At 44.6% G+C, this 288,358-nt stretch overlaps 3 protein-coding genes across 7 annotated transcripts in view; all 3 read right to left on the bottom strand.

Moving 5' to 3' along the window:
* Positions 1–34,259, bottom strand: part of tecta (tectorin alpha) — a 76,626-nt gene extending 42,367 nt beyond the window's left edge. Inside the window, exons 1-12 of the mRNA XM_067970699.1 lie at positions 34,180–34,259; positions 34,049–34,113; positions 33,830–33,969; positions 29,247–29,534; positions 28,513–28,650; positions 27,919–28,084; positions 26,051–26,463; positions 23,681–24,251; positions 11,405–11,997; positions 8,686–9,259; positions 5,737–6,335; positions 4,342–4,909 (exon numbers count right to left, since the gene is read on the bottom strand). Coding sequence (XP_067826800.1) covers positions 4,342–4,909; positions 5,737–6,335; positions 8,686–9,259; positions 11,405–11,997; positions 23,681–24,251; positions 26,051–26,463; positions 27,919–28,084; positions 28,513–28,650; positions 29,247–29,534; positions 33,830–33,969; positions 34,049–34,113; positions 34,180–34,259 — 4,195 coding nt within the window. The remainder of the gene's footprint in view (positions 1–4,341; positions 4,910–5,736; positions 6,336–8,685; positions 9,260–11,404; positions 11,998–23,680; positions 24,252–26,050; positions 26,464–27,918; positions 28,085–28,512; positions 28,651–29,246; positions 29,535–33,829; positions 33,970–34,048; positions 34,114–34,179) is intronic.
* A 17,186-nt stretch (positions 34,260–51,445) lies between these two features.
* On the bottom strand, positions 51,446–118,441 carry tbcelb (tubulin folding cofactor E-like b). Of its 5 annotated transcripts, XM_067970799.1 has the most exons (9): positions 118,150–118,348; positions 101,798–101,951; positions 95,417–95,556; positions 95,105–95,212; positions 83,983–84,164; positions 79,551–79,807; positions 75,138–75,264; positions 73,924–74,037; positions 51,446–55,331 (listed from the first exon to the last, which is right to left on the bottom strand). In XM_067970799.1, exons 2-9 carry the CDS (start codon positions 101,928–101,930, stop codon positions 55,007–55,009), a joined length of 1,386 nt encoding a protein of 461 aa, XP_067826900.1. In that variant the 5' UTR covers positions 101,931–101,951; positions 118,150–118,348; the 3' UTR covers positions 51,446–55,006. The 5 variants fall into 5 exon arrangements, with proteins under 5 accessions (XP_067826900.1, XP_067826901.1, XP_067826902.1 ...); XM_067970800.1 differs by lacking the exons at positions 95,105–95,212; positions 118,150–118,348 and adding an exon at positions 118,365–118,441; XM_067970801.1 differs by lacking the exon at positions 118,150–118,348 and having other exon boundaries at positions 95,105–95,184; positions 95,424–95,556; positions 101,798–101,889.
* Positions 118,442–124,901: 6,460 nt separating this feature from the next.
* On the bottom strand, positions 124,902–262,047 carry grik4 (glutamate receptor, ionotropic, kainate 4). Its single transcript, XM_067970798.1, has 18 exons — positions 261,899–262,047; positions 252,655–252,752; positions 242,562–242,727; positions 234,705–234,883; positions 224,027–224,080; positions 221,916–222,077; positions 213,728–213,880; positions 208,063–208,167; positions 185,536–185,643; positions 168,512–168,715; positions 161,139–161,252; positions 152,895–153,004; positions 152,361–152,534; positions 149,501–149,666; positions 149,199–149,424; positions 144,660–144,788; positions 129,658–129,776; positions 124,902–125,904 (listed from the first exon to the last, which is right to left on the bottom strand). Exons 1-18 carry the CDS (start codon positions 262,041–262,043, stop codon positions 125,539–125,541), a joined length of 2,778 nt encoding a protein of 925 aa, XP_067826899.1. The 5' UTR covers positions 262,044–262,047; the 3' UTR covers positions 124,902–125,538.
* Positions 262,048–288,358: the final 26,311 nt, after the last annotated feature.

The following is a 288,358-nucleotide window of genomic DNA, read 5'->3' as shown; positions in this document are numbered from 1 at the left end:
GGTATACAGTAACTCCCTAATCAACAGTATACAGTAACTCCCTAATCAATAACAGTATACAGTAACTCGCTAAACAGTATACAGTAACTCCCTAATCAATAATGGTATACAGTAACTCCCTAATCAACAGTATACAGTAACTCCCTAATCAACAGTATACAGTAACTCCCTAATCAATAATGGTATACAGTAACTCCCTAATCAACAGTATACAGTAACTCCCTAATCAACAGTATACAGTAACTCCCTAATCAACAAGTAGACAGTAACTCCCTAATCAATAACAGTATACAGTAACTCGCTAAACAGTATACAGTAACTCCCTAATCAATAACGGTATACAGTAACTCCCTAATCAACAGTATACAGTAACTCCCTAATCAATAACGGTATACAGTAACTCCCTAATCAACAGTATACAGTAACTCCCTAATCAATAACGGTATACAGTAACTCCCTAATCAACAGTATACAGTAACTCCCTAATCAATAACGGTATACAGTAACTCCCTAATCAACAGTATACAGTAACTCCCTAATCAATAACAGTATACAGTAACTCGCTAATCAATAACGGTATACAGTAACTCCCTAATCAACAGTATACAGTAACTTCGTAATCAATAACAGTATACAGTAACTCCCTAATCAATAACAGTATATAGTAACTCCCTAATCAACAGTATACAGTAACTCCCTAATCAATAACAGTATACAGTAACTCCCTAATCAATAACAGTATACAGTAACTCCCTAATCAATAACAGTATACAGTAACACCAGTAAAATTATAGCCTAGAATAGATTTTGTGTTATTGGCGGCTAAATATCCCAGCATGCTTTTCCAATAGGCTGAGAAGTCCTTGCAAGCTATCAATTTCCCACAATTGCCAGACTGATGGGCTGTGAATAACAAGGGGAGAAGACGTTATTGAGATCTGGCAGTTATCCAAGACCTCAATTAGATCTAGTGGCTCTCAATCTCTGACAACAGCTAGACTGAAAATAATACGAACAAGATAAGGCAAGGTATAAAACAGTACAAGAAGTTCCAAACGAGACGGCAGAGAAGGAAGAGTCCTGACATCAGTGCTCTTCCCAGAAGAAGGTTAAATCGTGTCTGTTGTATTAATTGCTGTAACTTGTTGAAGGACTAAGCCGTTCTTAAGCGCAAGAATTGTGCTTTGCTGGTGAGTCAGCTTGTTAACTCTGTGATTGCTGTGTTCTTTTAAATTGGCTATTAATGAAATATACTCGCTACACACCATATTGGTTCAGTCTCTTTCTGAATCTCTTGCACTCCCTAATCAATAATATACAGTAACACCCCATCCAATAACAGTGTTCAGTGCAGAGCAACAGTCCTATCGAGTAGCAGTGCAGAGTGACAGTTCTATCGAGTAACAGTCCTATCGAGTGACAGTGCAGAGCGACAGTCCTATCGAGTGACAGTGCAGAGCGACAGTCCTATCGAGTGACAGTGCAGAGCGACAGTCCTATCGAGTGACAGTCCTATCGAGTGACAGTCCTATCGAGTGACAGTGCAGAGTGACAGTCCTATCGAGTAACAGTGCAGAGTGACAGTCCTATCGAGTAACAGTGCAGAGCGACAGTCCTATCGAGTGACAGTGCAGAGCGACAGTCCTATCGAGTGACAGTGCAGAGCGACAGTCCTATCGAGTGACAGTGCAGAGCGACAGTCCTATCGAGTGACAGTGCAGAGCGACAGTCCTATCGAGTGACAGTGCAGAGCGACAGTCCTATCGAGTGACAGTGCAGAGCGACAGTCCTATCGAGTGACAGTCCTATCGAGTGACAGTCCTATCGAGTGACAGTGCAGAGTGACAGTCCTATCGAGTAACAGTGCAGAGCGACAGTCCTATCGAGTAACAGTGCAGAGCGACAGTCCTACCGAGTGACAGTGCAGAGCGACAGTCCTATCGAGTGACAGTCCTATCGAGTGACAGTCCTATCGAGTGACAGTCCTATCGAGTGACAGTCCTATCGAGTGACAGTGCAGAGCGACAGTCCTATCGAGTGACAGTCCTATCGAGTGACAGTCCTATCGAGTGACAGTCCTATCGAGTGACAGTGCAGAGTGACAGTCCTATCGAGTAACAGTGCAGAGCGACAGTCCTATCGAGTAACAGTGCAGAGCGACAGTCCTACCGAGTGACAGTGCAGAGCGACAGTCCTATCGAGTGACAGTGCAGAGCGACAGTCCGATCGAGTGACAGTGCAGAGCGACAGTCCTATCGAGTGACAGTGCAGAGCGACAGTCCTATCGAGTGACAGTGCAGAGCGACAGTCCTATCGAGTGACAGTGCAGAGCGACAGTCCTATCGAGTGACAGTGCAGAGCGACAGTCCTATCGAGTGACAGTGCAGAGCGACAGTCCTATCGAGTGACAGTGCAGAGCGACAGTCCTATCGAGTGACAGTGCAGAGCGACAGTCCTATCGAGTGACAGTGCAGAGCGACAGTCCTATCGAGTGACAGTCCTATCGAGTGACAGTCCTATCGAGTGACAGTGCAGAGTGACAGTCCTATCGAGTAACAGTGCAGAGCGACAGTCCTATCGAGTAACAGTGCAGAGCGACAGTCCTACCGAGTGACAGTGCAGAGCGACAGTCCTATCGAGTGACAGTCCTATCGAGTGACAGTCCTATCGAGTGACAGTCCTATCGAGTGACAGTCCTATCGAGTGACAGTGCAGAGCGACAGTCCTATCGAGTGACAGTCCTATCGAGTGACAGTCCTATCGAGTGACAGTCCTATCGAGTGACAGTCCTATCGAGTGACAGTGCAGAGTGACAGTCCTATCGAGTAACAGTGCAGAGCGACAGTCCTATCGAGTAACAGTGCAGAGCGACAGTCCTATCGAGTGACAGTGCAGAGCGACAGTCCTATCGAGTGACAGTGCAGAGCGACAGTCCGATCGAGTGACAGTGCAGAGCGACAGTCCTATCGAGTGACAGTGCAGAGCGACAGTCCTATCGAGTGACAGTGCAGAGCGACAGTCCTATCGAGTGACAGTGCAGAGCGACAGTCCTATCGAGTGACAGTGCAGAGCGACAGTCCTATCAAGTGACAGTCCTATCGAGTAACAGTGCAGAGTGACAGTCCGATCGAGTAACAGTGCAGAGTGACAGTCCGATCGAGTAACAGTGCAGAGTGACAGTCCGATCGAGTAACAGTGCAGAGTGACAGTCCTATCGAGTAACAGTGCAGAGTGACAGTCCTATCGAGTAACAGTGCAGAGTGACAGTCCTATCGAGTAACAGTGCAGAGCGACAGTCCTATCGAGTGACAGTGCAGAGCGACAGTCCTATCGAGTGACAGTGCAGAGCGACAGTCCTATCAAGTGACAGTCCTATCGAGTAACAGTGCAGAGTGACAGTCCGATCGAGTAACAGTGCAGAGTGACAGTCCGATCGAGTAACAGTGCAGAGTGACAGTCCGATCGAGTAACAGTGCAGAGTGACAGTCCGATCGAGTGACAGTGCAGAGTGACAGTCCGATCGAGTGACAGTGCAGAGCGACAGTCCTATCGAGTGACAGTGCAGAGCGACAGTCCTATCGAGTGACAGTGCAGAGCGACAGTCCTATCGAGTGACAGTGCAGAGCGACAGTCCTATCGAGTAACAGTGCAGAGCGACAGTCCTATCGAGTAACAGTGCAGAGCGACAGTCCTATCGAGTAACAGTGCAGAGTGACAGTCCTATCGAGTAACAGTGCAGAGCGACAGTCCTATCGAGTAACAGTGCAGAGCGACAGTCCTACCGAGTGACAGTGCAGAGCGACAGTCCTATCGAGTGACAGTGCAGAGCGACAGTCCGATCGAGTGACAGTGCAGAGCGACAGTCCTATCGAGTGACAGTGCAGAGCGACAGTCCTATCGAGTGACAGTGCAGAGCGACAGTCCTATCGAGTGACAGTGCAGAGCGACAGTCCTATCGAGTGACAGTGCAGAGCGACAGTCCTATCAAGTGACAGTCCTATCGAGTAACAGTGCAGAGTGACAGTCCGATCGAGTAACAGTGCAGAGTGACAGTCCGATCGAGTAACAGTGCAGAGTGACAGTCCTATCGAGTAACAGTGCAGAGTGACAGTCCGATCGAGTAACAATGCAGGGCAATCCCATTCGATAGCAGGGGTTAGAGCTTTATCCGTGCACTGCACCAGCCACAGGCTAAGATCCTCACTCCACACTGGCGGGAGCAGCACAAAACCTGAGAAAGGAAAGAGCGGCTACTAACGAATCGCCATTCAATGAGCTTTCTGCTTTAAGAGTTTCTAATGTGGGGGGAGATTGAGGAGCGAGTCTCGGTCTGTGACTTACGGCAGGTTGTGATGTTTCTCCAGCCCCGCAGGAGCAGTCCCTGAGCCTGGCAGGTACTCGCATAGTTCTGCAGCCAGTTACAAGCCGTGTGCCGGTTTCCACGATCGATGCACGAGTCGAATATGCAGTTGTGGTAAAAGAAAGTGGGATTGACCTTTCCGTGACACCGGCTGAAAATATCGTCCTTGGAGACGATGAGTGCGCAGAGCTGCAACATGTCGACAGGGAGAGTGAGAACTCGGTCACACGAGGGGCAGATTCTGCTGCAGCCCAACTCACAGAACGAGCTCATTCCCACCACCCAGCTCTCAACAAACTCCAGCAGGTTTGTTCCAACCCTGCCGTCTGCAGTCTGCAGGTCATCGGCCGGGTCCCCATTAAACTGCCCGCACAGTCCACGCGTGGCATTGGTAAAGGCCCTGGGAACCGTCACCGTTAGGAAAGTGTTCCAGTCATACATCACTTTGAGTCCGAAATCAGTCTCCAGAACCAAGTAGAGACCGAACGAGTAGAGATTAACCTGGGCACGCCCCAGTTTGAGCGGCAGGTGGAGTCGCTCGTTATTCACCTGTGAAGGGAAGAAATCGAACATTGAGAATAACTCCGGGAGTGAACCAGGAGTTCGGCTGCTTTGGATACTCGGCGCCCAATCCGTTCCCGCTGCTCCAGTTTGCAGCCTCCCTATTGGTGTTGAAACCATTTTAATTCCAATAAAAGTATTTTAATGTGGTGCCAGATTATACAAAACTCCAGTCTTAGAAAAAGGGCAAAAAATGATCATCTTAAACCACCCATTGAATCAAATCATAAAGCGTTACACTGGAGCCTCCGTGTACTCTGAATATTACCTCCCCACATTCCTATTCCCCTGCACAATAATACATTTCTTTTCTCAAAATAATAGTTACTGACTTACCAACCACTGCAAATAGCTTCCCCCATTATCTTGTTGAAACCCCTCATCATTTTGTATATCTCTATTAAAATGCCTCTTAAACTTGTGTTTTATTGAAAAGAGCCTGTTTATTTATTCTTCTATAAAAATGAAAACCTCTCCTCTCTTGGAACATCTTTACTAAATCTCAGAGTGGCATTCTTCCTGCGGTAGAGCGGCATCTTTCCTAAGGTAGAGCGAACACCAGAAGCCCGACACAATAGTCTAACTGCAGCCTCGTCAGTGATTTGTATCGTTCAGCATCACCTCCTGACTTTTGTACTCAATCCCCTAATTTAGAGAATTTAGGATCCAACACCAGAGCAGTGAGCTCCCTGCAAATATTGGCTCCCACTCACCCCTCGTCCCTCCAGCCTCATGCCCCCTCAATCCCCCCCCCCCGCTCCCCTCGCCCCCCTCTCCCCCCGCTCACCCCCCTCGCTCCCCTCTCCCTCACTCACCATCACCGTATGCTTGTAGCTCTTGGACGCGCTGATATTGTAACCGTGAACTTTGATTTCCACCTCCTGAAGCCAGAGGGCCAGCGACGTGTTGCGATCTTGGTTCTTGGCTCGGACCAGGTAGTGGGGTAGATGTGGGAAGTCGGCAGCCACCGTGCTGATGATGTGGGAACAGGTGCTGTGCAGATCGTAGGCAAGTGTGTCAAACGTGTAATAGTGGCTGTACCCGGAGACAATGCAGACCGCCTCGGTCCGGGGCAGGCAGTAATACAGGTCGGTCTCATCCGAGCAGAACTCATCCACCCTGCAGGACCCGCTCTCACAATACACCGCGTTATCGGACCCGTTACAGTAGCAGCGAGTCTGGCATTCCATGTCCGCCCAGAAGGTCTCGTTCGTACCGACATCGATCCCTCCGTAGACGCAGCCGCAATGGCTCTTTGGGATGCAATGACCATCTTTTAGGGCGAAACCTTGGTTACACTGACAACCCTCCACACAGGGCAGGTTGCAGTCCTGATCCAGCTCCAGGGACAGGCAGGTCATTGGGCAGGCCGAAGTGCATTCGGCAAAGTGACTGTTCTCGGGGCACGGCAGAGCTGGTAGAAATAAAAGAGACTGGCAGTTAAAGTGGAACTCGTCCTATTTGCCTGCAGTTTCAGATTTCTTTACCCTTTTAAGATTTCCCTAATGACTCGGTGGGTCGAAACATTACCTGGTGCCTATCGATCCACAAATTCAATCTCCATTCTGTGCTGAGTTAGTTGACCTCAGCTGAAGCCCTGAAGTTGACCCCAGAAACTCTGGACGATGTAGGTGAAAATCAAGCAGATTTCCTGCTGACCCCTGATTCTACGTGTAGACCTCATGATTTGGCTTGGCGGTGATGCCCCAATGGTGGATCAGCCTGTCTGGCTCAGTCATGAAGAATAGACACTTGGACAAGGTACTGAGGACAGCAAATGCCCTTGGAAATCTGGGAACAAACCCTCACAACCACCAGGTGAGGATCAACAGATCTGTATTCAAAAATGCCCTCTACTTAAGCTTCATAGATCTTATGAAATGGAGCTATCAAGACTGAGATGGATAGATTTTTGTTGGGTACGGGTATCAAAGGCTATGGAGCAAATGGAGTTGAGGTACAGATCAGCCATAATATAATTGAATGGCAGAACAGGCCCAAGGAGCTGAATGGACATCTCCTGTTTCTATGTTTTAAGATGTGCCTCTCCCTGACAGATAAATATTGGAGAGGATGTAACCAGAGTGGCACATTTATACACACACTTTCTGGTCCTGCCCCCAAATCCAACCTTTGAGTTGCCACAGATGCCGTGAACAGCAGTGTGATGAACTCGGATCCACTCCCCATCTGCTGGGCTTGTCCCCGGGGAGATGACAACTGCCTGAAGTTCACCCACTAAAACAACTCTCACTGTTAGTGGCAAATGATGCAGCCCCCCCGACTATGAGCAAATATCAAACTGCCTGGACCCCCTTCCTGGAAACTGATGCAATAGGTCCCCTTAAAAACACCACAACTCACCATAGCAGAGGGAGGGATGTGTTGTTGCCAACAAAAACACCACAACCACCACCTCCCCAGCTCAACAACAAAAGTGATCAAACCAAACCCACCCCTGTGCTCCTTGTCCAGCTGAGCAGCCCCCAACTATGTCTGCCTCAGACATGAAATGTATTGAATTACTGTACAAATATGCACAACTAGACCATCAGTGTACCATCCCGTAAATGCTCTTTTGAGAACACACCAATGTGAGAACGTATATTGTTATTATATCAATGTGAATATAAATCTGCACTGTATCAGGGCGTAAATATACCGGCACTGTATCAGGGCGTAAATATACCGGCACTGTATCAGGGCGTAAATATACCGGCACTGTATCAGGGCGTAAATATACCGGCACTGTATCAGGGCGTAAATTTCTCCTGTCTCAGCCTCTAAGGAACCCATGAACTCTCTTCCTTTTTCCCCTACTTGTAGAAGCTTCCTGCCAATCACTGAACTCCAATCCCTGTCTCCCATTCTTCCGATAACAGGGCTGCTTCCCATTCCCCACCACCCCATTTTTCGGTGTAAACAGGGATACGGGACAAAAATCACAAAAACAAAATTGTCTAATTACTGCCCACGGTTCACCCTGCGACTTTCGGGCAGGTTTCAATTGCAGTCATTGTCATGCCTCCCCAAAACCGTATAGGACCCAGTACATTAAAGTGAGGCACCGAGGGCCCAAACACTATTTCAGTGTCAATCAGCATGGCCAATGCTGCCCACAAACCAGCTGCTTCCTCAGCCTGCCCACAAACTGTTTCCAGTGGCAGAAGGGTCGGTAATCAGAGGACACAGATTTAAGGTGATTGACAAAAGAGACAGAGACAACATGAGGAAACATTTTTTTACGCAGTGAGTTGTGATGATCTGGAATGCACGGCCTGAAAGGGCGGTGGAAGCAGATTCAGTGATAACTTTCAAAAGGAAATTGGATAAATACTTGAAGGGAAAAAAATTGCAGGGCTATGGGGAAAGAGCAAGGGAGTGGGACTAATTGGATAGCTCTTTCAAAGAGCCGGCACAGGCATGATGGGCTGAATGGCCTCCTCCTGTGCTGTACCTACTTTGATACTATGAAACCGGGTGCATCCTTAACCTGCCCACCTGGCACTGGGTACGGGATGCTACAGGCACTGGGTACGGGATGCTACAGGCACTGGGTACGGGATGCTACAGGCACTGGGTACGGGATGCTACAGGCACTGGGGTACGGGATGCTACAGGCACTGGGGTACGGGATGCTACAGGCACTGGGGTACGGGATGCTACAGGCACTGGGGTACGGGATGCTACAATGTTACAGACACTGGATATGGGATGGAACAATGCTACAGACGGTGGATGCACTTTTCTTGTGAATAACTTACGGCAAAACGTGCTACTTCTCCAGTTAGCCAGTGTGACCTCGGCATCAATGCAGGCATCTGCATAAGCCTGCAGGGAGCTGCAAAGAGCAGTTATGTTCCCACCATTTATACACATGGTATAGAGACAACTTCTGAAGAAAGGGGATGGATTGACAACTTCCTGACAGTTGAGGAAGGAGCTGTTATTGGGATCATTGATTATTCCACATAAAGAGATTCCTTGATACAGAATTAAATCCTCATTTGTACACACAGTGTACAGCTCCTCACACTGCCCGTTACATGTCATATCATCAGCAAATGTCTTCCAATTATCCACAAATTCTGCAGCATTTTCTGTCACCTTCCCATTGGCTTTACGGAAGTCATCGGTGGGATTACCATTAAAGTATCCACATAGTCCACAAGTGTTGTTGTAATAAGCAGTGGACAGTGTTAAATTTACATGATCCTCAGTCGAATACAGGATTTGGAAGCTGCTGTCTAATTCCACCATGGTGTCATTGCCATTCCTGTAGATCTTCAATTTTCCAGATGAATGTATAAACGGCAAGGAAATTGCAAAAGCATTCACCTATAACAGGACAAAATAAGTTACTGCTTCATCCAGTAAAATGAAATTCGGGGGAAAGTCTCGCTGTACGGATTGACCCCCCCCCCCCCCCCCCCGTCCTCCCCTCAAAAACAGAAACTAGTTTCTTGCACTCAAACCCACTTTGAATCCATGTTGAAGCTCCGATACCCCCCTCCCGCCATGCTCTCCGATACCCCCCTCCCGCAACGCTCTCCGATACACCCCTCCCGCAACGCTTTCCGATACACCCCTCCCGCAACGCTCTCCGATACACCCCTCCCGCAACGCTCTCCGATACCCCCCTCCCGCAACGCTCTCCGATACCCCCCTCCCGCAATGCTCTCCGATACCCCCCTCCCGCAACGCTCTCCGATACCCCCCTCCCGCAACGCTCTCCGATACCCCCCTCCCGCAACGCTCTCCGATACACCCCTCGCCGCCACGCTCTCCGATACCCCCCTCCCGCAACGCTCTCCGATACACCCCTCGCCGCCACGCTCTCCGATACCCCCCTCCCGCAACGCTCTCCGATACCCCCCTCGCCGCCACGCTCTCCGATACACCCCTCCCGCAACGCTCTCCGATACACCCCTCCCCGCCACGCTCTCCGATACCCCCCTTGCCGCCACGCTCTCCGATACCCCCCTCCCGCAACGCTCTCCGATACCCCCCTCGCCGCCACGCTCTCCGATACACCCCTCCCGCAACGCTCTCCGATACACCCCTCCCCGCCACGCTCTCCGATACCCCCCTTGCCGCCACGCTCTCCAATACACCCCTCCCGCAACGCTCTCCGATACCCCCCTCGCCGCCACGCTCTCCGATACACCCCTCCCCGCCACGCTCTCCGATACACCCCTCCCGCCACGCTCTCCGATACACCCCTCGCCACCACGCTCTCTGATACCCCCCTCGCCGCCACGCTCTCCGATACACGCCTCAGCTCATCTGCTGCTGAAATCCTCATTAATGCCTTTGTTACCTTTAGACTCGACTATTCCAATGCTCTCCTGGCCAGCTTGCCATCTTCCACCCTCCATAAACTTGAGCTCATCCAAAACTCTGCTGCTCGTATCCTAACTCGCACCAAGTACCGTTCACCCCTGTGCTCGCTGACCTACATTGGCTCCCGGTCCTGCAACACCTCGATTTTAAAATTCCCATCCTTGTTTTCAAATCCCTCCATGGCCTCGCCCCTCCCTATCTCTGTAACCTCCTCCAGCCCTACAACCCTCCGAGATCTCTGCCTCCTCCAATTCTTTCCTCTTGCACATCCGATTTTAAATCATTCCACCATTGGTGGCTGTGCTTTCAGCTGCCCGGGCCCTAAGCTCTGGAATTCTCCCCCTGAACCTCTCCGCCTCTCTCTCCTCCTTTACGACGCTCCTTAAAACCTACCTCTTTGACCAAGCTTTTGGTCACCTATCCTAATATCTCCTTATATCTCCTTATATGGCTCGGTGTCAAATTTTATCCAATAACACTCAGAGTTATACAGCACGGATAGAGGCCCTTCGGCCCATCGTGTCCGCGCCGGCCATCAAGCCCAGCCTGTGAAGCATCTTGGGGCCGTTTTACTATGTTAAAGGTGTTACATAAATGCAAGTTCTTGTTGTTGTTAGGCAGATCAGCGTGTTACAGTGAGGGGTGTGGATCATATCAGGGAGTGTTACTGTGAGGGGTGTGGGTCATATCAGAGAGTGTTACAGTGAGGGGTGTGGGTCATATCAGAGAGTGTTACAGTGAGGGGTGTGGGTCATTTCAGAGAGTGTTACAGTGAGGGGTGTGGGTCATTTCAGAGAGTGTTACAGTGAGGGGTGTGGGTCATATCAGAGAGTGTTACAGTGAGGGGTGTGGGTCATTTCAGAGAGTGTTACAGTGAGGGGTGTGGGTCATTTCAGAGAGTGTTACAGTGAGGGGTGTGGGTCATATCAGAGAGTGTTACAGTGAGGGGTGTGGGTCATTTCAGAGAGTGTTACAGTGAGGGGTGTGGGTCATATCAGAGAGTGTTACAGTGAGGGGTGTGGGTCATATCAGAGAGTGTTACAGTGAGGGTGTGGAATACAGCAGAGTATTGAGTAAGAGGAGGGGGTATATCACAATGTTACAATAATGGATGTGGGATAATATTATCTCAGTTCTTACCTTGATGATGTTGTAGTCACCGCCTCCAATCTTTATTTCATGATCAGGGAATTTTATAGTCAGTGATTTTATCCAAGAGCCATTTACCATTTTCTTTCTTCCCAGTTTGATTTCAAAATGAGACAGATTGTAAGTGTTCGATCCACAGATTTTGAGCAATGTGTATGCATATTCATCCCGGAAATCAAAGGAAGCTCCATCAAAAGTTTGCAGCCCATTATTGCGCGAGACCATGCACACTGCTGCTCTCCTCGGATAGCATCCTAGAATTCCATGCTCCACAAAACAGATCTCTCCTTCTGAGCAAGTCTCATTCACACACAGCACCTCCGCATGGCCCTCACACAGGCAACGCACAGTGCAGTCATCCGTTGCCCAGAACTTTGTTTTGAAGGGATAGTAGCGCTCACGGAACTCACAGCCGCAATCCTCAAGCAGGACACAGTTAATACCACTGAGTACATAGTTCTCATCACACTGACAGCCCTCCGTGCAAGGCCTGGTACAGTACAAGGGCGCAATCAGGTCAGTGCAGGTGGCTGGACAGCTGCTGGTACACACTTCATAGTGGCTCCATTCTGGACAGGGTAAAGCTAAAGGAGGAACACACGGAGATGATTATTCCTAATAAAATAAATCACTGCCTATCGGAATTCGAAAATCCAGGTTAAGTACTTCCTTCCACTGACCTGCACTATCTATAATAAATTTAAAATGGTGAGTGGTGTCAGGATTCCAAAGGCACTGCAGCAGTGATGTTGCCAGTGTAATGTTGTGTGACCAATTGAACACAATGGGCTGCCACTTAACTTTAGGTGATGGCTCAAACGGTACCTTGAATCAATCCCAGGTTTACATACAAAAATGCATAAAGTAAGTTAAAACACCAAAATAGACCATTGGGGCCAAACAGTGTTGATGTTTACTTTCCATGTGTAAGAATCACTGAAGCCAAGAAGTGATACCGGGAGCACAGGAAGCATCACTAAAAACATAGGAACATAAGAAATAGCAGCAGGACTGGGTTTTTTTGGCCCCTCGAACCTGCTCCGCCATTCAAACAGATCATGGCTGATCTTCGACCTCAACTCTGCTTTCCAGCCCAATCCCCATATCCCTTGATTCCCCTAGAGTCCAAAAATCTATTGATCTCAGCCTTGAATATATTCAAAGACTCAGCATCCACAGCCCTCTGTGGTAGAGAATTCCAAAAGAGGGGGATGATACAGAGATTGTAGTTTAGGAGGAGGAGTGCAAAATATTGGATGGGATAAACATAGTGAGAGAGGAAGTATTAAGGGGTTTAGCATCTTTGAAAGTAGATAAATCGCCAGGCTGAAATGTATCTCAGGCTGCTAAGAGAAGCAAGGGAGGAAATAGCGGAGGCTCTGACCATCATTTGCCAATCCTCCCTGGCTACAGGCCTGGTGCCGGAGGATTGGAGGACTGCTAACGTTGTACCGTTGTTTAAAAAGGGAGAAAGCAATAGACCGAGTAATTATAGGCCAGTCAGTCTAACCTTGGTGATGGGCAAATTATTGGAATCAATTCTGAGGGACAGCATAAATCGTCATTTAGAAAGTCACAGGTTAATCAAGGACAGTCAGCATGGATTTGTTAAGGGAAGGTCATGTCTGACTAGTTTGAATTTTTTGAGCAGGTAACAAGGAGGGTCGATGAGAGTAACCTTTTTTTTTATTCGTTCATGGGATGTGGGCGTCGCTGGCGAGGCCGGCATTTATTGTCCATCCCTAATTGCCCTTGAGAAGGTGGTGGTGAGCTGCCTTCTTGAACTGCTGCAGTCCGTGTGGTGAAGGTTCTCCCACAGTGCTGTTAGGAAGGGAGTTCCAGGATTTTGACCCAGTGACGATGAAGGAACGGCGATATATTTCCAAGTCGGGATGGTGTGTGACTTGGAGGGGAATGTGCAGGTGGTGTTGTTCCCATGTACCTGCTGCTCTTGTCCTTCTAGGTGGTAGAGGTCGCGGGTTTGGGAGGTGCTGTCGAAGAATCCTTGGCGAGTTGCTGCAATGCATCCTGTGGATGGTACACACTGCAGCCACTGTGCGCCGGTGATGAAGGGAGTGAATGTTTAGGGTGGTGGATGGGGTGCCAATCAAGTGGGCTGCTTTGTCCTGGATGGTGTCAAGCTTCTTGAGTGTTGTTGGAGCTGCACTCATCCAGGCAAGTGGAGAGTATTCCATCACACTCCTGACTTATGCCTTGTAGATGGTGGAAAGGCTTTGGGGATCAGGAGGTGAGTCACTCGCCACAGAATACCCAGCCTCTGACCTGCTCTTGTAGCCACAGTATTTATATGGCTGGTCCAGTTAAGTTTCTGGTCAATGGTGACCCCCAGGATGTTGATGGTGGGGCATTCGGTGCTGGTAATGCCGTTGAATGTCAAGGGGAGCTGGTTAGACTCTCTTTTGTTTGAAATGGTCATTGCCTGGCACTTGTCTGGCGTGAATGTTACTTGCCACTTATGAGCCCAAGCCTGGATGTTGTCTAGGTCTTACTGCATGCGGGCTCGGACTGCTTCATTATTTGAGGGGTTGGCACCTCATTTTTCGGTACACCTGGTGGTGCTTCTGGCATGCTCTTCTACACTCCTCATTGAACCAGGGTTGTTCCCCTGGCTTATTGGTAATGGTAGAGTGAGGAATATGCCGGGCAATGAGGTTACAGATTGTGCTGGAATACAATTCTGCTGCTGCTGATGGCCCACAGCACCTCATGGTTGCCCAGTTTTGAGCTGCTAGATCTGTTCTGAATCTATCCCATTTAGCACGGAGGTAGTGCCATACAACACATTGGATGGTGTCCTCAGTGCGAAGACGGGACTTCGTCTCCACGACTGGAAGGCTGTTTTCAGTGGGGTCCCGCAAGGCTCAATACTAGATCCCTTGCTTTTTGTGGTATATATTAATGATTTGGGCTTGAATGTGGGGGGGCTTGATCAAGAAGTTTGCAGATGATACAAAAATTGGCCGTGTAGTTGATAGTGAGGAGGAAAGCTGTAGACTGCAGGAAGATATCAATGGACTGGTCAGGTGGGCAGAAAAGTGACAAATGGAATTCAATCCAGAGAAGTGTGAGGTAATGCATTTGGGGAGGGCAAACAAGGCAAAGGAATACACAATAAATGGGGGGATATTGAGAGGTGTAGAGGAACAGAGGGACCTTGGAGCGCATGTCCACAGATCCCTGAAGGTAGCAGGACAGGTAGATAAGGTGGTTAAAAAGGCATACGAGATACTTTCCTTTATTAGCCGAAGCATAGAATATAAGAGCAGGGAGGTTATGCTAGAACTGTATAAAACATTGGTTAGGCCACAGCTTGAGTACTGCGTGCAGTTCTGGTCACCACATTACAGGAAAGATGTGATTGCACTAGAGAGGGTGCAGAGGAGATTTACGAGGATGTTGCCAGGGCTGGAGAATTTTAACGATGAGGAAAGATTGGATAGGCCGGGGCTGTTTTCTTTGGAACAAAGGAGGCTGAGGGGAGATTTAATTGAGGTGCACAAAATTATGATGGGACTAGATAGAGTGGATAGGGAGGACCTATTTCCCTTAGCAGAGGGGTCAGTGACCGGGGGGCATAGATTTAAAGTAATTGGTAGAAGAATTAGACAGGAGCTGAGGAGAAATGTTTTCATCCAGAGGGTGGTGGAGGTCTGGAACTCACTGCCTGAGAGGGTGGGAGAGGCAGAAACCCTCAACACATTTAAAAAGTTCTTGGATGTGCACTTGAAGTGCCGTAACCTACAGGGCTATGGACCAAGTGCTGGAAAGTGGGAATAAGCTGGATAGCTTTTTTAGCCGGCACGGACACGATGGGCTGAATGGCCTTCCTCTGTGCCGTAACTTTCTATGATCCCAAAGATTCACAACCCTCTGCGTGAAGAAATTGCTCCTCATCTCAGTCTTGAATGGCCGACCCCTTATTCTGCGACTATGCCCCCTGGTTCTAGACTCTCCAGCCAGGGGAAACAATCTCTCAGCATCTACCCTGTCAAGCCGCCTCAAAATCTTATATGTCTCAATGAGATCACCTCTCATTCTTCTAAACTCTAGAGAGTATAGGCCCATTCGACTCAACCTCTCTTCATAGGATAACCCTCTCATCCCAGGAATTAATCTAGTGAACCTTTGTTGCACCACCTCGAAGGCAAGTATATCCTTCCTTAGATAAGGAGACCAAAACTGTACACAGTACTCCAGGTGAGGTCTCACCAAAGCCCTGTACAACTGTAATAAGACTTCCCTACTCTTGTACTCCAATCCCTTTGCAATAAAAGATCAACATGCTATTTGCTTTCCTAATTGTCTGATGTACCTGCATACTAACTTTTTGTGTTTCTTGTACGAGGACACACAAGTCTCTCTGAACACCAACATTTAATAGTTTTTCACCATTTAAAAAATATTCTGTTTTTCTATTCTTCCTACCAAAATGAATAACCTCACATTTTCCCACATTATACTCCATCTGCCACCTTCTTGCCCACTCACTTAATCTGTCTATATCCCTTTGCAGACTCTTTGTATCATCCACACAGCTTACTTTCCCACCTAGCTTTATATTATCAGCAAAATTGGATACATTACACTCGGTCCCTTCATCTAAGCCATTAATATAGATTGTAAATAGCTGAGGCCCAAGCACTGATCCTTGCGGCACCCCACTAGTTACAGCCTGCCAACCTGAGAATGACCCATTTATCCCTATTCTCTGTTTTCTATCCTTTAACCAATCCTCTATCCATGCTAATATATTACCCCCAACCCCATGAGTCGTTATCTTGTGTAACAACCTTTTATGTGGCACCTTATCGAATGCCTTATGAAAATCCAAATATACTACATCCACTGGTTCCCATTTATCTACCCTGCTAGTTACATCCTCAAAAAACTCTAATAAATTTGTCAAACAGTACTTCCCCTTCATAAAACCATGTTGACTCTGCCTAATCATATTATGATTTTCTAAGTGCCCTTTTACCACTTCCTTAACAATGGATTCCAGCATTTTCCCGACGACCGATGTCAGGCTAACTGGCCTGTAGTTCCCTGTTTTCTCTCTCCCTCCCTTCTTGAATAGCGGGGTCACATTTTCTACTTTTCAGTCCACTGGGACCGTTCCAGAATCTAGCGAACTTTGGAAGATCACAACCAATGTATCCACTATCTCTGCAGTCACCTCTTTTAGAACCCTAGGATGTAGGCCATCAGGTCCAGGGGATTTGTCAGCTTTTAGTCCAATTAGTTTGTCCAGTACTTTTTCTCTAGTAATATTAATTGTTTTAAGTTCCTCACTCTGATTTACCCCTTGGTTTCCCACTATTTCTGATAAGCTTTTTGTGTCTACTGTGAAGACAGATACAAAATATTTGTTTAACACATCTGCCATTTCCTGATTCCCCATTATAATTTCTCTTGTCTCAGCCTCTAAGGGACCAACATTTACTTTTGCTACTCTCTTCCTTTTTACACGCTTGTAGAAGCTCTTATAATCTGTTTTTATATTTCTTGCTAGTTTACTTTCATATTCTATTTTCTCACTTTTTATCAATTTTTTGGTCGTCCTTTGTTGGTTTCTAAAACTCTCCCAATCCCCCAGGCTTATTACTCTTCTTGGCAACATTATAGGCCTTTTCTTTCAACCTAATACTATCCTTAACTTCTTTAGTTAGCCACGGGTAGATCACTTTTCCTGTGGAGTTTTTATTTCTCAATGGAATGTATATTTGTTGAGAATATTGAAATATTTCTTTAAATATTTGCCATTGCTTTTCAACTGTCAAACCCTTTAATTTAATTTCCCAATCTACCTTTGACAACGCGCCCCTCATACCTCTGTAATTGGCTCACCACTGTCCTTATGTCATCCTTTATTATTAGGGCTACGCCTCCTCTTTTTCCATTCTGCCTGTCTTTTCTAAATGTCATGTATATTTAGTTCCCAACCTTAGTCATTTTGCAACCATGTCTCTGTAATGGCTATTAGGTCGAACCCATTTATCTCTATTTGTGCAATTAATTCATCCATCTATCTTGTTACGAATGCTCCGTGCATTCAGATAAAGAGCCTTTAATTTGACTTTTTTACCATCTTTTCCTGCTTTGACCTTATTTGTTGTTGCACTATTATTGGTAAACCCCCTGTCCCTTCACTCCTTGCACTGAGATTTTCCAGGCAGAGGGATTACATTGAACATTACCCTCTCTGCCCCCTCTCTCCCATTTCCCCATCCCTCCCTCCCTCCCTCCCATTTCGTCTTCCCCTCCCCTCTTCCTCTCCTCTTCTGCTCCTGTCCCCTCTTCCTCCCCCCCACTTCTTTGCATCTGTCCCTCCTCTTTCTCCCTTTCCTCATCATCTTCCCCTCCCTCCTCCATTCCCCCTATTCTCCCTACCCTCTCCTCATCCCCTCTTTTTTTTCCCTCTCCCTCTTCTTTCCTCCTCCCCATCTCCCACTTCTCGCTCCCCTACCTGCTCACTCCTCCTCACCCCCTTATCATTCCACCCTCTCCTTCCCTTCCATGCCTCGCTCCTTTCCCTCACTGCTCCCCTTTCTCTCCTCCCCTTTTCCTGCACCCTCTATTCCCTCTTCCCCAACTTATTCCTCAGTGAATGCTTGCAATGGTAGATGGCGCTAAGGGTCACTTTATGTACTACATTAAGAACAATAGGTATGACCTAACATTATGTGACAGTACCACTCACTGGAGTTGATTTTGAGTGCCCTCACCTGACATTAACTGGGGGGGGGGGGGGGGGGGGGAGGGGGAGCGGGGGTAACGGGCTCAAGATGGGGTCAGTAGCCTTTCTGCTCCATTAACACCAGGTTATTTGTGTCCTCCTTTGTGAAGACAGAACCAAAGTATGTGTTTAATTGTTCTGCCATTTCTTTGTTCCCCATTTTAATTTCCCCCATTTCTGACTGTAAGGGACCTACATTTGTCTTCACTAATCTTTTTCTCTTGACATATTTATAGAAGCTTTTACAGTCAGTTTTTATGTTCCCTGCTAGTTTACTCACATACTCTATTTTTCTCCTCTTAATCAATCTCTTTGCTTCCTTTGCTGAATTCTGAACTGCTCCCAATCCTCAGGCTTTCCGCTTTTTCTGGCAATTTTATATGTTTCCTCTTTGGATCTAATACTATCCCTAATTTCTTTTGTAAGCCACACCACCTTTCCTGTTTTATTTTTGAGCCAGACAGGAATGAATAATTGTTGTAATTCCTGCACATGTTCTTTAAATATTAGCCATTGCCTATCCACCATCATCCCTTTTAGTAAAGGTCCCCAATCTATCATAGCCAACTCACACCTCATACTTTCGTAATTTCCTTTATTTAGATTCAGGACCCTAGTTTCGGATTCAACTACTTCACTCTCCATCTTAATGAGGAATTCTATCATGTTATGGTCGCTCTTCCCTAAGGGACCCCGCACAACAAGATTGTTAATTAATCCTTTCTCATTGCACAATACCCAGTCTAGGATCGCCTATTCTCTAGTTGGTTCCTCAACATATTGGTCTAGAAAACCATCACGTACACACACTCCAGGAATTCCTCCCCCACAATATTATTGGTAATTTGGTTTGACCAATCTATATGTAGATTAAAGTCACCCATGATTATAGTTGTACCCTTCTTGCATGCGTCTCTAATTTCCTGTTTAATGCCCTCCCCTACATCTCCACTACTGTTTGGGGGGCCTATAGACAACCCCCACCAACGTTTTCTGCCCCTTGGTGTTTCTTGGCTCCACCCATACAGATTCCACATCGTGATTTTCCGAGCCAATATCCTTCCTCCTATTGCATTGATTTCCTCCTTTACTAACAACGCGGCCCCACCTCCTTTCCCTTTTTGCCTGTCCTTCCGAAATATTGAATACCCCTGGATGTTCAGTTCCCATCCTTGGTCACCCTGCAGCCATGTCTCCGTAATCGCAACTATATCATAACCGTTAATATCTATCTGCGTTGTTAGTTCATGTACCTTATTGCGAATGCTCCGCACATTAAGACACAATGCCTTTAGACTTGTTTTTTTAAGATTGCTAGTCATCTTAGTTTTATTTTGCACTATGGCCCTATTTGTTTTTCACCCTTGTTTTCTCTGCCTTCCACTATTGCTTCTTCCCTTTCTGTCTCCTCAGGTTCCCATCCCCCTGCCATTCTAGTTTAAACCTTCCCCAACAGCACTAGTAAACACCCCCGCAAGGACATCAGTCCCGGTCCTGCTCGGATGTAACCCGTCCCGCTTGTACAGGTCCCACCTTCCCCAGAACCGGTCCCAATGTCCCAGGAATCTAAATCCCTCCCTCCTACACCATCCCTGCAGCCACGTGTTCATCTGGTCTATTCTCCTGTTCCTATACTCACTAGCATGTGGCACTGGTAGTAATCCTGAGATCACTACCTTTGAGGTCCTGCTTTTTAATTTATCTCCTAACTCCTTAAATTCACCTTGCAGGACCTCATCCCTTTTTTTACCTATGTCGTTGGTACCGATATGGACCACGACTACTGGCTGTTCACCCTCCCCCTCCAGAATGCCTTGCAGCCGCTCCGTGACATTCTTGACCCGAGCACCAGGGAGGCAACATACCATCCTGGAGTTACGTTTGTGGCCGCAGAAACGCCCATCTGTTCCCCTTACAATTGAATCCCCTATCGCTATAGCCCTGCCACTCTTATTCGCCCCCTCCTGTGCAGCAGAGCCACCCGTGGTGCCACGAACTTGGCTCTTGCTGCTTTCCCCTGATAAGCCATCTCCCCCAACAGCGGTATATCTGTTTGAGAGGGAGATGGCCCCAGGGGACTCCTGCTCTACCTGCCTAGTCCTTTTACTCTACCTGACGGTCACCCATTTCCTTTCTGCCTGTGTAATCTTTACCTGCGGTGTGACCACCTCACTGAACGTGCTATCCACGATAATCTCAGCATTGCGGATGCTCCACAGTGAGTCCACCCGCAGCTCCAGCTCCGAAATGCAGTTAGCCAGTAGCTGCAGCTGGACACACTTCCTGCACACATGGTCGCCAGAGACACCTATAATGTCCATGACTTCCCACATAGTGCAGGAGGAGCATATCACGGGTGCGAGCTCTGCTGCCATGACTTGCCTTAGATTTACACTGCGTTCACCTCTCAGACTCTCTTCCCGCTCTCGGACTCTCCTCTCACTCTTGGACTCTCCTTTTGCACTGCGCTCACCTCTCTGACTCTCCTTTTACACTGCGCTCACCTCTCTGACTCTCCTTTTACACTGCGCTCACCTCTCTGACTCTCCTTTTACACTGCACTCACCTCTCGGACTCTCCTCCCACTCTCTGACTCTCCTTTTACACTGCGCTCACCTCTCTGACTCTCCTTTTACACTGCGCTCACCTCTCTGACTCTCCTTTTACACTGCACTCACCTCTCGGACTCTCCTCCCACTCTCTGACTCTCCTTTTACACTGCGCTCACCTCTCTGACTCTCCTTTTACACTGCGCTCACCTCTCTGACTCTCCTTTTACACTGCGCTCACCTCTCTGACTCTCCTTTTACACTGCGCTCACCTCTCGGACTCTCCTTTTACACTGCACTCACCTCTCGGACCCTCCTCTCACTCTCGGACTCTCCTTTTACACTGCACTCACCTCTCGGACTCTCCTCTCACTCTCTGACTCTTCTTTTACACTGCATTCATGTCTCGGTCTCTCCTCTTACACCGTGCTCACCTCTCAGACTCTCCTCCCGCTCTCGGACTCTCCTTTTACACTGTGCTCACCTCTCGGACTCTCCTTTTACACTGCGCTCACCTCTCGGACTCTCCTTTTACACTGCGCTCACGTCTCGGACTCTCCTCTTACACCGTGCTCACCTCTCGGACTCTCCTCTCGCTCTCGGACTCTCCTCTCGCTCTCGGACTCTCCTCTCGCTCTCGGACTCTCCTCTCGCTCTCGGACTCTCCTCTCGCTCTCGGACTCTCCTCTCGCTCTCGGACTCTCCTTGTTCATGTTCAAATCTCTCCATAACCTCACCGCTCCTTATCTCTAACCTCCTCCAGCCCTACAACCCTCAGATCTCTGCATTCATCCAATTCTGGCCTCTTGTGCATCCCCCACTCCTTTTGTCCTGCCATTGGCGGCCGTGCCTTCAGCCATCTAGGCCTTAAGCTCTGGAATTCCCTCGTAAACCTCTCCGCCTCTCTACCTCTTTCTCCTCCTTTAAAACTACCTTTCTGCCCAAGCTTTTAGTTACCCTTCCTAATATCTCCTTCTTTGGCTTGGTGTCAATTTTTTTCTGAATATGCTCCTATGAAGTGAAATGGGACATTTTCTTACATTAAGTGATTGGCAAAAGAACCAGAGGAAAATTTTTTTTATGCAGTGAGTGGTTAGGATCTGGAATGCACTGCCTGAGGGGGTGGTGGAGGCAGATTCAATCGTGGCTTTCAAAAGGGAAGTGGATAAATACTTGAAGGGAAAAAATCTGCAGGGCTACGGGGAAAGGGCGGGGGAGTGGGACTAACTGGATTGCTCTTGCATAGCGCCGGCCTGGGCTCGATGGGCCAAATGGCCTCCTTCTGTGCTGTAACCATTCTATGATTCTATGATTAAAAGCCACTATATAAATGCAAGTTGTTGTTGCTGATTCATAGCAAACCCTGGGGACACTTGGCAAAAATCTGGGGACATAGCAAACTTAATTAAGATCAGGATAACAGCCATAGAGAGGAAAGTTTTTATTGATGATGGAGCTCAGATGAGTCCGCCTGGGTAGTGTTAAGAAATAATAAGGTCTCTGTTACTGTACTGGGGGTACATTAAATATGATGGAGTATTGGGAAAAATATCAAGGTCACACGAAAAATGATTCCAGGTGAGGAAGGCCATTTCGTATATCTTATTTCAGCCATTCAGAAAGATCTTAAAATCCTACATTGTAGAATCCAATTTAATGGCAATTGATACTAGCTCAATTGCTAAATTTAAATCTGAGATAGATGGCTTTTTGGCAACCAAAGGTATTAAGGGATATGGGCCAAAGGCTGGTATATGGAGTTAGATCACAGATCAGCCATGATCTTATCAAATGGCGGAGCAGGCACGAGGGGCTGAATGGCCTACTCCTGTTCCTATGTTCCTAATTGTTTCTTAAATGATCTCACAGTTTTTGATTCCACCCCTCTCCTGGGAGTCCATTCCATGCATTAATCAATCTTTGTGCAAAGAAGAACTTTCTGATATCAGTCTTAAAATGATCCTTTATGAGTCTGAACCTGGGTCCATGGACTTAATCTTGCAATTTAGTTGTAATTAGAAAGTAATTTTCCAGATTTCCTTTTGTAATATAATCTCCTGAGTTCACTCTGGATAATCAATTCCATTATTTTAAACTGAATGGATGACTAATGGGTCATTGCCTGTGTCTGTTCTGTCACTCTTTTTGAAATGTGCATTACATTAGCCTGTATCCAAGACATTGATCCAGCCCTGAAATCTTCTCCCTAGTTTCTCTTTGCACTTTGGGATAAATACCATCTGCCCCATGGGATTTGTTTGTACTCGGCCCTTTTAACTCATCTAGGACTTCCATCCATTTATATCAATGAGGATGAGATTTGCAGTGATGACAGAGTTGTAATGTATGGAGGGCTTTAACTATCCGAGGGAAGTCTAGAATAAGACGAAAGATTGTGGAGAGGGCTTTCTAGGATACCACCAGGATTGTTTCCTTAATCAGGATGTTGCCTTACCAATAGGGAAGGATGAAGTACTGGATCTGGTGTGAGTAATGAAGCAATCCGAAGATTAGAGGACACCCGGAAAATAGGTAAAGAAAAATGAGTCAAAGATAAATGTGTCAGGCTGGAAATTAGTCAATGAACGTTTACATGGACAATGGGCTCATTCTAAGAAAGATGAAATAAAACTGGAAAGTCCTTTGACTGATGCCCATTGTTAGAATATTTTAATGTCATTTCTCTGGTAAATTTATCCCTCATTTTATTTCAGTCACAATGTCATTCTGCAGTTTGCTTTTCTGTACCAAAAACCATTCCTTTTGTAGATTGCTCATCCTGTTCTAAGCAAAGTCTTTCTCAGCCCTCATTCATTGTACATGACTGTGCATAGCATCTATCACATTCAAGGGCAAACAGGAATTGAAACAATTTTCAAACAGGATAAAAAATTAAAACAAGGACAAAGCCACAAATAAAGAGCCAGATGTTTCACAGTGCCCCGGTTCAAGTATTCCTACCGCAGAAGGTGCGTGATCTCCAGGGTCCGATGGTGATTCCCACAGCCTGGCAGCTCAGAGCATAGGCCTGAATGGCCTGGCAGAGAGTGGTGATGTTGTCTCGATTTGCGCACATGTCATACACACAGCTGATCACGAAGCTAATGGGGTCCACAACCGTGCGACAGTCCCGGAACGGTCCGTCCGTCTTGTTCATGATGCCGCAGTAGTCGGTTCTGTAATAGAAGGACTCAGTCTGCGGGTCGCACACGCTGCAGTTTTCTGCACAGCCATGTTTACAGAACCAGTCTGAGTCATCAGTCTGCCAGCTGCTCCCCAACTCCGCCAGCGAATCCGAGGGGGTACCTTCTGGGAGCAGGTTATCGTCCGCTGGGTTGTTATTGAAGTTGCCGCACAGTCCACAGGTGTTATTGAGATAGGAGCTGGGCAACGAGATCGAGGCGTAATGTTCACCATCAAAAGTTAACAACAAACCAAAATCTGTCTCCACCGCTGTCGCGACTCCGCTACGATAAACTTTAATCGCTCCCATCTCCAGCTGCACCGGCAACGTAGCGGCCAAGCCGTCTACCTGAGAAGCAAAAAGCACAGCAGCTCATCTCATGTGGACCGGATGCAACAAATCCCCGTCAGTTGCTACTCGGCATCACCTGGATTCCACCCCCTCCCTCGCCTAGCCTCCCCTCCCTCCTCCTCCTCCTAGCCTCCCCTCCCTCCTCCTCCTCCTCCTAGCCTCCCCTCCCTCCTCCTCCTCCTCCTAGCCTCCCCTCCCTCCTCCTCCTCCCTGCTCCCCCTTCCCACCCACCCCCAATAGTAACTTTCAAAAGGGAATTGGATGAATAGTTGAAAAGGAAAAATTTGCAGGGCTATGGGGAAAAAGCAGTTCCACATCGTTCACCTGAGGAAGGAGGAAGCCTCCGAAAGCTTGTGAATTTAAAATAAAATTGCTGGACTATAACTTGGTGTTGTAAAATTGTTTACAATTGTCAACCCCAGTCCATCACCGGCATCTCCACATCGGGAAAAAGCAGGAGAGCGGGACCAATTGGATAGGTCTTTCAGAGAGCTGACACAGGCGTGATGGGAGAAACGGCCTTCTCCTGCGCTGTAAGATTCTATAAGAAGGACCTTAGGTTTTTCCAAGTGTGTTTAATGAGCCGAAGGGTCTTCCTAATCGCTATTTACTAGTGATCTTGCGATATACAAAAAAAAACACTGGTCTTAATTGCCCCTGAATCTGAGCTGCCTGCAATTGTTAGGGGAAACTACAAACAGCCAAGTTACAATCTCATCAACAATTTCATGCCATAATAATGTGATTTATTTCTGAGGGATTTAACTCCATTTCAGTCCTGATTGTTTTGCCGGGCTGTGCATTCCTCATTCCTGTGGAATCAGGTTTGACGCTCCGCCACATACTCCCCGCTCTGCGCCACCCACTTACACCAACTGGGGAGATTAAAAATGCTAATTCTGCCTTTCAACGGCAACGTAACTTGAAGAGTTTGAAATAATAAGATTCGGTTGGCAAACCACCACAAGTGTCTTTTGAAGTGGAGTTAACGGTAATTACATAAAAACATACTCTGGACCCAATCTTTAGGCAGAAGGTCACAATGATTTCAGAGACAGTATGATGGGCCGAATGGCCACCTTCTGTGCCGGAACTTTCTATGATACCCGTGCGATCACATCAGCTGAATACACAGGACCTCATTTCAGCAAATTCCTCCTTTATTATTTCCTGCTTCTTGAGGGGTTGAATTTCAGTGAGGATTCTCCCGATTAATAGCCAGAACTTCAGAGGATAATTTATGGTAACCCCGGAGAAATCAGGGGTTCCGTGGATCTTCCGCCCAAATTAGGGCAAACGATCAGGAGAATCCCTGATAAAATTAATGGCATCTATCTCCAAACAGTTGTGGGTTAGATGCAAAGCTCCCTCTACGCGGCACCATCAAGCAACACCAGGTTATAGTCCAACAGTATTTGCAGATCAGGTCCAGCACGGTTTGAGCTACAAAGTTTGTGCCTTAACCCAAAACTCGGGCGGAGGAAGCTCTCCTGCAGCAACCAACTGAGTGACGCCAAACCAGAGCAGAATTCCGGATAGTTTGTGGTGGTGCCTCGTCGTTATTAGGAAATGGGCTGAAAATATATTTCACTTTGGCTCCTTGTCGTGGGCAGAACATCGAGAAGTTCAGCTGCTCAATGTGGCCTTCATTTGACCTCAGACTCTCGAGGTGAAAGGTCAGCACCAGCCTGGCCGCAGTGTTTAATTACTGATCATTTTCAATTGCAAAATGGTGGAAAATCATCTTTCTAATGACAAGTTTTGCAAAGATTTGATTTTGAAATTTGTGAACTCACCATGACCTGGCTCGAGTTGCCTCTGGGAATGACGATGCTGTGGGAGTAAACGGTCAGTTTGATATTTCTCAGCCAAGACACCGTGGTTCCCAGCCGGTTCTCGTTCTTGGACTCGATGCTGAAGTTGGGCAGATTCTCCAGCTCCCAGCACGGTTTTGAAAGGACGTAGGAACAAGTTCCCTGGAAATGGTACAGGAACCCGTCGAAGGTGTGGTAATGCGGGTCCCCAAACACAACACACGAAGCGGTCTGAGTGGGAACACAGCGGTAAACCCCATCGACAGAGTGACACTGCTCAAACTGGCCGCACGACATGTTCTGACAGTGGATTCTGTTCCCTAAATCCAGACACCGGCATTTCCTTTCACATCTGTCGTCAATCCAAAAAACATCTCCGCGACGGAAAAACTGCCCTGGAACAGAAAACAGCCAATCACAACTAAAGGAGGTGGTAATGTTGCGAATCATAGAAAGGTTACAGCAAGGAAGGAGGCCATTCGGCCGATCGAGTCCGTGCCAGCTCTATGCAAGAGCAATCCAGCCAGTCCCACTCCCCCGCCCTATCCCCATAGTCCTGCAAAAAAAATTTCTTTCAATAACAGCAACCGTTACAGAGCTGGGCGCAGTTACTGAGGTGGGTATGATCGTCCATCGAATGTCACCCATCTCCTTCTGGAATGTGCCTTTGCAAAGAAAGTCTGGAGAGAGATGTAGTGGTATCTGTCGAGGTTCATTCTGAGCAGCTCCATAACACAGGATTCTGTGCTCTACGGCTGTTCCCAGGGATGCACACCGAGACAGACATCAACTGCTGCTGGAAGACCATCAACTCGGTGAAAGACGCCCTTTGGTCTGCCTGAAGCTTGCTGGTCTTCCAGTGCAACGAGCTGTCCTCGACCGAGTGTTGCAGACTGGCACATCCCAAGGTCCAGGACTATGTGCTCAGGGATGAACTGAAGCAAAGGCTCTGGGGGGAAAGGCTACTGTTTAGAGCCCTCAGTCCATTGTATACTGAGCTGCTATAATCATCGAAAAATCCCCTTGGGCAGAATGTAAAATACAAATTTATGTGATGAAATGTAATGAATCTGTAATGAATAAACTGTATTGATTGTAATGCAATGAGGCACCCTAGAGTGTCATGAACTGTAATTATGTACGATGTGTATCTGTATTGTTGGAATCATATTTGAACTGTACTTTATGTAACCTGCAAATTGTATAATCTGTATTGTGTACGTTTGAAATGTGATATGACGACTATATTGTATGTATTGTTGCAAATTTTATGAATAAAGTATATTTTTTGAAAAAAAAGTCTCCCAGAACAGCATTGCAAAATTATGGAACCTATTCATAAACCTGGAGGAGGGTCGCTGGGGAAAGGTCGCTCTCGGTACAGAATTCAGCACAAACATTTGGAAAGTGAATGCGTGGTAACCTCACCTGGTCCAATCAATCCCAGAGCCTAGCGTGTCACTGGCCACGTGACCTCAAAGATTATGAATGAGATTTGAACGGTGCCTGACTGACGGTGAGTCCCACACCCACCGACCCAGCTCCCTGAAGCCCCTTCCTCCCGCCGCAAACAATTGCAGCGAATCGGCGGCTCCACAAACCCGAACATTCTTTATTTGTAGAAAGTAGATCTGAGATTTTTTTTATATAAAACTCAAGAGTTATGCTTAAACACCATCCCCAGAGAATTTTTGTTAATGAGTTAATTTTGCAAAAGCTGGAAGAGTAACCGAAGGCTCCGCGCTCATCGGTATAATCGGTACAGGCTTCTGATCAACTGACCCGCGGCGATTCACTCGGTGGCGATGTGCGGCTTCCATTGGCACCGTGTTAGCAATCTCGGTACTTACCGTTCCGGCTGCAACCATTTGAAGGGTCAATCGTATCTGCGTCTATTTTAAAAATCCAGCGCCCCGGGAAGTTCACATTACTGGTCTGTTCGATGTTCATCATCTCAGAGGTTCGGGAAGTGGGCAGGCTGAAAAAGTGACTGGTATCCCCACCATTGAAACCTGCCTGAACATTACCGGAGGGGAGACAAGAATCGTTAATATCCCGCAGACACGAGCAACGAGTCATTTAATCAAGGGATTCAGATAGAAGAACAGTCCAAGCGTATCAGAGACACGCCCGAGCTAGTTTTCTATTATCTTGAATTTGATTCTAAACAGAGGAGATTATCATTGATTAAATATCTCCACAGATCACAAACTTTGCTAACCTGATTTTGTTTAGTTTTAGTCCAGTGAGATAAGAGTTTCAGCAAAACCCTTCCGGTAAATCAGAATATAGAACAAGTCTTCCCCATAACACTTGTGTGGATTTCAGCTTTAATTAGACCCGATAGAAACCTTCGATCCACTTTCTCGCTATCCGATCCCGCCAAGTTATTTCACTCACTTTACAAACTATTTTAGTGTTGGTCAAAGTTGGGGAAATCTGACCTGCGCCGCGGAGCCTCCAACTCCGGTCAGTGGGTCTCCTCCACTCGCAGTCCCTGTTGTCCAGTAAATATCAACGTAGTTAAACATGGCAAAGGAGCTTCTTTCATCCGTGATCAGCACACACTGAAAGGTGTTCATCTATCGACCACAAACCACAGGGGTTAGAGACAAGTATCACGGTCACACACCCAGTCTAAGCAAAAGGCTGATTCTAACCACAGGGGAATAGATCAAAGAACTCGTTAGGAATTTACAGCGTTACTAATGTTTACATAGATTATCCCTCCCAATAATTGGCTAGACGGATGTTTTAACCCACAAGCGAACATCATTTACCGATTAAACCTGTCAGATTTGCAAGACGCCTTATTACTGCCCAGATGTGTTTCAACGCCATTTACCACATGGAATATAAAATGAGGGTTCGTCAACAAGGAGTCTCGAAAGGGGACCCCTCCCCCCATCTCCACCCCCGCACCCCCCCGCCCCTCCCCCATCTCCCCCCCCCCCCCCCGGGAGCAGGAAGGAGACTTGCTGTTTGTACGGTAGTTTGGTCAGAAAGATCACTTTAACCTGCGTACGATGTAATGACATTAGGCATTGGATGGACACCGTCCCATATAACAGGGGCACACACCCCGCCAACGATCGAAACACAGCCTCTCCGCCCAAAGGGTTACCCCCTGTGCGGAAACAAGTGTGAGCCCCTCCACAGCATCGCGGGCTCCGATTACCGGGGTGGTTGAACCGCCTCCGTAGAAGGTGACTTTGTACCAGGTGGCGATGAACACCCAGGTGGCTGAGAAGGAAGTCTGGTCCTTGAAGTTCTTCCTGATGTCTTTGGTGGCTTTTTGCAGGATGCCAGGGTCAGTGCTCTCTCTGTAATACACGTTCCCTTTGATTCCATTATGAACATCAGCCCAGAATGGAGCAATGAACGAGCGACCGTCGGAGAGAGGGAAAGCCTCCGGGGTGAACTGGCTGACTTGTACATTGAAGGATATCACGCCATTGTTATTCACCTGGCAGATAGGATAGAGTATTCATTAAATATATACCCTTCAGACAATAACTAACAACTCGATTTATAACAACAACATTCTAAATTGGGGAAAGGCCAATTTTGATGGTATTAGACAGGAATTTTCAGAAGTTGATTGGGAGAGTCTGTTGGCAGGCAAAGGGACGTCTGGTAAGTGGGAGGCTTTCAAAAGTCTGTTAACCAGGGTTCAGGGTAAGCACATTCCTTATAAAGTGAAGGGCAAGGCTGGTAGAAGTAGGGAACCTTGGATGACTCGGGAGATTGAGGCCCTAGTCAAAAAGAAGAAGGAGGCATATGACATGCATAGACAGCTGGGATCAAGTGGATCCCTTGCAGAGTATAAAGATTGCCAGAGTAGAGTTAAGAGAGAAATTAGGAGGGCAAAAAGGGGACATGAGATTGCTTTGGCAGATAAGGCAAAGGAGAATCCAAAGAGCTTCTACAAATACGTAAAGGGCAAAAGAGTAACTTGGGAGAGAGTAGGGCCTCTTAAGGATCAACAAGGTCATCTATGTGCGGAACCACAAGAGATGGGTGAGATCCTAAATGAATATTTCACATCGGTATTTACGGTTGACAAAGGCATGGATGTTAGGGAACTTGGGGAAATAAATAGTGATGTCTTGAGGAGTGTACATATTACAGAGAGGGAGGTGCTGGAAGTCTTAATGCGCATCAAGGTAGATAAATCTCCGGGACCTGATGAAATGTATCCCAGGACGTTATGGGAGGTTAGGGAGGAAATTGCGGGTCCCCTAGCAGAGATATTTGAATCATCGACAGCTACAGGTGAGGTGCCTGAAGATTGGAGGGTAGCAAATGTTGTGCCTTTGTTTAAGAAGGGAGGCAGGGAAAAGCCTGGGAACTACAGACCAGTGAGCCTGACATCTGTAGTGGGTAAGTTGTTAGAGGGTATTCTGAGGGACAGGATCTACAGGCATTTGGAGAGGCAGGGACTGATTAGGAACAGTCAGCATGGTTTTGTGAGAGGAAAATCATGTCTCACGAATTTGATTGAGTTTTTTGAAGGGGTAACCAAGAAGATAGATGAGGGCTGTGCAGTAGACGTGGTCTACATGGACTTCAGCAAAGCATTTGACAAGGTACCACATGGTAGGTTGTTACATAAGGTTAAATCTCACGGGATCCAAGGTGAGGTAGCCAATTGGATACAAAATTGGATTGACGACAGAAGACAGAGGGTGGTTGTGGAGGGTTGTTTTTCAAACTGGATGCCTGTGTCCAGCGGTGTGCCTCAGGGATCGGTGCTGGGTCCGCTGTTATTTGTTATTTATATTAATGATTTGGATGAGAATTTAGGAGGCATGGTTAGTAAGTTTGCAGATGACACCAAGATTGGTGGCATTGTGGACAGTGAAGAAGGTTATCTAGGATTGCAACGGGATCTTGATAAATTGGGCCAGTGGGCCGATGAATGGCAGATGGAGTTTAATTTAGATAAATGTGAGGTGATGCATTTTGGTAGATCGAATCGGGCCAGGACCTACTCCGTTAATGGTAGGGCGTTGGGGAGAGTTATAGAACAAAGAGATCTAGGAGTACAGGTTCATAGCTCCTTGAAAGTGGAGTCACAGGTGGATAGGGTGGTGAAGAAGGCATTCAGCATGCTTGGTTTCATTGGTCAGAACATTGAATACAGGAATTGGGACGTCTTGTTGAAGTTGTACAAGACATTAGTAAGGCCACACTTGGAATACTGTGGACAGTTCTGGTCACCCTATTATAGAAAGGATATTATTAAACTAGAAAGAGTGCAGAAAAGATTTACTAGGATGCTACTGGGACTTGATGGTTTGACTTATAGGGAGAGGTTGGATAGACTGAGACTTTTTTCCCTGGAGAGTAGGAGGTTTAGGGGTGATCTTATAGAAGTCTATAAAATAATGAGGAGCATAGATAAGGTAGATAGTCAAAATCTTTTCCCAAAGGTAGGGGAGTCTATAACGAGGGGGCATAGATTTAAGGTGAGAGGGGAGAGATACAAAAGGGTCCAGAGGGGCAATTTTTTCACTCAAAGGGTGGTGAGTGTCTGGAACGAGCTGCCAGAGGCAGTAGTAGAGGCGGGTACAATTTTGTCTTTTAAAAAGTATTTGGACAGTTACATCGGTAAGATGGGTATAGAGGGATATGGGCCAAGTGCAGGCAATTGGGACTAGCTTAGTGGTATAAACTGGGGAATAGGGACATGTTGGGTCGAAGGGCCTGTTTCCATGTTGTAAACTTCTATGATTCTATAACATAACTCTCGCTAATACAAGAAGCCAAACATCACTGGTCCACATGGAGTTCCGTTTTGTTGTGGTCAACGGAACTCATTTTCAAACTTAAGTGTAAAGAATTTTTTTTTATTCGTTCACGGGATGTGGGCGTCGCTGGTGAGGCCGGCATTTATTGCCCATCCCTAATTGCCATTGAGAAGGTGGTGGTGAGCCGCCTTCTTGAACCGCTGCAGTCCGTGTGGTGAAGGTTCTCCCACAGTGCTGTTAGGAAGGGAGTTCCAGGATTTTGACCCAGTGATGATGAAGGAACGGCGATATATTTCCAAGTCGGGATGGTGTGTGACTTGGAGGGGAACGTGCAGGTGGTGTTGTTCCCATGTGCCTGCTGCTCTTGTCCTTCTAGGTGGTAGAGGTCGCGGGTTTGGGAGGTGCTGTCGAAGAAGCCTTGGCGAGTTGCTGCAGTGCATCCTGTGGATGGTACACACTGCAGCCACAGTGCACTGGTGGTGAAGGGAATGAATGTTTAGGGTGGTGGATGGGGTGCCAATCAAGCGGGCTGCTTTGTCCTGGATGGCATCGAGCTTCTTGAGTGTTGTTGGAGCTGCACTCATCCAGGCAAGTGGAGAGTATTCCATCACACTCCTGACTTATGCCTTATAGATGTTGGAAAGGCTTTGGGGAGTCAGGAGGTGGGTCACTCGCCGCAGAATACCCAGCCTCTGACCTGCTCTTGTAGCCACAGTATTTATATGGCTGGTCCAGTTGAGTTTCTGGTCAATGGTGATCCCCAGGATGTTGATGGTGGGGGATTCGGCAATGGTAATGCCGTTGAATGTCAAGGGGAGATGGTTAGAATCTCTCTTGTTGGAGATGGTCATTGTCTGGCACGAATGTTACTTGCCACTTATCAGCCCAAGCCTGGATGTTGTCCAGGTCTTGCTGCATACAGGCTCGGACTGCTTCATTATTTGAGGGGTTGCGAATGGAACTGAACACTGTACAATCATCAGCGAACATCCCCATTTCTGACCTTATGATGGAGGGAAGATCATTGATGAAGCAGCTGAAGAGGGTTGGGCCTTGGACACTGCCCTGAGGAACTCCTGCAGCAATGTCCTGGGGCTGAGATGATTGGCCTCCAACAACCACTACCATCTTCCTTTGTGCTATGTATGACTCCAGCCACTGGAGAGTTTTCCCCCTGATTCCCATTGACTTCAATTTTACTAGGGCTCCTTGGTGCCACACTCGGTCAAATGCTGCCTTGATGTCAAGGGCAGTCACTCTCAGCTCACCTCTGGAATTCAGCTCTTTTGTCCATGTTTGGACCAAGGATGTAATGAGGTCTGGTGCCGAGTGGTCCTGACGGAACCCAAACTGAGCATCGGTGAGCAGGTTATTGGTGAGTAAGTGCCGCTTGATAGCACTGTCGACGACACCTTCCATCACTTTGCTGATGATTGAGAGTAGACTGATGGGGTGGTAATTGGCCGGATTGGATTTGTCCTGCTTTTTGTGGACAGGACATACCTGGGCAATTTTCCACATTGTCGGGTAGATGCCAGTGTTGTAGCTGTACTGGAACAGCTTGGCTAGAGGCGCAGCTAGTTCTGGAGCACAAGTCTTCAGCGCTACAGCTGGGATGTTGTCGGGGCCCATAGCCTTTGCTGTATCCAGTGCACTCAACCATTTCTTGATATCACGTGGAGTGAATCGAATTGGCTGAAGACTGGCTTCTGTGATGGTGGGGATATCGGGAGGAGGCAGAGATGGATCATCCACTCTGCACTTCTGGCTGAAGGTGGTTGCAAACGTTTCAGCCTTGTCTTTTGCACTCACGTGCTGGACTGCGCCATCATTGAGGATGGGGATGTTTACAGAGCCTCCTCCTCCCGTTAGTTGTTTAATTGATATGATTCCAAGACGTCGTTTGCAAAAATTTAAACCACACATAATTACAAAAATAATGTGGAAGAGGCGCATCACTTTATAGCGTGTGTTACGCAACATTTCATAACACAAACCGGTTACTCACATACAGAGACCTCTGACCCATTGCGAAAAACGGGAAAGTGATTGATAGAGGAATTTCTGTTGAGCCGCCGTCATCTACCTTCGGAGTCTCGCTGTCCATGTTCCTGGTTCCAAACGGATACAGCAACTCTAAGCATAACACTGAAAAAGAAATAGAGATTGATGGAAAAGGAGAACATCTATGCTCAGAACACTCTATAACTTTCCCAAAATCACTGACCTCCATTGCAGGCCACTGTCAGAATGATGTAAATCGGCACAGCCAGAGAGCTGGGAACCATGATCCTGCAACAGAAAAAAGGGGGATATGATGCCTTCCTTTATTATCAAAATAATATTTATTTTATTTACCTGTCATCGCATTTACTTTTTGAAGCTAACTCTGTTGTGTCCTTTCCTTTCCCTTGTCTCCAGATCCCAGACCCTTCCATCTTAGCCCTAAATGCAGCCTCTCCAAGCTCATCTGGTCGATAAGACTCACTTCCTGCTCCCAAGAACCTATTTCCACTGAACGTCTGTCTCCCATCCTCCTTTCCTGGCCCCTATTACAGCTGACAGTGAGTGGTCCTCTCTCTGCAGGCACCATCCCCTTCCCTTCAAAACCAACATTAACCACCCCCTTCACAAAAAATGCCCTCGACCCTCCTGTCTTTGCCAATTACCACTCAATCTTCAACCTCCCATTCCTTCCAAGGTCCTTGAACACGTGGCAGCATCCCAGCTCCACCCCCAGGTCTCCTGTAATTCCCTGTTTCAATCCATTCAGTCAGGCTTCCATCCTTCCCTCAGAACCAGAATGGCCCTAAACAAAATCACACAATATTCTCTGTGATTGTGACCATGGTACTTTAACCTCTCTGCAGCATTCAACATGGCGGCCCATGCCATCTTCCTCCATTTCCCAACTTCATGGGATTGCCTTTGCATGAACCCATTCCTGGTATTCTGAATGTAGCCAGTGCATGTGCAGCAATGGCATCTCTTCCCTCCCACACACCATCACCTCCAGAGTTCTCCAAGGGTTTATCTTTGGACCCTTCTCTTCCTCATTTATATGCTTCACCTTGGTGACATCATTTACAAGCACAGGATCAGCTTCCACACATATGCCGATGAAATCCAGTTCTATATCACCTTCATTCATTGATCCCTTCACTGCCTCTGTGTTCTCACACTGTTCCACATTCAATTTTCGCCACTCCTGACCACTCATATCCAAGCACCTGTCCCTTTTGCTGAGCCCTGTCTGTGAAGCAGCTTCTGGCCTTTTTTATGTTAAAGGCGTTATGTAAATGTAAGTTGTTGAAAGCAGAAATCCAATTCAGCCAAATATTCCAAACCAGGCAGTGTGAACAAGATAGGTTATTAACTCAAGAGAACGTAGGAGTGGAACCAACCCTTCCTCTCTCACATTCTGGACAAACTTTCTATGGTCATAAACAGGACAGAACTTTTTGTTGACCCCAAGATATCTCAATTCCATTTGATTTACAGGTCCATTGATCCTGGTGTCATAGAACCGTCTCCACAGGCAGACTTCTTACTCCTGAGACTGATCTCTGTCTTCTCCAGCTGCTAAAACACCTCAAATCAGCAAATTATGGCCATTTAGGTACACACTACTTTCATTATAATAATGGCTGCAGTTACTCAGGTCACCAGATGTAACGTCGCCTAGTTTCATTGGACCTCTCTCGATCCCAGTTCTGTAGCTGTCTTACTGATGCTTTCAATGTTAAGCTTTAAATCACACTTAAACCCCATTGCTTTACTTAAACCCCATTGCTTTACTTAAACCGCATTGCTTTACTTAAACCCCATTGCTTTACTTAAACCCCATTGCTTTACTTAAACCGCATTGCTTTACTTAAACCCCATTGCTTTACTTAAACCCCATTGCTTTACTTAAACCGCATTGCTTTACTTAAACCCCATTGCTTTACTTAAACCCCATTGCTTTACTTAAACCGCATTGCTTTACTTAAACCCCATTGCTTTACTTAAACCGCATTGCTTTACTTAAACCCCATTGCTTTACTTAAACCGCATTGCTTTACTTAAACCCCATTGCTTTACTTAAACCCCATTGCTTTACTTAAACCCCATTGCTTCTTCCGTTACTTGGCTGCCCTCTAGTACCAATCACAAAGCAATCCCAGTGCAACCACAACAAAGGCTATGGACCCTGACAACATCCCGGCTATAGTGCTGAAGACTTGTGCTCCAGAACTAGCCGCACCTCTAGCCAAACTGTTCCAGTACAGCTACAACACTGGCATCTACATCTATTTGCCCAGGTACGTCCTGTCCACAAAAAACAGGACAAATCCAATCCGGCCAATTACCGCCCCATCAGTCTACTCTCAATCATCAGCAAAGTGATAGAAGGTGTCGTCGACAGTGCTATCAAGCGGCACTTACTCACCAATAATCTGCTCACCGATGCTCAGTTTGGGTTCCACCAGGACCACTCGGCTCCAGACCTCATTACAGCCTTGGTCCAAACATGGGCAAAAGAGCTGAATTCCAGAGGTGAGGCAGCATTTGACTGAGTGTGGCACCAAGGAGCCCTAGTAAAATTGAAGTCAATGGGAATCAGGGGGAAAACTCTCCAGTGGCTGGAGTCATACCTAGTACAAAGATGGTAGTGGTTGTTGGAGGCCAATCATCTCAGCCCCAGGACATTGCTGCAGGAGTTCCTCAGGGCAGTGGTCTTGGCCCAACCATCTTCAGCTGCTTCATCAATGACCTTCCCTCCATCATAAGGTCTATGAGGAGACTAGAAGGGGTAGATGCTGAGGGGATGTTTCTCTTTGTGGGAGAAAATAGAACCCTTAGAACTAGGGGCCACAGTTTAAAAATAAGGGGTCTCCCATTTAAGACAGAGATGAGGAGAAATTATTTCTCTCAGAGGGTCGTGAGTCTGTGGAACTCCCTTCCCCAGAGAGCGGTGGAGGCAGGGTCATTGAATATTTTTAAGGTGGAGTTAGATAGATTCCTGATTAACAAGGGAGTCAAAGGTTATAGTAGGTAGACGGGAATGTAAAGTTGAGGTCACAATCAGATGAGCCATGATCTTATCAAATGGCAGAGCAGGCTCGAGGGGCCGAATGGCCTACTCCTGCTCTTAATTCGTCTGCTCGTATAGTCATACGTACCTCAATAAATTCAGATTAATTGTGAATTGCACGATTCGCTCAGTCTCTAAACAACCGACATCCCAAAATTAGATAGAAATCTGATTTTCCCAGTGAAACGGAAAATCCCTTCCATTTCCGCCTTCTGTAATAAGAACAGAACACAAGAAATAGAAGCACGAGTAGGCCATACGGCCCCTTGAGCCTGCTCCGCCATTTGATAAGATCATGGCTGATCTTTGACCTCAACTCCTCTTTCCTGCCCAATCCCCATATCCCTTCATTCCCCTAGAGTCCAAAAATCTATCGATCTCAGCCTTGAATATACTCAACGACTCAGCATCCACAGCCGTCTGGGGTAAAGAATTACAAAGATTCACAATCCTCTGAGTGAAGAAATTCCTCCTCATCTCTGTCTTAAATGGCCAACCCCATATCCTGTGACTATGCCCCCTAGTTCTAGACCCCCCAGCCAAGGGAAACAATCTCTCAGCATCTACCCTGTCGAGCCCCCTCAGAATCTTATATGTTTCAACCAGACCACCTCTCATTCTTCTAAACTCCAGAGAGTATCGGCCCAGTCTACTCAACCTCTCCTCATAGGACAACCCTTTCATCTCAGGAATCAATCTAGTGAACCAAGGCAAGTATATCCTTCCTTAGATAAGGAGACCAAAACTGTACACAGTACTCCAGGTGTGGTCTCACTAAGGCCCTGTACAATTGTAATAAGACTTCCTTACTCTTGTACTCCAACCCCCTTGCAATAAAGGCCAACATCCCATTTGCGTTCCTAATTGCTTGCTGTACCTGCATGCTAATTTTTTGTGTTTCGTGTACCAGGACACCCAAATCCCTCTGAACACCAACATTTAATAGTTGCTCACCATTTTAAAAATATTCTGTTTTTCTATTCTTCCTACCAAAGTGAATAACTTCACATTTCCCCACATTATACTCCATCTGCCACCTTCTTACCCACTCACTTAACCTGCCTACATCCCTTTGCAGACTCTTTGTGTCCTCCTCACAGCTTACTTTCCCACCTAGCTTTGTATCGTCAGCAAACTTGGATGCGTTACATTCGGTCCCTTCATCTAAGCTATTTAGATGGTAAATAGCTGAGGCCCCAGCACCGATCCTTGTGGCACCCCACTAGTTACAGCCCGCCAACGTGAAAATGACCCGTTTATTCCCACTCTCTGTTTTCTGTCTGTTAACCAATCCTCTATCCATGCTAATATATTACCCCCAACCCCATGAGCCCTTATCTTGCATAACAAACTTTTATGTGGCACCTCATCCAATGCCTTTTGAAAATCCAAATATACTACATTCACTGATTCCCTTTATCTACCCTGCTAGGTACATCCTCAAAAAACTCTAATAGATTTGTCAAGCATGATTTCCCTTTCATAAAACCATGTTGACTCTGCCTAATCATATTATGATTTTCTAAATGCCCTGATACTCCTGATGACTTATGTCAGGCTAACTGGCCTATAGTTCCCTGTTTTCTCTCTCCCTCCTTTCTTGAATAGCGGGGTTACATTTGATACCTTCCAATCTGCTGGGACCGTTCTAGAATCTAGAGAATTTTGGAAGATCACAACCAATGCATCCACTATCTCTGTAGCCATCTCTTTTAGAACCCTAGGATGTAGGTCATCAAGTTCAGGGAAGCCCATTAGTTTTTCCAGTACTTTTTCTCTACGGAAATTAATTACTTTAAGTTCCTCACTCTCATTAGCCCCTTGGTTCCCCAGTGTTTCTGGTATGTTTTTTTGTATCTTCTACTGTGAAGACCAATACAAAATATTTTGTATATATATGTTATATATAACGTCTCTGTCATTTCTTTATTCCCCATTATAATTTCTCCTGTCTAAGCCTCTAAGGGACCCATGTTTACTTTCGCTACTCTCTTCCTTTTTCCCCTATTTGTAGAAGCTCTTACAATCTGTTTTTATATTTTTTGTTAGTTTACTCTCATATTCTATTTTCTCTCTTTTAATCAATTTTTTGGTCATCCTTTGCTGGTTTCTAAACTTCTCCCAATCCTCAGGCTTACTACTCTTGTTGGCAACATTATAAGCTGCTTCCTTTAATCTAATACTATCCTTAACTTCTTTAGCTAGCCATGGATGGATCACTTTTCCCATGGAGTTTTTATTTCTCAACGCACTGTATATTCATTGAGACTTTTTAAATATTTCTTTAAATGTTTGCCTTTGCTCATCTACCATCATATATTTTAATCTAATTTCCCAATCTACCTTCGCCAACTCGTCCCTCATACCTATGTAATTGGCTTTATTTAAGTTTAAGATTCTAGTTTCTGACTTAAGTATGTCACTCTCAAACTCAACATGAAATTCTATCATATTATGATCACTCTTCTCCAGAGGATCCTTTACTATGAGATTACTAATTAACCCTGTCTCATTACACAAGACAAGATCTAAAATAGCCTGTTCCCTGGTTGGTTCCACAACATGTTGTTCTAGGAAACTGTCTCGAATGCATTCCATGAACTTGTCCTCCAGACTACCTCTGCTAATTTGATTTGTCCAGTCTATGTGACGATTAATGTCCCCCACGATTTTTGCATTACCTTTGTTACAAGCTCCTGTTATTTCTTGATTAATACTCCGTCCAACAGTCTAGCTACTGTTGGGGGACCTATAAACTACTTCGACCAGTGTTTTCTGCCCCTTATTATTTTTTATCTTCACCCATGCTGATTCTACTTCCCGATCTTCTGAGCCAAGATACTTTCTCATTACTGTCCTTATGTCATCTGGAACAGTTTAACTGCAAACGTGTTCAACTCAGAGAGGCCAATCTCTCTGTCTTTCTTATCCATGTTTTCTGGTTGTTTATAGGATGTAACAGACAGAAATGAATAAATCACAGCTACCTGATGCTGTGACCATTGTTAAATTAATTTTCAATCAATGGAACTTTCAGACTGAGTTGGCGATGGTAAGAAGTTATGATACTGGAACTCACGAGTTCAAACTGAATCCAATAAATGTGGTAATTTGCGAAACCTCATCACTGCCTTCTGTAAATCCACATACAGCAGATCCATCGATCCTCCTATATCTGCCAACTTAGTGACCCCCAGATGCTGGTGTAGGGATATCATGGAGTAGGTGCAAAAGATTGGAGAGGAAAAGAGAACATTCCAAAGTTATAGTTCATCATGAAACCAATGTCAGAGGAAGAAATAGAATTGGGGTACTGAAAGAGAGTTTCAATTACATGACCTGTATGGGATGGACAGCTTTATCTGAACACAGCTGACACCAATGCCCTCACACAGAGAGCAACTAGTACTGTGGGGGAGGGTTTCACTAATATCACGAGAAGAGAAAGGACACCAAAAGGAACAAGAAATGTAGCAAAGATGAAAGAAAAAACAGATCAGAAGAAAGAAGGATTAGAATGAGTTAAAATTGTTGGAGAAAAGGAGGTTTCAGGTGTATATGCAAATACACAAAATGTTATCGATACATTTGGTGAGCTAGAGGTATGAGTTTCTATGGGGTATAATATCGTAGCATTAACAGAGAGGAGGTTTAGGCCAGAGATGGACTGGGAGCTGAACATTCCTGGAGGAGTAGAGTGGACTGGTAGTGTTAATCAATTATTCCATGACATGGATTCCAGACTAGGACTTGGGAATGATGCAAAACTTGATTCTATTTGGTTAGAGTTCGGGAATGAAAAGGGAACTGTTGCTGTGTTGGGGATTATATCATAAACCGCTGAACATGGGGAACAAATGGGCCATAATAATAGGTGGCTTTAATTATCCAAAGGCAGGCTTAGGGTAAAGTAATGTATGCAACAAAGAAGGGGAGGGTTTCTGCAATGTGTCTGCTGGCCAGATTAGTATGTTTTTAGTCCAACTAGGAGGGAGGCAGTGTTGGATTTAATTCTAGGAAATGAAGTGTGGCAAATGATATGAGTTGGGAACATCCAGAAAACAGCGACCATAACAGGTTTGATATAAAAACTGAAAAGGAGACAGAACAAAAGTAAAGGAAAATGCCAAATTCAAAGAGATATAAAGGGAATAAGCTCAGAAAAATTGAGATAGGACAGTGCATAAACAATGGGAATGTCCAAATGGGAGATGATTAGGATGCAGACTAGACATATTCCCACAGGAAGAAAAGGAAATGTAGTAAAAGCTAGAGTTCATGGGATGAGTAGAGAAATTAAAACAAGACTTGAAAAAGAGGCACAGACAAATCTAGGGCTGCTAATGCAAAAGAAAATCAAGCAGAATATACAAAATAAAATGGGGAAGCAAATAAAAATGAGGCTATGAAGAAAGACTGACATGTAACATATACAGAGAAACAGTAAATCATTTCTAAACAGATAAAAGGGAAGGAATTGGGTGGATTAAGAGATGAAAAGGAAGTCTTACAGGTGATGAACTAATGTTGGAGAGACCAACTGATTACTTTGCTTCTCTTCAGTTTCACTGAGGAGTACGATAGTGGGAATGGAAAAGTACAAGAGGAGTTAGATAAGGAAGTAGCACTAAAATAATTGGTGGAACTCGAAGGAGAAGTAACACCAGGCCCTGAGCATAGAATGTTGTGGGGAGTCTGAGATGAACTAGCAGAGGTTCTGACCACAATCTTTCAAACATCCTTGGATATGGAGGTTGTTCCAGAGGACTGGAGGATTGCTAAAACAGCATCTCTGTCCAAAAAGGAAGAAAACATAAACTAAAGAACAATAGATCAGTCAGCCTAACAGATTCTAGAGGCCAATAATACAGGATAAAATTAATACTTGTCTAGAAAGACATGGGTTAGTTAGGGCAGCTAGCATGGATTTGTGAGGTGATATATTTTGGGAGGAAGAATAAGGAGAGGACATATACAATGCTAAAACTTTTAAAGGAGTAGAGATATTTAGGGGTTTAGGTACAAGTTGATCAGCTGTAAAACAAAAAGCAAATGGGATCCCATGTTTTATAAATTGAGGAAAAGTACAAAACCTATACAAATTATTGGTTAGAATAATATGATACCAGAAATGAGAGGTTTTTTTATGAGGAGAGATTAGAGCAACAGGGGTCTTAGCATTACAGCAGAGCAGGAGTTCTTATGAACGGTTTTGATTAAATAAATTGAGAACAATTATTTTCACTGGTTGGTGAGTTGGTAACTTGGGGACATCAATTTAAGATTATAACCAAAAGAAGGGAGGGAGGTTCGGAGATGTTTTTAACTAAAGGGTTATTAGGAAATGGAATGGCCTATCAGAAACAGTTTTAGAAGCAGAATCCATAATCACTTTTAAAAGGGAAGTGAATAAATCTTTGAAACAGAAACAAAATAACATACTTTGGGGAAATGACAGGGGAACAGGACTAAGTTCTTTCTGAGAGCTGATACAAATACGTTGCGTTAAACAGTCTTTTGTGATTCCATGAATATTTTCTGACTCTTTGCATATATTCTGATTCATTAACCAATCTGACATGTTTTTCTAACCTTAATGATATGTGATTTGTATTTGGATAAAATAAACCAATAGTAATAATTATTGGTAAGGGTTGAAATTTGTATCAACTTAACATTCAATGTGAGTTACAGATTATGTGGACAAGTAAATAAAATAATTCTCAAACTCTTCCAAAGGTTTCCCAGGAGAAATACTTTCATTAATTTTAACTGAAATCTTCTACCATGATTTAATAAAACTGGATGGTAATGTCTCTCTGGTAGATTCTATCCAGTAACTTCCCATTTCAATCAGAAATATCTCTGAATTTCCTGATCTTGAGGCCTGGTATTGTCTTGGGTCAGTTCAATGAGAGACACAACATTCAATTCTTAAGCTGAAGCCAACACATTAGATGTTCTGGCTCATAAATCTGCTCACAAATTTGTGAACTTCCACACAGATTGGCCCAGCCTCCAGCACCTGGGACTGGTTATTGCAGCATCACTCCCACTACACCCAAGCTTTTCTACCATAAGAAACTTACCAGCAATTCCCAGACACAGACAAAAAGAAACCATGAAAAGATTGTGTCACAAAGGGTGGAAGGGGTGAAAAATCCAATGAGAGGCACATCACCAGATGTTCCAGTACTGGGAGTCTGAATTCAGGGGGCACATCATCAGACTTTGCATGTTCCAATGTTGGTGGACTGACTGCTACAAGTTTCTTGCTGTCGAAAAAAACATACAAGTTTGTGTACCTATTCCATCTGAACAGGTACCAAACAGAAGCCCCACCGAGGACTACCACCTCTCCCAGAGATTACTTAATTCCATGGGGTGCACAGGTGTTATTCAGAATTATCACCTTAAAGCGCCATAATTCTTTGTGCAGGATGGCTTTTAAGGTCAAATGATTGGTTACTGTTAGGACACAAGGACTATCCCATTCCACCATCTACAAGGCACAAGTCAGGAGTGTGATGGAATACTCTCCACTTGCTTGGATGAGTGCAGCTCCAACAACACTCAAGAAGCTCGACACCATCCAAGATAAAGCAGCCCGCTTGATTGGCACCCCATCCACCACCCTAAATATTCACTCCCTTCACCACCGGCGCACTGTGGCTGCAGTGTGTACCATCCACAGGATGCACTGCAGCAACTCGCCAAGGCTTCTTCGACAGCACTTCCCAAACCCGCGACCTCTACCACCTAGAAGGACAAGAGCAGCAGGTACATGGGAACAACACCACCTGCACATTCCCCTCCAAGTCACACACCATCCCGACTTGGAAATATATCGCCGTTCCTTCATCATCGCTGGGTCAAAATCCTGGAACTCCCTTCCTAACAGCACTGTGGGAGAACCTTCACCACACGGACTGCAGCGGTTCAAGAAGGTGGCTCACCACCACCTTCTCAAGGGCAATTAGGGATGGGAATAAATGCCGGCCTCACCAGCAACGCCCACATCCCATGAACGAATTTTAAAAAAATCTATTTCAAAGCAGTACACGGAACATCTCACTTCAATTCAAAGGGATACATTGACCATCTCTCACTAGTCAGTGGGATATACCATCTCACTCCACTAAATGGGATACATCGACTATCATTCTAGTTCAATGGGGAAATCCCAACATTTCACTCCAATTCAGTAGGATACTTTGCTCATTTAATTTTGGATCAGTGGAATACCAACTATCTCACTGCTGTGAGCGGGTTACACCAACTACCTCACTGCGGTTCAAAAGGATATAACGACAATCTAACTCTAGTTCAATGGGATACAGTAACTATCTCACTTCGGTTCAGTGGGATACATTGCCTATCTCACTTTGGTTTAATGGGATAACATAACTATCTCATTTCAGTTAAGGTGGATACATGGACTATCTGATTTGATTCAATGGGATATACTAACCATTCTACTCCGGTTCCGTTACATAATCTGGGCATCTCACTCCGGTTCACTGGGACTAGGATACATGGACTATCTCAGTTATTGGGCGTTGAGCTCCCGCGACCCAAAACAGTGACCCTGAACTGGAACCATTGAGAATATTGTTAGCGAGCAGTGGGAAATTACTTTAACCCAAATGCAGTTTGTACAAAATTTAGAGAAATTCAAACTATAATGATTATTAAAAATCCGTGGAATCCGAAAGGTCTCAGAACAGTCCGGCCCAACGGTTGAAAGGCGATTTAACTCGGTAGCATATCGAACCTCAAATGTCACGTTGAGTTGGTGTCCAAAGGATTTGAAGAAAATTGGAAGTTGTGGGAATGAGAAACTTACCTCTGCTTAGTCTCAGCGCATGTCCTACACTCCGGCTCCTCCGGTACAGCGACACGGGGTAGAACTGAAACAGGCAGAGTTTAAAATCGGCCAATTTAGCAAATTATTCCAGGTTGCGAAATGAGCCCGAGAAGCCAGCAGCTGAAATAAAAAAGAATGAAAAGCTGCTTTTCTGTTTGATTGCGAGCTGACGACACGGAGTTGGTGTCTTTGAATCAGGGTTGTGTCTGGCTCTGGGTTGAAACCCAAGCTCTGAGGTGTTGCTTAAAGAAAAAGCGAGTGTTCCTGATGAAAATGTCAACTGTTTGGGGAAAATCAGAAATGAAAAGCCGGGAGCCAAGAGTGAGTCTCCTTTTCATGTCCTTCAGACAAAAGCTTCCACTTTTTCTCAGCCGTGGCTCCAGTTTCATAATTTGCATTTCCCGCTGTCAGAAACAAGTCACAGAAACTGGTCGCGGAAATTCCATCCCGTTAAAGAATTGGTGAAAAGGGTGAATCGGGTCCCAAGCGGAAAGAAGATTCACAACAGAAATTTTATCTCAATTTCAAACCAAGAGATGCGAGATACAATTTCCAAAGTGAGGAAAGAGTATCCCTCTACTATTGTGCATCAAAACAGGTAACTGTCTAAAACATTTACAGCAGCACAATCTCACACAAACTCCTTTCTCTTCCCAAATCCCTTTATAAACAAACATTCCAACCACCAAAACCGCACATATCGGATCTCGAGGTTTGTGAAACTGCAGCAACGGGGAGTCAAGTCGATATCGGCACAGGTTGATTCAACCTTCCCTAGAACAGGATCGCAAAATTATCACCTTTTCCAACAGGATCACACTTTGCAAAACAACAGCTTTACCCAGAAAACAGTTCCCCAAATCCGCTCCTGTTATCTTTCCTCCTATTCACTCGAATCTTCCTGATTCAATTCCTATTGCTGAGATCGCTCTGTTCCTGCTAACTCTAATCCCATTCGTGATCCTGTTGTTCCTGCTAACGCTCATCCTGTTCCTAAAAACACTAATTTTGCTGGAAAAGGTACTTTATTTTGCAAACAGTCTAGCTGGTGATTTTGCTGTTACAATTCATTTTACTCATGGAACAACTGTTTATTCCAGCCCTACAGGAGACACTGCTCTTACTGTCAACTCTAATCTTGCTGGTAAAAAGTTATTTCTGCCAATTCCAAAGTTGTTAGTGACATTGCTGTCTCTGATAACTCCGGTTCTGCTATTTCTGTTAACTCAGATTCTGCTGGTAAAGATGCTATTTCTGCAAACTCTAATGTTGCTACTGAGGTTGCAGTTTCTGTTAACTCCAATCATGCTGCTGAGACTGCTTTATTGCTGAACTCCAATCCTCCTGGTAAAAGTAATACCTTCCATTTTAGCTGGAAAATTATTTTTTTCCCACTAAATGATACCCTGGAAAGAGTAGGGCATATTAGAGACAAAAAAGGTAAACTATGTGTGGAGGTGGAAGATGTGGGGATGGTTCTTAATGAATATTTTGCATCTGTCTTCACAAAAGAGGGGGACGATGCAGAGATTGTAGTTAAGGAGGAGGAGTGTGAAATATTGGATGGGATAAACATAGTGAGAGAGGAAGTAGTAAGGGGTTTAGCATCTTTGAAAGTAGATAAATCGCCAGGCCCGGATGAAATGTATCCCAGGCTGCTAAGAGAAGCAAGGGAGGAAATAGTGGAGGCTCTGACCATCATTTTCCAATCCTCCCTGGCTACAGGCCTGGTGCCAGAGGATTGGAGGACTGCTAACGTTGTACCGTTGTTTAAAAAGGAAGAAAGAGATAATTATAGGCCAGTCAGTCTAACCTCGGTGGCGGGCAAATTATTGGAATCGATTCTGAGGGACAACATAAATCATCATTTAGAAAGGCACGGGTTAATCAAGGACAGTCAGCATGGAGTTGTTAAGGGAAGGTTGTGTCTAACTAACTTGATTAAATTTTCTGAGCAGGTAACAAGGAGGGTCGATGAGGGTAATGCATTTGATGTAGTGTACATGGATTTTAGCAAGGCTTTTGACAAGGTCCCACATGGCAGACTGGTCAAAAAAGTAAAAGCCCATGGGATTCAAGGGAAAGTGGCTAGTTGGATCTAAAATTGGCTCAGTGGCAGGAAGCAAAGGGTAATGGTTGACGGGTGTTTTTGCGACTGGAAGGATGTTTTCAGTGGGGCCCCACAAAGTTCAGTACTTAGGTCCATTGCTTTTTGTGGTATATATTAATGATTTGGACTTGAATGTGGGGGGCTTAAGAACATAAGAAATAGGAGCAGGAGTAGGCCAATCGGCTCCTCGAGCCTGCTCCGCCATTCAATAAGATCATGGCTGATCTGATCCTAACCTCAAATTTAAATTCATGTCCAATTTCCTGCCCGCTCCCCGTAACCCCTAATTCCCTTTACTTCTAGTCGTTTGATCAAGAAGTTTGCAGATGATACAAAAATTGGCTGTGTGGTTGATAGTGAGGAGGAAAGCTGTAGACTGCAGGAAGCTATCAATGGACTGGTCAGGTGGGCAGAAAAGTGGCAAATGGGATTCAGTCCAGGGAAGTGTGAGGTAATACATTTGGGGAGGGCAAACAAGGCAAGGGAGTACACAATAAATGGGAGGAGACTGAGAGACATAGAGGAACAGAGGGACCTTGGAGTGAATGTCCACAGATCCCTGAAGGTAGCAGGACAGGTAGATAAGGTGGTTAAAAAGACATACGGGATACTTTCCTTTATTAGCCGAGGCATAGAATGTAAGCGTAGGGAGGTTATGCTATAACTGTATAAAACATTGGTTAGGCCACAGCTTGAGTACTGCATGCAGTTCTGGTCACCACATTACAGGAAAGATGTGATTGCACTAGAGAGGGTACAGAGGAGATTTACGAGGATTTTGCCAGGGCTGGAGAATTTTAGCTATGAGAAAAGATTGTATAGGCTGGGGCTATATTCTTTGGAACAAAGGAGGCTGAGGGGAGATTTAATTGAGATATATAAAATTATGACGGGACTAGATAGCATGGATAGGGAGGACCTATTTCCCTTAGCAGAGGGGTCAGTGACTAGGGTAGTCAGATAGTTGTTTCTAATATTTCCAAACCTGCTGGTCAAACTGTTGCTTCTGCAAACACTAATCCTGATGGTGACATTAATGTTTCTGTTAACTCCAATCTTTTCATAAGACTGCTGTTTCTAATAATGCTAATCTTGCTCACCAGTTTCTGTTTAGTACTAATAATAAGACTGCTGCACACATCAACTCCAATATTGCTGCTAAAATTGCTATTTTAATCCCAATAGAACCACTGCTCCTGCTGTTAACTCTTATCCTGTTGGGGAGGTTGCTGTTTCTGCTTTTACTAATTCTACTGGTAACGCACCTTTCTGTGCTAAATCCAGTCCTGCTGATAAAGATGTTGTTTCTGCTAACTGTAACTGTGCTGGCGAGGCTTTCATTTCTGTCTACTTGAATCTTGTTTGTGAGGCTGTCGTCTCTACAAACACATTTTGTTCCTGAGCCCACTTTTCCTGATAACTCAAATGTTTCTTCAGTGAACTTTAATCACCCCGATAAAGGTACTTTTTCTGCTAATCTTAGTCCTGCTGGTGGTGCTGCTATTTTTGCTCACTCTAATTCTGTTGGTGAGGCTGCTGTTCCTGATAACTCTAATCCTGTTGCTAAATTTACTATTCTGCTGCCTATAATCTCGCTGGTTAGAGGGGAAATGTTACAATGTAATGCGATGAGCTGGTTGCCCACGTGCCTTGCGCCAACTGCGCACCGGGATTACGCACCTTTACTTTTCCAGCTGTGATTGTCGGAGGCTCTTCATTGTGGAGAGCGAAAGAATAATTAAAGCTACAAGTACTTATGGAGCTCAGGATTTCCCACAGATTGTCCATGAAATGCGCAGATTGCAGTTTGGCCACAAAAACAGTCTGTGGAAGATCAGATCTGGCCTTTTACTTTCTGATCTGTGTGTTGTGTTTGTATGAAATTATTTCTAAGACTATTTCATTTTTCATTTCTTGGGTTTAATTGTTTTTTGCTTTTGACTTTTTTGTATTTTCTAACTTCTTTGTTTTCTGTTTTTTCACATTGGAATATTTTGGTGAGTTTAAAACTCTAAGTTTAACCTCTCTAAAGTAGTGGACTTGGTTCTAGGGAATGAGGTGGGCCAAGTGGAGCAAGTGACAGTGGGAGAGCATTTAGGGAGCAGCGATCATAGTATCATAAGGTTTAGAATAGCTATGGAAAAGGACACGGACCACTCTAAAGTAAAAATACTCAATTAGAGGAGGGCCAATTTCAATGGGATGAGAACAGATCTGGCCCGGGTAAACTGGAATCAAAGATTGGCAGGCAAAACTGTAATTGAACAGTGGGCGGCCTTTAAAGAGGAGATGGTTCGGGTACAGTGTAGGCACATTCCCACGAGGCAGAAAGGTAGGACAATTAAAGCCAGAGCTCCCTGGATGACAAAAGAGATAGAGTAAGATGAAATGGAAAAAAGGGGCGTATGACAGACTTCAGATGGATAACACAAGTGAGAACCAGGCAGAATATAGAAAGTTCAGAGGGGAAGTGAAAAAGGAAATGAGAGGCAAAGAGAAAGTATGAGAATAGACTGGCCAACATAAAAGGTAATCCATAAGTTTTCTACAGGCATGTAAACAGTAAACGGGGTGTAAGAGGAGGGGTATGGCCGATTAGGGACCGTAAAGGAGATCTACTCATGGAGGCAGAGGGGTTGGCTGAGGTACTAATGAGTAGTTGGAATGCACTGCCCGAGGGGGTGGTGGAGATTCAATCATGGCCTGCAAAAGGGAACTGAATAAATACTTGAAAGGAAAAAATTTACAAGGCTACGGGGATAGGATAGGGGATTGGGACTAGCTGGATTGCTCTTGCATAGAGCCGGCATGGACGCGATGGGCTGAATGGCCTCCTTCCGTGCTGTAACCTTTCTACAATTCTATATACTACAATGGGCATTCCACTGGGAAATTCCCTAGTTATCAGGGCACTTGAGGATAAGAAAGCATTGCGGACGAACCAGAGGGAGGTTCTCCCGCATTTTAAGTGGTTAGCACAGGCCTTCCGTTACTCAAGATGGGGGTCTCATAGACCCTGCAAGAATTATTAAGGAATGTCAGAAAAGATGTGACCAGGAGACCTCTCTCCTAGTCAGGATTACGCTCTTGAAAAAAAGCACTTAATCTACTAACCGCCGTCCTGTTGCAGAGGCGACTGTTTCTGCTAATTCTAATCCTGTAACAAGTCTACTCATTCTGCTAGCTCGAACCCTACTTTAACTTGCCATCCCTGTTTGATTTGACCTACACGTGACTCTTGTCCACACTATCTGGTTGACTCAATGCTCGCTGAAGTAGCCTCGTACATAGAATTTACAACACAAACAGGCCATTCAGCCCAACTGGTCTATGCCGATGTTTATGTTCTACATGAGCCTCCTCCCACCCTACTTCATCTAACCCTATCAGCATATCCTTCTATTCCTTTCTCACTCATGTACTTATCTAGGTTCCCCTTAAATACAACTATGCTATGCGCCTCAACTACTCCATGTAGTAGAAAATTCTACTTTCTAACCACTCTCTGGGTAAAGAAGTTTCTCCTGAATTCCACAAGTGGAAACATCTTTCTCTACTGTGACTTAGGGGGAAAAGAAGTAAATCAGACAAAAATGCATCATAAAAAAATTATAGGACTTTTATATCTCTTCTAACCCAGCCCCCCCCTCCCCAAAGTGAGGTTTGAAGGTACATTCAAAGATCATGGAAGGGGCTAGCTATTGGAAAGGGGTTCATTCACCAGTGTGGGAGTGTCTGTGCTAGGGAACTAGATCTGGCCATTGGTATGCAAGCCCCTTGATTACCAATTGGCCACAAAATCATGAGGAAATCTTTGGAGACTGCACCAGATTCCTAGTGCTGCAATGGCTGAGGCCCAAACAAGTCTATCAACAACTGGCAATCCTTCTGAGAGAATGTGAGGATCATGACTATACAAAAATGGAGGGTCTATGATTTGCCCTTTTTTAAAAAAAAAGGCAATCTTAGATTTAGCCAAGATGTAAAAGTCACAGAGTTTAGCAGCTTGCTTCTTCTATCTCTCCTTGAAACATGGGCAGAATTTCTAGAATGCGACCATGTTTCCCTCCCCAGCACAAACTCGCACTGAGAGCCCTGGAACCCATTCACAGCAGATATCCCAATGTGTGAAGTTAATTGGCCAGTGTTTCCTACATGTAACCAAAACCTCTTGGACCAAAAAGTGATATAAATCAGAAATATTTGTGACATCTTCAGTATATAATTCATTTGACTGATAGCAACCAAATTTGGGAGTTAAGAGTGGCTGTTATAGGATGCATCAAGGGGCACTCACTTGGTTCCAGTATTTGTCCACTCGATCTGCCAATTTGTGGGTCTACGTAAATATAACAATTCTGGCTTCCCAGACAACTGGTTCTGATTTTTAAAAAAGGCTTATTTTGGTAGTTGGGGGTGGAAGGGGGTAAGAGGAGAAGAGAAAGGGCTGTATTTTCCTCCTCAGCAACAGAAACACAATCTACCAGATATGCCGGTGAGGGAAACTGCTTGGTCCGTCTGCTTAACCACAATCCTAACATCCAGAAATGATTACTTGCAATCCTTGGTATTGAAATTGAGCCTTTTTATTAGCCTTGATAATTCATTAAGCTGTACAGTACTTAAAATATTCCCTATAATTTTTCAGTCAGTAATTATAGATTGTAATATGTTCACTCCCTTACTAAAATTAAATGGATTTACATGCAGTATAGTTAAGAGATTGACTCAGTAATGTAGTCTGATTCATTAAGGGAAAGCTTGACATTAATGTGTTAGATACAGAATGAGTTAAGCTCGGTCAACATGCAGGTGCCAGAATGACATCAGACATCAACATAAAATACTGAGACCAGTGATTGGTAACACGTCCTCTTGGAGGTGCTGTATCCATTGGTGTCACCAAAGGGCACAAGTGGTATGGCCATTATGACCCCTCGAGAATCAGGGCACCCAACTTCCACCAGGGCTAGTAACATCTATGAGGAAGGTGCGACCAAAAATTTTAAAAACAAATTACAAGTTTTACACAGTAAAAGAAAAATGTTGCCCTGACATCTCCAATTTCATGAGGTTTACATTTCATCTCATGTTACTATGATAGGGAAAAAATGGAAGCTGCTTAAAAGCTGGCTGATCCTTTCCCCATCATTTCCTTTAACATTGTGCAAGAACCAACAAGTAATGTTGAGAGTTTTACCTGGCTCGCTGGTGTTAGGATGCACTTAGTAACACCATTTTTATTTCAATGTGTTGCAAAAAGGTGATTGTACAAGTACAGAGTCAGATCCTAACTGGATTGCGGAGGTGAGGGAGGCAAGGCCTCTAGGGGAGGCAGTCTCGCATTATGCCAGCTGAACCCTGTACAGAATATAACTCCAGTCAGTGTTGAGCCCAACTGAGAACGTATTCATGAGTCTATGAATCTCCAGGAAACTTTATAAACCAACGGTTGTTTTAAATGTTTTGAAAGTGCAGTCATTCCCCCCTCACTTTCAATACATTAAAATTTACTGCCCAGAAGCATGCAAGTACACAACTGGCTGGACAGGAGTCAGCCATGAATCAATACTGTGACTAATGATCTGAGTTGGGTGTCTGCAGCCCTGATCATAAGAACATAAGAAACAGGAGCAGGAATAGGTCATACGGCCCCTCGAGCCTGCTCCGCCATTCAATCAGATCATGGCTGGTCTTCAACCTCAACTCCACTTTCCTACCCGATCCCCATATCCCTTGATTCCCCTAGATTCCAAAAATCTAATTGATCTCAGCCTTGAATATATGCAATGACTCAGCATCCATAGCCCTCTGCGATAGAGAATTCCAAAGATTCACAACTCTCTGAGTGAAGAAATTCCTCCTCATCTCAGTCCCAAATGGCCGACCCCTTATCCTGCGACTATGTCTCTAGTTCTAGATCTTTGCTGGTCCAGTGTTGGTTGCTTGCTTGGTAGAAATTTCTCTCAGATTAATTTTATCTTTTTTATCCCCCCCCCCCCCCCCCACCAATATCTATCTAGTGACATCATTGCACCACAGCAGAAACCCTCAACATTTAAATTTGTACAGAAGCAATCTGAGCTTACAGACCGGTTCACCTTCAGAGTCCCAAAGCAATTGAAATATTTTATATGAAAGAATTTCAAACATGATTCAGAGAACAAAGCCATTACCAGATACATCAGGTTCCTAATTTCACACATTGTTAAAACAGCAGGGTTACAAATAAATCCTAAAAGGTCACAAAAAGGAAAAGTAGCTTCACAGTTCAATATACACTGATATATGGGAATGGAACAGTCTGCTTGGGTCAAATTTCTTGCAAACTGCAGGCAAATGGTGATTACTCACCTTAGGTGTAGTTTTCCTTTGAATGTGGCACATCTCCACATATAAATAGCAGGTTGTGCCTATCTGTATAGGGGACAAGCAATGAAGAATGCTGTCCCTTTAAATCTTAATGCATGCTTAGGACCCCACCCTGACTTGGCTCTACATTTAGCCTCACTCCAGGACACATCCCAGTTCCTTCCATTACGGCAGATCGAATTCAATGATTTGGTGAACAGTAACATGGGAATATTGCAGCATAAATATCTCCCCAAGGGACTAAGGATAGCATTATAAACCATCAGGTAGAAAATGAACCCTGAGATGTGATTATTTACCAACAATCACTCTCAATCACACGATTCGAACAAGAGTGCATACTGTCAGACATTAAACTCACCACGGTCAAAAAAAGTTGTTACAAACAGAATATACTTCTGTGAATACATTAAACACGTGCACAAATAACAAAATACAACATTAAATGGAATAATGCAACTTGGAGCACGTTCCAAAGATTTAACATCTCCAGTTTGAAAAGGACGGTGAGAAAAGACTCGAGCTTTGCTCTTGCCGTTTATGGGATAATTTGAATCTTTGAATATATTACTGTCCATATTATTCAATGTATTTATATGTATATTGCACAGTCAACACACCAAATGCAATGCAGAAACCATATACAACTTATAAAGTACTGTTGTGTATATGCAGTTTGTATAGCACTGAGGCCATTGTATATATACATGTATTATATAGTATTGTGTTTTAAGGTGCTGACTGTGCAGCTTAGAGCTCCACTACCTACTTTGTATAAACATCTCATTCAGGACTGAACCACATACTGTAAGTGCTAAGAAATGGATTCTGCTAAAATGAATTCCCATTGATTCAGAAACCATTCATGTTTTCGCAATATTAAAATCATGGAATGATACAGGAGGCTGCCATTTGTCCCATCGTGCCTGTGCCGGCTCTCTGAAAGAGCTACCAATTAGTTCCACTCCCCTGCTCTTTCCCCCTAGTCCTGCAAATGTTTCCTTTTTAAGTATATATCCAATTCCCTTTTGAAAGTTATTGAAATACATAATGCAGTCATGTTTTTAAAAGGATAATATCGTCCGTATGTTTCTGATAGCAGGAGGTTGGGTGGTGCAACAGAGCAAAACTAATAAATGGTTTAACTTTAGATCACTATATCATGTATCGATGATGTGATCTTATCCAGCTTTGCCTATGAGTAAGAACAATTTGTGCTCTGTATCTTACCCTATCGTCCGTAGGAATGTTTACAATAAGTAAACATAAAATTCCAATTGTATTGCACAGTACTGATGACTTATGTTCACAAAAGCTGAAGTTATTGGTAATTAAACGAAGTCACACACAGGCTGCAACCCTGGATTTGTGTAACCTCGTTCAATGTCTGCCCTTCACTGGATACATTGCACAGTAATTAGTAATACTTTACACTGTTGGTTTCAATAATCACATCACAAATCACAGGCAGCACCACCTGCCCCTAATGACCAGAGATTGATAGAGATCTCAGGCTCTGTCATTACACAGTTGCCTCAAACACGTTTCTCTATGTCTTTCATAGAAACTTTCTTCATTAATGGCAGGAACTTTTGATCTTTTGTGTGAACTAGTTTCAGTACTAATTGGTATCTACATGTTGGATCACTAACCCATTAACAGTTATAGTTGTGAAAACGCACTGTGGCCCAGCAACACTTTCATTAACAAACAAAATACTTGTGTAAAAAGTGCAAAGATTGTGAGTAAATTCACAAGACTATTTTGTTTTTGGTTCTACATGAATCTCATCTCCGTCTCGAATACTAAACGAGTGAAGAGCACGCGTGCTGAATTTCATTTCTTCTGGTCCAAAAGCCTTTACCATGTCTTGATCAATGTAGTACAAGCGCATGTTATTAGTCGATAACTGTACGACAGTTCGAAGTTGCTTCTTCAGATCAGCCACTGTCTGATCAAGACGAATATTCATGACCTCAACTTTACCTTCAAAGTGAACTTCAACCTTAGCACGGCTCTGGGGTCGAAGGTCAACCACTGCCAATGGTTCCAGCACACCATATTGTGTTACCAGTTCATGGTATCTAGAAAATAAATGGAGAACAGTTAATTCCTATAGTACATTGCAATTAATGTTCAAACTCAGTGAGACTGGCCCAAATATTAGTGCTGACTAGTGTAGAATATAAAGGCCCATCCCTCACCCAAGTTGGAGCAATCTTCTTCCTTCAAATTAATTTTGCTCCACGCATTAAGTCTAAGAGCATATTCAGTGTACTGATCCCATTAACAGCATTTGGGAACATGAATGGCACAAATCCTTGCCCATAACTTCCTCCTTTATCCATTACAGATGTTCGGATGGGATGAGAATGAGAACTTCATTTGTTAGATGAGGATCAGGCTCTGTACAAAACTCCAGGATTTTAATAAATGTCAGATCCAGATTGATACAGAAACATGCATCCTAAAGACACAGGCCTCATCAGGAACACCTCTCCTGCCAGTTGTCTTCATTTATATTAAACCTACCATTGGACACCTTATCAAATGCCTTTTACCTACAACATTCACTGCATTTCCTTTATCAATACACTCATACTTCCCCAAAAAACTATTAAATTTGTCAAACACAACTTGCCTTTTACATGTCCATGCTTGCTGCCCACAATTAACCCATGTCTTTCTACGTATTAAGTTTATCCCACATTATGGCCTCCAGACACTTACCCACTACTGACTGATCATTCCCACTATTCTACACTTCAGTGAAAACTGAAGCAAAGTAATCAGTTGGTCTCTCCAACATTAGTTCATCACCCGTAAGACTTCCTCTTCATCTCTTAATCCACCCAATTCCTTCCCTTTTATCTGTTTAGAAATTATTTACCGTTTCCCTGTGTATGTTACGTCAGTCTTCACAGCCGCATTTTTATTTGCTTCCCCATTGTATTTTGTATATTCTGCTTGATTTTCTCTTGCATTAGCAGCCCTAGATTTGTCTGTGCCTCTTTTTCAAGTCTTGTTTTAATTTCTCTACTCATCCCACAAATTCTAGCTTTTACTACATTTCCTTTTCTTCCTGTGGGAATATGTCTAGTCTGCATCCTAATCATCTCCCATTTGAACTTTCCCATTGTTTATGCACGGTCTTACCTCAATTTTTCTGGGCTTATTCCCTTTATATCTCTTTGAATTTGGCATTTTCCTTTACCTTTGTTCTGTCTCCTTTTCAGTTTTTATATCAAACCTGTTATGGTCGCTGTTTTCTGGATGTTCCCGACTCATATCATTTGCCACACTTCATTTCCTAGAATTAAATCCAACACTGCCTCCCTCCTAGTTGGACTAAAAACATACTAATCTGGACAGCAGACACAGTGCAGAAACCCTCCCCTTCTTTGTTGCATACATTACTTTACCCTAAGCCTGCCTTTGGATAATTAATGCCACCTATTATGGCCCTGTTGTTCCTGGATTTTTCCCCTCTATCTTCTTTCCCATGCTCAGCAGTTTATAATATAATCCCCAACACAGCAACAGTTCCCTTTTCATTCCTGAACTCTAACCAAATAGAATCAAGTTTTGCATCATTCCCATGTCCTAGTGCTGTAATGGAATCATTGATTAACACTACCATTCTACTCCTCCTGAACACTTTGTACCCAGGAATGTTCAGCTCCCAGTCCACCTCTAGCCTAAACCTCCACTCTGCTAACGCTATTATATTATATCCCATGGAAACTCATGCCTCTAGCTCACCAAACGTATTGACATTTTGTGTATTTGCATGTAAGCCTGAAACCTCCTTTTCTCCAACAATCTTAACTCATTCTAATCCTTATGTTCTGTTTTTCCTTTCACCTTTGCTACATTCCTTGTTCTTTTTGCTCTCCTTTCTGCTTTCTCACCTCACTTTTTTCTTTACCCCTCCCTCATGCACTAGCGACCCTCCCAATGAGGACATTGGTCCCCGCTGAGTTTAGGTGAAGCCCATCCATCCTGCACAGGCCACTCCTCTCCCAGAACTGGTCCCAGTGTCCCAAAAATCTGAACCCTTCCCTCCGAGACCATCTCTCCTGCCACGCGTTTAAATCTCTTATCTTACTATTTCTATGCTGACAAGTACCAAGAGAAATCCTACAATACTATCCTTGAAGCTGTGCTCTTCAATCTATCACCTAATTATTGAAACTCCCTTTGTAGTACCCAAATTCTATTTCTTCTTATGCCATTGGTTCTAAAATGAACTACAGTTTCTGGAAATCTGAAAGAAAAACAGAAAATGCTTGAAACTCAGGTCAGGCAGCATCTGTGGAGAGAAAGAGAGTTAATGTTTCAGGTTGATGACCTTTCATCAGAACTGATGATTTCTTGCTGTTCTCCTTGCCTCTCCAAAATCGTTTGCCCCCCCCCCACCCAAAAATGATATCCCCGCTCTGGGGCAACTGGGAGTCACTGAGGTGATAGATAGTGGACGATCGATGGATCTTGTGTACATGGATTTACGGAAGGCAGTGATGAGGTTCTGCACAACAGGTTGCTCGCTAAAATGGAAACGCACGGAATTGGAGGCAATCTCATGACATGTATAGGGGGAAGAGGGTTGGGAGAAAAGGGACATTCTTGGATTGGCGAGCAGTGCCAAGGTTTGCCCCTCAAAGATTGGTATTGGGATACTACTCCTATCAAGTTTGCAGATAGTATGAAGGTTGGAGGTACCAGCTAATGTGAGAGAGAGCAGACATTTGAAAAAGGCATAGATTTAAGATGGCAGATGTGGTTCAACATGAAGTTTGAAGCAGTACACTTTGAACGAAAGAACAGAAGTTGAGAGAACAGTCTAAATGGGGGTGCAAGGGCGGGGCACATGAGCAAAGGAGTTTAGAAGTTCAGATACATAAGTCATTAAAAGGTGGCTCACAGATACAAAAAGCAGTCAAAAAAGTGAATGGGCTGCTGCGCTTCATCACAAGAGGTAAAGAGTATAAAAGCAAGGAATTGATAATGTAATTATACAGAGGGGTGATCAGACCTCATTTGAAATGAGTGTTTAGTTTTAGACATCCTACCTAAGGAAGAATGCACCTTGGGAGAATAGTTCATGGACTATTGACTATGATGATACCTGGGCTGAACGGGCTAAATGATATTGAGACTGGACAAACACGGGTTATATTCCTTGGAAATAAGGGGGTCAAAGTGTAATCTAATTAAGGCATTTAAACTAAAAGGGAATTGATAAAGTTAGAATATCTCTTCCATCTAGTAGGGAATGCAGAACAAGGGGAAATAATCTTAGAAATCAAGCCAAATCACAGCAAATCCAGGAAAAAGTTCTTCACACAAGGGCTGAGAATGTGGAACATTGTGCCCCATAGTCTGCAAGTTAATTGAGTTGTTTAAAAGGGAGCTAGGTACTTACCCTAGGCATTAAGGAAAATGGATGAACAGCTCAAACAGCACCAGTGTGAGGAGGGAGCACCAGAGAGCTTCACTGGTGAGAACGAGTCAGCCCAACAGGCTCCACGCTAGCTGTCGCACCAGCAGCCTCTTGAGACCCAGTTTCAGATACTATACACAGAGCCACAGCTGAGCAACTCTCAGAAATATCAATCAACAAGATTAAATGGGTCAATGCAGAATACTAAAACAAACTGATTTGCAGTTTATGAAAGGAATATAATTTTAGTAACAATAAATTTGTAATTGTCCAGATAAGAGCTCAAATGTTGAAGATTATTTCCTGTGTGTTTTAAAGAGCAAGTGTGAGAGTGAAACACTGTCCACGGAGTATTCTAATCTGTCCCTGTCCACGAATGAGACAATATGAGCATTTCATGGGAGAGTCAGACATGTACAAAGCTGGAACAGAGAGCTGTTGTTTGGAAGGAACATTCCAGCACCTGAGTGAGTCTCTGGAGGTCTGAACCTGACCGGCTTTGCTTTCACTCCAGCAGCACTTCACCAACAGAGTCCTTCCCGGTTAGAACCATTTGCAGTTTTGCACAATATGAGCTTTCTTTCCAACTCAAAATGGAGATAATCAGAGTCTGAAATGATACCTCAGCAAGGAGTAATTTCCAATTCTGTTCATCAAACCCACTTTGTGCCTTGGCTAATTGCCACTTTCCCAGCCTGCTAGCTCTACACCAATATCCCCAAATGTGCAATGATTCTACTTGCACATGCATAAAGATTCTGCAAGCATGCTAACTGAAGGTGATTCAGTTCAAATGGAAAAAACCTTAAAATAAAAGTGTCTGTGATTTAAAGGATCACTTGAATCATATGAAACAAGACCCAGACATTCAGCACTACAAAAGCATGAATCAGAGCAGGAGTTAAACTGAATCAATCTCAATATCTAAACTAAACAAAAACACAACAGAAGTAGATTTAATGCTTTATATTCTGAAATTTGCAAGGACAGCAGTGGCAACTAAATCACAGGACACAGTGCATGAAATACAGATGTCATTGTGCAAGCTGTCCTGGCTAGTGGGTAAGAGCCTGCCCTGCTTGGGAGAGGATATAGATGTGTTACCAAGAGGACTAATAAGTCAAAGTAAACAGGGTTCCAGGGCAACATGATGCAAGCATTATCTTGGCCTTATCCCTCTTGATTTAATGCATACTTTGGGGATAGGATGCATTTGATAAAGAGCTTTCTTTTTGCAGGGAACAGAACATAATTCATTTTTGGCAAAAACAGAACATGCCATTCAGCCCAATAAACTCATCCTTTTCAGAGATTAATCTCACTACCCACCATCTCATTTCTCCGTTTCTCTCCAGAAAGAGATCCAATTGTATGCTGAATCCATTTATACTGCTGCTTTAATGTCCGTCCCTGCTAACTTGTGCCACAACTCTATTACCTTTAACGAAAAAGATTAGCTGAGCTTCCCTTCTTACTCTTGGTTTAGTAATTTTAACTTGTGTCCCCTGATAATTGAACCATTCACTATAATGAACAATTCACCTGGATCAACTGCTAATCCCCTTCACGATATCAAAAACTTTGAGCTGATATAATTGAAGTCTTTTTTTCCACAGATGAAATGCCAAACAATGATAGGTCTCCATGATCAAACATCAAGATCCAGCTAAACATCTGTGGTCTGAAACACAATCAAATGTTACAAGGATTGTTGTGATCATGAGACTGTTGTCTGTGGAATACAGCCAGTCAGACTGGAGCAATGTAAATAATATTTAATTGATACACAGGTGCTTCCATTTGATTGGGAGCTAGATAAATTCCACCAAATCTTCTCCTCCAGCAGTGGTCCCTGTGGTTATTGGATTTCCTCAGTAGATTAGATAAGTTCAACGTCCATGACAGTACAAGTGGTATGTGGTCTACAGGAAGGAGCAGGCTTAATGTGAACTTTTTTTTGTTCAGAGCATACATGAGGATACACCAAGCTCTTACTGAGTAGGCATGCCACTTGGTCCTCTTCAGCCACTAGTACCCAATTTTCAGTGCATTCTAACACAGCTCCGGATTTTGGACAACAGTACATTAAAGTATCTGACCAAGGTACCATCTGTTCAATCGAAGATTGATTTATATTAGAGATGACAATGGGAAAAACGAAGAACTGTAGCACCCAGATTACTCCTAAATCCAAAGTGACAATCACCTAAGTGGAGTTATTTGTTAAGATGCTAAAGACCCAGGGGAGAGAGAAGGGTACTGGCCATGGAGCTGTAATAGAAAACCTGTAATTCCATGTTCTCTGCTGCCTTAACACCACAAGCCCTTCTGCACCAGCTGGTGCAAAGCAAAGTGCTCAGATACTACAGTCAACAGGTTCAGTTACAGGGGCTGGAGTGGCGGGAAACAGTGAGAGCAGAGCGGGGATAAAAACAGCGCAGAGCAAGAGAGAGAATAAAAACAGCGCAGAGCAAGAGAGAGTGTTCACCAGAGCAGCAGGAAACAATGAGAGCGGAGTGGGAGTAAAAACAGTGCAGAGCGAGAGTTCAGAGTGGCGAGAAACAGTGAGAGCAGAGATAAAAACAGCACAGAGCAAGAGTTCACCAGAGCAGCTGGAAACAGAGAGAGTAGAGCGGGGATAAAAACAGCGCAGAGCGAGAGTTCACCAGAGCGGCTGGAAACAGTGAGAGTAGAGCGGGGATAAAAACAGCGCAGAGCGAGAGTTCACCAGAGCGTCTGGAAACAGTGAGAGTAGAGATAAAAACAGCACACAGTGAGAGTGCACCAGAGCGGCTGGAAACAGTGAGAGTAGAGCGGGGATAAAAACAGCGCAGAGCGAGAGTTCACCAGAGCATCTGGAAACAGTGAGAGTAGAGATAAAAACAGCACAGAGCGAGAGTGCACCAGAGCGGCTGGAAACAGTGAGAGTAGAGCGGGGATAAAAACAGCGCAGAGCGAGAGCGGACCGACCGTGTTCTGATAAAAATCAAAGTGACGTCATGAGTAAAGCAGATAGGTGATTAGTGGTGAGTATTTCTTAGGACCGTGGGCTAAGTTACAGTAAACCCGAATAGCATATAACTAAATTTATTAATTAAATAAATTAGAGGTTAGTACTAAGATCAAAATTACAAATATTTTGATTGACAGTGACATAATTAATTAAATAAATACTATAGATATGGCAGGGCAGATGTATTGCAGCTGCAACATCTGGGAGCGACTGGACAGTCTTGTCTGGGGCGACCACATCTGCAGTAAGTGTCTGCAGCTCGAGGAACTTCAGCACAGAGTTGAGGAGCTGGAGTCCGAGCTGCAGACTTCGCAATACATCAGGGAGGGAGAAAGTTACCTGGACATTTTGTTCCAGGAGGCAGTCACACACCTTAGACTAAATACTTTAGATTTGGCCCATGGTCAGGAACAGGAGAGTGTGACAACGAGTGAGGCAGATACAGGGATCCAGGAGGTAGCATTGCAGGAGCCTCAACCCTTGCACTTGTCTAACAGTTACGAGGTTCTTGCAAGCTGTGCAGATGAGAGCAAGAACTGCAGGGAGGATGAGCAAACTGACCACAGCACCATGGTACAGAAGGCCATTCAAGTGGGGAGAGTAAAAAGGAAGGTGGTAGTACGCGCAAGTATAGGTCGGGGGATAGATACTTTCTCTGCAGCCAAGAGCGTGAGTCCCAAAGGCTGTTGCCTACCCAGTGCCAGGGTTAAGGACATCACCTCCGGGCTGGAGAGGAACTTGGAGTGGGAGGGGGAGGATCCAGTTGTCGTGGTACCAACAACATAGGTAAGACTAAGAGGTTCTGCTGAGAGAGTATGAGCAGCTAGGGACTAAATTAAAAAGCAGAACCACAAAGGCCACGAGCAAATTGGCATGGGGTAAATAAGATCAGAGAGATGAATGCGTGGCTCAAAGATTGGTGTGGAAGAAGTGGGTTTCAATTCATGGGGCACTGGCACCAGTACTGGGGAAAGTGAGAGCTGTTCCATCAAGACGGGCTTCACCTGAAGCATGCTGGGACCAGTGTTCTGGCTAATCGAATAACCAGGGCTGTAGATAGGGCTTTAAGCTAAATAGGACGGGGGGGGGGGGGGGGGGGGAGGAGGGGAGGGTTCAGGTTGGGGGGGGAAGTTAGAATGAAGAGAAAGGACAAGGAAGTAGTACAGGGAACAGATAGGGGTAACGATAACCAGAGTGTGACAGGAAGGGATAGAGCGAACAAACGTAAGAGTGCATCAGCAAATGGGGCCACAGTAGGAAAAAATGGTAAAAAGACAAAATTAAAGGTTCCTTATCTGAAAGCGCGCAGCATTCATACGTAATAAGACAGATGAATTGACGGCACACATAGAAATGGGCATGATCTCGTTGCTATTTCAGAGATGTGGTTGCAAGGTGACCAAGGCTGGGAGCTGAATATTCAAGGGTATCTGACATTTCGGAAGGATAGGAAAAGGTGGTGGGGTAGCTCTGTTAATAAAGGATGAAATTGGTATAATAGTGAGAAATGATCGTGGCTCCGAAGATCAAGATGTAGAGTCAATTTGGGTGGAGGTAAGAAATAGCAAAAGTAAGAAATCACTAGTCGGAGTAATCTATAGGCCCCCTAACAGTAGCTACACTGTAGGGCAAAGTATAAATCAAGAAATAATGGGGGCTTCTAAAAAAGGTAATGCAATAATCATGGGCGATTTTAACTTTCATATAGATTAATCAAATTGGCAAAAGTAGCCCTGAGGATGAATTCAGAGAGTGTATTCAGGACTGCTTTAGAACAGTACGTTGTGGAACCAACCAGGGAACAGGCCATTTTAGATCTGGTAATGGGTAATGAGACAGGATTAATTAATGACCTCAAAGTAAAGGATCCCTTAGGAAACAGTGATTATAGTATGATGGAATTTCACATCCAGTTTGAGAGTGAGGATCTTGGATCTGAAACTACTGTATTAAACCTAAATAAGGGCAATTACATGGCATGAGGACAGAGTTGGTTAAAGTGGACTGGGAAAACAGATTAGAAGGTATGACGGTGGATAAGCAGTGTCAGACATTTAAAAAGAGATTTTATGACTCTCAACAAAAATATATCCCAGTAAGGAGGAAAGACTCCACGAGAAGAGTGTACCAACTAAGGAAGTTAAGGGTGATATCAAGTTAAAAGAAAAGGCATACAACATGGCAAAGATTAATGGTAAGTCTGAAGATTGGGAAAACTTTAGAAATCAAAGGAGGACTAAAAAAATGAGGGAGAAAATAGATTATGACAGCAAACTAGCAAGAAATATAAAAACTGACAGTAAGAGCTTTTACAAGTATACAAAAAGGAAGAGGGTAGCTAAAGTAAGTGTAGGTCCCCCTTAGAGGATGAGACTGGGGAAATAATAATGGAAAACAAGGAAATGGCAGAGGCATTGAATAGATGTTTTGTATCTGTCTTCACAGTAGAAGACATTAAAAGCATACCAATAATAGTAGATAATCAAGGGGCAAAAGGGAGGGAGGAACTAAAAACAATCACTATCACTAGAGAAAAAGTACTAGGCAATCAAATGGGTTTGCAGGCTGACAAGTCCCCTGGACCCAATGGCTCGCATCCGAGGGTCTTAAAAGTAGCAGCTACAGAGATAGTGGATGCATTGGTTGTAATCTTCCAAAATTCACTAGATTCTGGAAAGGTCCCAGCAGATTGGAAAACTGCAAATGTAACGCCCCTATTCAAGAAAGGAAGGAGACAGAAAGCAGGTAACTATAGGCCAGTTAGCCTAACATCTGTCATTGGGAAAATGTTAGAATTGATTATTAAGGAAGTAGTAGCAGGACATTTAGAGACTCAAAATAAAATCAAGGAGAGTCAACATGGTTTTATGAAAGGGAAATCATGTTTGACAAATTTATTAGAGTTCTTTGAGGAAGGAACGAGCAGAGTGGATGAAGGGGAACCAGTAGTAGTGTACTTGGATTTCCAAAAGGCATTCGATAAGGTGCCACATAAAAGGTTGCTGCACAAGATAAGAGCTCATGCTGTTGTGGGTAATATATTAGCATGGATAGAGAATTGGGTGACTAACAGAAAAGAGAGTCGGGATGAAGGGGTCATTTTCAGGATGGCAATATGTAACAAGTGGGGTGCTGCAGGGATCAGTGCTGGGGCCTCAACTATTTGCAATCTATATCAATGACTTGGATGAAGGAAGCGAGTGTACTGTGGCCAAAGTTGCTGATGATACAAAGATAGGTGGAAAAGTAAGTTGTGAGGAGGACACAAAATATCTGCAAAGGGATATTGACAGGTTAAGCGAGTGGGCGAAAATTTGGCAGATGGAATATAATGAGGGAAAATGTTAAGTCATCTACTTTGGTAGGAAGAATAAAAAAGCAAAATATTATTTGAATGGAGAAAGACTACAGAATGCTCCGGTGCAGAAGGATTTTTGTGTCCTCGTACATGAAACACAAAAAGTTAACATACAGGTGCAGCAGGTAATTGGGAAGGCAAATGAAATATTGGCCTTTATTTCCAGGGGGATGAAGTATAAAAGCAGAGAAGTCTTGCTACAACTGTACAGGGTGCTGGTGAGACCACTCCTAGAGTACTGTGTACAGCTTTGGTCCCCTTATTTAAGGAAGGATATACTTGCATTGGAGACAGTTCAGAGAAGGTTCGCTAAGTTGATTCTGGGTATGGAAGGGTTTTCTTATGAGGAAAGAATGAGCAGGTTGGGCCTATACTCACTAGAGTTTAGAAGAATGAGAGGAGATCTTTTTGAAACATATAAGATTCTGAGGAGGCTTGACAGGGTAAATGCTGAGAGGAAGTTTCCCCTCATAGGGGAATCTAGAACTAGGGGGCATAGTCTCGGAATTAGGGGGCACCCATTTAAGATGGAGATGAGGAGAAATTTCTTTTCTCAGAGGGTTGTGAACCGTTGGAATTCTGTGCCCCAAAGAGCAGTGGAGGCTGAGTCATTGAATATATTCAAGGCTGAGTTAGACAAATTATCAGCAAGGGAGCCAAAGGATATGGGGAACAGGCAGGAAAGTGGAGTTGAGGCCAGAATCAGATCAGCCATGATCTCACTGAATGGCAGAGCAGGCACGAAGGGCCAAATGGCCTACTCCTGCTCCTATTTCTTATGGTCTTATGGCTGCTTTGAATAATCTGCCTTGACAAAAATGGCTGTTACAATGTCTCATAACTTTGACACAGTTTCTTGCTATGACCTTGTCTACAGCTGATTTTCAAAGTCTTGAACTTGTCTTGTGAAAAGAGAAAAATACACAGAATGCTTTGGGTTGAAGATAAATATTCAAAATGGTAAGATTCTTAACTGAGGAAAAAGGAGCAGAGAGATCTAGGGGTGCAGATACATAGATCTTTAAAAAGGCGGTAGCGCAGGTATAAAAAAGGCAAATGGAATTCTAGGTTATATAGATCTTTAAAAATAAATTTATTAATTTTAAGGGCAAACAGTGAGATTGGTTGGAAAAATGACGCAGAATTATGATAAGGTAAATAGTGACAGATTGGTTCACTGGTCAGCAAGACAGTAATTTAAGATAATCACAGGAAGAATTAACAGAGAGGTTAGAAAAAAATATTTACACAAGTGACTGGAATGCAGAATTCACTGCCACAGACTATTGAATCAGAGTCCATAAATACTAAAAAATAAGTTGCTCAATAAAAAATATTAAAAGGTATGGCGAACAAGTGGGATATGGTGAAAAAACTCTGGCACAGAATTTATGGGTCATATACCCCATTTCTATGCTGTAACATTCTATGATACTATGAAGAACAAAGTTGGAAAATTTTCACAAAGGTTATTGGGACATAGAATACTTTACTGCAAATTGCTATTGAGGCAGAGACAATAACATCATTTAAAAAGGGAATTGAATAATTATATAGAAAGGAAAATAAAAGGATACTTGGAAAGGGCAGGGAAATGGATTTAGAGTATATAGACTCAATTGAAAGGTTCGCAGCAACACAGGTGCAATGAGGAAATGGCTTCCTTCTGTGCCATTATTTTCCATGACCGTGCCCATACGGCCTGGTTTTCTAGCCGAGCGCAGCCACCCTCTGCTCCACTTTGTTTGTACAAAATTCAAGTCCTGGCTATTTTTTCTTAAACTAAAATAACAGCAGTCATTAATTACTTGCCACTTTTATTTGAGTCATTGGGGCCTCATGGTCCCTCTATTATTCAAACAACCTTTTTCTTCCTTTCACAAGAAATACTAGCCCAAACTTATAACCAGCTATCAAACATTTAATAAAGCAGCTTTTTACTAAGAAACCAGAGATCCTACCAAAGGTTACAGCCTGTTTAACCCGCAAAGACCGAGAAAAATTGCTAGTCTCATTCCTAAGGTTAAATGTCAGTAAGACGATGATGACACGCTGCAGTATGACATTAGTATTTTACAATGAATCGTTCCTTTGTGCAGTTTACAAGCAGCCAGTAGCTGCAAATGTCAGGATACATTACCTCAACCAATTACAGTGCAATTCTACTCAATGACAAAGCAAATAATGAGGTCCAGACTTTATTAAAGGTTTGGGAATATTCTGCTCCATCAAAAAAACATTAAAAGTGGGGAGTTCTTATTAAAAGCTTTATCTTCCTGGGTTTAAGGGTTTTTAGGAATTGCTGAGAGATACAGGTTACACAAGTGCGAGGACCAGTTATTACTCTCTAGTTTTACAGCAGTTCTACACAAGTGCATCTGAAGTACACCCCATTATAACTCATCAACTGCAGCATCAATCTGCGTGATAAACAGATTTATTCAATTAATATCAGATGCTAGAGCTATTTTGGAGGGGTGGCTGGCTGGCTGGCATATATAATGCAGTTATAAGTTATATTTTAAGAATTCTACTCAAGATTTTATAGCCTAGTGGGTCAGTTAAAAATACTCAGCATATTTTATCAACTTTTCCAGATGTTTGGAGGTTGGGGAAAAAAAAAAGAAAAACTTTTCTTTAAAATTATGAACGTGCTAGCAAGCCCAGTGTGCACCTGATAATTACTTCCCACCACATTCAGCTATATACACAGCATTATATACACAACCACATAAATATATGCATATCTACATATACCACACACTTAGTATATACCTAGATGCTCATTTATGTCAAAATAATAAAAAATCTGCCACTGTAGAAGGGGGAACTTGATCTGTTTTGTACCAGCCTGCTCGATTATATATTTGGAATTATGGAGGAGTTATTATATGCTTGTGCAGATAAGTGAATTAGTAGTAAGTAATGAGCCAATGGACTATAAATGGACTTGTTAAGGGAATCACTTCATTCCTCCACAGGGTCTGCAGGAAAAACCTGGCTGGCTGCCCTCTGTAGGAATCTATCTACACCTGGATTGCAGGTGCAAAAGAAATGAGCCAGTGTCAGCATGTGAATGCAGTTCATGATCTCAATGCATATCGCTCTGGACAAGGATATGAAGCTATTTGTTTCCTCAAATTTTTCTTAGAAGGCACCTATCAAAACTTCAGAGGGAGGTGCATCCAGTGAATCAGGTTCCAATAGGGACCACTCTGGTGTAGTTTAGCTCAAGTTCCTAATGCCCTGGACTGGGAGCAGAAGTCTATAAGCTGGGGAGTGTTGAGGCATGTTTTTCTCAACAGACATTGCTTTGATGCCCTCCCAATCCTTCCCCTGTAACAGTGGAATATTTATTTTTGATCTAGGCTGCCCCCCCACCCCCCCATTGTGGAGCCCAGTGTCTGCATGGCAGCCCTTTGAGCCACTGCCAAAGGTGCAAAGCGTGTGAACGTTGAGTCCTGTTGAGTGTTCCTGGAGGTGACCACACTCTCCAGAGTAGACTGCAGAGTGTTGATGCCATATGAGATGACACCACAGAGACTAGCAGACTGCTGCACGATCTCAGCCATACTGCCAAAACTCCTTGGCACACCTCATGTAACTGCCGATTTCTTGTCATGACTGGGCCCATGAAGTCTGCGTCTGTCGTCCTCAGAAGAGCTGGGAGAGGGCCTGCCCTCCAGCAAGCGCTCTCCTGAGCTGTCCCTGCCACCAGCGTCTGTTGCTATCCATTGCCGTTGGGTATTTCATCATGTGCAGACCTCTCTAGCTCACTATCTACCCCAGGTGGAGAGCCAGTGTCTGAGCTAGTGTCTGGGAGGCATGGAGCGAGTGACTGTAACCTCAGGAGGGTTGTCTTCCTCTGAGGTATCTCTTGTGCAGGAGCCTACTGCTACAGAGAAAGAAGAGAAAAGGGACAAGAATTAGGATAACAGATATAGGCTAGACATTAGGTGACAGTCTTGAGAATGCAGCTTGAAGTTGTGAAAGTTGCTGCATATTTGCTGAGGTGAATAAATAGATACACGTGATATGCAGACATCCTGCTGAGGTAAGCCACCAGCTTCTTCTTTCCAGATATCTATGACTCTACCTGGGCCAGTGATATCCTGGGTTTTACGCTGGGCTTGGGCAAGGGCTATGATATCTTCCCCCAGTCTTGGTCCTGTTCCTGGACTTATGCTCAGTCTTGTCCTGCAGAAAAAGGGGGTGAGAGTTAGTGAGTGGCTGTTGAAAAGGTCAGTGGAGATGTGTGTGGCTTGTGCAGATATTGGATGTGTTGAGAAGTGGAGAAGAAGCATGATGTAATGAGGATGGGGAGGTGATGAATGTAAAGGCAAGTGTATGCAATGTGAAGTGAGGAAGGAGTGGTGGGAGGAGTTAGTGGTTGTGCAAGTGGTAGTATGCAGGAAGAAAGTGGGTATTCATGTGTGGTGTGAAGAAGAGAAAGGAAGAGGTGAATGTGTTTGGAATGAGAAAGAGAGGTATGGCAGTGTGCCCTTGTGATTGGATGTGATAGACAGGAGGGAATTGTTGGTACTGGTTAGGGAGGAGGTGAAAGGTGTGCTGAGGTGCTGTTGAGAAAGGTGGAGAGCTAAAGTGCTGTACTCACCCTGAAGTCATTGAACCCAGGTTCCAAGGATGATGCTGGTGCCACTGACCCTCTCAGACAACTCCATCAGGCCTGCTTCATTCTGGCCTTGGTTTTGGAGAACAGCTGCTCCCTTCTTGCCCTCACTTTCTCCACTAGGACCTCCAGAGAGGCATCTGAAAAGTGGGAGGCAGCCCTTCCACTCATCTGTGTCCTCAAAAAGTCCTCCAGTTCTTCAATGATAATTGCAGGCTGGGGAAGTAACTTCACTTTAAGAGGTGCATCCAAGCTTTACTTAGGCCTCGGTAGTTGCGCCAGAAATTGCGTGTGTGACGTGGGCTGGCTGCCCGATTTGTCATGCAATCAGAAGGGCAGTCCATCAATCATATTGAAATGAAGCCTGGGAGTTAAAATGGCCCAAGCCTCACGCCTCACACTATGGGGGCTTGCACCCCGGCCCCACACGCCCAAAGTTAGAACCAGGACTTTAATGTCAGACAGGCTTTCCGATACCACAGAGGCGGTCGAAGGGTCAAGGGAAGTGGTGCAGAGTTAGAGCTGCTGTCATCAACATACATGTGGAAGCGAACTCTGTCAAACCAACTGTAGCTAAAGCTAACAAGGTATTGGGTTGTAGTAACAGAACCATTCAGTATTAATCAAAGGACACCATTTTGACACTATACAGGTCGCTAGTCAGACTGCATCTGGAGTACTGTGCCCAATTTTGGTCCCCCCACGTGGTGGGTGATATAACGGCCTTGGAGAAGGTCCAGAGAGCTACAAGAAAGATTCCTAGCTTAAAGAACCTCAGCTACTCAGATTGGCTCAAGGCCCTTAGTCTATTTACTTTAGAGCAGCATAGACTTCGTGGTGACCTGATAGGGGTCAATAAAATAATTGAAGGGATGGATTGCATCCCTACTGATAGATTATTCCAGTTTAACAGATTGGGAGGACCAGAGGACACGAGTTTAAACTAGGAAAGAGTAGGAATAGACTATGTTGCACAGTTGTTCTTTTCCCATTGAATTGTGAGCCTCTGGAATACACTGCCGGCTGGTCCTGTTCCTGACTGCACAGAGATCGCATTATATAGAAGGTAAGTGCCTTTATAGAAAACACTTGGTCCGTGTGATTTCCTGGACTGGTTTTAAGCGCTTGAAGGGATCGGAGAGGAATTTTACAGAGTATTTTTTCCTTAATTGGCCCTGGGTTTTTTCCTCTGGCTTTCTTGCCTCTCCTACGAGATTACATGGCTGCAGGTGTGAGCATGATGGAATAGTATTGCACAGAAGTAGGGGTGTGGCAAACAGCGAGGAGACTGTAAAAGGAGGGCACAGACAGGTTAGTGGAATAGTGGTAGATACAATTTAATATGGAGAAGTATGAGGTAATACATTTTGGGAGAGAAAACAAGGAACGGGAGTATGTAATGGAAAAACACCGCAGGGTGCAGATACATAATGTCTTGAAAGTTAGAGTGCAGATTAAACTATTAAAAAAAAAGGCCATCATATTGGATTTTATAAATAGGGCAAAGAATACAACAGAAAAGAGGTAATTAAATCCATTGAGAGCACACATTATAGATTCCTCGGGATGATGCTAGGAATGGAAAACTATAGCTATGAGCAGAGACTTGAGGTACTGGCACTATTTCCATTGGAGCAAAAAAAGGCAGAAAGAAAGTCTATAGGTTTTTAAAATTATGAATGGTATTGATAAAGTGAATAGGAAAAGACTATCTCCTGGTAGGGAATCAGTGATGAGTGGTCATTAATTAAAATAGTCACTAAGAGTAAGGAAAAGGGGTTAGGAAACATTTCTTACTCAGAGGGTTGTTGTAGCATAGAATGCATTGTCACAGGTAGTAGTTGAGGCAGAGACTGTAGCATCTTTTAAAGGAAAAGTGGATGAAGATACAGGACAATGGGGAGAGAACAGGGCAGTGGGATTAGTTTCGGATTACTAGCAAAGAGACAGCACAGACACAATCGCCAAATGGCATTCTTCTGTGCTGTAAGCTTATATGATTCTAAGATTTGGTTGTGGAGAAGGAAGCATGGTACATGTTCAATCCAGATCTGGCTGTGGACAAAACCAGTTGTGTGTCAGGAGTACTCAAGTCTGGGACCCTATAACTTTTAAGATGCAGATTTGGGAAGTGTATTGAGAAACAACAGGACTGAGAGATGGAATTTTTTTTCGTTCATGGGATGTGGGCATTGCTGGCAAGGCCAGCATTTATTGCCCATCCCTAATTGCCCTTGAGAAGGTGGTGGTGAGCCGCCTTCTTGAACCGCTGCAGTCCGTGTGGTGAAGGTTCTCCCACAGTGTTGTTAGGAAGAGAGTTCCAGGATTTTGACCCAGCAACGATGAAGGAACGGAGATATATTTCCAAGTCAGGATGGTGCGTGACTTGGAGGGGAATGTGCAGGTGGTGGTGTTCCCACATGCCTGCTGCTCTTGTCCTTCTAGGTGGTAGAGGTCGCGGGTTTGGGAGGTGCTGTCGAAGACGTCGTAGAGACAAGGGTGTCAAGACAGAGTAAAGATGGATTGAGGGCCAGAGGAGGGGACGCCAGGAGTTGAGTGAGCAAGCTGGTGAGGGAGCCAGGAAAGAACATAATGGTAGTGGAGTTGGAAGTAGGCAGGAGGATGTGGATGGCAAGGAAGTGGTCAAAGATAGCCCTATCACTGATCAAGACCTCAGAGGTGGTGAGATAGCAAGATGAAGGAATTGGCTGTGGATGAGGGTGGGAGAAGGAGACGTTGATGTGAAGAAGTTAAGTGAGGACAAGAGGGCAAAGAAGTCAGAGTAGAGGGGGCAAGGGGAATTGAGGTGGATATTTAAGTCACCGACAATGAGTAAATCACTTGGTGCAAAAGCTAAGAAATAAGAGAAGGGCACAGAGGGCAGTAGGCGATGAGGACTTTAAATAAAAGGTTAGAGGGATGGAATAGCTACGGTGCTAATATATACCAGAGGGACTTAGTGACAAAAGCCACATCACTGTCGTGGTTTGGGTACACCGTGAATCATGTACCCAGGTGGGAAGGTTCAGTGAGGGGGGAAAAGGAGTCACTGCCTGAAGGTTAGGATTCTATCAACACCAGGACGTCAATAGATTCATCGACGATGAGGTTGTGGATAGCAAGCAAGCTAACATAATGTAACATGTCATCAGTTGATAACCTGCTGACAGGCACATATTCTTGGTGATGCCCAACTATGAATAGCTGCATACATTCAACTTGACAAAACCCAATTCAGTGTGGCCGTCTTTCTTCTGATTTTACTTTCATTTCTCAGTTTTGTCCTGTATAAATACAGGAGACACAGTTTAGTTGCTCTTTACAGGTGCAGCATTGAAACCAGAGGCAAATGTAGCAGGCAGCGATCTAATGTTTTTCCAACACACATTTTATGCAACAATCATATTCAGAGATGGTGAATGGGATGTTACATTTTACAATGTTTGAAGCAGTTGGCAGAAGTTGATGTCAAATATTATCCCAACTGTGGGGGTACTTAGTTTGTTTTGACACAGACAGTACATTTCATGGATTAGGGCTGAACATATCGAAAGACAAAACAGCCAGGCTTGAGGAAATAGGGAAGAAACACATTCTATAAGGAGTTAAAATTGTGTGCTTCAGCCTCCTTGCTCATTTACCTGCTTTTATGACTACCTTGGCAGTGTGTGATTGGTCATATGATCTGGGAAGAGTACCTCCCATAGCTGAGCCTGTAAGCATACTCAAAGCAACTACTCAATTCTTTTTCCTTCTATTTTTATTATTCTGTATTTTAATAAGGATGACAGTGTTCCGTTTTGGTGTTCTAGAAATGCCTGAATTGGTGCCAATGCCCGATTCTTGGGATAAAAATTTTGGAGCAAACACATAGACTGGCAGATGTGGATACAGAATTAAATGTGCAAACTACGAAGAACTACAAGGACTAAATCTGAACAAACCTACAGCTGGGAGAGGCTGAAATTCTGTCCAATCCAACAATGCAACTCGAAAACTTACAATTCTATAGTGACCCTATATGGAAAGAAGTGTCAAGCATTTACAGGATGAGGATAAAGGTATACACTGAGCGGGAGGAAAGAGGGAAAACCGAAAATGGGATGGGTCAAAAATGCAGTTGAAATGGTGGGTTGAAGCAATGAGGGAAGTGGCAAGATAGAAAAATTGAGAGGGGGCTGCACACAGCAGGGTGGTGGAGGCTGACAGAGTTTTGAATATGAATCACTTGCCTGTCTGGTAATTCTTCATCTGGCCGATTCATGTAGTAACGTATGAAAAAACGTTCAGCATCAATCCTCTCTCCTGTAACTTTGCTGCCATTTAACAGCATAACAGATGGCAACCTGGTTAGAAAAACGAGGTGAAGTGAAAGTTTGTCAGGACGAGATTTCCTGTCAGTTTGTTTTTGATGAATTAACATTCTATAAAAATCAAACAAGTCACCCCGTCCAACAGGGTGTAAAAGCACAGCTTTCCTTTTAGGGTTAGTATAGCACAAGGGCAGTGATGTGGCCGGTCGGTTTTTGGATTTCTTTCATTCATTCAGTACAGGGTTATAAAGCTAAAGTGTTGCATTGTTTCTAACAGTCGTCAAGGCAGTAATGGGAACAAAAATCAAAAGATAATCAAAAATTGAAGGGGAGGTTAGAAAAAATTAATTGCATAGAGGTTGGCTAGAATTTTGAATTCTCTGCTATAAGCTGTTGTTGTACAATCCATGAATTCTTTCAAAGGACAATTAGATAGTTGATTTTTAAAAAAAAGGAACATTGAAGACTATGGGAAGCAAGAAAGAAAGTGGGATTAGACGCAGTGCCTCACATGGAGAAAAAAAAAGACTTGAGCTGAATGGACAGTTCCTGTGCTGTAACACTATGGTTTTAAGGATAGTGATGTGGCATGTCTTGTTCAGGTGTGCACAGGGACCGTAGGTAACTGGTATGGCAAAGGAGATTTTTTTTGGGGGGGGATAAAATTTACATGTTTAAGATCATGACAGAAGTGAGCAGATGAGTGTGGGACTAGGGATACAATTATAAGCTTAGGAATAGTCTGAGTTACAAGTGATTTTAAGCAGCTTAAAAAATGAATCTGTTCTGCACCCTAGGGGAACTGGCCAATAGATATAAACTAATAAACCACTGTAATTTAACACATTTATTAGGCATCAAATATTTAGAAAGAACATTGATATCTTAACAGCGCAAGAATGGATACCAGTAGGCACAATATATACACCATAGGCCTCCCACCCAAATCTCCACCACTTGCAGCCAGTTACAAACCCTCATCTAAAGCCCCCAACACAACACTCCCTTACACAACCTGATGCAAAAATTTGCAACACAAACCCTTACTCAACCATAGGCTCTGATGCAAACCTTTCCCCACAGCTTATTGCATATCCTCAAGACTGATCAAAAAAACTTAAGATTATGGTTACCTAGCTATGACAAGTTTGCGTCGCTCCTCCTCAGAATAACTCTGCAGTAAGGAAATTCCCAGAAGCCTCACTTCTTCCAGTTTAGGGAATGCTTTGAGTTTATCAATATCATCCCATGAGCTTAGTCCTATAGGATAACAGTGCTGTATTAGCATCAGCAGACACCATCTAAGCAGCACCAGTTTGCTTAAACTATAACCAAGCTTTACAACTGAATTCAAATTCATAGCACCCTTTGTTAGCTCACGTCCTATGATATTTAAAGAGAGATTGCTTGGACTTAATATAAGTAAATAAAATGGTAATGAAGAAAATAATGGGGCTTAAGATCGGCAAATCTCTAGGACTGGAGGTTTCCACCTAGAGTATTAAAAGTAGTTGAAAAAATTGCAGATGCGTTAAGACAATTTTCCAAAGCGCTCTAAATTTGGGAATTGTGCCTTTAGTCAAGAAAATTGCAAACGTCACTCCATTATTTAAAAAGGGACGGAGAGAAACCAGGTAACTACAGATCTGTCAGTCTAATGTTGTGGGGATGCTACTGGAATCTCAGGGATAGAGCAACTGAGCACTTCCAACAAGTCTGAGCTGATTAAAGAGAGTCAGCATTGATTTGTTGAGGGTAAGTCATGTCTGACTAATCTAGTTGAATTTTTTGAGGTCACTAGCAATGTGGATAGAAGTGTCTGTGGATGTTGTCTATATCGCATCTGATAAGGTTCCACCCAAGAGATTATTAGCAAAAATGAAAGTGCATGGAATTGGAGGTAACCTTGTAACATGGGTTGGTAATTGGTTGCGAGGTTGGAGACAGAGTAGGGATAGAGGGAATGTGCTCCGATTGATGGGATGCAGCAAGTGGTGTTCCCCAAGGATCTGTACTGGGGCTTCAGCTTTTCACCATATATATTGATGATTTGGATGAAGGAACTGTAAACAGTTGTATAGAGCTGTTCGCAGATGACACTAAGTAAGTAGTGCAGATGGCAGCAGTTAGTTACAAAAGGACAAACAGATTAAGTGAGTGGGCAAAACAATGGCGAATGGAGTTCAATGTTCAAGCATAAGGTCATGCACTTTGGACCCAAGAAAGATAAATCAGAGTATTTTCTAAATGATGAGAAACTAGGAACTGTAGAGAAGCAAAGTGATTTGGGAGTCCAAGTTTACAAAAAGATAGTAGACAGCTTCACAAAGCAATAAAAAAGGCTAATGGAATGTTGGCCTTTATCAAGTTTGACCTTGAGTTTAGAAGGATGAGGGGTGACATAACTGAGGTATTTAAAATGATAAAGGGATTTGATAGGGTAGGTAAAGTGAACCCATTTCTTCTGTTGGGGAATCCAGAACAAGGGGGCAGGATCTTAAAATTAGACCTAGGGCTTTCAGGAGTGAAATCAGGAAGCACTTTTTCACACAAAGAGTAATGGAAATTTGGAACTCTTTCCCCCCGCCCTCACCAAATGGCTGTGGATCAATTGAAATTTTCCAAGACCAAGATCAACAGATTTTTATTAATTGTAAACAATTTTACAACACCAAGTTATAGTCCAACAAATTTATTTTTAATTCCACAAGCTTTCGGAGGCTTCCTCCTTCGTCAGGTGAACGGTATGGAAGTGACATTTTCGAATCCTTCGCATTTTAAAATCACAGAACAATGCCTGGTGATTACTGCCCGTTGCCAAGGCAATCACAGTGAGCAGACAGAAAGGTGTCACCTAAAAAGGCCACCGAATATACAAACCCCCAAAAAAAAGGAGAGAAGGAAGACAGTCAATGACCCGTTATATTAAAAACAGATAACATTTGTTCGCTGGTGGGGTTACGTGTAGTGTGATATGAACCCAAGATCCCAGTTGAGGCCGTCCTCATGGGTGCGGAACTTGGCTATCAATTTCTGCTCGACGATTTTGCGTTGTCGTGTGTCTCGAAGGCCGCCTTGGAGTATGCTTACCTGAAGGTCGGTGGCTGAATGTCCATGACTGCTGAAGTGTTCCCCGACAGGGAGAGAACCCTCCTGTTTGGCGATTGTTGCGCGGTGTCCGTTCATCCGTTGTCGCAGCGTCTGCATGGTCTCGCCAATGTACCATGCTCTGGGGCATCCTTTCCTGCAACGTATGAGGTAGACAACGTTGGCCAAGTCACAGGAGTATGAACCGTGCACCTGGTGGGTGGTGTCCTCTCGTGTGATGGTGGTATCTGTGTCGATGATCTGGCATGTCTTGCAGAGGTTACTGTGGCAGGGTTGTGTGGTGTCGTGGACGCTGTTCTCCTGAAGGCTGGGTAATTTGCTGCGAACGATGGTTTGTTTGAGGTTGGGTGGCTGTTTAAAGGCGAGTAGTGGAGGTGTGGGGATGGCCATAGCGAGGTGTTCGTCATCATTGATGAGATGTTGAAGGTTGCGGAGAACATGGCGTAGTTTCTGGACGACGAAGGGTACTCTGTTGGTTGCGTCCCGTGTTAGTCTTCTGAGGCGGTCTACGCGATTTTTCGCTGAATCTACTCCTCAGAATCGTTTTTTTTCTTGGACACACGAATCTCCATCAAAGACGGGCACCTCAGCACCTCACTCTACCGCAAGCCCACGGACAACCTCACGATGCTCCACTTTTCCAGCTTCCACCCTAACCACGTCAAAGAGGCCATCCCGTATGGACAGGACCTGCGAATACACAGGGTCTGCTCAGACGAGGAGGAACGCGATGGACACCTACAGATGCTGAAAGACGCCCTAGTAAGAACGGGATATGATGCTCGACTCATCGATCGACAGTTCCGACGGGCCACAGCGGTGATGGACTGGGGTTTACAATTGTCAACCCCAGTCCATCACCGCATCTCCACATCACAGATTTTTATTAGGCAAGGGTATAAAGGGATATGGATCAATGGCAGGTGAATGGAGTTATGGTACAGATCAGCCATGATCTAATGGAATGGTGGAACAGGTTCGAGGGACTAAATGGTCTACTCCTGTTCCTATGTTTCTTTTAAGATGATCGCCAAAAGAATGAAGAGAAAAGTTAGATTTTTTTTAAAATAGAGGGTTGTTAAGACATGGAATGCCCAGCAGGAACAATGGTGGAAGCAGAATCCATCTGATTATTATCTGATCTGACAAACATCAGTCTTCTGTGCTGTGACATTTTATTAAATGGAGACAGTGAGCATTGATTTGCTAAGATGACACGATTGACTAATTGTTATTTCCTTTAAGAAAATCCAGTGAATACTTAAAAGGGAAATATGCCAGATGCATGTATGAATTTTCAGCAAATAAGTGATAAGGTGCCACTTGAGGCTTATGAAGATTGTGGCACACTGTGTTAAAGGGAATTTCACCATGTGCATAAATAGATGATCAAGTGACAGAAAGCAGAGTAGAGATAAATGTATCTTTATATAACAGATTTGGATGCAGCCACAGGAAGGACGGTACTAAAGTTTGCCCATTAGGGGGCATGGCAAACTGAGGAAGAGTGCAGGTGGACTGGACAGATAGGTGGCAGATGCAAAGAAATATGAGATTGTTCTTTTCCTCAAAATGTACTGTGAAAAGAAATACACACTAAATAGTATGATTCAGAGAGGATGAGCAGAGCAATCTAATGGTGCGGATATAGACTTTTGAAGTTGAGTGCAGGTAGAAAAGGACATAAAAAGAGAAATGGGATTCTGGTAACAAGAGGGCATAGGATGATGGTGCTTATTAAAAGAATGAAGGAGTGAGCTAGAAGATTTTTTCCCCCATAGAGGGTTATTAGAAGATGGACTGTTTTAACCACAAGTGGTATTGGAAGAGAGGCTACATCATTTAAAGAGTGCAGGGAAATTACATTAGAGCAGATGACTCCAGTAAAGAGCCAGCAGACATAGCCAAATTGCTTGTGCTGCAATTTCTAGGATTCTTTGACTTCTGAATGGACGGTATTCCCTCAAACTAAATATAACCAGACTGCTCACGGAGGATACCCCGTGACATTCACATTTCCAGGATGAAGGATGGCTTGCCTAGGTTAAGATATTATTTTCAGCACATTCAGAATTGAGCTGTTAAAATAAATGTTGAAACTTTTATTTTTACCACATTCCTTCAGAGAGAGTTTATGAAAAGCAGGAATATTTTGGTGAAATCTCGACTCCCTCTCTTCAGCCAATGGAATCTCAGACCGAAGAACAGGAAAGAATAAAGCTGCAATGATCAGTTCAGCAGATGCTACCTAACCCAATACTCTAAAGAATCTACTGGTTAACTCAAACATTCCAATTTAGACAGAGAAATTAAACCTATAATACATAGTCTAGAAGTTCTCCACAGTCAGTATTGTAGAATTTAACATTTTCAGTTTGCAAAAATCTTATTTGTATTCTAAGCACAGAGATGTGAAATGATCCGATCACATATCATACCTGAGTTATGAAGATTTACTGATCGTAGGTTTTGGAAAAGTTGTGCCAGGGTTCCCTGGGAATCTGTGATGCTGACCAGGTGATTGTTTGCCAGGATTAATGTGTCCAGACCTGGGAACATCTGTCCAAGTTTGTGTATCTCTGCCCAGTCGCTGAGATTATTATCAGTGATATGTAGGAGTCGAAGTGATGGGTAGGAGCAGGGCAACAGTGATACAGTCCTGTAGTCATTAAAGCACAGGAAGAGCTCCTCTAGCCTGCATTGGGGAGGGGACAGAAGAGAAAAGGGAGTGCAAGAGAACAAGAGTAAGAGTAAGAGAACAAAGTAAAAAAAGTGAATGGAAAACAAGGGAAGAGAGAAGTGGAAACAGTCAGTGTCACAAATATACCCCACACGTTCTAATAATTTATTCACTTGCAGATTCAGAAATTACAATGCTTGTAAATGCCGTCAGAAAGCCAGAAGTTTGACTAAACCAGTAAACTCAATTCATTTTACACAAAAAAATTGTGAATTATAAGTTCACATTTTTCACATCATATTTGTGGGACATACAAACATATAAACAAGAGGCAGATTGCATCCACGATACAAAGTTAACAGTTTCTATCTGGGTTAGAATCCTGGTACTGAATTCTTTTTAAGACAACCTGATACAGGCATTTCAAACAGTAAAATCAAAAAGGATAGAAGCAGAATGATGGAATGAGAGATTGGACTTCAGGTTTTTTCTTGAGAATCCACACTTATTGTTGAGGAAATTCAATTACATTGGAAACACATTTTGCATGAATATTGAATTCTCCTGTTAAGTGTTAAACTGAATTTACACTATATTTTATACAATTATCAGGACAATGCAATCAAAAGATATAATATCTGGAAACAGGCTGTTTATATTTACAGTAACAGGGCAGGAGGCTAGAGCAGGATATTCACTATACAGAAATGAACTAACGAATTGCAGTGAAACAGGTATAGAGTAAGCATACGGGCTTATAACAAATATCCTTTGTCACTCTTCACTAACAGGCATAGATACATGAATCAGGCAATGTCATGTTACATTCCTAAATCCAAGCCATCATTCAAACACATTTATAAGTCACTGTCCTCATCAGCATCCGAAATCTGTAGAAAGACTTAATTATCCCCTCTGCAGAGCTAGAGGAATTAATTTTCTTCTTTGCTTAGAATTACAGCTGAGGGCTGCAGACTTCACTAAAACAGAGCATGGCTTAATACAAAGCTGCTAAATTAATAGTTAACAGTGTGCCCCGCTGATCCGTCCATCATATAATGCACAAACACCAGGTGCTTGTTACAGGAGTGTCCTTGCAACATTGGAGGAGACTTGGGAGCCTATCCATCTTCCTGTTCAAGTTTGGTGCACAGCAGGGAGAGACCAGGAAAAGGGGAATGAGCAAAATATGAAATTCCTTAAAATAAAAAGGTCAAAAAGCATAAAATTTATTACAATTGGTAGTCAGAATGGTTTTACAGTGAAGTGCTCAGTATTTCTGAAAAATAGTTGGATGATTAAAAATGCCAAACTTGGCCCAAAAACACAATAAAGAAAATCATTGAGCAGGATGATGACATTTGATATCAAGCACAGCTACACATTCTCCACCTTACCAAGACAGCAGACAAATATCTTGCTGTCAGTCATCTGTCTAGGAGTATGGAGCTGGTTGATAGATGTACAAGACTGTTCTTGGTAGACCAGCACCCTGCCCTTCTTTATCACCTTTAGGGAGGCATCTCATACTTAAAAGCACCAAGAATGGAAGCTGAAATAGGAATCTTCCTACCTGAATATTACAGGACAGGTCCAAATCCCACACTCTACTGTAAAGTGTATTAACTCCCATTAGCTGCTGCAGCTTAGGGATTTTTGTATTCAGTTCTGGGCACCACACCTCAGGAAGGATATATTGGCTTCTGAGGGGACGCAGTGCAGATTCACCAGAATGATACGGGACTAAAAGGTTTGAATTATGAGAACAGGGTGCATAGACTAAGCATGTATTCCCATGAATACAGAAGATTAAGGGGTGATCTAATTGAGGTGCTTAAGATGATTCAAGGAGTTGATAGGGTAGAGAAAGAAGCTAATTCCTCTGGTAGGGAGAGTCCAGAACAAGGGGGAATAACCTTGAAATTAGAGCTAGGCTGTTCAGGGGTGGTGTCAGGAGGCATTTCTCCACACAAAGGGGAGTGGAAATCTGGAACACTCCCCCCAAAAAGCTGCTGAAACTGAGATTAATAGATTTTTGTTAGGCAGTGGTATTAAGGGGTACGGAACCAAGGCGGGTAGATGGAGTTAAGTTACAGATCAGCCATGATTTTAACAAATTATAGAGGACCGGGACATGAATTTAAACTATGGAAGAGTAGGAATAGACTGGATGTTGGGCAGTTGTTCTTTTCCCAGTGAATCATGAGCCTCTGGAATACACTGCCAGCTAGTGTGGTGGGTGCTGACTCTCTGCTTTCAAGAGGGAGCTGGATCGGTTCCTGACAGAGGCAGGGGTTGCATTATATAGAAAGTAAGTGTCTTTATAGATAACACTTGGGTCAGTGTGATCTCCTGGACTGGTTTCCATTGTTTGAGGGGGTTGGAGAGGAATTTTACAGACTATTTTTTCCCTTATTGGCCCTGGGTTTTTTCTGTTTTTTGCCCCTCTGAGATTACATGGCTGTGGGGGTGGGTGTGAGGGAGGGAGGCAGGCAGGTGGAGGGAAGAAGTGTTTAGCCATGATCGTCTGATCAGCTGGTCTTTTCCTGCTCGTCAATTTTGTATGTTCATATGATTTAATTGAACGGTGGAACAGGCTAGAGGCGCTGAATGGCCAACTCTTGTTCCTATGTACAGACTCATGTCAGTAATGTTTCATTGTCATGGGGAGAAGAGATTAAGGGAAGAAACAAGAAATTGGCAGCATGCAAGTACACCTCATGTAACTGTGCATCATATTGTATATACAGCAGCTCATATTGTACCCAGCACCAAGAGGCCACTAAGGGCCGAGTCTGTTAATCAGTTAGGAAATTTGGAGAATATTCAACAACTTCAAGTTGCTGGAGTGATGAGGATTTACAGATGCATAGCCACATCCAAGTGACACATGTATAGTTTATAAAACACTTCTGTATAGAGTTGTTTGAGCAGAAAAATCAAAGAATAGTCCTAACCCTAAGGCAAACAAAACAACTAAATCAGAAAAACATGTCTTGTATCAAAGTACTGTGTTCAGACATTCTTTTTAAACACTGACATCCAGTGGCGGAGAATTGTAGTTCAAAAAGAAAGCTTCTTGCACAAGTCTATAACAATTACGATATATATAAAAAAAGATAATTCAACCAGCAGCTAAATAAACTGCTAAAGAAGCTTAATCTATATTTGAAAAGACAACAACGGAGGGGGGGGGGGGGGGAGAGAGAAGACAACAACGGAGGGGGGGGGGGGGGGGGGGGGGGAGAGAGAAGACAACAACGGAGGGGGGGGGGTGGGAGAGAGAAGACAACAACGGAGGGGGGGGGGGGAGAGAAGACAACAACGGAGGGGGGGGGGGGGAGAGAAGACAACAACGGAGGGGGGGGAGAGAGAAGACAACAACGGAGGGGGGGGAGAGAGAAGACAACAACGGAGGGGGGGGGAGAGAGAAGACAACAACGGAGGGGGGGGGAGAGAGAAGACAACAACGGAGGGGGGGGAGAGAGAAGACAACAACGGAGGGGGGGAGAGAGAAGACAACAACGGAGGGGGGGAGAGAGAAGACAACAACGGAGGGGGGGAGAGAGAAGACAACAACGGAGGGGGGGAGAGAGAAGACAACAACGGAGGGGGGGAGAGAGAAGACAACAACGGAGGGGGGGAGAGAGAAGACAACAACGGAGGGGGGGGAGAGAAGACAACAACGGAGGGGGGGAGAGAGAAGACAACAACGGAGGGGGGGGGAGAGAAGACAACAACGGAGGGGGGGGGGGGGGGAGAGAAGACAACAACGGAGGGGGGGGGGGGGGGGAGAGAAGACAACAACGGAGGGGGGGGGGGGGGAGAGAAGACAACAACGGAGGGGGGGGGGGGGGGGGAGGGGAGGAAGGGTGAGAAACGTAGGACGGATGGACAAAGGGAGCCCCAAGACACAGAAATTCATTTAAAGAATAGAAAGTTAAGGAAAGTGTGTACGTCTAAGTGTGATACTACATCATGTGGCTGCAGGTGAGCGGAAAGAGATATAGCGCACTGGTGACTAAAGGCTGTGGGGGGACGGAGGGGCCAAATAAAACAGTTAAACATTTTTCAGGCAATTAGACTTTTCAGTTAGAAAGGAAGAAAGAGCATAAAGGAGAGAAGCAACACAGACAGATGGTAGAGAAGTGAGAGATTTAGGCAGAAACTTGCAGTACTTCAGTCCCTACCCTGGTATCTCCTGCAGTAGGGTGTGAATGGTCTCCCATGAAACCTTGGTGTTGTTGAGGACCAGTCTCTTTATTCGAGAGAAAGAGGCAGCACATTTCGAGTCTAAGATGGCCTGATTCAAAGGATTCGAGGTGACGTTCAGAAATGTCAGCCGAGCAAGATTTGACACAATTTTACTGATCTGTAACACACAAAAAGGCAAAGTGGCAGGAAGATGGGGTCAGAAACATGGTAATCAGTAGCTAATTTATTGCTGTTAAGGACAGCACATGTCTAACAATTTACCAATCTAACAATGATGTGGTATAATTCCAAGCAACACTTCTCTGCCATGGCTGCCTCCTTTGGGGAGCACGAGATGCCTGACACAATGGGCCATTGGTGGAAGTAAAGGGGTTTAGAACAACTTAATTCAGAAGTTTTGACTGCATTGCTGGTTTGTATTTTTGATTACCCACAGTACAATAGTGACTTAGCAGACAGTGGCCTTTCTTTTTTTGAATGGGTGTACTATTGGTCTGCTAGATCAATGTTTCAAAAAAAAAGTTTTCATGCACAGTTTCTACCATATATCAGATGCCCCCATTCCACATCCAACACTGCAGCCGAATTAACCATCATCAATGGCTTATTCTCCACGAGCTTTGTCGTCCCACTTTTCAGTCCTGTTGCCATTACCCTCCCACTCTTGATTCCTCCATTCCTCTCAAACTGATGCCTCTTCTTTTCAAACCCCTGACCTTGTTGTCACCATTCAGCTACATGCTCACCTCTCCACATCTCTCCTTCAATTCTCTTCAATCTGTTTTCAACTCTGCTCACAGCACCAAGACTACCCTGGCCAAAGTCACCAGCAATATCCTTTGTGATTGAGTGTACACTGTGCTACCTCCACAGTATTCAACACAGTTGACCACTCCATCCATCTCCACCGTGGCACGTCTGAACTTGTTTCCACTCCCATCTGTCCCAACAAAGCCAGTACGTCTCCTGTATTTGGCTTCTCTCCCATCCCCACAATCGTCTAAGTGTGCTTCAAGGCTCCATCCTTGCCCCCAATCTTTTCCTTCTCTGCGTGCTGTCCCTTGGCACATCATTTGTAGACACGGCATCAGCTTTCACATGTACGCTGACTACACCCAATTCTCTCTCACTGCCACAGCCTTCCACCGTGGTGCTGGAACTGCATTGCAAACATCAGCTCCTAGATGAACAAAATCTTCCTTCAATTCAACAACAAAATTAAAATCATTTTGCGCAGCTCTCACCAAAAACTCTGCACTTCAAGTCTCAATTCCCTCGATGGTACACAACCTTCATGTAGAGTTTGGCCCCAAGCTGAGCTTTAAACCGCACATCAGAGCTGTCAAAATTATCTATTCACACCTCGGTAATAATGCCCACCTCTACTCCTAACGTTCCCCCCCCACCATTGTCACTAAAATGCTTTTCCATCCCTTTCTTACTCTACACTTGGATACTCCAATGCTCTGCTTACCACCCTCCCAAGTTTTGCCCTTCACAAACGGCAACTGACCCAAACTCCGTCACCTGTATCCTATCCCTTACGAAGGCCTTCATCGTGTCCTCGCCAATCTTTATTGGCTCCCTATACCTTAATGCACTGATTTAAAAATCCTTATCCTCATCTAAAGTCCCTCTATGGCTTTATCCCTCCCTACCTCTGCAAGCTCCTCCAGTCCTAGGTTCCTGCACCCTAATTCTATTCTTCTGATTCTGGCTTCTTCTGCATCCCCCCTTCTATCTGCTCTGTCTTCGGCCACAGGGCCTTGAGCTGTCTTGGCCCAACACTCGAACTCTCCATAATCCATTCTACCATGCCACCTCTCTCCTATCCTTCAAACACCTAAAATTTTACTGCTTAGATCATGTTATTGGTCACTACCTCATCCTTCTCCCATCACTGCTCAGTGCCTGGTTATTTTGGCCTCTGCAAAGCACTTTGGGATGTTTTCTTACATTAAAGGCATCATACAACATAGGAACAGAAGGCGGCCATTCAGCCCCTCGAGCCTGTTCCACCATTCAATTAGATCATGGCTGATCTGTATCTTAACTCCATTTACCTACCTTGGTTCCGTAACCCTTAATACCCTTGCCTAACAAAAATCTATCAATCTCAGTTTTGAAATTTACAATTGACCCCCAACTCAGTCTTTTTTTTTGGGGGGGGGGGGGGGGGGGGGGGGGAAGAAAGAGAGAAAGAGAATGGGGGCAGGGGAGAGAAATGAGTTTTCCAGATTTCCACTACCCTGTGTGAAGTGCTTCCTGACATCACCCCAGAACGGCCTAGCTCTAGATTTAAAAGGTTAAGCCCCCTTGTTCTGGACTCCCTCAGAGGAAATAGTTTCTCTCCAGCTACCCTATCAATTCCTTCATTTATCTTAAACACCTCAATTAGATCACCCCATAATCTTCTATACGCAAGGAAATACAAGCCTAGTCTATGCAACCATATTGGGTACAATTTTGTCTTTTAAAAAGCATTTGGACAGTTACATGGGTAAGATGGGTATGGAGGGATATGGGCCAAGTGCAGGCAACTGGGACTAGCTTAGTGGTATAAACTGGGCGACATGGACACGTTGGGCCGAAGGGCCTGTTTCCATGTTGTAAACTTCTATGATTCTAACCTGTCCTCATAATTTAACCCTTTTAGCCCTGGTATGATTCTAGTGAATTTGTGCTGCACCCTCCAAGTGCAAGGTGAAGTGTATTTCACTCTGTCCCAGCACTTTATACATCAGTAAGGTGGTGAGTGGTCAGCAGCTGTGGTAAATACACAGCTAAGTCTGCACTTACTAACTGGAAGCATTTCCAAATGCCCTTCACTTACACAATTCTTCCCTCATTCTTGCTGGGCAAAATCAAAACAGATCAGATTCAAGCACAGAATTCCAAACAACTCCTTCCCATTCACTGCCATTGTACTGAGGCAACTAACGTGTTGCTCCTTCCCATGCATGCCCACTGCACTGAACCACTATCTGCTAGATATTCCCACATACTCGCACTGGACTGAACCAGTATCTGCTAGTTATTCCCATATACTCCCACTGCACTGAACCAATTATATCCACTATTCCATTATGCTCAGCTACTAACATAAAACATCTGCTACCACATTTCACCTGGAAATACCAACGCATTTTAGAAGTGTAATCAGGAGGGTCGGTAACCAGAGGACACGAGTTTAAGATAATTGGCAAAAAAATCCAGGGGGGTGGGGTGAAGATGAAATTTTTTTAAGCATCTGCAATGCACTGCCTGAAAGGGTGGTGGAAGCAGATTCAATAGTAACTTTCAAAAGGAAATTGGATTAATACTTGAAAAGGAAAAATTTGCAGGGCTATGGGGAAAGGGCAGGGGATTGGGACTAATTGGGTAGCTCTTTGAAAGAGCCGGCACAGGCACGATGAGCCGATGGCCTCCACCTGTGCTGTATGATTCTATGAACTCCCTATGCATCGTGGGAATACTGTCATCTCACGCACTGCAGCGGTTCACCATGGCGGCCCACCACCACCTACTCAAAGGCAACTCGGGATAGGCAATAAATGCCGGCCTTGCCAGCGACATACATCTTGAGAAGGAATTTTTTAAAAAGATAGTCACAGACTTTTACTGAATCTTACCAAGCACAGTATGCTGGTGACTGGCAGGGGCAGTAAAAGACATTTGTTTCTAGCTTATCAGTGGAAGCTAAAATGTTCCACAGTATATAGATTATACAGGTGCATGGTGTTTAGGTGGAAGGAAATGTTTTAGTCAATGAGCAGCAATGATGAAAAATAACAGGGATGTGAATGTGAAGATTACAACAGTCACAGATCATACATCAGGGGTTTAAATCTCACTAATTCACTAGATCACTGAACACTGCATTAGGATATCTGTATGTACAGCACTATGGACACCCAAAGTTAAACAGATCTGAATAAAATTCATCCTGTTTGGGTCATTTCATAATTAGACAATTTCATGCATTTCGTACTCATGCAGGCTATAAAACAGGAACAAAATTATTCAGTGTGTATCTAGTGTGTTTCAAATGGGAAATAGTGATCACAATATCATTGGGTTTAGAATAGTTATGGAAAGAGATGTTGACTAGGGGCTGCAGAAAGTAACCTGAGACGTCAGCTGCTGAAACACACAGGCAGGAACAACATTTGAACTGAAGTCACCTGAGTTCAGTCACTGGCCTGAGCTGGCTGGAACCAGTTTGAATTAACTAAGTTTTGTGAAAGACAGAGGAAATGTGATAAGACACAAGTCCTTATTTAGAAAAGGAGTAATGAGGTAATGCTACCTAAGTCCTTGGGACAGAGCCAATGAGAAGACACGGGGTAACAGAGAAAGCCTAAACCAACGAAAGAGAGAGACAGCACAGCTTGAAGAGATAAGATTCTGAATAAGAATGAAGGATCTGGGGCGTGGAGCCAGAGCGAAGACTCCGGAGACCAACCATCGCGGAAGTGGAAGACCCTACGTCAGGGACGTAGAGATGACGTCGAAAGAGAGAGAACAGAACGCCTGGCCAGCATTAGCTCTCCTTTCGGGTATTATCCTTTATATTCTGAGACCACTTGGAGTGTCAGAGAAACCTAGTGGGTGTGCGTTTAGATCTTAGTTTGGGTATAAAACTGTATAACCTGGTGTAAACTGCATGCCTATATCTAACCAGACGTATAAGCTATATGTATATGATCTAATAGCATGAATAAAGTGAATTGAGATTTAAGAGAGAATTGACACTTCTCTTTGTACTAAGCCAGTAACCATAACCGGTGACCTCTGGTCAACAGGGACAAGGAATAATCAAAGGTGAAGATACTCAACTGGAAGAGGACTAATTTCAGTGAGCTGAAAAGGGATCTGGGCCAGGTGGATTGGAAACAAAGATTGGTAGGTATAACAGTAAATGAGCAATAGGAGGCCTTCGAAGAGGAGATAGTTCGGGTACAGGCTAGACACATTCCAAAGCTAGAGCTCCCTGGATGACTAAAGATATAGAGATTAAAATGAAATAGAAAAAGGAGGCTTAGATAAATGTCAGCTCCATAATACAGTAGAGAACCAAGCTGAATAAAGAAAGTGCAGAGGGGAACTGAAAAAGGAAGTGAGGGGCAAAGAGTGTATGAAAATAGATTAGTGGGCAAAGTCTTTTATAAAACATATAAATAGTAAAATAGTCAAAGGAAGAATGAGGCCGATTTGGGACCAAAAAGGAGATCTTGTGGAGGCAGGGGGCATGGCTGAGGTACTAAATGAGTACTTTACATCTGTCCTCACAAAAGAGGATGCTGCCAATGTCAGCTCCTTCCTCCAGAAAAAAGACTGAGGGGTGACCTGATAGAGGTCTATATGATTATGAAAGGATATGATAGGGTAGACATAGAGAAGATGCTTCCACTTGAGGGAGACCAGAACTAGGCGCCATAAATATAAGAAAGTCATTAATAAATCCAATAGGGAATTCAAGAGAAACTTCTTCGCCCAGAGAGTGGTTAGAATGTGGAACTCACTACCACAAGGAGTAGTTGAGGTGACTAGCATAGATGCATTTAAGGGGAAGCTAGATAAACACGAGGGAGAAAGGAATAGAAGGGTATGCCGATAGGGTTAGATGAAATAGGGAGGGAGGAGGCTCGTGTGGAGCATAAACACTGGCATGGACCTGTTGGGCCGAATGGTACATTCTATGTCAGAGTAAAGGAGGAGCTAGTAGAGAAATTGGATAGGATAAAAATAGATGAAGGAGGCACTTAAAGTAGAAGTCACCCGTCTGGATGGGATGCATCCTAGGTTGCTGAGGGAAGTAAGGGTGAAAATGGCGGAGGCTCTAGCCACAATCTTCCATCTTGGATATGGGAGTGGTGCGAGAGGACTGGAGGACTGCAAATGTTGCACCCCTGTTAGAAAAGGGAGGGATAAACCTGGTAACTACAGGCCAGTCAGCCTAATGTTGGTGGTGGGGAAACTTTGAGAGACAATAATCAGAAAGAAAATTAACTGTCACTTGAAAAAACATGGGTTAATAAATGACAACTAGCATGGACTTATTAAAGGCAAATCGTGTTTGACAAACTTGATTGAGTTCTTTGATGAAGTAAAGGATAGGGTTGCTGAGGATAGTGCAGTTGATGTGTATATGGACTTGTAAATGGCGTTTGATAAAGTACCACAAAATAGACTGGTTATCAAAATTGAAGCCCATGGGATTAAAGGGGCAGCGGCAGCGTGGATAGGAAATTGGCTAAGGGACAGGAAGCAGAGTAGTGGTGAACAGTTACTTTTCAGACTGGAGGGAAGTATACAGCGGTGTCCTCCCAGGGGTCACTATTAGGACCACTGCTCTTTTTGATATATATTAATGACCTGGCCTTGGGTATAGAGGGCATAATTTCAAAGTTTGCAGATGACACGAAACTCGGATATGTATATAACAGTAAGGAGCATAGTAGCAGACTTCAGGAGGACAGACAGACTGGTGAAATGGGCAGACACATGGCAGATGAAATTTAATTCAGAGAAGTGTAAAGTGATACATTTTGGTAGGAAGAATGAGGAGGCGCAATATAAACGAAATGGTACAATTTTAAATGAGGTACAGGAACAGAGACACCTGGGGGTGTACCTACACAAATCTTTGAAGGTGGCAAGACAAGTTGATACGGCTGTTAAAAAGCATATGGGATCCTTGGCTTTATAAACAGAGGCATAGAGTACAAAAGCAAGGAAGTTATGCTAACCTTTATAAATCACTGGTTAGGCCTCAGCTGAAGTATTGCGTCCAATTCTGGGCACCACACTTTAGGAAGAATGTCAAGACCTTGGAGAGGGCGCAGAGGAAATTTACTATAATGGTACCAGGGATGAGTGACTTCAGTTATGTGGAGAGACTGAAGAAGCTGGGGTTATTCTCCTTGGAGCAGAGGAGATTAAGAGGAGATTTAATAGCGATGTTCAAAATTATATGGGGTTTTGATAGACTAAATAGGGAGAAACTGTTTGTACTGGCAGGTGGGTCAGTAACCAGAGGACACAGATTTAAGGTAATTGGCAAAAGAACCCGAGGGGAGATGAGGAGAAATGTTTCCATGCAGTGACTAGTTATGATCTGGAATGCACTGTCCGAAAGGGTGGTAGAAGCAGATTCAATAGTAACTTTCAAAAGGGAATTGGATATATACTTAAAGGGGGAAAAAAATTGAAGGGCGATGAGCAAAGAGCAGGGGATTGGGGGCTACTCGGATAGCTCTTTCAAAGAGCCAGCACAGGCATGATGGGCCGAATGGCCTCTTTCTGTGCTGTATGATTCTATATATAAAAATTATAAACAAGAGTGGCCCCAACACCCAACCATGTGGCACTCCACTGGTAACTAGCTGCCAACCAGATACCTGCTTATGCCCTACTAATCATCAACCAACCAACTATTTGCCAATACAGAGTAGCCCCATCAGTCTACTCTCAATCATCAGCAATACTCACCAATAACCTGCTCACCGATGCTCAGTTTGGGTTCCGCCAGGACCACTTGGCTCCAGACCTCATTACAGCCTTGGTCCAAACATGGACAAAAGAGCTGAATTCCAGAGGTGAGCTGAGAGTGACTGCCCTTGACATCAAGGCAGCATTTGACCGAGTTTGGCACCAAGGAGCCCTAGTAAAATTGAAGTCAGTGGGAATCAGGGGGAAAACTCTCCAGTGGCTGGAGTCATACCTAGCACAAAGGAAGATGGTAGTGGTTGTTGGACACCAATCATCTCAGCCCCAGGACATTGCTGCAGGAGTTCCTCAAGGCAGTGTCCTAGGCCCAACCATCTTCAGCTGCTTCATCAATGACCTTCCCTCCATCATGTGGTCAGAAATGGGGATGTTCGCTGATGATTGCAGAGTGTTCAGTTCCATTCGCAACCCCTCAGATAATGAAGCAGTCCATGCCCGCAGGCAGCAAGACCTGGACAACATCCAGGCTTGGGCTCATAAGGGGCAAGTAACATTCGCGCCAGACAAGTGCCAGGCAACGACCATCTCCAACACGAAAGAGTCTAACCATCTCCCCTTGACATTCAACGGCATTACCATCGCCAAATCCCTCACCATCAACATCCTGGAGGTCACCATTGACCAGAAACTTAACTGGACCAGCCATATAAATACTGTGGCTACAAGAGCAGGTCAGAGGCTGGGTATTCTGCAGCGAGTGACCCAGCTCCCGACTCCCCAAAGCCTTTCCACCATCTACAAGGCACAAGTCAGGAGTGTGATGGAATACTCTCCACTTGCCTGGATGAGTGCAGCTCCAACAACACTCAAGAAGCTCGACACCATCCAGGACAAAGCAGCCCGCTTGATTGGCACCCCATCCACCACCCTAAACATTCACTCCCTTCACCACCGGCGCACAGTGGCTGCATCCACTGCAGCAACTCGCCTAGGCTTCTTCAACAGCATCTCCCAAACCCACGACCTCTACCACCTCGAAGGACAAGGACAGCAGGCACGTGGGAACAACACCACCTGCACGTTCCCCTCCAAGTCACACACCATCCCGACTTGGAAATATATCGCTGTTCCTTCATCGTCGCTGGGTCAAAATCCTGGAACTCCCTTCTTAACAGCACTGTGGGAGAACCTTCACTACACGGACTGCAGCGGTGGCTCACCACCACCTTCTCAAGGGCAGTTAGGGATGGGCAATAAATGCCGGCCTCGCCAGGGACGCCCACATCCCATGAACGAATAAAAAAACACTTCCATTATGCATTAGTCTATTAGGTGGGACAGTGTCAAATACCTTTCTGAAATCTAGGTAGACAACATCCACTGTCTCTCCCCTATCTACCAGGTCTGTCATCTCCTCAAAGAAATCCAATAAATTAGTCAAGTACAACCTTCCACTCCTGAAACCATGCTAACCATCTAAGATTAGCTCATGCCCCACTGGCTGCTTATATTATCCCTCAATGTTTTCAAGCACTTTCCCAAAAGTGGAAGGAAGGTTTACAGGTCTTTAATTTGATGGTTCATCCCTCAACCCTGTTGTGAAGATGGGAGCCACATGTAAACAGTGAACAGGTAGTAAGAGGAGGGTGGGGCCGATTAGACACCAAAAAGGAGATCTACTCATGGAGGCAGAGGGCATAGCCGAGGTACTAATGAATACTTTGCATCTGTCTTTACCAAGGAAGAAGATGCTGCCAGTCTCAGTAAAGGAAGATGTAGTTGAGATACTGGATGGACTAATAATTGATCAAAAGGAGGCAGTAGAAAGGCTAGCTGCACCTAAAGTAGACAAATCATTCGGTCCAGATGAAATGCACCCTAGGATGCTAAGGGAAGTAAGGGTGGAAATTGCGGAGGTACTGGCCATAATCCTCCAAACGTTTATAGATATGGGGGTGGTGCCAGAGGACTGGAGAATTGCAATTGTTACACCCTTGTTCAAAAAAGGGTGTAAGGATAAACACAGCAACTATAGGTCAGTCAGTTTAACGTCGGTAGTGAGGAAACTTTTAAAAATGATAATCCGGGACAGAATTAGCAATCACTTGGACAAATGTGGATTGATGAGGGAAAGCCAGCACAGATTTGTTAAAGGCAAATCGTGTTTAACCAACCTAGTTTTTTGATGCGGTAACAGAGAGGGTAGATGAGGGCAATGCAGTTGATGTGGTGAATATGGACTTTCAAAAGGAGTTTGATAAAGTGCCGCATAATAGGCTTGTCATCAAGATTGAAGCCCATGGAACAAAAGGGGTAGTAGCAGCATGGATACAGAATTGGCTAAGCAACAGAAAACAGTAGTGGTGAACGGAATGGAGGGAAGTGTACAGTGGTGTTCCCCAGGGGTCGGTACTAGGACCATTGCTTTTCTTGATATATATTAATGATTTGGACTTGGGTGTACAGGGCACAATTTCCAAATTTGCAGATGACACAAAACTTGTAAGTGTAGTCAACAGTGAGGAGGATAGTGATGGACTTCAAGAGGATATAGACAGGCTGGTGGCATGGGCGGACACGTGGCAGATGAAATTTAATGCAGAAAAATGCGAGGATGATACATTTCGGTTTTAAGAATGAGGCAATATAAACTAAAGGGCACAATTCTAAAAGGTGTACAGGACTAGAGAGATCGGGGGGTATATATACACAAATTGTTGAAGGTGGCAGGGCACGTTGAGAAAGCGGTTAAAAAAGCATACGGGATCCTGGGCTTTATAAATCGAGGCATAGAGTACAAAAGCAAGGAAGTCATAATGAACCTTTATAAAACAATGATTCGGCCACAGCTGGAGTACTGTGTCCAGTTCTGCACACCGCACTTCAGGAAAGATGTGACGGCCTTAGAGAGGGTGCAGAAGAGATTTACTAGAATGATTCCAGGGATGAGGGGCTTCAGTTATGAGGATAGACTGGAGAAACTAGGGTTGCTCTCCTTGGAACAGAGAAGGTTGAGAGGAGATTTGATAGAGATTCAAAATCATGAAGGGTCCAGACAGTAGATAGAGAGAAACTGTTGATTGGCAAAAGAACCAAAGGTGACGAGGAAAAACGTTTTTACACAGCGAATGGTTAGGAACTGGAATGCACTGCCAGGGGAGGTGGTGGAGGCAGATTCAATCGTGGCCTTCAAAAGGGAACTGGATAAGTACTTGAATGGAAAAAATCTGCAGGGCTACGAGGATAGAGCGGGGGAGTGGGACTAGTTGGATTGCTCTTGCATAGAGCTGGCATGGACTCGATGGGCCGAATGGCCTCCTTCCGTGCTGTAACCTTTCTACGATTCTATTCTATGCTACAATTGGCCTGAGCACCTGAGTTTGAAGAGAAAAATCAAAGTTCCTGCTTCTGATCACCTCGTGACCCCTGCTAGAAAGGGTTTGTTTGTGCGTGCAGATATCAGGTAAAGACAGAATTGAGTTTAGTTGTGATGCCACTGTGCATTTAATAGCTTGCCAACACTCACAGTCAAGGCTCACACATCAATGATGTCTACTTGGACAAGGCACCAGATGAAAACAGTTCTGAAGAGGGATCCCGACCAAAAAGTTAGCTTGCCTATTTTCTCCACAAATGCTGACTGACCTGATGTGTTTCCAACATTTTCTGTTTTTGTATGAGGACAACTATTGTCTTGGAACCACATGCCATCAAGGAGTCGGTGTCTGTAGGAAAGGAGGGAAGCAGGGAAAACTGATGGGAAAAATGTAGAGACACAGAGTAAATAAAACAGAGGAAATGAAATGAAGATGATTAATCTGGGGAATAAAGTTTTAGTTTTTAAGTGTGCTGGTATCTTTTTAGTGAAATGGTCTATGAATGACACAGCAACACTTAGAAATGGTGTGTAGAACCTACCATCTGTGCTTAGCAACTCTTGGTTCCTAACCTATTTACCTCGTACCAGTCTTGTAGATAATTATCTGACAGGTCGAGTTCAGAGACATGCGAGCAGAAGGCAGCAATTTCACTTTCCTTTCCAGCTGTGTTAATTCCACAACCATCCAGGACGAGGATAGTTGGGAGATTCAGACGTTCTAAAGGAAATGAAACAAATAAATTCAGATTAATTCTGAACAAATAAGAATGCAAGAGACAAGCAGAAACAGATCGCCAATAAGATGATGCCACCATTCTTATTTGCTACTTGTGTGGGAAAGCATAGTGAATTGGGAAAGTAAAGCAACTCGAAGGCTTTACATGTCTTCAAATATTATCAAACGCTGCCTACAGGAGAGTCATTTCAAGCTTGCATTGTATGGAACTTATTACAGCAAATGCTGGCAAACAGAGTACACAACAGATGTAACGGACCATTGCATATGTATCAGCACAAGGTGTGATGCATTTGTATACATTTCGGTTAGCCCGTATTTCAGTGTCAACTCATTCTGTAGATACAGTATATGGAAATGTTGAATTTACTGTATGATTACCACAACAAGGCAGCCTCTACTTGAGATAGGAATAGGCATTTTTGGTCATGCAAAGGCTAATGTCTCTGGTATATCAAATGTGCAATAGCTATATGAATGGGAGCTGTCCACGGTTATCCCATATCGACGCCAGCATTACCACGAACACCAGAATTTGATATTCAAGTGTAGGTTGTGTGAGAAACGCTTTACCCATAAGAGTTACATACACTCAAGTTGGCAGTGGATCACATTGTCACTAAATCAGTGGCAGTTTTTGTATGAACATTACTAAAGGATTGCATGTGAGGGCTCTAGCCAACACCAAACTGTTGCTCAACACCATGGAGAGGGAATCAGTATTAAGGCAGGCAAATCTTTTTCGACAAAGTTCCTTACATGAGGGCTTGGATTAAGAAATTGGTGATGAGTAAGCCTGGCATACTTAGGATCTGTATATCTAAAACATCAAGTTGACTGTCATTAAGGAACTTTTCTTGCATAAGTCCTTCCACCAAACTGCAGGCAAATGTCATTGTATTGTGGATGAGAAAATTCTGACGTGTGGCATACCAGCTGCTGCAATACATTACCTGGAGGCTAGGCACGAGACCACTCACCCATATCTAGGATTTGATGTCCATAATGACTGGGATGCAAGCAATTCTCGGAGCGCCGCAAACAGCTGAGAGGAGCAGAACAAAGCAGAGGGAGCATCCCATAAAAAGGCAGGATGTCAGAGCGCCGAAAACAGCTGAGAGGAGCAGAACAGAGTGGGGGGAGCGGGGCCTTCAGGCCACAGCTGCGACGGATTTCGAAGTGACGTCAGGAATCAGAAAGTGACGCGACACAGATGAGGCACCTGATTGGTAAGTAGGTACTGGTGAGTATTTCTACTATTCTGCAGTAACTAAAGTAAAAACAAAGGTAAGGTCTGCAGCTCTTCAAGCAAGTAGTGTTTTTTTAAGTGAATCAAGGTCCCTGGTGTAGTTAACATTCTCTAAATTAAGAGTAATTTAAAAGGAGTAACTAACAAGCTTAATCTAAGGCGAGACATGGCAGCAGAGCTCACATCCGTCATATGCTCCTCCTGCGCTATGTGCGAAGTCATGGACATTACAGGTGTCTCTGGCAACCATGTGTGCAGGAAGTGTGTCCACCTGCAGCTACTGGCTAACCGCATTTCGGAGCTGGAGCTGTGGGTGGATTCGCTGTGGAGCATCCGCAATGCTGAGATTATCGTGGATAGCACGTTCAGTGAGGTGGTCACACCGCAGGTAAAGATTACGCAGGCAGAAAGGAAATGGGTGACCGCTAGGCAGAGTAAAAGGACTAGGCAGGTAGAGCAGAGTCCCCTGGGGCCATCTCCCTCTCAAACAGATATACCGCTGTTGGGGGAGATGGCTTATCAGGGGAAAGCAGCAAGAGCCAAGGTCGGGGCACCACAGGTGGCTCTGCTGCACAGGAGGGGAGGAATAAGAGTGGCAGGGCTATAGCGATAGGGGATTCAATTGTAAGGGGAACAGATAGGCGTTTCTGCGGCCGCAAACGTGACTCCAGGATGGTATGTTGCCTCCCTGGTACTTGGGTCAAGGATGTCACGAAGCGGCTGCAGGGCATTCTGGAGGGGGAGGGTGAACAGCCAGTAATCGTGGTCCATATCGGTACCAACGACATAAGTTTAAAAAAAGGGATGAGGTCCTGCAAGGTGAATTTAAGGAGTTAGGAGATAAATTAAAAAGCAGGACCTCAAAGGTAGTGATCTCAGGATTACTACCAGTGCCACGTGCTAGTGAGTACAGGAACAGGAGAATAGACCAGATGAATGTGTGGCTGCAAGGATGGTATAGGAGGGAGGGATTTAGATTCCTGGGACATTGGGACCGGTTCTGGGGAAGGTGGGACCTGTACAAGCGGGACGGGTTACACCCGAGCAGGACCGGGACCAATGTCCTCGCAGAAGTGTTTGCTAGCGCTGTTGGGGAAGGTTTAAACTAGAATGGCAGGGAGACGGGAACCTGAGCAGGGAGACGGAGGAGGGGGAAACAAGGATAGAAACAAAAGACAAAGCGAAGAAGCAATAGTGGAAGGCAAAGAAAACAAGGGCGAAAAACAAATAAGGCCATAGTGCAGAATGAAACTAAGATGACTAGCAATCTTAAAAAGACAAGTCTAAAGGCATTGGGTCTTAATATGCGGAGCATTCGCAATAAGGTAGATGAATTAACAGCGCAGATAGATATTAACTGTTATGATATAGTTGCGATTACGGAGACATGGCTACAGGGTGACCAAGGATGGGAACTGAACATCCAGGGGTATTCAATATTTAGGAAGGACAGGCAAAAAGGGAAAGGAGGTGGGGTAGCATTGTTAGTAAAGGAGGAAATCAATGCAACAGTGAGGAAGGATATTGGCTCGGAAAATCACGATGTGGAATCTGTATGGGTGGAGCTAAGAAACACCAAGGGGCAGAAAATGTTGGTGGAAGTTGTCTATAGGCCCCCAAACAGTAGTGGAGATGTAGGGGAGGGCATTAAACAGGAAATTAGAGACGCATGCAAGAAGGGTACAACTATAATCATGGGTGACTTTAATCTACATAAAGGATTAATTAACAATCTTGTTGGTCGCTCTTTCCTAAGCACATGATAGAATTCCTCATTAAGATGGAGAGTGAAGTAGTTGAATCCGAAACTAGGGTCCTGAATCTAAATAAAGGAAATTACGAAAGTATGAGGTGCGAGTTGGCTATGATAGATTGGGGAACTTTACTAAAAGGGATGACGGTGGATATGCAATGGCTACTATTTAAAGAATGTGTGCAGGAATTACAACAATTATTCATTCCTGTCTGGCACAAAAGTAAAACAGGAAAGGTGGCTCAACCATGGCTTACAAAAGAAATTAGGGATAGTATTAGATCCAAAGAGGAAACACATAAAATTGCCAGAAAAAGCAGCAAGTCTGAGGATTGGGAACAGTTTAGAATTCAGCAAAGGAGGACAAAGAGATTGATTAAGAGGGGAAGAGAGTATATGAGTAAACTAGCAGAGAACATAAAAACTGACTGTAAAAGCATCTATAAATATGTCGAGAAAAAGATTAGTGAGGACAAATGTAGGTCCCTTACAGTCAGAAATGGGGGAAATGATAATGGGGAATAAAGAAACAGCAGAACAATTAAACACATACTTTGGTTCTGTCTTCACAAAGGAGGACATAAATAACCTCCCAGAAATGTTAGGGAACCAAGGGTCTGGTGAGAGGGAGGAACTGAAGGAAACCAGTATAAGCACAAAAAAAAATTGTGCTAGGGAAATTAATGGGGCTGAAGACTGACAAATCCCCAGGGCCTGATAATCTACATCCCAGAGTATGAAAATTGGTGGCCCTGGAAATAGTGGATGCATTGGTCATCATCTTCCAAAATTCTATAGACTCTGGAACAGTTCCTACAGATTGGAGGGTGGCAAATGTAACCCCACTATTTAAAAAAGGAGGGAAAGAAAAAACAGGGAATTACAGACTAGTTAGCTTAACATCAGTCGTGGGGAAAATGCTAGAGTCTATTATAAAAGATGTGATAACAGAACACTTGGATGGCATTAACAGGATTGGACAAAGTCAGCATGGGTTTATGAAAGGGAAATCATGCTTAACAAATCTACTGGAGTTTTTTGAGGATGTAACTAGTAGAATAGATAGGGGAGAACCAGTGGATGTGGTGTATTTGGATTTTCAGAAGGCTTTTGATAAGGTCCCACACAAGAGGTTAGTGTGCAAAATTGAAGCACATGGGATTGGGGGGAAATATACTGGCATGGATTGAGAATTGGTTGACAGACAGGAAGCAGAGAGTAGGAATTAACGGGTCTTTTTCCGGATGGCAGGCAGTGACTAGTGGGGTACCAAAGGGATCAGTGCTTGGGCCCCAGCTATTCATAATATGTCAATGATTTGGATGAGGGAACTAAATGTAACATATCCAAGTTTGCAGATGAAACAAAGCTGGGGTGGAATGTGAGCTGTGAGGAGGATGCAAAGAGGCTCCAATGTGATTTAGACAAGTTGGGTGAGTGGGCAAGAACATGGCAGATGCAGTCTAATGTGGATAAATGCAAGGTTATCCACTTTGGTTGTAAAAACAGAAAGGCAGATTATCTGAATGGTGATAGACTGGGAAAAGGGGAGGTGCAATGAGACCTGGGTGTCCTCTACACCAGTCGCTGAAAGCGAGCATTCAGGTGCAGCAAGCAGTTAGGAAGGCGAATGGTATGTTGGCCTTCATTGCAAGAGGATTTGAGTACAGGAGCAGGGATGTCTTACTGCAGTTGTACAGGGCCTTGGTGAGACCACATCTGGAGTTGTGCGCGCAGTTTTGGTCTCCTTATCCGAGGAAGGATATCCTTGCCATGGAGGGAGTGCAACAAAGGTTTACCAGACTGATTCCTGGGATGGCAGGACTGACGTATGAGGAGAGATTGGGTTGACGAGGCCTATATTCACTAGAGTTTAGAAGAATGAGAGGTGATCTCATCGAAACATATAAAATTCTAAAAGGACTACAGAATAGATGCAGGGAGGATGTTCCCGATGGCTGGGAAGTCCAGAACCAGGGGTCACAGGCTCAGGATACCATTTAGGGGTATGCCATTTAGAAGAGAGGAGGAGGAGAAATTTCTTCACTCAGAGGGTGGTGAGCCTGTGGGATTCTCTACCACAGAAGGCACTGGAGGCCAAGTCATTAAATATATTCAAGGAGATAGATATATTTCTTAATGCTAAAGGGATATAGGGAAAAAGCAGGAACAGGGTACTGAGTTAGACGATCAGCCATGATCATTTTGAATGGCGGAGCAGGCCCGAGGGGCCGAATGGCCTACTCTTGCTCCTATTTTCTATGTTAATTGTTGTTGAAGCTCTGAACTGCCAACTGGTGAAACCATCATTCGGTGGGACTGTACATGAGATGACAGCAATGCACTCACATTTTACAGTGAGTTGCGCTACTCTCAATGCTGTGCATGAGGTGGTCTTGGAACTGATGCTAGCCTAGCAAGGGTTCAAACCCAACAAGGCACCTATACTACTGGGGAAGGGTGGGAGGAGATAAGCAGAGTCTCTTTGGATCAAGTTGGCTCCAAGGTAACATGCCTTGCAATGGAAGATTGGAACAGAGTCTAACTTCTGTAGCAGATTCAGTGATTCCAATACTTAAGCCAGGAGGTTACACATTAGACCGGGGCAATGTTGATTAATGAGCCAGGCTGGCTGATCAATCAGATCTGGAGAAATAGACCAGTCACCATGGGGTGAGATTCCTTCTACTTGGCTCCAGATAACCTGCAGGTCAATGCCCTAGCATGGTAGGGGCAAGCAGTAGTGGTCTTTGGTGCAGTGTTTTAGCTGGTTAAACTCAATCAGTACTCTCAAACTTTTGTCACCAAACTACACCTAAGCTCTCTAAACTTAGGTAAAAAAGGTACAATCAAAGGGGTGCATTCCCACAGGGAGAGGGGGTGAACACTGGGCAAATAGAAACTCTGCTGGTATGGATTAAGATTCAGCCACCATGATGCATTTTCACATGTTACAGACTCCTGACTGCCAAAAAAAATTAAAATAGTCAAGCTTGTGTTCTGAAGACTTGGGGCCCTGATATCAATATGATTAAACAGTCCAAAAGTTTGGGACGGATTTTTTTAAAAAAGGGAGGAATCTCATGGGGTTCCCCCACGCCACCTCCATTTCTTTTAGTTTCTGGGTCCCAGAAGTAGTAAATTGGTCACGCCCAGCAGGAAAGTGAGTGAGGAGGTGGGTTTGGGAGCAAGTCAGTTCAATAATATAAAGTCTCACTCACCTTTCAAGGGTGAGCCCTGTGGCATTACAGAGATGTGGATGCCAATCCCCATTCCCCGTCGGTACGGGAAGTTTTCTGGGCTGTACTTCTCACAAATAACCTCAACAAAACTACGTCCACGGGCGTGACTCATCTTCCAACTGGAGACAGCAATCTACGAATTGAGGGGACACAAGAGGTTCTCGGTTAAAGATACTTCTGCCCAAACTTGTTAATGGAACAGAGGCACAGCATTAAAAAGTGCTCAAACTATCAATTTAACATTCAAAATGCTGCATGTTAATCCATCAGCCTACTTGTGCCTGGGTGCAAGTACCATCCATCCTATACAAGTGATGGAAGTCATACAATCTGTTCTATGTACTCAAAAGGCATTAAATTAGGGATTGAGCACAGAATTTCTAACCACAGTCTAGAGTGTAGGTCCTTAGCCCAATGCTGGTGTTTTCTCTTTTGCACACCGTAGGGTCATGTAAAAAAAACAATTGGGTATCACTGGATATATTTTGTTTTGACCATGCACATTAAATGAGAATTTTATGTGATTTCAAGTAAAAAATTATAATAGGTAAGCCTTTTATTTACTTCTATAAACTACTTCACACTCAGTCTGGAAGTAGAAAGTAAAAAAATTAAAAATCTGAAACTAATAATTGCAGTCAGCCCAAAGGATTTCCTCTCGTTAACTGAATATTTTTGAATTATTTTTCTTGAGCATGCATTTCACTATTTGCATAATCACCCCTTCAATAACTGGGCGTCTACTAGTGTTCAATATTATATAAAGCTCCAGCAGAAAAGAATTTGCATGCTGAAAAATCTTTCATTACAATAAAACGTGTGCAACAGAAGATATTGTTAGCTTGGAGAATCAATGCAGTCTTGCAAATAATCAGGCACTACCAAGAGCAGTCGATGTACCTGGTCTGACAGGGGGAGTCCTATACAAAAGAAGCTGATAAATGAGATGACCATACGTTATCCTACTTCAACAGTGAGACACCTACAACCCACACAAACCTAGAGCTTTCAACAGGGTACAGATGCTATAGGAAAGATAGAGCAGGAGGTAAGAGAGGAGGGGGAGCTGCGTTCTTGATTAGGGAGAACATCACGGCAGTAGTGAGAGGGGATATATCCGAGGGTTCGCCCACTGAGTCCATATGGGTAGAACTGAAAAATAAGAAGGGAGAGATCACTTTGATAGGATTGTATTACAGACCCCCAAATAGTCAACGGGAAATTGAGGAGCAAATATGTAAGGAGATTACAGACAGCTGCAAGAAAAATAGGGTGGTAATAGTAGGGGACTTTAACTTTCCCAACATTGACTGGGACAGCCATAGCATTAGGGGCTTGGATGGAGAGAAATTTGTTGAGTGTATTCAGGAGGAATTTCTCATTCAGTATGTGGATGGCCCGACTAGAGAGGGGGCAAAACTTGACCTCCTCTTGGGAAATAAGGAAGGGCAGGTGACAGAAGTGTTAGTGAGGGATCACTTTGGGACCAGTGATCATAATTCCATTAGTTTTAAGATAGCTATGGAGAAGGATAGGTCAGGCCCAGAAGTTAAAATTCTAAATTGGGGAAAGGCCAATTTTGATGGAATTAGACAGGAACTTTCAGAAGTTGATTGGGAGAGACTGTTGGCAGGCAAAGGGACGTCTGGTAAGTGGGAGGCTTTCAAAAGTCTGTTAACCAGGGTTCAGGGTAAGCACATTCCTTATAAAGTGAAGGGCAAGGCTGGTAGAAGTAGGGAACCTTGGATGACTCGGGAGATTGAGGCCCTAGTCGAAAAGAAGAAGGAGGCATATGACATGCATCGGCAGCTGGGATCAAGTGGATCCCTTGAAGAGTATAGAGATTGCCGGAGTAGAGTTAAGAGAGAAATCAGGAGGGCAAAAAGGGGACATGAGATTGCTTTGGCAGATAAGGCAAAGGAGAATCCAAAGAGCTTCTACAAACACATAAAGGGCAAAAGAGTAACTTGGGAGAGAGTAGGGCCTCTTAAGGATCAACAAGGTCATCTATGTGCGGAACCACAAGAGATGGGTGAGATCCTGAATGAATATTTCACATCGGTATTTACGGTTGAGAAAGGCATGGATGTTAGGGAACTTGGGGAAATAAATAGTGATGTCTTGAGGAGTGTACATATTACAGAGAGGGAGGTGCTGGAAGTCTTAACGCGCATCAAGGTAGATAAATCTCCGGGACCTGATGAAATGTATCCCAGGACGTTATGGGAGGTTAGGGAGGAAATTGCGGGTCCCCTAGCAGAGATATTTGAATCATCCACCGCTACAGGTGAGGTGCCTGAAGATTGGAGGGTAGCAAATGTTGTGCCTTTGTTTAAGAAGGGAGGCAGGGAAAAGCCTGGGAACTACAGACCGGTGAGCCTGACATCTGTAGTGGGTAAGTTGTTAGAGGGTATTCTGAGAGAAAGGATCTACAGGCATTTGGAGAGGCAGGGACTGATTAGGAACAGTCAGCATGGTTTTGTGAGAGGAAAATCATGTCTCACGAATTTGATTGAGTTTTTTGAAGGGGTAACCAAGAAGATAGATGAGGGCTGTGCAGTAGACGTGGTCTACATGGACTTTAGCAAAGCCTTTGACAAGGTACCGCATGGTAGGTTGTTACATAAGGTTAAATCTCACGGGATCCAAGGTGAGGTAGCCAATTGGATACAAAATTGGATTGACGACAGAAGACAGAGGGTGGTTGTAGAGGGTTGTTTTTCAAACTGGATGCCTGTGTCCAGCGGTGTGCCTCAGGGATCGGTGCTGGGTCCGCTGTTATTTGTTATTTATATTAATGATTTGGATGAGAATTTAGGAGGCATGGTTAGTAAGTTTGCAGATGACACCAAGATTGGTGGCATTGTGGACAGTGAAAAAGGTTATCTAGGATTGCAACGGGATCTTGATAAATTGGGCCAGTGGGCCGATGAATGGCAGATGGAGTTTAATTTAGATAAATGTGAGGTGATGCATTTTGGTAGATCGAATCGGGCCAGGACCTACTCCGTTAATGGTAGGGCGTTGGGGAGAGTTATAGAACAAAGAGATCTGGGAGTACAGGTTCATAGCTCCTTGAAAGTGGAGTCACAGGTGGATAGGGTGGTGAAGAAGGCATTCGGCATGCTTGGTTTCATTGGTCAGAACACTGAATGCAGGAGTTGGGATGTCTTGTTGAAGTTGTACAGGGCATTGGTGAGGCCACACTTGGAATACTGTGTACAGTTCTGGTCACCCTATTATAGAAAGGATATTATTAAACTAGAAAGAGTGCAGAAAAGATTTACTAGGATGCTACCGGGACTTGATGGTTTGACTTATAGGGAGAGGTTAGACAGACTGGGACTTTTTTCCCTGGAGAATAGGAGGTTTAGGGGTGATCTTATAGAAGTCTATAAAATAATGAGGGGCATAGATAAGGTAGATAGTCAAAATCTTTTCCCAAAGGTAGGGGAGTCTATAACGAGGGGGCATAGATTTAAGGTGAGAGGGGAGAGATACAAAAGGGTCCAGAGGGGCAATTTTTTCACTCAAAGGGTGGTGAGTGTCTGGAACGAGCTGCCAGAGGCAGTAGTAGAGGCGGGTACAATTTTGTCTTTTAAAAAGCATTTGGACAATTACATGGGTAAGATGCAGGAAATTGGGACTAGCTTAGTGGTATAAACTGGGCGACATGGACATGTTGGGCCGAAGGGCCTGTTTCCATGTTGTAACTTCTATGATTCTATGAACATTGGGGCAATGTTAGGAATGACATTTATGATTGGCAAATCTAACAGATTATAAAACATTTAAACATGTAGGTAAAATAAAACTGTGGATGCTGGAAATCTGAAATAAAAACAGAAAATGCTAGGAATATACAGATAGTCATCTGAAACAGGACAGGTTAAGATCCTTCTTCAAATTATAAAATGTAAAGCTGCTCCACTTTTATGTGCGATAGTGAGGGACCTACACCGTGTTCAGTTGGAGAGAAAAAGAACTTGAAGTTATATAGCACCTATGATGTTCTCAATGTCCCAAAGTGCTTCACAGCCAATTAACTACTTTGAAAGTGCAGCCATTTGTTGTTTTGTAGGCAAATGTGGCAAGCAATTAGACACAAAGCCCCATAAACAGAAATGAGATGAATCTGTTAATTTTTTTTTGGTGGTGTTGGTTGAAGGATATACATTTGCCAGGACACCAGGAGAACTCCCCAGCTCTTTAAATAGCACCATAGGATATTTTGCATCCACCTCAGCTGGCACAGCCTCGGTTTAAGGTTTCTTCTGAAAGATAGTACCTCCTCAGTATTGCACTGAAACGTCAGCCTAGATTACGTGTTCAAGTCCTGCAGTGGGGCTTGAACCCACGGCCTCATGACTCAGAGGGGAGTGTGCTACTAGTGAGCCATGGTTGACACTTCTGGTTATAAATGATTATAAGATAACATCTGATTCCCAATTGGTGGGGGGGGGGGGGGGTGAGTAAGTTTGTCCAGCAACCTGAACAAATGTTGGATAAATGCCTGAGTTTTATTTTTAACCCCCCCACACATATACTGATCTCACCCTAATTCTGACATTTTTCGGTTTGCCGTGAAAGCGAACCATTTCATAGTATTATAGTAGGTACAGTACAGGAGGCGGCCATTCAGCCCATCGTGCCTATGCCAGTTCTTTGGAAGAGCTATCCAATTAGTCCCATTCCCCTGCTCTTTCCCATCAAGTATTTATCCAATTCACTTTTGAAAGTTACTATTGAATCTGCTTCCACCACCCTTTCAGGCAGCACATTCCAGATTACAACTCGCTGCATAAAAAAATGTTTCCTATCATCTGGCTCTTTCGCCGACCACCTTGTATCTGCCTCTGGTTACCGACCCTTCTGTCTCTGGAAACAGTTTCTCCTTATTTACTCTGTCAAAATTGTTCATTATTTTGAATACCTCTATCAAATTTCCCCTTAACCTTCTCTGCTCCAAGGAGAACCACCCCAGCTTCTCCAGTCTCTCCACAAACTGAAGTCACTCATCCCTGGCACCATTCTAGTAAATTAGTGTCCTAGGCCCAACCATCTTCAGCTGCTTCATCAATGATCTTCCCTCCATCATATGGTCAGAAATGGGGATGTTCGCTGATGATTGCACAGTACTCAGTTCCATTCGCAACCCCTCAGATAATGAAGCAGTCCGTGCTCGCATGCAGCAAGACCTGGACAACATCATAAGTGGCAAGTAACATTCGCGCCAGACAAGTGCCAGGCAATGACCATCTCCAACAAGAGAGTCTAACCACCTCCCCTTGACATTCAACAGCATTACCATCGCCGAATCCCCCATCAACATCCTGGGGGTCACCATTGACCAGAAACTTAACTGGACCAGCCATATAAATACTGTGGCTACAAGAGCAGGTCAGAGGCTGGGTATTCTGCGGCGACTAACTCACCTCCTGACTCCCCAAAGCCTTTCCACCATCTACAAGGCACAAGTCAGGAGTGTGATGGAATACTCTCCACTTGCCTGGATGAGTGCAGCTCCAACAACACTCAAGAAGCTTGGTACCATCCAGGACAAAGCAGCCCACTTGATTGGCACCCCATCCACCACCGGCGCACTGTGGCTGCAGTGTGTACCATCTACTAGATGCACTGCAGCAACTTGCCTAGGCTTCTTCGATAGCACCTCCCAAACCCGCGACCTCTACCATCTAGAAGGACAAGGGCAACAGGCACATGGGAACACCACCACTGGCACATTCCCCTCCAAGTCACACACCATCCCGACTTGGAAATATATCGCTGTTCCTTCATCATCGCTGGGTCAAAATCCTGGAACTCCCTTCCTAACAGCACTGTGGGAGAACCTTCACCACACGGACTGCAGCGGTTCAAGGCGATGGCTCACTACCACCTTCTCTAGGACAATTAGGGATGGGCAATAAATGCTGGCTTCGCCAGTGACACCCGCATCCATGAATGAATTTAAAAAAAAATCTTTTTTACACCCTTTCTAAGGCCTTAACATCCTTCCTAGTGGCAATAACAGAGACCTGGCTCAAACAAGGGTAGGATTGGGTATTTAATATTACTGGCTATAACATATTCAGGAAAGATAGGGAAGGAAAGAAAGGAAAGGATGGGGCAACATTGATCAAAGAAACTATTGGAAAGGGATGATGTAGTTGAGGGGTCAAAGACAGAATCTATTTGGTTACAATTAAGGAACAATATGGAGGAGCTATTACGCTACTGGGTGTATACTATTGGTCAAATAGTGGGAAGGACATAGTGGAGCAAATTTACAGGCAAATTACAGAAAGACGCAAGGAGGAGTTGGTTCGGGTACAGAGTACACACATCCCTCCTTACGAGGGGGAAAGAAAGGGCATCCAAAGCTAGAGCTCCCTGGATGACTAAAGATATAGAGATTAAAATGAAACAGAAAGAAGAGGCTTATGAAAAAATGTAAGGGTCATAATACAGTAGAGAACCAGGCTGAATACAGAAAGTACAGGGGAGATCTAAAAAAGGGAGTAAGAGGGGCAAAGAGAGAGCATGAGAATAGATTAGCAGCTAACATAAAAGGGAACCCAAAAGTCTTTTATAAACATAAAGAGTAAAAGGGTAGTGAAAGGAAAGGTGGGACCAATTAGGGACTAAAAAGATCTTCTTGTGGAGGCAGAGGGCATGGCTGGGGTACTAAATAAATACTTTGCATCGGTCTTCACTAGAGAAGATGCTGCCATTGTAGCAATAAAGGAGGAGGTAGTAGCGATATTGGATAGGATAAAAATAAAGGAGGTACTTAAATGATTGGCCGTACTCAAAGTAGAAAAGTCACCCGGTCCAAATGGGATGCATCCTGGGTTAGCGGGAAGTAAGGGTGGAAATTGCAGAGGCTCTGGCCACAATCTTCCAATCCTCCTTAGACATGGGGACGGTGCCGGAGGACTGGAAGATTGCAAATGTCACACCCCTGTTCAAAAAAGGGGAGAGGTATAAACCCAGCAATTACAGACCAGTCAGCCCAACATCAGTGGTGGGGAAACTTTGAGACACACTAATCTGGGACAAAATAAATTGGCACTTGGAAAAGTATGGGCTAATAAATGAAAGTCAGCATGGATTTGTTAAAGGAAAATCATGTTTGTTTAACTTGATTTGAGTTTTTTAATGAAATAATGGAAAGGGTTGATGAGGTTAGTGCGGTTGATGTTGTGTAAATGGACTTTCAAAAGGCATTTGATAAAGTATCACATAATAGACTCATAGAAAGGTTACAGCACGGAAGGAGGCCATTCGGCCCATCGAGTCTTTGCTGGCTCTATGCAAGAGCAATCCAGCTCGTCCCACTCCCCGTCCTATCCCCGTAGCCCTGCAAATTTTTTCCTTTCAAGTATTTATCCAGTTTCCTTTTGAAAGCCACAATTGAATCTGCCTCCGTCATCCCCTCGGGCAGTGCATTCTAGATCCTAACCACTTGCTGCAGAAAAAAGTTTTTCCTCATGTCACCTTTGATTCTTTTACCAATCACCTTAAATCTATGTCCTCTGGTTCTTGACCCTTCCGCCAATGGGAAGTTTCTATCTATTCTGTCTAGACCCTTCATGATTTTTAATACCTCTATCAAATCTCCTCTCAAACTTCTCTGTTCCAAGGAGAACGATCTCAGCATGTCCAGTCCATCAACGTAACTAAAGTCCCTCATCCCTGGAATCATTCTAGTAAATCTCTTCTGCACCCTCTCTAAGGCCTTCACATCTTTCCTAAAGCGTGGTGCCCAGAACAGGACACAATACTCCAGTTGCGGTCGAACAAATGTTCTATAAAGGTTCACCATAACTTCCTTGCTTTTGTACTCTATGCCTCTATTTATAAAGCCCAGGATCCCGTATACTTTTTTAAACCGCTTTCTCAACCTGCCCTGCCGCCTTCAACGATTTGTGCACATATACCCACAGATCTCTCTGTTCCTGTACCTCCTTTAGAGTTGTGCCCTCTAGTTTATATTGCCTCTCCTCGTTCTTCCTACCGAAATGAATCACTTCGCATTTTTCTGCATTAAATTTCATTTGCCTCATATCCACCCATGCCACCAGCCTGTCTATATCTTCTTGAAGTCTATCACTATCCTTCTCACTACACTTCCAAGTCTTGTGTCATAAGCATTCGTTAGCAAAATTAAAGCCCATGGGATGAAAGGGACAGTGGCAGCATGGATACAAAATTGGGTAGGGGACAGAAAGTAGAGTAGTGGTGAACAATTGTTTTTCAGACAGGAGGGAAGCATACAGTGGTGTTCCCCAAGCGTCAGTATTAGGACCATTGCTCTTGATATAAATTAATGACCTGGACTTGGGTATAGAGAGTATAATTTCAAAGTCTGCAGATGACAAACTCGGAAATATAGTAAAGAATGTGGAGGATAGTAACAGACTTCAGGAGGACATAGACAGACTAGTGAAATAGGCAGATGAAATTTAATGCAGCAAAGTGATGCATTTTAGTCGGAAGAATGAGGAGATGCAATATTAACTAAATGTTACAATTTTAAATGGGGAGCAGGAACAGAGACCTGGGGGTGCACATACACAAATCTTTGAAGGTGGCAGGACAAGTTGAGAAGTTTGTTAAAAATGGTATAACTAGGGCAGTGGAGAGGGCTTTAAACTAAATAATGGGGGCAAGGGATCAAGTAAGGGAAGATGTGATAAATTAAAGAAAGAAGACAAGAGAGCAAGGTAGCAATAAGGGAAATGATAATGAGAGTGGCAGGAAGGGACAGAGCATGCAAACTTAAGAGTGCGCCAGCAGATAAGGCTAGAGGTTGCAAAAATAGTAAAAAAACACTAAAGGCTTTGTATCTGAATGCGCGTAGCATTCGTAACAAAATGGATGAATTGACAGCTCAAATAGAAATAAAGATGTACGATCTGATAGCCATTACAGAGACATGGCTGCAGGGTGACAAAGGCTGGAATTTGAATATTCAAGGCTACTTGACATTTTGGAAGGACAGGAAGCTAGGAAAAGGTGGAGGGGTAGTTCTTAATTAAGGATGACATGAGTATAATAGAGAAATTACCCTAGTTCTAAAGACCAACAGGGAGAATCAGTTTTGGTAGAGATAAGAAATCACTTGTGGGTGTAGTATATAAGCCCCCTAACAGTAACCACACTATAGGACAGGGTACACAGGAAGAAATAATGGGAGTTTGTGAGAAAGGAACAGTGATAATCATGGGTGATTTTAATCTACAAATAGATTGGAAGAATCTGATTGGCAAAGGTAGCCTGGAAGATGAGTGCTTAGAGTGCTTTTGGGACAGTTTCTTAGAGCTGCATGTTCTAGAACCAGAGCAGGCTATTCCAAATCTGGTATGTGTAATGAGACAGGATTAATTAATGACCTCATTGTAAAGGAGCCTCTAGCAGCAATGATCACAATGTGATTCAATTTCACATTCAAGTGAGGGAGAGAAGAGTAAGTCTAAGACTAATATTTTAAACGTAAATAAGGGCAATTATGAGGGCATGAAGAAGCTGGCTAAAATGAACTCGGAAATTAGGTTAAGGGATAGGTCAGTAGAGATGCAGTGGCAGACATTTAAAGAGATATTTCATAACACTCAGCAAAGATACATTCCAGTGAGAAAGACTCTAGGGGAAGGACGCACCATCTGTGGCTAACTAAAGAAATTAAAGATAGTATCAAATTGAAAGAAAAAGCATACAATTCCGCAAAGATTAGTAGCAGGTCAGAAGATTGGACAGAATATAAAAAACAGCAAATAATGACTAAAAGAATAATAAGGAGGGAGAAAGCTAGCTAGAAACATAAAAAGATAGTAAGAGTTTCTACAGGTATTTAAAAAGGAAAAGAGTAAGTAAAGTGAGCGTTGGTCCTCTAGAGTGTGTCTGGGGAATTAATAATGGAGAATAAGGAAATGGCGGATGAATTGAACAGATATTTTGCATCCGTCTTCACTGTAGAGGATACAAATAACATGCCAGAAATAATTGTGAATCAAGAGGTGAAAGGGAGGGAGGAACTTAAAACATTTACAATCACCAGGGAAAGGGTTCTGAAAAAAATTTAGAACTAAAAGCTGACAAATATCCAGGTCCTGATGGACTTTGTCCTAAAGTCTTAAAAGAAATGGCTTTAAAAGGTAGTAGATGCATTGGTATTAACTTTCCAAAATTCCCTAGATTCTGGAAGGGTCCCATCAGATTGGAAAATAACAAATGTAACTCTTCTAATCAAGAAAGGAGAGAGACAGAGCAGGAAACTACAGACCAGTTAGCTTAACATCGGTCATAGGGAAAATGCTAGAATCTATTATTAAGAAGGTTATAGCAGGGCACTTAGAAAATCTCAATGCAATCAGGCAGAGTCAACACGGCTTTGTGAAAGGGAAATCGTGTTTGACTAATTTATTAGAGTTCTTTGAGGAAGTAACAAGCAACATGAATAAAGGGGTTCCTGTGGATGTGATGTACTTGGATTTCCAGAAGGCTTTTGACAACGTGCCACATCAAAGGCTACTACACAAAATAATGTTACCCCCTACACCATGAGTTAAAATGGTGTAGGCGGTAACATATTTGCATGGATAAAGGATTGGTTAGTTAACAGGAAACAGAGTAGGCATAAATGGGTCATTTTCAGGTTGGCAAGATGTAACGAGTGGAGTGCCACAGGGGATCAGTGCTTGGGCCTCAACTATTTACAACCTATATCAATGACGTGGATGAAGGGACCGAATGTATGGTTGCTAAATTTGCTGTTGACACGAAGGTAGGTAGGGAAGTAAGTTGTGAAGAGGACAGAAGGAGTCTGCAAAGGGATATAGATAGGTTAAATGAGTGGGCAAAAATTTGGCAGATGGAGTATAATGTGGGAAAATGTGAACTTGTCCACTTTGGCAGGAGGAATAGATGAATCACAAAGTTAGTCTGCAGGTACAGCAAGTGATTAGGAAGGCAAATGGAATGTTGTCATTTATTGCAAGGGGAATGGAATATAAAAGTAGAGATGTTTTACTAGTTGTACTGGGCATTAGTAAGACCACATCTAGAATACCGTGTGCAGTTTTGGTCTCCTTATTTAAGAAAGAACATAATTGCTTTGTTCAGAGAAGGTTCACTCGACTGATTCCTGGGATGTGGGGGGGGGTTATCTTATGAGGAAAGGTTGGACAAGTTGGGCTTGTATACACTGGAGTTTAAAAGAATGAGAGGTGATCTTATTGAAACATAAGATCCTGAGGGGACTTGAAGGGGTAGATGCTGAGAGGATGTTTCCCCTTGTGGGAGAGACTAGAACTAGGGGCCACAGTTCAAATAAAGGGGTCTCCCATTTAAGACAGAGATGAGGAGAATTTTTTCTCAGAGGGTTGTGAGTTTGTGGAACTCCCTTCCCAAAGAGCGGTGGAGGCAGGGTCATTGAATATTTTTAAGGCTGAGTTAGGTAGATTCCTGATTAACAAGGGAGTCAAAGGTTAATAGTAGGTAGTAGGGAAAGTAGGGTTGAGGTCACAATCAGATCAGCCATAATCTTATCAAATGGCAGAGCAGTCTCGAGGGGCAGAATGGCCTACTCCTGCTCTTAATTCGTATGTTCGTAAAAAGCATACGGGATCCTTGGCTTTATAAATACAGGCACAGAGTACAAAAGCAAGGAAGTTATGCTAAACCTTATAAAACAATGGTTAGGCCTCAGCTGGAGTACTGGGTTCAATTCTGGGCACCACGCTTTAGGAAGGATAGCAGGGCCTTAGAGGGTGCAGAGGAGATTTACTAGAATGGTGCCAGGGATGAGGGACTTCAGTTATGTGGAGAGACTGGAGAAGCTGTACTCCTTGGAACAGAGAAGGTTGAGCAGAGATTCAATAATAACTTTCAAAAGGGAAAGAAATTACAGGGCTATTGGGAAAGAGCAGGGGAATAGGACTAATTGGATAGTTCTTTCAAAGAGCCAGCACAGGCACAATGGGCCATATAGCCTCCTCCTAGGCTGCACCTATGATACTATTATAGGTGCTCTGTGAGCCCCTTACCCATAGCTTTATTAGTTCAACAGAGTCAGGGATAGTTCCCTTAGACTGGAAGCTAGCTCACGTCGTTCTTATTTTCAAAAAAAGGGGACAAATGAAAGCCAGGGGACTACAGGCCTATCAGCCTGACATCCATTATCGGGAAGACACTAGAAGGGATCGTAAGAGATGCACTTTATGATCACTGGGAAAGGAAAAGTCCCAGCGGATTGGAAAACCGCAAATGTAACACCCCTATTCAAGAAGGGAGTGAGACAGAAAGCAGGTAACTATAGACCAGTTGGCCTAACATCTGTCATTGGGAAAATGCTAGAATCCATTATTAAGGAAGTAGGAGCAGGACATTTGGAGACTCATAATAGAATCAGGGACAGTCAACATGGTTTTATGAAGGGGAAATCCTGTCTGACATTTATTAGAGTTCTTTGAGGAAGTAACAGGCAGGGTGGATAAAAGGGAACCAATGGATGCAGTATATTTGGATTTCCAAAAGGCATTCGATAAGGTGCCACATAAAAGATTACTGCACAAGAGCTCATGGTGTTGGGGGTAATATACTGGCATGGATAGAGGATTGACTAACTAACAGAAAACAAAGAGTCGGGATAAAAGGGTCATTTTCAAAATCTGTAATCTGTAACTAGTGGGGTGCCGCAGGGCTCAGTGCTGGGGACTCAACTATTTACAATATATATCAATGACTTGGATGAAGGAACAGAATGTCTTGTGGCCAAATTTGCTGATGATACAAAGATAGGTGGAAAAGCAAGTTGCGATGAGGACACAGTGTCTGCAAAGGGATACTGACAGGTTAAGTGAATGGGCAAAAATATGGCAGATGGAATATAAGATGGGAAAATGTGAAGTCATCCACTTTGGGAGGAAAAATAAAAAAGCAAAATATTATTTGAATGGAGAAATACTACAAAATGCTACAGTTCAGAGGGATCTGGGTGTCCTCATACAGGAAACACAAAAAGTCAACATACAGGTGCAGCAAGTAATCCAGAAGGCAAACGGAATATTGGCCTTTATTTGTAGGGGGATGGAGTATAAAAGCAGTCTCAGAATAAGAGGTCACCAGTTTAAGACGGAAATGTGATGGAATTTCTTCTCCCAAAGGGTTGTGAATCTTTGGAATTCTTTACCCCAGAAAGCTGTGGAGGCAGAGTAATTGAATACATTCAAGGCTGAGTTGGACAAACTTTTGATCCGCAAGGGAGTCAAAGGCAGGAAAGTGGAGTTGAGATAAAAATCAGATCAGCCATGATTTCACTGATGGTGGAGCAGCTCGAGGGGCCGAATAGCCTACTCCTGCTCCTATCTCTTATGGTCTAACCATTAGAAATTCACAACAAGGCTTCTGAAAAAAAATAGGTCGTGCCCTATAAATTTGACAGAGTTTTTTGAGCCAGTCACTAAGATAACGGATGAGAGAAATCCAACAACATTGTCTACCTGGACTTTCAGAAAGGGTTTGACCAGGTCACCAACCCCGGCCGCGCACCCCACCCTCCGGCCGCGCACCCCCGCCACCGCCCCAAACCACCAACCCCGGGCCCGCGCGCCCCCAAACCACCAACCCCGGCCGCGCACCCCACCCTCCGGCCGCGCACCCCCGCCACCGCCCCAAACCACCAACCCCGGGCCCGCGCGCCCCCAAACCACCAACCCCGGGCCCGCGCGCCCCCAAACCACCAACCCCGGGCCCGCGCGCCCCCAAACCACCAACCCCGGCCGCGCGCCCCCAAACCACCAACCCCGGGCCCGCGCGCCCCCAAACCACCAACCCCGGGCCCGCGCGCCCCCAAACCACCAACCCCGGGCCCGCGCGCCCCCAAACCACCAACCCCGGGCCCGCGCGCCCCCAAACCACCAACCCCGGGCCCGCGCGCCCCCAAACCACCAACCCCGGGCCCGCGCGCCCCCAAACCACCAACCCCGGGCCCGCGCGCCCCCAAACCACCAACCCCGGGCCCGCGCGCCCCCAAACCACCAACCCCGGGCCCGCGCGCCCCCAAACCACCAACCCCGGGCCCGCGCGCCCCCAAACCACCAACCCCGGGCCCGCGCGCCCCCAAACCACCAACCCCGGGCCCGCGCGCCCCCAAACCACCAACCCCGGGCCCGCGCGCCCCCAAACCACCAACCCCGGGCCCGCGCGCCCCCAAACCACCAACCCCGGGCCCGCGCGCCCCCAAACCACCAACCCCGGGCCCGCGCGCCCCCAAACCACCAACCCCGGGCCCGCGCGCCCCCAAACCACCAACCCCGGGCCCGCGCGCCCCCAAACCACCAACCCCGGGCCCGCGCGCCCCCAAACCACCAACCCCGGGCCCGCGCGCCCCCAAACCACCAACCCCGGGCCCGCGCGCCCCCAAACCACCAACCCCGGGCCCGCGCGCCCCCAAACCACCAACCCCGGGCCCGCGCGCCCCCAAACCACCAACCCCGGGCCCGCGCGCCCCCAAACCACCAACCCCGGGCCCGCGCGCCCCCAAACCACCAACCCCGGGCCCGCGCGCCCCCAAACCACCAACCCCGGGCCCGCGCGCCCCCAAACCACCAACCCCGGGCCCGCGCGCCCCCAAACCACCAACCCCGGGCCCGCGCGCCCCCAAACCACCAACCCCGGGCCCGCGCGCCCCCAAACCACCAACCCCGGGCCCGCGCGCCCCCAAACCACCAACCCCGGGCCCGCGCGCCCCCAAACCACCAACCCCGGGCCCGCGCGCCCCCAAACCACCAACCCCGGGCCCGCGCGCCCCCAAACCACCAACCCCGGGCCCGCGCGCCCCCAAACCACCAACCCCGGGCCCGCGCGCCCCCAAACCACCAACCCCGGGCCCGCGCGCCCCCAAACCACCAACCCCGGGCCCGCGCGCCCCCAAACCACCAACCCCGGGCCCGCGCGCCCCCAAACCACCAACCCCGGGCCCGCGCGCCCCCAAACCACCAACCCCGGGCCCGCGCGCCCCCAAACCACCAACCCCGGGCCCGCGCGCCCCCAAACCACCAACCCCGGGCCCGCGCGCCCCCAAACCACCAACCCCGGGCCCGCGCGCCCCCAAACCACCAACCCCGGGCCCGCGCGCCCCCAAACCACCAACCCCGGGCCCGCGCGCCCCCAAACCACCAACCCCGGGCCCGCGCGCCCCCAAACCACCAACCCCGGGCCCGCGCGCCCCCAAACCACCAACCCCGGGCCCGCGCGCCCCCAAACCACCAACCCCGGGCCCGCGCGCCCCCAAACCACCAACCCCGGGCCCGCGCGCCCCCAAACCACCAACCCCGGGCCCGCGCGCCCCCAAACCACCAACCCCGGGCCCGCGCGCCCCCAAACCACCAACCCCGGGCCCGCGCGCCCCCAAACCACCAACCCCGGGCCCGCGCGCCCCCAAACCACCAACCCCGGGCCCGCGCGCCCCCAAACCACCAACCCCGGGCCCGCGCGCCCCCAAACCACCAACCCCGGGCCCGCGCGCCCCCAAACCACCAACCCCGGGCCCGCGCGCCCCCAAACCACCAACCCCGGGCCCGCGCGCCCCCAAACCACCAACCCCGGGCCCGCGCGCCCCCAAACCACCAACCCCGGGCCCGCGCGCCCCCAAACCACCAACCCCGGGCCCGCGCGCCCCCAAACCACCAACCCCGGGCCCGCGCGCCCCCAAACCACCAACCCCGGGCCCGCGCGCCCCCAAACCACCAACCCCGGGCCCGCGCGCCCCCAAACCACCAACCCCGGGCCCGCGCGCCCCCAAACCACCAACCCCGGGCCCGCGCGCCCCCAAACCACCAACCCCGGGCCCGCGCGCCCCCAAACCACCAACCCCGGGCCCGCGCGCCCCCAAACCACCAACCCCGGGCCCGCGCGCCCCCAAACCACCAACCCCGGGCCCGCGCGCCCCCAAACCACCAACCCCGGGCCCGCGCGCCCCCAAACCACCAACCCCGGGCCCGCGCGCCCCCAAACCACCAACCCCGGGCCCGCGCGCCCCCAAACCACCAACCCCGGGCCCGCGCGCCCCCAAACCACCAACCCCGGGCCCGCGCGCCCCCAAACCACCATCCCCGGCCGCGCACCCCACCCTCCGGCCGCGCACCCCCGCCACCGCCCCAAACCACCAACCCCGGGCCCGCGCACCCCCAAACCACCATCCCCGGCCGCGCCCCCCAAACCACCAACCCCGGGCACCTCACCGTCCCGGGCCTCTCAGTCCCAGGACTCGGCCTTCGCTTCCACACAAACTCCAAGCTTTCGTCCCAAACTCGGCCTCCCCTAACCTCCTGCTCTGCTCTCCAGCGGCCTCTGCCCAAGCCCCAAGAGGACTCCGTCGCGCTGCTCTAGCCTTTGGCGGAGGCTTTGCTATCCCCGGACCCGGTAACCGCAATACCCCGCCATGGCAACAGCCCGCATCGGCCAAGGCGCCCCACTCTGCCCATGCGCCAGGGAGCCGGCGCCGCTCTGCCCTCGGCCCCGGTGCGAGCCGCGGACTCACCCGCCCTCGGCCCCGGTTTCTTTTCCTGCCAACACCGGCCGCAGGAGCGCGCTTCGTAATTGCTAGGATAGACTGACGTCACAACGAATTTTGGGACACGTGACCCGCGTAAACAGCGACAACACGTGACTGACCTCCAGCCCCGCCCCCTCTCCCGGGCCCCGCCCCCTCTCCCGGGCCCCGCCTTCACCTCGTTTCCATGGCAACAGAGACCGGACAGCTCTGCCCCCGTGCCGCCAACAAGCAGCCCAGAGCCAAGGCCGCAGGAGGTGGACAGACCGGACCGAGGAGTCAGGTCTGACTGAAAGCGCCGGCACACAGCAGGGTGTGAGCCTCGCTCCATTAAATCGTCCCCGCCATAGAGACCGCGCTCACCGAACCCACAACCGGTCACATTAGCGGGGACTGACCCCACAACCGGTCACATTAGCGGGGACTGACCCCACAACCGGTCACATTAGCGGGGACTGACCCCACAACCGGTCACATTAGTGGGGACTGACCCCACAACCGGTCACATTTACGGGGACTGACCCCACAACTGGGCACATTAGCGGGGACTGACCCCACAACCGGTCACATTAACGGGGAATGACCCCACAACCGGTCACATTAACGGGGACTGACCCCACAACCGGTCACATTAACGGGGACTGACCCCACAACCGGTCACATTAACGGGGACTGACCCCACAACTGGTCACATTAGCGGGGACTGACTCCACAACCGGTCACATTAACGGGGACTGACCCCACAACCGGTCACATTAACGGGGACTGACCCCACAACCGGTCACATTAACGGGGACTGACCCCACAACTGGTCACATTAGCGGGGACTGACTCCACAACCGGTCACATTAACGGCCACTGACTCCACAACCGATCATATTAATGGGGACTGACCCCACAACCGGTCACATTAACGGGGACTGACCCCACAACCGGTCACATTAAGGGCCATTGACCACACAACCGGTCACATTAATGGGGACTAACCCCTGGATCCAGTCACATTAACAGGGACTGTCCCCAGGAACTGGTCACACTATGTGTTGACTGAGTCCTAGAATGGGTCACATTATACAAGGACAGACGCTTGGTAACCGGTTACATTACACAGAGTCTGGCTCTCATCCAGTTATTTTATACGTGGACTGATCCCTAGAACAGACTAGAATATATTACAGTACCAATGGACTGACCTTGGAATGGGTCACATTGTTCACAGACTGACCTAGGAATGGGCCACATTGTCCACAGACTGGCCCTGGAATGGGTCAAATTGTCCATGGACTGATACTGGAATGGGTCAAATTGTCCTTAGACTGACCTTGGAATGGATCACATTGTCCACAAACTAGCCTTGCAATGGGCCACATTGTCCACAGACTGGCCCTGGAATGGGTCACATTGTCCATGGACTGACCTTTAGGGCTTTAAATTAAAAAGGGAGTTGGGGGGAGGGTTCAGTCATACTGTTGGACAGAGTATTAATCAAAAAAAATAAAGCACTTGTAACGAAGGTAATGCATGGGAGAATTTAATCTTCATATAGACTGGACAAATCAAATTGGCCAAAGTAGTTTGGAGGACGAATTCATGGAATGCATTCGAGACTGTTTCCTAGAACAATACGTAGTGAAACCAATCAGGGAACAGGCCATTTTAGATCTTGTCTTGTGTAATGAGACAGGGGTAATTAATAATCTCATAGTAAGGGATCCTCTGGGGAAGAGTGATCATAATATGATAGAATTTCATATTGAATTCGAGTGTGATGTTCATAAGTCCAAAACTAGAGTCTTAAACTCAAACAAAGCCAATTACATAGGTACGAGAGACAAGTTTGCTATGGTTGATTGGGAAATTAGATTAAAAGATATGATGGTAGATAAGTAACGGTGAACATTTAAAGAAATATTTCATAATTCTGAATGAATATACATTCCCTTGAGGAATAAAAACCCCATGGGAAAAGTGATCCAGCCATGGGCTACTAAAGAAGTTAAGGATAGTATTAGATTAAAAGAGGCTTATAATGTTGCTAAGAAGAATAGTAAGCCTGAGGATTGGGAGAGTTTTAGAAACCAGCAAAGAATGACCAAAAATTTGATAAAGAGGGAGAAAATAGAATATGAGAGAAAACTAGCAAGAAATATAAAAACAGATTGTGGGAGTGTGTAAAGTGTGTACAAGTGTGTAAAAAGGAAGAGATTAGCAAAAGTAAACGTTGGTCCCTTAGAGGCTGGGATAGGAGAAATTATAATGGGGAATAAGGAAATGGCAGAGACATTAAACAAATGTTTTGTATCTGTCTTCACAGTAGAAGACACAAAAAACATACCAGAAATAGTGGGGAACCAAGGGTCTAATGAGAGTGAGGAGCTTAAAATATTTAATATTAGTAAAGAAAAAATACTGGAGAAATTATTTGGACTAAAAGCCGACAAATCCCCTGGACCTGATGGCCTACATCCTAGGGTTTTAAAAGAGGTAACTGCAGAGATAGTGGATGCATTGGTTGTGATCTTACAAAATTCCCTAGATTCTAGAACGGTCCCAGTGGATTGGAAGGTAGCAAATGTAACTTTGTTATTCAAGAAAGGATGGAGAGAGAAAACAGGGAACTACAGGCCAGTTAGCCTGACATCAGTAGTCAGGAAAATGCTGAAATCTATTATTAGATGTGGTAATGGAGCACTTAGAAAATCATAATATGATTAGGCAAAGTCAATATGGTTTTTTATGAAAGGGAAATCATGTTTGACAAATCAATGGAGCTTTTTGAGGCTGTAACTAGCAGGGTAGATAAAGGGGAACCAGTGGATGTAGTATATTTGGATTTTCAAAAGGTATTCGATAAGATGCCAAACAAAAGGTTGTTACACAAGATAAGGGCTCATGGGGTCGGAGCATGGATAGAGGATTGGTTAATGGACAGAAAACAGAGAGTAGGAATAAATGGATCATTCTCGGGTTGGCAGGCTGTAACTAGTGGGGTGCCGCAAGGATCAGTGCTGGGGCCTCAGCTATTTACAATCTATATTAATGACTTAAATGAAGGGACCGAGTGTGATATATCCAAGGTTGCTGATGATACAAAGCTAGGTGGAAAAGTAAGCTATGAGGAGAACACAAAGAGTCTGCAAAGGAATATAGACAGGTTAAGTGAGTGGGCAAGAAGGTGGCAGATGGAGTATAATGTGGGGAAATGTGAAGTTATTCATTTTGGTAGGAAGATTAGAAAAATTTTAAATAATTTTTAAATGATGAAAAACTATTAAATGTTGGTGTTCAGAGGAATTTGGGTGTCCTTGTACACGAAACACAGAAAGTTAACATGCAAGTACAGCAAGCAATTAGAAAGGTAAATATTGGCCTTTATTGCAAGGGGGTTGGAGTATAAGAGTAAGGAAGTCTTGCTGCAATTGTACAGGGCTTTGGTGAGACCACACCTGGTCTCCTTACCTAAGGGAGGATTACAGGGGAGTTGAGGAGAAATGTTTTCACCCAGAGAGTGGTGGGGGTCTGGAACTCACTGCCTGAAAGGGTGGTAGAGGCAGAAACCCTCAACTCATTTAAAAAGTGCTTGGATATGCACTTGAATCCCGTAACCTACAAGGGTAGGGCCAAGAGCTGGAATGTGGGATTAGGCTGGATAGCTCTTTATCAGCCGGCACAGACACGATGAGCTGAATCGCCTCCTTCTGTGCCGTAAATTTCTATGATTCTATGAAGGATATACTTGCCTTAGAGGCAGTGCAACAAAGGTTCACTAGATTGATTCCTGGGATGAGAGGGTTGTTCTATGAGGAGAGATTGAGTAGAATGGGCCTATACTCCCTGGAGTTTAGAAGAATGAGAGGTGATCTCATTGAAACATATAAGAGTCTTAGAAGGCTTGACAGGAGCTGAGAGGCTGCTTCCCCTGGCTGGAGAGTCTAGAACTAGGGGGCATAGTCTCAGGGTAAGGGATCGGACATTTAGGACTGAGATGAGGAGGAATTTCTTCACTCAGAGGGTTGTGAATCTTTGGAATTCTCTACCCCAGAAGACTGTGGATGCTGAGTCATTGAGTATATTCAAGGCCGAGATTGAAAGATTTTTGGACGCTTTGGGAATCAAGGGATATGGGGATTGGACAGGAAAGTGGAGTTGAGGTCAAAGATCAGCCATGATCTTATTGAATGGCGGAGCAGGCTCGCGGGGCCGTAAGGCATACTCCTGCTCCTATTTCTTATGTTCTTATGACCACAAACTGACTCCTGGACTGGGTCACATTATACGGACTTGTCCCTGGACTGGATCACATTAAATGGACTTAGTACCATAGTAGGATACAGCACAGAAGGAGGCCATTTGGCCCATCATGCCTGTGCTGGCTCTTTGGTAGAGCTATCCAATTAGTCCCACTCCCCTGCCCTTTTCCCTTAGCCCTGTAATGATGTTACAACACGTGTGTCTATGTTAATGTTACTATGTTGCTAGAGCTTATGTCTATGTTAATGTTACTATATTACAATAGCTTGTGTCCATGTATCTCCCAGTTTACTCATACTGAAATCATTATAAATGATTTTCACGTACAATTATACTCATCTTGTGGCCTGGCATCAATTTGCAGTGTCTGACCAGCTTCTAGGGACAGTGACACAAAAGCAGCATGGGAATGAAATGTTAAACCAGATTGTGCTGCACTTACCCCTGGATTGTTTCCATTCTTAGTCCAATAGTTAAAAAATAGAATTGCTAATTTAATAAGAATACTTGTTAGCTGCTCTGGTGGGATATTTGTAGTGTCAGCCTTGGCTCAGTGGTAGCACTCTCACCTTTAACTCAGAAGGTTGTGGGTGCAAGCCACACTCCAGGCCTTGAGTACGTAATCCAGGCTGACACTTTGATGTCGTGGTGAGGGAATACTGTATTGTTGGAGGTGCCATCTCTTGGATGAGGCATTCAATCGAGGCCACTGCCTGCTCAAGTGGGTGTAAAAGATCCCATATCACTATTTGAAGAAGAGCATGGGAGTTCTCCCAGTACCATGGCCCACACTTATTCTTCAACCAAAACCACCAAAAACAGATTATCTGGCCATTTATCTCAGTGTGGTTTGTGGAATCTTGCTGTGCACAAATTAGCTGCTGAATTTGCCTACAAAACAACAGTGACCAAATATCAAAAATAATCCATTGGCTGTAAAGTACTTTGGATTGTCCCAAGAACGTGAAAGGTGCTATATAAATGCAAGTTCTTTCTTTCTGTGTTGGAGCTGCAGTATGCAGTGCAGTGGGACAGGATGAAGCCATGATTCAGTTCCTGCTATAGCCAGTACACTCATGCAACCATCATTCTGATGTAGCCCATGCATTGAAAATGCTATCACTTTGACACAGATTTCACCCTTAGCAACGGGACAGTGACCCTTGAAGAGTTTTGCTTGCGGTTTGTTTTCAATCTCTGTATTCTTCACACAGTGAGTAGGTGTTCACACGTCATACTTCCTGAACCAGTTTAGATTGAAAGAATTCTGTAACAAGGTTACAAAACTTGCTGTGTTCTTTCGGAACAGTAGTAACCTTGATCAGATTTTTAATTTTTACATTTTCCTGAACGAGGTAAGAGATGACATGGCTGAGGAAAAGAATACTTACTGCTGCAGTTTGTGATGGTCAGGTTAGGCACATATTGGGTTCCGTGTAATATTGAGGTCACCTTACCTCAGACTGGCAATGCATTCTCAATCATTACCTCAGCAGGAGGGCACTGTTCCAGGTCACTAGCTCTCAGTCTTGGTCATTTTGCTGAGTGAGGTTAGTGCTGAAATATAAAACTGTGCTGATGTCTATTGGTAACTGGATTGAGACTAAATTTAGTTTACATCAGAACCTCCACGACATTCAGACACAAGAGACTTTCATATCTAGATTGAAACACGTCCTTGAGACTGTGAGGTCAGTATCATGTCCCTAACTTACGTCCCCTCCCCCAGCCCAGCCCAGCCCAGTGACAATAAGACGGATAATTCAATAATGAAAACCTGTGACAGTAATAGGCACAAAACAGGCTGTTCTAACAAAATCATTCTATTAATCTTTTCAAAGATTCTATAAAATCTGAAATATAGTAATTAAAGAAGATTCTGCAATAGCTTGAAATAATAATATAATTAAAAGTTAAAGTTAACAATCTCTGGACTTTTGAAGTTCGTAAATAATGATAATAATAATAACAAAACCAACTGTTAGCTCCATGAGATGGCTGGGTGTGGTCAGAAGAGCAGTAAATAGTCCCTCAGTGTTGAACACAAATTCCCAGGGAATCAGCTCTCTCTTAGTAAATGGTGACATTAAACAACAAGTTTTAATTTGATAATTGTGAGCAGGTAAAGGTCCTGCTTCCTCATCATGCTTTACTAACATAGCTTTTAGTGACATATTTCTTTACAATAATAGACACTGTCCAGAAGGTGGAACCGAGAGACAGCAAAGTAAGTTTTTCTAAAAACGGCAAAGAAATGGAATGCAGATCCTTAATTAAAGTTTAATGTACAGATCTTTGTAGCACAGGAATTGCATAGAATCATTTCACAAATTTGCAATTAGGTTAGAATGTGAGCCCAATTTATACCACACAGGATGATGTAACAGAGTTGGGGGCTTATACAGTGTACAGAGAATAAAATTTCTCTTCCCCCCTTCCCAATCACCCCGCCTTGTATAAAAGGGGTTTCACACAAACAAGGTCTGTGTGCTACAGTAGAAACCTTTACTAATTGTTCTTTCTCTCTTCCACTTGTTCAGTAGTTCACTGGTTTGTGTTGAAAAATGATCCACCCTGCAGGCCTAAGGATAGGTTTCCAGAAGTGCATAGCTTGAAGTTCGACACCTTGCTGCTCCGAGAATGGGAAAGTGAGATTTGGCACTTTGTTTTTAAACCAGAATTTACTGAAGGAATTCTGCCACTGTCCTGACCCAAGAGAGAAGTTCCACGCTGTGCATAGTTATTGTCTTTTTGTGTAAGATGAAAGGACATTCATTGTTTCATAACCTGTGGCCCAGGGTTTGCACTTTGCTTCCCCCAACTACAAAGGGTATTTCCCCTTCCTGCCAAGGGCAGTGCACATTTCCATGAGCAAAGTGGCCTTTGTGTTGATTCTCTTTTTATCATCATCCTACTGTTCCTGCTCACTGCTGTTAGTTGCCCCCTTTTCCCACTCTAGACTCTCTTCACTTTGTATTGGTGATCCCATGGGCCGGGATCTCAAACCCTGAAATCGGCGACATTCCGGACAGACACGAATGTGGGGGCAGCCTCTGACTGTTAGGGCTGCCTCGTGTGCCAGTCGTTGGGAGATGGGGTCTGGTACGGTGCCACCACACAGTTTCCCATTGCTCAGGCTCATGGTGTTTGCATCACGTGGGCTTTCAGTGTGACTGGAACGGGTCGGTATCAGGCGTCGCTTGCGCCGGGACTGAAAGCTATCCTGGCACAACACAATGCCCCGCAGCTCTTTCAACATCTCCTCGCAAACAGAAATCTGGGAAGAACAGAAAGTCGGATAAAGTATTTAACACAAGTTACACGCAATGCTCCCAACAGGCAATAATTGATAAACAATAGTGTGACAAAGAGCCAGGCCAGGTTACTGACAATCCGATCAATAGAAAACTGCTCCCACCCCATCTAGGAATCCACTGCCCTCCTGAGAATGGACATGTTTGCTGTTGGAACAAGCTTGCCCTCTATTAATGGACAAATGCTTTATGACGCTAAGAATACCAGATGAGTGTGACAATTTCTCTGACAGTACCAATTCTAAGACTCAAAATTTCTAAAAGGAGAATTTGGAGTTATTGGCTGCTTGGTAATAAACTATCAGTGTTTATGGGTCTTATTTTTGCTGTAGTGTTTTACAGTTGACAAAGACTGTCCCCTCAAAGTTTATAAAAATTTGTTCTCAGATGTAAGCAACACTAGTAAGGCTCTATTTATTGCCTCTGCCTTGTTGCTCTGAGAAAGTAGGGTTGCTGTTCCCATGAAACAATTGTTTTGGCTTTCTAGGCCACTTCAGATGGAATTGAATGTCATCCACAGGACAGGGATGGAAGGATCCCTCCCTGAAGGACCTTAGACAATCAGTTAGGTTTTCACGACAAACTGAAGTACAAGGGAATATCATGTGGCAAGTATTACTATAGTGAGGTAGAGTGCATGTTTCACAAGGAAAATCATAAAAAGCTATAATGGGGTGAATGTGCCACATAGAGATAGAGATCAAGATAATCATAGCGCCCTTATCTAAGATATTAAAAATAACATTTACATGTTTAAATTTGATGGGGAAAAAGCCAAACACCATCCTAGGGAGGTCTCATAAGAGACTGTTAGCTAAAGTTGAAGCTTGTGGAATTGAAGGCAAATTATTGACCTGGTTAGGAAATTGGCTGAGCGGCAGGAGACAGAGAGTAGGGATAATAGGCAGGTACTCAAATTGGCAGGATGTGACTAGTGGAGTCCCATAGGGTTCTGTGTTGGGGCCTCAACTATTCACTGCATTTATTAACGACTTAGATGACGGGATAGAGAGCCTCATATCCAAGTTTGCTGATGACACAAAGATAGGCAGCATAAAATTACAGAGAGATATTAAATAAAAATAGAAAATGCTAGAAATACTCAGCAGGTCAGGCAGCATCTGTGGAGAAAAAATAGAGTTAAAGTTTCAGGTCGATGACCCTTCGTCAGAACTGAAATGTTAACTCTGTTTCTTTCTCCACAGATGCTACCTGACTTGTTGTGTAGTTCCAGCATTTTCTGTTTTTATTTCAGGTTCCCAGCATCCGCAGTATTTTGCTTTTGATACGGGGAGATACTAATAGATTAAGTGAATGGGCAAAACTGTGGCAAATGGATTTCAATGTAGGCAAGTGTGAGGTCATCCACTTTGGACCTAAAAAGGATAGATCAGGGTACTTTCTAAATGGTGAAAAGCTCGAAACAGTGGAGGGTCCAAAGGGACTTAGGGGTCCATGTACATAAATCATTAAAATGTCATGGACAGTTACAGAAAATAATCAGAAAGGCTAATAGAAAGCTAGCCTTTATATCTAGAGGACTAGAATACAAGGGGATAGAAGTTATGCTTCAGCTATACAAAACCCTGGTTAGGCCACACCTGGAGTACTGTGTTCAGTTCTGGGCACTGCACCTTAGAAAGGATATACTGACCTTGGAGGGAATGCAGTGTAGATTTGTAGATTTACTAGAATGATACCTGGACTCCAAGGGTTAAATTACAAGGAGAGATTACACAAACTGGGTTGTATTGCCTGGAATTTAGACAATTAAGGGGTGACTTGATTGAAGTTTTCAAGATATTAAGGGGAACTGAAAGGGTAGAAAGAGAGAAACTATTTCCGCTGGTTGGGGAGCCCAGGACTAGGGAACATAGCCTAAAAATTAGAGACAGGACTTTCAGGAGTGAACTTAGGAAACACTTCTATACGCAATTAAGGGATATAGGGCTAAGGCAGGTGTATGGAGTTAGGTCACAGATCAGCCATGATCTAATTGAATGACGGAACAGGCTCAAAGGGCTAAATGGCCTACTCCTGTTCCCATGTTCCCAGAGCTTTATTGCTACCATTCTGCAGATCATTATATGGCATAATGCAATCCCAGAACTGGTAGGGTAACCCTGTAGGCATATGAGCAAGGTTTCTAACCAAGATCATGTGGCAACTATAGACACGCATAATGGCATGATCATAATCAGCTTTCCTTAGAGTAACTAACAACAATTGTCACAGCATGTTAAAACAGATAAAGTGTTGGGGCTGATTTTAACTATCAGCGGACATTGTGTGGGGGATGGGTGCAACAATCGCATAATCCGCCTGATACCCTTGTTCACAGGCAGATCACCGACGGAGGCGGAACCGGGAATCTGACAGCTCTTCTGCAGAGTCAAGCCAGGAGTCAAGACTTAAAGTGAGGGAGACAACTTGGGGAGGGGGGTATAAAAGGAGAGGCAGCATTCGTGCTCCTCCTGGTCTCTCAAAAATTTACCAGCACTGTATCTGGGACGGGCTGCACTCCTCCCTTTAAGGGCTGCTGGTTAGGTCACTCTAGGCCAAGCCCCAATGGGTGGAGTGTACACGGGAGGACCCTGATTCTCAGGCGGTAATGAGGCGCCCACCTGAAGCTGGCCGGCGCTTTGCCCATCTATTTCCAGGACCAATTGGAGTGGTAAGTTCAGCGCTGCGATATCTAGAGATTTACCATTCCATTTCAGCCCAATGGAACCAGTGAAAATCAACTCCACTGTCTCTCCTGAAGAAGCAAGTATTTAAAGTGTAGATTTAAACTTCACCAACTTACTACAAAGAGGGCAGCTGCAGATGTTTTAGAATTGTATGATATTCAGAAGGTTCCAGCAAAGACTCAGCACTGGATGTGTCATTACTATGTTGTACTTGTACAAAACCTTAGTTAGGCTGCAGTTGAAATATTGCAGGCAGTTTGTGGCCCATATTATTGAAAGGATTTAAAAGGCATGAAATAGGTGTAGTGTAGATTAATTTTGATGTTATCAGGATAATTTCTATGATTCTATGAGGAGCTACATTTATGAAGAGAAACTTAAGAAGTAAGGAAGTTAGTTAAGAAGGGCTTTCTTCACTAGGGATAAGAAAGTTAAAGGGTGACCTGATAGAGATCTTCAAGACTATGAAGGGTTATGAGAGGGTAAATACTGATGGATTGTTTCCACTGGACAGTGAGACAGTAACAAGCACAAATTTAAGGTAATCACAAAAAGAGTTAAAAGAGAGATTAGATTACACAGAGGATGGCTAGAATGTGGAATTCTCTGCTACCACCTGTTGTTAAAGCCAAATTCATAAATATGAGGAGTGAATTAAACAATGTGGGAGAGTGGGGAAAAACAACAGCACAGACTGGATGGGCCAAATGGCCTGTTTCTGTACTGGAACATTCTATGATTCCAATCTCTGGTACATGCTACATGAGAACTGCTGGTTATGTGTTTGCACAGTATGTGTTAATCCAGGTTATAACACAACAGGTATTCATAATCAAGCATTATCACATGTTGCCACTGATTACATATATGTCTGCATATATTAAAGGGGCAGAATTTAACCCAGGATTAACAATTCTATCAGCACTTAAAGTTTCACGTTCCATGTTTTGTAATTAACTTTTTTCTAGCATTCATTTCTGAAATGTTTGATGAAGTTTAAAAATGAATCCCTTCAGCTATCATTACCTCTGTTTCTGCGGAGTGTCTCATTGTCCACATGAATTCAATCACTGCCATGACAACAGCAACAATCAGGCCACAGATTAGCACCACAAAGATCCCACCTATGTTTTCCATTCCTAGACCTGGAATTATAAACAAAGAGGGAGATGATGTTACAGTTCAGTTCACTTCAGTGAATTGCACCACAGGTCTTCATTGGCCAATAGTGTTTGAATGGGCTTTGTAGTGAAGTGGTAATGGTACTGGATTAGGTTTTGCAGAAGGGCTCCTTCAGACCCCACACGGAAACCTTGGACCTCCTTTGCTCAGGGCTTCCCTTCCCCTCCCCGGACTGTGATCCCTTCCCTCACTGCTCCTTCGGATCTAATCTAATCCCAGCCTACTGCCGCCTGAAATCAATTTTCCCCGCCGGCCATCTCCTCATTCTCGCTGGGTTCAGGCGGGAGTCCAACTTAGAAATTGAAATAATACGGGAGTTAAAATCTCGCGGGCTTCACGCTGCAGGGGACCGATGATTTGTTACCTGCCTTGGCCCCCACATGCCTTGGCCCCACACACCTTTGCCCCCAGATGCCATGACGCCTTGACCCCCACTCGCCATGACGCCTTGACCCCACACGCCTTGACCCCCACAGGCCATGACCCACCACGCCTTGGCCACCACCTGCCATGACCCCCACACGCCTTGGCCCCCACATGCCTTGGCCCCCACATGCCTTGACCCCAACATGACTTAGCCCCCACCCGACTTGACCCCCACCCACAACAAAGGCTATGGACCCTGACAACATCCCGGCTATAGTGCTGAAGACTTGTGCTCCAGAACTAGCCGCACCTCTAGCCAAACTGTTCCAGTACAGCTACAACACTGGCATCTACATCTATTTGCCCAGGTACGTCCTGTCCACAAAAAACAGGACAAATCCAATCCGGCCAATTACCGCCCCATCAGTCTACTCTCAATCATCAGCAAAGTGATAGAAGGTGTCGTCGACAGTGCTATCAAGCGGCACTTACTCACCAATAATCTGCTCACCGATGCTCAGTTTGGGTTCCACCAGGACCACTCGGCTCCAGACCTCATTACAGCCTTGGTCCAAACATGGGCAAAAGAGCTGAATTCCAGAGGTGAGGCAGCATTTGACTGAGTGTGGCACCAAGGAGCCCTAGTAAAATTGAAGTCAATGGGAATCAGGGGGAAAACTCTCCAGTGGCTGGAGTCATACCTAGTACAAAGATGGTAGTGGTTGTTGGAGGCCAATCATCTCAGCCCCAGGACATTGCTGCAGGAGTTCCTCAGGGCAGTGGTCTTGGCCCAACCATCTTCAGCTGCTTCATCAATGACCTTCCCTCCATCATAAGGTCTATGAGGAGACTAGAAGGGGTAGATGCTGAGGGGATGTTTCTCTTTGTGGGAGAAAATAGAACCCTTAGAACTAGGGGCCACAGTTTAAAAATAAGGGGTCTCCCATTTAAGACAGAGATGAGGAGAAATTATTTCTCTCAGGGGGTTGTGAGTCTGTGGAACTCCCTTCCCCAGAGAGCGATGGAGGCAGGGTCATTGAATATTTTTAATGCTGAGTTAGATCGATTCCTGATTAACAAGGGAGTCAAAGGTTATAGTAGGTAGACGGGAAAGTAAGGTTGAGGTCACAATTAGATGAGCCATGATCGTATCAAATGGCAGAGCAGTCTCGAGGGGCTGAAAGGTCTACTCCTGCTCTTAATTCGTATGTTCGTATGTTCATATAAGGTCAGAAATGGAGATGTTTGCTGATAATTGCACAGTGTTCAGTTCCATTTGCAACCCCTCAGATAATGAAGCAGTCTGTGCTCGCATGCAGCAAGACCTGGACAACATCCAGGCTTGGGCTGATAAGTGGCAAGTAACATTCGCGCCAGACAAGTGCCAGGCAATGACCATCTCCAACAAGAGAGAGCCTAACCACTTCCCCTTGACATTCAACGGCATTACCATCACCAAATCCCCCACCATCGACATCCTGGGGGTCACCATTGACCAGAAACTTAACTGGACCAGCCATTTAAATACTATGGCTACAAGAGCAGGTCAGAGGCTGGGTATTCTGCAGTGAGTGACTCACCTCCTGACTCCCCAAAGCCTTTCCACCATCTACAAGGCACAAGTCAGGCGTGTGATGGAATACTCTTCACTTGCCTGGATGAGTGCAGCTCCAACAACATTCAAGAAGCTCGATACAATCCAGGGCAAAGCAGCCCGCTCAATTGGTACCCCATCCACCACCCTAAACATTCACTCCCTTCACCATCGGCGCACCGTGGCTGCAGTGTGTACCATCCACAGGATGCACTGCAGCAACTTGCGAAGGTTTCTTCGACAGCACCTCCCAAACCCGCGGCCTCTACCACCTAGAAGGACAATGGCAGCAGGCATATGGGAACAACACCACCTCCACGTTCCCCTCCAAGTCACACACCATCCCGACTTGGAAACATATCGCCGTTCCTTCATTGTCGCTGGGTCAAAATCCTGGAACTCCCTTCCTAACAGCATTGTGGGAGAACCTTCACCACACGGACTGCAGCGAGTCAAGAAGGCGGCTCACCACCACCTTCTCAAGGGCAATTAGGGATGGGCAATAAATGCTGGCCTTGCCAGCGACGCCCACATCCCATGAACGAATAAAAAAAAAGACCTCCACAAGCCTTGGCCTCCCCATGCCTTGACCACCACCCGCCAAGACCCCTGCCTGCCATGACCCCAGCCCGCCTTGGCCCCTTCCCCCCCCTTGGCCCCCACCCGCCATGATGCCTTGACCCCCACACGCCATGACCCCCACCTGTCATGACCCCCACATGCCTTGACCCCCTCCCCCATGACCCCCACACGCCTTGACCTCCACAAGCCATGCCCCCACACGCCTTGACAATCACTCGCCATGACATCCACCCGCCATGACCCCCCCCTACACGCCTTAGCCCCGGCCTGCCTGGGCCCCCGCTCGCCTTGGCATCCACCTGCCTTGACCTCCACATGCCATGCTGCCTTGACCCCCACCCGCCATAACCCCCACACGCCATGCCCCTCATCCACCTTGACCCCAACCCGCCATGACCCATGCCTGCCATGACCCCCGCCCGCCTTGGCCCCCACCTGCCATGACCCCCACCCCCATGCACATTGACCTCCAAAAGCCATGCCCCCACTCACCATCACCCCCACACGCCTTGGCCCCACTTGCCTTGGCTACCACTCGCCATGACCCCCACCTGCCATGACCCCCTTACATGCCTTGGCCCCTGCCTGCCTTGGTCCCCGCCCGCCTTGACCCCTGCCCGCCTTGACCCCCGCCCGCCTTGCCGCCTTGACCCCCACCCGCCATGACGCCATGATCCCCACACGCCATGCCCCCATCTGCCTTGACCGCCACACGCCTTGACCTCCACAAGCCATGCCCCCCATCCACCATGACCCCCACACACCTTGGCCCCACATGCCTTGACTACCACTCGCCATGACCTCCACAAGCTTTGACCCCCACACGCCTTGACCACCACCCGCCATGACCCCCACCTGCCTTCGCCCCACACACCTTGGCCCTCACCCGCCATGACCCCCACATGCCTTGACCACCCCACCCGCCTTCGCCCCACCTGCCTTGACCCCCACCCGCCTTCGCCCCACTCACCTTGACCCCCACCTGCCTTGACCCTCACATGCCTTGACCCCCACATGCCTTGACCCCCCCACCCGCCTTCACCCCACACACCTTGATCCCCACCTGCCTTGGCCCCCACCCTGTGTTAAAATCGGGCCACTAGATTAGAATCTAAAAGATAAAAGTGGTTTTAAACTGAAGATAAAGTAGTTAAAATACTGAACAAATGAATTCTGCAAATTCACCAAATGGATAATGCTAACTAGAATCATAGAACCGTAGAATGATAGAAAGGTTACAGCACAGAAGGAGGCCATTTGGCCCATCGAGTCCGCGCCGGCTCTATGAAGAGCAATCCAGCTAACTTACTGTCCAATTTCTTTAGCGCACCCAGTATTCGAGAAAGTTTTGAAGTCAGTGTGGCAGAGTTATTTGATAAGTTAGGGGACTGAAGATTAACCATTCCCCCAGGCCAGATGGCATAAAGAATCAATTTTATAGCACAGAAGGAGGCCATTTTGTCCACTGCATATGTGCCAGCTGTCGGGCAGTCGGGATTTCAGTAAGGGTGATCGGGCAGTGGAAACACTCTGGGTAGAGATAAGGAATAGCAAAGGATGCAAGATTCTGGTGGGAGTTCCCGTAAAGGTCAAGGGTGGTTCCAAGAACTCCAGGGAACCTTGGATGTCAGGGGATATACGAGAATGGATTAGGAAAAAAAGGAGGGCTTTTGGCAGATACAAAAGGCTAAAGACGGAGGAAGCCCTAGAGGAGTACAAAAAGTGCAGGGGGATACTTAAAAAAGAAATTAGGAGATCAAGGAGGGGCCATGAAATAACACTGGCGAGCAAAATAAAGGAAAATCCTAAGATGTTTTATAAGTATATTAAGGGTAAGAGGATGACTAAGGAAAAAATAGGGCCCATTAGGGACAAAAATGGCAATCTGTGTGTGGAGCTGGCAGATGTAGGAGGGGTTCTAAATGAATTTTTTGCATCTGTTTTCACTATGGAGAAGGACGATGTAGACATAGAAATACGGCAGGGGGACTGTGATATACTCGAACATATTAACATCGAGCGGGAGGAGGTATTGGCGGTTTTAGCAGGCCTAAAAATGGATAAATCCCCAGGCCCGGACGAAATGTATCCCAGGCTACTGTGTGAGGCAAAGGAGGAGATTGCGGGGGCTCTGACACATATATTCAGAACCTCTCTGGCCACAGGGGATGTGCCAGAGGACTGGAGAACCGCTAATGTAATACCATTATTCAAGAAGGGGAGTAGGGAAAAACCGGGGAACTACAGGCCAGTGAGCCTAACATCAGTGGTAGGAAAATTATTGGAAAAAATTCTGAAGGACAAAATTAGTCTCCACTTGGAGAAGCAAGGATTAATCAGGGATAGTCAACATGGCTTTGTCAAGGGAAGATCATGTCTGACTAATTTGATTGAATTTTTTGAGGGGGTGACTAGGCGTGTGGATGAGGGTAACGCAGTGGATGTGGTATACATGGATTTCAGTAAGGCCTTCGATAAAGTCCCCCACAGGAGACTGGTCAAGAAGGTACGAGCCCATGGAATCCAGGGTGCCTTGGCACTTTGGATACAAAACTGGCTTAGTGGCAGAAGGCAGAGGGTGATGGTCGAAGGTTGTTTTTGTGACTGGAAGCCTGTGGCCAGTGGGGTACCACAGGGATCGGTGCTGGGTCCCTTGCTGTTTGTGGTCTACATTAATGACTTGGATATGAATGTAAAAGGTATGATCAGTAAGTTCGCTGATGATACAAAGATTGGTAGGGTGGTAAATAGTGAGGAGGATATCCTCAGTCTGCAGGACGATATAGATGGGTTGGTCAGATGGACGGAACAGTGGCAAATGGAATTTAACCCGGAAAAGTGCGAGGTGATGCACTTTGGAGGGACTAACAAGGCAAGGGAATACACAATGAATGGGAGGACCCTAGGCAAGACAGAGGGTCAGAGGGATCTTGGTGTGCAAGTTCACAGATCCCTGAAGGCGGCGGAACAGGTAGATAAGGTGGTAAAGAAGGCATATGGGATACTTGCCTTTATTAGCCGAGGCATAGAATATAAGAGCAAGGAGGTTATGATGGAGCTGTATAAAACACTGGTTAGGCCACAGCTGGAGTACTGTGTGCAGTTCTGGTCGCCACACTACAGGAAGGATGTGATCGCTTTGGAGAGGGTGCAGAGGAGATTCACCAGGATGTTACCAGGGCTGGAGCGCTTCAGCTATGAAGAGAGACTGGGAAGATTGGGTTTGTTTTCCTTGGAGCAGAGGAGGCTGAGGGGGGACATGATTGAGGTGTACAAAATTATGAGGGGCACAGATAGGATGGATACTAAGGAGCTTTTTCCCTTCGTTGAGGGTTCTATAACAAGGGGACATAGATTCAAGGTAAAAGGCGGGAGGTTTAGAGGGGATTTGAGAAAGAACTTTTTCACCCAGAGGGTGGTTGGAGTCTGGAACTCACTGCCTGAAAGGGTTGTGGAGGCAGGAACCCTCACAACATTCAAGAAGCATTTGGATGAGCACTTGAAATGCCATAGCATACAAGGCTACGGACCAAATGCTGGAATATGGGATTAGAGTAGACAGGGCTGATGGCCGGCGCGGACACGATGGGCCGAAGGGCCTCTATCCGTGCTGTATGACTCTATGACTCTATGACCTCCTGATAGTAGTGATATAGTGGGGGATGTATAAATACAGAGATCAGGAAAGTATGTAGTAAAAACAATATGGTTAAAATTGGAGATTTTAATTTTCACATAGACTGGGAGAAGCAGAACAGCTCAAGTTCTAAAGGCAATGAATTTCCGGAGTGTATTCGGGACAGTTTTCAAGAACAGTATGTTTTAGAACCAATAAGGGAACAGGCCAGACTGGATTTAGTGATGAACAAAGATTTAGTGACAAACCAGGATTAGTTAACAACCTAACGGTAAAGGAACATCTTATTAACAGTGACCATAATATGATCGAATTTGATATCAGGTTTAAGAGGGAGAAAAGAGAGTCACAAACCAAGATTTTAAATTTAAGTAAGGCAAACTTTGAAGGGATGAGAAATGAATTGACCGCAGTAAACTGGGCTGAACTGTTAATGGGCGAACCTACAGACAAACATTGGGAAGTATTTAAAGATACAAAACCACTAAATACCCCTAAAAAGGTACAGACTCCACTTGTGTAGTTAAGTCATAAAAAGTGCAAACAAAGCACTATTTCATTTCTAGTTCATTGCGAGAGGAATAGAATTCAAAAGCAGAGAAGTTATATTAAACTTATACAGAACCTTAGCTAGACCACACTTAAGAGTACTGTGCACAGTTCCGGTCTCCATATTACAAAATGGCTATAGAGGCATTGGAGAAGGTACAAAAAAGATTTAGAATGATGATGCCAGAACTGAGAGGGTACAATGATCAGGAAAGACTGAAGAGCCTGGGGGATCTTTTCTCTTGAAAAGAGAAGACTGAGAGGTGACCTGATAGACGTCTTTAAAATCATGAAGAGGTTCGATAGGGCAGACATAGAAAAGATGTTTCCACTTGTGGGGAGTCCAAAGCTAGGGGCCATAAATATAAGATAGTCACTAATAAATCTAATAAGGAATTCAGGAGAAACTTCTTTACCCAGGCAGTGGTGAGAATGTGGAATTTGCTACCACAAGGAGTAATTGAGGCAAATAGCATAGATCCATTTAAGGGGAGGCTAGATAAGTATATGAGGGAGAAAGGAATAGGAGGATATGTTGATAGGGTGAGATGAAGTAAATATGTGCGGCCTGTTTCTTTGCTGTAAATTCTATGTAAGCTACCATGATCAACAAATGAGGTAGAGAGTATGAAGCTGAAAGAAAAGGCTTACACAAATGTGAGGAAAATTGGAAATCCTGCAGACTGGGAGAACTGTAAAAATCAACAAAGGAAAATAAAGAAAGTAATAAGAGGTGCAAAAAGGGAGTATGAATAAAAACTTGAAAGGGGTATCAAAGCTAACAATAAAAGTTTTTATAAATATATTAAGAGAAAGAGAGTGGTAATGGTGAATATGTTCCAATTAAAGGTAGATGCAGGTAAGACTCTAATGGATAATAACAGAATGGCAGACTTGTTAAATGAGGACTTTGTATCCGTTTTCACAGTGGAGGAAGGGAACAAAATACCAGCTGTACAAGGGAACCAAAATAAGTCAAGGGAAGGAACTTAGCTGATTTAATATAAGAGAGATATACCAGGTAACCACTGGCCAGTCAGCCTAACGTCAGTGGTGAGGAAACTTCTGGAGACCATAAACTGGGATAAGATTAATTTTCACTTAGAAGAACATGATAGCCAACATAGATTGTTAAAGGCAAATCGTGTCTGACAAAGAAAAAAAATTTGCAGGGCTATGGAAAAAGAGCAGAGCAGTGGGACTAATTGGATAACTCTTTCAAAGAGCCGTCACAGACACAATGGGCTGAATGGCCTCCTCCATAGTGTGATTCTATGATAAGTAAAAAAATTCTAATGGAGAAAATAGTGGGACCTAAGATAGACAAACTTCCAGGACCTGATGGTTTCCACCCCAGAATGTTAAAAGAAATAGGTGAGAGAATTACAGATGCATTAGTTATAATTATGCAAAGCTCTCGACATTCAGGAATTGTGCCGTTGGATTGGAAAATAAGAACATAAAGAAATAGCAGCAGGCGTAGGCCATACAGCCTCTCGAGCCTGCTCTGCCATTCAATAAGATCATGGCTGATCTTTTACTTCAACTCCACTTTCCTGCCCTATCCCCATATCCCATGATTCCCTTAGTGTCCAAAAATCTATCGATCTCAGTTTTGAATATACTCAACGACTGAGCATCCACAGCCTTTTGGCATAGAGAATTCTAAAAATTCACAATCCTCTGAGTGAAGAAACTTTTCCTCATCTCGGTCCTAAATGGCCGACCCCTCATCTTGAGACTATGACCCATAGTTCTAGACTCTCCAGCCAGAGGAAACAGCCTCTCAGCATCTACATTGTCAAGCCCTCTAAGAAAAGTACAGACTTGGTTAGGAAGTTGGCTGAGTGAAAGGCGACAGAGAGTAGGGATAATGGGTAGGTACTCACATTGGCAGGATGTGACTAGTGGAGTCCCGCAGGGATCTGTCTTAGGGCCTCAATTATTCACAATATTTATTAACGACTTAGATGAAGGCATAGAAAGTCTCATATCTAAGTTTGCCGATGACACAAAGATTGGTGGCATTGTAAGCAGTGTAGATGAAAACATAAAATTACAAAGGGATATTGATAGATTAGGTGAATGAGCGAAACTGTGGCAAATGGAATTCAATGTAGGCAAATGTGAGGTCATCCACTTTGGATCAAAAAAGAATATAACAGGGTACTTTCTAAATGGTAAAAAGTTAAAAACAGTGGATGTCCAAAGGAACTTCGGGGTTCAGATACATAGATCATTGAAGTGTCATGAACAGGTGCAGAAAATAATCAATTGGGCTAATGGAATGCTGGCCTTTATATCCAGAGGACTAGAGTACAAGGGGGCAAAAGTTATGCTGCAGCTATACAAAACCCTGGTTAGACCTGGAGTACTGTGAGCAGTTCTGGGCACCGCACCTTCGGAAGGACACATTGGCCTTGGAGGGAGTGCAGCGTAGGTTTACTGGAATGATACCCGGACTTCAAGGGTTAAGTTACGAGGAGAAATTACACAAATTGGGGTTGTATTCTCTAGAGTTTCGAAGGTTAAGGGGTGATCTGATCGAAGTTTATAAGATATTAAGGGGAACAGATAGGGTGGATAGAGAGAAACTATTTCCGCTGGTTGGGGATTTTAGGAGTAGGGGGCACAGTCTAAAAATTAGAGCCAGACCTTTCAGGAGTGAGATTAGAAAACATTTCTACACACAAATGGTGGTAGAAGTTTGGAACTCTCTTCTGCAAAAGGCAATTGATGCTAGCTCAATTGCTAAATTTAAATCTGAGATGGATAGCTTTTTGGCAACCAAAGGTATTAAGGGATATGGGCCAAAGGCAGGTATATGGAGTTAGATTACAGATCAGCCATGATCTTATCAAATGGCAGAGCAGGCTTGAGTGGCTGAATGGCCTACTCCTGTTCCTATATTCCTATGTTCCTATAATTTTATATGTTTCAATGAGTTCACCTCTCATTTTTCTAAACTCCAGAGAATATAGGCCCATTCTACTCAATCTCTCCTCACAGGACAACCCTCTCATCCCAGGAATCAATCTAGTGAATCTTCATTGCACCCCCTCTAAGGCAAGTATGTCCTTCCTTAGGTAAGGAGAACAAAATTGTACACAGCACTCCAGGTGTGGTCTCACCAAAGCCCTATATAATTGCAGCAAGACCTCCTTACTCTTATTCTCCAGCCCCCTTGCAATAAAGGCTAACATGCCATTTGCCTTCCTAATTGCTTACTGTACCTGCATGTTAACTTTGTGTGTTTCGTGTACAAGGACACCCAAATCCCTCTGACTACCAACATTTCTTAATCTCTAACCTTTAAAAAAATATTCTGCTTTTCTATTCTTCCTACCAAAGTGGATAATTTCACGTTTCCCCACATTATGATACAAAGATGGGAGGGAAAGTAGAGAGTGAGGAGGACATAAAAAACCTGCAAGGGGATATAGACAGGCTGGGTGAGTGGGCGGAGATTTGGCAGATGCAATATAATATTGGAAAATGTGAGGTTATGCACTTTGGCAGGAAAAATCAGAGAGCAAGTTATTTTCTTAATGGCGAGAGACTGGAAAGTACTGCAGTACAAAGGGATCTGGGGGTCCTAGTGCAAGAAAATCAAAAAGTTGGTATGCAGGTGCAGCAGGTGATCAAGAAAGCCAACGGAATGTTGGCTTTTATTGCTAGGGGGATAGAATATAAAAACAAGGAGGTATTGCTGCAGTTATATAAGGTATTGGTGAGACCGCACCTGGAATACTGCATACAGTTTTGGTCTCCATACTTAAGAAAAGACATACTTGCTCTCGAGGCAGTACAAAGAAGGTTCACTCGGTTAATCCCGGGGATGAGGGGGCGGACATATGAGGAGAGGTTGAGTAGATTGGGACTCTACTCATTGGAGTTCAGAAGAATGAGAGGCGATCTTATTGAAACATATAAGATTGTGAAGGGTCTTGATCGGGTGGATGCAGTAAGGATGTTCCCAAAGATGGGTGAAACTAGAACTAGGGGGCATAATCTTAGAATAAGGGGCTGCTCTTTCAAAACTGAGATGAGGAGAAACTTCTTCACTCAGAGGGTGGTCGGTCTGTGGAATTTGCTGCCCCAGGAAGCTGTGGAAGCTACATCATTAGATAAATTTAAAACAGAAATAGACAGTTTCCTAGAAGTAAAGGGAATTAGGGGTTATGGGGAGCGGGCAGGAAATTGGACATGAAGCTGAGTTCGGATCGGTCAATGCCCTGTGGGTGGCGGAGAGGGCCCAGGGGCTATGTGGCCGGGTCCGGCTCCGACTTCTTGTGTTCTTTAGATTTGTGGTTGGGATCAGATCAGCCATGATCTTATTGAATGGCGGAGCAGGCTCGAGGGGCCGATTGGCCTACTCCTGCTCCAATTTCTTATGTTCTTATGTTCTTATACTCCATTTGCCACCTTCCCGCCCACTCACTTAACCTGTCTATATTCCTCTGCAACCTTTTTGTGACCTCCTCACAGCTTACTTTCCCACTTAGCTTTGTATCACCAGCAAACTTGGATGCATTACATTCGGTCCCTTCATCTAAGTCCTTGATGTGTATTGTAAACAGCTGAAGCCCAAACACCGATCCTTGCGGTACCCCACTGGTTACAGCCTGCCAACCCGAAAATGACCCGTTTATTCCTACTATCTGTTTTCTGTCCGTTAACCTATCCTCAATCCATGCTAATATATTACCCCCAATCCCATGAGCCCTAACCTTGTGTAACAACCTCTTGTGTGGCACCTTATCGAAAATCCAAATATACTACATCCACTGGTTCCTCCTTATCTATCCTGCTAATTACACCCTCAAAAAATCTCTAATAGATTTGTCAAGCATGATTTCCCTTTCATAAAACCAGGTTGACTCTGCCTAATCATATTATGATTTTCTAAGTGCCCTTAGATTCCAGCATTTTCCCTATTACTGATGTCTGGCTAACTGGCCTTTAGTACCCTGTTTTCTCTCTGCCTCCTTCTTTGAACAGTGGGGTTACATTTGCCACCTTTCAATCCATGGGGACAATTCTAGAATCTAGGGAATTCTGGAAGATCAAAACCAATGCATCCACTACCTCTGCAGCCACCTCTTTTAAAACCTTAGGATGTAGGCCATCAGGTCCAGTGGATTTGCCGGCCTTTAGTCCCACTAATTTTTCCAGTACTTTTTCTTTACTAATATTAATTGCTTTAAGTTCCTCACTCTCATTAGACCCTTGGTTCCCCACTATTTCTGGTAAGTTTTTTGTGTCTTCTAATGTGAAGACAGATGCAAAATATTTGTTTAACATCTCTGCCATTTCCTTATTCCCCATTATAATTTCTTCTGCATCTGCCTCTAAGGGACCAACATTTACTCTCACTACTCTTTTCCTTTTTATATACTTGTAGAAGCTCTTACAATCTGTTTTTATATTTCTTGCTAGTTTACTCTCATATTCTATTTTCTCCCTCATCAATTTCTTGGTCATCCTCTGCTGATTTCTAAAACCCTCCCAATCCTTAGGCTTACTACTCTTCTTGGCAACATTGTAAGCCTCTTTTAATCTAATACTATCCTTAACTTCTCTAGTTAGCCACGGTTGGATCACTTTTCCTGTGGAGTTTTTATTCCTCAAGGGAATGTATATTCGTTGAGAATTATAAATTATTTCTTTAAATGCTTGCCATTGCTTCTCTACCATCGTATCTTTTAACCTAATTTCCCAATCTACCTTAGCCAACTCGCCCTTCATACCTATGTAATTGACTTTGTTTAGATTTAAGACCCTAGTTTCGGACTTAACTACATTATTCTCAAATTCAATATGAAATTCTATCATATTATAATCACTCTACCCCAGAGGATCCTTAACTGTGCGATTACTACTTAACCCTGTCTCATTACCCAATACTAGATGTAAAATAACTTGTTCCTTAGTTTGTTCCTAGACATATTGTTTAGAAAACTGTCTCAAAAACATTCCATGAACTCGTCCTCCAAACTACTTTTGCCAATTTGGTTTGCCCAGTCTATATGAAGATTAAAGTTCCCCACGATTATTGCATTACCCTTGTTACATTCTCCTCTAATTTCCTGATTTATACTCTGTCCAACACCATAACTACTGTTGGGGGGGGGGGAATTGCAAATGTCACTCCATTATTTAAGAAGCGGGGAGGGAGAAGCAATGTTGCTACAGACCTGTCAGTTTAGCATCAGTTGTGGGGAAATTCTGGAATCTATCATCAAGGGCAGAAGGACTAAACACTTGAACAAGCGTGAGCTGATCAAAGAGAGTCAACAAAGGTTTGTGAAGGGTTGGTCATGTCAAACTAATCTAGTTGAATTTTGTGAGGTCACTAACAAACTGGACATGGGAGTGCCTATGGATGTTGTCTATGTGGACTTCCAGAAGACATTTGATAAGGTTCCACACAAGATATTAGCAAAAGTGAAAGAAAGAAAAGATAGACTTGCATTTATAAAGCGCCTTTCACAACCCCTAGACATTCCAAAGCACTTTACACCCAATGAAGCACTTTTGCAGGGTAGTCACTGTTGTAATGTATGAAATGCGGCAGCCAATCTTTGCACAGCAAGGTCCCGCAAAAAGCAATGTGATAATGACTAGATAATCTTTTTTTTTTAAGTGATGTTGGTTGAGAGATAAATATTGGCTAGGACACCAGGGGAAACTCCCCTGCTCTTCTTCAAAATAGTGCTATGGAATCTTTTATGTCCACCTGAGAGGGCAGACAAGGCCTCAGTTTAACATCTCATCTGAAAGACAGCACCTCTGACAGTGCAGCACTCCCTCATTACTGTACTGGTCTGTCAGCCTGGAGTGGGAGTTGAACCCATGACCTTCTAACTCAGAGGTGAGAGTGCTACCCACTGAGCCATGGCTTACACCTTTGAAAGTGCATGGAATTGGAGGTAACCTGGTGACATTGGTTGGTAATTGGTTACAAGGTTGGAGACTGAGAGTAGGGATAAAGGGAATGTTCTCCAATTGGCAGGATGTGGCAATTGGTGCTCCCCAGGGATCTATACTGGGGCCTTAGCTTTTTACCATATAGATTAATGATTTGGATCAAGGAATAGAGTTGTGTATCCAAGTTTGGAGATAACACTAAGTTAGGAGGCACAGTAAGTTGTGTAGATGGGAGCAGGAAATTACAAAGGTTCATAGACAGACTAAGTGAGTGGGCAAAACTATGGCAGATGGAGTTCAATGTGGGGAAGCCCTGTAGTGCAAGCCCTGTAAGTGAATGAGTTGATAACTGGGATATTGCTGGTAAAATATGAATTTTAGAAATGTTTTATCTTAAAGATTACTAATTTGTGGATACTGTACACTGAAGGCTGGTTTAACATTTGAAAATGTACATGTAGCCGGAGCAGAAGATAATGGAGGGGCCAAGGCTCGGAGAGGGAGATAACGGAGGGACCGAGGCTCAGAGAGGGAAATAACGGAGGGGCCGCTGCTCGGAGAGGGAGATAACGGAGGGACCAAGGCTTGGAGAGGGAGATAACGGAGGGATCAAGGCTTGGAGAGGGAGATAACGGAAGGGCCGAGGCGTGGTGAGGGAGATAACGGAAGGGCCGAGGCGTGGTGAGGTCTAGCGTGTGATGGAAGAACCCAGGTTAGGAGCTAAGAAGCAAAACTAGTCAATTCCAAAATACTCACTAAGAATGAATCAGAAATAACTGACTGCAATATTTCAAGAGTTTGGAGTTAGAAAGGAATGAGCTTCATGGGCTGACAAACTTTTTCTCATGCCTAAACTTTTTCTTTATTTGTTGTTTAAAATACACACATGTACATATACATTTCTACAGTGCAGTGAGGGAATTCAATTCCCAAATTGGATTTTGGATCCTCTCCTAAACTTTCTGAACAGTGTTATTTATGTCTGTCACAGTGACAGTGCAAGGCTTAACATTCACTGTGAATGTGGCCTGGAGTTAAATACAGATGGAAAGGTTATTCTGACTATTCAATTATTAGAAGCAACTCTGTTTCATTGATAGGATAATTAAATATTAGCATTCTCTCTGTCTGTGTTTTAAAAAAACCCTCAGAGAGAACCCACATATTAAAGAAATGCTTCAGCCTCACCTTTTGCCCTGTGTTCTCCCTCCTTTGGGCATTTTCCTCCCTCCCACCATTTACGTTTTAACATTTCCAGCTGGTTGTTTTCCTGAAGTTGGAGAATGGCCAAGTCAAATTCATTTCGAAAAAGTGAAGCTGTAGGAATAGTACAGAATGATTAGTAAACGGAACTGAAACTATAGATTATTCACTGAAATATCATAGAATGATACAGCACAGAAGGAGGCCATTCGGCCCATCACACCTGTGCCGACTTGTAGGGTCCTATACAGAATTGCGCAGCTCACAGGGAATGGGCATCTACTTTTCACTAGCTGGAACGTCACCTATAGATTAACAAACAGCTGTAAATTGACACTCAGAGTTTCTGTAGATAGGGAGCAAGACTTCAGTGGAAGGTGACATGGGAATGGTTATTTACTAGAATCATGTTTCAGATTAAATTCCCACCATTTACCATTGGTGGGGTCTAGTCTTTGAATCAGGAGACTCGTATCAAGCTATTATTCACATCCTGAACAGTTTCCTGATACAAGGGTTGTGTAGAAATGTAAAAACTTACAAGGGGTGTGGACAGTGTGCAATGCCATTTCAAGTCTTCAAAGGCTTGTGTTATGAATAGTCTCTAACGATCTCCCACATGCAATGATATTTACCATATGCCTAAGCACAGGAAGTTTACATAACAACTGTCATTACACTTCAAAAATAATTCATTATGTGACTAGAAAAATGAAACAATTACATTCTATTACGCTGCCCGATTGCGCTGGTTCATGAAATATTTTACGTTTGTGATCGTGCAAATGAATTTTAGCAGAAACTTATAGAATCATAGAAGTTACAACATGGAAACAGGCCCTTCGGCCCAACATGTCCATGTTGCCCAGTTTATACCACTAAGCTAGTCCCAATTGCCTGCACTTGGCCCATATCCCTCTACACCCATCTTACCCATGTAACTGTCCAAATGCTTTTTAAAAGACAAAATTGTACCTGCCTCTACTACTGCCTCTGGCAGCTCGTTCCAGACACTCACCACCCTTTGAGTGAAAAAATTGCCCCTCTGGACCCTTTTGTATCTCTCCCCTCTCACCTTAAATCTATGCCCCCTCGTTATAGACTCCCCTACCTTTGGGAAAAGATTTTGACTATCTACCTTATCTATGCCTCTCATTATTTTATAGACTTCTATAAGATCACCCCTTAACCTCCTACTCTCCAGGGAAAAAAGTCCCAGTCTGTCTAACCTCTCCCTATAAGTCAAACCATCAAGTCCCGGTAGCATCCTAGTAAATCTTGAACTATAACTGAACCTGCACAATTTCAAGCGCATTTTGGGCCCAATTTCCCAATTGGACCCAAAGAGGGAACTGTTCCTCAGATGATCTAATGAGTAGCAGTGGGACATGAATATGGAATCAGTAATGAATTCGCTAGTCACTCAATTCCTTAAATGCCTGAAGCACTTCATTTGAACCCTGCTGACCCACAGGAGGTCCAGGCTTATACAAGTGTTGTCTGATTATGGATACAGCAAGCAGCAGCCCACCTATGTCATTAAAGGCATCACAATTTATTTATGTCTTTTACTCCGACATTTCTTCAAAAACTCACGGCCAGAATTTCCTTGGAGCCATTTCCGCTGCCCGTCGTAAGTGCGATGAAACCCCAAAGTTACGGCAGCAGAGTGGAGCAGCTCCGAGGAAATTCCAAGCCTTTGTCGGTCAGTCAAGTCATCTGGCAAAGATCCCAAATTAGGTCATTTTGGTATGGCGGTTTTGATTGACAGCAGCATCTAAGATTTGGAAGAAGGGACAAGGTCAGTGACAATGATTGGCTGTAATCCTTTGAAGGACAGCTCTGTGACCAGAAGTTTCTAGTTGGGTTTATCTGCAGCTGGAGGGATCCAGATTGGGAGTCTGTCTGAGGGCAATGGAGAAATAGCGTCAAGTCAGTGACTCCAGGGTAAGGCTACACTATTTCACCATATAAGAAATGAATAACCATGTCTCAAAGAGTAATTGTATGTTGAGAGCTAGCTCAGGGAAGAGCATATTTGTTCACAGAATCATACAGCATAGAAGGAGGCATTTCGGCCCATCGTGCCTGTGCCAGCTCTTTGAAAGCTATCCAATTAGTCCCACTCCCCTGCCCTTTCCCCGTAGCCCTGCAAATTTTTCCTTTTTAACTATATATCAATTCCCATTCCTGCCCTTGTTTGATCCAGGTTTCTGTTATTGCCACTATATCATAACCCCATGTGCCAACTTGTGCCTGCAGCTCACCAACCTTATTTGTAACGCTCAGTGCATTTACGCACACACACTCTAAACCCACTTTAGTCTGCTTTCTGTTGTTTTTGATATATCAAGGAGAATAGTACAGTAAGTATACCACTGTAAATATACTGTTTTGCACTAATTACTATTCACTTACTTGTTCTGTATTAAATAACTTTGCCTGTTGTCTATAGTCTGAGTCTTGGACTGAGTGTATATTCAATTCATCTACTGACAATGAGAAGAATTATGTGATGGCACATCGTGCATTCCAGTAAGCCGAAGCACCTGGCAACGATTCTCTGTTTAATCAACATCTGTTGAGAGAACAGATGAGTTAACGTTTCAGGTGTGAACCCTTCATCAGGTCTACACCTGAAGTGCTAACTCATCTGCTGTGTCCACAGGTGCTGACTGACCTGCTGAGTGTTTCCAGCATTTTCTGTTTTCGTTACCTTGTTTACTCGTTTATTCTTGTTCACATTTTCTTCCATTTAAACTGCATCTGCCACTTAACTGCCCATCTTTCCTAGCCTGTTTGTGTGTCCTCCTGTAGTCTCCTGGATTTGTCCTGGCAGGTTGCTACTTCTCCCAGTTTGGTAACATCAGCAAACATTAACATCGACCTCTTTGTATCTAAGTCCAGGGTTACGTTTTTGGGTCTTATGCTAGATATTGTACTTGAATAAAGAATTCAAAGGTACCAGAAATGGCAAATTCTTTACTGCTGTGGCAGATACATAAAACCTTAAAAGTGGGCTGACAGTTACAAAAAGTGATAAAGAAGACAAATGCGATTTTGGGGTTTAACTCAAGAGAGATTGAATACTAAAGTGAAGAGTTCATAATGGCTGTACAAACTGATGGTTAGACCATATCTCCTGGCTATAAGAGGGATACAATAGCCCTGGAGAAAGTGCTATGCAGACTTGTTAGGATGATACCAGGATAACAGGTGGGAGTTACAAGAAAAGGCAAGAGTAACTAGGGCAGTGTGCTCTCAAACTGAGAAGATTGAGGGGGAGAATTGACACAGGTGTTCAAAACTGATATAAGGAATAGACAAAGTTACCACAGATAATTTTAATTGGTAAGGAAATCGAAGACAACTGACCAAGATCTCAGGATGAGCACCAGGTGAATAGAGAGATTGATCAGAAGAAATTTTTCACACAGAAAATGAATAATTACTAAAAAAAGGAATATAAAAGGGTATTGGTAGAAAGCAGGAATACCGGATTAGTTTGGGGAGAAAGCAGAAAAGTAGGACTGTGGGAAAAGTGGGAAAATCAGCCCCATGAGAGTCCTAAATTCAACTCAAGCATAAGGGCCTGAGACCCCTGTGCTAAAATATGTATATTTCTATTTATGAATTTATCTTTCATCCTTTCATGGTTTTCTCGGTCATCAGCATCATCTGGTAAACCAAAAGTGACTGAATTCAAACTATTCCGAAGGATAAAGTTGGCAGAGAAAAGTGAGTGGATGTGCAGTGGGGTTGGATTTGGATCTAAGGGTCTGAGGCCCTGATGCTGACTCTCAGTACTAGTGGATCCACCGTGCTTTCCCAGCATTTATTGTTTTCATTTTTGTTACATTTGCACTTGCCTTTGTCCTTTTACTCCATCTCCATCTCTATTTTTGCGTGTTTGCAATGTATTATCATCCTACATTATCTATACATTCTTGTTTTTTTAATATTTCTCCGTTACCTTAATGATTATCTTTTATATTATCTAAAAGTTTTGAACTAAGCACTTTCAGGTCATTGGTTACTCCCACTCTGTGGTTCTCTCTCTCACCCACCTCCCCCTTTTCCTTTCTCAGTTTTTTTCAACCTTATTAAAATGCCTGTTCACCTTTCAGTCTTCAGTTCTAGTGAAAGGTCACACATGTCATAATCTGTCTTTTCTCTTTACAGATCCTAAATGACCTGTTATGTATTTTCAGCATTTTTGCTTTTATTTTTGACTGATAAGGTACAAATTTCTCTCCCACCTTATATTGGTTCAGTGAAGATGTCTTTAAAAGGTGGAATTTCCATTTTAAAACTTTTACATGAATTTTGCACCTTCCAAAATATATTTATTATAAAACTTGAAGCTCGACATGAGACTCTTTGATTCTTGAATTTGGTGGCCACTCTGTTTGTATATAGGACTATCTGGCTTAAAATCCTGAAAATCATAATGATATAGCCTCATTAAATTATGTGTATATGATATTTGCCAAAGAAATGTTACTGAATGCTAATTTGACGCACCGAGTGGCAAGCCTATACCATATCCTTTGGTATCCAGGAGACCACCAATCTGTGTGAGGTTGCAATTACGTTGTCGATGGTACTCATTCATGGTGGACTCTAATAAAAAGGCATAGTTGGAGTTCAAAACTCGAGAAATTCCTTCTTCTGTGCTTTTCACAAAGACACTTGGCTGTTTCGAGTGCATATAGTTCCACATTCGCTGGTAGGTCTGGTATCGAGAATTCTGGAAGCAAAGTGACATTTCTCAGTAATAGTGAACAAGTTAATAGCAGAAAGTGAAACTATTAGTGGTGTTTTACCTGAAAGAAAGTCATGCTTGATCCTCTTTGAATTGTTCCATATTCAATATTCGTCTGATCAGCGAGGTCATCAACTGATTCTATCGGCACATCCATTCTCTGCACAGTGAGGAAGGCAGCTAGGTTTGCTGTGTATGATGATATGATAATCAATGTGAAAGCCCACCTAAACACAAACATATATAATCAGACCAACAGAACATAAAGACTTTGGAAAAATAGCTCTGAGGTCTGGATTGACAGGAGGTGCAACTTTGGTTAGTGTTATGTTAGTCGACCATTTCAGTATCTAACCAAACTCTATTGACTATTTAACAGATCTTGTTAGTGATCACATAAAGCACAACTATATTCTTACAGTTGTTTATAATCTCAACGGTTAGTTCCTATTATAAACTTTTAAGGAGACCAGAATAATCCATAAGATTTCCTCCTATCCTCTGACTGTTACAATCCAAAACAGAACTTTCCACTTCCAGCAGCATGTCAAGAAGAGGAATTTCCTGGACACTGTCCCGGTGACAAAAGGTAGATGAGTAGTCCTGCTGGTGAGCCATTAGCTCAGCAAGCTACAGATTCTTTTCTTTTTGTAATTTATTTATTTTTCTCCAATTGTAACATTTCTCTCTCATGCACCCATTCCACAGCAAAGAGGTTAACATAGGGGCCTGTTTCAGGCCTCAACATAGGGGCCTGTTAAGGCCAGTAATTCCAATGAGAGTGCTGCAGAATGGCCAGAAATCAGACTGGGACTATGCCTTTCCCTGCCAGTTACCGCCTTGTTTTAAGGCGGGGGTGGGGGGTGGGGAGGAGCTTCTGCCCACCCCAAATGAGGACAGCGCTTCAGATGGGGTGTGGCCTGGGAAGTCCAAGGCCAGCAGTGGAAGAGTGACAGGCTGGTACACTAGCCTGCCAGCTGATGTATGTGGGGCCACCTGGGGACCAGGCCTGGGTTGTGGCCTGGACTCCAGAAGATATTAAAAACGGAGTCATTTTTTTGGCCTCCTTAAACAGGAGATGGACACACACCACATCTTTCAGCAGGAGGCTGGCAAACCCTTGAGCGTACACCCCATGCCAATGTTTCCGATCTCCCCTCTCTGACGGGCTCCAAAGATGCTCCCCTAGCAATGCAGGTACCCACATGTTTATATAAATGCATTGACCTCCCCCTGACTCCAAATAATTTGGTGGGGTCAGCGCCAGAGATCACAGGTGGTCATATCTTGGTACTTACTCTGGGATGTTGGGCTGGTGAATTTTAGGCCTCCTTCCGTCTATTGCTTTTTGTGGGAAATAGTTTTGCCTGAATGTTCCCAGCTTGTAACTCTTCATCAGTGTGAACAATTCATCTGGATCAACTTTTATCAATTCCCCTCATAATTTTGAAAACTTGTATTTGATTATCTCGGAGATTACTGTTAAAAACAATCCCACTTCCTTAGCTTTTCCCCATCATTTTGATTCAAAAGACATTGGGGGTGAAATTGGACATGGGCGGGCACACAAAATGGGCAGAATCGCATAATTCGCTCATTATAGGCTCCACCCGATACTCCTTCCCAGCGACTTCAATAGATATGAATATCGGGTGTGTTGTATATCGGGCGGCAGGTGTCATTCCACCAGTTTTGTGCCCCCGCCCATGTCCAACATATCATTTTGTTGTCCTACACTGCATCTTCTCAAGGGTAGCAGTATCTTTGCTACAGTCTCATTACTAACACTGCACACACTACTCAAGATAGAGTGTTGCCAGTGCCATATACAATGGTATAAACTGGGAATATTCAGGCAAAAGTATTTCCCACAAAAAGCAATAGACGTAAGGAGGCCTAAAATTCACCAGCCCAACATCCCAGAGTAAGTGCCAAGATATGACCGCCTGTGATCTCTGGCGCTGACCCCACCAAATTATTTGGAGTCATGTGGGTACCTGCACTGCTAAGGGAGCATCTTTGGAGCCCATCAGAGAGGGGAGATTGGAAACTTTGGCATGGGGTGTACGCTCAAGGGTTTGCCAGTAACAATGCAGCTTTTTTGATTTATATTCTTTTTGCTAATTCAAGCTAAGCATCTTGTTTGTTTTTTTTCTTGCAGCTATATGATGGTCTGATGCTTTAAACAGGTTTTACACTAACTCTCAAATCCCTTTGCTGATAAGTATACTGTACAACTCTTCCATCCGGCATGTACTCCAGAGTTCAGTTCCTCACTCCCACAATAGTTTACATTTGTCCACATTCAAATGCGTTTTCCATCTGCAGGCCCAATCTACCTGAAAGATCTAAATTCTTAATCTGGATTACACTATTTCTCATTATTTGCTCTGCCTCCAATTTTAATCCTTCTGTAAATTTGGAGCACTCGCTTTCAATACCTTTGTCCAATTTCCATTTATTAACAGGGGCCCCAAGAATGACCATTGGCATCATGAGGACCCCCTTTTAGCCCAAAAAGATTCCATATATAGCTGTACATGTTTTCCATTTTGAACTTTTTAAAAATCAAATGCCATGACTTTACTTTGCATTTTGTATCTCTTTACCTTAGCCATTAATCTCTGATAGAGAACTTTGTAAATGATAGTAAAGGAACAGCAATAGCAGTCGTGGCAGAAGACAGCACTGCAGTATCAGTAGTATTTCATTTTTAATTATTGAAACAGCATTCTTTGAATATATTTTACTAAATCCCAAATACCTCCTCCATGGTATTAAATGCTGCCTACCTAGAATCTGAGAGATCAGATATAGTTAATGACACTAGTTTACTAGCATCTCTGAGATCAACCTTTACCCACCCCACATCAGCTATCACTTGTTCTAAGTCTATATCTTAGTAGTTGAAAATTTCTTACCACACTCCGCTAACACATCGTGTGGAGAGAGCTCGGGGCATGATTTCTGATCCTTGCTGCATGAAGCCACCCACTGGGAACCAAAGGCTGTTTCCTAGCGAGTACTGATTGACCAACACATTACATTTTCCTTTAAAGCAAGGTTGAGGGTTATACCACTCATATGGAGTCAACCTGTAAAAGAAATCATTGCATCTAAAAAAAGAGTCAGCTCGTAAAGTGCCTATCGATCACTGTTTAGTACCTAGCTGGTCAAAAGCCATCAGGTACAAAATATGCACCAGCAGTTTTCTGTGTTGCCCATACACTGCCTACATTATAAGCTAAAAAGCAAAATTATACAAATCATTAATGACCATTAGCAAGAGCTCTTCATCTCTTGTTCTATTAGATGTGATTTAGCCAAACCCGCCAGTTAAGTCAACATTAGGACTTTGAAAACAATAAATATCAAATACATAAAGACATTGATGCACATACGGAGGGATTTAATAAAACAAGCAATGGTTTCACAGGACTCCCATATGACTATACCTGGCTACAAGGAAGAGAACACAACTGACTGCAAGGTAGGTAAGCACCATGAAGAGCCAGACACCAGGAGAGAAAGGGTCCAGGAAGGAAAAATAACCAGGTTTCCTACCCTGAAATACAGCAAGGAAAGGACATCAGTGGCACGGGATATCTATGCTACAGTATGGCAGGAATAACAATAAACAGCAATATACATACTAATAAACAAGAATGAGATGGATGAAATGTGAATTCTCACAACTTTACACTGTTTGGAACTTGAAACAATATATAGGCAGCACTGTGTAGCTGGGTAACTGGTTTCTTCTGGGGTCACAACTTCAAATGAATAACAGTCTATTTTGTTTTTTATTTAGTTCCTTTGATTTCGTTAAGTAACAAATGGAGTTGAGATTTGACTGGGGGCAAAGTGCCTGTCTCTCCCCTGAAATATCAGACAGTGTCACAGTTTATTCAGTCTGAACTTGTCCTGATATTCCTACCTTGGTGCCAAGAAGAATAATACGATGCTTGGACCTGATACACATCTGGGCCAGTCCTTACAAGCCTGAGTCCTGCCTACTGTCCCGTTTGCTTAGTGTGTTGTAATAGTTCCCAAAGTGTCTGCGGCATTCAGTAAGCTGCCTACAATGCACTGCCATGCCCTAACTTAGGAGTCCTCCCCATAATGCACCTTGAGTGCCTGTGCACTCCAGACATTCAGGGACAATTTGAAATGGGATACATCAGGGGAAGATGTCCCCGTCCAATAGGCCCATCCATCATTCCTGCACCTCACTTCTTTGGCTCCTAAAGAGCAATCTATGAAAGGGGGCATTGTGCCTCGAACCATATTTTAAAAAAAAATAGCAGTGCATTAAGGGTAGCCCTTTAACAGCGGCTGTGACCCAACATCCTGGCCACGGCCCCTGTGGTGCCCGATCCTGGCCACGGCCCCTGTGGTGCCCGATCCTGGCCACGGCCCCTGTGGTGCCCGATCCTGGCCACGACCCCTGTGGTGCCCGATCCTGGCCACGGCCCCTGTGGTGCCCGATCCTGGCCACGACCCCTGTGGTGCCCGATCCTGGCCACGGCCCCTGTGGTGCCCGATCCTGGCCACGACCCGTGATGCCCGATCCTGGCCATGACCCCTGTGGTGCCCGATCCTGGCCACGACCCGTGATGCCCGATCCTGGCCACGACCCCTGTGGTGCCCATTCTTGGCCACGACCTCTGTGATGCCTGATCCTGGCCATGAGCCCTGTGGTGCCCGATCCTGGCCATGGCCCCTTTGGTGCCCCCAGTGCCTCATGTGCTAAGTGCAAGTAGTGGCACAAAAACATGAAAATGAGCTGACCTCATGTTATCATTAATGCAACAGTGAAGATATTTACACAAATGTAATAATGAAGTGTCAAAAGCCAATTTTTTCCAACTCTATTGTTTAAATAAATATTGTCAATAAATAGTTTATCATTAAGTTTGTGTTCTTTTTGATAAGCTCAGTAGAAATCCAATGGGACTGTACGAACACGAATGTGCTTGTTCACACCGAGCTGACCTTTCAAAATAATGTCCACAAATCAGGTGATAGCATGAAGCCTGGGAATGTACCGACAACCGCAAGTAAACGGGTTGTGAAAAGCTTCAAACTATAAAATCCATTAAAAAAGTTTACCTGTGCCAGAACTATCTGTACTTGAACCTTTGTTATGCTGTTTCTTAGCTTTTGTGAAGCTAGAGTCAGAATTTTACAGTACAAGAAGGAAGCCATTTGGCCCATCACGCCTGTGCTGGATTTCAGAAAGAACTATTCACTTAGTCTCATTCCCCTTACCCTTCCCATACATTTTTTTCTTTATCAAATATTTATCTACTTTCCTGTTCTAAGCTGTTAAGGATTCTATTTCTATTGCTGTTTCTGGTGGGACATTCCACCTCATCACAACTGTCTACTTAAAAAAAGCACCCAGTGTCACATCCTCACTAACACTATCTAAGTAATATGGTGAAAGTATCTGAGGTGATGCATAGGAGTGAAAAAGCAAGTGACACAAGGGGTGAGATGGAGGAGGTTGGGACAGAGTAACATGGGGCACAATCTATGTCCAAGGACTCGTGGGTGGGTTTGAGTTTCAGATCCTCTTCCTCAATCATCATAGTCAACAAGGGAAATTTGCCTTCTCTCCTCCTCTTCATTATCACCATCATCATTATCTATCCCCATGAAGAACTTTAAAACCTCTTCCTCCATTTAACAGGGTGACACTAGCAGATCTCTTTCATCAGCTTCCAATGGGAGACAGACCTCAATTACTAGCCTGTATCTATTTATTCAACCTTGTTGCAAGAGAAACTTGCACACAATGCCTGTGAGATAGGACACTAGAGGGCAGCATTAAAGAGCTCACCACCTATAGGGAGCAGGTCGGAAAGATGCTGGGAAGGCACTCTTTTCCCGCTGTGGGAGTTAGTGAGGTTGGGGGCACAGTGCTGGCGGCAGATTAGCAGGTGCACAACTATACAGTTACCATGGCATCCTGTGAAGCAGCACACAGCCACAAGATTCCATCCCCTTCTCTCACTCCTTAATCCCAAAGGAACGATGCCCACCCATTCTTAGCTTGTACCATCCCTTCCCGCAGTTCCATCTCAGCAACGGGGTTAGATGATGATGAGAATCAGGAGAAGAACTTTTCCCTCATTAACTACGAGGATGGCGAAGATGAGGAGCATAATGATGAAGAGAGAGAGGATGTGAAGATCATGTCCACCCATGAGTTTCTGGACCAGAATCCTGGCACAAACCCCCTCGCCCCTCCAGCTCGTTCCTCGAGCTTGCCTTCTTATCCCTCAAGCTCATTCCTTGCCTTTGTAGCCCAAGAACAGACAGCCAGCTCACATGAGACTGGCCCATAGGTTGCACCTAGAAAAAACACGTCTAGACACCTAGGGGAAGTATGGTGTGAGGAAAGAATAGGTTGACTTCTGTTCACTTTGGAGTTGGCGGTACTATTGGAAATGTGAATTTATGCCATGTTCTGTTATTCATGAAGATTAGAGCCATAAAGGAAAGGGAGCATGTATTTTGTGCTGACATTGAATTAGGTGATTATTATTGGCTCAGTCATGTAGGACAAATATTTTTGCTATGTTGTATGTTTTAGGATGAGTTCTGGATTAGAACATTAGCCTTTTATTTGAAAGAGGGGAAAAGGAGTTAAGGCAGTGGTGACAAAAGTAGACTGTGTTAAACAGAAGACTTCAGTGATCAGTTGCACAGCAGGTGGACTCATGGGTGGACATGACCTTCACAGCCTTTGAGTATGGTGGTCAGCCTGATGCTCTCTCCCATGTTGCCTGCCTTCAAAGCTGCTGAAACCATCTCCCTGGGAGTGTCCATGTCTAGGCCCTTTTGATGTTGAAGTCATATAGGGCAGAGCAGGCTACAATTAGGCAAGATACACAAGTTGTGGAATACTGCAGAGCCCTCCCAACCTATCACGAAAGTGCTCCTTCAAAATCCTGATGGACTTCTCGATGATCATTCTGCTAAAGAAATTGGCCTTGTAGCATTCTGCTGCTGCTGTTTGGGCAGCTCTGTTGGGTTATTATCCATGGGAGCAGGTGAACGCCTTGTCGCTCATAAGCCATCCATTGACATTTTCTTCCTTGAAAAGTTCAGCAAGGGCTTAATTCTGAGGGACGAAGGCACTGGTGAGAACGTCCAGTAAATCTCACATTGAAAAAAGGACCTCGCATTGAGACAAGGATCTTGCATTGACACCAGGACCTCACATTGATTCTTCAATGTTTTCACACACAATCTGTATATTTAGGCAGAGGAACCATTTCTGTTGAAGATGTTGAGGGGGGTTGACTAGCAGCTTACAAAGCAATGAGCCACCAATTGCATCGGCGACCTTGGGGAACCAACAACATTGTAAAACCCGACAGCCCAGCTTGCTGCTGCTAAAGGTGATGCATTGCCCAGCTCTCCTGAAAAGTGCATCAGTCACCGGCCAAAGAAATGCTGGAAACTGCACCTTTGGTCATATTACAGAGATGCCCATGGCTGAAAAAAATGACCTAATGCCGTAATTGTTGAGTGAGGTTGTCACCTTCAAAGCCAGAGGCAGAGTAGTGAAGACAGAGTGTGGCAGCAGTTCCTCATGCAGTAGGTGGCAGCTCTCTCTTAGTCCAGGCACACTCTTCTAATACACATCTCACCACTAAGGTCCTTGTAGGACTTGTGTTGTCTGTAATTTTAGGGGGTGGAAGGGGATAAGATCTGGTCGGGTTTATTCTCCTTAAGGATTGCCTCATTCTCCTTTCCTCCAGCCCCTGCTGCTGCTCCATGGTAATGGTATAGAACGGAATGTCTCTACCAGCTACTGCCACGCTCACTGTGGGTGAAGGGTAAAAAGCTCCCAGTCATCTCACTCCCACAGACAGTCAGATGCTAATCCAAAGCTGTCTGGGCTGCATAATAAAAAAAATCGTTCCAAAAAGTAATTCCCAGCTGCAGTAATCATTACTCAAACTTTCAGCAGTTTACAAGCTCAAAAACTCCTTATTTCCACCTGTTTTAGCTAATCTATTATTCTAACATCCAGAGCAATCCCATAAAACCAGGAAATTTGGGACTGTAGCACCACACCCCTCATTATAATATGTTAATTAGGTGGTTGGGAACCAAACGTGTGAATTACAGAAAGTGCCAAAAAGAATGGAAAAATTTGGGGGAATTGATTTTGGGGTGAAAACTGGAACAATGGTTTCCACTTCACTGAAAAAAAGATGGCCCAATTTTAGGCTGAAGATACATGCCTCTTGTTCTGGACAGTTGAAATAGTTAAAATATTTCAATGTAAAATGGAAAGCACGATCAGAGAAAAAAATTATCTTCCTGAGAACAGGCAGAACCCTAACAGGTGAGAGATGATGGGGAAAATTCAGAGAGTTTATTTTGCTTGGTCAAGAGTGAGCACAAGCCTTTCATCCCAGCCTCAAGAAAGCAAAAGAAAATTACATTCCTCTGATGGTTTAGTTGGTAGCAACAACTCCCCCACTGTAGGGAAGATATCCAGGAGTCAAATCAGGTTCTTTGAAGGAGAAGTAAGAAAGAGGCTGGCACCTCAGAGATACAAGTGGCTGATGGCACCTCTGAACTGATACTATAAGACATGCCACTGAACCAGGATCCTCACTCAGCACACATTTGGAATTATGAAGCAATGTTTCAGATGTTTAGACTGCTCAGCAGGGGGGGACTTTATGCCTCAAGAAAGTTAAGAATTCTAATAGTATTCAGCATGCTGTATAATGTGGCACAGAGAGCGGGTACTCATTGAATGAGAAGCAGCAACAAACAATGGGAGGTGAGGAGGTTCATTGTGCACAGCATACACTAACATCGGCAGCCAGAGGGACAGGTGTGTGAGGATGTCCCAGAGCCAATCAGCCCCGCAAATGAACACTATTACTTTTCATTGAACATATTTACAATGACAGAACTTTTAGTTGCTTTTCCTGCTTTTGAGTCATGCTATTCTTTTTTGTCCCTTCTCAGATGCCGTAGACTTATGGTTCTGTAGCTAAATCATCTGGCCAGCTAAATGGGATTGACAAGGACATGCTAACTCTATTGGCAACATCCTGTGATGTATCAGTTTTGTGGGGCCTTTTGTTTGAATTGTTGGAAGTTGTGCCTAAGTCAGTATAGAACTACAGCTGATATGAGAGCCAATTGGCTGCTCCTGCGCTTTATGCATCTCATTATGGGACAGCGTGCCTTCTTATTCTCAAAGCATAGAACAGTTATGAATTTTCTGAATCCCTCCTTCATAGTTGCCTCTAAATGTTCTCCAAGAGAGTTGACTTTTTCAGGGAATCCATCAATGTTATGTTACACTTTCATGGGTATCAATTGTATGGAGACAAGTAACTACTCACCACTGTGTGTATTCCAACATCATGTCAAGCACCTTCTTAAGGGCAATTAGGGATGGGCAATAAATGCTGGCTTTGCCAGCGATGGCCACATCCCATGAACGAATAAAAAAAAAGTAATAGCAGACCCACAATCAGGCTTCTGTGTCAGATTTACTAACTCATCACCTCTTGCTACCTATTGACCTGTATTCCACAGTGTGTCTAAGATTCTCAACATCGTCATCACCGTTATCTAAAGGTTGTAACACATCAGTGTCTATACTGAGGCTTAATAAAAATGAGTGGTAATGGTTGTTGCTATACTGACTTGCTGTATTATAGGTCTCTCCTGTCACTTCATTTACCTCACTCTGAAGAATGGAGAAGCAACATTATGAGTATGTAAGCACATGTATCCATTTAAGTATTGCATTGTCATTGTGTGAATTATTAAGCACTTGAGCACATTGTGTATGGAAACATGAATGTAAATTATGGAGCAAATCATAGACGATGATATAGTACAGGTGACGTTTTCGGCTCCTCAAGGCCCTGTACTTTCTACTCCTATTAATGCAGTATCTTCAATGTCACCCAATCTGCAGGTGTGCCTGGGAGGCTGTGCCATTTATTGTGGTCCTTACTTTCCTAGATTGGGCAACTTTTGCCTGTAAAAATAAGGACAATATGGATTAAGAGAGGATGAACTGGCGATTTGGAATTTATTATTTTAATATTCAGTAACTACTGGTCAGTTTTCCATTTATATCTTTCTGTTGCGTCGTATCTTCTATTGTTTATACTATTCAATAACATTACAGGCTTACCTTGGTGCTTGTTTCATGATGTAAAATTTCTTCTGAACCTTTTCCCAGGTCCTCCCTGAATTAGAACCCAAGTTCAACTGGTGACCAGTATATTCTGCTAAATCGCCCTGCGGTAGAAAAAATAATCTTTTCTTTTCTCCAAAAATCCCTTCGATTGTGCCCTCTCTATCCTGGTCTGTAAATTGAATTTGTCAGACAGCCACAATGGTACACCTTTGCTCTCTCCTGTGCCCCTCGACAGGCAATTTAAGTGATTAAGAAGTATTAAACCAGCATTATTACAGATGTATCATAATTGGTCATGATTCTTGCCATTCACTCCACTGAATTTGCAACTCATGAATTTGACAACAGGGAAATTGTTACCAATTATTTTGATTGACAGGCTTCTAAATGTAGAAAAAAAGAACATTTCCCTTACTAAAGCAGCAAAAATATATCAATTCGTGAAATGACAAAACTCTGTGTATGGAACATACTCAACTTACTCTGAAGATTATTATTTAGAGAACATACATGCACATATTTTCTACTGTAGGCCTCGGGTTCAGTCATCAGTCTGCACTGTGTCAGCTGGTCCCAGCTTGGCAGAAGTCGGGTGACTACAATTGACCTCAAAGCCCCTGGGTTAGGGAGAGGAAAATCAGTCAGGATTCTTGCTCTTGATCACTATCTAGTGACCAAAGCTAGAAAGTATGTGTGTGCATGTGTGCACGCATGCTGCGTGTGTGTACTTGTATATGCGTGAGTGTGCACGTGCATGTGTAAGTGTGCTGCTTGTGTGTGCTCATGTGTATGCGTGTGTGCAAGTGTACGTGCGCACGCATGTGTTTGCATGTGTTCATGCATGTGTGTACACAGGAATATTAGGTTAGGACAGGGTTAGACTTGGCTGGGCTGAGCCCATGGTTGACACTCAATGTCTAGGCTTACACATGAAAAATGGTCACTTTGACTTGTTACCTCTGGAACTGTACTCCAGTAAAGAAAGAAAAAGACTTGCATTTATTTAATGCTTTTCATGACCTCAAGACATCCCAAAGTGCTTCACAGTCAATGCAATACTTTTTAAGTGCAGTCACAGTTATAATGCATGGAAATGCTGCAGCCAATTTGCGCACAGCAAGATCCCACAAACAGCAATGAGATGAGTAAGCTGATAATCTTTTTTAAGTGAGGTTGTTGAGAAAAACATGTTGATCAGGCCCTGCTGTTCTTCGAGCAATGCCATCTTTAAGTCCACCTGAGGCGGCAGATGAGCCTCAGTTTAACATTTTTTTTTATTCGTTCATGGGATGTGGGTGTCGCTGGCAACGCCAGCATTTATTGCCCATCCCTAATAATGTCATTCGAAAGATTGCAACTATCTCAGAGACAAGAGTCTATGACTGAATCAAAGGCATCACAACATGAGGAGGGGAGAAAAGGCAAGAAAACTGGCAAAAATAGATGTATTTTTTAAAAACTGTGTACTGGGATGGTTGCAGGAAAACAGGTCTCTTACCATCTGAACACGGTACAAGATACTAATTCCTAAAGTCATAAATGGTTTGGAGAAATCGATGACCTTCTCACGCTCTGCTGTAATGGTCAAACCTGCGACAGCCAGGTCAGCTTTCTGTAAACACACGAGTTACATCAAATTACATCGAAACTAGAGCACGGAAACGGGCCATTCGGCCCAATTGTTCTATGCCGGCGTTTATGCTCCATGTGGGCCTCCTCCCTCCCTAATTCATCTGACCCTCAGGATATCCTTCTATTCCTTTCTCCCTCATGTGTTTATCTAGCTTCCCCTTAAATGCATCTACACGATTCACTTCAACTACTCCTTGTGGTAGCACGTTCCACATTCTTACCACTCTCTGGGTAAAGAAATTTCTCTTGCATTCCCTATTGGATTTATTAGAGACTATTTTATATTTATGACCCCTAGTTTTGGACTCCCCCACAAGTGGAAACATTTTCTCTACGTCTACCTTATCAAACCGTTTCATAATCTTAAAGACCTCTATCAGGTCATCCCTCAGCCTGCTCTTTTTTTTAGAGAAAAGAGCCCCAGCCTGTTCAGCCTTTCCTGATAAGGATATCCTCTCAGTTCTGGTACCATCTTTGTGAATCTTTTTAGCACCTTCTCCAATGCCTCTTATTCCTTTCTATAATATGGAGGCCAGAACTGTGCACAATACTCCAAGTGTGGTTTAAACAAGGTTCTATACAAGTTTAAGATAACTTTTTTGCTTTTCAATTCTATCCCTCTAGAAATGAACCCCTGTGCTTGGTTTTCCTTTTTTATGGCCTTATTAACTTGCGTCGCTACTTTTAATGATTTGTGCATCAGTACCCCAAGATCCCTTTGCTCTCTATTCTGTTTAGACTCTTACTTTCCAAGCAGTATGTGGCCTCCTTATTCTTCCTACCAAAATGCACTACCTCACACTTATTTATATTGAAACTCATTTGCCAATTACACACCCATTCCGCAAGTTTATTAATGTCATAGAATCATAGAAGTTAAGAATGAAAATATAATAAAGAATAGTCAGCACAGATTTCAGGAGGGAAAGTCAAATTTATTATTAATGTCCTCTTGTATTTTGACACATTCTTCCTTTGCATTAACTACAACCCCCAATTTGGTGCAAATTTTGAAATTGTACTTCCAATTCCCAAATCCAAATCTTTAGTGTAAATTGTGACCAACAGTGGTCCCAGCATCGATCCCTGTGGAACACCACTTCTCACCTTTTGCCAGTTTGAGTAGCTACCCTTAACCCCTACTCTCTGTTTTCTGTTTTGTAGCCAGCTTGCTATCCATTCTATTACCAGTCACCTGACTCCATATGCTCTGACCTTAATCATGAGTCTACTATTCGGTACCTTATCGAAGGCCTTTTGAAAATCCAAATATATTACATCTACTACATTACCCTTGTCTACTCTTTCTGTTACTTCTTCAAAGAAGTCAAAAAAGTTGGTTAAGCATGAATTTCCCTTCTGAAATCCGTGCTGACTATTCTTTATTGTATTTTTGTTCTCTAGATGTTTTTCTATTGCATCTTTGAGTAAAGATTCTATTATCTTACCCTACCACTGACGTTAAGTTAATTGGTCTATAGTTCCCTGGACTTGTTCTATCTCCCTTTTTAAATATAGGAATAATATTAGCTGTCTGCCAGTCCTCTGGCACTATTCCCTTTTTCTATATATATGTAATAGCGCCTCTGCTATCTCCTCCCTAACTTCTTTTAACATTCACGATGCAATCCATCTGGACCAGAGGTCTTATCCTCCCTAAGTTTGATTAGTTTATGTCCCACTTTCTATCTTAAATGTTTTAATATCTTTCTCGATCTCTTCTTCTAATGCTATGCCCACCTGGTTAGTCTCTCTGGTAAATACGGAGGCAAAGTAACTATTCAATATTTCTGCCATTTTTCTGTCGTTACCTATAAGTTTATTTCATGCATCCCTTAGTGGCCCGATTCCTATTCTGATTTTTCTTTCATTATTTATGTATCTGTAGAATGCTTTACTATTTCTTTTTATATTCCTCAATAATTTAATTTCATAGTTCCTCTTTGCTTTCCTAATTGTTTTTTTGACTTCTTTCCTAACCTCTTCGTATTCCCTTCTGTTATCCTCTTCTTCATTGTCTATGTATTTAAGAGTATGCCCTTCTCTTTAGTTTCAATTTTACCCTTATCTCTTTATTCATCCATGGTGTTTCATTACTGGCTAATGTGTTCTTGCTTTTCAGAGGAATATACTTCTCCTGAACTCTATTGATCACAGTTTTAAATATTTCCTACTGCTGTTCTATCTCTTTGTCTGTCAAAAATTTTTTCCAGTCTATCTTCCCTCGTTCCATTCTCATCCCCTCAAAATGAGCTTTTTTCCCAATCTATTGCTTTGGTCTTTGTTATACTTTTGTCTTTCTCAATTATTAAACCTTATTATGTTATGATCGCCATTGCCTAGATGTTCCCCTATGCTTACTTCTCTTATCTATTCTGGTTCATTTCCCATTAGTAGATCCAGCAGTGCTTCCATTCTTATTGGGCTTCTCACATATTGGGTAAGAAAGGAGTCATGTACACATTGTAAAACCTCCATTCCCTTTTCTATTTTCCCTGCCTCTTCTTGCCAGATTATTTGGGGGTAGTTGAAATCTCAGATGATTATTATTCAATGTTGTTTACTCATTTCATAGATTTGTCTACATATTTCATCCTCCACTTCCCTTCCACGATTGGGTGGCCTGTCGAATATCCCTATTAACATGATCAATCCTTTCTTATCCTTTGTCTCAATCTATATGGAGTCTGCTTCCATCTTAATATTACTTTTTTTCTATTGCCATTATGCGGTCTCTAATTAATACAGCTACCCCAACCCCCTTCTTCTTTCCCTATCCTTTCTAAATGCAACATAACTTGCAGCATTTAACTGCCAGTCCTGTTCCTTATGTAGCCATGTTTCAGTTATCCCTACCACATCTGGCTCCTCGCTATGAATTATTGCCTCCAGTTCCCCCATTTTGTTTTGGATGCTATGCACATTGCTGTACAGGCAATTTAATTTGTCTTTAGCAATTGTTCCCCTCCCTTTGTTTTTAACAGTCATTTTGTACTTCTGTTTCTAACTATATTTGTTCCCTGACCATTTATGGTACCCTTATTCCGTAACTTGGTCTGACCTTTACTTTCATTTCCTATTTCTTTTTTCTTCTGACTTATGTTATCTTCCCCAGATCCTTCCCCCACTTACTAATTTAAATTTCTGACAGCCCTATTTATCCTTTCCACTCTGACACTGGTCCCATTCCCGGTTCAGGTGCAGCCCATCCCAATGGTACAGCTCCTTCCTGTCCCAGGTGGTGCCAGTGTCCCATGAAATGGAACCCTCCTTCCCACACCAGTCTTTCAGCCATGCGTTCACCTTCCTGATCTGCCTATCAGCACATGGCTCGGGTAGTAATCCAGAGATTACCACCCATGAGGTCCTGCTTTTTAATTTTGTTCCTAACTTCTGATATTTTCTTAGCAGGACCTCCTCCCTTTTCTTCCCTATGTCATTGGTCCCAACATGGACCATGACAACTGGATCTTCCCCCTCCCTTTCCAAGTTCCTCTCCAGTTACACAGAGATATCTTTTACCCTTGACAAGTATAATGGACAGAACAGAACAGTGGGGACTGAACAATACACACAAATACATTTCACCAACAACTGTTATATTTAAAACATATTGGTAGGTGGGGTAAAACCTCTCCTAATTCTGTCTAAGCAGGAAATTGCAATTTGAGGGAAACAATGGTTTTCGGCTAAATTTTCAACCCTTGTTTGCACGGCAAGACATTTTTCTATAAATATCAAAAATATGCCAACTTAACCAATTATCGGAGATAAGATCTAATTAATTAGGAATTAATAAGATTATCCATCGAGACATCAGCTTCCCAGTGCTGGATTTAAAAACTACAGTGTATGCAATGGATTGTTTCCTCCATTACAATGGCCCAGATTTTTCTGGAGCGGGGCATCTCGCGGCATACCCCATTAGTTAGACTTGTTCGTGCACATTTAGATTTTAAAATTTTTTGCCCGCGCGGTTGCTGGAAGTGCAAGCTGATAACAGCGTGGTGAGGGAAACAGGGCATCTGGGACCTTGGTGAACAATGGGACAAACAGGGTATCTCCATAACCAGTGAGATTAAAGGATAGAGAAAGAAACAGAGGAAGGACTGAGAAGGATGGTGAATTCGAGTCAAATCAGGTACAGAAACAGTATGGTAACATAGTGGTCATGTTACTGGACTAGTAATCCAGAGGCCTAGACTAATAATCCAGAGACATGAGTTCAAATCTCACCATGTTAGCTGGGGAATTTAAATTCAGTTAATTAAATAAAATCTGGAATTAAAAAAAAACCTAGTATCAGTAATGGTGACCATGTAACTACCGGATTGTCGTAAAAACCCATCTGGTTCACCAATGTTCTTTAGGGAAGGAAACCTGCCATCCTTACCCGGTTTGGTCTATATGTAACTCCAGACCCACAGCAATGTGATTGATTCTTAACTGCCCTCTGAAATGGCCTAGCAAGCCATTCAGTTGTACAATCCCACCAACTTCACCACACACACTGCAGTGGTTCAAGAAGGCGGCCCACCACCTTCTTAAGGGCAATTAGGGATGGGCAATAAACGCCAGCCTTGCCAGTGATGCCCACATCCCATGAATGAATGAATTTAAAAAAAAGAGGGAAATAGAGATTGGATTAAGAGAGAGAAAAAAAGAGACAGAAGGGAAAAGTAAGAATAAAAATTTAAAATTTGACATTTTGAAAATCTCCAACAATTCACTACCTAAAGGAATGAGACTCACACCTTTAATTATTCATTTTCTGGGCAAGAGAGTTTGATTGGCAGTCATTAATAATTATCACGTCATTAAAAGGGTACTTACGCAGTTAATTACTGGACTTAACTTTCTGTGGCGAGTTTAATGAACAATTAATGCACAATGCAGCAACTTCATGAAACTCATGGGGACGTTAAGGGCAACATGCCATTTTTGCGAAGCCAATGGCAGAGAGGCACAAGTCGACCAGCAACTTGTGGTGATTCACAATTCACAAGATATCTTTTCCTCGCCACAAGTTGCTGGCCGATTTACACATTAATAAAGCAAATGTCGTTCAGTAAATTCTGGGCCATTGCATTATGGTGTATTTTGCAACTCTTTTCTTTATCGCGTTGTATGGATAATTCTTTTATACATTACTAAGAACTAAGATTTAAAACAAATATTGTCAGTGCTATTATACTACTGCACTTTTGTATAAGCAACATATTTGCAAAATTTAAAGGTACAATAAATAAATCATATGTATTTGTGAAATGGTACAATCCAAATCCCATGATGCTTTAATGTGTAAATGAAAGCAGCATCTATAATATAGAAGAGGGCACCTGGAACAGATGATTCTACAAACTGTTCAAAATGTAACCAGCAGGCAATAGGGGGCAGTAAGTTGTGGCATTAATGTGATCCAGGACTGTATGGTACTAGAAACACAGCAAAGAGGGGACTGGGTAGGGCAGTGGGATTGACACTAACCTTTACTTCTATTGATGTATCCTGCCTTTATTTACATATTAAAGCCTCATATCATTTGCATTACAGCATTTCACAATGCGTTCAGTAGCCCTGTGGTTATGGCACTAGGCTATTAACCCACTAAGGCAAATTCTGAAATTGAATTAATTAAATCTGATAATTTGTGGGCTGGCATGTGAAAAATGACCATGAAAACTAGGTCAGGGAAGGGAACCGGTCACATCCACCTGGACCGGTCTACATGTGATTCCAGCCCCACACTATGTTTGACACTTAATGGCCTCAGAAAAACGAAGGATGCCAATATTGCTGACAATAAATACCGATTTATTTGTTGTAACTATGTTTTCAAATATAACACAAAAGTCTCTTATGTCTCCTTTGCCTCTTGGCTAAAAGAGTCCTACATGAAATTCCTAAGTTACCAAGGGCCCAGAACAAAAAATTGCCCATAATTTGCCACTCACAAATTGATAATCGCACTCAGAGGTAACACAGGTAGGGGTGGGGAATAAAAGCTGGGGAACAGAGGAAGAAAAAGTCACACTAGTTTAGTACAGGTGCATTTCTGAGCCTGGGACTAAAGCAAGTTGTGGAGAACTTCTACTCTGCATTTTACTATTATATACCTCACCTGGGAGTGCTTGATGCTGATAATGAGGACTTGAAATGGGAAACTGTTCCATTTCCCAGCACTGACATGCCTCATCTTGATGAACACTAAATTCACCAGTAAACAATGAACAAGTATTGTCCTGTAGAGTTATGTTTCAAACAAAAATCACTGTTGATTACGAGTGAGGCCTCCAGTTACAGGGTATAGTGTAAACATGAGGCCTCCAGTTACAGCGTACTTTAAACACTCCATCAATTGCTGAATTTCCATGATTTGCCCAACCACTGTATTGAGTTTTGGCACAAATATTATTCTCAGTAGTACAGATCTTGCCTCATCTGTTTCAAAACTGATCTTTAATTCATTTGTGATATGATATGGTAAAAAGTTAAAAACAGTGGATGTCCAAAGGGACTTAGGGGTTCAGGTACATAGATCATTGAAGTGTCATGAACAGGTACAGAAAATAATCAATAAGGCTAATGGAATGCTGGCCTTTATATCGAGAGGACTAGAGTACAAGGGGGCAGAAGTTATGCTGCAGCTATACAAAACCCTGGTTAGACCGCACCTGGAGTACTGTGAGCGGTTCTGGGCACCGCACCTTCGGAAGGACATATTGGCCTTGGAGGGAGTGCAGCGTAGGTTTACTAGAATGATACCCGGACTTCAAGGGTTAAGTTACGAGGAGAGATTACACAAATTGGGGTTGTATTCTCTAGAGTTTCGAAGGTTAAAGGGTGATCTGATCGAAGTTTATAAGATATTAAGGGGAACAGATAGGGTGGATAGAGAGAAACTATTTCCGCTAGTTGGGGATTTTAGGAGTAGGGGGCACAGTCTAAAAATTAGAGCCAGACCTTTCAGGAGTGAGGTTAGAAAACATTTCTACACACAAAGGGTGGTAGAAGTTTGGAACTCTCTTCCGCAAACGGCAATTGATACTAGCCCAATTGCTAAATTTAAATCTGAGATGGATAGCTTTTTGGCAACCAAAGGTATTAAGGGATATGGGCCAAAGGCAGGTATATGGAATTAGATCACAGATCAGCCATGATCTTATCAAATGGCGGAGCAGACACGAGGGTCTGAATGGCCTACTCCTGTTCCTATGATTTGTTTTGTTCAGTACTTACCCTTGAAATCAGCTCACCAACCATCCCAGTCCAAGTACCATTGGCTTCTGCCACCCCATAAACACCATCAGCCACCAGTTGGATTTTGTAATGAAATCTGAGGATTTCTGACAGCTCCTTCAGCATATCCACACAGAACCCTTCGTATTGCTCATTTCCCTCCAATTCTTGGTAGTTTGGTTTCAGCATCACATACGGATTTTCCTAAAGAAAATATGAAACCTTGTTCACAGAGTCATTACTGAGAGAAAGTGCACAGCAGTCCTCTCACAAAACACTCCAGTAAAGGAGAAATTAATTTACATTCTGCTAGTCTAAGTATCTCTTACAATCTGCTGCAGAGATGAGGAAGAATTTCTTCACGCAGAGGGTCGTGAATATTTGGAATTCTCTACCCCAGAGGGCTGTGGATATTGAGTCGTTGAGTATATTCAAGATTGAGATCGATAGATTTTTGGACTCTAAGGGAATCAAGGGATATGGGGATCGGGCAGGAAAGTGGAGTTGAGGTCAAGAAAATTGGCTCAGCAGCAGGAAGCAAAGGGTATTGGTTGACAGGTGTTTGTGCAACTGGAAGGCTATTACCAGTGTGGTTCCGCAAGACTCAGTACTGGGTCCCTTGCTTTTTGTGGTATAGATTAATGGTTTGGACTTGAATGTAGGGGGCTTGATCAAGAAGTTTGCAGATGATACAAAAATTGGCTGTGTGGTTGATAGTGAGGAGGAAAGCTATAGACTGTGGGAAGATATCGATGAACTGGTCAGGTGCGCAGAAAAGTGGCAAATGGAATTCAATCCAGAGAAGTGTGAGGTAATGCATTTGGGGAGGGCAAACAAGGCAAGGGAGTACACAATAAATGGGAGGATACTGAGAGGTGTAGAGGAACAATGGGACCTTGGAGTGCATGTCTACAGATCCCTGAAGGTAGCAGGACAGGTAGATGAGGTGGTTAAAAAAGCATACAAGATACTTTCCTTCATTAGCCGAGGCATAGAATATAAGAGCAGGGAGGTTATGCTAGAACTGTATAAAACATTGGTTAGGCCACAGCTTGAGTACTGCGTACAGTTCTGGTCACCACATTACAGGAAAGATGTGATTGCGCTAGAGAGGGTACAGAGGAGATTTACGAGGTTGTTGCCAGGGCTAGAGAATTTTAATGATGAGGAAAGATTGGATAGGCTGGGGTTGTTTTCTTTGGAACAAAGGAGGCTGAGGGGAAATTTAATTGAGGTATATAAAATTATGACGGGATTAGATAGAGTGGATAGGAAGGACCTATTTCCCTTAGCAGAGCGGTCAGTGACCAGGGGGAACAGATTTAAAGTAACTGGTAGAAGGATCAGAAGAGAGCTGAGGAGAAATCTTTTCACCCAGAGGGTGGTGGGGTCTGGAACACACTGCCTGAAAGGGTGGTAGAGGCAGAAACCCTCAACTCATTTAAAAAGTACTTGGATGTGCACTTGACGTGCCGTAACCTACAGGGCTACGGACCAAGTGCTGGAAAGTGGGATCAAGTTGGATACCTCCTTGTCGGCCAGCACGGACACGATGAGCCAAATGGCCTCCTTCTGTGCTGTAACTTTCTATGATTCTATCAGCCATGATCTTATTGAATGGCGGAGCAGGCTCAAGGGGCCGTGTGGCCTGCTTCTGCTCCTATATCTTATGTTCTTATGTAGACACATCACCATATAAAGCTGGAAATGACTGCTAGTGATTTTAGCGTGTGATTGCTTTGCATGTTAATGCAGCAGTCCTCTCCCTGCTATTTTAACAAAGGTATTAATCTATTAACCTGGTAAAGTAAATAGGTTAAACCTGTAAAAATTAAAGATGAACATCACAGGAATGTGCTAAGCATTCCCTGGTAATAACAGGCTGGCCATTAGGTGAAAGCAGCAGTACCTGATTTTGATACTTGAGCATTTGATATTTTGTCTTAGAGTGATGCCATATACACAACATCAACCACACTACCCTCATCAACCCTCTCCATTAATTCACCAAAGAACTCAATCAAGTTTGTCAAACACGATTTGCCTTTAACAAATCCGTGCTGACTTTCATTTATTAACCCATACTTTTCCAAGTACCAATTAATTTTGTCCCGAATTATTGTCTCTAATAGTTTTCCCACCATGGACATTAGGCTGACTGGCCTTTTATTGCTGGGTTTATCCCTCTCCCCATTTTTGGCAGATGAAATTTAATACAGAGAAGTGTGAAGTGATATATTCTGGTAAGAAGAATGAGGAGAGGCAATATAAATTGAATGGTACAATTTTAAAGGGGGTGCAGGAACAGAGAGGCCTGGCGGTGTATGTACACAAGTCTTTGAATGTGGCAGGACAAGTTGAGAAGACTGTTAAAAAGGCATATAAATAGAGGCCTTGAGTACAAAAGCAAAGAAGTTATGCTAAACACCTTTCTAAAACACTGGTAAGGCCACAGCTGGAGTATTGTGGAAAATTCTGGGCACCACACTTTAGGAAGGATGTCAAGGCCTTAGAGAGAGTGCAGAGGAAATTTACTAGAATGGTTCCAGGGATGAGGGACTTCAGTTATGTGAAGAGACTAAAGAATCTGGGGTTGTTCTCTTCAGAGCAGAAAAGGTTAAGAGGAGATTTAATAGATGTGTTCAAGGTCATGAAGGGTTTTTATAGAGTAAATAAGGAGAAACTGTTTTCACTGGCAGAAGAGTCGGTAACCAGAGGACACAGATTTAAATTCATTGGTGAAAGAACCACAGGTGAGATGAGAAAAATTATTTTACGCAGGGAGTTATTATGATTGGAAATGCACTGCCTGAAAAAATAGTGGAAGCAGGTTCAATAATAACTTTCAAAAGGGAATTGGATAAATACTTGAAGTGGAAAAAATTGCAGGGCTATGGGGAAAGAGCAGGTGGAGTGGGACTAATTAGATCCAATCCCTCCCCCACCCCCCCGCCGCCCGATCTCTCTCCCCCCCCCCCGCCGCCGCCCGATCTCTCTCCCCCCACCCCCCGCCGCCCGATCTCTCCCCCCACACTCCACCGCCCGATCTCTCTCCCCCCACCCCCCGCCGCCCGATCTCTCTCCCCCCACCCCCCGCCGCCCGATCTCTCTCCCCCCACCCCCCGCCGCCCGATCTCTCTCCCCCCACCCCCCGCCGCCCGATCTCTCTCCCCCCACCCCCCGCCGCCCGATCTCTCTCCCCCCCCCCCCCCGCCGCCCGATCTCTCTCCCCCCCCCCCGCCGCCGCCCGATCTCTCTCCCCCCACCCCCCGCCGCCCGATCTCTCTCCCCCCCCCCCGCCGCCGCCCGATCTCTCTCCCCCCACCCCCCGCCGCCCGATCTCTCTCCCCCCACCGCCGCCCAATCTCTCCCCCCACACTCCACCGCCCGATCTCTCTCTCTCCACACACCCGCCGCCCGATCTCTCTCTCTGCAACCGCCTCCCCCGCCCCCGCCGCCCGATCTCTCGCCCGTGATACAATCTCCCCCCCCACCCCGGCCTAATCTCTTCCCCTGCGATCCGATCTCTCCCCCCCCCCCCCCCACCTCTCCAGTCCCCAGCTGCTGCCTTCTACTGCAGGCTTTCTCACCCAGCAGCGGCCCGCCTCTCAATCTGGTTAGCTGCTGGGCAGGAAACAGAGTAAAAAAATTCTAGCAAAGTCCTGCCGTTAAATTCAGCAGGACCTCCGCCTTCCCAGTATTTCCGGGTTTCCCGGCGGCTGACAGGCTCCCTCCCCGTCTCCCCGTAAATATCGGGGCCAGAGTCTCTAAAGTGGCCAGCTCAAGAAGAGTAAAAATCATCTACAAATGCCACAAGTCCAGATGGACACAATGGGCAAAATGGCTTCCTTCTGCGCTGTAACTTTCTTTGATTCTATGAAGTCAGTCAGCAGATGCAATCTGTTTGGCACCCACAATCCTCCACATTTTTTTTTATTATTATTCGTTCATGGGATGCGGGCATCGTTGGCAAGGCCAGCATTTGTTGCCCATCCCTAGCGAGTTCCCAATCTCAATGAAGCTATAATGCAGAGGTACTGAGTGGAGACTAAATGCTTCTAATATAGAGGAGGATCATAAGACCATAAGAGATAGGAGCAGGAGGAGGCCATTCGGCCCCTTGAGCCTGCTCCGCCATTTAATGAGATCATGGCTGATCTGATTTTTACCTCAACTCCACTTTCCTGCTTTTTCCCCATATCCTTTGACTCCCTTACTGATCAAAAATTTGTCTAACTCAGCCTTGAATGTATTCAATGACTCAGCCTCCACAGCTTTTTGGGCTTAAGAATTCCAAAGATTCACGACCCTCTGGGAGAAGAAATTCCTCCTAATTTCCGTCTTAAACGGGCGACCCCTTATTCTGAGACTATGCCCCCTAGTTTTAGATTCCCCCTTGAGGGGCAACATCCTCTCAGCATCTACCCTATCAAGTCCCCTCAGAATCTTTTATGTTTCAATAAGATCTCCTCTCATTCTTCTAAACTCCAATGAGTATAGACCCAACCTGGTCAATCTTTCCTCTTAAGACAATCCTTCCATACCCGGAATCAACCTGGTGAACCTTCTCTGAACTGCCTCCAATGCAAGTCTGTCCTTCCTTAAATAAGGGCACCAGAACTGGATGCAGTACTCCAGGTGTGGTCTCACCAGCACTCTGTACAGTTGTAGCACGACTTCCCTGCTTTTATACTCCAGCCCCCTAGAAATAAAGGACAATATTCCGTTTGCCTTCCGGATTACTTGCTGCACCTGTATATTGACTTTTTGTGTTTCATGTACGAGGACACCCAGATCCCTCTGAACCGCAGCATTTTGTAGTATTTCTCCATTCAAATAATATTTTGCTTTTTTAGTTTTCCTCCCAAAGTGGATGACTTCACATTTTCCCATATTATATTCCATCTGCCAAATTTTTGCCCATTCGCTTAACCTGTCAATATCCCTTTGCAGACACTTTGTGTCCTCATCACCGGGTACGGTAGCATAGTGGTTATGTTACTGGGCTAGTAATCCAGAGGCCTGGACTAAAATCCAGAGTCATGAGTTCAAATCCCGCCACAGCAGCTGGCGAATTTAAATTCATATTAATTAATTACATTCAATTAATTAAATAAAAAATCTGGAATTAAAATACTAGTATCAGTAATGATGGCCATGAAACTACCGGATTGTCGTAAAAACCCATCTGGTTCACTAATGTCCTTTAGGGAAGGAAGCCTGCTGCCCTGACCCGGTCTGGCCTATATGTGACTCCAGACCCACAGCAATGTGGTTGATTCTTAATTGCCCTCTGAAATGGCCTAGCAAGACACTCAGTTGTAAAAATCTCGCTACGAAAAGTCAGAAAAAAAATAAAACCGGACGGACCACCCGGCATCGGACCACGAGGCACCGGACACGACAACGGCAAAACACCAAGCCCAGTCGACCCTGCAAGGTCCTCCTTACTAACATCTGGGGACTTGTGCCAAAATTGGGAGAGCTGTCCCACAGACCAGTCAAGCAACAGCCTGACATAGCCATACTCACAGAATCATATCTTTCAGCCAACGTCCCAGACTCTTCCATCACCATCCCTGGGTATGTCCTGTCCCACCGGAAGGACAGACCCACCAGAGGTGGCGGTACAGTGATATACAGTCAGGAGGGAGTGGCCCGAGGAGTCCTCAACATTGACTCTGGACCCCATGAAATCTCATGGCATCAGGTCAAACATGGGCAAGGAAACCTCCTGCTGATTACCACCTACCGTCCTCCCTCAGCTGATGAATCAGTCCTCCTCCATGTTGAACACCACTTGGAGGAAGCACTGAGGGTAGCAAGGGCACAAAATGCCCTCTGGGTGGGGGACTTCAATGTCCATCACCAAGAGTGGCTCGGTAGCACCACTACTGACCAAGCTGGCCGAGTCCTGAAGGACATAGCTGCAAGACTGGGCCTGCGGCAGGTGGTGAGCAAACCAACACGAGGGAAAAACTTACTTGACCTCGTCCTCACCAATCTACCTGTCGCAAATGCATCTGTCCATGACAGTATTGGTAGGAGTGACCACCGCACAGTCCTCGTGGAGATGAAATCCCGTCTTCGCACTGAGGACACCATCCAACGTGTTGTGTGGCACTACCACCGTGCTAAATGGGATAGATTCAGAACAGATCTAGCAGCTCAAAACTGGGCATCCATCAGGCGCTGTGGGCCATCAGCAGCAGCAGAATTGTATTCCAGCACAATCTGTAACCTCATGGCCCGGCATATTCCTCACTCTACCATTACCAACAAGCCAGGGGATCAACCCTGGTTCAATGAGGAGTGTAGAAGAGCATGCCAGGAGCAGCACCAGGCGTACCAAAAAATGAGGTGCCAACCTGGTGAAGCTACAACTCAGGATGACACGCATGCTAAACAGCGGAAGCAACATGCTATAGACAGAGCTAAGCGATTCCACAACCAACGGATCAGATCAAAGCTCTGCAGTCCTGCCACATCCAGTCGTGAATGGTGGTGGACAATTAAACAACTAACGGGAGGAGGAGGCTCTGCAAACGTCCCCATTCTCAATGATGGCGGAGTCCAGCACGTGAGTGCAAAAGACAAGGCTGAAGCGTTTGCAACCATCTTCAGCCAGAAGTGCCGAGTGGATAATCCATCTCAGCCTCCTCCCGATATCCCCACCATCACGGAAGCCAGTCTTCGGCCAATTCGATTCACTCCACGTGATATCAAGAAACGGCTGAGTGCACTGGATACAGCAAAGGCTATGGGCCCTGACAACATCCCAGCTGTAGTGCTGAAGACTTGTGCTCCAGAACTAGCTGTGCCTCTAGCCAAGCTGTTCCAGTACAGCTACAACACTGGCATCCACCCGACAATGTGGAAAATTGCCCAGGTAGGTCCTGTCCACAAAAAGCAGGACAAATCCAATCCGGCCAATTACCGCCCCATCAGTCTACTCTCAATCATCAGCAAAGTGATGGAAGGTGTCGTCGACAGTGCTATCAAGCGGCACTTACTCACCTATAACCTGCTCACCGATGCTCAGTTTGGGTTCCGCCAGGACCACTCGGCTCCAGACCTCATTACAGCCTTGGTCCAAACATGGACAAAAGAGCTGAATTCCAGAGGTGAGGTGAGAGTGACTGCCCTTGACATCAAGGCAGCATTTGACCGAGTGTGGCACCAAGGAGCCCTAGTAAAATTGAAGTCAATGGGAATCATGGGGAAAACTCTCCAGTGGCTGGAGTCATACCTAGCACAAAGGAAGATGGTAGTGGTTGTTGGAGGCCAATCATCTCAGCCCCAGGGCATTGCTGCAGGAGTTCCTCAGGGCAGTGTCCTCGGCCCAACCATCTTCAGCTGCTTCATCAATGACCTTCCCTCCATCATAAGGTCAGAAATGGGGATGTTCGCTGATGACTGCACAGTGTTCAGTTCCATTCGCAACCCCTCAGATAATGAAGCAGTCCGAGCCTGCATGCAGCAAGACCTGGACAACATCCAGGCTTGGGCTGATAAGTGGCAAGTAACATTCGCGCCAGATAAGTGCCAGGCAATGACCATCTCCAACAAGAGAGAGTCTAACCACCTCCCCTTGACATTCAACGGCATTACCATCGCTGAATCCCCCACCATCAACATCCTGGGGGTCACCATTGACCAGAAACTTAACTGGACCAGCCACATAAATATTGTGGCTACGAGAGCAGGTCAGAGGCTGGGTATTCTGCGGCGAGTGACTCACCTCCTGACTCCCCAAAGCCTTTCCACCATCTACAAGGCACAAGTCAGGAGTGTGATGGAATACTCTCCACTTGCCTGGATGAGTGCAGCTCCAACAACACTCAAGAAGCTCGACACCATCCAAGATAAAGCAGCCCGCTTGATTGGCACCCCATCCACCACCCTAAACATTCACTCCCTTTACCACCGGCGCACTGTGGCTGCAGTGTGCACCATCCACAGGATGCACTGCAGCAACTCGCCAAGGCTTCTTCGACAGCACCTCCCAAACCCGCGACCTCTACCACCTAGAAGGACAAGGGCAGCAGGCGCATGGGAACAACACCACCTGCACGTTCCCCTCCAAGTCACACACCATCCCGACTTGGAAATATATCGCCGTTCCTTCATTGTCGCTGGGTCAAAATCCTGGAACTCCCTTCCTAACAGCACTGTGGGAGAACCGTCACCACACGGACTGCAGCGGTTCAAGAAGGCGGCTCACCACCACCTTCTCGAGGGCAATTAGGGATGGGCAATAAATGCCGGCCTTGCCAGCGACGCCCACATCCCGTGAACGAATAAAAAAAAACAACTTGCTTTTCCACCTATCTTTGTACCATCAGCAAATTTGGCCACAAGACACTCTGTTCCTTCATTCAAGTCATTGATATATATTGTAAATAGTTGAGGCCCCAGCACTGAGCCCTGCGGCACCCCACTAATTACAGATTGCCATTTTGAAAATGACCCTTTTATCCTGACTCTTTATTTTCTGTTAGTTAGCCAATCCTCTATCCATGCCAGTATATTACCCCCAACACCATGAGCTCTTATCTTGTGCAGTAATCTTTTATGTGGCACCTTATTGAATGCCTTTTGGAAATCCAAATATACTGCATCCATTGGTTCCCCTTTATCCACCCTGCCCGTTACTTCCTCAAAGAACTCTAATAAATTTGTCAGACATGATTTCCCCTTCATAAAACCATGTTGATTCTCCTTGATTGTATAATGAGTCTCCAAATGTCCTGCTACTACTTCCTTAATAATGGATTCTAGCATTTTCCCAATGACAGATGTTAGGCTAACTGGTCTATAGTTACCTGCTTTCTGTCTCACTCCCTTCTTCAATAGGGGTGTTAGCAGTTTTCTAATCCGCTGGGACCTTTCCAGAATCTAGTGAATTCTGGAAGATTACAACCAACGCATCCACTATCTCTGTAGCCACTTCCTTTAAGACCCTCGGATGCAAGCCATCAGGACCAGGGGACTTGTCAGCCTTTAGACCCATTAGTTTACCTAGTACTTTTTCTCCAGTGATAGTGATTGTTTTTAGTTCCTCCCTCCCCTTTGCCCCTTGATTTTCTACTATTATTGGTATGTTATTAGTGTCTTCTACTGTGAAGACAGTCACAAAATATCTGTTCAATTCCTCTGCCATATCCTTGTTTTCCATTATTTCCCCAGTCTCATCCTCTAAGGGACCAATGTTTACTTTAGCTACCCTTTTCCTTTTTATATACTTGTAGAAGCTTTTACTGTCAATTTTTATATTTCTTGCTAGTTTACTCTCATAATTTATTTTCTCCCTCTATTATTCTTTTAGTCATCCTTTGCTGGTTTTTAAAGTTTTCCCAAAGATCGGGCTTACCGGTAATCTTTGCCATGTTGTATGCTTTTTCTTTTAACCTGATACCATCCTTGACTTCCTTCGTTAGCCATGGTCGGTTCAACCTTTTTGTGGAGTCTTTCCTCCTCACAGGGATATATTTTTGTCATAAAATATCTTTTTAAATGTTTGCCACTGCTTATCCACCATCATACCATCTAATCTGTTTACCCAGTCCACTTTAGCCAATTCCGCCCTCATTCCTTTATAATTGCCCTTATTTAAGTTTAATACAGTAGTTTCAGACCCAAGATCCTCGCTCTAAAACTGGATGTGAAATTCTATCATGTTATGATCATTGCTTCCCAAGGGATCCTTTGCTTTGAGATCATTAATTAATCCTGTTTTGTTACCCATACCAGATCCAAAATGGCCTGTTCCCTGGTTGGTTCCCCGACATATTGGTCTAAGAAACAGTCCCTAATACACTCTATGAACTCCTCCTCAGGGCTATTTTTGCCAATTTGATTTGTCCAATCTATGTGAAAGTTAAAATCGTCCATGATTATTGCATTACCTTTTTTACAAGCCCCTCCTTATTTCCTGATTTATATTTTGCCCTGCAGTGTAGCTACTGTTAGGGGGCCTATATACTACTCCCACCAGTGATTTCTTTCCCTTACTATTTCTTACCTCCACCCAAATTGATTCGACATCTTGATCTTCTGACCCAAGATCATTTCTCACTATTATACCAATTTCATCCTTTATTAACAGAGCTACCCCACCACCTTTACCTTTTTTCCTATCCTTCCAAAATGTTAAATAACCCTGAATATTTAGCTCCCTGCCTTGGTCACCTTGCAACCACGTCTCTGTAATGGCCACGAGATCATACCCATTTGTTTCTATTTGTGCTGTCAATTCATCTATCTTATTACGAATGCTGCGTGCATTCAGATGAAGAACCTTTAATTTTGTCTTTTTACCATTCTTTCCTACCCCGGCCCCATTTGCTAGTGCACTCTTATGTTTGTTCGCTCTGTCCCTTCCCGACACACACTGTTTATCATTACCCCCATCACTTTCCTGTACTACTTCCTTGTCTTTTCTCTTTATCAATATAAACTTCGCCCCACCTGAGCCCTCCCCCCTCTATTTAGTTTAAAGCCTTCTCTACCGCCCTAGTTATTCAGTTTGCCAGAACACTGGTCCCAGCATGGTTCAGGTGAAGCCCGTCCCAATAGAACAGCTCCCTCTTTCCCCAGTACTGGTGCCAGTGCCCCATGAATCGAAACCCACTTCTCCCACACCAATCTTTGAACCATGCATTCATCTCTCTGATCTGATTTACCCTGTGCCAATTTGCTCGTGGCTCAGGTAATAATCCAGAGATTATCACCTTTGTGGTTCTGCTTTTTAATTTAGTCTCTAGCTGCTCAAACTCCCTCAGCAGAACCTCTTTCTTAGTCCTGCCTATGTCGTTGGTACCTACGTGGACCACGACAACTGGATCCTCCCCCCTCCCACTTTCTCTCCAGCCCTGAGGAGATGTCCTTAACCCTGGCACCGGGTAGGCAACACAGCCTTCGGGACTCTCGCTCTTGGCTACTGAGAACAGTATCTATCCCTCTAACTATACTGTTGCCTACTACAACCACATTCCTTTTTACTCCCCCCACTTGAATGGCCCCCTGAACCACGGTGCCGTGGCCAGTTTGCTCATCCTCTCTGCAGTCCCTGCACTCGTCCACAAGGGCTGCAACAACCTCGTATCTATTGGACAAGTGCAGAGGCTGAGGCTCCTGCAATGCTACCTCCTGGATCCCCGTACCTGCCTCACTCGCAGTCACACCCTCCTGTCCCTGAATACGTCCCAATTCCACAGTATTTAGTCTAAGGGGTGTGACTGCCTCCTGGATCAAAGTGTCCAGGTAACTTTCTCCCACCCTGATGCCTCACAATACCTGCAGCTCGGACTCCAGCTCCTCAACTAGGAGCCGAAGTTCCTCGAGCTGCAGACACTTACTGCAGATGTAGTCGCCCTGGATAAAACTGTTCAATAGCTCCTACATATTGCAGCTGCAACACATTTCCTGCCCTGTCATTACTATTTTATTTATTTAATTGATTACTACAATGCCCAGCCCCATTCTGCTGACTTCTTCCTCCTGCCCACGGCCACCCCATCTGAAATGAGATAATTTAGCAAAGACTGGTCTGTAACTCAATTGGTCACTAAATAACCTTATCAAACTACCAGGCCACAACCTGCCCCTTGTTGCACAGCTCAAGGGCAGCATTTGCAGAAGATTGGGAATAGGTTGACTGCCCTTTGAGCAGAGAACATACGAGTTAAGAGCAGGAGTAGGTCATTCGGCCCCTCAAGCCTGCTCTGCCATTTGATAAGATCATGGCTGATCTGATTGTGACCTCAACACTACTTTCCCATCTACCTACTATAACCTTTGACTCCCTTGTTATTAAGGAATCTATCTAACTCAGCCTTAAAAATATTCAATGACCCTGCCTCCACCGTTCTCTGGGAAGGGAGTTCCACAGACTCACGACCCTCAGAGAAAAAAATTCTCCTCATCTCTGTCTTAAATGGGAGACCCCTTATTTTTAAACTGTGGCAATGGCTAACATTTAAGGAACGAATGCAAGAATTGTAACAGTTATACATTCCTTTCTGGCGCAAAAACACAAAAGGAAAAGCGGCCCAACCATGGCTAACAAAAGAAATTAAGGATAGTATTAGATCCAAAGAGGAGTCATATATAGTTGTCAGAAAAAGTAGCAAGCCTGAGGATTGGGAGCAATTTAGAATTCAGCAAAAAAGGACCAAGAGATTGATTAAGAAGGAAAAATAGAGTATGAGAGTAAACATGCAAGGAACATAAAAGCGGACTGTAAAAGCTTCTACAAGTATGTAAAAGGAAAAAGATTAGTGAAGACAAATGTAGGTCCCTTACAGTCAGAAATGGGAGAATTTATAATGGGGAACAGGGAAATGGCAGAGCAATTAAACAAATACTTTGGTTCTGTCTTCACGGAAGAGGACACAAATATCTCCCCAGAAATGCTAGGGAACCAAGAGTCTAGTAAGAAGGAGGAATTAAAGGAAATTAGTATTAGTAAAAAAAAGTGCTGGAGAAATTAATGGGACTGAAAGCCGATAAATCCCCAGGGCCTGATAATCTGCATCCCAGAGTACTAAAAGAGGTAGCCACGGAAATAGTGGATGCATTAGTTGTCATCTTCCAAAATTCTATACATTATGAAACAGTTCCTGCAGATTGGAGGGTGGCAAATGTAACCCCACTATTTAAAAAAGGAGGGAGAGAGAAAACAGGGAACTACAGACCGGTTAGCCTAACACCAATAGTGGGGAAAATACTAGAGTCTGTTATAAAGGATGTGATAACAGGACACTTAGAAAATATCAACGGGATTAGACAAAGTCAACATGGATTTATGAAAGGAAAATCGTGTTTGACAAACCTACTGGAGCTTTTTGAGGATGTAACTGGTAGAATAAATAAGGGAGAACCAGTGGATGTGGTGTATTTAGATTTTCAGAAGGCCTCTGATAAAGTCCCACATAAGAGGTCAGTGTGCAAAATTAAAGCACATGGGATTGGGGGGAATATACTGGCATGGATTGAAAATTGGTTAACAGACAGGAAACAGAGAGTAGGAAGAGATGGGTCTTTTTCGGGGTGGCAGGCGGTGACTAGTGGGGTACCGCAGGGATCAGTGCTTGGGCCCCAGCTATTCACAATATATATCAATGATTTGGATGAGGGAACCAAATGTAATATTTCCAAGTTTGCTGATGACACAAAACTAGGTGGGATTGTGAGTTGTGAGGAGGATACAAAGAGGCTTAAGGCGATTTAGACAAGTTGAGTGAGTGGGCAAATACATGGCAGATGCAGTATAATGTGGATAAATATGAAGTTATCCGCTTTGGAAGGAAAAATAGAAAGGCAGAGTATTATTTAAATGGTGATAGATTGGGAAATGTTGATGTACAAAGGGACCTGGGTGTCCTTGTACACCAGTCCCTGAAAGCAAACATGCAGGTGCAGCAAGCACTCAGGAAGGCAAATGGTATGTTGGCTTTCATTGCAAGAGGATTTGAGTACAGGAGCAAGGATGTCTTACTGCAGTTATACAGGGCCTTGGTGAGACCACACCTAGAGCATTGTGTGCAGTTTTGGTCTCCTTACCTAGGAAAGGATATACTTGAGGGAGTGCAGCGAAGGTTCACCAGACTGATTCCTGGGATGGCAAGACTGTCGTATGAGGAGAGATTGGGTTGACTCGGCCTGTATTCACTCGAGTTCAGAAGAATTAGAGGGCATCTCATTGAAACGTATAAAATTCTGACAGGGCTAGACAGACTGGATGCAGGGAGGATGTTTCGCCTGACTGGAGGGTCCAGAACGAGGGGGTCACAGTCTCAGGATACGGGGTAGGACATTTAGGACTGAGATGAGGAGAAATTTCTTCACTCAGAGGGTGGTGAATCTGTGGAATTCTCTACAACAGAAGGCTGTGGAGGCCAAGTCACTGAATATACTTAAGAAGGAGCTAGATAGATTTCTAAATACAAAAGGCATCAAGGGGTATGGGGAGAGAGCGGGAATATGGTACAGAGATAGAGGATCAACCATGATCATATTGAATGGTGGAGCAGGCTCGAAGGGCCGAATAGCCTACTCCTGCTCCTATTTTCTATGTTTCAATGTTTCAATGTTTAATTAACACAACACGGGGCAGGGTAATTAACACGACAGGGGGCAGGGTAATTAACACGACAGGGGGCAGGGTAATTAACACGACACGGGGCAGGGTAATTAACACGACAGGGGGCAGGGTAATTAACACGACACGGGGCAGGGTAATTAACACGACACGGGGCAGGGTAACTAACACGACACGGGGCAGGGTAATTAACACGACACGGGGCAGGGTAATTAACACGACACGGGGCAGGGTAATTAACACGACACGGGGCAGGGTAATTAACACGACACGGGGCAGGGTAATTAACACGACACGGGGCAGGGTAATTAACACGACACGGGGCAGGGTAATTAACACGACACGGGGCAGGGTAATTAACACGACGCGGGGCAGGGTAATTAACACGACGCGGGGCAGGGTAATTAACACGACGCGGGGCAGGGTAATTAACACGACGCGGGGCAGGGTAATTAACACGACGCGGGGCAGGGTAATTAACACGACACGGGGCAGGGTAATTAACACGACACGGGGCAGGGTAATTAACACGACACGGGGCAGGGTAATTAAAACGACACGGGGCAGGGTAATTAACACGACACGGGGCAGGGTAATTAACACGACACGGGGCAGGGTAATTAACACGACACGGGGCAGGGTAATTAAAACGACACGGGGCAGGGTAATTAACACGACACGGGGCAGGGTAATTAACACGACAGGGGGCAGGGTAATTAACACGACAGGGGGCAGGGTAATTAACACGACAGGGGGCAGGGTAAATAACACGACAGGGGGCAGGGTAATTAACACGACAGGGGGCAGGATAATTAACACGACAGGGGGCAGGATAATTAACACGACAGGGGGCAGGGTAATTAACACGACACGGGGCAGGGTAATTAACACGACACGGGGCAGGGTAATTAACACGACAGGGGGCAGGGTAATTAACACGACAGGGGGCAGGGTAATTAACACGACACGGGGCAGGGTAATTAAAATAACTTAAGGCGTGTAATTAACATAACCTAGGCAGTGTAATTAACAATACATGGGCCGTGTAATTAACAATACATGGGTAGTTATTAACAGAACATCTGTAATTAACAGAACGGGGTAGTGTAATTAACATATCATGGGCAGTGTAATTAATATAACCTGGGCAGTGCATTACATAAGCTGGACAAGTTGCGGGTATGAATAAATCTGGGATTGACAGGAGGCAAGAAATCACAATGCTGTGGGTCTTAAGTGCCTACAGAAACTTACAGCATTCAACATTTTCAGGCCTGAGAGGAGCAAAAAATGACTGGAGCTTTGAACGAGGGAACTGTAAATGTTTGTAGCACAGGTGGAGGCCATTCGGCCCATCATGTCTGTGGCAGCTCTTTGATAAAATCTAATCCTACTGCCCCGCACTAGGCATATAGTCCTGTACCTTCCCCGCATCAGATATTTATCTATTTTGCCCTTAAAAGAGACTTCAATTTTTTCCTGTGACAAGGTATGCCCTGCATAAAGAACTTTAACCTCTTTCCTCTCTTAGTGACAATTTTTATTTGAAGTAATCTCTTCACTGACACCCGCTTCACTCCACCAAAACCCTTCATAATTCCAAAAATTTTCATTAAATCTCCTCTTCGCCGTCTCTGCTCCAGTAGAAATAGTCCCGGTATCTCAATCTCTCCTTACAATTACAGCTTTCCTTTCCTGGCATCAATCTGGTGAATCTGCGCTGAAGGCTCTCTACAGTTTTAATGTCCTTTCAAAATGGGTGAATCCTAACAGAAACTGCTAAACTGCATCAAAGTTTAAATATATAGGCACAGGAGTAGGCCATTCAGCCCATTGAACCTGTTCCACCATCCAATTAGATCATGGCTGCTCTGTATCTGAATTCCATTTACCCGCCTTTGATCCATATCCCTTGATACCCTTACCTAATAAAAAATGACTTCACTTAATTATATTAATATTTTGGACAGGCACTTCTGATGGCCACCCAAGACCAGTGCAAAATCGGATGCCTTCAGGGATGGGGAGAGATCAAACCGAACCAGTCCCACCTAATATCCTGATCTATTGGAGTAAATTTTAACCCCACGAACAGGTGGGTTGGGGGCAGGTGTGAAGGCATAAATCATAAAAAAGTAAAACCCGCCACCAACCCCCCCACTTCTGGTTTTAGCGGAGGTGGGTTGAGGGGCGGGCGACCAGCCCGCTCTCAGGAGGCAGGTTGGTCAGTGGAATCTTTTAAGGAGGCTGCGGGCCTCCATTTTGACAGGGTTTTTATTTTTAACTCCTGGGGCCGGGATTCCCGGGCCTTCTGCTTCACGCCACGTGAGAGGAGGCGAGAAGGCCCAGCTCAGCAGGTAAGTGCCTTTATTGCACTGCTTGTGGGCCAGGAGGAGCAGGAGTGTTTCCTCCAGGCCCAACAAGCCTACCTGCCGCAATCCTATAGATGCGACCGGCCGATCCCCTCCCTATGTCCGACCTCCCCCCCACCCCCCCACAATGATCTCTCACCCCCAGCCCCACCCCAACCCCACTATCTCTGACCTCCCCTGACCTCCTTCCCCCCGCCCCGATCTAAGATTTATTTGCTGGTATCCTCCCCCTGGCTGCTCTCCCGTCTGACTGATAGCCAGTCTGTCAATCTGGCTGGCCTGTCAAAATCGTACGGCTGTCCATGAAACCCGTACTTCCGGGTTTCCGTCAGGAAATCCCCCCCCTCCCCCACCCTCTTCCCAGCTGCCCGTTAAAATTTAGCCCATTATGTTCCATCTGTGCCTATTTTTGTGACATTACAGAGACCAAAATTGGACTTAATAGCCAGTTGGTCCTGTTGTAATGCAAGAATGATATGGGGTTAGAAAGACTAATTGGTACACAGATTGCATACACAATAAAAGCACAGCTCGTGGCTATTTCTTACCAAGATTGTCGTCACTATCAGAGTCTTATTGAACAAACTCTCTGAAGCATTTAAAAAATAAAATCTTCTGTCCATCACTAGTCCATTCTCCGAGTGCCAGATTCCAACCTGTGGAAGAAAACAAAAATTGAAGCTGGCTACTAGGTGAGGGAAGGGGGATAAAACCATGCATTTGTCATTCATCTATTCTCACTTGTTCTTAACATGGCTTGAATTTCACCACAATAAACATCAATCTTCTAACCACACCTTTCTGGAAACTGCATTCAGGCAGGAATTCAGAAGCCTGGAACAGGCTTCAAGAAGCAATTCCTCACAATGTTTCAATTCTAAAGAATTTTCCAAACTAATTCAAACCAAACAAACTGCTTCCAATTTACTTTACTTCAGGAATTTAGGAACATAGGAACAGAAGTAGGCCATTCAGCCCCTCGTGCCTGCTCTGCCATTTGATAAGATCATGGCTGATCTGTGATCTTACTCCATATACCTGACTTTGGCCCATATCCCTTAATACCTTTGGTTGGCAAAAAGCTATCCATCTCAGATTTAAATTTAGCAATTGAGTTAGCATCAATTGCCGTTTGCGGAAGAGAGTTCCAAACTTCTACCACCCTTTGTGTGTAGAAATGTTTTCTAATCTCACTCCTGAAAGGTCTGGCTCTAATTTTTAGACTGTGCCCCCTACTCCTAGAATTCCCAACCAGCGGAAATAGTTTCTGTCTATCCACCCTATCTGTTCCCCTTAATATCTTATAAACTTCGATCAGATCACCCCTCAACCTTCGAAACTCTGGAGAATACAACCCCAATTTGTGTAATCTCTCCTCGTAACTTAACCCTTGAAGTCCGGGTATCATTCCAGTAAACCGACGCTGCATTCCCTCCAAGGCCAATGTTTCCTTCCGAAGGTGCGGTGCCCAGAACTGCTCACAGTACTCCAGGTGCGGTCTAACCAGGGTTTTGTATAGCTGCAGCATAACTTCTGCCCCCTTGTACTCTAGTCCTCTCGATATAAAGGCCAGCATTCCATTTGCCTTATTGATTATTTTCTGCACCTGTTCATGACACTTCAATGATCTATGTACCTGTACCCCTGAGTCCCTTTGGACATCCACTGTTTTTAACTTTTTACCATTGAGAAAGTACCCTGTTCTATCCTTTTTTGATCCAAAGTGGATGACCTCACATTTGTCTACACTGAATTCCATTTGCCACAGTTTTGCCCATTCACCTAATCTATCAATATCGCTTTGTAATTTTATGTTTTCATCTACACTGCTTACAATGCCACCAATCTTTGTGTCATCGGCAAACTTAGATATGAGACTTTCTCTGCCTTCATCTAAGTCGTTAATAAATATTGTGAATAATTGAGACCCCAAGACAGATCCCTGTGGGACTCCACTAGTCACATCCTGCCAATGTGAGTACCTACCCATTATCCCTACTCTCTATCGCCTTTCGCTCAGCCAACTTCCTAACCAAGTCTGTACTTTTCCCTCGATTCCATGGGCTTCTATCTTAGCTAACAGTCTCTTATGTGGGACCTTATCAAATGCCTTCTGGAAGTCCATATAAATAACATCCATTGACATTCCCCTGACCACTACTTTAGTCACCTCTTCAAAAAATTCAATCAGGTTTGTCAGGCACGACCTACCTTTCACAAATCTATTCTGGCTCACTCTGATTAACTGAAAATTCTCAAGGTGTTCAGTCACCCTATCCTTAATTATGGACTCCAGCATTTTCCCCACAACAGATGTTAGGCTAACTGGTCTATAATTCCCTGGTTTCCCTCTCTCTCCTTTCTTAAAAAGCGGAGTGATATGTGCAATTTTCCAACCTAGAGGGACAGTTCCTGAATCTAGAGAACTTTGAAAGATTATAGTTAGGGCACCTGCAATGTGCTCACCTACTTCCTTTAAAACCCTGGTATAGAAACCATCTGGTCCTGGGGATTTGTCACTCTTTAGTGCTATTATTTTCTTCATTACTGTTGCTTTACTTATGTTAATTTTATTGAGCCCCTGTCCCCGATTCAATATTAGTTTTCTTGGGATTTCCGGCAAGCTATCCTCTTTTTCTACTGTAAATACTGATGCAAAGTAATTGTTAAACATGTCCGCCATTTCCCCATTGTCCCATTGTCAATGACAATATCCCCACTTTCAGTTTTTAAGGGGCCAACACTGCTCCTGACCACCCTCTTTTTCCTAATATAACTATAAAAGTTCTTCATATTGGTTTTGATATCCCTTGCAAGGTACTTTTCATACTCTCTTTTTGTAGCTCTTACTATCTGTTTTGTGACCCTTTGTTGATTTCCTTATTATAACTCATTGAATGAGAGGCGATCTTATTGAAACATATAAGATTGTGAAGGGGCTTGATCGGGTGGATGCGGTAAGGATGTTCCCAAGGATGGGTGAAACTAGAACTAGGGGGCATAATCTTAGAATAAGGGGCTGCTCTTTCAAAACTGAGATGAGGAGAAACTTCTTCACTCAGAGGGTGGTAGGTCTGTGGAATTTGCTGCCCCAGGAAGCTGTGGAAGCTACATCATTAAATAAATTTAAAACAGAAATAGACAGTTTCCTAGAAGTAAAGAGAATTAGGGGTTACGGGGAGCGGGCAGGAAATTGGACATGATTTTAGATTTGAGGTTAGGACCAGATCAGCCATGATCTTATTGAATGGCGGAGCAGGCTCGAGGGGCCGATTGGCCTACTCCTGCTCCTATTTCTTATGTTCTTATGTTCTTATGCTGCAATTAGAATTATTTACAACTCACTGACAGGCAGAAGTATTTTTTTTAATAGTCATTCATGGGATGTGGGCGTCGCTGGCAAGGCCAGCATTTATTGCCCATCCCTAATTACCCTTGAGAAGGTGGTGGTGAGCCGCCTTCTTGAACCGCTGCAGTCCGTGTGGTGAAGGTTCTCCCACAGTGTTATTGGGTGGGGAGTTCCAGGATTTTGACCCAGCGACAAAGGAACAGCGATATATTTCCAAGTCAGGATGGTGTGTGACTTGGAGGGGAACGTGCAGGTGGTGTTGTTCCCGTGTGCCTGCTGCCCTTGTCCTTCTAGGTGGTAGAGGTCACGGGTTTGGGAGGTGTTGCCGAAGAAGCCTTGGCGAGTTGCTGCAGTGCATCCTGTAGATGATACACACTGCAGCCACGGTGCACCGGTGGTGAAGGGAGTGAATGTTTAGGGTGGTGGATGGGGTGCCAATCAAGTGGGCTGCTTTGTCCTGGATGGTGTCGAGCTTCTTGAGTGTTGTTGGAGCTGCACTCATCCAGGCAAGTGGAGAGTATTCCATCACACTCCTGACCTGTGCCTTGTAGACGGTGGAAAAGCTTTGGGGAGTCAGGAGTGAGTCACTTGTCGCAGAATACCCAGCCTCTGACCTGCTCTTGTAGCCACAATATTTATGTGGCTGGTCCAGTTAAGTTTCTGGTCAACGGTGACCCCTCAGGATGTTGATGGTGGGGGATTCAGTGATGGTAATGCCGTTAAATGTCAAGGGGAGGTGGTTAGACTCTCCCTTATTGGAGATGGTTATTGCTTGGCACTTGTCTGGCACAAATGTATCCTTTGATGGGTAATAAAATCTTTTGTGTTTCAATTCTTCAAAGTCTCTTTTCATTTTCTCTTGCAAGTTTAACCAACAGCTGATACCCTTAATAGTTCCTCTCAGGGTCCTTCTTCATCTAATGCCATCCTTGGCCTTATTATCTGATCTCAGAACTGCCATAAATCCTTTAAAACTGACATCAAGAAGCTTGATTTCCATTTGAAGCCAAACACTTCCTTCTCTATCAAAAACTCTTAAGGGCTAGAAATTAGACCTTGAGACCATATCATGGGTGTGAAACAGCCCCAACAAGGTCCAATTTCAGGGACCAACATCCTGCGCCTGTAATACCATTTTTCAGGTATCCCTGGCGGACACCTAAAACAGGCATTAAGTCCCTTACATGAGAGTAAACTAGCAAGAAATATAAAAACAGATTGTAAGAGCCTCTAAAAGTGTGTAAAAAGGAAGAGAGTAGCAAAAGTAAACGTTGGTCCCTTACAGGAGAAATTATATTGGGAAATAAGGAAATGGCAGAAATGTTAAACAAATATTTTGTATCTGTCTTCACAGTAAAAGACACAAAAAGCATACCAGAAATAATGGGGAACCAAGGGGCTAATGAGAGTGAGGAACTTAAAGTAATTAATAGAATCATTGAAAGTTACGGCACAGAAGGAGGCCATTTGGCCCATCATGTCCGTGCTGGACGAAAAAGAGCGATCCAGCTTAATCCCACTTTCCAGCACTTGGTCCGTAGCCCAATTACGGCCAATTTTTGTATCCTCTGCAAACTTCTTGCTCAAGTCCCCAACATTCAATAAATCATTAATATATATCACAAAAAGCAAGGGACCCAGTACTGAGCCTTGCGGGACCCCACTGGAAACATCCTTCCAGTCGCAAAAACACCCGTCAACCATTACCCTTTGCTTCCTGCCACTGAGCCAATTTTGGATCCAACTTACGACTTTCCCTTGGATCCCATGGGCTTTTACTTTTTTGACCAGTCTGCCATGTGGGACCTTTTCAAAAGCCTTGCTAAAATCCATGTACACTACATCAAATGCATTACCCTCATCGACCCTCCTTGTTACCTCCTCAAAAAATTTAATCAAGTTAGTCAGGCACGACCGTCCCTTAACAAATCCATGCTGACTGTCCTTGATTAACCCGTGCCTTTCTAAATGACGATTTATGCTGTCCCTCAGAACTGATTCCAATAATTTGCCCACCACTGAAGTTAGACTGACTGGCCTATAATTACTCGGTCTATCTTTTTCTCCCTTTTTAAACAATGGTACAATGTTAGCAGTCCTCCAATCCTCCAACACTACGCTTGTAGTCAGGGAGGATTGGAAAATGATGGTCAGAGCTTCTGCTATTTCCTCCCTTTTTTCTCTTAACAGCCTGGGATACATTTCATCCGGGCCTGGCGATTTATCTACTTTCAAAGATGCTAAACCCTTTAATACTTACTCTCTCACTATGTTTATCCCATCCAATATTTCACACTCCTCCTCCTCAACTGACAGGATATCATACATATAATAGTTGGTTGAATGGTTTAAATGTTCTTTATTGCAGGTTTGAGGGACTAGTGTAGGAGGTAGCAAGGACTGTTGATGCAGAGGGGGATTGTGTAATATTTCAGGATCAGATCAACAGAAGCACTGAGCAATCAAGTCATCCCTGGCATCTCTGGATGCAAGGTGTTGTAGTAGCCCTCCCTCTTCTGTTCCTTCCTCACCTTCATCCGCGTCTGCCTCGTCAGATATGGGGAATTCCTTCTGCTGGTCCTTTTCCAAATGCAAACCCTTTTGGATATCAAGGTTGCATAACATGCAGCTCACTATCACTGTGGGCTGTACTTAAGCAAGGCCTTGACCTATCCAGGCACCTAAACAATTGCTTCAAGACCTCAATTGTCTGCTCAATACTCATCCTGGTGGTCCCATGTCTCTGGCTGTACCTCATCTGTATACGGAGTCATCAGCCACATGTGGTGGAGATAGCCCTTGTCCCCTAGCAGCCATCCTGATGTTCCTTGACAGATGGAATAGTGGGGAATGGTTGACTGGCACAGGATAAAGGCATCATGACAGCTGCCTAGAAACCTGGCACAAACAAGCTTAATTCTGGTCACTGACCAGCTGCATATTCATGAAATGGAATCCTTTCCTGTTTACAAATGGTGCTGGCTGGTTTTCTGGTGCCTCAATGGCTACATGTGTACAGTATATGATCCCCTGTACATGAGGGAAGCCAGCTTTTGCAGCAAATCCCAGAGCTCTTTCATTCTGACTGCCGGGGAAGGAGCCAGACTTGGCCCTGGCAAAGAAAGCATTGGGTGAACTGCTTGATTCACTTATAAACAGCAGACTGAGAAATGCAGGCAATGTCCCATGATGCACCCTGGAAAGAGCCTGAGGCAAAGAAGAAATTCCATTAGTTTTAAGATAGCTATGGAGAATGATAGGTCTGGCCCAAAAGTTAAAATTCTAAATTGGGGAAAGGACAATTTTGATGGTATTAGACAGGAACTTTCAGAAGTTGATTGGGAGAGTCTGTTGGCAGGCAAAGGGACGTCTGGTAAGTGGGAGGCTTTCAAAAGTGTGTTAACCAGGGTTCAGGGTAAGCACATTCCTTATAAAGTGAAGGGCAAGGCTGGTAGAAGTAGGGAACCTTGGATGACTCGGGAGATTGAGGCCCTAGTCAAAAAGAAGAAGGAGGCATATGACATGCATAGACAGCTGGGATCAAGTGGATCCCTTGAAGAGTATAAAGATTGTCGGAGTAGAGTTAAGAGAGAAATCAGGAGGGCAAAAAGGGGACATGAGATTGCTTTGGCAGATAAGGCAAAGGAGAATCCAAAGAGCTTCTACAAACACATAAAGGGCAAAAGAGTAACTAGGGAGAGAGTAGGGCCTCTTAAGGATCAACAAGTTCATCTATGTGCGGAACCACAAGAGATGGGTGAGATCCTAAATGAATATTTCACATCGGTATTTACGGTTGAGAAAGGCATGGATGTTAGGGAACTTGGGGGAATAAATAGTGATGTCTTGAGAAGTGTACATATTACAGAGAGGGAGGTGCTGGAAGTCTTAACACGCATCAAGGTAGATAAATCTCCGGGACCTGATGAAATGTATCCCAGGACGTTATGGGAGGTTAGGGAGGAAATTGCGGGTCCCCTAGCAGAGATATTTGAATCATCGACAGCTACAGGTGAGGTGCCTGAAGATTGGAGGGTAGCAAATGTTGTGCCTTTGTTTAAGAAGGGCGGCAGGGAAAAGCCTGGGAACTACAGACCGGTGAGCCTGACGTCTGTAGTGGGTAAGTTGTTAGAGGGTATTCTGAGAGACAGGATCCACAGGCATTTGGAGAGGCAGGGACTGATTAGGAACAGTCAGCATGGTTTTGTGAGTGGAAAATCATGTCTCACGAATTTGATTGAGTTTTTTGAAGGGGTAACCAAGAAGATAGATGGGGCTGTGCAGTAGGCGTGGTCTACATGGACTTTAGCAAAGCCTTTGACAAGGTACCGCATGGTAGGTTGTTACATAAGGTTAAATCTCACGGGATCCAAGGTGAGGTAGCCAATTGGATACAAAATTGGATTGACGACAGAAGACAGAGGGTGGTTGTGGAGGGTTGTTTTTCAAACTGGAGGCCTGTGACCAGCGGCGTGCCTCAGGGATCGGTGCTGGGTCTGCTGTTATTTGTTATTTATATTAATGATTTGGATGAGAATTTAGGAGGCATGGTTAGTAAGTTTGCAGATGACACCAAGATTGGTGGCATTGTGGACAGTGAAGAAGGTTATCTAGGATTGCAACAGGATCTTGATAAATTGAGCCAGTGGGCCGATGAATGGCAGATGGAGTTTAATTTAGATAAATGTGAGGTGATGCATTTTGGTAGATCGAATCGGGCCAGGACCTACTCCGTTAATGGTAGGGCGTTGGGGAGAGTTATAGAACAAAGAGATCTAGGAGTACAGGTTCATAGCTCCTTGAAAGTGGAGTCACAGGTGGATAGGGTGGTGAAGAAGGCATTCAGCATGCTTGGTTTCATTGGTCAGAACATTGAATACAGGAGTTGGGATTTCTTGTTGAAGTTGTACAAGACATTAGTAAGGCCACACTTGGAATACTGTGTACAGTTCTGGTCACCCTATTATAGAAAGGATATTATTAAACTAGAAAGAGTGCAGAAAAGATTTACTAGGATGCTACCAGGACTTGATGGTTTGACTTATAGGGAGAGGTTGGATAGACTGAGACTTTTTTCCCTGGAGAGTAGGAGGTTAAGGGGTGATCTTATAGAAGTCTATAAAATAATGAGGGGCATAGATAAGGTAGATAGTCAAAATCTTTTCCCAAAGGTAGGGGAGTCTATAACGAGGGGGCATAGATTTAAGGTGAGAGGGGAGAGATACAAAAGGGTCCAGAGGGGCAATTTTTTCACTCAAAGGGTGGTGAGTGTCTGGAACGAGCTGCCAGAGGCAGTAGTAGAGGCGGGTACAATTTTGTCTTTTAAATAGCATTTGGACAGTTACATGGGTAAGATGGGTATAGAGGGATATGGGCCAAGTGCAGGCAATTGGGACTAGCTTAGTGGTATAAACTGGGCGACATGGACATGTTGGGCCGAAGGGCCTGTTTCCATGTTGTAAACTTCTATGATTCTATGAAGTTAAGGATAGTGGTGACCTTCACTGCCATTGGCAAAGCATGGCAGTAGGCTTTGTTCCAGGAGGCATCAGAGGTCTGCATTAGTCTGCCTGGAGAAGCGCAGCCTCTTCATGCACTGCTTCTCAGACAGATCTAGGAAACACTCTGGACCTGAAGACCCTATGGACTGGGTAAGGCCTTCTTCAAGCAGCTCCCTCACCTGCTGTAAGGACCAAGTGCTGCTCCTTGTGGCAGGGCAGCTTACTGCTCCTGTTCCTCTTCTTCCTCCTTTTTATGCAACCAAATCAATGTAGGAAGAATGTCATCCATCATAAGCTGTGCGCTTATTGAGGATGTGTAAGCAGAATAAATGCAGAAAAAAGCAATCTCCAAGGCAAACTCTCCTGTGCAAATCCAAAAAATGCAAAGCAAACAGATACCGATGGTTTCAGTGCTTTCAGGCAAAAGTGTCTTTTTAAATACTACTTCCAATGGACCATGGAAACTAGTCCCACTGGTCTTTACTCAGTGGTTCAGTGCTGGCAGCACTTCTGTTCGGACTCATTAAAATTGCATCGGGATCATAATGACATCACAGCACCCTAATTTTCATGTATTCATGAGGCTCCCACCTCAGACCTAAAAAACTGCAGTTAATATGGTGGCAGGCAAGAATCAAAGGGGAATGGGCGAGAAGTCCTCCCATGGAACTTTAACTCCACTGCCACCCCTTTCCTGCCGAGCAGGAGGAGTTAAATTTCCCCCTTTAGAATCAACTTTATAGTCTGCAACTCTGCCAATATCCAACCTGAACAGGCTTTTTCTGGTTCTCCTTGGTCTAGTTTTTGTCAATATTCTCACCACAATACCTTGACTTTACTTATTTCATCCTTTGGTGTAACTATTCATTACCTTAGGTTGTTCGACTGTTATGAACTAATCCCATCATTTTATACTGCAGATAATAGGATAAATTACTAATAGCAAACTTATGGACTACCTGTATGATAATAACCTACTAAAGTTACTATTAAATCTGCTTCCACCAACTTTTCAGGCAGTGCATTCCAGATCTTAACAACTCGCTGCGCAAGTAATTTCTCCTCACCTCACCTCTGGTTCCTAAATCTGTGTCCTCTGATTACATTGAGTCTTCAGCACAGAAACAAGCCATTTCGCCCAACTGGTCTGTGCCGGCATTTATGCTCGACATGAGCCTCCTCCTTCCTTGCTTTATCTACTTCTATCAGCATACCTTTCTATTCCTTTCTCCTTCGTGTACTTATCTAGCTCCCCCTTAAATGCATCTTATGGTAATGCAAACCCCATTCTTACCAGTCTTTTGGTAAAGAAGTTTCTCCTGAATTCCCTATTGGATTTATTAGTGACTATCTTATATTGATGACCTCTAGTTTTGGACTCCCCCACAAGTGGAAACATTTTCTCTACGTCTACCGTATCATTTTAAAGACCTCTATCAGCTCACCCCTCAGCCTTCTCTTTTCTAGAGGAAAGAGCCCCAGCTGGTTCAGTCTTTCCTGATAAGTGTATTCTCTCAGTTCTGGTATTATCCTTGTGAATCTTCTCCAATGTCTCTATATCGTTTTTATAATATGGAGAGCAAAACTGTGCACAGTACTCCAAGTGTGCTCTAACCAAGGTTCTATACAAGTTTGACATAACTTCTCTGCTTTTCAATTCTATCCCTCTAGAAATGAACCCCAGTGCTTGGTTTGCCTTTTTTAATGGCCTTATTAACCTGTGTCGCTACTTTTGGTGATATGTGTATCAGTACCCCGAGACCCCTTTGCTCCTCTATCCCATTTAGACTCTTATTATCCAAGCAGTATGTGGCCTCCTTATTCTTCATACCACCTCACACTTATCTATATTGAAATTCATTTGCCAATTACACACCCATTCTGCAAGTATATTAATGTCTTCTTGCATTTTAGTGCATTCTTCCTTTATATTACCTACACCCCCTTCTGCCATATTTGCTCTATCAAAACCTTTCATGATTTTGAATGCCTCTATTAAATCTCCCTTTAACTTCTCTGCTCTAAGGAAAACAATCCCAGCTTCTCTAGCCTCTCCACATAACTGAAGTCCCTCATCTTCTCTGCATCCAAGGCATTGACATTTTTCCTAAAGTGTGATGTCCAGAATTGGACACAATACTCCAGCTGAAGCCCAACCAGTGATTTTATAAAGGTTTAGCATAACTTCTTTGCTTTTGTACTCTATGCCTCTATTTATAAAGCCAAGGATCCCATCCTCGTACAAGAAACACAAAAAGTTAGCAGATACAGGAGACAATTAGGAAAGCAAATGGTATGTTGGCCTTTATTGCAAGGGACAAGAATAATGAAGTCTTACTACAATTGTACAGGGCTTTGGTGAGACCTCACCTGGAGTATTGTATACAGTTTTGGACTCCTTATCTAAGGAAGGATATTCTTTCCTTAGAGGCAGTGCAATGAAGGTTCACTAGATTAATTCCTGAGATGAGAGGGTTGTCCTATGAGGAGAGATTGAGTAGAATGGGCCTATACTGTCTGGAGTTTAGAAGAATGAGAGGTGATCTCATTGAAACATATAAGATTATGAGGGGGCTTGACAGGGTAGAGACTGAGAGGTTGTTTCCCCTGGCTGGAGAGTCTAGAACTGGGGGTATAGTCGCAGGATAAGGGGTCGGCCATTTAAGACTGAGATGAGGAGGAATTTCTTCACTCAGAGGGTTGTGAGTCTTTGGAATTCTCTACCCCAGAGGGCTGTGGATGCTCAGTCTTTGAGTATATTCAAGGCGGAGATAGATAGATTTTTGGACTCTAGGTGAATCAAGGGATATGGGAATCGGGCAGGAAAGTGAAGTTGAGGTCGAAGATCAGCCATGATCTGATTGAATAGCGGAAGAGGGCTCAAGAGGCCATTTGGTCTACTCCTGCTCCTATTTCTTATGTTCTTATGCTTTTTTAACAGCCTTATCAACTTGTCCAGGCACCATCAAAGATTTGTGTGCATAAACCCCAGGTCTCTCTGTTCCTGCACCCCCTTTAAAATTGTAAGATTTAGTTTATATTGCCTCTCCTCATTCTTCCTTCCAAAATGCATCACTTCACACTTCTCTGCCATGTGTCTGCCCATTTCACCAGTCTGTCTATGTTCTCCTGAAGTCTGCTACTATCCTCCTCACTGCTTGCTACCTTTTAGAGTTTCACAATATTTATATCCTATCTCCTTCATTAATCTATAACTTAATATCTATATCCTATCTCCTTCATTAGTCTATATCTGTATGCATCTGACAGAAAACACAAAAACTAAGAACAGCAGAAAAATGGTTTACTGAAAGAAGGCAAATCCTGGAGACTCTCCCATTATTTGTGTAATGAAGGGAGTTCTGAATAAAATGCCCCAAATATAGATATTACATAATCAGGAGTTCTCTGGTAACACAACATACTGTTGGAGAGATATTTGTTGAAGAATAAACAATGGAAGTTAGTTTAATCTTTTAAATTGTGGGTTCTTTGGTTGTCCTGGAGGCCAATGGAAAAGTACCTGCTTGATCAATATCTGCAGTGTTAGCCAAGCTGCACTGAAACCACTTCTATGGCAAATCAAAATCGTTCTTTTTAACCATTCTGAGCTCATTTCAGTGCGTAACTGAGAGAGAGGGAAAAAGAGGGACACATGCTGGTATAATAAAGAAGTAAGGCATACAAATATAGAAACATAATGCAGAATATCTAAAAGAAAATGTCTGGTTTCATAGCGGAAAGTAGAATCATAGAATTGTAGAACGATTACAGCACGGAAGGGGGCCATTTGGCCCATCAAGTCCGTGCCAGCTCAATGCAAGACCAATCTAGCTAGTCCCACTCCCCCGCCCTATCCCCGTAGCCCTGCAAATGTTTTCCTTTCAAGTACTTATCCAGTTCCATTTTGAAGGCCATGACTGAATCTGCCTCCACCACCCCCTCGGGCAGTGCATTCCAGATCCTAACCGCTCGCTGCGTAAAAAGGTTTTTCCCTCATGTCACCTTTGGCTCTTTTGCCAATCACCTTAAATCTATGCCCTCTGGTTCTTGACCCTTCTGCCAATGGGAACAGTTTCTCTCTATCTATTCTGTCTAGACCCTTCATGATTTTGAATACCTCTATCAAATCACCTCTCAACCTTCTCTGTTCCAAGGAGAACAATCCCAGCTTCTCCAGTCTATCCACGTAACTAAAGTCCCTCATCCCTGGAATTAATCTAGTAAATCTCTTCTGCACCCTCTCTAAGGCCTTTACATCTTCCCTAAAGTGCAGTGCCCAGAACTGGACACAATACTCCAGCTGTGGCCGAACCAGTGTTTTATAAAGGTTCATCATGACTTCCTTGCTTTTATACTCTATGCCTCTATTTATAAAGCCCAGGACCCCGTATGCTTTTTTAACCACTTTCTCAACCTGCCCTGCCACCTTCAACGATTTGTGTACATATACCCCCAGATCTCTCTGCTCCTGTACCCCTTTTAGAATTGTGCCTTTTAGCTTATATTGCCTCTCCTCATTATTCCTATTGAAATGCATCACCTCGCATTTTTCTGTGTTAAATTTCATCTGTCACGTGTCCGCCCATGCCACCAGCCTGTCTGTATCCTCTTGAAGTCTATCACTATCTTCCTCACTGTTCACTACACATCCAAGTTTTGAGTCATCTGCAATTTTTGAAATTGTGCCCTGTACACCCAAGTCCAAGTCATTCATATACATCAATATATATATCAGTAGAATTATCAGTAGAATTACTTTCTCTCCCCATGACACTATTTGCAGTAAGCATCAAACTCTTGGGATCGAACTAAACTCATCCCAAACTGCTCCCAGAGCGATGCTGCTAATCCCAGAGCCATACTGCTCCCAGTACTCTATTAATCCAGGTGTGGGTAGACCAGTGCTTTCAAGGTCCCAGTGCAATTAAGATTAAATCCCCTTCCCCTTCAAATCTGCCATCATCACCCACTTCTCAAAAAAGCCACCCTTGACCCCTCTGTCCTTGCAAACTATTGCCCCATCTCCAACCTCCCTTTCCTTTCCAAACTCCTAAAACATGTCGCCTCCCAGATCCAGCCCTGTCTTTACTGCAACTCCATGTTTGAACGCCTCCAATCAGGTTTCCGCCCCTGCCACAGTACTGAAACGGCCATGACCAATCTCACAAATGACAGCCTATGTTTTTTTTTATTCGCTCATGGGATGTGGGCGTCGCTGGCGAAGCTGGCATTTATTGCTCATCCCGAATTGCCCTTGAGAAGGTGGTGGTGAGCCGCCTTCTTGAACCGCTGCATTCCGTGTGGTGACGGGTCTCCCACAGTGCTGTTAGGAAGGGAGTTCCAGGATTTTGACCCAGCGACGATGAAGGAACGGCGATATATTTCCAAGTCAGGATGGTGTGAGACTTGGAGGGGAACATGCAGGTGGTGTTGTTCCCATGTACCTGCTGTTCTTGTCCTTCTAGGTGGTAGAGGTCATGGGTTTGGGAGGTGCTGTCGAAGAAGCCTTGGCGAGTTGCTGCAGTACATCTAGTGGATGGTACACACTGCAGCCACTGTGCGCCAGTGGTGAAGGGAGTGAATGTTTAGGGTGGTGGATGGGGTGCCAATCAAGCGGGCTGCTTTGTCCTGGACGGTGTTGAGCTTCTTGAGTGTTGTTGGAGCTGCACTCATCCAGGCAAGTGGAGAGAATTCCATCACACTCCTGACTTGTGCCTTGTAGATGGTAGAAAGGCTTTGGGGAGTCACTCACCGCAGAATGCCCATCCTCTGACCTGCTCTTGCAGCCACAGTATTTATATGGCTGGTCCAGTTAAGTTTCTGGTCAATGGTGACCCCCAGGATGTTGATGGTGGGGGATTCGGCGATGGTAATGCAGTTGAATGTCATGGGGAGGTGGTTAGATTCTCTCTTGTTGGAGGTGGTCATTGCCTGGCACTTGTCTGGCGCGAATGTTACTTGCCACTTATCAGCCCAAGCCTGGATGTTGTCCAGGTCTTGCTGCATGCGGGCTCGGACTGCTTCATTATCTGAGGGGTTGCGAATGGAACTGAACACAGTGCAATCATCAGCAAACATCCCCATTTCTGACCTTATGATGGAGGGAAGGTCATTGATGAAGCAGCTGAAGATTGTTGGGCCTAGGACACTGCCTTGAGGAACTCCTGCAGCAATGTCCTGGGGCTGAGATGATTGGCCACCAACAACCACTACCATCTTCCTTTGTGCTAGGTATGACTCCAGCCATAGAATCATAGAATCATAGAAGTTACAACATGGAAACAGGCCCTTCGGCCCAACATGTCCATGTCGCCCAGTTTATACCACTAAGCTAGTCCCAATTGCCTGCACTTGGCCCATATCCCTCGATACCCATCTTCCCCATGTAACTGTCCAAATGCTTTTTAAAAGACAAAATTGTACCCGCCTCTACTACTGCCTCTGGCAGCTCGTTCCAGACACTCACCACCCTTTGAGTGAAAAAATTGCCCCTCTGGATCCTTTTGTATCTCTCCCCTCTCACCTTAAATCCGTGCCCCCTCGTTATAGACTCCCCTACCTTTGGGAAAAGATTTTGACTATCGACCTTATCTATGCCCCTCATTATTTTATAGACTTCTATAAGATCACCCCTTAACCTCCTACTCTCCAGGGAATAAAGTCCCAGTCTGTCTAACCTCTCCCTGTAAGTCAAACCATCAAGTCCCGGTAGCATCCTAGTAAATCTTTTCTGCACTCTTTCTAGTTTAATAATATCCTTTCTATAATAGGGTGACCAGAACTGTACACAGTACTCCAAGTGTGGCCTCACCAATGCCCTGTACAACTTCAACAAGACATCCCAACTCCTGCATTCAATGTTCTGACCAATGAAACCAAGCATGCTGAATGCCTTCTTCACCACCCTATCCACCTGTGACTCCACTTTCAAGGAGCTATGGATCTGTACTCCTAGATCTCTTTGTTCTATAACTCTCCCCAACGCCCTACCATTAACGGAGTAGGTCCTGGCCCGATTCGATCTACCAAAATGCATCACCTCACATTTATCTAAATTAAACTCCATCTGCCATTCATCGGCCCACTGGCCCAATTTATCAAGATCCCGTTGCAATCCTAGATAACCTTCTTCACTGTCCACAATGCCACCAATCTTGGTGTCATCTGCAAACTTACTAACCATGCCTCCTAAATTCTCATCCAAATCATTAATATAAATAACAAATAACAGCGGACCCAGCACCGATCCCTGAGGCACACCGCTGGACACAGGCATCCAGTTTGAAAAACAACCCTCGACAACCACCCTCTGTCTTCTGTCGTCAAGCCAATTTTGTATCCAATTGGCTACCTCACCTTGGATCCCATGAGATTTAACCTTATGTAACAACCTACCATGCGGTACCTTGTCAAATGCTTTGCTGAAGTCCATGTAGACCACGTCTACTGCACAGCCCTCATCTATCTTCTTGGTTACCCCTTCAAAAAACTCAATCAAATTCGTGAGACATGATTTTCCTCTCACAAAACCATGCTGACTGTTCCTAATTAGTCCCTGCCTCTCCAAATGCCTGTAGATTCTGTCCCTCAGAATACCCTCTAACAACTTACCCACTACAGATGTCAGGCTCACTGGTCTGTAGTTCCCAGGCTTTTCCCTGCCGCCCTTCTTAAACAAAGGCACAACATTTGCTACCCTCCAATCTTCAGGCACCTCACCTGTAGCGGTGGATGATTCAAATATCTCTGCTAGGGGACCCGCAATTTCCTCCCTAACCTCCCATAACGTCCTGGGATACATTTCATCAGGTCCCGGAGATTTATCTACCTTGATGCGCGTTAAGACTTCCAGCACCTCCCTCTCTGTAATATGTACACTCCTCAAGACATCACTATTTATTTCCCCAAGTTCCCGAACATCCATGCCTTTCTCAACCGTAAATACCGATGTGAAATATTCATTCAGGATCTCACCCATCTCTTGTGGTTCCGCACATAGATGACCTTGTTGATCCTTAAGAGGCCCTACTCTTTCCCTAGTTACCCTTTTGCCCTTTATGTATTTGTAGAAGCTCTTTGGATTCACCTTTGCCTGATCTGCCAAAGCAATCTCATATCCCCTTTTTGCCCTCCTGATTTCTCTCTTAACTCTACTCCGGCAATCTCTATACTCTTCAAGGGATCCACTTGATCTCAGCTGCCTATGCATGTCATATGCCTCCTTCTTCTTTTTGACTAGTGCCTCAATCTCCCGAGTCATCCAAGGTTCCCTACTTCTACCAGCCTTGCCCTTCACTTTATAAGGAATGTGCTTACACTGAACCCTGGTTAACACACTTTTGAAAGCCTCCCACTTACCAGACGTCCCTTTGCCTGCCAACAGACTCTCCCAATCAACTTCTGAAAGTTCCTGTCTAATACCATCAAAATTGGCCTTTCCCCAATTTAGAATTTTAACTTTTGGGCCATACCTATCCTTCTCCATAGCTATCTTAAAACTAATGGAATTATGATCACTGGTCCCAAAGTGATCCCTCACTAACACTTCTGTCACCTGCCCTTCCTTATTTCCCAAGAGGAGGTCAAGTTTTGCCCCCTCTCTAGTCGGGCCATCCACATACTGAATGAGAAATTCCTCCTGAATACACTCAACAAATTTCTCTCCATCCAAGCCCCTAATGCTATGGCTGTCCCAGTCAATGTTGGGAAAGTTAAAGTCCCCTACTATTACCACCCTATTTTTCTTGCAGCTGTCTGTAATCTCCTTACATATTTGCTCCTCAATTTCCCGTTGACTATTTGGGGGTCAGTAGTACAATCCTATCAAAGTGATCTCTCCCTTCTTATTTTTCAGTTCTACCCATATGGACTCAGTGGGCGAACCCTCGGATATATCCCCTCTCACTACTGCCGTGATGTTCTCCCTAATCAAGAACGCAACTCCCCCTCCTCTCTTACCTCCTGCTCTATCTTTCCTATAGCATCTGTACCCTGGAACATTGAGCTGCCAGTCCTGCCCCTCCCTTAGCCATGTTTCAGTAATAGCTATAACATCCCAGTCCCATGTACCCATCCATGCCCTGAGTTCATCTGCCTTGCCCATCAGACTTCTTGCATTGAAATAAATGCAGTTTAATCTAGTCTTCCCTTGGTCTTTGCCCTGCTTTCTCAGACCATCTGTCCGGTCATGTTCTGTACACTCTCCCTTACTGCCTTTTGTTTCTGTCACCACTTTATTTCCCACTGACTTCCTGCATCGGTTCCCATCCCCCTGCCACATTAGTTTAAACCCTCCCCAACAGCACTAGCAAACACTCCCCCTAGGACATTGGTTCCAGTCCTGCCCAGATGCAGACCGTCCAATTTGTACTGGTCCCACCTCCCCCAGAACCGGTTCCAATGGCCCAGGAATTTGAATCCCACTGGAGATTTTTCCCCCTGATTCCCATTGACTTCAATTTTACTCGGGCTCCATGGTGCCACACTCGGTCAAATGCTGCCTTGATGTCAAGGGCAGTCACTCTCACCTCACCTCTGGAATTCAGCTCTTTTGTCTATGTTTGGACCAAGGCTGTAATGAGGTCTGGAGCCGAGTGGTCCTGACGGAACCCAAACTGAGCATCGGTGAGCAGGTTATTGGTGAGTAAGTGCCGCTTGATAGCACTGTCGACGACACCTTCCATCACTTTGTTGATGATTGAGAGTAGACTGATGGGGCGGTAATTGGCCAGATTGGATTTGTCCTGCTTTTTGTGGACAGGACATACCTGGGCAATTTTCCACATTGTCGGGTAGATGCCAGTGTTGTAGCTGTACTGGAACAGCTTGGCTAGAGGCGCAGCTAGTTCTGGAGCACAAGTCTTCAGCACTACAGCCGGGATGTTGTCGGGGCCCATAGCCTTTGCTGCATCCAGTGCACTCAGCCATTTCTTGATATCACGTGGAGTGAATCGAATTGGCTGAAGACTGGCTTCTGTGATGGTGGGGATATCGGGAGGAGGCCGAGATGGATCATCCACTCGGCACTTCTGGCTGAAGATGGTTGCAAACGCTTCAGCCTTGTCTTTTGCACTCACGTGATGGGCTCCGCCATCGTTAAGGATGGGGATGTTTGCAGAGCCTCCTCCTCCCGTTAGTTGTTTAATTGTCCACCACCATTCACGACTGGATGTGGCTTTGATCTGATCCGTTGGTTGTGGAATCGCTTAGCTCTGTCTATAGCATGTTGCTTCCGCTGTTGAGCATGCATGTAGTCCTGAGTTGTAGCTTCACCAGGTTGGCACCTCATTTTTAGGTATGCCTGGTGCTGCTCCTGGCATGCTCTTCCACACTCCTCATTGAACCAGGGTTGATCCCCTGGCTTGTTGGTAATGGTAGAGTGAGGAATATGCCGGGCCATGAGGTTACAGATTGTGCTGGAATACAATTTTGCTGCTGCTGATGGCCCACAGTGCCTCATGGATGCCCAGTTTTGAGCTGCTAGATCTGTTCTGAATCTATCCCATTTAGCACGGTGGTAGTGCCACGCAACACGTTGGATGGTGTCTTCAGTGCGAAGACGGGACTTCATCTCCACGAGGACTGTGCGGTGGTCACTCCTACCAATATTGTCACGGACAGATGCCACTGCAACAGGTAGATTGGTGAGGACGAGGTCAAGTAGGTTTTTCCCTCGTGTTGGTTCGCTCACCACCTGCCGCAGTCCCAGTCTAGCAGCTATGTCCTTCAGGACTCGGCCAGCTCGTTCAGTCATGGTGCTACTGAGCCACTCTTGGTGATGGACATTGAAGTCCCCCACCCAGAGTACATTCTGTGCCCTTGCTACCCTCAGTGCTTCCTCCAAGTGGTGTTCAACATGGAGGAGGACTGATTCATCAGCTGAGGGAGGGCGGTAGGTGGTAATCAGCAGGAGGTTTCCTTGCCCATGTTTGACCTGATGCCATGAGATTTCATGGGGTCCAGAGTCAATGTTGAGGACTCCCAGGGCCACTCCCTCCTGACTGTATATCACTGTACCGGCACCTCTGGTGGGTCTGTCCTGCCGGTGGGACAGGACATAACCAGGGATGGTGATGGAAGAGTCTGGGATGTTGGCTGAAAGGTATGATTCTGTGAGTATGGCTATGTCAGGCTGTTGCTTGACTAGTCTGTGGGAAAGCTCTCCCAATTTTGGCACAAGTCCCCAGATGTTAGCGAGGAGGACTTTGCAGGGTCGACTGGGCTTGGTTTGCCTTTGTCATGTCCGGTGCCTAGTGGTCCGATGCCGGGTGGTCCGTCCGGTTTTATTCTTATTGTGACTTTTTTTAGCGGGATTTTACAACTGAGTGTCTTGCTAGGCCATTTCAGAGGGCAATTAAGAATCAACCACATTGCTGTGGGTCTGGAGTCACATATAGGCCAGACCGGGTAAGGACGGCAGGTTTCCTTCCCTAAAGGACATTAGTGAACCAGATGGGTTTTTACGACAATCCGGTAGTTTCATGGCCACCATTACTGATACTAGTATTTTAATTCCAGATTTTATTTAATTAATTGAATTTAATTATGTGACTGTGACCATGGTAAACTATCCCTCCTCATCCTTCTCGACCTGTCTGCAGTCTTTGACACGGTTGAGCACACCATCCTCCTCCAAAGCCTCTCCTCCATCAACCAGCTGGGTGGGACTGCGCTCGCATGTTTCCATTCTTATCTATCTAGTCATAGCCAGAGAATCACCTTCAATGGCTTCTCTTCCCACTTCCGCACTGTTACCTCTGGAGTCCCCCAAGGATCTATTCTTGGCCTCCTCCTATTTCTCATCTACATGCTGCCCCTTGGCGACATCATCCGAAAACACAACATCAGGTTCCACATGTACGCTGACAACAGCCAGCTGTACCTTACCACCACCTCCCTCGACCCCTCCACTGCCTTTGATTTGTCACACTGCTTGTCTGAAATCCAGTATTGGGTGAGCAGAAATTTCCTCCAACTAAATATTGGGAAGAACGAAGCCATTGTCCTTGGTCCCCACCACAAACTCTTTTCCCTAACCACTGACTGCATCCCTCTCCCTGCCCAATGTCTGAGGCTGAACCAGTCCCTTTTCAACCTTGACATCCTATTTGACTGAGATGAGCTTCTGACCCCATATCCGCTCCATCACCAAGATCACCTACTTTTTTTTATTCGTTCATGGGATGTAGGCGTCGCTGGCATGGTCAGCATTTATTGCCCATCCCTAATTGCCCTTGAGAAAGTGGTAGTAAGCTGCCTTTTTGAACCGCTGCAGTCCGTGTGGTGAAGGTCTCCCACAGTGCTGTTAGGTAGAGAGTTCCAGGATTTTGACCCAGCGACGATGAAGGAACGGCGATATATTTCCAAGTCGGGATGGTGTGTGACTTGGAGGGGAACGTGCAGGTGGTGTTGTTCCCATGTTGGCTGAAAGGTATGATTCTGTGAGTATGGCTATGTCAGGCTGTTGCTTGACTAGTCTGTTAGACAGCTCTCCCAATTTTGGCACAAATCCCCAGATGTTAGTGAGGAAGTCTTTGCAGGGTCGATTGGGCTTGGTTTGCCTTTGCCTTTGTCATGTCTGGTGCCTCGTGGTCCATGGCCGGGTGGGCCATCTAATTTTATTCTTATTATGTCTTTCTGTAACGGGATTGTACAACTAAGTTTGCTAGGCCGTTTCAGAGGCCAGTTAAGAATCACTCACATTGCTGTGGGTCTGGAGTCACATATAGGCCATAACGGGTAAGGACGGCATGTTTCCTTCCCTAAAGGACATTAGCGAATCAAATGGGCTTTTACGACAATCCGGTAGTTTATAAGATATTAAGGGGAACAGATAGGGTGGATAGAGAGAAATTATTTCTGCTGGTTGGGGATTTTAGGAGTAGGGGGCACTGTCTAAAAATTAGAGCCAGACCTTTCAGGAGCGAGATTAGAAAACATTTCTACACACAAAGGGTGGTAGAAGTTTGGAACTCTCTTCCGCAAACGGCGATTGATACTAGCTCAATTGCTAAATTTAAATCTGAGATAGATAGCTTTTTGGCAACCAAAGGTATTAAGGGATATGGGCCAAAGGCAGGTATATGGAGTTAGATCACAGATCAGCCATGATCTTATCAAATGGCAGAGCAGGCACGAGGGGCTGAATGGCCTACTCCTGTTCCTATGTTTCATAGTCACCATTACTGATGCTAACTTTCTATTCTAGGTTTTATTTAATTAACTGAATTTAAATTCCCGAGCTGCCGTGGTAGGATTTGAACTCGTGTCTCATGGATTATTAGTCCAGGCCTCTGGATTTCTAGTCCAGTAATATAACCACTATGCTCCCGTACCCTTCCTTCACTTCCGTCTCCGCCCTTGCCTCAGCTCATCTGCTGCTCAAACACTCATCCCTGCCTTTGTTACCTCTAGACTTGACTATTCCAATGCTCTCCTGGCCGGCCTCCCATCTTCCACCCTCCATAAACTTGAGCTCATCCAAAACTCTGCCGCCCGTATCCTAACTCGCACCAAGTCCCATTCGCCCATCAACCCCTGAGCTCGCTGACTTACATTGGCTCCCGGTCCGGCAAAGCCTTGATTTAAAAATTCTCATCCTTGTTTCAATTCCCTCCATAGCCTTGCCTCTCCCTATCTCTGTAACCTCCTCCAGCCCTACAACCCTCTGAGATCTGTGCGCTCCTCCATTTCTGGCCTCTTGCCTATCCCAGACTTTAATCGCTCCACTATAGGCAGCTGTGCTTTCAGCCGTCTGGGCCTCAAGCTCTGGAATTCTCTCCCTGAATCTCTCCACCTCTCTCTTTCCTTTAAGACGGTCCTTAAAACCTGCCTCTTTGACCAAGTTTTTGGTCTCCTGTCAAAATAGCTCCTTATGTGGCTCGGTGTCAAATTTTATTTGATAAATCGCTCCTGTGAAGCACCTTGGGATGTTTTACTATGTTAAAGGCGCTGTATTAATGGGAGTTGTTGTTGTGTGATTTGATGTGAAACCAATGTTTACCTTCAGTGTTATCAATTCAGCACTAAAATCTTAGCACAAGGTAGGCATTAGAGGAGAAACAAAAACTTCTTAAAAATCTCCTGTTCAAATTCCATTGATCAGGAATGTCTGTCATCAGCACAGCTTCCAACCTCAAATTCTCAAAATATTTTTCCAAACCCCAAAACATTCCAAAGAAACTACAAAAATACTTCAGTAGGAGTGAAAACTCTCCAATTACCTGTTTCAGCCCCTCTTTACCGCGTCGCACGATCTTCAAAATGTAATTAGTTCTCTGCCCCTTGCTGTTGAATTCAACATGACCAGTTAGACCGTCCACCTCCACCTGCACACACAACATGGACATAGATTGAGGTGGGATCTACTCATTCTCAAATATGTTCAATTCCAAAAGCCTAAGGGCAAGGTGCTAAGTCTGTGCACATTCTTGCTGTAATCCAATTTATTTACAACACTCTCCACATTTCATATAGTGATACAGATTCTCCTAATTTTACACAAAGTTACTTATAAAACCCTTGCATTGATACAGCTCCTTACTCCTTCTCTCAGATACGTCTCAAAAGCACTCAGGTTCAATAAACTAATTCCATGGAGGCAAAATAAAAACATATTATTTACGTACTGAAAGGGGAATTTTAATTCCCCCCCAGCTAGTTAAACCGGGCCGGGGGGAGGGGGAGGGGCAGTTAAAATGGAGTGAGTGAAATACATATTCTGGTCCCATTTTAAAATGCCTGATTTTTTGGGTGAATGAAACGCCTATCTGCCAGAGTCAGGTGAGAGCCTCGTACATTTATACAAATCAGAGTCCTATTACATCAATAAGACCCCGAAACCATCTTAACCCAGACGATCCATGTAACTCTAAAACTTTCCTTTGTGGGGCCAGAAAGAGCGGAGATTCCTCTCTTTGTGAACCACTGAACTCCCCCAGTAGCCCCGTCCCACCTCGTCACCGCAGTTATGTTGGGCCCAGCTGGCAGTCTCCTAGTCATGCAACTTTCCACCTATCCCACCAACTTTACACCGTATCCCACCAACCTCCCTTCCATTTGGGCGGGAAGTCACCCAGCACCAACTTAATGAGGCCCAGCCATTACAATCGGCTGTGCCAGCCCGCGTTAAGCTACTTTCCGACCAGAGTGACAGCATAAAAGGGATATAGAAGCAGTGGAGAAAGTGCAAAAAAGATTTACAAGGATGATACCAGAACTGAGAGATTTATAACTATCAGGAAAGATTGAACAGGCTGGGGCTTTTTTTTAATAGAATCATAGAAATTTGCAGCACAGAAGGAGGCCATTCAGACCACCATGTCTGTGCCGGCCATAAAAGAGGTATCCAGCCTAATCCCACCTTACAGCTCTTAGTCCATAGCCTTGTAGGTTATGGCACTTCAAGTGCATAGCCAAGTACTTTTTAAATGTTTCTGCCTCTATCACCCTTTCAGGCAGTGAGTTCCAGACCCACACCACCCTCTGGGTGAAAAATTTTCTCCTCAGCTCCCCTCTAATCCTTCTACCAATTACTTTCAATCTGGTTATTGACCTCTCTACTAAGGGAAATAGGTCCTCTCTTTAGGAAGGATGTGAAGGCCTTATAGAGGGTGCAGAAAAGATTTACTAGAATGATTCCAGGGATGAGGAACTTTAGTTACGTGGATAGACTGGAGAAACTGGGGTTGTTCTCCTTGGCACAGGAAAGGTTGAAAGGAGATTTGATAGAGGTATTTAAAATCATGAAGGGTCTAGACAGAATAGAGAGAGATAAATTGTTCCATTGGCAGAAAGATCAAGAACCAGAGGATATAGATTTAAGGTGACCGGCAAAAGAACCAAAGGTGACATGAGGAAAAATTTTTTTACACAGCGAGTGGTTAGGATCTGGAATGCACTGCTCGAGGGGGTGGTGGAGGCAGATTCAATCATGGCCTTCAAAAGGGAACTGGATATGTACTTGGAAGGAAACAATTTGCAGGGCTACGGGGATAGGGCGGGGGAGTGGGACGAGCTGGATTGCTCTTGCATAGAGCCAGCACGGACTCGATGAGCCAAAAGGCCTCCTTCCATACTGTAACCTATGATTCCATTATTCCTAGCCACTTTATCTAGGCCCTTCATAATTTTATACACTTTAATTAAATACACCTTTTCTCTAGAAAAGAGAAGGCTGAGAGGTGACCTGATGGAGGTCTTTAAAATTATGAAGGGGTTCGATAGGGTAGACATAGAGAAGATGTTTCCACTTGTGGGGGAGTCTAAAACTAAGGGCCATAAGTATAAAATAGTCACTAATAAATCCATTAAGGAATAAATCATACAACTTTAAAGGGGTGCATAAACAGAGACCTGGGGTTTTACATACACAAATCTTTGAAGGTGGCAGGAAAAGTTGATAAGGAGGAGAGATGGGGAGAATTTTTTTTATGCAGTGAGTTGTTATGATCGGGAATGCACTGCCTGAAAGGGCGGTGTAAGCAGATACATTAATAACTTTCAAAAGGGAATTGGATAAATACTTGGAGGGAAAGAAGTTGCAGGGCTATGGGGAAAGATCAGGGGAGTAGGACTAATTGCACAGCTCTTTCAAAGAGCCATCACAGATATGACGTGCCGAATGGCCTCCTTCTGTGCTGTATGATTCTATGATTCTAAGGAATTCAGGAGAAACTTCTTTACCCAGAAAGTGGTGAGAACGTGGAACTTGCTATCACATGGAATAGTTAAAGGTGACTAACATAGATTCATGTAAGGGAAAGCTACAAAAGTACGAGGGAGAAAGGAATAGAAGGTTATGCTGATAGGTTCAGATGAAGTAGGGTGGGAGGAGGCTCGTGTGGAGCATAAACACCAACACAGACCAGTTGGGCCGAATGGCCTGTTTATGTGCTGTAGATTCTATGTAACTCTGTCAATAGCTGGCTAAAGTGTGTGCCAAGTATAGAAAAGAGGCCATTAGCAGAGACCAAGAAAAGTTGTGATGATGGAGGAGCCAATATTTGTCTGACTCATTTCTAAGATACTTATACGTCTCCTCACTCTCGTGCACAAGCGGTACAGTCTCCACACTCTCGTGCACAAGCGGTACAGTCTCCTCACTCTCGTGCACAAGCGGTACAGTCTCCTCACTCTCGTGCACAAGCGGTACAGTCTCCACACTCTCGTGCACAAGCGGTACAGTCTCCACACTCTCGTGCACAAGCGGTACAGTCTCCACACTCTCGTGCACAAGCGGTACAGTCTCCACACTCTCGTGCACAAGCGGTACAGTCTCCACACTCTCGTGCACAAGCGGTACAGTCTCCTCACTCTCGTGCACAAGCGGTACAGTCTCCTCACTCTCGTGCACAAGCGGTACAGTCTCCTCACTCTCGTGCACAAGCGGTACAGTCTCCTCACTCTCGTGCACAAGCGGTACAGTCTCCTCACTCTCGTGCACAAGCGGTACAGACTCCTCACTCTCGTGCACAAGCGGTACAGTCTCCTCACTCTCGTGCACAAACGGTACAGTCTCCTCACTCTCGTGCACAAACGGTACAGTCTCCTCACTCTCGTGCACAAGCGGTACAGTCTCCTCACTCTCGTGCACAAGCGGTACAGACTCCTCACTCTCGTGCACAAGCGGTACAGTCTCCTCACTCTCGTGCACAAGCGGTACAGTCTCCTCACTCTCGTGCACAAGCGGTACAGACTCCTCACTCTCGTGCACAAGCGGTACAGTCTCCTCACTCTCGTGCACAAACGGTACAGTCTCCTCACTCTCGTGCACAAACGGTACAGTCTCCTTGGAAAGAAAGACTTGCATTTATATAGCGCCTTTCACGATCTCAGGATGTTCCAAAGCACTTTATAGTAAATGGGGTACTTTTTGAAGTGTAGTCACTGTTGTAATGTAGGAAATACAGCAGCCAATTTGCGTACAGCAAGGTCCCACAAACAGCAGAGAGATAAATGACGAGATCATCTGTTTAAGTGATGTTGGTTGAGGGATAAATATTGGCCAGGACACCGGGGAGAACTCACTTGCTCTTCTTTGAATAGTGCCATGGGATCTTTTATGTCTACCAGTGAGGGCAGACAGGGCCTTGGTTTAACATCTAATCCAAAAGATGGCAGCTCTGACAGTGCAGCATTCCCCCAATACTGCACTGGGATTGTCAGCCTAGAGTTTGTGCTCAAGTCTCTGGAGCAAGACTTGAACCCATGATCTTCTGACTCAGAGGCTCACCTATTGAGCCACAGCTAACACTTTTGAAAGTGCATGGAATTGGAGGTAACCTTGTGATATGGGTTGGTAATTGGTTGCGAGATTGGAGACAGAGAGTAGGGATAAAGGGAATGTTCTCTGATTGATGGGATGTGGCAAGTGGTATTCCCCAGAGATCTGTACTGGGGCCTCAGCTTTTCACCATATAGATTAATTATTTGGATGAAGGAATAGAGAGTTGTGTATCCAAGTTTGGAGATAACACTAAGTTAGAAGGCACAGTAAGTTGAGTAAATGGGAGCAGGAAGTTACAAAGGGACATAGACAGACTAAGTGAGTGGGCAAAACTTGAAACCTCAACCTTCTGACTCAGAGGGGAGAGTGCTACCCCTTATCCTGCTCTTACTGGCACACAGTTTCCATAGAGATCTACATATCTATCGAGAAACAGAACAGTTGGTACAAGTTAAATATACTGACTGGAATGATGACGTTTTCTATGATTGAGATTAATGAACAGAAAGCACCCGTGAAAGTAAAAATTCTATACAATAAAACACAGAGCAGTGACACTATGTAAATTCCATACAATGCAGAGCAGTGACACTGTATAGATTCCATACAGACAATGGGCAGTGATATTGTACAGACTCCATATGGACACAGAGCAACCACACGGTATAGAATCTACACAGACAAGAGGCAGCAACACCATATATATTCCATTCAGAAAAGGGGCAATAACACCATAAAGATTCCATGACCCCGATACTTACAGGGAGGTGGGGAGGGAGCGGGGGTGGGCGCGAGAGGTGTATCAGTCGGGAAACCCGGAAATACAGCTAACGCTGAGATCCTACCAAATTTAATGGCAGGCCATCATGTACATTTTTCGTCTCCATTTTCCGGCCAGCAATCGATTGAGGCTGTCGGGCAGCACCAGGCCGCAGACAGGGAACGACAAGGAGGGAAGGAGAGATCGTGGGTCAGGGTTTGGGGACGGGGTGGGGGGGGGGGGGGGGGGGGGAGAACGGATCACAGGGGGAAATCAGATCGTGGGAAGGGGGGTCTGATCGGGGGGGGGGGGGCGGGGTGGTCGACCAATCACAGGGGGAGGGGTGATGGGGTCAACTGATCGCAGGAGACCAATCGTGGCGGGGAGTGTGGCTCGACTGATTGTGGTGGGGGGGGGGGGGGTCGACCGATCGTGGGAGGGGTTGACTGATCATGGGGAGGGAAGCAGGTTTACTTGGGGGGCCGAGGGGGAAGCACTCCAGCTCCTCCTGGCCCACAAGCAGTGCTGAAAAGGCATTTACTTTCTGGATCTGGCCGTTCTCTCCTCCCTTCAGCTGTCGGGTTTCCCGAGGCCTGGGAAGCCCAGCCCGCAGACATTATAGTTAAAACTTTCCTAAAATTTGAGGAACGCAGATTCATTCAAATATTTAAATATCGAGCCCGCCTCTGGAGAGCAAGTTAGTGACCTGCCTCCATTAAAGCCGGAAGTGGACGCGTTGGAGACGGGTTTGGGTCGAGTTTCCCATTTTTTAATTTTTAACCTCCCCGCCCCTCTCCGCACATCCTGGGGGGTTAAAATTCCCCCACATGATTCTATACATACACAGAGCCGTGACACCATATAGAATCTATACAGAGTCCTAAGCAGTTTGATCTCTCACCATTCTCAGGTAGTTCATCAGGCTAGTTCCATGTTGCCAAATCTGTGCAGAGCCACAGGACAAGGATTTGACAGCAATGTCCTGACTGCGGTTAAGTTCATGGACGGCAGTGACAATGACATAGACAGCATCAAACAGGAGTGCGGAGGAGAGCTAGGTGCAAGAGACAGAAGATCACTTCTGGAGAGAGTAAAAAGGGGGTTCATCAAAGTTCAGAAGTAAATTCAATTTGAATATGGAAATATTTTATTTGCAAACAATCCCTTTTAGTTTAAAGTAAAGGTTTAATAAAAAAATTAATTGTGCAACGCAGACATCAATCTTGTTATCCTTGAATGAGAATTAAGATGCCTGAAGTGGTGAATTAAGCTGCCTGAGTTCTTTACCATTTTTTCACTCCTTTATTACACAGAATATTTAGATAAAGTCTGCCGAGGACAGAAAGCTGTAGTTTGATCCATGATTAATAAGCAGTTAAAAAGAGCAAAAATATTTCAAAATAATTTATAATTTAACAATTTCAAAATAAGGTAAAATCCTCTATCACCAGAGCTGGTGTTTTGAATTAACCCTCATGGAATGGTAGGGGAGACATGAGCCTAACTAGAAAATTAACAAGAGCTAAACAACAGCCGCAAAAAGGCTGCATTTTAAGACCGGTCCTGATATGCGAAAATAAATAGTTACACAGGTTTGCTTTGTACCTCAGGCACTGGGTATACACAATGTTGATTCACTGGTACAAGATCAATGGAAAAATATACATGAAAACCTGAAAGGAAAATCCAAACAGTGAAGGCATGAAACTGGTGCTGCAGTTCTAGAGGCGATGGGTGACTCGGGTGCTCCTCTTTAAAAGTATGTAATTTTACATTATAAATGATGCAATCTGTTTAATTTTAAGCACTTTTAAACTTCACAATTAGTAGATATTTAATTTAAAAAAGGAAAAGCAAATATAGCATTGGATTTTCAACAGACTGCCCAGAATGTCACCTATGTAAATATTACCTTAAAATCACTCCCACATCTAGCCCCCACTGCCAGTTCACTCCAATCCCTGCGGGTCCAGTTTATAGAAACTGCCATTCTTTCTGTCCTTTCTTTCCCTGCCATCCTCTCTTTCACTGTCATTCTATCATTGAGGAGATTGTCACTGGCAGCACTGGTCTGCAACGCAGTTGTGAAGCCACTAAAATGGAGAGAAAAAGCTTACTCCCGGCCATTCCCACTTCTGATCCGGCCAATCCCTTTCTACATGCACTGTGGAAGGTGCACCGTGCTCACCCAGCACCAACAGTAACACCCCCACCGCACCAACAATCCCCCCTTCTCCCGGCCCAGAGTTGGTGACCTGCTGCATCCTATTGGCCCCCCACCACCCGCCAGCCCTATAGTAACGAGACCTCCTGATGTCAGTACCAGGCAGCTGGTCAATAATTAAAATCTACTTCACCTTCTTCTCCATCCCTCCTCCTCCACCTCTCCCCACAAGGGCGGGGCTAAGGTCAAAGGTTAGGGGCGATTGATGTCCAGATTTGGCCGCTTGGCATGGCAGCCACAATGATGTCATCCAATTCAGTGCTGCCGTTCGCATCAAAACAGCGACACGATTGAGAATTTAAACGTTAAACAAGTAAATTATTCACAGTCAATTTTGGTGAGTCCTGACAAACAAAATTGGCCGAACTCTAAATAATTTGGAACATAGAATCAAGAGTAGGCCATTCAGCCCCTCGAGCCTGTTCTGCCTTTCTTTGAGATCATGGCTGATCTAGATCCTAACTCCATCCACCCGTCTGGGCTCCATATCCCTTAATACCCTTGGCTAGCAAAAATCTATTGACCTCAGATTTAAAATTATTAATTGAGCTAGCATCTACTGCTTTTTGTGTGAAGAAATGTTTCCTAACTTCTTTCCTGAATAGCCTGGCTCTGATTTTAAGGCTATGTCCCCCTGTCCCAGACTCCCCCACCAGCAGAAAAGTTTCTCTCTATCTACTCTATCAATTCCTCTCAAAATCCTAAAATCCTCAATCAAATCACCCCTTAACCTTCTATATTCCAGGGAATACAAGACTAGTTTATGTAACCTCTCCTCATAATCTAACCCTTGGAGCCCTGGTAACATTCTAGTGAATCTGTGCTTCCAAGGCCAGTATTTCATTTCTAAGGTGCGACCCAGAATTGTTCACAGTACTCCACATGTGGTCTAACCAGGGCTTTGTATAGCTGTAGCAAAACTTCCTCTCCTTTACATTCAAGCCCTCTAGATATAAAGGCTAACATTCCATTAGCCTTTTTGATTATTCTGCCTCCTTCCCCTTTCATTCTCTCCCCCTCCACAGCATTTGGTGCTCAACAATGCACCAGAACCAGTTAATAAACTGGAGATTGCTTAGCACCTGGAGTCTCCCGATCAATATATTGTTAACTTCGGTATTGTTGTCAAAGCTAAGGTGTGGCAAGTAGAGCGTTTCAGTCTCATTTCCAATCGTAAGTAAGTCTATATTTTAATATCTCTGAATAGGGAACTAGGAATCACTTTAAATTTTGGTTACTGCAAGGAGAGGGGAATAATCCAATTACTTAACGTGCTTTTAGAAGTTGTGTTCCACAGTCAATGGGTGTAATTTTAACCCCCCAAGGAAGGGTGGGGGGTTAAAGATAAAATAATGGGAAACCCGACCCCAACCCACCCACCTCCGGCTTTAACGGTGGCGGGTTGGGGGGTCGGGTGACTAATCTGCCCTCCGGAGGCAGGTCCCTCATTTAAATATTTTTAATGAGGCTGCTTGCCTCAGATTTTACCTCTGATTCAGGTTTAACGTCTGCGGGCCGGGGGTTTCCCAGGGCTCAGGAAACCCAACAGCTGAAGGGAAGAGAGAATGGCCAGATCCAGCAGGTAAATTCTTTTCCAGCATTGATTGTGGGCCAGGAGGAGCCGAAGTGCTTCTCCCCAGCAACCCCCCATCCATGCCAGCAGGCCGCCCCCACTCCCCAACGTTTGGCCCAACCCCCGCAAACTCTACGACCCCTGACCAATCTCTCTGGCCCCCCACCCCCAATATCCTCCCCAACAATCTCAGCCGGGAAACGGATTCAAAAAATGTTAATCGGGTCCTGCCATTAAATTGGGCAGGAACGCCGCATTATGCCTACCTGCAGGTTTCCCAGCCATTAAACCTCCCTCCACGCTCCCTCCCCGTAAATATTGGGGCCAATGTCTCTACAGATCACCGTGATGAGACAACATGGTTTTCAATAAGTTAGTATTTTAAATGGCCCAGGTATTTGGGTCAAGCTCTTCAGAAGCCCTCCCTAAGATAATAAACATCTGCTCCACAGATAAGGAGAAAGTCTTTCAGCAAACATATCAGTGGAAAATATCAGAGTAAAAAAACAAAAAGGTAACGGATGGTCAAAATAGCACAAAATTTCCAAAAGACAGATTTTGGAGCTATAAGAATAGACTAAGGGCGATTAATTAGGAAACTATACTTAGATTCTGAAACAAAAATAAACTGCTGTAAATGCATAAAAAGTTAACCAGCGTCTGTGGAAAGAACAGACAGACCAATGGTTTGGGTCATGCTCTTCTTCAAACCTTCATCACTCAGCACTTCTTAAAAATAGAATTAAAATGGATCATGACATCAATGAAAAGTAAAATAGGGCAGGCGATCCGATCCCTTCAGTTTTCTGCCGGCCGGATTGGGTTAAATTCACCCCAAAGTCTTATTTCCATAATGGGGACAGCCTCCATCATGTAGTGTGACACGAGTGTTGTCCACAAATTCCATCTATGCCCCCTGGTTATTGACCTCTGTACTAAGGGAAATAGGTCCTCCCTATCCAATCTATCTAGGCCCCTCATAATTTTGTACACCTCAATTAAATCACCCCTCAGCCTCCTCTCTTCCAAAGAAAACAACCCCAGCCTATCCAATCTTTCCTCACAGCTAAAATTCTCCAGTCCTAGAAACATCCTCTGTACCCACTCTAGTGCAATTACATCCTTCCTGTAATGTGATGACCAGAACTGTACATAGTACTCAAGCTGTGGCCCAACTAGTGTTTTATACAGTTCCAGCATAACCTCCCTGCTCTTATATTCTATGCCTCAGCTAATAAAGGAAAGTATTCCATATGCCTTCTTAACCACCTTATCTACCTGTCCTGCTACCTTCAGGGATCTGTGGACATGCACTCCAAGGTCCCTCACTTCCTTTACACTCCTCAGTATCCTCCCATTTATTGTGTACTCCCTTGCCTTGTTCTCCCTCCCCAAATGCATTACCTCACACTTCTCTGGATTGAATTCCATTTGCCACTTTTCTGCCCACCTGACCAGTCATTGATATCTTCCTGTAGGCTACAGCTTTCCTCCTCACTATCAACCACACGGCCAATTTTTGTATCATCTGAAAACTTCTTAATCATGCTCCCCCCACCACATTTAAGTCCAATTATTAATATATTCAACAAAAAGCAAGGGACCCCACTGGAAACAGCCTTCCAGTCACAAAAATGACCATTACCCTTTGCTTCCTGCCACTGAGCCAATTTTGGATCCAAATTGCCACTTTCCCTTGGATCCCATGGGCTTTTACTTTTCTGACCAGTCTGCCATGTGGGACCTTGTCAAAAGCCTTGCTAAAATGCATGTAGACTACATCAAATGCGCTGCCCTCATCGACCCTCCTTGTTACCTCCTCAAAAAATTCAATGATGTTAAGAAGTAGCTGAGTACACTGGAGAAAGCAAAGTCTATGGGCATACCAGCTGTAGTGTTGAAGGCCTGCATATCAGAACTAGCTGCTTGCTTAATCAAGCTGTACCAGTGCAATTATGACACTGGCATCTACCCGACAATGTGGAAAATTGCTCAGGTAAGTCTTATTCACAAAAAGCAGGATAAATCCAAACTGGCCAATTTCTGCCCAATCAGCCACCTAAAAATCATCAGCTAAGTGATGGAGCATCAAAAAGAAAGAAAGACAGACTTGCATTTATACAGCACCTTTCACGACCTCGGGACGTCCCAAAGCGCTTTACAGCCAATTATATACTTTTGAAGTGTAGTCACTGTTGTAATGTAGGAAATGCGGCAGCCAATTGCGCACAGCAAGGTCCCACAAACAGCAATGTGATAATGACAATTTTAGGTGCTGGTTGAGAGATAAATACCGGCCAGGACACTGGGGAGAACTCCCCTGCTCTTCTTCGAAATGGTGCCATGGGATCTTTTACATCCACCTGAAGGGGCAGACGGGGCCTCAGTTTAACGTCTCATCCGAAAGACAGCATCCCCGTCAGTGCAGCACTCTATCAGTACTGCACTGAAGTGCAGGCTAGATTTTGTGCTCAAGTCTCTAGACTGGGACTTGAACCCACAACCTTCTGACCTACACACCAACACCCTGCACACCAATGTTCAGTTCAGGTTCCAGTTGGTGCCAGGGTAAAGGATATCATTGAACGGGAGCAGGACATTCTACGAGGTGAAGGGAAACAGCTGGAAGTTGTGGTCCATGTTGGAACCAATGACATAGATAGGAAAAGGGTTGTGGTGCTGCAGATAAAGTTTCAGGAGCTAGGAAAAAGATTAAAGAACAGGACCTCAAAGCTGGTAATCTCTGGATTACTCCCAGTGCCATGTGCTAGTGAGTACAGAAACAGGAAGATAGTGCAGGTGAATGCATGGCTGGAAAAGTGGTGCAGGGGGGAGGGCTTCAGATTCCTGGGCACTGGGACCCGTGTCCTTGTTGGGAGGTTAACTAGTGCTGTGGGGGAAGCTTAAACTAATTTGGCAGGGTTAGGTGGCGATTTGGCGGGCAGGGGAGGGTAACTCTAACCCTAATGTAGTGCCGAATCTAGTTCTAGCGAATGAACTGGGACAAATGAAGCATGTTTCAGTGGGGGAACATTTGGGGAACAGTGATCATAATATCATTAAGTTTGGAATAGTTATGGAAAAGGACAAGGAACAATCAAATGTGAAAATATTTAACTGGAGCAGGGCTAATTTCAGTGAGTTTAAAATAAATCTTGCCCAGCTGGATTGGAATCAAAAATTGGTAGGCAAAACAGTAATTGAACAATGGGAGACCTTTATGGAGGAGATGGTGCAGGTACAGAGTAGACACATTCCCACAAGGGGGAAAGGAAGGGCATCCAAAGCTAGAGCTCCCTGGATGATCTAGGGATTAAAATGAAACAAAAAAAGGAGGCTTATGACAAATGTAAGGTTCATAATACAGTAGAGAACCAAGCTAAATACAGAAAGTACAGAGGAGATGTGAAAAAGGGAACAAGAGGAGGAAAGAGTATGAGAATAGATTAGCGGCTAACATAAAAGGGAAGCCAAAAGTCTTTTATAAATATATAAATAGTAAAAGGGTAGTGAAAGGAAATGTGGGATTGATTAGGGACAAAAAAGGAGATCTTCTTGTGGAGGCAGAGGGCATGGCTGAGGTACTAAATGAGGTACTCAATATAGAAGAGGATGCTGCCATTGTAGCAGTAAAGAAGACAGTAGCAATATTGGATAGTATAAAAATAGATAAAGGAGGTACTTAAAAGATTGGCAGTACTCAAAGTAGAAAAGTCACCCGATCCAGATGGGGTGCATCCTAGTTTACTGAGAGAAGTAAGGATGGAAATTGCAGAGGCTCTGGCCACAATCTTCCAATTCTCCTTAGATATGGGGATGGTGCCAGAGGGCTGGAGGATTGCAAATGTTACACCCCTGTTCGGTGGTGGGGAAACTTTGAGAGATAATATTCCGGAATAAAATTCATTGGCACCTGGAAAAGTAGGGGCTAACAAATGAGAGTCAACACGGATTTGTTAAAGGAAAATCATGTTTGACTAACTTGATTGAGTTCTTTGATGAAGTAATGGAGATGGTTGATGAGGGTGGTGCAGTTGATGTATATATGGACTTCCAAAAAGCATTTGATAAAGTACCACATAATAGACTTGTTAGCAAAATTAAAGCCCATGGGATTAAAGGGACAGTGGCAGTGAGGATACAAAATTAGCTAAGGGACAGAAAGCAGAGAGTAGTGGTGGATAATAGTTTTTCAGACTAGAATGAAATATACAGTGGTGTTCCCAGGGGTCAGTATTAGGATCACTGCTCTTTTTGATATATATTAATAATCTGGGCTTGCATATAAAGGGTATAATTTCAAAGTTTGCTGATGACACGAAATTCAGAAACTACATTTGGTCTGAACTCCCTGGGGTAGATTTTGACTGTGCGAAAGGGTAAAACGGGTGACAGCGAATCGGCAGCCCATTTTACTCATTTATTTCATGCAAAGAAAAATCGGGAAAAATGTAAAACGGGCTGCTGATCCATTATCACCAGTTTTACACTATTGCACAAAGTCAAGACTGCGTGTACTGGCACAAGAAATCAATTCATGCTTTATATTTCAAAAAAAGTAGATTGTGAATCTCTATTCACTTTTCTTGCAGTGGGTGTGAGGCACAGGCACTGCTTATTTGGGGAGGAGAGGGAAACAGATTGCAATATAATATGACAATGCTTGTTATTTCTCCATACATGCCTCATGCTAGTTCAGTCTAAACGTTAGCAATTTTCCCATTTTTTAATAAATGTTTATCACTTCAATTTGGACAAGTTCTGATCAACTCTAGTTTCCACACTCAAATCTAGTAATGATACAGAATCAGTTTTAAAGGCACGACCTGGATTCCGTACCCTAACCCTAACCCTAACTCCAGTTGTCAACCTCTGTCATTTTCAACTGTTTGCTTGTCTTATGCTTGGCAAGTTTATATTTAATTATTCTGAGTTAGGAATTATTTATAGAGGTCAGACTCAATCCAAGATACCAGCCTCACTGCTGCCCAAGATATTACATGGTGGGTTACCTGTAACAGTGAGCAGCTTGGGCCAAGATAAAGAATGTCATCAAATCAAAGCAATCAGCACTCCTACAGCAAAGGCTGAGCTAGAGATTTTCATTCATTCTTTCAGCAGCATCAAAGAAAATGCTTTATAAGAAAATCAGAAAATACATAAAAGTTATTGTGCATACGGAATAAATACATATACATTGCCCATATATTTTTATTAACTGATTTCAAACTTCATTTTTCTTCATGTATTTAACTGTAACCCAGTTCAATTTGTATTAAGTCAGATACTTACTGCTGCTCCAGGATATGCAGAGTGTGCACAGTTTTCCTGCCAGGATTTGTTCAGGCTGTAGACAAAGTCATTATAATGTGGGTGATCCGGGTTAGTGATGGAAAATCCCAGTATGTTCACATGATCTTCATCTAGTCCCTCCAATTGGAGAAGGGGAAACTCCTAAAGTCAAGAGGGAGCCAATAAACTTAGGTTTCTTTTCTGGTTCCTCCTTTACTGTCATTTATCTCTTCTCCTCTCCTCTTGTGGCACAAGTCACCCTCTAATATCTAACCCAAATATCTATTCTTCATATGTGAACCATGACAAAACAAGCTGGCAAGCAATTTGTCTATGGAGCCCAATCACGCTTCTTTCGATGTCCACCCATCTGCATTTCCAGCGGGGGACACTGGTTAGCAATCAAAAGCAGGAACCCTGGCTTATTTCCCCTCTAACTCTGGGGTCACTGGGCAGTGATCAGGAGCAGGAACCCTGGCTGTATTTATCTCTCTCTATCCCAGGGGGTCACTGGATAGGAATCAGGAACAGGAACTTTGGCTTATTTCCCCTCTCTTTAACCCAGGGGTCACTGGGAGCAGGAACCCTGCTGATTTCCCCTCTCTCTAACCCAGGGATCACTGGGCAGTGATTAGGAGCAGGAACCCTGGCTGATTTCCCATCTCTCTAACCCAGAGGTCACTGGGTAGTGATCAGGAGCAGGAACTCTAGCTCTATTCCACTTTCTAGTGCACAGACATTGAGGCAAACCATAACCACCCCCCGCGTCACCTTGACTGAGATAAACTAAATCAACACCTATTGGGGATTAAGTCCTTGATCTTCCTAGTCTATATGGCTCACCTAGTCACTATGTTAATCACCAGTCCCAATTGAGAGCTGAAACTTTGATTTTAAAAAATCCTTTATTTGACCAGGAGGCCAGTCAGCCCACATCTCCAGACCACTTTGTAACTCATCACTAGGAAGTTCACAGGAATGGTTCATGGTGATTTTCTTGTAAATTTCCCCTCCATCTGCTTGGTACCTCATCCTGACATCACACTGCACCTGACCACTATACTTCAACAATTAAAGAATATTGTCTTCTCAAACAATGTACATTACTCTCCATCACATCTGGTAGCTACCGTATCTGATTGAAGATTAGATTACATATACCACAGAATGAGATCTAGGTTGCAATACTGGAGTTCAAATTTTTTCCAGTCTAGTTATGCAGTTTCTGAGTGGAAAGCTCAGAAGAAATTAGAAGTGCCCCATTTACCTGAAGACCTCGGGAGGAGGATTTCACCATCTCATCATCCAGTCTGTCAGCTGAAATGCAGCCAGACTTGGATTCTTATAGCTTCTGAAGTAATTTTGTCCTGTCTAATAGCAGCCAAGAGATAAAAAAAACTGGCTTTCTCACTCAAGGTGAGCCTGTCAATCTGGGATTGCCTGTTTGCTGGAGATCATGAAGATCACTATTTGGGTTAAGAAATATCCACTGATACATTTTTTGGACTTTAAAAAAATATATAGAATCACCATAGACCAGAACTTCACCCATGGATCATTTGCAGAAACTGCTCCTAAATTTAGCAGCCATCCATGACAATGATGTTTTCAGATCTATCCTGGAAGATGGGGTTTCTGACTTTCTTCCCCCACCCCCACCTCGCCCATCTAGTCCTGGGTGTTGGACTATACTCCAGTGACATGTGGAGGATGCTGAATGAAGAAAGATTGCCGACCTTGTAAGGATTTCTTTGTTCTTCGTACAGAAAGCATGTTCCACACCCTCATTACCACCTAGTCATTCCTAAGGCCTTGGAAAGGGTTCATCCTTTTAGATTTTTGTTTTGCTTCTACATTTTAGTGAGTAGTCAAAATGAACTGTCGCTCCATTACAAGTCAGGGTCTTTTATACAGTGCAGGAGTAGAGCAATAATACTTGCACCAGTGTTGCCTGATATTATCTGAGATCAGCAGATACTGATATTGAAAACATCACAAGATGGTGTCAGCCCCTGTGGTTTCCCTAGAATGTAAAATGCTTCTGATCGAAGAATGAATAGGACTCCACAAGGTAGATAGCCTTTACCATTTACTGCTTTGCATTACTTTACCAGAGATGTGAAGATGTAGTTATAGTATGCAGATGTCATTCCTAACTCCATTGCCTGGAAAACAAGTTAGAACGTGCAAGTTACCAGCATCCAATCGCACAGATTTTAGAACCCACAATGTTCTGTTAAATATAAGAATATAAGAAAAAGTCAAGTATAAGAAAAGTCCATTTATCCTGAGTTCATCCTTCTGTTATTCAAAAACATTGAATAATAAACATGGGAGATTTTAACTACCCCCAAATAAACTGGCAAGAGGAGATAGGGAAAGAGGAAAAGGGAATGGAGTTTTTACAGTGTGTACAGGACTCCTTTCTTACCCAGTATGTGAGAAGCCCAACAAGAGAGGAATCAGTGCTGGATCTAGTAATGGGAAATGAACCAGAGCAGATAAGAGAAGTAAGCATAGGGGAACATCTAGGCAATAGCGATCATAACATAAGGTTTAAAATAATGATTGAGAAAGACACAAGACTTAATTTTTCCAATGTCTTCCTATTTTCTACCTTCCATAATCTCCCACCCAAACAAAACTCAGCTGCCCATATCCTGTTGCGTATTAAATACTGCTCACTCAGCACCCTGGCTCCAGTTTTTCAGTGCATTACATTTAGAATCCTAGCCTTCAGATCCCCCCATAGCCATGCTCCATTCTACCTCTGCAACTTGCTCCAACTTTATCATAGAATCATACAGCACAGAAGATGGCTATTAGGCTCATCATGCCTGTGCTGGCTCTTTGAAAGAGCTATCCGATTAGTTCAATTCCACTGCTCTTTCCTCATAGCCCTACAAATTTTTACTTTTAAAGTATATATCCAATTCTCTTTTGAAAGTTACCATTAAATCTTCTTCCATCACCCTTTCAGACAGTGCATTCCAGATCATAACAACTCGCTGTGTAAAAAAATTTCTCCTCGTCTTACCTCTGGTTCTTTTGCCAATTACCTTAAATCTGTGACCTCTGGTTACTGACTCTCCTGCCTGTGGAAACAGTTTCTCCTTATTTACTCTATCAAAATGTCTCAATTTTGAACAACTCAGTTAAATCTCTCCTTAACCTTCTCTGCTCTGAGGAGAACAATCCCAGCTTCTCCAGTCTCTCCACATAAATGAAGTCCTTCATCCCTGTTACCATTCTAGTAAATCTCTGCTGCACCCTCTCTAAGATCTTCATATCCTTCCTAAAGTGTGGTGCCCAGAATTGAACACAATACTCCAGCTAGGGCCTAACCAGTGATTTATAAAGGTTTAGCACAACTTCCTTGCTTTTGTACTCTATGCCTCTGTTTATAAAGCTAAGGATCCCGTATGCTTTTTAACTTCTCAACTTATCCCCTACTGCACCCTTCGTTCCTCTGGTTTTAGCCTTTTGTGTTTCACCCCCTGCCCTTGCTCATTATTCGTGGCGGAGCCTTTAACTGCTTCAGTCCTGGAACTCCCTCCAATTCCCTCTAAAGCTGTTGTCTCTTCTCTTCTCTCCCCAGCTATTAAAACCTTCTCAAAACACATTTTTTCAACTAAGCATTTGGTCGTTCCTTTTAGTCTCTGTTCCCTTACCTTTTCCTATTTCATTTTTTCTCCTTCTCTCCCCCTCCCCAGTAAAGCTTCTTGCGGTATTTATAAAATTAAAGACACAATATAAATGCAAGTTGTTGTTCCTGAAGGAAATGACACAGCTTTGTCAATGACCCCCACTAAATCTTGGCCTCTTTAATGATATCCATACTGTCATTACCAGGTAGCTGTGCCTGGTACAGGAGACCCACCGTGTACCAGAGGGGCAGAACTTTATGGTATGCCATGCATGCCATCCGACATCACAGGCAGTTGTTTCCTACCTTTCCTCCATAATCTAATTGAATGGCAGAACAGGCTCGAGGGGCTGAATGGCCTACTCCTGATCCTATGTTTCTATGTTCCTCTATGACATGACTGCCAGTGGGAAAGGAAGACTTCAGCTTTCTCACATCAGGCTCTCCAATAATGCCTGGCCCACTTGTGTGCGATGAACACAATTAACAAGCTGCACTTTACTACAGCAGTGTGGAGTGCTTCCCTCTTAAGTACCCAATCTACTGGCTTAATTGCCCTGATGCATGATTTGTGTGCATTAGTGATCACACTTCAAAATGTCCAGTCAACAATTTTGTTACTATCAGGGAATGGGCAGTAAGCCACTACTGTTCTGCACTCCTGACATTACTGACCACTACTGCACAATGCAATGGCAATCAGGTGGGCTCTATAAAGCATGGGCAAAAATCTACCACAATGTGTTGGGGGACAGTGAATGTCAGTATGGAGGGAGTGACGCATGAGCGAGACTTAGTACAGACAGGATGAAGTGACTGAGTTTTAGACAAGATGGAGTTTATGGACGGTAGAAGATGGAACGTGGCATGGAAAACATTGGAGAAATTGAGTCTAGAGGTTACAAAAGTGTGGATAAGACTTTCAACAGTGATGGGGTTGAGTTGGGATTGAGGCAGATGCTGCTGACTAGTATGAATAAGTAGTTTTGGTGATGGATAGGATATGCCTAGTAAAATGGATTAGTACTTATTCACTATTAATTAGTCCAATGGATTCCTATAAACTATTACACACTACAAGTTAGTACAATAGATTACTACACAATCGTTTCTATAATGGGTTACCGTACACACTAATTAATGCAATGAACAGTTACATTTAGGGTTTTTCTCTAAGCCTTTTAATGACATTTATATTTATATCAAACCTCTTATTAACTAATTCTGTTTCCTGTTTAGAGCCAGATGCCTTCTCTGAAAAGCAATTACAATAATTCCTCTGTTCATTCACTATACTCAGACTTACAGCTGCAGGTCTCTGTCTCTCAGTGATGCCACCATTAAATTGTACATCTTGTTTTTATCCTTTCAGTTCAGAAAGAACATATCAAATTTACTGCAAATTCTTTCCTTTCACTGCCTCTGTTGGCCTGACTCTCCGATAGCAATCTACTGTCACAACACAAAATTGAGTTACTACTTTGGTAAGAATTGCAAAATATGAGGGATGCGCTGTGATTGGACAGAGACTACAATAAATGAAGAATTTCACTTCTACTAGGAGATCAATATTAATTGATCTTAAAAATCAATACCATTCTACTTTCTTATATGATTTCCAAACATCTTAGGAATTAGAGACAACAAACAAATAAATAATTTATTTTAATTAAAACTGAAACATTTATCCTTCGCTTGCACATAAATGACTATAAAATTTACAAATGGGTTTGCCATGGTTTTCTGCATAACGGTGAGGGGGGGGGGGTGGGGGTGCTCTATTGAATGTGGACCCTCGAAATTCATACTATGAAGCTCTAAAGAACAAAAAAGGCATGTTATGTTCCACTGTGGCACTCAGTGTTGAGTGCAAACTTCTTTTACTCTGATGAAGGCCCAGCTTTAGAGACCTGGGGCACTAAATTGGGCCATGTAGCGCCCAATGTTATGGCGCTACGTGGCCTCTCAAACATCCAAGATGGCGTCTTGGTCACGCACGCACATTTCCAACGTGCCGTGCGCTGGATGCCGTCTTGGTATAGGAGTTAGCACATGCGCAAATACCGAACACCAGAAGCATGTAAAGTAAGGAGAAAATGGATACAATCATTGTGCAACATTGATTTAAAGTAATAGACACCATTTTGGCACTTAACACTCAACTCAATGCACAGTCTTAACCACGACCATCTGAACGTGTCTTAGCATGCCTGGAGGACCCCCTTCAGCGCCACTTAAAGGGACCATGCAGGATTTACAGGTTAATGGCTAGATTATTGCTTCTGGCTGCCAATACATCTGTAACTGTTTTTGGAGGTCTCCTATACTTGAATACTAGGATGCGGGGACATAGCCTAACATTTAGAGCCAGTACGTGCAGGAGTGAAGTTAGGAAACGCTTCTACACACAAAGGGTGGGAGAAGTTTGGAACGCTCTTCTGCAAACGGCAGTTGATGCTAGCTCACTTGTGAATTCTAAATCTGAGATTGATAGATTTCTGTGAAGCAAGGGTATTAAGGGATATGGGGCTAAGGCAGGCATGTGGAGTTAGGTCACAGGTCCAGCATGATCTCAATGAATGGAGGAACAGGCTCGAGGGGATAAATGCCACTGCCACTTGCTGCCTCCTGTTATGCACCACCTTCTTCTGCAAGAAAGCAGGACGTGTGTCTGGGTGATGTGCCTGTCGTGGTTGAATAGTTGCCAGCGTGTGTGGCCTGTGAGTTGTGGGTGGGCGGTTTGCAACAGTGGTAATGTGTAAGGGTGAGAGGAAGCATCTGATTGGAATAATTGAGTACTGATGGAAAGAGTTTATTGGTACATGGTTGATGGGGGGTGTAGTGCATATAGCAGTGGAGGCGGCTAGTGGTGTAGTTGAAAGGAGACGCCACTTGACAGTTGACCTCACTCACCTTGACCACTCATGTCAAAGCACTGAACTTCTTCCTGCACTGCACCCATGTTCACGGTGCTGTGCGCCTGGCATTGACTTCATCCCCCACTGTCTCTTGGGTATATGTCTGGACGGCCTCTTGCATTTCCACCACCCCCCCAACCCAGATATAAGATGTCCCACCTTCTGTCCACCTCTTGCACCAGGCCTCTAGTGCAAGAGCAGAGAACCTTGTGCATGCACTCTCGCAGGCCTGGTACCAACTCAGATCGGCAGATTGGAGGATGTGGGATTTAGTATTGCGCAACCTTTATTCAATGTTTAAACATAACTCATCAATGTATAAACATAGGGACGGGACCAACATCTGTGTTTTATGTGTGCGATGTCTGAACTGTGTTCAGACTCCACACAGACAGCAGACTGCTATTTTTAACTTATCAGAGAGAACCAGTATGGATTTATAAAGGGTAAGTCATGCTTGACGAACCTGATTGAATTTTTTGAAGAGGTGACTAAAATAGTTGACAGGGGAATGTCTATGGATGTTGTTTATATGGACTCCCAGAAGGCAATCAATAAAGTCCCTCACAAGAAACTGTTAGTAAAATTGAAGCTCATGGAATTGAGGGCAAATTATTGAACTGGTTAGGAAATTGGCTGAGCGGCAGGAGACAGGGAGTTAGGATAATGGACAGGTACTCAAACTGGCAGGATGTGACTAGTGGAGTCCCATAGGGTTCTGTGTTGGGGCCTCAACTATTCACTGTATTTATTAACGACTTAGATGACGGGATACAGGGTTGTATTCCCTGGAATTTAGAAGATTAAGGGGTGATTTGATCGAAGTTTTCAAGATATTAAGGGGAACTGATAGTTTCTCTCTGTCTGCTCTATTTCCACTGGTTGGGGAGTCTAGGACTAGGGGACATTGCTTAAAAATTAGAACCAGGACTTTCAGGAATGAAGTTAGGATTCACTTATACATGCAAAGGGTGGTAGAAGTTTGGAACACTCTTCTGCAAATGGGAGTTGATGCTAGCTCAATTGTTAATTTTAAATCTGAGATTGATAGATTTTTGCTAACCAAAGGTATTAAGGGATGTGGGGCTAAGGCAGGTATATGGAGTTAGGTCACAGATCAACCATGATCTCATTGAACGGTGGAACAGGCTCGACAGGCTGAACGCTGGAACAGGCTCGAGAGGTTAAATGGCCTACTCCTGTTCCTATGTTCCTAAGTATGGTCTTTGTTGTTTTCAGACAAACATGACAGCCAATTTGTGCACAGCAAGGTCCCACAGAGAAATTAGATAAATGATCAGTTCATCTCTTTTGGTGATGTTTGGTTGAGCAAGAAGTGTTGTAAAACTCACTCCTCCTCTACAAACACCACTTTTGTTTTATGTCCACCTGAACAGGCAGATGGGGCCTCAGTTTAACGTCTCATTGAAAGGTTGCACATCCAAAAACGCAGCAGTCCCTCCGTACAGGACTAAGGTGTCAGGCTAGATTATGGGCTCAAGTCCTGGAGTGAAGCTTTAACCCACAACCTTCTGATTCAGAGGCAAGAGTACTAATGCAAAGCCATACTGACACTTATTTTAAAAGGTCACGGACAAACAAATGGTTAAGAACATGATGAAAGGTTCTGGCTATTGATGGAGATAATTTACACTTATATGGCAACTTTAATGTAGCAAAATAATATGCACAAATCGTTGAAGGTGGCAGGGCAGGTTGAGAAAGCGGTTAAAAAAGCATACGGGATCCTGGGCTTTATAAATAGAGGCATAGAGTACAAAATCAAGGAAGTCATGATGAACCTTTGTAAAACATTGGTTTGGCCACAATTGGAGTAATGTGTCCAGTTTTGGGCACCGCACTTTAGGAAAGATGAGAAGGCCTTAGAGAGGTTGCAGAAGAGATTTACTAGAATGATTCCAGGGATGAGGGACTTTAATTACATGGATAGACTGGAGAAGCTGGGGTTGTTCTCCTTGGAACAGAGACGGTTGCGAGGAGATTTGATCGAGGTATTCAAAATCATGAAGGGTCTAGACAGAGTAGATAGAGAAAAGCTGTTCCCATTGGCTGAAGGGCCAAGGATCAGAGGACATAGATTTAAGGTGATTGGTAAAAGATCCAAAGGTGACATGAGGAAAATTTTTTTTACACAGCGAGTGGTTAGAATCTGGAATGCACTGCCCGAGGGGGTGGTGAAGGCAGATTCAATCATGACCTTCAAAAGGGAACTGGATAAGTACTTGAAAGGAAAAAATTTGCGTGGCTACGGGGATAGGGCGGGGGAGTGGGACTAGCTGGATTGCTCTTGCATAGAGCTGGCACGAACTCGATGGGCCAAATGGCCTCCTTCCGTGCTGTAACCTTTCTATGATTCTATGAAATATCCCAAGGAGGTCATAAAGGGCAACCAGATGCCGGGCAGGAATAGGAAGATTAAGGAGGTGATCGAAGTCTTGGGTAAAGAATTAAATGTTAAGGAGTCTTTTGAAGTTGGAAAGAGACGTGGCAAGGCAGAAAAGTTTAGGAAGCGAATACCATTGTGCATCGTCATAGCAGGTGAAGGCTCTGCACAATGGAATTCTTTTCCTAAACCTTGCTTGTTAGATGGGCAACCTTTCAATGAAACATTAAATTGATTGTCAGCAATAGGACAGGCAGTCTCATAGCACACGACAGGCGGTCATGCTCACCAAACCATGTCCCACAGAGAACAGAGAAAGGAGCTGTAAGAAATGAATCTTTATTCACATCGGGCCTCCTGACTTTTAGCCATTCCGATAAAGTGTTGAGAAATCTTGCCTCTGTTTCACTGGCGACTTTCCCGACCCCCAGGATGTCCGTGTTGCACCAGTTATGTTCAATTCGGACTCCCAATTGCATTGTAGGTACCAGATTTAAATATGTTAATAAACATCCCACCTCTCCATTCTAAACAGTAAACAGGTAGTAAGAGGAGGGGTGGGAACAATCAAGGACCAAAAAGGAGATCTACTCATGTGACCTAACTCCATATACCAGGCATGGCCGAGGTACTAAATGAGAACTTTGCATCTGTCTTTACCAAGGAAGAAGATGCTTCCAGAGTCTCAGTAAAGGAAGATTGAATTGAGATACTGGATGGGCTAATAATTGATAAAGAGGAGGTACTAGAAAGGCTAGCTGTACTTAAGGTAGATAAGTCACCCGGTCCAGATGGGATGCATCCTACGTTGCTGCGGGGTGGAAATTGCAGGGGTACTGGCCTTAATCTTCCAAACATCCTTTAATACGGGGGGTGGTGGCAGAGGACTGGAGAATTGCAAATGTTACACCCTTGTTCAAAAAAGGGTGTGAGGATAAACCCAGCAACTACCGGCCAGTCAGTTTAACCTCAGTGGTGGGGAAACTTTTAGAAACAATAATCTGGGACAGAATTAGCAGTCACTTGGACAAGTGTGGATTGATTAGGGAAAACCAGCACAGATTTGTTAAGGGCAAATCATGTTTAACTAACTTGATAGTTTTTTGATGAGGTAACAGAGAGGGTCGATGAGGGCAATGGGGTTGATGCGGTGTATATGGACTATCAAAAGGCGTTTGATAAAGTGCCGCAGAATAGGCTTGTCATCAAGAAGACCATGGACTAAAGGGGGCAGTAGCAGCATGGATACAAAATTGGCTAAGTAACAGGAACCAGAGAGTAGTGGTGAACAGTTGTTTTTTGGACTGGAGGGAGGTGTACAATGGTGTTACCCAGAGGTCAGTGCTGGGACTACTGCTTTTCTTGATGTATATTAATGACTTGGACTTGGGTGTACAGGGCAAAATTTCAAAATTTAGAGATGACACAAAACTTGGAAGTGAAGTGAACAGTGAGGAGGATAGCGATAGACGTCAAGAGGATATAGACAGGCTGGTGGCATGGGTGGACACGTGGCAGGTGAAATTTAACGCAGAAAAATGAGAAGTGATACAATTCGGTAGGAAGAATGAGGAGAGGCAATATAAACTAGAGGGCACAATTCTAAAAGGGGTACAGGAACAGAGAGATCTGGGGGTATATGTGCACAAATCATTGAAAGTGGTTGGGCAGGTTGAGAAAGCAGTTAAAAAAGCATTTGGGATCCATAGAGTACAAAAGCAAGGAAGTCACGATGAACCTTAATAAAACAATGGCTCGACCACAACTGGAGTATTGTGTCCAGTTCTGGGCACCGCACTTGAGGAAGGATGTAAAGGCCTTACAGCAAGTGGAGAAAAGATTTACTAGAATGATTCCAGGGATGAGGGACTTTAGTTATATGGATAGACTGGAGAAGCTGGGGTTGTTCTCCTTGGAACAGAGAAGGTAGAGAGGAGATTTGATAGAAGTATTCAAAATCATGAAGGATCTAGACAGAATAGATAGAGAGAAACTGTTCTGAAGGGTCAAGAACCAGAGGACACAGATTTAAGGTGATTTGCAAAAGAACCAAAGTTGACATGAGGAAAAACTTTTTTACACAGTGAGTGGTTAGGATCTGGAATGCGCTGCCCGAGGGGCTGGTGGAGGCAGATTCAATCATGGCTTTCAAAAGGGAACTGGATAAGTACTTGAAAGGAAAAAATTTGCAGGGCTACGGGGATAGGGCGGGGGCGTGGGACTAATTGGATTGCTCTTGCACGGTATGGAGTCGATGAGCCGAATGGCCTCCTTCCATGCAGTAACCTTTCTATGATTCTATGATTCCATGGCAGGACACTCTGTCACCATTTGGCCTGTACACGGCAGGTTGGGTTTGGGATACGCCAATTTGACATTTTAACCCACCTCCCGACCCTCTCTCGCCCAGGACGTTTAAAATCGAGGCCGTTAACTCTGTTTCTCTCTCCACAGATGCTGTCTGACCTGCTGAGTGTTTCCAGCATTTTCTGTTTTTATCACAAGGGGGAATACCTGAGTGTAGCCCAAAAACGTACTAGTCATCGCAGCAAAGGTGAGCTTAGAATATCACCAACAGGCTATTCAAACTTTTAAATCCAACGTCAATTTAACATTAGCGTACAACAGTATCTAGAATGAGATCTGATTCAGTGGTGAGAATGGAAGCTGGAATTAACAAGCAGCAATAGGAAGAAGGATTGTTCCATTGAGCAGGGAGGGAGAACCAGGAACATGCATTCGCATTGGAACTGCTTAAATTACAATTTGCAAAGGAACACAAGCTCAAGGAGGCAAAGCATCAGCTTAGGGAAGAAAAACAACGCAGGTTTTCGGCGTAGGAAAAGGAAAAGCTGTCAGCAGATCGTGACTTTATACAAACATGGAGTAGCAAAGCTTGTGATGGCTGGACAATAGTGCAAGCTGCTGTATTGTCCATTGCTACTGCTTATCTGTTACTTTTAATAAACTTATTGCATAATTTGTAGCCTACACCATGGTCTGATAGAATGTTTATTCTGCTTTCTGAAGTCTAGGAGTTCACAAGAGGGCTCACCTCATATCCAGTTAGATAAATACAGTAATGAGTTTGACTCATAGGCAACGCTACATGACCATATATAGCGCGTATAAAGTCACATTCCAGTTCATAGGGAGCACAGTTCACACATGGGCATGACATTTGGTACAGAGCACAAGGTAAATATCTGAATATAATCTAGACATTTAACAGGAATTTTACTCACTGAATTACTGTCAAAACTCAGTGGGAGAGCTCGAAGTTTTCTCTTCTTGGACATGTTACATCTAGTTATTCTTCATCTTCAAAAGATTTAATAAGCTGGGAAAAGACTTTTCAATTTTGAGAGAAAGTTTTGAATGCCGTGTAGACAGAAGGGATCATGATTGAGGCTTTTTTACTGAGGCAACAACAGACACAGCCAAGAAACTCGTTCACACCAGCCTCCTGGTCTGAAATGTTATCTGTCAGCTTCAGTGAGCAGAAATGATTAATTGTGGGAAAATCAGGTTCCAAAAAATTATGGAATTTAGTTTAGTCTGTGCAAATGTATGATAGTGTTGTAAATGTATTGTTGCTGCCTGTCAGCACATGCTTGTTAATACATATACATACATGTATAGGAGAGTATGAAACAGCAATATTTGATTACTGTGTGCAAGTGTCTTGTGTTACAGCACAGCCAATGAGTCATAACTGAACAAAAATACTCAATTGGAGCAATTAAGCTATTTCTCTGGACCTTTCTTTAATTGTTAGACTCTGGTTGGATGGAGTTCAGTAAGTTTAAGACTAAACATACCTTCTGAAGGATGGATTGTGACACTGAAGGACTGGCATCAATAATTATTGTTGCAATTTTGTCATCTCTAATTTCCTTCAGGATCGGTGTGGAGTCTTGACTTCTGTCCAACATTCGGACCGTCAATGTGTCCTTGGAAATGAGAAATTGGCGTAATAGCTTCTCCAAATTCAAAAGGCCTGCAGCAAAATTATGGATCGAGATGTTTTCCAGAATAAATCAACATGCACAGCTATATCTAAAATATATCAATATATATTGGCAGGGAGTTTTACTTGCCAGGTTTCAGATAATAAAAAATAAAACCCTAACCCCATATTTGGTCAGGTTTTTGGTCAAAAATGTTGGAAAATGCAGATTTCTGAATTGCCAGAGAGATGAATTAAAATGACAGATAAGAGGAGCATATCAAGGTGAAGGAAAGGAAAGTGTTGTGCCCTTGTGCAGCTGTAAGTCATCAGCCTCCTCTCTCCATACCAAGCATATATCCATCTAATGTTTAGTCATTTTGAATCTGCTCATTTCCTTCCTAAATGCTAAAATTTTGTACCATTCATTGACATGCACGAGAGAAACAGTGGAACTGACACACGCAACGTGCCTACAAAAAGAGACGCGCACAAGGGCATCAACATTGGCACATGCATTAGTGGGCATCAACATTGTCCCATGCATCAGAGAGCATTGGCATATGCACCAGAGGGCATCAACGTTGCACATGCATCAGTGGGCATCAATGTTGCACATGCATCAGTGGGCATCAATGTTGCACATGCATCAACGTTGCACATGCATCAGTGGGCATCAACGTTGCACATGCATCAGTGGGCATCAACGTTGCACATGCATCAGTGGGCATCAACGTTGCACATGCATCAGTGGGCATCAACGTTGCACATGCATCAGTGGGCATCAACGTTGCACATGCATCAGTGGGCATCAACACTGCACATGCATCAGTGGGCATCAACACTGCACATGCATCAGAAAGGTAGCATGCAAGGAAACAGCAGAAATTGTGAAAAAGAGAATTAGGGTATTGTTCAACAATCATGTACCACAAATGTGGCATGAAGGAAATCTAATTGTACTTCAATGAAGAAAGTAAGTTTCAGGTACACACATTGGGGGCAATTTTCATCTGGTGGCCACTCGTTTCTCAGTTGAAAAATGGGTGGCTGGCAGCTGAAAATAGGAGATGGGGCATCTCGCCCACCCCAATGACACCCAACACCTGCCTTGGGTGTCAGAGGGGTGGGAAAGGTGCCCCTCTGATTTTCAGGTGGGGCTGTAATTGGGGAGCAGCATTTGCTTGTTTTGGGTGCAAGGCTGCTGAAATATGCAAATTAAGCTGTATGGCCCTAACTGCAATTTTAAGTACAAATGGGCAGAGTGTGCACCGTGCCCATTTGTACCTGGTGCAAAGCAGACTAACCAGCGACCCATAAAGGGACTGCTGTTGGCTACTCAAGAAAAGGCCCAGAATTTTTGGGGAAAGATTTTTCTGGGGTGAGCATGAGCTGGTGATCTCACTGCTCCACACAACAGTGCCGCCACATTGTCCGCCTCGGGGATTGGCTCCCCCCACAGACCTGACCCGGATCACTGGGTGCTGGGCAATTTCCTGCCATCCCATAACTGGCCAGCTGTAGCGTTGTGTTTGTTTGACACCCACACCTTGCCAGCAGCATTCAAATGAGGCCAGAACCAAAAAATGGTTTGGTCCTCCCAATGCCGGCTTCAGTCCACCGGATCTGCGCCCCTCCGCCGGCCCCAGCCCCCTCCGCCAGCTCTGCATCCAGTTTTGGTGAAATTCCAATTTACCCGACACTATCCTTCCATCCTCAAGCTAGTTTTAAAACAAAAACAGAAAATACTGGAAATAAACAGCATGTCTATCAGGATCTGTAAAGAGAAAAGCCTGGTTACTGTTTCAGGTGTAGACCCAAGTGTTGTACCTGATTTGTTAACCTGTCTTTTCTCTTTACAGATGTTGTATATTTTCAGCATTTTGGGGTTTTTGACCTCCATTATTTGTTTACTTCTCAATCACAATTGTGACCCTAAATGAAATCATCCTGTGATGTTTCCAAGGGTGGGAACCTGAGACTCTATATAGCAGACTTTGCTGGAAACATCTTCTCACATTTATATCACTCTATAAATGCCACTGACTAACTAGCAGACACTGTGCATGTAAACACTGTTATACAAGGTGTAATAACCAGAGCAACTTCAGTTATTTATGCTCGATCCTCTATAACACAATTTTAGACCAAAAAATAGAAAGCACAGTCCTTTGATTAAGGGTCTGGTGAAAGTGCTGTGACTATTTATAGGAAGAATTGGAAGCTGAGCACTCAGGTCATGATGAAGTCATCCTGGGATGTGTCCAAGGGTAGGAACTTGTCAAAGTTCGAGTGCCAGAGAAGAAATTCTACACTGGCAAAGGGACTCAAGTTTGTGTTCCCAGGAAAGATATAGACAGTTTAGGGGAATAGACAGACAAGTGGCAGATATAATTTAATGTGGATAAGCATGAGGTGGTACAACATGAGTGAATGAGAAAAAATAGGAATGGGAGCATACACTCAACAGAAAGACAAGGCAGGGTGTAAATGAGCATAGACATAGGGTTTCAAATACATAAATTCATGAAAGTGTAACTGCAGATAGATAAAGGCCAACAGCAATTTGGGTTTCATAAATAGGGGCATAGAGTATAAGAGTAAAGCAGTAATGATAAATTTGAACAAAGAATTGGTTAGACCAAAGCTAGAATACTATGTGTAGTTTTGGGTATCCCATTATTGAAAGAACATCAAAGCCATAGAGAGGGCAGATTCACCAGGATGAGACAGAGGATGAAAACCTATGGTTATTAGGAGAGAAGTGAGATACTGGGACTAATGCTGAGCAGCTGAGGCGGCGGAGCAGCGGAGAGGGAGTAGCCCATAAAAGGCTGGAGGCCGAGCGTCAGGGAGCGAGAAAAAAAAATAAAGTGAAGTCAGCACAATCAGGAGCTGATTGGTGAGTAGCTGGTGAGTGTTTTTTTAAGTCTTTAGTTTATATTCAGTTAAGTTTAGTTAATAATATAATAAATCGAGGCATGGCAGGGCACCTCACTCCCATGGAATGCGCATCTTGTGCCATGTGGGATCTCCAGGATGCTTCCAGTGTCCTGGACAAACACAGGTGCAGGAAGTGTCTCCAGCTGGAGGAGCTACAGCGCCGGGTTTTGGAGCTTGAGCAACAGCTGGCGTCACTACAGTGCATCCGTGAGACTGAGATCTATGTGGATCGCACGTTTCAGGAGGTGGTCACGCCGCACTTTAAGAAAGTGCAGGCAGAGAGGGACTGGGTAACCGCCAGACAGACAAGGAGGAGCAGGCAGGTAGTGCAGGAGTCTCTTGAGGGCATCTCGCTCTCTAACCGGTATTCAGTTCTGAATACTGGTGAGGAGAGTGGGTTCCTCTGGGGAGTGCAGCCAGAGCCAAGGCCATAGCACCATGGATGGTTCAGCTGTACCAGGGGGGGGGGGGGGGGGGGGAGGAGAAAGGTTAAGGGAGTGGTGGTGATAGGGGATTCTAGAGTTAGGCGTTTCTGCGGACGCAGACATGATTTCAAGATGGTGTGTTGCCTCCCTGGTGCCAGGGTCAAGGATGTCACTGAGCGACTGCAGAACATTCTGGAGGGGGAGGGTGAACTGCCAGAGATTATGGTCCATATCGGTACCAACAACATAGGTAGAAAGAGGGATGAGGTCCTGTAGGCAGATTTTAAGGAATTAGGAAAGAGATTAAGAAGCAGGACCTTAAAAGGTAGTAATCTCCGGATTACTTCCGGTGCCACACACTAGAGATTATAGAGATAGGAGAATAGAGCAAATGAATGTGTGGCTGGAGAGATGGTGCAGGAGGGAGGGCTTTAGATTCCTGGAGCATTGGGACCAGTTCTGGGGGAGGTGGGACCTGTACAGGCCGGACGGGTTGCACCTCAACGGAGCTGGAACCAACGTCCTCACGGGAGGTTCGCTAGTGCTGCTGGGGGAGGGGGGTTTTAACTAATTTGGCAGGGGGACAGGCACCAGGATGTAGCATCCGAAAGGAGAAACAAGGTGCACAAAGGATTGGGAAAGACAGATAGCACTAGAGCAAGAGATACTATGGTAGTGATGGGAGCAGACTAAGACAGAGTACAAGAAAGTCTAAGATAGGTTTACAGTGCATGTGTGTAAACGCGTGAAGCGTGTTAAACAAAGTTGGAGAGGTCCAGGTGCAATTAGCCACATGGGAATGTGATGGCGTGGCGATAATGCAGACCTGGCTCAAAAAAGGGCAGGATTGGGTACTAAATATCCCTGGATACAATGTGTTCAGGAAAGATAATGAAGGGAAGAAAGGAGGGGTAGTGGCAGTATTGATTAAAGAGAATATTGCAGTGCTGGAGAGAGAGGATGTCCTTGAGGGGGTCAAGGACAAAATCTATTTGGTTAGAGTTAAGAAAAAAAAGAGATGCCATTACACTACTGGGTGTATTCTATAGGCCACCAACCAGTGGGAAGGATATAGAGGAGCAAATTTGCAGGGAAATTACAGAGAGGAGCAAAAGCCACAGAGTAGAGCAGTGATAACGGGGGACTTCAACTATCCTAATATAGACTGGGATAATAATAAGGGGCAAAGAGGGGGAGGAATTTTTGAAGTGTGTTCAGCAGAGCATTCTTGACCAGTACGTTTCTGGCCCAACGAGGAAGGAGGCATTGCAGAAATTGGTTCTGGGGAATGAGGTGGGCCAAGTGGAGCAAGTGTCAGTGAAGGAACATTTAGGGAATAGCGATCATAGTATCATAAAGTTTAGAATAGCTATGGGAAAGGACACTGGCCGCTCTAAAGTAAAAATACTCAATTGGAGGAGGGCCAATTTCAGTGGGATGAGGACAGATCTGGTCCGGGTAAATTGGTATCAAAGATTGGCGGGCAAAACTGTAATTGAACAGTGGGCGGTCTTTAAGGAGGAGATGGTTCAGGTACAGTCTAGGTACATTCCCATGATGGGGAAAGGTAGGGCAATTAAAGCCAGAGCTCCCTGGATGACAAAAGAGATAGTGAGTAAGATGAATCAGAAAAAAGGGGCATATGACAGATGTCAGGTTGATAACACAAGTGAGAACCAGGCTGAATATAGAAATTTAAGAGGGGAAGTGAAAAAGGAAATAAGAGGGGCAAAGAGAGAGTCTGAGAATAGACTGGCGGCCAACATAAAAGGGAATCCAAAAGTCTTCTATAGGCATGTAAACAGTAAACAGGTAGTAAGTGGAGGGATGAGGCCAATTAGGGATCAAAAAGGAGATCTACTCACGGAGGCAGAGGGCATGGCCGAGGCACTAAATGTGTACTTTGCATCTATCCTTACCAAGGAAGGAGATGCTTCCAGAGTCTCAGTAAAGGAAGATGTAGTTGAGATACTGAATGGGCTAAAAATTGATAAAGAGGTACTTGAAAGGCTAGCTGTACTTAAAGTAGGTAAGTCACCCGGTCCGGATGGGATGCATCCTAGGTTACTGAGGGAAGTAAGGGTGGAAATTGCAGAGGTACTGGCCATAATCTTACAAACATCAGTAGGTATGGGGGTGGTGCCAGAGGACTGGAGAATTGCAAATGTTGTTCAAAAAAGGGTATAAGGATAAACCCAGCAACTATAGGCCAGTCAGTTTAACCTCAGTGGTGGGGAAACTCTTAGAAACAATAATCCAGGACAGAATTAACAGTCACTTGGACAAGTGTGGATTGATTAGGGAAAGCCAGCATGGATTTGTTAAAGGCAAATCGTGTTTAACTAACCTGATTGAGTTTTTTGATGAGGTAACAGAGAGGGTAGATGAGGGCAATGCAGTTGATGTCATGTATATGGACTTTCAAAAGGCATTTGATAAAGTGCCGTGTGGTAGGCTTATCAACAAGATTGTGGCCCATGGAATAAAGGGGGAAGTAGCAGCATGGATACAGAATTGGCTAAGGGACAGAAAACAGAGAGTAGCAGTGAACAGTTGTTTTTCGGACTAGTGAGAAGTATACAGTGGTGTTCCCCAGGGTCGGTGCTGGGACCACTGCTTTTCTTGATATATATTAATGACTTGGACTTGGGTGTACAGGGCACAATTACAAAATTTGCAGATGACACAAAACTTGGAAGGGTAGTAAGCAGTGAGGAGGATAGTGATAGACTTCAAGAGGATATAGACAGGCTAGTGGCATGGGCGGACATGTGGCAGGTGAAATTTAACGCAGAAAAATGAGAAGTGATACATTTCGGTAGGAAGAACGAGGAGAGGCAATATAAACTAGAGGGCACAACTCTAAAAGGGGTACAGGAACAGAGAGATCTGGGGGTATATAGCACAAATCGTTGAAGGTGGCAGGGCAGGTTGAGAAAGCGGTTAAAAAAGCATACGGGATCCTGGGCTTTATAAATAGACGCATAGAGTACAAAAGCAAGGAAATCATGATGAACCTTTATAAAACACTGGTTCAACCACAACTGGGCCACAGTTCTGGGCACTGCACTTTAGGAAATATGTGAAGGCCTTAACGAGGGTGCAGGAGAGATTTATTAGAATGATTCCAGGGATGAGGGACTTTAGTTACTTGGAGAGACTGGAGAAGCTGGGGTTGTTCTCCTTGGAACATAGAAGGTTGAGAGGAGATTTGATCGAGGTATTCAAAATCATGAAGGGTCTAGACAGAGTAGATAGAGAGAAACTGTTCCCATTGGTGAAAGGGTCAAGGACCAGAGGACATTGATTTAAGGTGATTAACAATAGAACCAAAGGTGACATGAGGAAAAACTTTTTTAACGCAGCTAGTGGTTAGGATCTGGAATGCACTGCCCGAGGGGTTGGTGGAGGCAGATTCAATCATGGCCTTCAAAAGGGAATTGGATAAGTACTTGAAAGAAAAAAATTTGCAGGGCTACGGGGATAGGGCGGGGGAGTGGGACTAGCTGGACTGCTCTTGCATAGAGCTGGCTCGGACTCGATGGGCCGAATGTCCTCCTTCTGTGCTGTAACCTTTCTATGATTCTAAATCCACTGGAGCAGAGAAGACAAAGAGGAGGTTTAACAGAGGTTTTTTAAAATTTTCAAGGGTTGTGATAGAGTGAATGGGGAAAGATTCTGGTTGGGGAGTCAAAGATGAGGGAATTTTAAATTAAAATTGTCACTAAAAGAATGGGGAGAGAGTTTAGGAGACATTTCTTTGTGCTGAGGGTGATTGAGGTTCCCCCCCCTTCCCCGTCAATGGGGCGACTGAGGTGCCCCCCTTCCCTGTCAATGGGGCGACTGAGGTGCCCCCCTTCCCTGTCAATGGGGCGACTGAGGTGCCCCCCTTCCCTGTCAATGGGGCGACTGAGGTGCCCCCCTTCCCTGTCAATGGGGCGACTGAGGTGCCCCCCCTTCCCTGTCAATGGGGCGACTGAGGTGCCCCCCTTCCCTGTCAATGGGGCGACTGAGGTGCCCCCCTTCCCCGTCAATGGGGCGACTGAGGTGCCCCCCTTCCCCGTCAATGGGGCGACTGAGGTACACAGCTCCAATGGCCTATTTACCTTTACATACCATCAATGGCCTATCTACCTTTACATACCATCAATGACCTATCTGCCTTTACACAGCATCAATGACTTTTCTACATTTCTGAATGCATTGGACTATGTCAGAAAGTCAACTAAAATTTAGCAGAAATTTCTTTCAAATAGTGGGTAGAAGAGGTTATTTTAAAGAGGGACCAGGTGCAGGTGTTAGCATTTGTGCCAGCTAAGATTCATATTTTCACATGAAGTGATTGCCTTTGCTGTTCTTACATTCAGCTTTGGCACAGATTAGACATGCCATGGTCCTGTTGAAGAAGTTCAAGATGTTGGCAATAGCCAAGCTGATGTCCGTGTTACTTGGGTGCAGATTTAATGCTGTGAACCTCAAATACTGCAATTTAGGAATTTCTTCAGCTGCTACTTTCACATGAGGTACCTGCATTGAGGAGGAGAGAAGCTGGTCAGAGTGACATGCTCAGTAGATAAACGAATTACATTTAGAACAGCTAATTGGTCACCTGTAGAACTCGGTTTCCCCTCTTATGTTGGACACACCCAGTTCATTTGAATCCTGTCAGTAGGAACACCCTTCAGGTGAGTAGAATGTTCCCTTTATCCAATTGTTTTTAATGCATACTGGTTTACACAGCCAATGTTGTTTTGAACTAACAATCCCATTGCATTTTTACATTAAAATGATGTATTCTGGTTAATATTAAGCACTTTCATACACATTTAATAGATTTTTAATTTTTAAATAAAGGAAAAACAAACTGGTCGATTTTAATCCTACCTGCCCGACGGAAACCGGGTGGGTTGGTGACAGTTACAGATGAGGAGGTTACTCACCCACTCAGATCTTGACCCTTTTGCGCTATTTCAGATTTTAACCTACAGGATTCTGCAGACGGATGAGGTAGAATTTATCCAAATTGGGGTTCTATTACGTCAATGGGACCCTAATTGCATTTTAACTGTGGCCTGAGTGGGGAGGCTACAGTGGCTCTCTTGCCAGGCTGGAGCAAATCTACAGACGGAAGTGGCTCTTCGAGGAAGGTCTAAAACTTTCCTTTGAGGGGTCAGAAGGAGTAGGAGTGCACACAGGATTTAGAGGCAAGATTATGTGATGATACTAATCCCAGAAACAATAATTTCAGCTTGTTTTCATATACCAATCACCTTGCCAGATATATAAAGCTAAATATTGGAAGACTGCTCCCCATGCATAGCCTCACATAGGTGGAAAATGAAGCCCAATTTTCAGGTAATTAAAATGAATCAAAGGAAAGTCAGATGGCTATTGTGACGCATTGGCCTCCGTGCCGAATTCATGCTCCTGTTGAGTGAGGTTCTGTGGGAAGATCAAAACTTCACAAGTTCACCCTAAAACAAACTTTAGTTTTTGTGGATGTGACAAAAATGGATTAGATTGATTCCGGGTATGGAAGGATTGTCTTATGAGGAAAGATTGAACAGATTGGGTCTATACTCATTGGAGTTTAGAAGAGAGAGGAGATCTTATGGAAACATACAAGATTCTGAGGGGACTCCATAGGGATGTTACCCCTCATGGGGGAATCTAAAACTAGGGGGGCATCGTCTCAGAATAAGGGGTCGCCAGTTTAAGACAGAAACGAGGAGGAATTTCTTCTCCCAGAGGGTCGTGAATCTTTGGAATTCTTTACCACAAAAAGCTGTGGAGGCTGAGTCATTGAATACATTCAAGACTGAGTTAGACAAATTTTTGATCAGCGAGGGAGTCAAACGATATGGGGAAAAAGCGGGAAAGTGGAGTTGAGGTAAAAATCAGATCAGCCATGATCGCATTAAATGGCAGAGCAGGCTCAAGGGGCCGAATGGCCTACTCCTACTCCTATCTCTTATGGTCTTATGGATTTTTGTCTGTGTTGAATTTTTAACTTGTATTTATTTTATTGCTGCAAAACAGAATGAGAAGGGTAATGACCAATGGTCACAGAGGGTATTTCTCAAGGGAAAGTCTTGAGCTCAGTGACCAACTGGCTCACTGTGGAAGACATTTAAGGTGCAGATGTTAGGGAAAACATAATAGGGATTCTAAGGTGCTAATTGGATTAAATAGCTCAGATTTCACAGTGCATGGTGAGCATTGCATGTCATTGTCAAAGATTGTAAACAATTTTACAACACCAAGTTATAGTCCAGCAATTTTATTTTAAATTCACAAGCTTTCGGAGGCTTCCTCCTTCCTCAGGTGAACGTTGTTGGAACAACGTTCACCTGTTGGAACAACGTTCACCTGAGGAAGGAGGAAGCCTCCGAAAGCTTGTGAATTTAAAATAAAATTGCTGGACTATAACTTGGTGTTGTAAAATTGTTTACAATTGTCAACCCCAGTCCATCACCGGCATCTCCACATCATTGTCAAAGATTGACTACACATTCAGTATTGATTAGGGAAATCCAGTCTTTTGTTGCTGTATACTTTCAAGGACTGTTGAATGATATATCGGGGCTGACTTCATGCCAGTGAACAGTCATTCTCCTCATGTGCCTGTTCTTCAGCCAACAGAAAGGTTCTAAATTTAAGCATGAGCTAAGCAGCAGAGAAGTTAGATCAGTTTTCAAGTTGTGGTATGTTTCACAGTGTGAGAAGTGAGTTTCTTTTTTCACGGCCAAGAGGGTAACTCTCAATCTACGGGCTCGATTTTCGGGTGCGTTGGGGACGGGGGGGCTCCAAAAATCACTGAAATCCCGAGTGGATTCAGAGCCCGGCTCCAACCCACTGACTTCCAGGTTCCCCAGTGACACGTTCAGGTACGCACGCGCCTCCCGAATGCTTAAGTCCCACCGGCAGATAGTTAAAGTACTCGAACTACTTGATTGACTCGACATTTTGGCAGGGGGAGGAGTCTGAAGCATCCTCAGCGTGTTTCCCATGCTGTGGGAAACACTCCCTGTTGCAACAGGTGTGTTTCATCCAGCAGCCAGTGGGAGATGCAAATGCTTATTTGACAGGTGAGGAGAAAGCGTCATTTACTAGAGCAGGGCACTCTGTCACTTCAGACAATGTTTTGGCCGCAAGACCTTTGCGTTTTCACTCAAAATTCTCACTTTCCACCCAAAACTCTGCTGTTCAAACATATTTAACTACTTTGCGGACCCCCTCAAACTCATACTGTCAGGGTGGAGGGGGCGCCGTGGCTGCATTCACCACTACATCTGAGGGTGAGCAACATCACCAGCCTCGCCAGGCACAGCGTCCACCTCTGCCATGTGGAGCTCCACAACACAGTGCTGTGCCACAGGCACCTGCACAAGAGCACAGAGGGCAACCACAGAAAGCAACCACAGAGAGAACAACATCGCAGGAGGCACTACCCTCGCAACAGAGTCTACAGACAGAGGCTCAGCTTCCTGGACCTCTCTGAGGAGCAGTGGATACGGAGGCTCAGAGTCAGTCGCCAGGTAGTCGCAGACATCTGCAGCCTCCTTCATGCCGAGCTGCTCCCGGCTGGGCCAAGCGGCATCTCCTTACCTGTCGCTTCAAAGTCACCACTGCCCTCAACTTGTTTGCCTCTGGATCATTCCAGGGTGCCACCGGGGACGTCGCCAGGGTCTCTCAGTCGTCTGCCCACAAGTGCATAAGGCAGGTCACCAACGGCTTGTTTTGCGGGGCCTCGCACTACGTCAACTTCCCCATGGACGACCTCAGCCAGTCGGAGAGAGCAGTGGGATTCCACGCTGTGCCTGGCTTCCCACAGGTGCAGGGTGTAATCGATTGCACCCATATAGCAATACGAGCACCTCCACACGAGCCAGGACTGTTCATCAACAGGAAAGGGTAACACTCCATCAACACTCAGCTTGTTTGTGAGCACCGCAAGAGATTCCATCATGTGTGCGCCAGATACCCTGGCAGCTGCCACGATTCCTTCACCCTCCAGGAATCCAACATCCCGCCCCTCTTCCACGCACCGAACACCCATACGGGCTGGCTCCTCGGGGACAAGGGATACCCCCTGCACTCGTGGCTCACGACACCTCTGAGGAACCCCATCACTGAGCAACAGCGTCGATATATCGACAGCCACATCGCTGCCAGGTCTACAATTGAGCATGTTATAGGGCTGCTCAAGATGCGCTTCAGATGCCTTGATCGTTCTGGGGGAGCGCTTCAATATGCACCAGACAGAGTGGAACGCATTATAGTCGTGTGTTGTGCCCTGCACAACATGACACACAGTGAGGGGTGCCGCTTGAGGAGGCCCCATCCACATCTACCACCCACATTGAGAGGAGGCGGCGGAGGAGCAGGAGCAGGCGCAACCCATGGACAGAACAGCGGCTCACCCCGCTGCTCACGAGGCCAGGGAGTCACTGATATGTGAACGGCTCTCCTAACATCAGACAGTGTGAAGAGTCCAGCCCTCACACTACTTGGATAGAGCAGCGCCCACACCAGCCGTAACCGCCCCCCACCCCCCCCAACCACCTCCCTGCACAAAACAGTCCTGCAACTACACATACACCCACTGTAGAGTGACCCAATGGGTGACATCAAGTGTCACCGTTCATGGTGAACCTCATGAAAGGGCCCTATCACACAAGCCAGTCAAGAATGGCCAAGACGTGGCAGTAGTGGTGACAATAATAATATTTAATGTGAGTTGAACAAAAAGCAAATATAAATAAAAAACATGACCAACCATCAAACACCCCTGTGCATCCCCTTCATGCTTACAAAACCTTCGCCTTTCGCTTCCGACTACTTCTACGTGGTGCATCCCCTATGGCTGCAGCAGAGGTAGTGGCAGGTTACTCTTGTTCATGCCATGACCGATCAGATGCTTTGGGCCTACGCCCTCTGGGTTTTGGTGCCCGTGAGGGCCCCTCCAAAGACTGCTCCACCTGCACCTGTGCAGTGGCAGACTTGGCCACCTGGAGAGGAGGCAGCATTGCGGGTATTAGTTGAGAGGGGGGCAACGGGTGAGATGTGGGAGCGCTTTGAGTGGCGTCCCCACTTCCATGTCGCCATCATCCCTCCCCTGGGCCAGGCCCACACCACTCCTACCACTCTGCTGGACAACAGTTTGGAGGACATGTGTGAGGCCTTGTAAGGCCAGTGCTAGTGTATCTGCCTGCCTGTTTAAGGCAGCAGAATGTTGTTCACCCTGAGTCTGAACGGCCACTGTCAGGGCCTGAATGGACACATTTGTGAGCCGTGCTTGAAGCTCAATGGAGGCTAGCTTTCCCTCCATCGCACTTACCTGCGACAGTATGTCAGAGATGCCCTCACGTCCCTGTGACACTATCTTAGAGATGCCCTCACGTCCCTGTGACACCAGTCCACTCATGCAGAAGTTAGACTCCTCCATCCTCTGCGCTATTGTGGAGAGTGCGCATGGCAACTGTTCCAGCACCTCGCAAACGTGCTGCTGCCCCTCGATCATTCTCCTTTTAAAGGACGGCCCCCAGGGTTCAGCATCTGTGTCCAGCTGAGCAGAGCCTGGACAGGAGTGCTCCCACCGACGCGGACTCTCCACAGCTGCCCCTGCCACCAGTGTCTGCTCATGCTCACATGTTTTGTGGTAACTCACCATGTGCGACCCCAACTAACTGCAGACTAGGACCCACCTGGTTGTGAGTATCTACGCTAGTGGATGTGCCAGATGTCCACATCTGCCACCCACATTGAGAGGAGGCGGCGGAGGAGCAGGAGCAGGAGCAGGAACACTCAGATGTGATGGTGCACCCTCAGAGGCCGGCAGGTCCTCTGAGGAATCGCCCTCTGCCGTCACAGCAGTCGCTGAAGGCCCTGTATGAGAACAGAAGGCAATATTAAGCATGATCACAGATGTGTCATATTGCGACGAGCATACTGAGGCGCTGAAGATGGTGAGGCACGTTAAGATCAATTCATATTGTGTGTGCTGAATGTTAAAGTTCTGTCACCAGATGTTTGTCAGGTGCCAGTCTCTGTGTCCCCGGCAGACAGGCACTCGAGGGTGCGGCTCAGCTCCAACGCCTCCTGCTCGGCGTCTGTGAGGACAACAATTTGTTGCGGCCCCCCTCCAGTCCTCACTCTCTCCCGTGCATTCTGGGCTCTTCTCCTATAAAGGGAGAAAGTACAGATGCGTGAGTGAGTGATGGTGGTGTGGCCAACCAATGAATGCATTGGCTGGGGTGCGGCTGACCGTGAAAGAGATGCATCAGAGGGTGAGCCGTGACATTGTATGAGGATTGGGTTGAGTGGTAGTGGTGGGGTGACTAATGAGGAGGTGAGGGAGTGCTGAGGAAGTGCAGCTAAGTTGAGGATGAGCCTTAAGTGGGTGTGAGGATTGATATGATAGAGTAGTGTTGGCAGTGCAGAATGAGTTGGGGGGTGGGGGCGGTGATGTGGAAGACAGAATGTAGGAGAATGAGTGAGTGTACTTACTTTGGCTGACCCAGTTAGGTCATTGAAGTGCTTCCTGCACTGGATCCAGGTGCGTGAGATGTTGCTGCTGCTGGTGACCTCCTCTGCCACCTCGAGCCAGGCCTTCTTGGTGGCAGAGGCAGGCCACTTCCTCCCGTCCGCCAGGTAGAAGATATCCCTCCTCCTCCTCACCCCATCCAGCACCTGGAGTGAGGCATCACTAAATCTAGGAGCAGCCTTGCCACTGTGCTGCTCCATTGGAGGACTGCCCCTTTAAATAGAGCTCCTCCAGCTGACAGCCTGTGATGCCGGTGCGCAGTCCGCCCGCTGCACAGCTTTCGGATGGCAAACCCGGAAGCCACGTTAAGTGGCTCCAATTGACCCGCGATGGCGTGGGAAACAGACAGATTTTATTGGGCGGGTTACCCACGTGTTTAATTAAACAACCTTGGTCAACAAGGGAAGTGAGAGATAGTATAAAACTAAAAGGACTTATTTGAAGGCAAAGAACAGTAGAGATAGAGGTATAAAGAACAGCAATGCGATACAAAGAAAGTAGCGAGAGCTACAAAAAGGGAATATGAGAAAAAGCTTGCGAGGGATATCAAGGACAACAGTAAAGGCTTTTACAAATATATTACAAGAAAGAAGATGGCTAAGAGAAATGTGGGCCCCTTAATGGCAAATGCAGGTGATACTGTAATTGAAAATCAGGAAATAGCAGAATTACTAAATAGCTACTTTGTATCTGTGTACACAGTAGGGGATGAGGATAAAATACCAGAGATACAAGGGAAAGTAAAAATAAATCAGGGGGAGGAACTAACTAGATTCAATATAAGTTTAAAAAATGGTAATGGAGAAACTAATGAGATTAAAGATAAACAAATCTCCAGAACCTGACAGTTTCCACCCAGGGTATTTAAAGAAGTAGGTGAGGAAATTGTGAACGTGGTGCACTATCCCTCCTCATCCTTCTCTACCTGTCTGCAGCCTTTGACACGTTCACCACACCATCCTCCTCCAACGCCTCTCCTCTGTTGTCCAGCTGGGTGGGACTATCTATTCAGTCGTAGCCAGAAAATCTCCTTCAATGGCTTCTCTTCCCGTTCCCGCACCGTTACCTCTGGAGTCCCCCAAGTATGTATCCTTGGCCCACTCCTATTTCTCATCTACGTGCTGCCCCTCGATGACATCATCTGAAACACAACTTCAGGCTCCACATGTAAATTGACGACACCCAGCTCTACCTCATCACCACCTCTCTCGAACCCTCCTCTGCCTCTGATTTGTCACACTGCCTGTCCAACAACCAGTATTAGATGAGCAGAAATTACCTCCAATTAAATAGTGGGAAGACCGAAGCCATTGTCTTCGGTCACAGACTCCGTTCCCTGGCCACTGTCTGAGGCTGAACCAGACTGCAACCTCGGCGCCCTATTTGACTCTGATGTGGAGATGCCGGTGATGGACTGGGGTTGACAATTGTAAACAATTTTACAACACCAAGTTATAGTCCAGCAATTTTATTTTAAATTCACAAGCTTTCGGAGATTTTCTCCTTCCTCAGGCAAATGTTTTGCCTGAGGAAGGAGAAAATCTCCGAAAGCTTGTGAATTTAAAATAAAATTGCTGGACTATAACTTGGTGTTGTAAAATTGTTTATATTTGACTCTGAGCTGAGCTTCTAAGAACATAAGAAATAGGAGCAGGAGTAGGCCATCCGGCCCCTGCTCCGCCATTCAACAAGATCATGGCTGATCTTCTACCTCAATGCCATTTTCCTGCGCCATCCCCATATCCCTTGATGCCTTTAATATCTAGAAATCTATCGATCTCTGTTTTGAATGTACTCAATGACTGAGCCTCCACAGCCCTATGGGGTGGAGGATTCCAAAGGTTCACCACCCTCAGTGAAGAAATTTCTCCTCATCTCAGTCCTAAATGGCCTACCCCTTATTCTGAGACTGTGACCCCTGGTTCTAGATTCCCCAGCCAAGAGAAACATCCTCCTCGCATCTACCCTGTTGAGCCCTGTAAGAATTTTGTATGTTTCAATGAGATCAACTCTCATTCTTCTAGACTCTAGAGAATACAGGCCTAGTCTACTCAATCTCTCCTCATACGACAATCCCGCCATCCCAGGAATCAGTCTGGTGAACCTTTGTTGCACTCCCTCTATGGCAAGTATATCCTTTCTTAGGTAAGGAGACCAAAATTGTACACAATACTCCAGGTGAGGTCTCACCAAGGCCCTATATAATTGCAGTAAGACATCTTTACTCCTGTACTCAAATCCTCTTGTAATAAAGGCCAACATACCATTTGCCTTCCTAATTGCTTACTGCACCTGCATGTCAGCTTTCAGTGACTCATGTACAAGGACACCCAGGTCCCTTTGAACATCAACATTTCCCAATCTCTCACCACTTAAAAAATACTCTGCATTTCTGTTTTTCCTACCAAAGTGGATAAGTTCACATTTTTCCACATTATATTCCATCTGTCATTTTCTTGCCCACTCACTTAGCCTGTCTATATCCTTTTGAAGCCTCTTTGCATCCTCCTCACAACTCACATTCCCACCTAGTTTTGTATCGTCAGCAAACTTGGAAATATTACATTTTGTCCCCTCATCCAAATCATTGATATAGATTGTGAATAGCTGGGGCCCAAGCACCGATCCCTGCGGTACCCTACTAATCACAGTCTGCCAACCCGAAAAAGACCCGTTTATTCCTACTCTCTGTTTTCTGTCTGTTAACCAATTCTCAATCCATGCCAGTATATTACCCCCAATTCCATGTGCTCTAAGTTGTTCACCTACCTTCTGTGCGGGACCTTAACGAAAGCCTTCTGAAAATCCAAATACACCACATCCACTGGTTCCCCCTTATCTATTCTACTAGTTACATCCTCAAAGAACTCCAATAGGTTTATCAAACATGATTTCCCTTTCATAAATCCATATTGACTCTGCCAAATCCTATTATTATTTTCTAAGTGTCCTGTTATCACATCCTTAATAATAGATTCTAGCATTTTCCCTACTACTGATGTCAGGTTAACAGGCCTATAGTTCCCTGTTTTCTCTCTCCCTCCTTTCTTAAATTTCTGACCCCATATCTTCTCCATCACCAAGACCGCCTACTTCCACCTACATAACATTGCCCGTCTCCGCCCCTGCCTCAGCTCATCTGCTGCTGAAACCCTCATTTGAGGCCTTTGTTACCTCCAGGCTCGACTATTCCAATGCTCTCCTGGCCGGCCTCCCACCTTCCATCCTTCGTAACCTTGAGATCATCTGAAACTCTGCTGCCCATATCATAACTCACACCAAGTCCCGCACATCCATCCCCCGTGCTCGCTGACCTACACTGGCTCCCATTCGACCAACACCTCGATTTTAAAATTCTCATCCTGGTTTTCAAATCCCTCTATAGCCTCGTCCCTCCCTGTCTCTGTAATCTCCACCAGCCCTACAACCCTCCGAGATCTCTGCGCTCCTCCAATTCTGGCCTCTTGCGCATCACCGATTTCCATCGCCCCACCATTGGCTGCTGTGCCTTCAGCTGCCTCGGCCCTAAGCTCTGGAATTCCCTTCCTGTACCTCTCTGCCTCTCCTCCTTTAATTCGCTCCTTAAAACCTCTCTCTCTGACCAAGCTTTTGGTCACCTGTCCTAATATCTCTATGAGGCTTGTGTCAAATATTGTCTGATTACGCTCCAGTGAAGACCTTGGGATGTTTTACTATGTTAAAGGCGCTATATAAATGCAAGTTGTTGTTGCCGAGATAGGTGAATTTTTGTTAGGTAAGGATATTAAGGGATATGGAGCAGAGGAGGATATAGATCAGTCATGGTCTAATTGAATGGTGGAACAGGTTCTAGGGGCTGAATGGCCTACTCCTGTTCCTATGAGCAGTGGGACTGGAAATCACCTGCTTATTATGAATATCAATGTTACCTCCTTCTCGCCGCAGATGTGGCTGATTATAGAGGCAGATGCTGGACTTGAAGAAGGCCCCAGGATTGCCACAACCCCCTTTGGGAGAATCTGACAAGCTGCAGTAAAGAGAGATTTCAGTTACGAGTCAGTCACTCTGTTAGCACAGCCACTGGCTGACAGCTTCCTTATCTAGAACCGCTATCGACTAAACACTGCAGAATCATCTCTATAAAGGATTTTTAAAAAATATATGTTCTAAAAGGAATAATATATTGCAACACTTAAAACTCAAGATATAACCGCAATACAATATATGAACATTTTCATATCGTGTTTTAAATTGATTAAATAAATCATTTTTTAAATGTTATAAACTTTAGGATAAGTCTCCTCTCCCCTTTGCAGCTTCCTTTTCAGGACCACATCAAGACTTCCACCAGCGGGGAGGGCCAGAAGCAGAATGAAGGGAGAGTCATTTCACAATAACTAGTGAATGCACTTCACAATACCAAGTACCCTGAGCAAAACTGAGGTCAATAGGACTGAAAGGTCAAACTCTGCAATGCCTGGAGTTATAAAGGAAGGTGATTGTGGTTATTGGAGGCCAATCATTGCATTTAATCAAAATGGACACGGTCAAAATGTTTCCTATTAAGACAATAATCAGATAAAAGAAAAAAAGGAAAAACAGAAAATAGAACCAATAAAAAAGATACAGCACAGAAGGGGGCCATTCATCCCATCGTGTCCGTGCCGGCTCGAAGAACAACCAGGTGCCCATTCTAATCCCACCTTCCAGCACCCGGTCCATAGCCCTGCAGCTTACAGCACTTTAGGTGCAGGTCCAGGTACTTTATAAAAGAGTTGAGGGTCCCTGCCTCTACCACCAATTCGGACAGCAAATTCCATACACCCACCACTCTCTGGGTAAAAAAGTTTTTCCTCATGTTCCCTCTAATCCTTCCGCCAATCAGTTTAAATCTATGTCTTCTAGTTCTTGAACTCTCCCCTAGGGGAAACAGGTACTTCCTGTCTACTCTATCTGGGCCCCCCCACTCATAATTTTGTACACCTCAATCAAGTCTCCCCTCAGCCTCCTCTGCTCCAAGGAAAACACAACCCCAGCCTATCCAATTTCTCCTCATAGCTGCAATTTTCAAGCCCTGGCAACATTCTTGTAAATCTTCTCTGCACTCTCTCCACAGCAATTACGTCCTTCCTGTAATGTGGTGACCAGAACTGCGCACAACACTCCAGCTGTGGCCTTACCAGCATTTTATACAGTTCTATCATTACATCCCTGCTTTTGTATTTTATACCTCAGCTAATAACGGAGAGCATTCCGTATGCCTTCTTCACAACCTTATCTACCTGTATTGCCACCTTCAGGGACCTGTGCACATGTACTCCAAGGTCTCTCACTTCCTCTACCCCTCTCAATATATTCCCGTTTACTGCGTATTCCCTTTTACTGTTTGCCCTCCCTAAGTGCATTACCTCACACTTCTCCGGGTTGGACTCCATTTGCCACTTTTCCGCCCACTCCACCAACCCATTGATATCTTCTTGGAGTCTACAGCTATCCTCTTCACTATCAACTACATGGCCAATTTTTGTGTCGTCTGCAAATTTGCCAATCATGCCCCCGACGTTCAAGTCCAAATCATTAATATATACCACAAACAGCAAGGGACCCAACACTAAGCCCTATGGCACACTACTGGAAACGGATTTCCATTCGCAAAGACATCCATCGACTTTTACCCTTTGTTTCCTGTTACTGAGCCAATTTTGGATCCATTTCGCCACATTTCCCTGTATCCCATGGGCTTTTACCTTTCTGACCAGTCTGCCAAGTGGGACCTTGTCAAATGCCTTACTAAAACCATGTAGACAACATCCACTGCACTACCTCATCAATCCTCCTTGTCTCTTCCTCAAAGAATTCAATCAGATTTGTAAGGCATGACCTTCCCTGAACAAATCCATGCCTTTCCAAATGACAGTTTATCCTATCTCTTAGTATTGATTCTAATAGTTTGCCCACCACCGAGGTAAAACTGACCAGCCTATAATTGTTCGGCCTTTCCCTCGTTTCCTTTTTAAACAATGGTACTACTACTAATGGAATGGAACACGTTGGAATTAAATGGATTAGATCGCAATTGTAACAAGAAGAGACAGGTTGTGATATTGTGTGTGTTTTCCCTACATCAGCAGTTCTGATGAATTACAGATCTGAATTTTTTTTTATTCATTCATGGGATGTGGGCGTCGCTGGCAAGCCCAGAATTTATTGCCTATCCCTAATTGCCCTTGAGAAGGTGGCGGTGAGCTGCCTTCTTGAACCACTGCAGTCTGTGTGGTGAAGGTTCTCCCACAGTGCTGTTAGGTAGGGAGTTCCAGGGTTTTGACCCAGCAACGATGGGAACGTGCAGGTGGTGGTGTTCCTATGTGCCTGCTGCCCTTGTCCTTCTAGGTGGTAAGAGGTCGTAGGTTTGGGAGGTGTTGTCGAAGAAGCCTTGACGAGATGCTGCAGTGCATCTTGTAGATGGTACACACTGTAGCCATGGTGCGCTGGTAGTGGAGGGAGTGGATGTTTAAGGTGGTGGATGGGGTGCCAATCAAATGGGCTGCTTGTCGTGGATGGTGTCGTGCTTCTTGAGTGTTGTTGGAGCTGCGCTCATCCAGGCAAGTGGAGAGTATTCCATCACACGCCTGACTTGTGCCTTGTAGATGGTGGAAAGGCTTTGAGGAGTCAAGAGGTGAGTCATTCGCTGCAGAATACCCAGCCTCTGACCTGCTCTTGTAGCCACAAGTATTTATGTGGCTGGTCCAGTTAAGTTTCTGGTCAATGGTGACCCCCAGGATGTTGATGGTGGGAGAATTCGGCAATGGTAATGCCGTTGAATGTCAAGGGGAGATGGTTAGACTCTCTCTTGTCGGAGATGGTAATTGCCTGGCCCTTGTCCGGCACAAATGTTACTTGCCACTTATCTGCCCAATAATCTTCAGCTGCTTCATCAATGACCTTCCCTTCATCAGCCCAAGCTTGGATGTTGTCCAGATCTTGCTGCATGCGGGCATGGACTGCTTCATTATCTGACGGGGTTCGAATGGAACTGAACACTGTGCAATCATCAGCGAACATCCCCATTTCTGACCTTATGATGGAGGGAAGGTCATTGATGAAGCAGCTGAAGATGGTTGGGCCTGGGACACTGCCCTGAGGAACTCCTGCAGTGATGTCCTGGGGCCGAAATGATTGGCTTCCAACAACCACTACCATCTTCCTTTGTGCTAGATATGACTCCTGCCACTGGAGAGTTTTCCCCCTGATTCTGATTGACTTCAATTTTACTAGGGCTCCCTGGTGCCACACTCGGTCAAATGCTGCCTTGATGTCAAGGGCAGTCACTCTCACCTCACCTCTGGAATTCAGCTCTTTTGTCCATGTTTGGACCAAGGCTGTAATGAGGTCTGGAGCCGAGTGGTCCTGACGGAACCCAAACTACGCATCGGTGAGCAGGTTATTGGTGAGTAAGTGCCGCTTGATAGCACTGTCGCGACACCTTCCATTCACTTTGCTGATGATTAAGAGTAGACTGATGGGGCGGTAATTGGCCAGATTGGATTTGTCCTGCTTTTTGTGGACAGGACATACCTGGGCAATTTTCCACATTGTCGGGTAGATGCCAGCGCTGTAGCTGTACTGGAACAGTTTGGCTAGAGGCGCGGCTAGTTCTGGAGCACAAGTCTTCAGCACTACAGCCGGAATGTTGTCGGGGCCCATAGCCTTTGCTGTATCCAGTGCACTCAGCTGCTTCTTAATATCATGTGGAATGAATCAAATTGGCTGAAGACTGGCTTCTGTGATGGTGGGGATATCGGGAGGAGGCTGAGACAGATCATCCACTCGGCAATTCTGGCTGAAGATGGTTGCAAACGCTTCAGCCTTGTCTTTTGCACTCACGTGCTGGACTCTGCCATCATTGAGGATGGGGATGTTTACAGAGCCTCCTCCTCCCATTAGTTGTTTAATTGTCCACCACCATTCACGACTGGATATGGCAGGACTGCAGAGCTTTGATCCGATCTGTTGGTTGTGGAATCATTTAGCTCTGTCTATAGCATGTTGCTTCCACTGTTTAGCATGCATGCAGTCCTGTGTTGGCACCTCATTTTTAGGTCTGCCTGGTGCTGCTCCGGGCATGCTCTTCTACACTTCTCATTGAACCAGGGTTGATCCCCTGGCTTGTTGGTAATGGTAGAGTGAGGAATATGCCGGACCACGAGGAAACAGATTGTGCTGGAATACAATTCTGCTGCTGCTGATGGCCCACATAAGATCCTAAGACCATAAGAAATAGGAGCAGGAGTAGGCCATTCTGCCCCTCGAGCTTGGTCCGCCATTTAGTGAGATCATAGCTGATCTGATTCTTACCTCAACTCCACTTTCCTGCCTTTTCCCCATATCCTTTGACTCCCTTGCTGATCAAAAATTTGAATACATTCAAGGCTGAGTTAGACAATGACTCAGCCTCCACAGCTTTTTGGGGTAAAGAATTCCAAAGATTCATGACCCTCTGGGAGAAGAAATTCCTCCTCTTTTCCATCTTAAACAGGCGACCCCTTATTCTGAGACTATGCCCCCTAGTTTTAGTTTCTCCCATGAGGGGTAACATCCTCTCAGCATCTACCCTATCGAGTCCCCTCAGAATCTTGTATGTTTCAATAAGATCTCCTCTCATTCTTCTAAACTCCAATGAGTATAGACCCAACCTGTTCAATCTTTCTTCATAAGACAACCCTTCCATACCCGGAATCAACCTAGTGAACCTTCTATGAACTGCCTCCAATACAAATATGTCCTTCCTTAAATAAGGGAACCAGAATTGTACGCAGTACTCCAGGTGTGGTCTCACCAGCACCCTGTACAGTTGTAGCATGACTTCCCTGCTTTTATACTCCATCCCCCTGGAAATAAAGGCCAATATTCCGTTTGCCTTCCGGATTACCTGCTGCACCTGTATGTTGACTTTTTGTGTTTCATGTACGAGGACACCCAGATCCCTCTGTACCGCAGCATTTTGTAGTATTTCTCCATTCAAATAATAATATTTTGCTTTTTTATTTTTCCTCCCAAAGTGGATGACTTCACATTTTCCCACATTATATTCCATCTGCCAAATTTTTGCCCATTCACTTACCCTGTCACTATCCCTTTGCAGACACTTTGTGTCCTCATCGCAACTTGCTTTTCCACCTATCTTTGTATCATCAGCAAATTTGGCCACAAGACACTCTGTTCCTTCATCCAAGTCATTGATATATATTGTAAATAGTTGAGGCCCCAGCACTGATCCCTGCGGCACCCTCTCATTTAGAAGAATGAGAGGTGATCTCATCGAAACATATAAAATTCTAACAGGACTAGACAGACTAGATGCAGGGAGGATGTTCCCGATGGCTGGGGAATCCATAACCTGAGGTCAGAGTCTCAGGATACGGGGTATGCCATTTAGAACCGAGATGAGGAGAAATTTCTTCACTCAGAGGGTGGTGAACCTGTGGAATTCTCTACCACAAAAGGCAGTGGAGGCCAAGTCATTAAATATATTCAAGAAGGAGATAGATATATTTCTTAATGCTAAAGGGATCAAGGGAAATGGGGAAATGGGGAAAAAGCGGGAACAGGGTACTGAGTTAGACGATCAGCCATGATCATTTTGAATGGCGGAGCAGGCCCAAAGGGCCGAATGGCCTACTCTTGCTCCTATTTTCTATGATTCTATGATTCACCCCACTAGTTTTGAAAATGACCCTTTTATCCCGACTCTTTATTTTCTGTTAGTTAGCCAATCCTCTATCCACGACAGTATATTACCCCCAACACCATGAGCTCGTATCTTGTGCAGTAATCTTTTATGTGGCACCTTATTGAATGCCTTTTGGAAATCCAAATATACTGTATCCATTGGTTCCCCTTTATCCATCCTGCCCATTACTTCCTCAAAAAACTCTAATAAATTTGTCAGACACGATTTCCCCTTCATAAAACCATGTTGACTCTCCTTGATTGTATTATGAGTCTCCAAATGTCCTGCTACTACTTCCTTAATAATGGATTCTAGCATTTTCCCAATGACAGATGTTAGGCTAACTGGTCTATAGTTACCCGCTTTCTGTCTCACTCCCTTCTTCAATAGGGGTGTTACATTTGAGGTTTTCCAATCCGCTGGGACCTTTCCAGAATCTAGTGAATTCTGGAAGATTACAACCAATGCATCCACTATCTCTGTAGCCACTTCCTTTAAGACCTTCGGATGCAAGCCATCAGGTCCAGGGGACTTGTCAGCCTTTAGACCCATTAGTTTACCTAGTACTTTTTCTCTAGTGATAGTGATTGTTTTTAGTTCCTCCCTCCCCTTTGCCCCTTGATATTTTACTGTTATTGGTATGTTATTAATGTCTTCTACTGTGAAGACAGATACAAAATATCTGTTCACTTCCTCTGCCATTTCCTTCTTTTCCATTATTATTTCCCCAGTAACATCCTCTAAGGGACCAATGTTTACTTTAGCTACCCTCTTCCTTTTTATATACTTGTAGAAGCTTCTACTGTCAGTTTTTATATTTCTTGCTATTTTATTCTCATAATTTATTTTCTCCCTCTTTATTATTCTTTTAGTCATCCTTTGCTGGTTTTTAAAGTTTTCCCAATCTTCAGGCTTACCAGTAATCTTTGCCATGTTGTATGCTTTTTCTTTTAACCCGATACCATCCTTGACTTCCTTAGTTAGCCATGGTCGGTTCAACCTTTTTGTGGAGTCTTTCCTCCTCACAGGGATATATTTTTGTTGCGAGTCATAAAATATCTTTTTAAATGTTTGCCACTACTTATCCACCATCATACCATCTAATCTGTTTACCCAGTCCACTTTAGCCAATTCCGCCCTCATTCCTTTATAATTGCCCTTATTTGAGTTTAATACAGTAGTTTCAGACCCAAGATCCTCGCTCTAAAACTGGATGTGAAATTCTATCATGTTATGATCATTGCTTCCCAAGGGATCCTTTGCTTTGAGATCATTAATTAATCCTGTTTTGTTACCCATACCAGATCCAAAATGGCCTGTTCCCTGGTTGGTTCCCCGACATATTGGTCTAAGAAACAGTCCCTAATACACTCTATGAACTCCTCCTCAGGGCTATTTTTGCCAATTTGATTTGTCCAATCTATGTGAAAGTTAAAATCGCCCATGATTATTGCATTACCTTTTTCTTTTACAAGCCCCCCTTATTTCCTGATTAATATTTTGCCCTGCAGTGTAGCTACTGTTAGGGGGCCTATATACTACTCCCACCAGTGATTTCTTTCCCTTACTATTTCTTACCTCCACCCAAATTGATTCGACATCTTGATCTTCTGACCCAAGATCATTTCTCACTATTATACCAATTTCATCCTTTATTAACAGAGCTACCCCACCACCTTTACCTTTTTTCCTATCCTTCCAAAATGTTAAATAACCCTGAATATTTAGCTCCCAACCTTGGTCACCTTGCAACCACGTCTCTGTAATGGCCACGAGATCATACCCATTTGTTTCTATTTGTGCCGTCAATTCATCTATCTTATTACGAATGCTGTGTGCATTCAGATAAAGAACCTTTAATTTTGTCTTTTTACCATTCTTTCCTACCCCGGCCCCATTTGCTAGTGCACTCTTATGTTTGTACGCTCTGTCCCTTCCTGACACACTCTCATGGATGCCCAGTTTTGAGCTGCTGGATCTGTTCTGAATCTGTCCCATTTAGCACGGTGGTAGTGCCACACAACACGTTGGATGCTGTCCTCAGTGTGAAGACGGGACTTCATCTCCACAAGGACTGTACGGTGGTCACTCCTACCAATACTGTCATGGACAGATGTATCTACGGCAGGCAGATTGGTGAGGACCATGTCAAGTAGGTTTTTCCCTCGTGTTGGTTCGATCACCACCTACCACAGGCCTAATATGGTAGCGATGTCCTTCAGGACTTGGCCAGTTCGGTCAGTAGTGGTGCTACCACGCCACTCTTGGTGATGGACATTGAAGTCCCCCCGCCACCCCCACAGAGTACATTCTGTGCCCTTGCTACCCTCAGCGCTTCCTCCAAATGTTGCTCAAGATGGAGGAGGACTGAGTCATCAGCTGAGGGAGGGCGGTAGATGGTAATCAGCAGGAGGTTTCCTTGCCCATGTTTGACCTGATGCCATGAGATTTCATGGGGTCAGGAGTCAATGTTGAGGACACCCAGGGCCACTCCCTCCTGAGTGAATATCACTATACCGCTACCTCTGGTGGGTCTGTCCTGACAGTGGGACAGGATATACCCAGCTATGGTAATGGAAGAGTCTGGGACATTGACTGAAAGGTATGATTCTGTGAGTATGACTATGTCAGGCTGTTGCTTGACTAGTCTGTGGGACAGCTCTCCCAATTTTGGCACAAGTCCCCAGATGTTAGTGAGGAAGACTTTGCAGGGTCGACTGGGCTTGGTTTGCCTTTGTCGTGTCTGGTGCCTAGTGATCCGATAGCGGTCCGTCTGCTTTTATTCTTATTGTGACTTTCTGTAGCAAGATTGTACAACTGAGTGGCTTGCTAGGCCATTTCAGAGGGCAATTAAGAATCAACCACATTGCTGTGGGTCTGGAGTCACATATAGGCCAGACGGGTAAGGACGGCAGGTTTCCTTCCCTAAAGGACATTATTCACAAATAACAAGTCAGACATTTATAAAATGCATGCCAAAAGTCTTGTCAATGATGAAATAAATGTTTCTGCCAGGCTGAAGCAGGACAGCAGCTGGTGTGAAGGATGGGGGCCCTCCAGTTAAGTGTGAAAATTCCCTTTGTGGGGCTAGGAGAAGCAGGAGGCTCCACAGGTAAAGTCATGGCCTCCCCAGCCCCGGACTCCACCCCACTTCCCTCTTCGAGACCCTCCCAAAAGCCCCTCCCATCACTTACCTGCAAGCCTGCGGCTGGCAATGGACCACCCAATCATCTCTGCCCTTTTCTCACCTGTTCTTGGCTGGAAGTGGACTGGTGGCATTTAAATGAGGCCTGGGACTTAAAATACCCTGGATCTAAAACTTAGGCCAGCCAGTGTTTCACACTCACAACACGCACCACCCAACCATAACCCACTCTGGGTTAAAATTGACCCTCTGCTTTCTGCTGAAGTGAGACAAGGGATAGACTTGCTCAGGTACCTACTAGTTTCTGCCGTTTCATATTCACTGTCCCGCAGCAGCTCAAAGATGTCAACTTCTAGCCTTGCCTTTTCAGATGGTTCTACCATGTGATTGATACGATTTTTTGCAAGAGTAATGGCAAGTCTTTCACCTCTGCTGCACTCCATCGGATCATCTAGAATTGCAGCTAGAAAACACAAATTCAATAACTGATGTCAATGATTATTTTTTGATTGTAAACAATTTTACAACACCAAGTTATAGTCCAACAATTTTATTTTTAATCCCACAAGCTTTCGGGGGCTTTCCCCTTCCTCATTTCCACACCGCCTGAGGAAGGAGAAAGCCCCCGAAAGCTTGTGGGATTAAAAATAAAATTGTTGGACTATAACTTGGTGTTGTAAAATTGTTTACAATTGTTAACCCCAGTCTATCACCGGCATCTCCACATCATTATTTTTTGATACAGACAGAGTAGAGCAGCTTCTGCCAGATTATACGCAGTTTGAAAGGCCCCATAGCTTTTATTAATCAGGAGATAGTCGGGGCATGTAATAAGGGAACAGCCATAATTATGGGGGATTTTAATTATCATATTAACTGGACAAATCAAATTGGGCAGAGCAGCCTTGAGGACGAGTTCATTGAGTGCATCAGGGATGGATTTCTTGAGCAGTATGTAACTGATCCTACAAGGGGGCAGGCAACCTTGGACCTGGTCCTGTGTAATGAGTCAGGATTAATTAATAATGTCCTAGTTAAGGATCCCCTTGGAACGAGCGACCACAACATGGTTGAATTCCATATCCAATTAGAGGGTGAGAAGGTTGATTCTCAAACAAGCGTACTGAGCTTGAATAAAGGAGACTATGATGGTATGAGAGCGGAATTGATTAAAGTGGACTGGGAAAATAGATTAAAGGGTAAGACGGTACATGAGCAGTGGTGTTCATTTAGGGAGTTATTTTACAACTTTCAAAATAAATATATTCCACTGAGGAAAAAAGGGTGTAAAAGAAATGACAGCCACCCGTGGCTAAGTAAAGAAATCAAGGATAGTATCCGACTAAAAACAAGGACATATAAGGTAGCCAAACTTAGTGGGAGGATAGAAGATTGGGAATTCTTCAAAAGACAGCAAAAAGTAACTAAAGGATTGATTAAGAAAGGGAAGTTAGATTATGAAAAGAAATTAGCAAAAAATATAAAAACAGATAGCAAGAGTTTCTATAGTTATATAAAAAGAAAAAGGGTGGCTAAGGCAAACATAGGTCCCTTAGAGGATGAGACCGGGAAATTAATGGTGGGAAACATGGAGATGGCAAAAATGCTGAACAAATATTTTGTTTCAGTCTTTACAGTAGAGGACACTAAGAATATCCCAACACTGGACAAACAGGGGACTCTCGGGGGAGAGGAGCTAAATACGATTAAAATCACTCAAGAGATGGTACTCAGTAAAATAATGGGACTCAAGGCGGATAAATCCCCTGGACCTGATGGCTTCCATCCTAGGGTCTTGAGGGAAGTGGCAGTAGGGATTGTGGATGCTTTGGTGATAGTTTTCCAAAATTCCCTGGACTCAGGAGAGGTCCCGGCAGATTGGAAAACTGCTAATGTAACACCGTTATTTAAAAAGGGTAGTAGGCAGAAGGCTGGAAATTATAGGCCAGTTAGCTTAACATCTGTGGTGGGTAAAATTTTGGAGTCTATTATTAAGGAGACAGTAACGGAACATTTAGATAAGCATAATTTAATAGGACAAAGTCAGCATGGCTTTATGAAGGGGAAGTCATGTCTGACAAATTTGCTTGAGTTCTTCGAGGATATAACGTATAGGGTGGATAAAGGGGAACCAGTGGACGTAGTGTATTTAGACTTCCAGAAGGCATTCGACAACGTGCCACATAAAAGATTATTACTTAAGATAAAAAATCACGGGATTGGGGGTAATATTCTGGCATGGGTGGAGGATTGGTTATCGAACAGGAAGCAGAGAGTTGGGATAAATGGTTCATTTTCGGACTGGCAACCAGTAACCAGTGGTGTTCCACAGGGGTCGGTGCTGGGTCCCCAACTCTTTACAATCTATATTAACGATTTGGAGGAGGGGACCGAGTGCAACATATCAAAATTTGCAGATGATACAAAGATGGGAGGGAAAGTAGAGAGTGAGGAGGACATAAAAAACCTGCAAGGGGATATAGATAGGCTGGGTGAGTGGGCGGAGATTTGGCAGATGCAATATAATATTGGAAAATGTGAGGTTATGCACTTTGGCAGGAAAAATCAGAGAGCAAGTTATTTTCTTAATGGCGAGAGACTGGAAAGTACTGCAGTACAAAGGGATCTGGGGGTCCTAGTGCAAGAAAATCAAAAAGTTGGTATGCAGGTGCAGCAGGTGATCAAGAAAGCCAACGGAATGTTGGCTTTTATTGCTAGGGGGATAGAATATAAAAACAAGGAGGTATTGCTGCAGTTATATAAGGTATTGGTGAGACCGCACCTGGAATACTGCATACAGTTTTGGTCTCCATACTTAAGAAAAGACATACTTGCTCTCGAGGCAGTACAAAGAAGGTTCACTCGGTTAATCCCGGGGATGAGGGGGCGGACATATGAGGAGAGGTTGAGTAGATTGGGACTCTACTCATTGGAGTTCAGAAGAATGAGAGGCGATCTTATTGAAACATATAAGATTGTGAAGGGTCTTGATCGGGTGGATGCGGTAAGGATGTTCCCAAAGATGGGTGAAACTAGAACTAGGGGGCATAATCTTAGAATAAGGGGCTGCTCTTTCAAAACTGAGATGAGGAGAAACTTCTTCACTCAGAGGGTGGTAGGTCTGTGGAATTTGCTGCCCCAGGAAGCTGTGGAAGCTACATCATTAGATAAATTTAAAACAGAAATAGACAGTTTCCTAGAAGTAAAGGGAATTAGGGGTTATGGGGAGCGGGCAGGAAATTGGACATGAAGCTGAGTTCGGATCGGTCAATGCCCTGTGGGTGGCGGAGAGGGCCCAGGGGCTATGTGGCCGGGTCCTGCTCCGACTTCTTGTGTTCTTTAGATTTGTGGTTGGGATCAGATCAGCCATGATCTTATTGAATGGCGGAGCAGGCTCGAGGGGCCGATTGGCCTACTCCTGCTCCAATTTCTTATGTTCTTATGTTCTTATTGTTCAGCGCTTTCTTACATTGATTTAATTAAAATTTGAACTAAGCATGTAAGGGGAAAGATAGCACTCCCACTCCAGCAGCCACATTTTACATTTTCTTTAGAGAAGGTCACTAATAAGGTAGAGAAGGGAGTATCCATGGATGTCATCTATATGGACTTTCTAGTAGGCATTCGATAAGGTTCCACACAAGAGATTATTGGCAAAAATGAGAGCGCATGGAATTCGAGGTAATCTTTTGATTTGGGTTGGAAATTGTTTGGGAGGTAGGAGACAGGGAGTGGGGATAAAGAGAACATTCTCTGATTGGCAGAATGTGACTAGTGGTGTGCCCCAGGGATCTGTTCTGGGGCCTCAACTTTCCACCATATTTATTAACGACTTGGATGAAGGAATAGAGAGTTGTGTATGCAAGTTTGCAGATGACACTAAATTAGGAAGGACAGTAAGTAGTGCAGATGTGAGCAGAAAGTTACAAAGGACATTGACAGATTAAGTAAGTGAGCAAATCTATGTCAAATAGAGTTCAATATGGGCAAGTGTGAGGTCATCCACTTTGGACCCAAGAAAGATAAATCGGAATATTTTCTAAATGGTGAGAAACTAGGAACTGTAGAGCAGCAAAGTGATTTGGGAGTCCAAATTCACAAATCATTAAAAACTGGTAGACAGCTTCAAAAAGCAATCAAAAAGCTAATGGGATGTCGGCCTTCATTTCAAGGGGGCTGGAATACAAAGGGGAGGAAGTTATGTTTCAGTTCTACACAGCCTTGGTCAGACTCCATCTGGAGTACTACATTCAGTTTTGGGCACCACACCTCAGGAAGGATATATTGGCCTTGAATGCAACGTAGATTCACCAGAATTATATTGGGGCTTAGAAGGTTAAATTATGAGGACAGGTTGCATAAACTTGGTTTGTATTCCCTTCAGTAGGAGATTGAGGGGTGATCTGATCGAGGTGTTTAAAATGTTAAAAGGATTTGATAGGGTAGATTGTGATAAACTATTTCCTCTGGTGGGGAAATCAAGAACAAGGGGACATAATCTTAAAAATAGAGCTAGGTAATTCAGGAGCAAAATCAGGAAGCACTTTTTCCACACAAAGGATAGTAGAAATTTGAACTCTCCCCCAAAAGTTTGTGGATGCTGGGGGTCAATTGCAGTTTTAGCACTGAGATTGATAAATTTTTTTAGGTAAGGATATTAAAGGATATGGAGCTAAGGTAGGTAAATGGAGTTGAGGTGAAAATCAGCTATGATCTAATTGAATTGTGGATTAGGCCGGAGGGCTGAATGGCCTCCTTCTATGCCTATCTTCCTACGTTCCAAATAGTGAACTAAACACAGGGGAGGATAGGACGCGCACTCCAGAAGCCAAATACTGACCTGTCTGACACTACCAGGAGTTATACTCCCGCCAGCATAGCTCTCAAGGTCATAGGAGCACGCAAGCCTTCCTACCACATCATGGTGCAGTCCTAGGAAATGGGACAGTCATCAAACTGCTTACTTATATGTATTGCACTAGTTTTGAGACAATATAATCTTGGTCTGAGATATTTCATGCCATTATGATAGAATTGTTTTCCATTTGATACCCCTGGCAGGGGCCTTAGTTTGATAGACAAAGTGCCAGAAGCTTTCACACCAAGGGATTGGCTTTTCATTCAGGATAGTAATTTTGATTTGGTTCAGGAGACCCATCCTTAGCAGCTAGAAGTGAGGGACAGGTCTTTGTTTTCTCTCTCTCTTGGCAGAGATCTAGGAGCTGGAAAAGAGGGGTGGGGGGGGGGGGGGAGGGGGAGAGCTAAGCGGTGAGAGAGGAGAGAGCTAGAAAGTGAAAGAGAGAGAGGGAGGGAGAGAGCCAGAAGGTAAGAGAGAGAGAGATAGCTGCAAAAAGGGAATATGAGAAAAAACCTGCGAAGGATTTCAAGGACAACACTAAAGATTTTTACAAATATATTAAGAGAAAGAATGTGGCTAAGGGAAATGTGGGGCCCCATAAAGACAGACTTAGTGATTTAATGAGGAGTAATGAGCCTGAATTATTCAACAATCTAATGGTAAGGGAACACCTTTTGTAATTGAAAATAAGGAAATGGCAGACTTGCTAAATAACTACTTTGTATTGGTCTTCACAGTAGAGGATAAGGATAAAATACCAGAGATACGAGGAAAACTTAAAGCAAAACAAGGGGAGGAACTTACTAGATTTAATATAAGTTTTTTAAAAATGGTACTGGAGAAAACAATGAGACTGAAGATTGACCAATCTCCAGGACCCAATGGCTTCCACCCCAAGGTATTAAAAGAAGTAGGTGAAGAAATTGTTGATGCGTTAGTCATGATCTTTCAAAACTCTCTTGATTCAGGAATTGTCCCCTTGGATTAGAAAATTGCCAATGTCACTCCATTATTTAAGAAGGGTGGATGAGACAAACCAGGAAATTATAGACTTATTAGTCTAACGCCTGTTGTGGGAAAGTTAACATAATCTGTTATTAGGGAAAGAGTGACTGAGCACTTGGACAAATATGAACTGATCAGGGAGAGCCAGCATGGATTTGTAAAGGGTAAGTTATGTTGAATTATTTGAGGTGGTTATTAAAGTGGTAGGTAAGGGGGTGTCTATGGATGTTACTTATATGGACTTACAGAAGGCACTCGATAAGGTTCCACACAAGACTGTTAGGATAAATGGAAGCATATGGAATTGGAGGTAACCTTCTGACATGGGTAAGGAATTAGTTAGGAGGTAGAAAACAGAGTAGGGATAAAGGGTATGTACTCCAATTGGCAGGATGTGACCAGTGGTGTCTGTACTGGGGCATCAGCTTGTCACTATATTTATAAATGACTTAGATGAAGGAATAGAGATCCGTATATCCAAGTTTGCTGACGACACTAAGTTAGGTGGTACAGTAAGCAGTGTAGATGGGAGCAGAAAGTTGCAAAGGAACATTGATAAATTAAGTGAGTGGGCAATACTGTGGCAAATGGAGGTCAATGTAGGGAAGTGCAAGGTCATCCATTTTGGACCTAAGAAAGATAACTCAAGAGTATTTTCTAAATGGTGAGAAGCTAAGAACTGTGGAGTAGCAGAGAGATTTAGGGGTCAATGTACAGAAATCAATAAAAACTAGTGGACAGGTACAAAAAATAATTTAAAAAGGCTAATTGAATGTAGCCTCCATTTCAAAAGGGCTGGAACATAAAGGGGTGGAAGTTATGTTACAGTTGCATAAAGCTCTGGTCAGACCCCATCTGGAGACTGGGTTCAGTTCTGGGCACCGCGCCGCAGGAAGAATATATTGGCCTTGGAGGGGGTGTAGCACAGATTCACCAGAATGATACCAGTGCTAAAACGGTTAAATTATGAGGACAGATTGCATAGACTAGGCTTGTATTCCGTCGAGTATAGAAGATTAAGGGGTGATATAATTACTCTGTTAAGATGATTAAAAGATTTGATAGGGTAGATAGAGAGAAACTATTTCTTCTGGTGGGGGAGTCCAGAACAAGGGGGCATAGCCTTAAAATTAGAGCTAGCTCGTTCAGGGGTGATGTCAGGAAACACTTCTTCAAACAAAGGGTAGTGGAAATCTGGAACTCTCTCCCTCAAAAAGCTGATGAGGCTGGGGGTCAATTGAAAATTTCAAAACTGAGATCAATAGATTTTTGTTGGGTAAGAGTAATAAGGGATATGGATCCAAGATGAGTAAATGGAGTTAAGGTACAGATTAGCCATGATCTAGTTAAATGGCAGAACAGGCTCGAGGGGCTGAATGGCCTCCTCCTGTTCCTACGAAAGCCAATCAGGACCCGCTAGAAGGAAGAAGCAGCCGAAAAAAGGTACGTTTTTTCCTTTCCTTTTTTGGGCAGAAGTGTAGGAATGCTCCTCCAGGCCTCACAAGGACAGCTTAGCCTTTCCCAAAAGTGAGACCCCTGCAACATGGCCCTGGAAGCCAATCCCACCACCTACACTGTGTCGGCATTTTTGTTGTAATTTATTGCGCTTCCTGCCAACCTCCTGCCCATTCTGGGCAACAAGTCGGCCGGCAGGATTTAAATGAGGCCCAGGAATTAAAATAGTCCGGGTGTCATTTCTGGAGCAGTGGGCGGGTTTCCAGCTCACCTCACTACCCCACCCCCCTTTCCCCCCTACCCACCCCACCTAGGGTGAAGATCAGGGCCTTGGTCCCTGATTGGCTCTGAGTAGCAATTTAACACAGTAACAAGTGATGATTGAAAGATACGAGTAACCATACAACACTGACAAATTATGGGCCAATTGAAGTAGAAAGTACCTTCCATTTAAGACCTTCCAAAAATTTGGGACAATTAATATTTTCTGTTCATAAACCCCCAAATCAAGATCTAGTCTTAGGGATGTAGAGTATACCTACCCATCCGGAGTGAATGTGGGAATTCAGAACTTTTCCTTAAAGACAACAACAGCAACAATATCAAGAAGTGCAGCATCTTCCGTCCTTCCTCATGGAGACTGTTACTTGCTCTGGCCGCACCCTAGCCACCTGGTACAGGGAAAAAATGAAAAATATTTTCCAATTTTCTTCCCTTATCCTGAAGATGAAGACATGTGCTGTAACATGGTTTCATGAGAACTGGCTGGTACTATGCTACCTCAGCAAACCTAGAGTCTCAGTTTATTGATTTGTCTTGTGACACATCACAACATAGCACAACCTGGCCCTCAATTACTTACCTCAACAGGACTAAGTAACAAACCTGGGACCTCCAGCAAGTTCCACAACATGGAGGGCACCTACCCAAACTTACATTTAAGTGTTCTGTTTTAAAACAAAGTGAATTCACACAGGTTTAAAAAGCCACAGGCTGCAGCCACTGAGACGGGGCGGGAGGGGAGGAGAAGGGAAGGAGGTTGATGTGTTTGAGATAACTATAGAAAGGTTACAGCACGGAAGGAGGCCATTCAGCCCATCGAGTCCACACCGGCTCTAAGCACGAGCAATCAAGCTAGTCCTATTTCCCCGCCCTATCCCCGTAGCCCTGCACATATTTTCATTTCAAGTACTTATCCAGTTCCCTTTTGAAGGCCAAGATTGAATCTGTCTCCACCATTCCCTCAGGTAGTGCATTCCAGAACCCAACCACTCGCTGCGTAAAAAAATTCTTCCTCACGTCACCTTTGGTTCTTTTGTCAATCAACTTAAATCTATGCCCCCTGGTTCTTGATCCTTCCGCCAGTGGTAAAGGCCAATGCAAAGTACTCATTTAGTACCTCAGCCATGTCCACTGCCTCCATGAGTAGATCTCCTTTATGGTCCCTAATCAGCCCCACCCCTACTCTTACTACCTGTTTACTGTTAACATGTCTGTAGAAGACTTTTGGATTCCCTTTTATGTTGTCCACTAGTCTATTCTCATATTCTCTCTTTGCCCCTCTTATTTCCTTTATCACTTCCCCTCTGAACTTCCTATATTCTCTCTGGTTGGCACTTGTGTTATTAACCTAATATCTGTCATACGCCGCTTTTTTCCGCTTCATCTTACTCTCTATCTCCTTTGTCATCCAGGGAGCCCTGGCTTTAGTTGCCCTACCTTTCTCCCTATTGGAATGGATCTTGTCTGTACCCAAATCATCTTCTCTTTAAAGGCCGCCCGCTGTTCAATTATAGTTTTGCCTACCAATCTTTGATTCCAATTTACCCGGGCCAGATCTGTTCTCATCCCACTGAAATTGGCCCTCCTCCAATTAAGTATTTTTACTTGAGTGGTCAGAGTCCTTTTCCACAGCTATTCTAAACCTTATGATACTATGATCGCTGCTCCCTAAATGCTCTCCCACTGACACTTGCTCCAATTGGCCTGTCTCATTCCCTAGAACCAAGTCCAGCAATGCCTCCTTCATCGTTGGGCCGGAAATGTACTGGTCGAGAATGTTATCCTGAACACATTTCAAAAATTCCTCCCCCTCTTTGCCCCTTATATTATTGTTATCCCAGTCTATATTCGGATAGTTGAAATCCCCTGTTATCACTACTCTATGGCTTTTACATCTCTCTGTAATTTCCCTGCAAGTTTGCTCCTCTATATCCTTCCCACTAGCTGTTTTCCACAATGACCAGGAGATATTAAGTAATTCATTATTTCATCTCAGATGGCCTAACAACATATCTCATTCTGGCTGACAAATAGATATCAGCTGAGAATATATTCTTGGGAAAGAGGGTAGTCTGTTTGGTTGACAGGACTATTGGTGAATCCCTGAATGGCAAAGGGGTTAAAATCCCCACCCTTTTACTTCCTGTGAATGTAGGAAGAGAAAAGGCAAAAAGAGACAGATGGTCAGTCAGGAGGGACATATCTGGAAGGTAAGATGCAGGAGATCAGCCTTTTCAGTTGGAAATTGTCTAGAAAGAAAAGTGTGAAAGAACAAGTAAGTCAGCTCACAAGAGGGACAAGCAATTTTTTCCCCTAATTTTTTGAGGGGACAAGTAGAATTGAGTGGAGAGTGGTTCGCACCCAGCTCTTACTCTGTATGTTCACTTGTAAAATAAAGCAGTAACAATTCACATCAGGCTTCGTCACAAAAATGTTATTCAGTCACTTACTGATAGATTGGAGACTCACACAGACAGCACCAAAGACAAGGGGGTAGAAATTCTTCGGCGACTGATTTCGGGCACAAAACTTGGATCAGGAAGTCCGTGGCCGGCCCGAAATTGCGACTCAGGCTTCAGCTAAATAATGTGGGGGAGCTGGCAGCCCTGGTCATGCATCCACAGGCAACTCACCCTTCTTGTGGAGACTGGAGGAGCCCTGTGGAGATGGGAGGAGTGTTTCTGCTTCTCCTGGCTTCATGTGAATTTTTTTCTTTTAAATGACAAAAACTCACCTCATCAGTGGCACTGGTTTCTAGGCCGGATCCACGTCAGGTGAAGCTCAGCCCGGCATCTGCTCCAGTCCTTGGGAGACCAATTTCCCTTAAATACACACAGGACCTAATGCGTGTTTAAGGAAGCTGCCAGGAATACCTGAAAAATTGTCTGGTCAAACTTCTACCCCCAGAAATCCCACTCAGATCACAAGGGAGTCCTATTGTTACACCATGAAGGGGGACTACCATGTCATTACATATTGAGCAGTACGGCACACTCCTGGGTGTAATGTGCTGCAATGGTTTATGTTAGTGAATTGGTTCCCTGCACCCATCTGACTCTGTACCTGTTATTGTGAGTAATTACGTAACTGAACTTACACCGGAGAGTTAAGTGCTATGTGCACTGACCTTTCAGGGAGGATTTACACTAGCTCCTAACCATTTAGAACTCATTTAAACAAGGGCGTGAAAATTGGCCCCATTGAATTTACAGCACAAAAGTAGACCATGCGGTCCATCAAGCCAATGGAGGTGTTTCTATTGTAATCCCATTTCATCTGCATCCTTTCTTTTCAAATACGTATCCAATTCCTTTTTAAATTATGTTACAGTCTTTGCCTCAGTAGCAATATATGGCACAGAAACAGGCCATTCGGCCCAACTGGTCCATACCAGTGTTTATGCTCCACATACTGCATGCAGGTGGTCGCATATAAGCTATATATTAATGGAACAAAGGACTTTATCGTTTATAGGGACATTGCATTATTGGACACTGCCCAAATGACAACATGGATGCAATCAAAGATCTCCTGTACTCTCAGAAAACCATCAGACCTGTAGAATTGTGTTACCCTATCACAATGTTATTGCTGGTCACTTGGGACAATTAGTGCAACTGAGAGATCCTCAATACATCTGTGGAGAGAAAACTTCCTGACACTACAGATGTCACCGGTGCTAGTCTGGAAGGAACTGAAGCATAAAAATTGAAGGGCACAGATTCTTTGACAGCCAGTGACAATGCCGTATGATGTTTGATCATCTCTGTACTTCTTCATTGATAGCACAGCTATGTCACAATCTCCTAAGCCACTGCTTTTCAGTCATTCCCAGATAATTATGCTTGATGCAATACACTCTATGTATGGTGGGTGCACTGGTGAGACTTCATGATGCATTTTGTGTGCATCTGACATCACAGACAGCTTTTTCTTGCTATTCCTGGTGCTTTTCAGCCACATTGCAGTGCGAAATGAGCACTGAATCGAATAACCATTGTGGACTAAATATTCTAGGTTGGAGCTTAGCTATGAACAGTCAAGCCTTCTCTGCTGCAATACCGTATTTATACAAGGTTGAGAAATACACTGCATGTGTTGTGAACCTTGGAAAATGTGGTGAGTTTGAGTTAAGTACATGTTATGCTGGCAGTAATGATCTTAACAAGTCTAACCCATCCTCGGTGCTGTATCATTGACAAGCCACTTCCTCCCTACAATAATTTGGCTGTGTGCAATAATGAGGCCCTGTGTTATTCTGCACTCCTGATATTACCACTTCTAACTCATAAGTAATGCAGGTTTTAATTGTAATAGCAACACTAGTTTACAGGCTAAAGCTCCCTCTCCTACCTCCCCTGATAAAAAAATCAAATAGTTCTGTGTATATCTCTATAACCCTCAATCATCCTTCTCAACAAAGCTCCTTTTGAATGGTGGCAATTGACCCCAGCTCAGCTCCCTTCTGTGGGAATATTTTCCACATGTTCACCATCTTGTGGGCAAAAAAGTTATTTCTAATTTCTAAGAGATATTGTCAAAAATGATTAATTAAAGGAATTATACAAGCATCTTTCAAAATATGACCAGCCACATAAATACTGTGGCTACAAGAGCAGATCAGAGGCTGGGTATTCTGCGCCGAGTGACTCAACTCCTGACCCCCCAAAGCCTTTCCACCATCTACAAGGCACAAGTCAGGAGTGTGATGGAATACTCTCCACTTGCCTGGATGAGTGCAGCTCCAACAACACTCAAGAAGCTCGACATCATTCAGGACAAAGCAGCCCGCTTGATTGGCACCCCATCCACCACCCTAAACATTCACTCCCTTCACCACCGGGGCACCGTGGCTGCATTGTGTACCATCCACAGGATGCACTGCAGCAACTCACCAAGGCTTCTTCGACAGCACCTCCCAAACCCGCGACCTCTACCACCTGGAAGGACAAGGGCAGCAGGCACATAGGAACAACACCACCTGCACATTCCCCTCCAAGTCACACACCATCCCGACTTGGAAATATATCGTCATTCCTTCATCGTCGCTGGGTCAAAATCCTTGAACGCCCTACCTAACAGCGCTGTAGGAGAACCTTCACCGCATGGACTGCAGCGGTTCAAAGCGGCGGCTCACCACCACCTTCTCAAGGGCAATTAGGATGGGCAATAAATGCTGGCCTTGCCAGCGACGCCCACATCCCATGAACAAATATTTTAAAAAGTTTAAGAAAAAGTCCTGCCACCATCTTCTTATGGCAATCAGCGTTACTTACATCCCAAGAACAAATTTAAAAATAATTGAAGTTTTCTGATTTTTAAAAAATTAGAGAGTATGGCAAACTGTGAAGGAGGATGCAGGTGATTGTAGGAGGCTAGAGACAAGTTAACAGACTGGGCAGATAGGTGGCAGATGCAGTTCAGTGCAAAGAAATGTGAAACAAGATACTTTTGGGAAAAAGGATAATGTTGCATTTCTAAGCAGAATGTAGGAACAGAGAAATCTAGGAATGGAGATACGTTAATCTTTAATGATGAGAATACAGGTAGGAAAGACCATCAATAAAAAGTCAATGTGATTCTCAGATTTATGCATAGGGACAGTGAATATAAAAACAGATAAGTGAATTTGTACAAAACACTGGTTTGACTACAGTTGAAGTATTGTGTGTTCTGGGTGCCCCATTAAACAATGGATCTTAGAGTTGTACAAACAGTACAGGAATGATTCACTAGAATGATACAGAACAAAAAGGTTATAGTTACACAAACAACTCAATAAATTGGGTTTTTATTCACCAGAACATAAAAGGCTAAGGTGGGGGGAACATGACAAGGCTTTTCAAAATTATGAAAAGGTTTGAGAGAGTAAATAGCAAAGTATTGTTTGGTTGGCAAATTGGTAATAAGGGGACACAGACTCAGGATTATTATCACTAAAAGAATAAAATAGAGAAGCTAAAAGTATGTTTTCATAGAGAGGGTTATTATAATTTAGAATGCTTTACAGTGGCAATTGAAGCAGAAATTGTATCATTTAAAAAGAAATTGGACAAGTATTTGTAAAGGAAAAATGAAAATAGGGAAAGGACAGTGAAATGGATTACAGCAGATAGATCCAGTTGAAGAGCTAGAAACAATATGGATGCAATGGGCCAGACAGTCTCCTCCTTTGTTGTAATTTCTAGGATTATCCGATTATCCTGTATGTAATGTTCTCTTTTTAGACCACTTTCTGCATCGGTTCTCAGTATTTCCTTCTCCCATTCCCTTTCTTTTCTATCTCTTTGCCTTTTTCTTCCTAGAGGTGTTCACGTTATTTTTTTTCTCTTAGCTACTGATCCCATCTTTCCTTTCCCTCTGTTTGTATGCCTCTTTCCCTGCCTTGTTAACCACTGGCATGGGAGCCCAACCAACACCAATATCAAGTACACCCTCTGCCTACCACCAATCACAGGATGCACTGCTGCAAAAAAATTAAGCTTTAGCTATGTACCAAGCCATCCCATGCAACATTATTTTTAAATTCAGGAGAGTAACCAGAAGTCTTGAGACGTTGCTCCCTACCAGCACAAGTGGAGGACATTATGTGCTACAAAGGGGGGTCTCGTCACTGTGAATGCTTTCCTCACTTCCAACTATTTAGGCCATCAATTTTATAAAAATCCTCCTGCTCTCTCAAAATAAAAGTAGAGGGTAAATCATTAAATAACATATTATAATATAGAAAACTTGATGGTACCTAAACTGCAACGGAGAGCAAATCGAGACTGGGACCAGGCTGCGGGCAGCAAATCGAGACTGGGACCAGGCTGCGGGCAGCAAATCGAGACTGGGACCAGGCTGCGGGCAGCAATCCGAGAGTGGGACCAGGCTGCGGGCAGCACATCGAGAGTGGGACCAGGCTGCGCGCAGCAAATCGAGAGTGGGACCAGGCTGCGGGCAGCAAATCGAGAGTGGGACCAGGCTGCGGGCAGCAATCCGAGAGTGGGACCAGGCTGCGGGCAGCAATCCGAGAGTGGGACCAGGCTGCGGGCAGCAATCCGAGAGTGGGACCAGGCTGCGGGCAGCAATCCGAGAGTGGGACCAGGCTGCGGGCAGCAATCCGAGAGTGGGACCAGGCTGCGGGCAGCAATCCGAGAGTGGGACCAGGCTGCGGGCAGCAATCCGAGAGTGGGACCAGGCTGCGGGCAGCAATCCGAGAGTGGGACCAGGCTGCGGGCAGCAATCCGAGAGTGGGACCAGGCTGCGGGCAGCAATCCGAGAGTGGGACCAGGCTGCGGGCAGCAATCCGAGAGTGGGACCAGGCTGCGGGCAGCAATCCGAGAGTGGGACCAGGCTGCGGGCAGCAATCCGAGAGTGGGACCAGGCTGCGGGCAGCAATCCGAGAGTGGGACCAGGCTGCGGGCAGCAATCCGAGAGTGGGACCAGGCTGCGGGCAGCAATCCGAGAGTGGGACCAGGCTGCGGGCAGCAATCCGAGAGTGGGACCAGGCTGCGGGCAGCAATCCGAGAGTGGGACCAGGCTGCGGGCAGCAATCCGAGAGTGGGACCAGGCTGCGGGCAGCAATCCGAGAGTGGGACCAGGCTGCGGGCAGCAATCAAGAGTGAACAAAGCCTAACAAGCAACAATTTTATGAAATACTCATTGAGGTGACAATCATTCCAGCCCATTTTATGCACTGGAGCCTAATACAGGAGCAAACTCTCTTTTGTGAACTTCAGACCAGAGATTTTTGTGGTCTGAAGTAATGTTCAGTGCACAGAAAAATAATCTCACACCTGTTTTCACTATAGCAGTCCAAGCATGGATATGTGTTTTAGTTTGATTAGAAAAATTAAATTTTCTGTTGCAGTTTATGAATCTGGTTATATGCTAAGAATGAAGGGCTATAAGCATTAGCATTTACAATGGTATTTATTGCTGTTTTTATTCAATCACTAGCACTAAGCTACTGTGAGTACGACAAATAATTCTTCTCTACAACAGAGGAAGAACCCATATTAGAAATTGTTGGGTCTAATATTCTAAAGATGGCAGAATCCTGTACAGTTCAGGTTCACACAAGGCAACCTATTAGAGGTGCCAAGGCCACAATGATTTTCAGTGAGACCATCAGGTGAAACAGGCCAACCCCCAAGAAGGTCTTATCGTCATCCCACAAAACCCGTTCAGATATTAAAACTATTTTTGTTCTTAGATAATATCTACAGTAAAGTTGTATATAAAAAGGTAGAACGCATATGTATATAATAGTGCAAAATGTACAGATTTTGAAAAGTCTGATATTTTTTATATTTGAATAACGTTGTGATTTCTAGACAAAATAACAACTATTTTTTTTAAATGTAAACAATTTTACAACACCAAGTTATAGTCCAGCAATTTTATTTTAAATTCACAAGCTTTCGGAGGCTTCCTCCTTCATCAGGTGAACGATGTGAAATGTATGAGCGAAGCTGATTAAATTTGATGTATTGAGGCTATTTGATAAATATCTGATGGTACAGACTCTTGTATTTCAGCACGTGTGTTTCCACTGAATTGAAAAATGGAGTAGATTGCTAAATGCTAACATTCCAATCTCGCCTTCAGTCCCATCCGCTAACGGATATGACGGCGAAATGTGACTGTACAATTCATTCGATTGCTGCCGATTTGCGATTCTCATTCTATTCAGTGCTCAGAGGAAAGCTTAGTCCACATTAATGAGTGAAACCAGCGGAAAGACTCCACGCACGCAACATGAAACATTCACCTGACAACGAAATGTACCGTTTACAGAGAAGTGATGCCATTTATCACCAAACGGAATAATGCTGCGTGTGCAGGGTAATATATTCCCTTTTAACCACAAATTATTTTGAGCGAGGTTTGAAGACAAAGTGCACGAAAATGATTAATTGTAGATATTATTGCAGTTCATTTCGACTGAAAATACACAAAGTCACGGCTACGCAATTAACGCAAAAGGCAACTGATAATGAGACAATTACCTAGACAGGACGCAAATAAGAACTGGAACCGCCAGATTCCGCAGTAAGAGACGAATTCACTCACCGATGTTCTATTGAGACGACGAATCCTCTTCACAAAACTTGTACCAAACGGTTAATGAATGTTACAAAGAGTTAATAATAATTCCAGTGCTTTCTTCCGCTCTTGCGCCCTGGAATCGAATCAGTCTAACAAAACACCAACATTCACAAAAAGAACAGAGCCGCAATTTACACAAAATATTCAACCCGCGAAACCTAAACCAACGCGTCCACTCCGAGAATAGAATCCAGCAACGAATCAGTAACGTTCAAAACCACGAAAATATAGATTAGGATTTAGACAAAGATGAGCAGCTGTAACCTCGGGTTAACATTCTGTCCAAACGGTGCCGAGAGTCGAATTAGGATTCAAACAGCACAGGCATCAAAACTCAAGAAAACACTGCCCCTAAAGCCAAGTTGAGGAAACACACTGAAGAGCAGGTGCTGCCGGCCCTTCCACATAGCACGAAATACATAGTAAACCGCACCAATAGACCCAAACGGAAAAATATATAACACCAACTTGAAAAGTCCATTTTCACATCAACAGCCACCACACACATCCATAGCAATTCTGTGCAGATTCTGTGCAACAAAGCAGCGTTGAGGCTGCAGTAAAGAACGAGGGTGAATCCTGCACAATGTAGTAGGGAGGGAGACAATTGTAAACAATTTTACAACACCAAGTTATAGTCCAACGATTTTTATTTGAAATCTACAAGCTTTCGGAGGTTTCCTCCTTCCTCAGGTAAATGTTGAGGAGCTCCTGAACATTTACCTGAGGAAGGAGGAAACCTCCGAAAGCTTGTAGATTTCAAATAAAAATCGTTGGACTATAACTTGGTGTTGTAAAATTGTTTACAATTGTCAACCCCAGTCCATCACCGGCATCTCCACATCATAGGGAGGGAGAAATCAGGAGGGCAAAAAGGGGATATGAGATTGCTTTGGCAGATCAGGCAAAGGTGAATCCAAAGAGCTTCTACAAATACATAAAGGGCAAAAGGGTAACTAGGGAGAGAGTAGGGCCTCTTAAGGATCAACAAGGTCATCTATGTGCGGAACCACAAGAGATGGGTGAGATCCTGAATGAATATTTCACATCGGTATTTACGGTTGAGAAAGGCATGGATGTTAGGGAACTTGGGGAAATAAATAGTGATGTCTTGAGGAGTGTACATATTACAGAGAGGGAGGTGCTGGAAGTCTTAACGCGCATCAAGGTAGATAAATCTCCGGGACCTGATGAAATGTATCCCAGGACGTTATGGGAGGTTAGGGAGGAAATTGCGGGTCCCCTAGCAGAGATATTTGAATCATCCACCGCTACAGGTGAGGTGCCTGAAGATTGGAGGGTAGCAAATGTTGTGCCTTTGTTTAAGAAGGGCGGCAGGGAAAAGCCTGGGAACTACAGACCAGTGAGCCTGACATCTGTAGTGGGTAAGTTGTTAGAGGGTATTCTGAGGGACAGGATCTACAGGCATTTGGAGAGGCAGGGACTGATTAGGAACAGTCAGCATGGTTTTGTGAGAGGAAAATCATGTCTCACGAATTTGATTGAGTTTTTTGAAGGGGTAACCAAGAAGATAGATGAGGGCTGTGCAGTAGACGTGGTCTACATGGACTTCAGCAAAGCATTTGACAAGGTACCGCATGGTAGGTTGTTACATAAGGTTAAATCTCATGGGATCCAAGGTGAGGTAGCCAATTGGATACAAAATTGGCTTGACGACAGAAGACAGAGGGTGGTTGTCGAGGGTTGTTTTTCAAACTGGATGCCTGTGTCCAGCGGTGTGCCTCAGGGATCGGTGCTGGGTCCGCTGTTATTTGTTATTTATATTAATGATTTGGATGAGAATTTAGGAGGCATGGTTAGTAAGTTTGCAGATGACACCAAGATTGGTGGCATTGTGGACAGTGAAGAAGGTTATCTAGGATTGCAACGGGATCTTGATAAATTGGGCCAGTGGGCCGATGAATGGCAGATGGAGTTTAATTTAGATAAATGTGAGGTGATGCATTTTGGTAGATCGAATCGGGCCAGGACCTACTCCGTTAATGGTAGGGCGTTGGGGAGAGTTATCGAACAAAGAGATCTAGGAGTACAGATTCACAGCTCCTTGAAAGTGGAGTCACAGGTGGATAGGGTGGTGAAGAAGGCATTCAGCATGCTTGGTTTCATTGGTCAGAACATTGATGCAGGAGTTGGGATGTCTTGTTGAAGTTGTACAGGGCATTGGTGAGGCCACACTTGGAGTACTGTGTACAGTTCTGGTCACCCTATTATAGAAAGGATATTATTAAACTAGAAAGAGTGCAGAAAAGATTTACTAGGATGCTACCGGGACATGATGGTTTGACTTACAGGGAGAGGTTAGACAGACTGGGACTTTATTCCCTGGAGAGTAGGAGGTTAAGGGGTGATCTTATAGAAGTCTATAAAATAATGAGGGGCATAGATAAGGTCGATAGTCAAAATCTTTTCCCAAAGGTAGGGGAGTCTATAACGAGGGGGCACAGATTTAAGGTGAGAGGGGAGAGATACAAAAGGATCCAGAGGGGCAATTTTTTCACTCAAAGGGTGGTGAGTGTCTGGAACGAGCTGCCAGAGGCAGTAGTAGAGGTGGGTACAATTTTGTCTTTTAAAAAGCATTTGGACAGTTACATGGGGAAGATGGGTATCGAGGGATATGGGCCAAGTGCAGGCAATTGGGACTAGCTTAGTGGTATAAACTGGGCGACATGGACATGTTGGGCCGAAGGGCCTGTTTCCATGTTGTAACTTCTATGATTCTATGATTCTATGAGAGGCAGTGGATTGGGAGGAGAAAGGAGCAGGGAGGTGGAGGTGGAGGAATAGGTGTACAGGGTCCAAGGGGATGCATGAGGGTGTATGGGGGCTACGGAAGCTGAGTTAGGGTAAACGGGGCTATGGAGAATGTAAAGAGTATACGGGTCTAAGGAGAGTGTAGAAAGATATACAATGTGTAAGGATTGATGGCAAGTGTATACAGGGTCTAAGGAGAATGTGTGGGGTCTATGCAGGGTGCACAAAGGTTGACGGGTTGTAAGGAGGGAGTGCAGAGGTGTACAGGGTCTAAAGAAGGTGCCCGAGCGTGTACAGAGTCTTAGCAGGGCGGGCACATATGTATGAGGTCTAACTGAGGTTGCCATAGTGTTTACGGTGTCTAAGGAGGGTGTACACAATTTAAGGAAGGTGTACAGGTCTAGGGAAGGTATACTCGGCCTAAGGATGATGCGTGAGGGTTGACAGAGCATGCACGAGGGCAAAAGAATATGCATGACGGTGTACAGGGTCTAAGCAGGTTGCGCAAGTGAGTACGCGGTCTAACTGTGTTTGGTGTAAAAACCTGGAGTCTCTCCGATCAGCACAGAATGGTTGGTGCAGAACATGGACTTGTTTATTGCTTGGCATCAGCTAAAGCACTGAGGTGATGGAACTGCGTTCGTCACATCGACGGCAACGTCACTGCGTTCGTCGCATCGACGGCAACTGACAACTGTGTCCAGTGCCAGAAGGAGGATCCATATATGGCAAGATACACAACAACCCACTGGAAAGTATAAAAGAAACGTACTGCAAACTTGAGAGGGGAACAAAAGGGCATTGGAGTGGAGTGGCTAACTATCGCGTACTGAGAACTACCCTGGTGGGAGGTGAAGGTGTAGAGTGATTGGATGTCCATGGTGAAAAGGACGTCCTTTTTATAGTTTATAGAACACAAAAAAAACGACATAGTACATTTGATTCAGCAGGACTGAGCAAATTCTCCAACTCCGAGCCTTTTCCAGTCCTCCCGTTTCTGGTGAACCTTGTCTTTTTATGCTCACCTGGGTGGGGGCGGTCTCCACTACCTCTTAAAGGCGAGGTTCTTAAAGGGCCATACCCTCCCTATTAAAGGCAAAGTTCTTAAAGGGGCACTACCCTTACGCTAGTATCAGGGCCCTCTGTGTCATAAATTGGATAGCCAGGTGGTGAAGGTGGCCTTCAGTTCCTTCCAACCCTTTATTCACAGAGATCCACATTACCACACCAGAGATAATAGAATCATAGATGTTTACAACATGGAAACAGGCCCTTCGGCCCAACATGTCCATGCCGCCCAGTTTATACCACTAAGCTAGTCCCAATTGCCTGCACTTGGCCCATATCCCTCTATACCCATCTTACCCATGTAACTGTCCAAATGCTATTTAAAAGACAAAATTGTACCCGCCTCTACAACTGCCTCTGGCAGCTCGTTCCAGACACTCACCACCCTTTGAGTGAAAAAATTGCCCCTCTGGACCCTTTTGTAACTCCCCCCTCCCACCTTAAATCTATGCCCCCTCGTTATAGACTCCCCTACCTTTGGGAAAAGATTTTGACTATCTACCTTATCTATGCCCCTCATTATTTTATAGACTTCTATAAGATCACCCCTAAACCTCCTACTCTCCAGGGAAAAAAGTCTCAGTCTATCCAACCTCTCCCTATAAGTCAAACCATCAAGTCCCGGTAGCATCCTAGTAAATCTTTTCTGCACTCTTTCTAGTTTAATAATATCCTTTCTATAATAGGGTGACCAGAACTGTACACAGTATTCCAAGTGTGGCCTTACTAATGTCTTGTACAACTTCAACAAGACGTCCCAATTCCTGTATTCAATGTTCTGACCAATGAAACCAAGCATGCTGAATGCCTTCTTCACCACCCTATCCACCTGTGACTCCACTTTCAAGGAGCTATGAACCTGTACTCCTAGATCTCTTTGTTCTATAACTCTCCCCAACGCCCTACCATTAACGGAGTAGGTCCTGGCCCGATTCGATCTATCAAAATGCATCACCTCACATTTATCTAAATTAAACTCCATCTGCCATTCATCAGCCCACTGGCCCAATTTATCAAGATCCCGTTGCAATCCTAGATAACCTTCTTCACTGTCCACAATGCCACCAATCTTGGTGTCATCTGCAAACTTACTAACCATGCCTCCTAAATTCTCATCCAAATCATTAATATAAATAACAAATAACAGCGGACCCAGCACCGATCCCTGAGGCACACTGCTGGTCACAGGCCTCCAGTTTGAAAAACAACCCTCTACAACCACCTTCTGTCGTCAATCCAATTTTGTATCCAATTGGCTACCTCACCTTGGATCCCGTGAGATTTAACCTTATGTAACAACCTACCATGCGGTACCTTGTCAAAGGCTTTGCTAAAGTCCATGTAGACCATGTCTACTGCACAGCCCTCATCTATCTTCTTGGTTACCCCTTCAAAAAACTCAATCAAATTCGTGAGACATGATTTTCCACTCACAAAACCATGCTGACTGTTCCTAATCAGTCCCTGCCTCTCCAAATGCCTGTAGATCCTGTCTCTCAGAATACCCTCTAACAACTTACCCACTACAGATGTCAGGCTCACCGGTCTGTATTTCCCAGGCTTTTCCCTGCCGCCCTTCTTAAACAAAGGCACAACATTTGCTACCCTCCAATCTTCAGGCACCTCACCTGTAGCGGTGGATGATTCAAATATCTCTGCTAGGGGACCCGCAATTTCCTCCCTAACCTCCCATAACGTCCTGGGATCCATTTCATCAGGTCCTGGAGATTTATCTACCTTGATGCGCGTTAGAACTTCCAGCACCTCCCTCTCTGTAATATGTACACTCCTCAAGACATCACTATTTATTTCCCCAAGTTCCCTAACATCCATGCCTTTCTCAACCGTAAATGGATAAGTTCTCATGTAAATGGATACAAGAGAGTCCCCAATTGATACGCACCACCTGAATACAATTTACACTAATTGATAATAAATCATATGGATACAATTATCAGATTCCCTTCTCTCTCTTTAAATAAAGAAAATTAAACTTTATATATACACAATACAAACAAAAATTTCAAAAATCAAAAATGTCCATATTCTGTACAACTTGTAATATTCAAAGCATTACCTTGTGAGGCGACCCTTCCCCAGGACCCCTAATAATTTCTTCATACATGTACTTCTTTTAGTAAAAGAATCCGACAGTTGATGGCTTGAATCCACCCATTTAATTTTAGAGATTTCCTTTCCAGCATTTGTTTCAAGACAGCAAGGTCAATCCGTAATCTTTTCTCACTCACATTTTTTGTAGAATGTACAGTATCCCACAATGGACGATTGTTTACATAACATTCAATGGGTATACTATCTTCAGTACTCCCACTGTACAGGATGTCACCCAAAATACTTGCCAAATTGAATCCCATATCCACTGCATTGACAAGACCCAGTGTTTCAGCAGCCAGAGTACTTTGAACAACCCTTTTTATTTTCTTAGCTTCTCAAGCTAAAGGACAACATTTCCCATTCTCATCCATAGGAAACACTATGAAACCAGCTGCACTAGAATACCCATCAGGAAGATTAGCATGTGAAGCATCGCTAAAGATAACTAGCTTCATTTTCTTTAGGTCACCTAAGGATGGGAACTTAAGTACGCATTTATCTCTATTTAATTTTCATAATGTTTTATTTGCCTGTAAAACATTCTCTACTATGGGGTGTTTCATTGAAGTACATAACTCCAACACACCAAAACTAGCATCTGGTCTAGCCTGAGTGCACAACCAGTTCAACTGACCAATCAAGCTTTGTAATTGCTCTGTCTCTTCTTTAGATATAAGATCAACTTTCTGTGATGACCTAGTACAATTAACTGGGATGGGAGTAACACTCTCTAAATAGGACTGTTGATTTAAAGTTATAGCAGCTCCACTCTGCTTAATATCTAAACCAACGTACTTAAAAGCCCCGCAGGCCTGACTCCCAATTTAAAATTCAACTCTAATCTTATTAATGATGAATTTCTCAAATTCCGAAGTACCTCCCCATAAGAAATTATCAATATGTATCATGAAGATGCCTGAAAGTTTTCCATTATGGTACCAATAAAACATTGTGGGATCTGCTTTTAGTTGAACACAACCTATTTTCAGCAAAACAGATCTCACCGAAAAATACCATACCCTGGAAGCATCATTCAGGCCATGAAAGCATTTGTTTAGTTTCTATAGTTTTCCTTCCACATCTGCTGCCTCTTTAGGTGGTTTCAGAAACACTTCTCTCTGAAAAGTATCATCCTGCAGAAATGCAGCTTTTATGTCAATTGACTCTACACTCCCATGAATATGTTGCCAAAAGAGCCAAAAAGATTTTTAAGATTACCTTTCCAGCAGTGGGAGAATCCATTTAAACATCTGTATCATTCAGTTTCTCTTCAAAAGCCCTAACTACCAACCTCACTTTAGCCTTACAAGTCTGACCTGCAAGGACTTTTTCAGTACAAATCCATCTATGAAACATAGCTGGTTGACTCTTATCTGTTACTTCCGAATAGCCTCCAAATTCTTTCCAACTATCTAACTCTTTGTTTTGCCTCTCTTACTCATTTATCCTCAAGTTTACTGGCAGCCACCAAAACTTTACGATCATGAGGATGTCTGCTTATATTTCTGTTACGTGAATGTTCTGTCGTCTTTGTTTCATTGTCTGACCTAGTCAAGCTGTGTCTTCTTTCCACTTCTATGTCTGTAGGGACTAATACTGCAAGATCTCCCTCTTTCATCTCTAGTTCGTGATCATTTTCTGACATGAGATTCACTTCCAGACTCCCTTTCACTACTTGTCCTCCGCTTTCATACACTGTCCTGCCAGTCCATGAGCCTTGCTTCATGGCCATCATCCTGAACATTCAACCAAAATTTAAACCTACCAGTAGCTTTGCCTACACGCCCCAAAATTGATGCGTCCCTTCTGGAACATATGTCACCCATGCACCCACTTTGGGTAATTGTTCTGTGGATGTGATAGCTCTGTCATGTGTTTCTTGATCACTGACATTACCACTGTCCAGCCCTTGATCCACCTCAGTCTGTACCTCAGGAACCTCATCAAAAAAAAATCCTGAACATCTGAGGCGCAAAGTGCCTCGTTTACTTCTATCAACTGCTCAGAATCCGAGATTTTATAATTAATTCCAATTAATCATGAGGAATGAACCTTAACAGTTTGATTGCCATGTTGGACAAGTGCTGTCTTACTGTCATGACCTATTACCTTACCAGGGCCTTTCCATTCCCCATGACCCTCTCTTTTATAGTATACCAAATCTGAATTGAATTCTGTCTCAGATGGTCCAATACGATGCCTCAGTGCTCTACGAATTTTCTCTGATACCTCAGTCTTGATAAAAGCCTGTCTCCCTGCATGCATAGCATTTAAATGCTCAGAAAAAATGGCACTAATTGTAGTACCTTCCAGAGCAGGAGGATTATCACAAAAAGACAGAAGGCAATTTGGGATTGCACCCATAGACTAGTTGGTAAGGATTATATCCTCCAACCGTCTGAAGAGAATTCTTTGCATAAACTGCCTGTGCTAGGGCAATTGACAATTTACACTCTGTTCGATCAGCCAAAATTTTATGCACCATGTTATCAATCACAGTATGATTCCTTTCACAAAGACCATTAGTAAAAGGGCTCTCAGCTGCTGTATTCATGACAATTATATTCATATTCTCACATATTTCTCTGAACTCCACATTAGCGAATTCACGTCCATTATCAGTCAAAAACTTTGCTGGTGTCCCAAGTCCAGTCCTTATCTATTTTTCCATAATTTTATCTAAAATAACCTTCTTTTCCTTACTATATATTAGTGTATAAATACAAAATCTCATAGCCAGATCAATAAAATATAAGATGTAAACATTTTTGTCTTTGTCCCATACCTTTAGATCCATGGCAACTACCTCGTTAAAGTCACGTGCTAATGGAACACTTACGATAGGATGTGGGGGCATCCACCTATACCTATACCTACACACCACCCGAATACAATTAACACTAATTGATATAAATCATATGGTTACAATTAACACTTCAGCCCTCAACCACCTTGTTACACATCTCCCCTCCCCCCCCCAGTATAGAGCCATCAGCTCCAGTGGCCAGCGTGCGAGGCAGTATGCTTGGGAGAGGGCATCGGCATTCCCATGAGTCAATCCTGCTTGGTGTTTCACCTCAAAACAGTAGGGCTGGAGCAACAAAAACTATCGGGTAACACAGGAATTCTTTACTTTGTTAGTCCGCGTCAACCTGAGGGACAAGCGATCGATCACTAAGAGAAACTGGCACCCCAGCAGGTAGTATCTTAAAGTTCCTACCACCCATTTCATTGACAGGCACTCCTTCTCTACCATAGCGTATCGTTGCTCCCTTGGCAACAGTTTTCTGCTAAGGTAGAGCATGGGATGTTCTTCTCCCTCAATTATTTGAGAAAGTACAGTTCCCAAACCCATCTCTGAGGCATTGGTCTGCAGAACGAACTTATGGCTAAAATCTGGGACCATGAGCAAAGGATTATTACATAGCACTTGGCCCAGGTCCCTGAAAGCAGCCTCTGCCTTAGGGTTCCAACATACCATGGTTGATGCTTTTATTTTAGTCAGGTCGGTAAGGGGGTTAGCTCGGGTATCAAGGTCAGGAAAGATTTTCAGTAGTTACCGATGATGCCCAAAAAGGCCCCGATTTGCTTCTTATTCACTGGTCAGGGCCACGCTTTATAGCTTCAACTTTGCTTACCTGAGGCTTCACCACCCTGCCCCCTAGAGTGTAGTCTAGGTATTTGGTCTTTGACAACCCAATGTGGTAGTTCTGTAGATTTTCTGTGTGCGCAAATATCCTTAGGCTGTCTGATACAACCTCGACATTACATAAATGGGAACCTGAGTCCGTAGTATAGATGATTTAATCGTCCAAGTGCTGCTCCATACCGGGTATGATGCCTCAACACTTGGTCCATGAGTCTTTGGAAGGTGGCTGGGGCCCCATGCAATCCAAACTTATAGCAATGTAGCTGATTCTTAATTGCCCTCTGAAATGGCCTGGCAAGCCACTCAGTTGAACAATCTCGCTACAAAAAGTCAAAATAAGAATAAAACCGGACGGACCACCCGGCATCGGACCACTAGGCACCGGACATGACAAAGGCAAACCAAGCCCAGTCGACCCAGCAAAGTCCTCCTCACTAACATCTGGGGACTTGTGCCAA

Source organism: Heptranchias perlo, chromosome 33 (assembly GCF_035084215.1).
Source record: "Heptranchias perlo isolate sHepPer1 chromosome 33, sHepPer1.hap1, whole genome shotgun sequence".
NCBI lineage: Eukaryota > Metazoa > Chordata > Chondrichthyes > Hexanchiformes > Hexanchidae > Heptranchias > Heptranchias perlo.
The sequence above is the reverse complement of the archived record's forward strand: the minus strand, read 5'-3'. Positions and strand labels throughout refer to the sequence as shown.

Coding starts and splice junctions, on each gene's coding strand:
- tbcelb (XM_067970799.1), bottom strand. CDS start 101,930: ATGAGTCACGCCCGTGGACGTAGTTTTGTTGAGGTTATTTGTGAGAAG. Junction 75,265..79,550: donor AGTAAATCTTCATAACTCAG/GTATGATATGTG, acceptor GTTATCCTATAG/GACTAAGCTCATGGGATGAT. Junction 55,332..73,923: donor GATGAAGAATTACCAGACAG/GCAAGTGATTCA, acceptor TTTATTTTCTAG/ATACCATGAACTGGTAACAC.
- grik4 (XM_067970798.1), bottom strand. CDS start 262,043: ATGGAGTGCAGCAGAGGTGAAAGACTTGCCATTACTCTTGCAAAAAAT. Junction 252,753..261,898: donor ATATGAAACGGCAGAAACTA/GTAGGTACCTGA, acceptor TCTTTACTGCAG/CTTGTCAGATTCTCCCAAAG. Junction 152,535..152,894: donor GTTCTCTTCCTTGTAGCCAG/GTATAGTCATAT, acceptor TTTCTTTTACAG/GTTGACTCCATATGAGTGGT.